General features: G+C 49.4%; 7 protein-coding genes across 14 annotated transcripts; 5 read left to right on the top strand and 2 right to left on the bottom strand.

Annotated features, from left to right (window-relative positions):
- Window positions 1-1,961: 1,961 nt before the first annotated feature.
- PKP4 (plakophilin 4) lies at window positions 1,962-68,023 on the bottom strand. 5 transcript variants are annotated; one of them, XM_059475875.1, is made up of 22 exons: window positions 67,949-68,023; window positions 40,527-40,660; window positions 30,447-30,559; window positions 26,547-26,581; window positions 21,971-22,102; window positions 21,602-21,795; window positions 20,270-20,825; window positions 18,441-18,632; window positions 16,786-17,000; window positions 14,367-14,495; window positions 13,094-13,307; window positions 11,950-12,133; window positions 11,553-11,670; window positions 10,897-11,088; window positions 10,582-10,755; window positions 9,638-9,788; window positions 7,451-7,646; window positions 6,597-6,681; window positions 6,372-6,489; window positions 4,277-4,408; window positions 3,510-3,583; window positions 1,962-3,035 (listed from the first exon to the last, which is right to left on the bottom strand). In XM_059475875.1, exons 2-22 carry the CDS (start codon window positions 40,653-40,655, stop codon window positions 2,784-2,786), a joined length of 3,585 nt encoding a protein of 1,194 aa, XP_059331858.1. In that variant the 5' UTR covers window positions 40,656-40,660; window positions 67,949-68,023; the 3' UTR covers window positions 1,962-2,783. The 5 variants fall into 5 exon arrangements, with proteins under 5 accessions (XP_059331858.1, XP_059331859.1, XP_059331861.1 ...); XM_059475876.1 differs by lacking the exon at window positions 30,447-30,559 and having other exon boundaries at window positions 21,977-22,102; window positions 67,949-67,998; XM_059475878.1 differs by lacking the exons at window positions 30,447-30,559; window positions 67,949-68,023 and adding an exon at window positions 41,506-41,523.
- A 162-nt stretch (window positions 68,024-68,185) lies between these two features.
- CCDC148 (coiled-coil domain containing 148) lies at window positions 68,186-115,959 on the top strand. Its single transcript, XM_059476488.1, has 15 exons — window positions 68,186-68,335; window positions 79,533-79,612; window positions 81,149-81,270; window positions 84,351-84,454; window positions 85,025-85,107; window positions 85,268-85,431; window positions 85,689-85,784; window positions 85,875-86,056; window positions 91,771-91,909; window positions 93,844-94,050; window positions 108,094-108,234; window positions 109,478-109,596; window positions 112,714-112,831; window positions 114,384-114,524; window positions 115,526-115,959. The coding sequence occupies exons 2-15, from the start codon at window positions 79,558-79,560 to the stop codon at window positions 115,670-115,672; spliced, it is 1,818 nt and encodes a 605-aa protein (XP_059332471.1). The 5' UTR covers window positions 68,186-68,335; window positions 79,533-79,557; the 3' UTR covers window positions 115,673-115,959.
- A 55-nt stretch (window positions 115,960-116,014) lies between these two features.
- On the bottom strand, window positions 116,015-124,190 carry UPP2 (uridine phosphorylase 2). Its single transcript, XM_059476490.1, has 7 exons — window positions 124,074-124,190; window positions 123,378-123,495; window positions 122,192-122,350; window positions 120,073-120,187; window positions 119,282-119,491; window positions 117,916-118,062; window positions 116,015-117,549 (listed from the first exon to the last, which is right to left on the bottom strand). Exons 1-7 carry the CDS (start codon window positions 124,097-124,099, stop codon window positions 117,401-117,403), a joined length of 924 nt encoding a protein of 307 aa, XP_059332473.1. The 5' UTR covers window positions 124,100-124,190; the 3' UTR covers window positions 116,015-117,400.
- Window positions 124,191-139,315: 15,125 nt separating this feature from the next.
- Window positions 139,316-185,336, top strand: ACVR1 (activin A receptor type 1). Of its 2 annotated transcripts, XR_009418777.1 has the most exons (11): window positions 139,316-139,429; window positions 166,621-166,694; window positions 167,259-167,525; window positions 167,987-168,204; window positions 170,571-170,670; window positions 171,403-171,549; window positions 173,530-173,805; window positions 177,824-178,021; window positions 182,233-182,363; window positions 183,263-183,535; window positions 183,923-185,336. XR_009418777.1 is itself a non-coding variant. In XM_059475897.1 (10 exons), the coding sequence occupies exons 2-10, from the start codon at window positions 166,643-166,645 to the stop codon at window positions 183,395-183,397; spliced, it is 1,524 nt and encodes a 507-aa protein (XP_059331880.1). In that variant the 5' UTR covers window positions 139,316-139,429; window positions 166,621-166,642; the 3' UTR covers window positions 183,398-185,336. The 2 variants fall into 2 exon arrangements, 1 of the variants encoding a protein (XP_059331880.1); XM_059475897.1 differs by having other exon boundaries at window positions 183,263-185,336.
- Window positions 185,337-192,829: 7,493 nt separating this feature from the next.
- Window positions 192,830-215,334, top strand: ACVR1C (activin A receptor type 1C). Its single transcript, XM_059476036.1, has 10 exons — window positions 192,830-192,911; window positions 201,255-201,485; window positions 205,288-205,308; window positions 205,524-205,757; window positions 206,871-207,101; window positions 208,014-208,181; window positions 208,904-209,060; window positions 209,971-210,095; window positions 210,261-210,391; window positions 211,417-215,334. The coding sequence occupies exons 1-10, from the start codon at window positions 192,830-192,832 to the stop codon at window positions 211,540-211,542; spliced, it is 1,506 nt and encodes a 501-aa protein (XP_059332019.1). The 3' UTR covers window positions 211,543-215,334.
- Window positions 215,335-219,544: 4,210 nt separating this feature from the next.
- On the top strand, window positions 219,545-227,466 carry CYTIP (cytohesin 1 interacting protein). Of its 3 annotated transcripts, none has more exons than XM_059476171.1 (8): window positions 219,545-220,371; window positions 221,939-221,988; window positions 222,443-222,497; window positions 224,625-224,727; window positions 224,843-224,936; window positions 225,089-225,158; window positions 225,952-226,015; window positions 226,675-227,466. In XM_059476171.1, exons 1-8 carry the CDS (start codon window positions 220,240-220,242, stop codon window positions 227,166-227,168), a joined length of 1,062 nt encoding a protein of 353 aa, XP_059332154.1. In that variant the 5' UTR covers window positions 219,545-220,239; the 3' UTR covers window positions 227,169-227,466. The 3 variants fall into 3 exon arrangements, with proteins under 3 accessions (XP_059332154.1, XP_059332153.1, XP_059332155.1); XM_059476170.1 differs by having other exon boundaries at window positions 225,949-226,015; XM_059476172.1 differs by lacking the exons at window positions 219,545-220,371; window positions 221,939-221,988; window positions 222,443-222,497 and having other exon boundaries at window positions 224,635-224,936.
- Window positions 227,467-232,718: 5,252 nt separating this feature from the next.
- ERMN (ermin) lies at window positions 232,719-235,784 on the top strand. The gene is made up of 3 exons (XM_059476308.1): window positions 232,719-233,037; window positions 233,344-233,430; window positions 235,122-235,784. The coding sequence occupies exons 1-3, from the start codon at window positions 232,785-232,787 to the stop codon at window positions 235,574-235,576; spliced, it is 795 nt and encodes a 264-aa protein (XP_059332291.1). The 5' UTR covers window positions 232,719-232,784; the 3' UTR covers window positions 235,577-235,784.
- Window positions 235,785-242,155: the final 6,371 nt, after the last annotated feature.

Here is a 242,155-nt window from a genome sequence, read left to right as displayed (position 1 = left end):
AGACCAGAGGAGAAAAAGAAGTCTCCAGGCTGGAAGGTAAAGGGCAACATCATTAAGCAGAGGAACCTTACTGGCTAATTTTAATAATTGATTTTTTTTTTTCTTTTCCCCACAGAAGGACTAAAAAGACATACTTTTGTCATCATATGTTTTATCCACCTAAGTGCCCGTGTTTAAAAAGTATTATTGGGCAGTGGAATAAGTGAGTGAATTCTATAAAGAATTAGGTTGCAACACACAGACAGAGGCCTTTGGAATTTCATCTTAATGGAGATCAGTTTCTTCTCAGAGTGCGATTGCTTTTTGCCAATGAATAGGCAGATAGTTCATTCCACAATCTTTCTGACTTTGAGAGCTAGCTGAAAATTAGCACGTTACATAGCCTGCTACTCGTCCTATTCTTTCAGACACGATTCATATAACGTGGGACAGACCAGAAGGTGATGTTTCATACAACAGAACAGTAGGTATAACAGTATTTACTAGTGTCTGGGGTGCCCTGGAGCAGTAAGGAGATATGGTGCCTGATATCGTTGGCCTGCTGTAGGACTAGCACTGGTCAGTGAACCAGCTGACCCTGCCAAGCTGATCCAGCCCTTTGGATGGCTGCAGAAGTGCTACTGCTGCAGTCTCCCCAAGGGACCCCTGCTTTGTTTTACACAGCACTATCAATTTCTACTGGCGTGACAATGAGTCCACTATGGCTGCACACTAAATCTTGTGATGTAATTACCAACTCTACTCTGAACTAAAATGCCATTAACCAAGCCAAATAGTTGTTTTTTTTTTTTTGGATGGGATAAAAACCTTAATAAGAGCAAAAAGAAAACTCAGTATTTTTTTAAAATGCATGCATTTTAAACTAGTGAATGCCCTATAAGTTGTATCTATCTCAATACAAAGTATTTAGAATCTCTAATAAAGTATGGATGTCTTTGGATAACAGACCTCATGAATATTACGTTGATGCTAATTGTGAGCAAATGAAGAACCATTCTGCTGATTTCTGCCTTCCAGGCAGACAGTCACTTAGCCCCCCTCCATGGCAGCATTTCGAGAGGTTTCCAAGTGGGGCAGCCAGCACTGAGTCCCTCCCTCACCTCTACCTGATGGCCACAAATGAATCCCTGCACTCTGTGCTGGGAAATGACCAATCTTCCAGCACATCTCTGTGACAGCTTTCCCCTTGTGCCTGCTGTTGTTGACAGCTACAGGAATCTACTTGTAGCTACAAAGTCATGTTTGCCTTGTATTTCAAAAAGATTATTCATGTTTATGTTACCCTTTGCGAGCGTTAGTCTTCGATACAGTAACTGAAATGAAGAATGCATGCTTGAGTCCTGTCCTCGGCTGAGATGGATTCTCTTCAGTCTCTTAACTGTGATGGAAAAAATCATTAGCCTTTTCCCAGTGCTCTCCCATCCTTCTTCAGAAGACTGGAAACCCTGAAAACCCAAGGAAAATGCAGTGATGTGGAGCAATAATGGTGGTTACAGACAGGGTAGAGGTAACAAACTGTAGAGCACAGGAGAGTTTGTGATTTAGTTTCTTAAAATAATCAAACATATTTTTGGAAAGAAATCCAAGCAGACTGTAGTCAGAATGGAGACCATCATTTCTAGGACAGCAAGGTGACCTCAATTTCCTTCAGAGAGCAAGAGGAGGGGTAGAGGAGTGATGGAAAGAAAGCAGGCTAGAGTTCTGAAGTATCTTGGATTGCCAATACAAAAAGTAAAAACAGAAGTCTGAGGAATCTTGGTAGGAAGGTGCTGGATTTAGCACTTTGGGCCACCAGCCTGACACATTCAGGACATTTCCACTGGAGAGAGCTGGGAAAATGGCCCAAATGTTTTGATATGTTTAACCTGCTTAAGAACATGCAATTAGACTTAATTTTCATGGTATTTGTTTCTGAATATCACACAGAGAAAATAATAAGAAAAAAATGAACAGGGAACAGCTTTCCATGGATGAGACTTCCATATTTATTGTTATTCCATGTGCATAGAAAATGGCAGTGAAGTTCCTTATGAAATAGGCAAGGATGGGAGAGATATGGATATACTGGACTAGACTTTGTGCTTCAAAATTACACTATTCATATTTTAAAATTTGGGCTCTTTTCTTCTTAGAATTCACAAGAATTGAATTGGTTTCAATTCTTGATTTTGGGTTTTGTCTTTTTTTTTTGTGCATGATATTTCAAATTCATTTTCCAATGACACACTGCATTACAAATGGATGGCACTTGAGACCAATGTGGCATTTCCATATTTACACCAACAAAGAAATTTACATGACGCAGTAGCATACAATCCTGACATTCAATAATAGCAATAAAACAAGGGCAGCCATTGGATTTTTTTCTGTACAAACTATCAGAACAAGACTTTTATTCACATTAAAAAAATCGGCTTTAATTTGCTCTGACCTACACACTTTCCAAATTCATCATACTCAATTCTCAAACCTTTCATCACATCGCCCACACCCTCACCAGACTACAGGAGCTACAAGTAATGATACCTAACACCTAAGCAGAGCAAAAGCATCCCTGCCAGCTTTTTCTCCTGACAATTCCTCACTCAAAAAAACCCCCAAAAAACAAAAACCCCAAGACCAAAAGCAAGCCACCCCCTGCCCCCCCCCAAAAAAAACCCAAAACACCGATCATCCTTTTTCCTTCTTTTCTTTCACTTTCATATTTCTTAACCAAAACAACACGGGGCCACTCCAGTCCTTCTGAAGCCAGACAAGAAGCACGCTGGGTTTTTCTCTCTGTGCTACACCCAGGAGTCAGGAGAGCCTGGGTACTGTTCTGCTCGGTAAGAGGATCGTCTGGTGGAATAAAAGTCTACATAATTGGTGGTTGATTTCAGTCCATACTGTGTTGTGTAATCTGAAGTAGCAGGAAAGTGAACTCGATCGTCAAAGTAAGGGTCCTCGTAGCTGTGTGGGGACTGCAGGTACAACCGATAGGCATCGTAGTTTTTCCTGGTGGTATCTTCTTGGCTGTAGTACAATTGCTGATGCTGCTGGTAAAATGATATCAAAATAAACTTTCAAAAATATAATTAGCAGAGAAAATACTTCACCCAAGTGCAGCTCTACCCATGACAGTAATGTAGGTTCCAAACCTCCATGAAATATACCCAGGGAAATGGAGGAACTGCCTCCCTGAGTTTGCTTTGTGTCTCCTCCTACATCACGTGAAGGGAGTAACTCCAAAAGTGCACAATTTTCGAGCTCAAGTACAGTAAGTACAGAACCTGGCCATACCCACCAAAACCAGCCCAAAGCCGATCTGAGTCAGAAAAGAGGTCTCAGACCCCACTGCAAGAAGGTGCTAAAACACGACTCATATGGAACCAGCCAGGCTCCAGCAGCCCTGAGGCCCTGCCAGCTCAGTGAGCCAGGAGAGTGGAACGGGGATGGGGCCAGAGCCCCAGGCTTACCCCCTCCTGCTGGGCCTGGGCAGCAGCGCTACCTGAACACACCCCTGGGCTCACCTGCAGCCGCCGGTTCTGCTCTCTCGCTGGTGAGGAATAGGAACTGATGTAAATTGGTGAAGCTTTGCTAGAACCTGGGGGAAAAAGGTTTAATGCATAATTTCAGTCTTTATTCATTCAGCCGGAAGCCTATTGGTTTTTATCTTGCCTTTTATGCAGCACCCATACTATTAAATCTGCAGATGTCAGTACCTGCTAATGATACAATGGAATATCAGAATGAAGGCAAATGCCCCTCAGCAGCATTTACAGCAAAGCCAGGAGGCTTATGTTGCTGTTTCTCATTTTACAGACTGAAAATCTTTAAAGCAAGGAGTTTCCTTCTCTTTAGTCACTGTCATCTATTGTTTCGCTACTTGTGTGACATAGTAGGAAGGAAAAGAGATCGGAGAAAAATGAAATCTTGATATAATTTAGTAATATAATAATATACAATTGCACATTAAAATTTATAACATCATCATTATAATATAACGTACATAATAATACAATTTTCTGTTCTAGTATTTTAAATAAAAATAAGAATTCCAACTGCCTCTCACCTCCCAGGACAGAAAGGGATCTGTTTTACAGTTTTACAGAGGACAGCAGAGCTGGTGACACCCTGCCCTGTACCACAGCCAGGGAACACAAAGAATGGAAAGGGAAAGCAGCAGCTGGTAGCAAGCAGCCTGCTAATGCAGTAGTCTGTGTATGACTGTGAACTCTTCCCACAAGGGATAGTTCCCCTCGTGGAAGTTCCAGAAGATGCTCAGCTGGTGTCTTACCAGTGTAGATGTCTTTATGTGCAATGACATCGCCCTGGCTACTGTAATACTGCATAGAAGGGTGCGTCCTGTCGTACTCGGAGCGAGGCTCTCTGATTCCCAACAAAGCCGGGGACGAGGACGTGCTGCCAACTGACAGGAAAAGAGAGGTTCTCAACATTGACAACAAAAGCCTTTTGCACAGCCAGCCTTCCTCACCACTCCCTGCTCCAAGTGCTCACTACCAGGGGATGGGTAAGGACAGAACAGCCGGAGCTATTTCTGGGTGAACACCCTAGAGCTGCCAGCAAGGTACCAGAGACTGCAAGGGGCAGTCACTGCTCTGTGGTGCTCACAGGCAGACACAGGACTTTTGTGACTCTCATAGCCCAGATATGGGACCTTACCATGCTAGGACATCACCTGTGTGGAGGCAGAAGATGACACTCTGCTAATGGTGATGGTTTATCTAAGTTAAACACAGTACTTAAGGCTACCCTGTCACTTGTCCAACTTACCTGGCCTCAGTGATGCCTGTATACACAGTTGAGTCCTGGGCATGGTGTGCTCTGGGAGGCCAATGGCCATGGGGGAATCCCAGCAAGGGATCACCGTGTTCCTCAATAAGCAGCTGAATCTCAACTGCTGGTGTAAGAAGTTTGTTCTGCTAAATCCTCCCTGGTCTACATATCCCTTGGGCTTTGTTGGCTCAGAAAGACTCCAGCAACGGGAGTAAAATAGTTAAAACAATTTCTATAAATTTTTAATCAAAATATTAGTTCAATGATAATCTTCCTCCACTGATGTGTCCGTTACATCATAGCTCAGAATTCTGTGTTTTTATGGATAATTTAATTACTGGTATTTTCCTGGCAGATTCATGGCTAAATATGCCATGTTGTTAAAAATCTTACGTGGGTCAACACAATAATGTGTGTTTTAATGATGAAGTGACTGAAACAAGAACAACTGTTTCAGGCCAAGCATATGTTCCAACAGGCATCTGCTGTGCTCAGCAGGAAGCTGCACAGCCCCTCTGGGGATGTGGGCCTTTCACCAACTTCCACTGACTCCCTTGGGCTTGGCTGTGCTCTGGAGCAGAAAAGCAGACACTTCCTATTAGGAATTTTTACTAAACCCTCTTTGAAATACAACATCCTCTGAATATTAAATTAGAGCTGCTCATCTACTTCCTACTTGTCATTCAAAGAACTGGAGTAACACCGTTGTTCTGCTGGTGTATCTTGGGAGAGAAATTTGACAGTTGGTGTCAGAATATCCTTTTACACTTGGGTAGAATCCAGTCATTCCCTGAGCATAAGCTGTACTGGCTTTCTTGGTGGGTGAGGGGATCTCTGGCACAAACACCACAAGAGGTTTACTTCTTGTAGGAAAACAAATCCCTGGTGAAGTCCTTGTTTTTCAAGTCAACCATGTCATAAAGGAATGTGTGAGGGCTGTTACTTTTATGTAAATAAGCAATTAAACAAGAGTGTTGTAGGAACTGGTCACTAATGTTAGCAGTCACAGTAGGTAGGCATTTCTCAGTATTAACAGAGATCTGCTCTAGATAGTTTCTAGAAGAGTAAATTGGGTAAAATAAAATGCCATATGATGACAAAATAGAAGGCTTCAGGTGGTTTTCTATCAGCTGTCTTGAAGATCTAAATCCTAGCACTGAACACATTGAAGGAACAAAGGTGACAAATAAACAAGGAAGAGTCAGAAAAGTAAGAGTTTTGGGTTTGGTTGCTCATTTTATGGAACATGACATAGTTGGGAATGAAAATGAGCTCCGCACTGTGGGTGTGTTGCTGTTTATGCTGCCAGGTCCTCATGTTCCATGAGGCCACTCCACAATCCCCACACAGCACAGGAGAAGTGGCTTTGAACGGGGCAACGGTCGGTCGGTTGGTAACAACATCCAGCTCTATTCATTGAGGATTTCACTTTGCAGGAACAATTCAGGGAGCACTCAGAGCATGTGAAGTACTTTGCTTAAACACCAAGGAGCAACAGCCTGACCTCTGTGTTTTAAGTGGGATTAGTACCAAACTGAGAGGTGTTTGAGTTAAAAACATGGGACAGCAGGTCCCCTTCACCCTCCCTGACTGACCTGACTGCATGACAGGTGACATCTGCTGATTGGCTGTGGATAGAGAAGGATGGGATTTGAACCTCTCTCGTTCCAGTGTTGATACGGGTGTAATAAAGTGACTTTGATTCCATCCATCCTATGGAGTGGCAAAAAGAAAAATACATCAGAATAAGGTGCATATTATAAATAAATGAGGAGTTTTTGTGGCACCATTTTCCAGTGTAAGCTAATTTTACAATTTACCTTTTTGTAAATGCTCCGGAGGTCTCGGTACTGCCACAGCGTGTTCAGTACCTGGGCCGCCGCCTTGACAACCTTCAGTGAGGACCTGAGGAGGTGAAGAATATGGCAGTGTGACAAAGCCACTGAATTCCACTTCAAACGAACAGTGTCCCTGAGCTTTGTAACAGCCTGAACCTGCTGCTGTGGGGCAAACCAGACCCTGCATCACCAGCGTGAGCACAGCCAAGCCAGCAGCCTCACCACAGATGGGGCTCCTGCTGCCCCATCCACCAGCCACAGGGGCCTCCTGCTGCTGACCCACCACAGGCTCACAGGTTTCCTTTCCACTAGACAACCACGGTGCCAGCAGAGAACTCGTCTCATGGCCTCCCTGGAGCCCTGATACAGCGGGCAGGACCAGCTCCCCTCAGCCAGCGCTTGCTTGGCAATGCTGTTCGAGGGCATTCCCCTGGCCACATTCTCCTGCCACTGACCAAAGAGCTGCACTAGGTACAATTCATAGTTGCTGGGATACATCCTGACTAAGGTGCCCACAGAGTCTGACTTGGAAAAGCTCCAAATATTAATCTTGTAGGTGTTGAAGAGGTGACTGGCTAACTCATTGAACCTGAACAGGTCCCATGACCATGGTAACTGTGAGCAGCTGTACAAGCCTCCAGAAGCCTGGGACAGAGAACACTGCCCCAACACAGTGGTACCGGTGCCTCGTCCCTCCCAGTGAGACTCCAGCTGACATCTCCTCAGACCCAGGCTGCAAAGGCAGATTTTTTTCACTCAAAAAAAGCATTTCCCTCACTGTTGAGCATTGTAAATGGACACAAACAGGTCAGGTATGGTCTTTGTTGCCTACTTGCCTGTCACCTCTTCCCTTTGTTATGTTGACCAGCTTCTCTATGCCACCGGTGTCGGCGAGGGCCTTGGCATTCTCCATGTTCTTGCTGGTGACCTCGTGCAGGGCACAGCAGATCGCGGCCACCGTCTCATCCGACAGGATGCTGGGCCCGTTGCCTCCTGGCAGCCGATTGACCAGGTCTCGCATCGCGTATTTGCCTGGAAACACACCCACAGAACCAGGTCAGAGCCACAGCTCGGTCCTTCAGGCTGGAAATTGCAGGATCAGCATAAAACTGCAGCTGAAGGCAGTGAGAAGCAGCACAGCACCAAAATCCGCCAAGAATTCACATTTTACGCAGAGCCCAGGGAGACCACATGACAATTTTTGAATTTATTTTCCTTTTAGCTTAGAAGTGTGGGAAGCTGAATTTTGCACTAAAAGAGGAACAATTTTAAACAAGAATTATTTGGAGAAAGAAGAATTTTTCAAGGAAAAATGTTAGGCTACTTATTATGACTGACAGAGCAATGCATATTGCTGGGCTTCATCTATGGGAGGATTGAAGGAATCCTTACAGTAACTGGAAATTCTTTCTTCTGGATGTTCTGTTCACCTTGTTTGCTACCTGCCAGCGCTCAGCTCTGTCAGGCTCCAGTTGCTGACTGACGCCAGAGATAAGCTGCACACAAGGGACAGTAACTAAGATAAGGTCAAGGTTTCTTCCTGTTTGGGCTGTATTCTTAATTGGATGATTAATTGATTTTATAGTACTCATGTATTTGCACATAACAGTGAATAATGAAGGAGCTTTGCACAAAGTCATTTGCTATCTATTTGCATAATGTGCCTGAAAGGAAAAAAAGAAACCAAAAGGAATTCTGCAGGCAAAAGGAAACACTGGGAAATTATCCCCACAACGGCATCTGCAGCAATACCCTGCCATTGCCAACCCTTTAGCAAGCTCAGCCGCATGCTGCATGTTCCAACGTATATTGTAATTTGCTAGAATCCTCATCTCATTTCCTTCAGTGTGACCCTGTGAGCCCATTGTTCCTTTCCTATACCAGCAGAGAAGCTCCTAAAGATGATTTCTACATTGGGGTAGTGCAGATCTTGTTTCAATCTGGCAATGTTTTAACCAATGGTCTGTTTCAGAGTGTGTCTGAGGCCAGAAATTCTTTCAGAGGCACAGCTTTGACAGGGAGAGGGAGCAGGTGGAGGACCATTTCTGAGCTGAAAAGTTTTGCCAGGAACGGAAGAAACATCCTGACAAAAGAATACCACCTGAATCTGACCTGCACAGGGCTGGTGCTATGGAATAGAATTCTCTCTTTACACATTTCTCATTTGCACTGCTGGAAAATACACTCTGAATATCCCAGATGAGAAGCTTCAGAAACAGATAACAAAGTTCTGCCCACCTGTATTTCTCTTTGTGAGAATAACGATCCTCCTATCTCTATGAACAGTTGTTATAGCCTTGACCCCACATTCTATACACAGAAAAAGCTTTTGTCACAGAAGTGAGATTTCCTTATATCACACCATTTGTTAACAGGGTTCACTGAACCCACAGCAGCCCGATGCTGAAGCATGCTCAACACTAACAGATTGAGAAAACTCAGGAAAGCTGACTGACATTTTGTTGGGGTTTTTTAATGCTAGATAAAAAAGGTACAGATGAATGCTTAAAGGGTTAAATATTAGAACTGACAAGACCGTAAGTTTTTTCTAGCCAGCACCTCTGTTGATGACTTAGTTCAGCAAAGACACAGATGATGCTCTATATCTGTTTTCCTGGAGAAGATTTCTTCCCCCCACTCCTGTTAAAGATTGTTAACAAAGCACGGCTGTTGTGGAGCAGAGCTGTTCCATCCCCCAGGAACACATGGGAGACCTGCACCCCCCAAGCAGGTGAGCAGTGAGCTCCAAGGAAGCAGAGCTGTGTTCCCATCCTATTTGGCATTGAGGGTTTTCTGTCTGGTTTGGCTGACTCCCATCCAGGAAACATGGCCAGCAGCAAACTAATGTGGCAATATTGCTCTGGAAAGCTGCTGCTGTCAGGAGGACTCACTTATGTGACACAACTGATGTGACACAGAAGCATCAAGCGTGCTGTTCCCATTAGTGGAATCTCTCCTTGGCTTCCCCAGCCAAGGTCTGGCATCCCGGTGCTGGCGCTCTCTTGAGGACGGTCTGTACGCACCAATAAGCTCCTTGTTCCGGACGTCTAAGGCCATGTTCCTTAAGGCAGTGGCCACAGATGACACCACTCTGTCGTTGTCCATCCTCAGCAGCTCCACGAGGATGGGCAGCCCCTTCTCCTTCCTCACGGCAGCGCGGATGTAGGCTGCGAACTGACACAGAAGCTCAGTCACCCACCAGCCTCCACAGCACTGCCACTGAAACGGCCTCGGGCAGGGCTGGGCCTCTCAAGCATGCTTGGTCCTTTCCAATAAAAGATGACATGTTTGATGTGTGCTTTTTCTGTGCTTATAAAGAGCTTTTCCACTCATTCCTCTTACAAAGAGAGAAAGTATCTGAATAGATGATGATTATTGGAAAGGGAGCAGGGGGGTTGGGTTTTGCTTGTAATTATTTTTTTAATACCAATTTCATAATGGTCAAATTGAAAAGGGCTTAGCTGGCTTGCTACAAGCAAAAGAAGCAATTAATGCTTGCTTTGTTTTTTAATTTGTCCATAACAAATACATGACACAATATAGTGTTCTCATGTGTTGCTTTTGTAGCACATTATATATGCAATGGCCAGAATGTATGGAAATAAATAATGGATTATGGAAATAAGGTAAATTTACTTGTCCTAGTCTTATTTCAACAGCACCTCCCCACCAGAATAGAAACCAGAAAATTGTTTTGATCTGATAAGATGAAGATGAAGCTGGAAGAAGCTTTTTCTGTTTATTTAAAATAAATGCCAGCTTCCATATGGCTCTTACTGCCCCTGCTCTTTGCCAAGGCTCTTCACTGTGGAAACATGACTGCAGCACATGAGCACTAATGCACAGACAAGAGAGGAATGCTCAGATGCACACAAGAAAATGGTACGTCCTCCCCAAACACATTCCAGGGTCTTACAAGAAAAATCAACTGGACTACAAAGAGGAGGAGGAGCAGGAATTCCCTTACCTTCCAATTGCCTGCAGAAAGGTTCTGGAGTGATCCTGCAGAGCCCTCCAGAGTGGCTGGGTTGGAGCTCTCTGCCAGCAGTGTCAGGTATGGCTTCACCACCGATGGGTGCCAGAGCATCTCCACCCCTTTAGGAGACTTGGAAAATCCCGGGATAGGGCCAACTCCATCCCACTGAGACAGGAATGCAGATTTGTAACCGGACAAAAACACTGTATTTTCATTCTATGTAGGGCTGGTTTTGCAAAGCTATGTCCTTACCCACCATGAGTCAAACCCCATCTGAGGTATTTGCAGTACATTGAAAATACAAACCTGATCCTCCTGGGAAGTTTTTTTTTTCTTCTTCTTTTTCTTCCCCCAGCAGCTTGGCTCAGAGTCTTTGCTGGGTGACTCTTTTCCCAACAAGTCATCCAGTTCATTGATTCCCAGCAGCCGTGCCTGAGGCACCTCCAGTTCCAAGCGGTAGGAAAGGTTCCTCAAGGTGCACACACAATTCTCCACTGTCTGAACCAAACCAGAGAGACACCATGCCACCAGTTCTTCCTCACACAGACACCAACCAAACCAGGTCAGTAGAGTAGAAAAGGCACTGGGAGCGCAAGTGTTAAACTCTAATGCTGGGCCTTGGGCTGTGCTGTAGCTGCTTCTCTGGGAAAATGCAACCTCTCTCAAATCTGACAGTATTTATAAGAGTGGTATCTGCTATAGTGGCTTATTCTTTAGTATTCTGAAAATGAAAAACTTGAGAGCTTCTTACTGTTTTATTAAGAAACAGATACTGCAATGCTGCTGAAAACAAGAGGTGACCCTCTGTTACACAGCTGAGTTTGGCTGTGCCTCAGTAATCTGGGGCTGGGAGTGACGCCAGTTGAGCTGAGGACATCATCGTGCTCAGCTGAGCTATACAAAGCCCCTAGATCACACACACAGTTTAGCATAAAGTATCTGTACATGAGACATGCACACACCTTGCTATCATAATCTGAGGTGTTCACACAGGTGTGGATCACGTAGAGCAGCGAATCGACCAGTCCTTCGCAGGACCTCATCTGCTTTCGTGCCTCTTCCCCAGCAGAGCTCAGGTTTCTGAAAGTTGGAATGACGAAGGAACACAGGGTATGCAAGGATATACAGGTAATCACTTATTAGGCAGTCTGCAGAAGGTTTTTATGCAGCTGATTAGTAATTGGTTAGCAACTTTTAGTGACTAACTTGGTAATTTTCATATTTTTCTATTAGAAAAAAAAGGACAATTGGAAAAGTTGTCTACATGACAGAACAATTCCTTTGTCTTTACAATACAAGAAAGACTTGCTGGATAACATGGTTACTCTTTAAAAGGGAGTATTCTAGAAGAGCAAATACCTCAGGCATCCTGTTGTATTGCGCAGAACGAGGGAAGTCTGAAATTTAATTTTATGATCATCATCAAAGGAGGAGCTGTTCCATCCCGAGTGGGGCACTATCACAGTGTTGGTCAGCGTGGACAGGGCATCTCTAATGATTGTCATCTTCACGGCATCACACGAAGACAAGTTCCAGAGAACCCCTTAGAAGACATTTCCAGAGCAGAAAAGTCAGCAGAGACTTGGCAAACAAACATGAAGCAACACTGACAACTTAAAAGACTTTAATTACTTTATCACTTAAATTAGTAACTTAAATTACTTTAAATATGTGATGTGATTCTAGAGCAGGCAGAACGTGGACAGCCAGCATCCAAAAAGGAGGAAAGCAAGGTGAACAAAGTGAACAGTGGAGGAGGGCATGGCTTTGGTTTGGTTTTTTGCCAATGATAAGGATGGTCTGCCCTGACATTCCTGCCACCTGGCACCATATACCAGGGATGTACTGGTATATGGAGGTACTGAGGAGCAGAACTGAACATACAAGAAGGGATATAAAAATCCTACGGAAACTTTCTTCCTGGAAACAACAGCAACAAGTCTGGAGCATGTCCCATCCATCCATCAGCTGCATGTAACTGCTATCTTTTATCCTCAGGCAGAAATCCCTAGTCCCCTGCCCAGCAAAATTTCCATACATGACATTCAGACACAGAAGTATGAAACCTGATGTAAATTACCAGCAGACCTGTATATACAAATAACATACTGAACAGCACTGAATCTTCTTTTTCATAATGAAATACAGCTTAAATAATTTTTCTGAAGAAATCATCCTTGATTATAATTCAGATTAAATACCATACACATTTACATAGTTTGGATCCATCTTACGAATTCTGCAAGATCTTATTTAAAACTGTTGTTAAGAAAAGATAAAAAAAGACAGTAATAAAATGAATGTTCAGAATCAATAAAGAAATACCTGCTCTGTGTGCAGGAGACTCATATGAGGGAAAATCCACCCTAAGTGGAGCTTTAGTGCAACTACCTCAGCATTCACTTCTCCCAATGACTCTACACTCTGTGCTGTTTTAACTGACCAAGATAAGTATCCAGAAAAATACATTACAGCTCTCTGCTGATTTCCCTTGCAAGCTTACCTGTCACCAGCTCTTTGACCTCGCCATCGACTGACTTCCTCAGCAGCCGCAGAAGGGCAGGTATCCCTCCCACGTTCTTCATGGCTATTTTGTTCTCATCAGTGGACTTTCCATAAACGAGGTTCCTCAACGCACCACAGGCATTCTTCTGAACCTCCAGGACTCTGTGATCCAGGAGATCCACCAGGTGCTTGATACCTCCTAGCCTACAGACCTGGAAAGTGGAATGTCAGGACCATCAGCAGCCACTCATCTCACTCACCTCACTTTACAGATGTAAAAGGCTTTTGTTTTTATGAGAACAGTACTTCCCATTCTACTTCCAGAAGAAACAGCTGCTGAACCTTATTGACTTGATTGCTACATGGGACTGAATCTCTCCCTCCACCCCACTGCAATGGCTGAGGGTCATTTTCAGACACTTGCTGGGTGCAGAGAATTGTTATTGCACCAGTTTTGTTTCCAGTTTTAAAAGTAATTTCCCATACCCAAAATATGTTTTTAGGGAATATTGGAAATAAGAGCTGATTATCACTGTGATCATCACCAGATCATCAAAACTATCAGCTTTTAATCTCCCAGCAACAGTGAATTATATGGGCTATCTTCTTACAAAAGTTGAACCAACATTTTATTAACATAAATAAAATTTATACTGAAAATAACATCTAGCACACACACACAGCATGCAAATGAAAAAGCAAATTCCCTCAAATCAATTGTGACCTGCAAAACAAGTCACAGCTGTTTTGCAAAAACAGCAGGTCTTTGAATGCAAAGTTTCAAGACATTTCAATAATAATCTGAATGTTTTCTCAGATGTATTCTGCCCCCACATCACAGTGGCGTAAACAGTTTCCTCCATGTTTCTCTAGGGTTGGGCTCCTTTCCTTTGCTTGACAGCTCACTCATTCCCTATGATGCCTTAAAACACCTTGATAAAAACCACTGAAAGCACTCCAGAGCTCCTGGTTGTTCTTGTCTCCAGTCACCAACAGGTTACACATAGCCAGGCTCTGGCAAACCCACTTTAGAGTTCCGCTGGATGACAACTTTAAGGCAAAAGATTTCCATAGAATTTCCATGCAGCTCTTATGACAGGAAGAATCTGACTGTGCATAATTCCCAGGCATTCAATATTAGCATCCACCTGCTATACACAGGAACACAGGAGGGTCACAAATACTGCGTCATGATGAAACAAAACGGAAGAGGCAAGAGGCCTGGTTTTCCTGTACCGGTGCCCTGGAAGAGCAGCACGAGCAGCACCTACCTCTGTTTTCACCTTGTTATCCCCAAAGCAGAGGTGCTGCAGATAGGCAGCGGCGTTGGCCTGCACCGAGGGGAACTGGTGCTGCAGCATGTGGATGACCTCAGGCAGCTCCGGATCTCGCCACGCAAACTCCCTTCAGTGGAACGCACACGGAGAGAAGGCATTACTCACAAAGGATGGGGGTTTGCTGAGTGCAAGTACTGGAGCATCTTAACGGCTTTCCAACAATTCAGTTTTGTTCTGGAGTAAGAGGGCCAGAAGAAAACCCAGGTATAATGGGAAAGCAGTGGGTCACATCACCTTCCAGTCTTCCAACTGGAAAAGGACACTATATCCAGTGCTTCTGTTGGCTTATGGACCACACAAATACAAATAATCACTAAGGTAACACCAAGTCAAACATTTCAATCTACAAAAAAATCTCACAAAAGTTAAATATATAATGCAAAAGATACCCCCTCAACAGTGCTGCTTAGGGGCATCATTTCTGCACAACATTCTTCTCTCAGTGCTTCATGTTCTCCCTAGGCAGAAGCCAATTACACCTCAACAAAACCTGCACATCCTGAAGTGTTATTGTCAGAATCTGATGCAGGATGTTTGCTTGATTTGAGTTATTCAGGGATTGTAAATTTAAAATCATTAAATAATATCTCCTTCATTAAACCACGATGATTTTGTCCAGACCAATCCTGGAAAAGTCATGAAACATGTCCAGTTTGCAGATTTAGAAACATAGTAATTAATATTTGCTGGGCCATTTGCCTTTTGTAAAAGAGAACTGGAGGGGGATAAAGTAGTATCTTAAGTTTTCTCAGAGTCAAAAATCCAAGTAAACAAAAATCTAAAACAAACCCAAAACCAAACTCCAAAAACAATCAATCAAACAAACAAACAAGCAAACCAACCAACCAACCAACCAACCAAAAAACCAAAAACCAAACCCAAAATAAACAAAAAAGAGAGCAAAGTACGTTCCAAGAACAGTAGCTGGGCAGTTGTTCCAAGACTAATGCTGGCCTGGCCATTCAGGTCTCCCCAGGACTCCCAGTCACACAAAGGGGAAGCTCAGGTCTGTGCCCACTTTGAACTGCTCAACAAATTCAGAGCTTTATTTTCCATACTAATGACAGGAAAACCCTAGGGGAAACTGGCTTTCTAATACAACTAGTAGCTTTCCCTCTCATTCCAGAGTGGAGCTCCCAACAGCCCCCTCTGAGGCTGTGTGACATGCTCCCCTGCCACAGCCCGGTATGCACATCAGAAACTGGAACCGATTACACGTGAGGTAAAAGCTATTCCTCTGCAATAACTATTGCTCTGTAACAAGTTAAGGAGGTGCATCAGCAGTGACAACTGAGTCAGAGTTTCCTTAAAGTTCCTTGCTATGAATGGGAAGCATCCCTGCTATAAGTAACTCTTCTTGCCCCCATACCAGAGCAGGCAGCCTCCAAGCTTTACTACCTAGAGGTAAGACTATCCTATTAAAATAATTTGGATGAATGCACCATTCAGTTAAATGAAACTAATTATGTCTCTTGATATCTATTAACAAATTAAATTTATCAATTTCCACTAATAAACAGAATAACAAAATCCATTAAAACAGCATTTTCATTGCTGAGATGACAGGACTGGCCCAGACTAGATAGCTGCCCGGTGCTATGAGCCTGCTGTAGATGGGAGCAGGGAATGCAACAGAAAACTTCAGTCTCACCATCTCTGCTTGAGGTTTCCTTGGAGCCCAACATGTCCCCAGGACAGCCCTGGAGGCACAGCTCAGCCCAGCTCCTCAGGATGAGCTAGTTTCTCAGTGAACCAGCAATCTGAGGGACTGAAATTCCCACTAATTCCAAGTCCACACTGAATATGCACACAAGTCCTTCCAAGCTGTGCACAGCCTAGGCTTTGATACTCCCAGGTTAAATACAAGGTTTTAGTGCACAGTGTCTAGAGTAAATTACAATGATGATACTACACTTGTCAGAGGCTCACGCTGTGCACAGACATCTGCAACGTCAAACCAGTAATTATTGCAGAAATATGTGTGCTCACTTTCAAAATGGCACATTTATAAATAGTTTTAACACTTTGTTTTGAAATTTAAGCAAGCTGTTCATAAAAAATTAATTCAAATAAATTAGGTCTGTCCTTTTGAATTTCCAAGCCCCAATTCCCATTCATAGAAAGAGAAAACTCACTGCAGTGTTACAGGTTACTAAAAAATATTTTCAATAATCCAGTCAAATCTCATAAAAGTTGTGTCCCCTGTAATAACTTCCCCACAAAAAAAAACATGAAAGAAAAATGTAATACTGAAATGTGTACTAGCTGTTTTTTCTCGCTGCAAGAAGCAGCCCGCGCTCCCCGCGAGCGTTTAATGAGCCGGGCCCCGCTGCAGCCGCAGCCCCGCGGGGACTTGCCTGGGGTCCTTGTGGATGCTGTCGATGGAGGGCGAGCGCGTGGTGCCGCCGTCGGGCGCGGGGGGCAGGCGGCCGTAGCCGGGCTCGGGCAGCCGGAACGGCAGCGCCCGCAGCGGCTCCGCCAGCGCGGCCGCCGAGGGCAGCCCGTAGGTGTTTCTTTGGTACGTGAGGGTGCTGCGCTGGCTGGAGGATCGCTGCAGGTTACCCATGCCTAGGACAAAACAGTGTCAAACCAGCCAGGTAACAAACAGGTAACAAGTGCCTGCTGTAGAGAAGGGGCGACACCTGCTTAACACTGCAAGCAAAAAAACCATCAGTCTTGAAATGTGTACTGTGCTCCAGGTTGCAAGTTGATGCCAGATTTCATGGAGCAATTCCTCAGTGTCCCATGCAAATGGAGAGAGAGGTTAGTTACAGAACAGAAGGTTTGGTGGGATCGGACTCGTGCCTCAGCTTCCCTCAACAAGTATTTAAAGTAGGAAATGCATCGCATGCCAACAAGCAGAAATCTGGGTGCAAAGTGTTTTCAAAGTTCATAATATCAATTCACCAACTGTACCAAAAATGAAAAACAAGTAAACAAAAATGCATATTGTTGATATGATAGTCTGCTTTTCCTAACTACACTTTCCCTGACAAAAGGTAACATGTGGATCATTGCAAAGATGAAGCTGAGTGGTTCAGGAACAAGAACATGCGTCTTCCAGTCTGAACAGAGCTGACGTGGTGGCTCTTGTTCTCCCAAGGAAAGTTGTATTAAGTAGACAAGAAAACAAAGAATTCCAGTTTCTAGCTATATTTCTTCATTGGCACATCCTGACAAACTCCATTTATTCTAGGTTGTGGAAGGCAGGAGAATTGCAAAAACTGGTTGCTCCTTCAGCACTATTCTCTTGCTATTGCAGTTATATTAGCAAACATTAAAAAGGCACTTTCAAGTGTGGGAAAACATGGCATATGAATCGGACAGTTCTCTATAAATAATTCTAGAGAGTTACTTAACTAAATCACTCTAATATTTTAAGAGTTTTTGGAAACCACTATACAGATTATTAATCAACCTTAAAGAACAAACTGCATTGCAACATGCATTACATTTTTCTCTACAGAAAATAAATCCTAATACTAATCTAATGCCTATACTCTTCATATTACGTGAGTGGCACTTCTATGAGATACTAGAGGAATATTTTGGTTTCAATAGACAATCCTCAGCTGTAGCATTTATCCTTATGCTTTGTTGAGAAGTTGGGTAAAACAGTATTTTTACTGTGAAAGATGCGGTAGGGTAATTTTCGTGGCAAGTTCTTGTTTTACTGTATTGATGAATAAAAAAACCCATGAACCAACCCAATTCTTAAGAGAGAGATGCATAGAGAATGCAAGAGAGGAAGCAATAAATTCTGTGTGTCACGAATACACTTATCTGGGATGTACCCATGCATGTGCTACCAAACAGAAAACACTCTGACCCCAAGCTGACAGTGATGTATAGCCCCAAGCATTCCCTGCAAACATCACAAGAGCCTTTTAATTCCTGCAGGTTATTTTAAACTTCTGTCTCCATTAACTGACACCCTCTGGTTCCTCCTCCTGCACGGCGTTCCGTGCGCCCCCCGCTCCCCGGAGCGCGGCCGGGGCCGTCACCCACCGGAGCCGGCGCGGAACAGGGCGGCCTGGGAGCCGTGGTGCAGCTCGACGGCGCCGTGGTTGGGGCTGCGGTACACGGGGCTGTAGAACGTCCTGCCCTCGTAGATGGGCGTGATGTGCATGTCCGGGGACACCGCCGAGCGCAGCTCCTGCCCCAGCTGGCTGTGCTGGCTCGCGTACGAACTCCTCAGGCCTGCAACCAAGCACAGGGACATGCCCGCGTGGCCCATCTTCAGCGAAGCAACAGAGCTGTCAGGATTGAATCTTTCTTCCTTTGGCCAAGAAAAGGTGTTGTTTAAACCTACCAGTTACAAAGACTTATTCATTAAATTTTTTCCATTATTAAATGGCCCATACTGAAAGGCTTGCTGACAAAGCAGCATTTCCTTGACCAAAAGTTTTGTCCATACACAAACAACTTGAAATTTTCCAACTTATTTTTTTTGTATCATTTACAGTCTAAACCACAGAGAATAAAAGCTGAGTCAGCACACATGGTGCACAGATTCAGCAATAACAGGGTAAGTATGGACCTGACAGAAATCCTGTTGTGACAGAGGGCACAGACTAAAGGGGTTGTAATCGTGAAACTGAAACAGTCTGCAAACATCTGCTTGATAGTGGCAGCAGAAATGTAAGCACATGGAGAAAAATCTTTATAAAGATTATAGCCCATGATGTGAGTATATATAAATAGCTATGCTGCAGCTGGATTAGTATTTTTCACCTTGCTATATATTTAATATTTCATAGAAAATATATACAACTTTGTTGACTTCAGCATTACCACTGCGGGCACTAAAGCTTTGGCAGTTATCAAAGCTGCAGAATATGTGAAATGAGCTATGCAAGGATGATGAAATGATGGAGATTACAAAACAGCTTCAAACGTACAATGGAGCAGTGATGTCTAACAAAATGTATTCTTTGTCTGTGCACTCTCCTCCCCTAAAATCCCAGACCTACTCTGCCACAGTGTCTGCAAGGAAAGCTTTGGGCCATCACTAAGAAAACGCATCTACAGGTGGTGAGAACAGAGGACTTTGGCAGGCAAAGAGGGCAGCAGGGCCTTTCCCATCAAACTCATTCCCAACCCCTTATCAGACTAGCATATTATTAAGTCTTGCAAACAGAAGCGAGGGAGAAGACACGTTTTATCTTTTACTGAGGAATGAGAGCATTTTGGAGTTTCCTGCACTACAATGGTTCAAAAGAAAAAACAGAAATTGACATCTGTTTCAAAGGGCACATGGTCTCATTGGAAAATCACCTTGTCTGTGCTCATTCAGATGAAGGTCAGAACAAAATCAGTAACACACATGTTAACAAGAACTACCTCTCAGATTAATAGATTCTACCTTTTAGGGCTCTATTTTAAGCTAGTATTAAAATGGTTACCCTATATTTAACTCGAAGTATGAGATAGTCCAGAAATATCAGTGGAAAAAAACCCTAATATTCAGTGGTAATAAACTATATATTTTAGGAAAGAACTGGACATAAAATTAGTTCCAGGCTAGTATGCTTTACTTTATGTTTAGCTTGCACACACATTTTAAATGTACTTTATCTCTGAAAATGCTGACATACCGCTGTAAGACTCAGAATTTCATTTAGCAACTTAAATCATAAGATTTAATTCAATGCATGGCTAGCAATTAATAACCATAAATCCAGTATTTATGAGGAACTTGCGATTGACACAATGTTTGATGTACAAGTGACCTGACACCAGCACCACAACTGTGCCCCAGTGCCCCAAGGTTTCACCCACAGCACCAGGACTGCATTCTGGGCTTTCTGCAGCTGGGGTCTGTGCCCGTTACTCACCTGTGAGGCTATCTGGCCGCGGGGGAACCATCCTCTCATAGATATCGTACTGCTGTCCATACGGCTCCATGTCGTGAACCGTCCTCTGCAGCGTGGTCCCCAGGTGCTGTGGAACCGCCGTCATGCCAGAGCGCTTCGGGGAAGAGGACCCCAGCTGGGCCTGGGACGGAGAGCCCACTCTGGCTTGCACATCGGCAAGGGCGAGAGGAGAGCCGAGCCTGCCAGCTGCGGAGTACGGGGCAGTGCCGCCGCCGGGGTTGGCCTGCCGCGAGGTGAGCGAGCCGGCGCGGCGCACGGCCGAGGGCGAGGCCGGCCGGTGCGCGCCGTACGGGGAGCCCGCCCGCTGCACGGGCAGCGTGGTGGACGAGTACGCGTGCGAGGGCAGGGGCCTCTGCTCGGCCACGCCGGGAGAGCCGTACCCGCTGCCCAGAGACGTCCGCAGCGACCCCCGCGACGGGGACATGCTCGTGCCCACCATGTAGGAGGGAGACTGGGCTCTGGATGGCACCGAACTGACCCGTCTCATCACACGGTTGGCAGCGGTAGTGCCTGAAGGCTGTTGGAAATCAAAAACATTTATGAGTTTTATCACTTAGGTCACAGAGTGGATATCGTTCTCCTGTGAGATGGAGGAGTCAGCAGGAAATGCACACAACTTAATGGTATATACAGGCAGCTGGAGTCTAGCTTTTACCCTAAACCTAATTCCTTCAAGTTTCCCTGTAACTTTTTTCTAACCAATGCTTCTTAGTATATAAAATGACAATTTAACATTAAAAACCCACCTGTTTCTCATTCTCATTTGGCTTGCTATGTTAATCTTCACCTATACTTGCCTTCCTCACTACTCAACCACTCTGGAAACTCAGGAACAGTAATGCAAAGAGTTCTGGTATAATCCAGAAATATTCTAACAATTACTGTCTTACTATCATTCCACTTACTGAAAAAAGAGGGAAAAGCTAGAAACCATAGAATGTACAGGAATACAAGTAGCATCTTCCTTTAAGAACTATGCTTACATACAGGCTAAGTTCTAGGAAGGTTTTCCCCCATTTCACAATGAATTTTGAGTGAGTGATACTTTTTTGATATGATAATAGCAGTGTACTGTGCAGTCAGGAATGCTACTTCACTTCAGCTCCTGTGAATGACCCAGATCCCCCATGCTGATCCCAGCAAAGGAGTCTCTGCTGCTAGCCCTTCCCGCTTTGTAACCAGTGAAAGCATTAAACAAAAACTAATTTGGTAACATTAACTCCAGCCCATGCAAAGGGGGGCCCAGCTACACAGCTAGTGCACAGCAGAGTGCCAGGGCACTGGTCAGAGTACCTGGACTGACGCCTGCCCCTCGGCGCGCGAGCTCCTCACCACATCGTGGTTGTTGAGGGGTCCACCAAGGGAATGCTGCTGTCTGAGCTCTGCCTTGTTCAAGTTTTGGCTGTTATGGAAACTGCTTATTTCCTGGTAACCACTGTCAGAATAAGAATTCATTTGTGTTGAACTTCTTGAGTTACCTACAGACCCTGTAAATATGAAGCCAGCATAAGAATAAAATAATCTAACAAGTCCACCAAGTATTATATAACTTTATTATTTGTTGCATTCATAACTATATTGCATTTTTATACTTTCAATACTTTCAATATTTTATACTTTCAATAGAAATATATTCTAATATTTAAAATGCACACAACAGACCCTCACTTTCATGGAGAGATGTCTGCTCTGGCGAGTAGAGAGTCCCTTGCTCTGCTTCTGTCCTAATATCATAGGCATTGGTGTGAACACCCTCTGACACCTGGGGCTTGCTTACACTGGTGGGTGGAGGATCTGAAAGAATAAATTGTTTAGATAAATCCAGTGTTTCATATGCAAGTTTCCTGCAAACTCAGTAATGATCATTTTCTCGTACATACTAATGGAGGACTTACACCAAACAGAATCAGTTTACTTGCAGACAGGTATCATCTCACAAACACAATTAACAGAATGTTAATATAAATATCTGAGAATTTTGTAAGATGTAGCTCTACAACTCTAATTTTTCAAATATATGTTCCAGCCTATTTTAATGAAAAATTAATTTATTATCTAGTACACTCTGAAGAATAGAAACACTGTGCAACTGTGCTGCAGTGCCCAGTGGATAGCTGTCCTTGTTTAAGGGCCTGTAATCAATGCCTCCAGATGTAAAAGGCTGAGCTGAATTTCATCCCTGTTTATGTACTATGAACAGTAGTTGCTGCAAATTTCTACAAATATTTTTACTTAGTAAACTAATATCTAAATATATGCCTCTTAAGCTAACTTCAGTTCTAAGAATGCCAGCTGAACTGTACAGACAAATGACAGTGTTGTAAGGAAAGGCAAAGGAGGCACAGCAATGCTCCTATGGTGAAAGGAAAAAGTTAAAGAGTCTGGAAAAAAAGGACAAAGATGAGGATACTGATTCAACATTATTTTAACAGAAACATTAGTCATTCAGTTACCATGTTAAGCAGGCAGCAGAGATGCAGTACAGAACCACAGAATGGTTTGGGCTGGAAAAGCCCGGTGAGACCACGGAGCCCAGCTGTGCCCCAGCACAGGGCCACCACTGCCCCATGGTTTGGAAAAGCCCTGTGAGACCACGGAGCCCAGCTGTGCCCCAGCACAGGGCCACCACTGCCCCATGGTTTGGAAAAGCCCTGTGAGACCATGGAGCCCAGCTGTGCCCCAGCACAGGGCCACCACTGCCCCATGGTTTGGAAAAGCCCTGTGAGACCACGGAGCCCAGCTGTGCCCCAGCACAGGGCCACCACTGCCCCATGGTTTGGAAAAGCCCTGTGAGACCACGGAGCCCAGCTGTGCCCCAGCACAGGGCCACCACTGCCCCACGGTCCCAAAGTGGCACATCCACACGGCTTTTAATCCCTCCAGGCATGGGGACCCCGCCCTGTCCTGGGCAGCTGTGCCACGGCTGGACAGCCCTTCCATGAAGGATTTCCCCTAATATCCAAGCCAAACAGAGTAGGCAATGGAGGTTATGTTTAAAGGTAACACCTGAAATGCAAATTCTGGCTGCAGAAATTCATGACAGTGTCTGGAGCAAATCCAACAGGAATGTGCCAAGGAGCACCAGCCCAGCCCCAAGGATTGCTTGGTGGGGCGTGGTGGGCTCTGGGCAGCAATGCCTGATGCACAGAAATACTCTGGCTCTTACCAGTGGCTGCACACAAAATGCTGATCTCTCACTACCTGCATAATGACCCATAAGGAACATCCATACTAAAAATGTTACTCAGCAATTGCTATTATGAAGAATAGTTGAATGCTAGTCAGATTTTTTAAAAAATCAATAAATCCTAGAAATCCCAGGCAGTCAGCAGTTATTCACCAGTAGTACATTCTTAGGTGAAAACTAGCTTGTAAAATTTGAGGCTAGTTATTTTACTAGAATAGGAGTATTATGACCAAATTTAATTAAGATTCAATAAGAAGTGTTACTACACTTCCATTACTTTAATCATCAGTATGCCTAAAAATGATCCAGAGAACCAACACTGCCAGAACTGACTTCACAGCCTGTTACACCAGCTCAACACCAGATGGTAACAGCCACCAGTGGGTGTTCCATGTTCTTTGGAATAAAACATTTGGAGGACTTGCACATTTACATTAGGATTACATCCAACTTCAATACTTTAAGCTTTTTCTTTATCTAATACAAGGCCTATTATCTCAGTTACTGGATATTACATGATACTAAATCAACGTCAAACTGACAATCAGTTTGGGGACAAACACAGGAAGATAAGGCCCAATTGTGCTGTTCAGTGCAGATGTTCCCAGGACAGAGGTTTGAGCCCAATCTCGCTCCCATCACACACTGCCCACCAGGCCAAAGCCTTCACAGGGCTAAAAAATAAAGACTGTTTAGGCTGTTTAACAAAGGCAAGAATGCACAATTAAATGAATTGTCTTTCTATCTGACTCCACTACCATAAAACAGGAGGAATGTCCTGAATAAAATAGTACCCTTCTTATAAATGGCTGATCTAATATTCTATTTATAAGCATCTTCAAAACAACATCACTTTATATTTCTGTGAAAAATTCTGTATAATTCCACTGATGCAGAAAGCAATTACAGCTACAGTCACATCTTATCATCCACTGATGCTTTTGACATAAACTACTACCTACAGTCACAGAAAAGGTGATTTAAGGCAGTGGTTTAATACATCTTTATCTTCAGTATTTTCAGATTACAGTTCATAAAGCAACTAGTGACACTTCCACAAAACAAAGATTCATGGTGAATTGGGGAATAAAAACTTATAATCAAACCATAAGCATAGCATAAATGTAAACAGGAAATGAAATGTAGATCAGGAACTTCTAAGCAAGAAATAGGGATTTTTTCCAACATGCCCACTTCTGAGCAATTACTTCAGGAATGTCTACTTTGAATATAGAGACATGTGAAATACAAATCTAGGTTTGCATTAACACATAGAGCATTGAAACAGAAGTAGAATTTTTGGCCATATCTCAAGCAACTGCTTAGTAGGGAGATGCACATTTCTAAAAAAAATACACAAATGTGAAAGAAGAATTGAAGAACAAAATAAAAACATGAGCTGGATGAAAGAAGGAAAGAAAGAGAGAAAGAGGGAAAGAGAGAAAGAGAGAAAGAGAGAAAGAAAGAGAGGAAGAGAGAAAGAAAGAGAGAAAGAGAGAAAGAGAGAAAGAGAGAAAGAGAGAAAGAAAAAGAGAAAAAGAGAAAAAGAGAGAAAGACTAATAGAAGGTCAAAGAGAAAAGTGAGTAAGTTATGGGAAAATCAGAAGAGGAAATGAAGCAGTGGAATGGAACTGGCTGAAATATGTAAGTAAAACAACACCTGAGAGCTCTCAGTAGGAATCTGTACCAGCTGTGAAATATCATTGGGACATTATAGAGCAAGGGGAAACAATGTGATTTTAAAAATTGCCAACAAACAAAACCCACAAATCCAACACTCACATTGAAAAAATATGTAAGACTTGTTTCTCAGTTACTTGAAAAAACAAATTTGATTTTTTTTTAAAACCACTGCTGAAAGAATACCTGAAAAGCACCACCATGACTAGCAGAAGTTAAATGGTGGTGCAAGTAGGCTGTTGATTAGCTTTAAAATAAAGGAAAAAAGCTAACATGTGCCTCACCTCAGCTGCAGCAACAGAAACCATGAATATACAATTATGCACAAGTTTAAGGGCATAATCTCCAAATAAAACAAAAACCAGGAATGGCATATAAAGTAATGCCAATGATGGTAATTATGAATATGCTTGATTGAGCAGCAGCAGCAGCAGGCAGGGTGCCTGTGCAGCAGCCACACAGCACCCTGCATGAGTGGGACAGGAAGGCTCTGCAGAACTGGGCTCATGCAACTCTCACCCCGCAATGCCAGCTGCACCGGGGCTGCACTGGGGCAATGACAGGAGCACAGGGTGACGCAGCACAACAAGCGACCTGCAGGAGCCCCTGTCTGTGCCTGTCCTGCAGTGGCTCCTGCACGTGCCCCCATCCCTCCAGAGCCCATGGGGTTCAGAGAGCGGCTCCACAGTGTCAAACACCACCTGATGCACACAACCTGTCAGAGCCAGAAGGGATTATTCCAACAGACCAGGGAATGCCACCTTGAAGATACAGTCCTACCCTCTCCCCCACTATAACCAGGAGCAGATGTAGCACTACAAGAAAATGCTTATTTTGGAAAGAAAGTTCACACTATCTCAAGATACAAAAGTAGAAAAAGCACTCTCAGAAAAATCTCCACTTATTAGAGATTTTGTCAGTTAAGTAAGAACATCTGCAAAAAAAAAAAAAAACCCCACCAAAAAAACAAAACAGTTTTCAAGCTTAAAACATGCAGTATTTTTTCATGCTCCTTACCTGCCAAGGGGAAGACTCACAAGTAAATTTTAGTTAATTGCAAGGAAGACCCAATACATGATAAGCTTTGTGTTATTATGTTAGAGTCACAGCTCACAAAGAAATGCAAAGGCACATAAAGATACAAGAAAAGTACTTGCAACTACCTATAAGCTCAAGCACCCTTTACAGTAACATAGACAACATGTGTCCCATACGAGACAAAGAAAACAGTAATGTCATACTTTAGAAAATACACTTGGAAAAGATATGTAGCATTGCTGCTTAATGTTCCATTTGTGTCAAAACAAGCTATGAATGCCAAGAAAATAAATCTACTTGGGCTTAAAGCAAATTGTACATAAAAGATAATACCTGAGGATCTCCAAGGAAATGACTTCTCAGTAGAGCTGCAGAAAGAAAAAAAAATATCACACAAATGAACCATGTGGTTAGTTTTTATTTTTAATTAATCATAGAAACCTTTACAAAACCCCCCCAGCAGATAAAACTTAAAAAATAGTTCATGTAAACACCATTCTTCAGTGCTTTATACCTGACAACCAAACCACTGGTTACCGAGTTCAATTTTCTATTAGTCTGTGGGAATTATTCACTGTAACTTCCTGTACACCACAGCAGCAGGCAGTGCAACCTGTCTGCAGCAGGACAGGCGAGAGGACAACCTGCGACACGAGCTGCTGTTTAAGGTGTCGTGCTGTCAGTGACAGCCCACAGCAGTGCGTGCCACCAGCAGCACTGCACACCCAGCGCGCACACCTGTGCGCCGCCAGCACCGCTCTGCTCACACAGCAGCAGGCACAGCAAAGGAGCTCTGGGGATCACTACTCGAGGGCAGCTGGTTTCTACATGCAGAGCAGTTCAAAACTGTAGGTTTGTTTCTGTTCCTTTTTTCACCATTTTTTCAGTTTCCAGTTTTCCAGAGAGATTTCTGATCCTTTGTACAGAACAAGTCAAACCAGCTGACACACACAGCTACAGCTCTGAGAGTGAGGAGGTGACAGATGCCACACTGTCCAGGTTAGCAAGATGCCTTCAGAGCCAACTACTGCACAGACCAAGCAGGTGTCTGATATCAGTGTAAAACCAAACCTTCTCCTGCATTTTTCCAGTACTGATTTTTTAATCAAACTATCTTCACCCTTTTGTCCTTCCACTGAGACATGTGCTTTCCTGTGCTCACAGTAGTACTGATGCAGGCAAATGCAGAATTCATTCATGTGTTACTAACATTAGTCTAAATATTTTTATGGGAAAATGTATTTCCTCACTCTAAATATAAAATATCAAACTTTGAATAATACATCATTTTCGCAGTGATTACAAGCTACTGTTTTCCAAATGAAAAGCTTTTCAAAGGAAAAACAGGCAAGTCCATCACATTTGATTGTGTCTAAATATCAGCATGAGACTGTGATTTTGGGTAAGATGTAGCAATTTCTAAATGACCTTTAATTTTACTTCTTTCTACTACAGCTACCGATTACAAAAAACTAGCTCGGCCACATGAACAGCATGAGATACTTCTTTTGCAAAACGAAACAACCATTTAGGAACCTTTTTGGAAACAAAATATTCGTACAAAACAGTGCTAAAGACACATGCTAGCACAAACACAACTAGAGTTACAATGAGACTTCAAGTAAAAGGAGAATTCCAATGCAGACTACAGGCATCTGAAAGTCAACCTCTGGCCCCAGAATTCTCATGCTACCTGAATGCCAAGTTTTCCACTCTTGCCCTTTTGCTCTGCTCTTGAGACTTTTTGGAAACTCAATTCCTTACACTGGGGCAACATGGCTCTGTGTTGCTGGCAATGGTAATGCACACATATGCTGAATACACACATATGCTTTATTGTCACACACACAAGGTTGTAACCCAGAGCACATCCCTGCCCAGCATACCTGACTACCTGAATTTCCTCTACAGGTACAGAACGTAGGAATGAAAAAGGCTGCTCTGACCATGGGTCACAGGAGGAAAGCTGCTTCATTGACACTTCAACTGCTTAAGCATTTAACTTGACTCTTATTAAATGATTTTGGAACAAGTCTAGCATACACCACCTACTGATATCAGCACCTGATTTTGTCACCTAGCAGAAGCAATATTTAGAAAGCAGCAAATCTGTCAGTTTTGAGCAGTAACTCCAGTGCACTTCGTCCTGGTGTTTAAAAGCCTCTGTGGTGACACACTGCAGGGCCCTTGCTGAGCTGTTGCTGGAATTAGTCACAATGCTGTCTCTTCCTGGCAGCAGCATGTAACAGATCCAAAGAGAGCCCACATGTGGCAAAATGAACTGTGGAAAACGTTAATTTAGCCCACTACTATCCTTGAAAAAGAATTAGGTTAGTAGAGTAGAAATGCAGAAATTGTCCTCTATCAGAAATATCATAACAGCTTGGTATGACGTTCAGTTTACAATTAGAGAAGATAGAGACAAATATGACAGTCACACAAATATTTGGTAACTGGAGATGGAGAATGCATACAAAATGTGCTGAAATCCATTTATGCCTTTTTTTTTTTTTTTTTTACCCTTTTGATGTTTTTCCTCACTTGTATTTTTAAGGATTTGGATTGCTTTGTTTGGGTTTTTTTGTTTGAGGTTTTGACTAATTTGATTTTTTGTTGTTTGTTTGTTGGTTTTGCCCCTTTCTTAATTTCACACCTTTTCCTTGCCATTTCACTGCTTTAGTTCAAAGCAATCTTAGATACAAAATTGAACCGGCTGCAAATCTGGAAAAAGTAAAAATACAATAAATGGAAAAGGTTTTGCATGAAAACATTTAGAAACAAAACACACTAAGGATCACCAGCACTGCTTTACATTTTCATGTGGTAGCTTGCAAACACTTTCCAGCTCTGAATTTCCAGGTTAGAACAGGGGCCAGCATCTCTCTCAGTGAAGTGGCTCTGCCAGTCTGCTAAGGCAGAAGGGGCTGGTGGAGGTCCCAGACAGGTCTCAGCCCACACCTGTGCACAGCACAACAGGCCTTCAGAAACAACACTGACACTTAGGGAAATTGCAGATTTCTTAAGATTTCTCATTTTGTTAAGCAGTGTGCTATTTTTTAAAAAATTATGTAAACACAATTATGATCTTCAGTTCCTAGATTGGAGAGGTCAATTCCCAGTGCATCTCTTGCAGGTTTTGCATGACATGAAACAGTTTAAGCTTATTATCTCTGCAAGTACTTCGTAAGGTGAAAAGTATTTCTGATTTAAACAGCACCACTTGAGAGAAAAGCAGTGATTTCCATCGCCTACCTTCCTGCTTGGCTATACTGCTGCTGTCATCAAAAAAAGGCAACAGATGAAAAAATTAAGTGCTATTTATTAAATATTTATAAAATGGTGAAAAGCTGTAAAAAGCTAAAAATATAATTGTGTTAAAAATGTATGTACTTGACACATATTTGTGCAGTATTTCAGCTCCCTGCGTGGTACGCCCCCCGGTTGGAATACATCTGTGCTGTGAGGCGGCAGCAGCAAAGGGCTGCTCCTGGCACGCTGCCCACGGCGCTGCCAGCCACACTCCCGTGCCCCTGCACACTGCCTGGGCTGCTTTGCTTGGCCTTTAGCTTCCATTTTGGGTACCTACACCAACAACACAGTTACAACTACATGCGCTATATGGAAAACTTAGTGTAACTCTAAATTCTTACTATAGGGGATTTCTCTAATAAATGCCATGCACTAAACTCCATAAACTTATATTACCCCTTACAAGCCACTGGAAACCACAAAACCCAGTATTTTGCTTTTCTTGTTGAGACAGGTAAGCAGACATTTTCACAAATATTTTAAGTAAGTGAGGTAATTTTCAAGTCTTTAACTTTTCTAACAGCTATCTTCTTGAATTCACCAATATAACTGATTCTTCTACCCACTCTGCCAGCCCCCGTACCAGGAACCTAAGCAATCCTATGCTCCCCCCCAAAACAAATTAACCAGCACTGCCACCAAAAACAGGTAGTCCTGGGATTGCTGGCTGTTTCCAGGTGACCCTGGAAACCACTAATTCTCCAGGTGTGAATTCAGAAAGCGTCTGGAATACACTGTAATCCTTACAGAGGCCTCTTGAAACTGTCCCATAACTCTTTACAGCAAATCTGCATTTTTTCAATCCTTCAGATATTAATAGAGGCGAATAGCTATCAGTGAAAATATATGTATAGAGGACATAAGCACCACTAAAAAGCCTTTAATTCCTGGGACAAATGAAAGTAAAGTCATCAGGACCTGTACCTTGTGCTGGCGATACTTGGTGACTCTGCTCCAAGCCTACATCTCTCTAGCTGATTAGCCACAATTTGCCTTTCCACTTCCAGTTCTCTGGTAAGTCTTTGAAATTGAAGCTCCTGAAATTTCAAAATAAAAAGAAAAGCATTCTTGATGTTAAAAAATGGGTGTGGATTAACTGCAAAACAATCACTGATTCATCACAGTTGTGTGTTTTGACTCTTTCTTAGGTGAATAAACTACAAAAGTGGAAATTAAATGGGTCTTTAAATCAGTGATTCATGCAAATATTGATTTATCACCTGTTACAGAAAGAAAAACATGTTTAAGCATTCTTGGGTTTTATTACTCCTACAATTAAATTTTTTGTGTCTTCTTACATTACCACAGTCTAACAAAAAACAGTGCCTATAAAGTCAGTCTTCAACTTAATCTATAAACAAGGAAACCAGAAAATATCCTAACCTTTCCAATCACAAGCCTTCAAACCCTAAGTTATCCTACATTCTGACTGTAGTTGGAAACCTGAAGATTTATAACTTCAAACTGGCTGAGTGTAGAGAGATGTGCTATTTCACCTTTTCTGAGTTCAGCTTTTCTATATTTCTTGGTCAAGGGTACCAAACTTCTTCAGCCTTTTTAAGAGGCTTTTGGAATGCAACACTGCAAGGGTGATGTGGAAATACCAGTGCTGCACAGGACGGGTGTAACTGAAATCTGGAACCATTTTCTGAAGCTCTCTGAAATCCAGACTATGTCACATCAAAGGATATTGAGGGCGTTTTTCTCCTCAGTCATCTTTTATTGACCAGAGAAAAGGGTTCTATTGAGCAATTGCATTATTTTTCAAACTGATACTGTAAACCCTCTGAAGTTTAGATAAAACATCTAAAAATAGACGAACACCAATATTTAGTAATCAGATGAAGCACCAAGCAAGTCTTATAGAGAGGTCAATGCAGCACAGAGCACTCGTTTGATGTGAAAGCCCAAATGCCTGGTGGGGATTCTCCCGTGAGTGACTCGTTATGGTTCTGCCCAGCAGCTGTTCGGAGCCAGGGATATCAGCTCCTGCAAACTGCTCCTTCACACCCCATGGAATGGGGTGGAACCACTTCCCTTTCACCAGCCACTCTCCACTCCTGCCCTTCCAGAGTATACATGCAATTATGGACACGTCCGCACATTCCTGATAACTCCTTAACCAAACTGAATAAACACCTTAACATCCCCAATTTTGGCCAGAAAAAGTGGGTTTGCATCCAGGACATGTTTCCTGTTCCTCACTATTAAACCAATATTTAGACAGCAATGTCATGGATGCAAACTGCAAATCTGAACCTGTTGTTATTTACTGATCTTTTAATTAGATGAATAAAATTAAACATGCTAGCCATTAATTGCTTCCATTCAACCAATCGCTATTAATTTCCCTTTCCATTACAGATAGAGGCATTAATGAACACATTATTCTAGAAAACATTTTGCTGTATAACGTTTCAAGTAATAAATCACCCATTTAATAAAAATCCCTTTCCCCCCCCCCCCCCCCCACTACAACATTCAAAGGCAGTTAAAACAGAAGAACTATACTTCTATTCTTCTTGAGAGTAGAAGAGCTGAATGATGTAAGTGGACAACACAGCAATATTTGAACTACATTTAAAACCAAAACTCGCTTGTATTCTATCAGAAAAAGATGAGGAGAAAAAGCCACCAAGCCCCATTTGGCTACTTCAGAGACACTTGCACTGCTGAGTTGGGAACAACACCATCAGCTGTCTATTTACATTGCTCCTCACCTTATCTTGGCGGTGACCAGAAAGCCACAAACTGCACAGTGCACTGAACAGCAGAGGGGTAAAAGGCCTGCAATTCACCTGCCAGTTTTAAATCACGCTGATGCTTAGGAAGATCCAATGTGCTTTTGCAAGTGCGAGTATAGCAAGAAAAAAAAAAATCCAGCTCTATTTTCTAGTCTGGTTATATTCTGGCATGCCCAGCCTGGGAGTCCAATGAAGCAGCAGTTTACAAACTTTGAAACCATGAGTGCTGATTTGTGTATGCACCTTCTTAAATTTGAGATCTGCAGCAGGTGCTTGTCTTAAATACCTGCATAAATACACAAGATGGATAGTTTTAGAGCTACCATCTTTTTACAGCTGGAATACCTCATGCTTTAAAACATTTTTCTTTTACCTTAAATCATATTATTATTATAGAAAATTAATTCCTAACCAGCTCTAAATTAATCACCTTTCTAGTTTATGTCTCCTTATAATGAAATTTTATACCACTCTGAGTGCAGACTGGACATACCCCCACAATGGGTATCTATCAGGCAGCACACCAGTTCTGGCAGGAATCTATTGGAATTTGTTTCTCTCTCCAGGTTCTCTGGGAGCACTGGGAGAGCTCACTTCTTGAACAGGATGCTCCCTGCACAGAGCTCTGCCCCTGGGCACCAATCACAACACACTGACTCCTACGGCACTGGCTACTGACAAAATGGCATTGCAGGACTCAAATACAACTCTTAAAAAGCTTATCAGCATTTGCAGCAGAACATCTATGTGGCAAGCAGATAGTAAAATCAGACATAAAATAACAGAACACACTGCCATACTGCATCCCAAGGAGCAAACAAACCTTCTTAGACACACTACACTGGCTCAGCCAGAACTACTTTTATTCAAAATTATTCAAACAAACATTGAGGGGGAAAAAAGCAACCTGTAATTCTATAAACCTCTTTAGCAGCAACTACTTAATCACCTTAACAAACTGCAGGTTTTATGTTCATAACCTAAAATTCCACTGCAAAGCCACAGGTCATAATTCTTAATGGGAAACTACAATAAAAGCCTTAAGCACAATTTCAGCTCCGGATCAGGAAGCGCACACACATGGGGCAAGAAAGCAGCTCGCTTTGGAAAGCAGCTGTACCAACTGAAGGCAGACAGGCTGCGTGAGTGAAAACCAGAGCCCACAACATTATAGAGCTGTCTAATCTCCTTTTGGAGGCTGCAGCTTTCTTCAGAGGAGGGCCAAACCCTGTGCTGGTGTTGTTGTAGTGTTCACTCCCGGTGACCAACTTCTCTTCCTTGGTGAGCTCTGCCCAGCAGGAATCTCACTTGGGATGACATTTCACTGCAAGGCAAGGCCAGCTACACCCATCTCAGCAGCTGAATCGTCTTCCTATGTAAAAGCTCAGTGTCTCTGAGAGGCTGCTGGCTCCAGGGCAAGGGACAGCAACCACCACTGTGCTGGCCTCTTGCCAGCAAACATTTGAAAACAAGTAAGTGATGGGAATGCTGTTAGCACAACTGACCATGAAGACTGCCATTCTCCTGTTACAGGCATTGGATAATGAAAGAGGGTTTGGGGGCAATTCTGTGCCTTCTATCTGCATGCTATCATGATACATGTTATAGATTCACCTTTTTCATTTATGTTAACAGGGAACTTTTATCCCTCAGTAACATAGATGAGAATAAGGAATCTACATTCACCACACTGAAAAATAAAAATTACTTCCTTCCCACCCTGTTGTGATTTGAGGACCTCTGGAAAAACAATTTTAAACAACAGTGGTCCAGGTGGCTAGCGAAAGGTTTTCTACTGACAGCTCTGCAAGAATCAGTAGCAATTGCACAAGCAATGAAGAGAAGTCACAGATCCCTTTTGAATGGTTCATGCCTGGCTAGCCAGACCCAGACTGGGCAGCTGGACATCAGAGGGAGACAATGCCTGCAATAAACAAAGGCATCTCTTGCAGCTTCTTGACTTGGGCCGCTCTCAGTGGCTGCTGTAGCAGGAGACTGAGCTAGGGTGGGCTGGCACTCCCAGTTGCAGTAACACTGGGATATGCTACCTTGCTTCAAATGCCAAATGTCACTGCCTACAAAACATTATGAAGGTAATTGTAAGCTGAACTATGAAATGTTTTCTAATCACAAAAGTGTTGTCTGTTGAACAATTGAGCTGAGCCTCTTTCAATAGCTCAAGTTACTCATCTAAGAAAGCCTAGCCTGCATTTGAGAAGAATATTTTTACCTTGTGTTTACTATTTCCTACTCAACTGTAAACACAGTGCAGAGCTGCACAACTTCCATCACCTGTGAAAGTTCACAGAGTGCTACAGAAAAGGCTATTATATTTTGGATCTTTTCATGATACAAATGTGGAACAAAGAAGAGGACAAACAAAACAGAAGCTGATTTATACCTTCCTTTATATTAACCTCTTGCACTCATCTCTGCAAATTTCTCTGTTCCTACCTACCATAATTCAGAGCTAGATCAAGCAACTGACTACTTAAACCCACACTGAATACTGTATTTTCCAAAATGGATGTCATACTGTAGTGACCCAATATTTAAATTCTCAACCAGAATGTATTGCAGAAAAAGCCTATACTTCTAACTAACCATATTAGAGCAACCTTAATATTTTCTGTAAAAACTAAGTTTACTCACACACACAACTGCATTTGCATGCTTTCAGTATCTCAGTATCTTCCAAAACAGAAGACAAAAGATAAAAAATTGGACAGCGTAGAGAGAATCACAGACTACAGGATGTGAGATGACACAGCTACAATTACTGGCTGATCACACTTACTCTGCATTCAACAGCAGCAGACCATTAAAGCCCTTAATACTTTTATGCATGCATTGTTCACTAGTCTGGTACAACAGTTTAGTGCTGCTCTAGCTGATGAGAGATCAAAATTTTAGCATTTTATCAAAAGCTTACTGTTGCCAGTGGCAGGAGGGAAGAAAGGCACTGGAGGCATTCCCGGGCTGCCTCTGGCACATCCTCTCTGGAAGCTCTGTGGCAGCATCGGGCAGCCCCAGGCAGCACTGAGCCAGGGTGCTGCTCTGCCAGCTGGGCACCGGGCTCAGTCGCTGCGGAGCAGAGAGGCTGGCAATCTAACCAAGTGTGCTACACAAGGTGTCAGTACTCCAGCATGTGTCAGAGCCCCCCACAGCTCCAGAAAGGCTCTTTTTTAAGGGGAGTTTCTCCTCTGAAGCCTAACAGTACAAAGGAGAGAGGAAAATTAACTTCTGGATCATCAAATGGATAAAGGAGTACAGAGAATTTTGATTAAGGAAATGAGCTAGCTATTTTACCTGAGACAGCAGTGGCATTAAATTTATTCTAGAGTAAGACCTTCAGGAAGCTGACATCTCAGATTTGACTCACCGAAACTAAAATGCTGGTAAACAGCACAAACTCTAAACCTCAAAGTTCTAGGATTAAGTAGGTAAGAGTGACCTATGCAATTGAACACAACACTAAGAGAGTTGGAAGAAAACCCCAGTTCTTCCAGCCATTCACAAAATGTTGACCAAGATTTTTGTTTCACTTATGCCAAACTTGGGAGTCCATTCAACAAAAAGTACTGCCTTCAATTCAGAACTGCCACACATTTATCACCTAACTGATCACTAGATGCACGCAAATCAGAATTTCAAAGTTTGTGCCCAATTACTGGAAGCTCATTTAGTAAGTCTCTTTTCAGGTATCTCCATGAAGTGACATGGCTACACAGACTACTGAATGTACAGCACTACATATCTGAACTGTAAAGAAATCTCCAAGACTTAATATCAATAGTTCTCAGCCAAAAAGATGTTTTAACATGCAATAAAAAATTGGCAGAATGCATTCTTCCTTCCATTTCCATTTGAAAAACATAGAGGTTTGCTCCCTGCTCCCAGACCCTATAAAAAGCATCTCAAAAATAATGTAAAAATTTGTACTTAAACAATAATGAAGAAAAAAGGAAGGTGCACATTCTCTATTTATATGAGACAGTTCAATGCACTTACACAAAAGGAAAAGATTTTGCTGAAGTCCTGAACAAACAACACTTCTAGAAAAACATGTAGAGAAACCCAAGTATTTTTCATCTGAAAGCATATGCAGTCGTTCTTACTCTGTCACCTATTTACTAAAGACATGGTGAAAAGTTGCCCATCTCTAAGTGTCACAAACAGCTAGACCAAAGAACAAACTAAAAAAACAGCCACTGCTGCAAGTGCTTCTGTCTTAGCAAAGACATTAAAATCAGCATATTCCAGTTACTTTTGAAAACTGCATTGATGAGTAGTGTTTCCTGCAAGACCTTTTCTCAGCCCAGCCACTGAAAAATAATGTGCTAAGCATGAAATCCACAATTCCAAATGATCCCATTTAATCTTGTCAATTCAGCAGCAGTTCATTCCAAATCCAGCTTGAACACAGAAAATAGCAATGATTTCACAAACCTACAAGGAGCAGTTGGCAAGTTGGCAATTAGCTGCCTTACATTCCCCAAAATACCATCCTGCCCCTACAATTTCTAATAAATTGTTATTTTAGTATGAAAATACTCAACTTACTTTTAACTTGAATAAGAGATTCCCTACAGAACTCAACTAAACATCTATGCAGGTTCAGGATTCCCCAGGATTCAGAAGCATAGACATGTTTTACTTTTATTTAAAACTTGTTTCTTCAATTCCTAAGACACTTCTACCCATGACAGTATGGAAGCCTTGTAACATTTTAGAAGGGAAATTCATGTTTTAGGGGAAAAAAAAAAAAATCTCAGCCCTCCTCTAAAACAAACCCATAGTAAACACTCCCCTCCCCAAACAAAAAAAATAAAAAACGAACAACAAAAAACCCAAAACACTCAAAATCCATCATCAAATTTACTTAAAGACAAAAATATGAAAATATGTTACAGCTTCATTACAATTAGTCTTGGGATTCTCATGCATTCTAAAAGGAACTCCTCTATTAGAATCACAGAATCCCTGAGGTTGTAAAAGCCCTCCCAGCCCATGCAGTCCCAGCTGTGCCCATGCCCACCCTGTGCCCAGCCCTGAGTGCCACCTCCAGAATTGCTGGGACACCCCCAGGGATGGGCACTGCAAACCTCCCTGGGCAGCTCCAGTCCCTGAACCCCCTTTCCATGGGGAAATTCCTGCTGTGCCCCCCCTGAGCTGCCCTGGGCCAGCCTGAGGCCGTTCCCTCTGCTCCTGTCCCTGTTCCCTGCGAGCAGAGCCCGACCCCCCGGCTGTGCCCTCCTGGCAGGGAATTCCAGAGAGGGAAAAGATCCCTGGGGATCCTCCTGTGCTCCAGGTGAGCCCTGCCCGGCTCCCTCAGGGATTCTGCAGCCCCGGCCCGGCTCCCTCAGGGATTCTGCAGCCCCTGCCCGGCTCCCTCAGGGATTCTGCAGCCCCTGCCCGGCTCCCTCAGGGATTCTGCAGCCCCGGCCCGGCTCCCTCAGGGATTCTGCAGCCCCGGCCCGGCTCCCTCAGGGATTCTGCAGCCCCGGCCCGGCTCCCTCAGGGATTCTGCAGCCCTGTTCCCTTCCCTGGACACACTCCAGCCCCTCAATGTCTTCCTTATATTGAGGGACCCATAACTGCCCCCAGACCTGGAGATGTCTCAGCAGTGCCAGCACAGGGGAGGGCACTGCCCTAGTCCTGATGGCCACGCAAGTTTTGACAAGGGCCAGGTGCCTTTGGCTTTCTTGCCCACCTGGGCTCATATTCACTTTAAAGTAGATCTTGAGCTTTGTTAGAAAAGCACAAAGCTATCGAGATCTAAATTTCTTCACAGGTTACACCTCTTTCGCTTGTGTTATTTTATAATGCTATGAGTGAATTGAAATGTTCCTTTCCTAAAACATGACCAAATGAGATTGACCCAGCTGTCTGACACCTGACTCAACAAGAGACTGATCAGAGTTTAGACTACACACTCCAATTTGGTAAAATAGTTACTTTAAACTAGAGGTCCTAGGAAAAGGAAACAACTGGAAACAAATGGGAACTGTTTTTAGAAGCAGCTTTTAGGGTTCAAAGGCTAATTAGTGCAACTTTTTATATAATCATAACTATCGTCTCATGCCTATGGCAGAAAGCTTGAAGTAATTGAACACATTTATCCATCTAAGAACTACTGTAGTAATTTTAAAAGTTTTTATTAAGTTAAAATCTTGCCCAATTGACAAATAACAATAAAGGCTTTTCTGGATTGTGTTTCCACTGCAGTGTTTCTGAAGTACTTGTGTCAGGGTGTGGCAGCTCTATTTTACAAACGCTGACCTGCTGCACCTCGCAGCAATTCCTGTACCAACGGAAACAGCAAACAGTGTGGCAGTTTCTGTTCAAGCTTAATAAAGTGAAGAACTTCACTGGAAAATATTCTGTTCTGGGCTTTCTGCCACACAGGAAGGGTGTTGAACATGTCAGTGTCCTCAATTATTATCAACAGAAAAAATACCAGAAAGCAGCAGTTCAGCTCTTAATTCTTTCATATTATCACTTCCAAGACTGAAGGACAATTTACATCTTCCTCCCCTCACACTCATTTTATGTGTCTGTACATTTCACAGTAAGGCTCCAATTCTGAACTTTGTGCAACACGGATGATAAATGACTATTTAATTTTTTTTAGCTTTCATCAGAATTTAGTTATGTAATAGCAACGTATTTAATAGCCTTTTTATAAATGGAAAGAGAAAGAGGTTTTAGCTTCCTTTACAAAAGAAAGAAATATTCCATTATAATTTTTTCTCTACAACTAATAAAAAGATACAAACATTGCTTGGGCAGGGAAAGGAACACTAACAAAAGCCTTTAGGGCACACACACGTCTGGAGCTGTTCCCGAGAGCACTGCCCTGCCTGCTCCCTTGGTAGGATCCAGCACAGCTGGAGCACAGAGCTGTCCTGGGCAGGGCATCCCCGCCTGCAGAGCCCAGCTCTGACACCGCCACTGCAGCTTGGCCACACCATGAGCACAGTACTTGCACACTGCAGCATAAAATGCACCACCTTAAAGCCACCACCAACATACTTCAGGCAAATGAGTCCTAAGCCATTTGTGACAGGCTACGATGGCACAAGGCAAACTGTTGTTTGGAGAGCGGCGACTGAAGGTATGCGTAACTCTTGGCTGACTTCTCACACTGCAAGGGCCTGTGGCAGTGATATCCTGCACACTGCAAATGCAAATACTAATTTTAACACTGCTTAGAAATTTTTAGGGTTGCTATTGTCACCTTAAATTACTTTTGAAACTATTAATTTAGGCATGAAAATTAGGATTCAAATGTCATCATTCTGTGGAAATTTTTAACAATATGGTATTATGGGTGTGAAAACTGTTGATATCAAGAAGCTATAACCTAATTCTCGCCTTTTAAAAAAATGTTGATATGGGACAACATAAGACCTATTATATTGTTTGCATTCAGAGCTACCATCTTGAATCAAGTTGTGCTTCATCTTCAAGGAAGTTACAAAACAGAGACAGCAAAGCAGATTTATTCTGAGGTTCAGATGTTACAGTTTGTGTTTGTGTATAAAGGCAACAAAGATGATCATTATTTCTCAGTATGATACAATGAAAGCCAAAGTATCCCTTCTCTCTTTGTGTCCCTTAAATTTAAAAAAGAAAAAAACAAAAACTTTAGCTGGAGTGTTTCCTTGTAGAACTGCTATATTTTCCACTTTGAATGATTTTTACAAATTAAGGCTGAATTTGATTGCAAATGCAATTTTATTTTTCCTGTAGAAATTATCGCTTTAGATACACACCCATAAATGTGCTTCAGTTTTAAAATGTATTAGAGCCTTGGTATTGATAACTGAAAACAAACTCAGAGTTTAAAGACCATCTTAAAATAAGGTACAATTAATCATACCCAATCTGTATGCGCAGGACTTATGCACTGAACACTTGGCTTTGCAGGACTTACAAGGACTGATTCTAATGTTGCATCAAATCTACACTAGCTTTTCTCTTTCTTTGCCACTAAACCAGCATTTCCAGTCTGACTTATAACAGCAGTGCAGACGTTCCAAGGGATACAGAATACCAGAATGATGCTTCTGTTTAATGCAGTAACTGAGCCCCTTACATTCAGATTCTAAAAGCGATACACGAAATAGACTATGGCGGCACTGGGTCACAGGCTACAGAAACACACAGCCATGGTTGTTGCAGCAATGCAGTAGGAGACAGCAGTTAACTCCACACACACTCTGCACTGACGGATTGCTGAAAACGAGGCAGATACCTGTTCCTTTACAGAAGCTAGAATGGTTGTGGCAGTAGTCTCTGGTTCCATGCCCGGGCCCGTGGAAGCCTCCTGTGCTGTCTGCGGCAGCCCCTCCTCCACCATTGGGCTCTGCTCAGGGGCTGGCATTTTGCCTGCAATAACAAGATTTTAATATAGTTTATATTTTCAGCCAGTGATGTTTAAAATCCAAGTTTTAAGGATTATTAATTATATTCATTTTTTTCTAGAAGCTTTCCAAACTTCACTAAATTAGCAGAGAACTTTGCATTACTCAATCTACGTTGTGTGACTGTTTCACTTTCACAAATGGAGACCAGAATCACCTACATAACTCAAGGGTTAGGCAGGAGCAAGCACTCTGCATGATGCCTCAAGATTATTTTAAAAAATACTGTTTTGTGGTGGTCAATAAAACTAGCACAATTCAAGATGCATGGAAAATACTAGTGTTAACTATTAAGCACACCCAGGATTGGTACGAGTTTACCACATGCAGTTTTCGGCACAGAAGAATGACACATAATAGCAGACTGCTCTGCTGTCAGGAACAAACTATGGAAGAGACTAATTATGGTAATAAAAGCTTAATGGGAGCAATGCTTCTAATGCTCTTTTTGCAAAAGAGGAAATTAAAATGCTGAAGTTAAAGCAATTGCCCCGGGCTATGGATAGTGTGGAAAGGACTGACAGGATTAGCATCCAATAATCCCAAGCTGTGTTATTGCAGAGGCAGCACACTAAGAACTCCAATCCACGGAAAAGAGCAATTAATTTGTTCAATTATCAAAGTCACTATTAACCAATATTACAGAGATAGTTACAAAGTGTGTTTAACGCTTTGAAAACAGCAAGTAACTGGCATTCACAAAACTGCTACGCAGATACCATGCTTTAATTTTCTTCAGAAAATCATGCTTGTGAGGTCTAATGTTAGAAGTAATCCATATTTCATTTTAGATTTTCAGAACAAACTCACCCAATATTCCTAGGCAGACAAACAGGAACAGATTCCTTCCCCATTCCATTCATTATCAAAGGGAGAGGAGATGCTTAGGCTGCAAATGGGCTCTGAGGCCAGGAACGGACCCATGAGACCCCTCCGTGTGGAGCTGTATCAGCCATGAGCACCTGAATGAGCACAGGGCAATGCACAGGATCAGTGCACAGCTGTGCTGCAGAGCTGCACGTTTCTGACAGGGTTGAAAGGGGACTTGAGTTGACCCTGGAGGGATCTCTCCTGGGATTGCTGGCCTCTTGCGAGGTTTCTCCCTCACCCTGAATGCAGAGCCCAGGCAAAGGCAAAGCCCTGTGCTGCTAATGGAGAGGTGAGGTGATGGTGTAAAAACAAGTGGATTTCTTCTGTTCTATGTACAGCAGCATATGGGCTATGAGAGGAATGGCTCCTCCTCAGGCCCATGAGCTCTTCTGGCACTAGCACAGGCTCTTTATTAACCACTTTGTTCCAGTCTGCTAGAAGAGCTCGTGACATGGGGTTCATGTGCAGTTTCACATTAGCCACTGAGGGATTCAAAGAGTTTTTGGAGAAACTCAGGTGAGATGAGTGATGAGAGGCAGTGGAGCAGTCTTGGGGGCAACCTGTGGTGCAGAAGCCTGGTCACCCACCAGTTTCCACCACTGCAAATGGAGAAAGAAAAGCCGCTTCCCAAACACATCGAAGAAGGAGCATAACTCAGAATGGCAGGACTTTTCCCCCTCAGCACTCTGCAGGTGAAGCACAGGGAGGCTGCCCTATACATACCCTGAAATGAGCCTGTACGAACAGCCCGTTCTTACCATACATCTACACCACACTTATCTTCTAGAACAGGCAAAAGAAACTGCACAAAAGTTTCTGCTGTCAGGACTGCACAAGGACACCTGAACATGCTAGCCCAGATACACCAAGAGCCACAACACTCTACTGCCTTCTCCCCACACACATGGCGCTCTCCTCACCTTCCCTCCCCACAGACATGGTGCTCCCCTCGCCTTCTGTCCCCACACACATGGTGGTCCCCTCGCCTTCTCTCCCCACAGATGTGGGTCTCCATCACCACAGACATGGGCCACCCTTCCCCACAGACGCGGGTCTCCCCTCACACAGACATGGCACTGTGAGGACCACGTCACGCTGTCCTCCTCATGGCCAAGCCCTGTGGCGCACAGTGAGCACTCCCTCCTGCCCCACGGTGAGCGTGCACTGCCTCCTGCCCCACGGTGAGCGTGCACTCCCTCCTGCCCCACGGTGAGCGTGCACTCCCTCCTGCCCCACGGTGAGCGTGCATTCCCTCCTGCCCCATGGTGAGCGTGCATTCCCTCCTGCCCCACGGTGAGCGTGCACTCCCTCCTGCCCCACAGTGAGCGTTCCCTCCCTCCTGCCCCATGGTGAGCATGCACTCCCTCCTGCCCCACAGTGAGCGTTCCCTCCCTCCTGCCCCATGGTGAGCATGCACTCCCTCCTGCCCCACGGTGACCGTGCATTCCCTCCTGCCCCATGGTGAGCATGCACTCCCTCCTGCCCCACGGTGAGCGTTCCCTGCCTCCTGCCCCATGGTGAGCATGCACTCCCTCCTGCCCCACAGTGAGCGTTCCCTCCCTCCTGCCCCATGGTGAGCATGCACTCCCTCCTGCCCCACGGTGACCGTGCATTCCCTCCTGCCCCATGGTGAGCATGCACTCCCTCCTGCCCCACGGTGAGCGTGCATTCCCTCCTGCCCCACGGTGAGCGTTCCCTGCCTCCTGCCCCACGGTGAGCGTGCACTCCCTCCTGCCCCACGGTGAGCGTTCCCTGCCTCCTGCCCCATGGTGAGCATGCACTCCCTCCTGCCCCACGGTGAGCGTGCACTCCCTCCTGCCCCAGCGCAGCCGGGCACCCGGGCAGGGCTCGGCCCTGCACCATCACCCACGGCAGCTCCCGCAGGGATTCCTCGTGCTCAGCCGAGCTCTGGGCTCGTGGGTGTGCTGGGACCTCCGTCAAGTGCAACTGGAACAGAACTCACTCTTGACAAATAAAGCGGCACTAAACGCTACCTGACTTCCAAGGTGCCACAAATGAATAACCAGACATATCTGGCTATTTTTGAAACACTATTTTCATTGGTTTCAGCTTGCAGATACAAAGGCTGCCACACTGAGCCTATCACAAGCTGCATGTCAGATGGGCACTAAAGCTTCAAGGACCATTTCTACAGAACTCATTAAACAGCAAACAATTAGGCAAGCAGAATAAAAAACAACCTCTAATAGTTATATAATAGAATTTTGAAACCTCAAATGCACAACTTTACGGTTTTAGAAAATGGAAATTGTTTTTTCCAAGTTTTACTTCTGAAAACTAACTCTTTAATCAAGCAGTAAGAACCCAAAGCACAGAATACAAGTCACAATTCCATGTGTCATATCTTATTTTTTGTATCACTTACCATAGTTTTTTTATGACTATAACTCAGTGTTTCAGGTTTCTAAATGACCTGATAAATTTGCAAGCACATCAAGTAATAAAGCTACCCAATCAAGCCTTTTCTTCATTTAGAAACATCTGCTAAGCAATCTAAAGGACAAGTGTCAAAACCTCGTAAGTTACACATGCCTTTCTTTCAGAAGGGGGCTGCTTGTTGGTCCACGTACCCCACCGTGTCTCCACCTGCACGTAACAGGGCAGTACTTGCTTGGGCAGGGATCCTGTTTGGGCCCTCCAGGAGAGAAGTACAAAATACAGCAATGAAACAATCTCAATTTGGCTTTTCCACAGTTTTCTCTCTCTTCTCACCCCAACACTGTGAATAACTTCTGCAGCAGATTTCTGTAATAAACCAGTCCAGAAAACATCCCTCTGAGCTGGCTGGAAGGTGTACTAATTCATTGGAACATAAAATCTACCCAGTATTGAGTATATAATAAAAACATCCGCATAAAAACCAATCAAATTAATTATTAGTGAAGGTGTCAGTGTTAAATGTACATCTATCTCAGTGTTAAGAGATGTAATCACAGACCTACACCCTTTCACATAGGCAGTTGTTTTAACTGATGTTCCTTCAATTAACACATTTCTTGGCGAAGTTACTGATTTTCTAATCTTGATTCCAACATTAAATAACTGTTGGCTCTGGTCCTACAAACACTTAGGTACACACTTGAGCTAATAAACAAGTCTGCTCATCCCTCCCCGCCCTGCTGCCAGGCCCGTGGGCTCGGGTGGCAGCACAGGAGAGTAAGGGAGCAGGAGAAGCTCTCCAGGGCCCAGTCCCCACCCCTACAACTCTGTCTAGGGATGCTGCTCAAGGACAGCAACTCACAAAGTCAAGGCAGGTTCTCATCTTCACCTTATAGGAACAGGAAATAGCAAGAGGAGGTTTTGTGAGAGCCTTGAAATCCGGTATGAGTAAGAAATTGAGAGAAGTTAATACAAAACCCTCTTCCTTCCCTACACAAGACTGGGATTCACCTACTCAAAATACTCTCTGGACTTGTGCTACCACTCATTTGAGGATAGATAACTGATTCATTATTGGAAAACAGCCAGATTCCATGCCTCAAAAAAATTAGGTTGAGAGTAATTTTGCCTGTCACGGCTGAGCAGTCAGACATCACCCAGAACAGGAGAGTGCTCCCACATTTTTCCCAGGCTGTCCAAACCCTCGCTCCCCACAGCCCCATGCTGTAGTTTCCCAGGTCCTGCCCTCTCGGCAAGCCCTGGGCACTGAGGGATCAGGCAGTACACACAGGCACCATCAGAAATGCGCCTTAACGCTTCCCTGCATTCCAGGTCTTTTGATTATCAAACTGCTCCTGCACTGAAGATCTAGGATCTCTGTAGCCACAATGAAAACTCAGAAAATGTATTTTACTGTTTATAGCTCTGTTAAGCGCATTTCAGCACACCTGACTACATCTTAACATCACTGAACATCAAAGGTTACACACTAAATTCTCTATTGCAAAGAATACACAAGAACTGGAAGCCTTAAATGTTCTGGAATGATCTTTTGGTGGATGCTGCAGAACTAAGACTTGTGCATGGTGTAAATGTCTCTAATAGAGATCAAGAGTATAATGTGAGAAGCTTGGAAACATGGAGAATTTGTTGTGCATTCCGGTCTCTGGTAAAAAAAATAATGTCTTTCAATCACTTAGATAATTTTTCAGGAAAATACTTAAATAGTTCATCTTGTAGCATAAGTCCAAGAAAATTCTTAACATCTGTTCTGAATTTTCAAATTCTCTATTTAGAATTAAAGACCAAAAGCAGCGATAACCTTACTCCAGGCTGGCATGTCCAGATCAAGCGTGCAAGAAAGACAAAGCCGCTCAATTTGAAGCCTCCAGTTTGAAATACCCCCAAATAATTTTGAGAACAGTGGTTTTCCCAGCCCCTCTGCTGTAGAGACTCACTCCAACAGCTTTATGAAACCACACAGTAAATCAAAGCAGAGCAAACGAAGCCACCATAAAGACTCAGCTTTCTATCCATGGAGGGTCAGCAGGGACCAGCACATTGGGCAACTGCCCCACACCTAAACACCTGAACAGCCCCACAGCTGCCCCTTCAGAGGGCAGTGCTGCCTGCACTGCGCACCCCCTGCTCTCTCCTGTGGCTCACGCAAGCCCCGGCTCCCAAAGCCTCGCAGCCCTTCTCCTTCCACAGGCCCTGCGCTGGGCTGGGCAGAGTCACCCAGCAGCAGGCCAGTCCGGGCTCTCACACTGCTCCCAGCACACAGGGAAGGAACCTGGGAAATGCCTTCTTTTGTGTCTGACTGACTGCTCAGACACTGCAAAGCCGGCAGTTCAGGGAGTTCATCTGACTCAGCCATGCTTTTGGGGACCAGAGACGGGTGTGTCTTCCTGAGCCAGCTGATCTTGCAGCCAAGTAACCACTGACACAAGGAAGCAAGAACATGCTACTGAGAAACAGAGAAGAAATATGAGAAATCACTAAACCAAGTGTAGTAAACCATAAGTTAAGTTTTCATTGTCATTAGTCTCTACTCCCCACTTTTCAGTGCTCCTCCTGTTATTTTCTTAGACATATCCAGACAGCTTGTCAGTACTGAATAATCCCACTTCTTTTAGTGCAGGCCCAAGAAAAAGCCAGACCTTTTGAGGATTGATGCCAGATAGAAGTGGTGCTTTTTCACAACCTCCTAATCCCTTCCCTTCCCTTCCTATTCCTCCTGCCTTCCTTACATTGGTTATTCTTCCACATTTGCTTCTTACCTATGTTCCCTGTTTCTGAGCCTCCCCTTGCTGACCTGCAGCCAGTAATAACAGTCACCAGCACAATTCATGCTGAAGAGGTAATAAAATTCTTACCAACTCTGCCAGCTAGGACATGATAATAACAATAATGTAATAATAATAATGTAATAATAATAATAATAATAATAGTAGTAATAATTCATGAGGGCAACATGCAAAAAACAATGAACACCCTCTTATCACTGAAAATCCTCATATTTATCTAGCTACAAGGGTAATTCAAGGAACAACAGTGAATTACCAATGATATTAGACAAATACTCATTAGTACAGAGGGGAAAAGGCTCCTATAAGCTAAAATCATCTTGCTGGGACACTAACATTATTTACTACATGACAAAGTTATTCTTGCATATCTACACTTAGAGCAGCAAGGCAAATCTCAGCTCTTGGTCAAAGCCTCTGCTCATCCTTTACAGTGTGCATGAAAAGTCAAAATCTGAACGAGACATACTATGTTTCTAGTTTTTACAGGAAGGTATGATCAAAATTTATCTGTTTTCAGGTTCCTTCACAGAGCTGTGAGAACACTTCCAGGCAGGAGCAGTTCCCATTGTTCCACCCTGCTGCAAGGCCAGAGCTGCTCACCTAAGAACCAGGCAGGGGTTCACATGCTGGAGCTTCCTGCAGCCGAGCCACTGAACCACTCTCTGCGTTCTGTCTGCCAGCCTGCAGAATGTCTCTGGGTGGAGAGGCAGCAGATGACAACTTACCCACTTGCAAAGATGATGCAAGCAACTAAAAATGGATTCTGTGAAAGATGGCTCCAGTGTTTACATAAAAGACAGGGTTTGAAATGTTCAGATGCAGTAGGGGAAGATACTCCAAACATCAACTGCAGGCTAGCCACTGTGTTCAAGACAGGTTTTCTTTATGGACATTAGTAGTGCACAAGTTCATGCGGACTTAAGGATGAAATCAAGAAAATAAACACGTTATCTGATGAAAACACAGAAGAAAGTAACTTCAGTAATGGCAGGATAAAGACCACCTGCACAGTTGTGCAGACTGAGTCCCACAGTCAAAAAGGAAACCTACACACACCTGACCTATTGCCTGAGAAATGTGGGAGATGTGTTTAACTGATTTACCACTAAATGTAGCCTCTTCCTAATCCCTTTTTCTTTACAACACATATTTTTTGGTTTTTTATTTTTTGTTTTTTACTTAAATATATGCAGGTTCAAAAACCATTTGGTACTATGTCCTGATTAAAATCTTAAAATGTACATTACCCTAGCATTTGATAAACATATTTTTGTTACAGTTCCTAGGAAAAGACAGTTTTTTGGGTTTTTTTGCCTGATGGCTACATACTTGAACTCCACTCCAGTGAGCAGGCAAGATTCTACATCCACAAATATCTAGTTGTAACATGCTCATGAGACTAATATCTTTTATAGCTTTCAAGTGAACCATTCACCAGAATGTATCAGACATGTATAGCAAGACAACCATTCTGAATAAAGACATATTTATAACCATGTCCTTCAAGGCCTGAGGCACTGTCTGTAGCTCACCTGAAAAGAAGCCTCTCTGTCATCTGAAGGATGTCTGGAGAGCATTTACACTTGGCAAACGTATGAAGCAAGAGAAGGTAATGGCAATAAATAGAGTTTTCAGTAGTTTAAGTCAACAAGGGTCCATGACTTATAAGAAAAAAGAGACCCCAAATCTGAACCTTCCCTTTGGGCCATCCCACACCTATGTTGCTCTTTTCTGCTGAAGTATCCAAATCCACTGCCATTGAACACAGCCTCATCAGAGCACAGCTCAAAGCCAGCTCTGCAGAACAGCAAACAGACAGCAGATTGATCTTGAGGGATGAAGTTCAGTCTCTCTTCTATCGCAGACTGAGGGGGAGGAGGGACACATAGCACCACAGAAGCATTTTAGGTTTTCCAAACAGGCTGTCAGGTGACTAGGGCATTCATCAATTACTCATTCAACCATGCACAGAAGGATAAATTCTCAGTTTGGTGTTGGAATAGATGCAATTAATGCAGGTATAAAGTCCTTCAGAATGAATTTCACAGAATAACATGACTTGCAGACTGACAGCTGAGAACCTGCAGCACAGGCATGCTGTGCTGACAGCACTGCTGCCCTGAGCCCCAGCTCCAAACAAACCTGTACCCGCTCCATCTCTCACCTGAAAACTACAAATGAGCAAAGGGCAATTAAAATGACAATGGCTGTAAGTACAGATGTGACACCACTGCCAATCACAACGATGCCTGCAACCGCTGTTCAATTTCTACTTGTATTTTCTCCTAGCAAAATTATTGCTGAAGTGTGACTATGTTATTGCTAGAGAGAATGCTCACTACCTGCAAGGAGACATGCCTCAGCTGGAAGTATTAGCAATCCAAATATATGCTATATGCCTTCATAAAAGTATGCTTCTCAATTTTGTCATATAGTATATTTGAAAAAATATATATTATTTACATATTTTTATACAAAAACATAAATGATACAAAAAATTTTCTCAATGATAACAATTATCAGCTACAATTCCCATTACAAAAGACAGCTGGAGAGTTACAGATTTCCACAGCTCCCTGTTTGGACAATGCCAGTGTTTGAGCACTGTGTGTCACAGCATCCCTGAGATGGTCTGGAGCTGGCTGCTACCAATGTCGGTCATCTCCTGCTTTGGAAACCCAGCAGCTGTGAGCAGCGCCTGCCCCTGCACAGCTGTGTGCCCAGGGGCACCCCAGCCCGCACATCTGCAGGGACGGCCGTGCCCCAGGAGCGAGCCTCGCACCGGCAGCGCCTTTGGCACGGGCACAACCTGACCGTGCCCCTGCAAAGCAAAAACTGACACTGCTGAAACCCTGCTTTCACTCAGGGTACATTTATGAGCTCTTCAGTGCTACCCATGGACGTTCCTGCCCAAATGACCACTACAGAAATGTCCAATTCTTGCATACCATAAACATAAATTGAGGAATACCACTGTTTTCCAATAAACATGGCTTCCAATTGGCAAAAGTTTTACTAAAATGAAGTTTCATCAATTACTAAACTGCAGATTACTCTTCCTTTTGCCCTGAATTAGAACTGCACAGCAAAACTCTGTTTGCTGCCAAGAACACTCTACCTGCAAACTTTTACATTTCAGCAAATGAAGTTCTCTCCTCTTCTGTTCTCCAAGCTACAAGTTAAAAAACTCCTTGAACGTAGAAGCAAAATATAAGAATTAGACAACATGTGGAGAGTCTGGTTCTAGCATGGCTTAAAGAAAGAGGCCATGAAGGTATACAGTTGAGGGAAAAGTAAAAGGTAGTTGTAAAGCAATTCCCAGGCTTGATTCTATAAATAATTAGGCTCTCTCAAGCACCACTTTATAAACAATAAGATTCTCAGACAGTCTTCCCATAACAGGCAAAACACTCTGTCCTTGGGCTCTCTGGGAAAAGATAGCTACTCTGGGAACAGATATGGAGGTTTTGGGAACTTTTCATATCACAGTGACAACGCTGGTCCTGTTTTCAATAAACAAATCATAGGTATTGTAAACAAAAGGAGGGGTTAGAGTTTTCTCTGTTAACCTATCATGAGCTTGGATTTTGCAATATGCATGAAGTTAATTAACACTGTTATATAAAGTGGCTGATTGATCAATAAATCGAAGTCAATGCTGACCAACGACAAGGTGGGTTGGCTTCCTTCGCTTTCAACAACAAGCATCTGGGTTTTCAGGCCACAATTTCCAATACTTCCATCAGTTCTCCAATATCCCAAAGGTGATATTTTCCGATGTGCATTTGATTTTGTTCACCCGTCAAAATTGAAAGTACTGTAGTAGGATTACACATAACTACTCTAGAGATAATTTACTGCTTCTACTAATACTTTTTGAAGAGATGAAGAGTTGTGAACACCAAAACTTACAAATGATATCATAATTAGAGGAGATCAAGGACAACTGACTAATTTGAGGAAAACCACAAGGAAAGATGAATGAGCCAATGTTGATAAACACAAAATCACACAAACTGTTCCCATCCAAGTGACCCATATGCCTTCCTGTAGCAAGGGTAGGTGACAGAAACACAGCTACAAAATTAGGCAGGGTCAGGTTAGAGTGCCTGGCTAGGCAGGAAAACCTTTTGCTGAAGTGCCAGAGGGGAGAAAAGTCAGGTCAATGGTACATTAAATAATGTCAATAATTGTAACTATACTCCAAAACAGACATCCACAGTGCAAAATGTAGGCAATCTAGCATACAGCAACAAAAAAATCAGAGAGATAGAAAACGATATATTGAAGGAATGAAGATTAAGTGTGGAAATGGTCAAGAAGCAAAACAAATACTGAATGAAGGCATATGGTTCTTTGCTAATGCTCAGTTAAAACAAGGAGAAACTTTAAGAACAGCATTCACAGGCTTCCTGTTGTGTGGCAGAACTGCATCTTTAAGCAGCACTACAAGATCCTAAGCTGCGATTTTCTTCTCACAGTGAAAAAGATTTCTTCCTGTAAAATCTGCTAAAGGCATGCAGTTTTGTCATGAGATGGCAAAATTTTGCCATCAAAGTTTACCAGTTGGAGATGCAATTTAGATAGCTTTCCTGCCTCAGTTCCTGAAAGACTGAAAGTATGACTCAAACGTATTTTAGATGCTAACATCAAAGGAATCTCAAAGAGTTGCCACAACAACACCAATCTTATTTCTACCTTTTAATTCCCTGCCCTATATTCTAGTCACATGCTAATTCCTGAGCAGGCCAATTAAGCACACCAAAACCAGTAACAGGCACTAGAAATTCATGTGTTAGGAGAAAAGCGTGGGCTCGTTTTATCAAATCTACCTAATTTTGTTCAATGACTAGAGCACTAGAGAAACACATTTGGTGTAGTCTTGACGCTGCCATGTGGCTTTGTGAGACACAACCAAGAAGCCAAGGTGAGAGAGCCCTGGGGAAAAGTGAGGTGACCAGGGCACCTCCTTAGGAAGCTGAAGCCAAAGCAGCAGTTTGCTTGCACGGAAAGGCAGCTTGGGAGTGGGCTCTGCCACAGCCGTGCTCCCCGGCACAGCGGCAGAAGCTGGCACTCGTAGGCATTCCAAAGGGCATGGCTGGGGCAGGGGACACACAAGGCAGAGGTCAGGAACTACAGGAGAATCCAGCTTAGAACAAACAGCAAACTCAAACCCAACCGACCCCAACACACCAAACACTCAAGTCTGCTCATGGACCCCAGCAATACCCAATTTCCCATCACCTCCCACACACAGCCCTGCCTCACCCACACTCCAGGCGATGCAGGTGACACAGAGAACCCAGTCCTGCATCAAAGCAGATACTGCAAAACAACAGCTCTGAGGAAAACACAAAGCTGGGATGCCTGTAATCAAAGTACCTTCCCCTGGCAAAGAAAAGAGAGGGAAAAGAAAAATAAGGTACCTCACTGATCCCTCCTGCTTCCTTTCCATTTTGCACTGCACTGAAAAGGCACAGTCTTCCCAGACTGCTTCACTGAAGTTTTGTGTACCCAATTTCAAGCTGGATCAATTGAAAAGTCAGAAGAAAGCAACCAAAGCAAAGCAAATTTTATGCAGAAGTTGCCTGTGTTCGAATATAAAGCAGAGACTTTTGGGAAAAGCAGTAACAGCCAAAATACTGAAGTCACTGCAGGAAAGGCAAAATAATAATCAAGGATAATATTTAAAAGAGCTACAGCTTCCTTCTTGCCAGTATCAGACAACATAAATTACATTAATTATTTAAGTGCTGCTGTCTTCTCTAAATGGAATACAGGGGTTCCTTTTTGCCCTTCCAAATTCAAATGAACATGATTTTTTAGATCATTTCACATCTATACATAATAGAAAAAATTAAATGTTCACACTTAGGATTTAGATATGGCTGAAATTAATACTGATATATTTAAATAAGCATATCTACCAACAGTGAAGGTACAAACTCAACCAGTTATTTTCACTGTACTGTAACACAAATCTCAGAATGAAGGATTTAAAAGTTTTGCTAAAAAGCAAAGCCTCTCAGTAACAAGGAAGGAGTTGGAAAATTACGCAATTTTAAGTCTTAAAAAAATACAACAATTAATTAGTGTTTTAGGGGATTTCCACTTTCAAATCTGAGAAAGCCTGCTCCTGCTTGCTCTCTGCAAGTCCAGGAGAATGTCAATACAACAACTCAGGAAATACACTCCTGGATGACACCAGCAGAAAAGAATGCACTTCCACCACTTGCGAGATTGCTCTTTATTGCTCTTTTATGTAAGGCTTACGGGGTAATTGTAGTTAGAGGCATATCTTTCCAATTTTAGAATGTCTTAGTTCAGCTCCTTAAGAATACGTGCAATTCCGAGAGCTGCTATTGCCCTGTCCTTTCCGAACCGGCCCCTCGGCAGGACGCAGCACCGACCGAGCCCCTGCGCGGAGGGGAGCAACCACCAGCACCCAGCCACTCGACTGCAGCAGCTGGAAATATGTGGCACACAAACCATTTATGCCACCTAAAATGAGCCATTTTTGTAAGGTGCTCTAAGGCAGCTGCTGGTTATCTTCTCGGTATCACAGACAGCAGGATCGATTACAGATAGTAACAGCATGCCTATGCACCTAATAGCATTTTCTTGCCTATTTGTGAGAGACCACTTCAAACCCAAAACATTTAAAATTGAGCTTTTCAGCAAGAGCACAGGAATTCCACCGACGCTCAAACCATTGGTTTTTATTCTTTAACTTAGTATAATATAGGACATTCTCTATTACTTCAGTTCTCATACGACCTAGGAGGTGAAGCTGCAAATACCAGAGCAAATGTGAACATGCCCAGCAAGGAGGGGCAAAAGTAGGCTCAAAAAAATCTACCTTACACATACTGTGTTTAAAAGAAATGTGTAACGCTGCACTTTTGTCAAACTTTTTGACAAAAGCCCAACAAAATCTTGATGAAAAATGTCATATATATATATATAGTCTGCACATAATTATTATTTCAAGTAAGGTTTTTCAAAGAAGCTGCTTCTTTAAAATGGTAAATACATTTTGTAAGTTGTTTCTCCACAGTAATACTGCTGGTTAATTCCAAATAACACTCAGCATACATCTTCTGATGAATACTGTCAAAATATTTTTTACATGCTTTAAAAGTAGCCCTCAGCAAGGTTACTAAAGCAGACTTCAGATCAGCACATTCCCGTACAGCAGGGTAAACATGCACACACATTACCTTGTCCCATTTTTATCTGTTCTTAATACTGATGCTGCTGCTGCCTGTCATCATGCTCTTGGTGAGCCACAGAAAGGAAATGCCCAGGAATAAGCAAGAAGTCCCTTGTCACTTATGGTCATCTTAAAAGACAGTGTTTACTTACAACTGAACTGACAGAGTACCCTGCCCATATGCCTTGGGGTGGCATCCTGAGAGCTGCTGTCCTTGGGCACTCAGGGACCCAAGCACAGCTGCCTTGAGGCAGGGCAGCCAGCACCCACACACAGCACGAGGGCTGAGCAGAGCCATGCCAGGCTGACAATCCAGCCCAGAAGAAGCCAGGCTTCCTCCCAGGAGTACTGTCCTGGCCACACACTGCTGCTGTGACCCCAGTGCCAGCGACAGTAGGAGCACTGTGGCACTGCTGGCACACCTGTGCCCCTGCGGTCAGAGCAGTGCCAGGGAGCCAGCCCTCATCTTGGAGAAGGCAGTCTGATCCTCTTTCAAAGCCAAGATCACTACCATCACTAGCCCTGTCCTGCACAGGAATGACAAATGAAAGCATTCAAAGAGAGGAAAAAGTGGCAGAGCTGGCACAGGACAAAGCTCTGACACAAGGCTGGTTACTTGTTCCACACCTAAGGCCAACAAACACCATGCAGGGGTGGGACAAGTCTTTAGAATCCATTATCCTCAAGTAAGTCTTCATGAAAGTGAAACTGTTTACTGGAGTGGCAATATGAACTGCAGGTTTCACAATGAATTCTAAAGAACTGATGACCCAGCCTCACTGACAACCTGCTCAAAGCTACCAACTTTCAACAGAAAAAAGAGGCTTCCTTAGTGAGCCATCAATTCACTGTCTTCACAATAGACTTCTGTCGTATTTGTAATTTATTAGTTACAATCTTAATCCATCTGAGAATTGTAAGACCCACTGACCAAAGCAAAATTCAAAGGATAGGAACAGTCATGTCACCAAGAGAAGTCAAAGAATGTAATTACCTCTCTGAAGGCTGTAACTGGAGTTCCTTCACATGACAAAAGACAGAGGTTACAGCATATCCATTAATGCTGTTCAGTCAATCTCCAACAGCAGAGAAGAGAAAGCTGCTAGTAATGGCCACTCACACTTTGGGGTGCGAGCTCTGTAAGAAAGAGATACCACCGGAATCTTGGTCCTGTGAGACCCAGCTGCTCTAGACATCAGTGGAGGCATGAATAATCAGCACAGTGGTGGGGCACAGCTTTAATTTAATGGATGTGGTGACAAAAAAATGCAGTTAAAAAAGATTACTCAACAAACTTAAGCCTAAAAGACAGAACAGAAAAAAATCAGTTGCCAAAATTGCTATGGAGTGATTCAATTTCTAAATGGAAAGACAATTCAAGTAGGCAGAACTGTAACTTAAGTGGTGGATTTAAGAAGAACCAGTCTTACAAAATAGGCAACAATGTGGTGATATGAACCAGCTGAACCCAGCAGAGCTGATCTACTGCTCCCAAATAAATCCATAGCTATCCAAAGCAGTGGAAGGGATGACACACAGAGGCATGCAACTAAGCTAATAGAGGAGTCCTTATCTGGGAAGCATACCTACTTTTAAAAAGAGATACAAATGCAAAAGAAGGTTGATGTTCCCTTCCTAGCCTAAGGGGAGAGGAGAAATCTATCTGCCTGCTGCTGTTTTCCAAGTCAAATCATAATGGAGTTATGAGAAAGCTGGAGACAAGCAAGCTAAAGCAGCACAGCAACGATGGATGACATAAACATCTGTCTGCAGAGAAAACACAGCCAGGTAACAGCCCAGCAGGTACCTCAGACAACGGTAAACACAGTCTCTGTTGTCAAATGACCATCATTATGCATGCAGCCTGCTTAAGGGAAGGAAGACAAAGAAGTAGAATTCACTTCTCCATCCAGAGAGAAGTTTCTCCACTAGGAATTGCCTTGTGATTGATCACTCTTAACACTGGCAAAACAATGGGCTTTCATATCTTCCAAATTTGGGGGGGGTTTGGTAGGCAAGAAGGGCATGGGGCATTAATCTCACCAGTGCTCTTTACCCAAATCACAGACAGTGAACAACGACAGTTTCTGTGATGGACAGCAAGGCCATCACCAAGAAGTAAATGGAGAGAAGAACATAGCTGCTCCTGTGAGATGGCCACAGTAACGGCACATGCTGTTGTAGAGGGCATCAAAAACACACTTCCAGCAGAGAATATGAGGTGTTGCTCCCCTTAGAAGTTAAGAGGAAGTTAATGGAAGTTAACTCAGCACCTGGCACAGGCCTTGATTCTCACATTTGCAGTCGGTTCTGCTGGTCTGCCTGAATTCAAAGGCTGTCATGATGATAAAGAAACCAAATCCTCCTTTTTCATCACCAGAAACCTTTCAAAATAGAAACCGAGAAGATACTGTTTTCTACGAATACTTGGTGTAAAAATAAGGACAAGGAAACATTTGAGAGAAGACCAAACATGTCTTAAATGACCACAAAAAAATGTATCACTGTAGCTACAAATTAGGAAATTTCCTAGTGAAACGAACATTTTGGAAAAGTAAAAAAGTACAGTGAATATACCATTTGAGAATAGAATTACTGGTGGCTATTTTCTCCACTGTTGTAATTGCACTGTTAGGATCCTAAGAGAGGATTTCTATCATACTGGTACATCTGACTTATTTTTTCTTATTTGTACAAATAAAATCATATCTAACTTAAGGGGAGTCAAACTCCTTAAATCAGAGTTAAACCAGCAGAAAGTAGCTGGCTCCTCTGGGATGTGTTTACAGGAGTACTGTTTTGATTCACATTCTGCTGGCATCCCTGCAGCTGGAAAATGTTAAGGTCAAATCAAGGTGATTTGCTTGCTTTCCTCCTGTGGCAGGGCCATTTCAGTTAGGACTCTAATAAAACATACACCTGTATCTTCACACAATAGCTCAACTAACTAACAACCAAAGCTATTACTGCATTTAGCATCCACCCATAGCAATGCCAGGAATGTCTGCGTACCCACAAAATCACAAATTCAAGTTCCACCTCATTTAAAGTACAAGCTGGCATGTGAAAACCATTAGTTCAAGTCACTTTTTCTCCCTCCTCTAGTACTGTGTCAAGACTTCACATCTTGGTTTAAGTTCACCTGGGACAAAGAGGGATCTGATCCTGTCAGTCCAGTGTAGGAGCAAGTCAAGGCCACAGCTGCTGTAACCCACCCAAATGAGCATCACAGTTGTAGCTGTGCCAAGATAAACAATAACTTGGGGGACATGCTGATTGTCCCCTACCCAAGTCATTCTGCACACACAAGTCACAATTCTCTTTGAATCCACTTTGTAAACCCACAGAGATCCTACGCTGCAGGAAGTCTGACAGACATTTTCTTTCATCTAGAAGAAGAAATGATCAATGTTGGCCAGGTGAGAGGCACAGTCACTGCATCTCCTAACACACACTTCCAGATAAAAAAGGCAAAACAGAAATAAAGCCAGGGATTAGCACCACCTCAGTCAGCTTCACAGGCCCACTGCCAGTATCCTGGACAAGATTAATCATATCAAACACCAGCTTTTGTTTCAAGGAAAACTGAGTGAAAAACTGATGAACACCTAAAACTGAAAGGTTGCCATTAGTGTTCATAAATCTATGAAGTTGTAAGTTTCACAAATTTAACACACCAAACTGATTCACATTCATATTGAAAAAGTACATTGGCAGAGAGTCTGAACTTTGAAGCAAGGCTGTCCATCAGTAAGGGCTTTGAAAGGCAAACAAAGTCCCCAACACTACAGAGCAGAGAGCTGCTCACTCCATGCACCATGTGAGAGATCAGTCAATGCATTAACAAGCACTGTATTCCAAAAAGCAGCATATCCTCAGTGACAAACATTGTCTTCCCACCGAATTGTGCCATTTCAGAAACGGAAAAGGTCCAAGTATCACAAGCACATGGTAAACTGAGCTATCCACAAACCCTTCAGAACAGCTCCGGTGCAGCAGGGCAGATCCCTGTGCCTAATCCCGACTGACAGGGACCTGAGCAGTGCGAGCTCTGTGCCCCGGGGCTCTCTCCCAGCCCCACTAGGAAATGAGCTGGCTGCACAAACACTGCATCTTCCAGTCTGGAATCACTAGATTCAGCTAAATTATGGGGACCTAATTGTAAAGGAGATAAATTCCAACTCACAATACCTTTTTTGAAGTTGTGTAAAATAGATAAATACTCTGAAGGAATACCAAGCATTAGCTGTTTCCTAGAAGTTTTTTTCCCATAGTCTGTAAGGAATCTTTTAAAAGCTCCAAGTACGAGTGATTCTTGAGACAAAAGAAATTGCAGAACAGTGGTTATTCATCTGTTGTCTAGAACCAACCAAATCTTGGTTCTGAAATACAGGTAAAGCAAGCTTAACAGTTTTGAATTTCAACAGACTAAACTCTTCTATAAGGATTTTCACCTCATGCCTCGGTGTAAGGATTAATAAAATACACTGGCAAGTGTAAATCCAAAAGACAGTGGTACAATGGGAGGGTTGATAAAATAAATGTTGTAACAACATAGAAAGTTAAGAAGCCTGTGTAGGCATCCCGAGTACATCCCTGCTCTCCTCCTGCCCCAGGCTGTTATAAGTTGCCAGAGCACAGGCTCTGGGGCTGGTTGTTAATTAGTTCCTGGGCATTAGCAGCATGACACAGCAGAATTTTCACAGGTAGTATTTATGTTTGTACTAGGGAAAAGGACACACCACCCTTGAATTTCTGGACTTACAAGGCATTTTTGCTTCCAAGATAAAAAAAATTCCAAGACAAAAATCTCTATTCTGGCTATAATTCTGTGCAAGATGCAAACCATTTGAGTCAGCTAGAGGATGGTTTTAAGTCCAGAGACCAAAGCTAAGGCAGCCTCTGCAAGATCCTGTGCAAGGAGGGAAACAGCCAAACGCAATCCATGCAGCAGCACAGCTTGTCTCCCCTTCCTCCAACATGTCTAAGTTTGCCCACTAAAGACTTGGAAGTGAGACAGACACGTCAAATATTTGGAAAGAAAACCCTCACAGGCAGGTGGCTATTTGCCATGCAGACAACAGTAACAAGTTCTCCCAAAGGCCTGCCTGTGTCAGGGAACCTGGGGGAAGGAAGAACCAGTTATCAGCTCCAAGAGAAGCAAGAGCAACTCTAGAAGTGATCTGCTCAGAGTTAGCAGTTCTTCATTTTGTGAGGACATCCCATATGAGCACAAGGCAGCTGCTGGCCTGTGGAATGAGGCCTTCCTGAGTGCTGCACAGCTGAAGGAAAGGCTCTCTGAACTTTTCACACCAGGGCATTCTTCTAAGGCATGATCAATCAGCTTCCATGCGCAAGGAAAAAGGTCGTGTTTATGCTTCAAATCACACAAAGTGTCTGTGCAGCAGAGTCCTTTGTTTTCACCATGCTCAGTCACAACACCAAGTTGGAGAACAATCAGTTTAGAAAGACAGGATTCAGTAAACTCTGAGTAAACAGCTCCAAGACTCAGTGAAGAGCTGAGGGCTCCGGGTGTTCCTGCAGCAGCCCCGCCTGGTGCAGGGGTTTGCTGTGTGCATTGGTGCACGCTGGGTTTCATGCAGCCACTGGTGCTCCGAGCTGCAGCTTCCACAGCTGCTCTACCTGAGAGAGGTGCACGCAGCCCGACCAACACAGCCTTCACCACATGGTGCCAGTGAACTGGGAACACCTGACAGGAGGAAATACCATCCCACAGTGTGCACTGCTGCACAGAAAGCATATTCTTCAACTTTCTAAAAAACAAACAAACAAAAGCCCCTGGAATATTGCCACAGTAAAATAAAACATTTTTGTTCTGTTGCAATATGACTCCTGTGACACATTGAGATGCAGAGAAAAAAAAGGAAAATTCTGGAAAAATTGCAATAACTTGAATTATCTTTGCTATCTGAAAAAAAGGAACTTGCTTTAGTATTTCAAATTTCAGTCTGAAATACATTAATATTTATATTATAGGTTAAATCAATATACTAGTAATACAAAACAACTCAATATTACTATATTAACTAGTACAATGAACTGTATCACTAAAATAGCATTTGCTGCATTCTAACAAGGCAAGACTTCCTAAATATAATGCACTTCACACCTCCTAAAAGCAGGAAGTTGTGATTCAGGATATCTTCTTTTGTATCTATATTTACAACAGTAAATAAGTTATTTAAAATCTCCCCATTATGAACAGCAATAAATGCATTAAGTTTAATACAGAATGTTATCCTCCTCCACAGTGTGACTACATTTCCAGACTGGATCAATGCAGCAGCAGCTCCCAATGGACAGTGGGTGGTTCCTTTCAGAGCACTCAAGTTAGCCAAAATAAAACTCAGCAGCTCATCAGACAAACCCAGCTCCTGGATTCAGTGTGCCTTGCTAATTCAACACTTGTAACTGCATATCTTCAGGATTTTTTTTTTTTTTTTGGGGATTTGGGTCTTTTGTTGTTGCAGTTTTTTGATTTTGTCTCAGTTTCAGTCCATGACCTGGTGAATTTTTTCCTGCTTAAAAATAACCTGGGTTCCACAACTAAATTAAAAAACTCTGAGTGCTGAAAGACTGACTACGTCAGCCTGAACAAAAAGCATTCCACAACAGGCAGTGCTCTCTACCAGAACTTCAGAACTTCCTTAAGTGTCAAGTTCTTGAACCACAGGAAGTTTTTCTGCCAGTATCTATTCTGTGAAAAACACTAAACTAGGATTTTTTTTAAAGTATCTTCTGGAAAAGAATGTATTTAATGACAGCAAAATTTCCCAAATCTCAGTGTTTGCTGTTGCTATGATTTATGCTAAGGAACAATAGCAAAACTAAAAAAAAACTCAGAATTTTCTTTCTTTATGTGATAGTCCCAATAACACAGAGCAAATGGGCACATCTCACAAGTCTACAAGTCAGTCTGAGATTTCTGGGTGCAATGTTTTTTCATTTCCCATCCAAAATAGAAACATGCTCCCAGAAACAAGTGATGCGTTGTACCAGCCATCTCACTGCCAATATTTTAAATTTCAGCTGCAATATGGAACTGGGTATTTTCATTACAATAGTTACGAGGACAAAGCTGGATATGAAGGCTGCGGAGCAGCAGAAGGTGGCAAGTTCTGTCAGTATATCTTTGATTAAGGCTGAATCAAATTACACAGTCCAGGTTGAGTACTGGCTCACAAGGACCCTGGATAAGGTGGGTGTTACAGAAAGGCATGTTTTTGGTATCTTCTCCAGTTGTTTCATAAGTTTTGCCTTTGTGCCTGTAAGCTCTGTGGAGCATGGACTTATCTCCATTTCACAGAGGGCTACGTCAGTTTGGAGTTTAGGCACCAGCATGATACAAATTAAATCTCCTTTCACAATAGGCTATAAGTTCAATACTGCTGTGTATTTGTCAATAAGAATACAGGTAACTTTGTTTTTAAAAAAAACACTATGAAAATACTAAGTCTTTCTGAGATTTGTTTCCCTATGTACCTTCAGATACCATACAAGACTTGAGCATGAATTAGCAGAAGACAATTGTTGAACACCGTCACATAAACACACCTGTACACAGAATGCCTCCAATTAGCAGTCCAGTGCTCCACTTGTCCAGAAGCCACTGAAATCAGTGCCATTACATATGCTACCTTGGGTTCATTTTGTGAAAGATACGAAATGCTTCAGCTTTAAGCCTGTCATATTGACATGGAAGTTAAAGAATTATCATTTGTCTGAAACCATTTCAGAGAGAGGTGAGTTTCTGTGGTTTTAGTTTTCACCAATCAGATTTACCTGTATGATAACAAATGTGCCAATACTTAACTCCCAGGCTACACAACAGGAAGTTCTGCCAAGGCAAGACAGTGAAGAACATGGGTTTGGAACTGAAGAGCATCTAGGATGCATCGCCTGCGGCTGCCTTCCTGGGAAAGAGGACAGAAATCCACCACAAAATGGAAATCTCCCATTCACATCTGATTTCTAGCACAGATGGCATTAAGTTACATCATACAGAGCAAACTAAGGGATAGATTAGGTGCTTTCTATTTGGACACGTGTAATGCAAAGCATTTGAGTCCATTTATAAAAACCTGTTAAAAGCATATCCCAGATGACAGTATTTGGCTTGCCACACTACAGACAGAAGATGAGGAGCTTTTGATTTTGCTACCCACAGAAACAAACAGAAATCTAGAACTTGTTTAATGCTTCTTCCTTGCTCCTTACAGCTGGACCTCATAGGACAAAAGGTGATATTTGGCATCACATCACAGCTCCTTCTTTTCCTCGCTTGCTCCCAGACCTGTGCTACTCCTTGCCCTACCTGCACTAGGAAAACTGCTGGAGGTGGCCCCAGTCAGTCTAAGGGCATTTCTTGGACCAGCCTGATGCACAGCTACCCCTACTGCCAGCCAGCCAGCAGAGGTGCCCCAAGACGAGCAAATCCCATCAGGGCTCCCCCATGCAACGCTCTGAGGTGCATCTCACTCATCAGGGAATGGCAGCCTGGTGCCCCAAACCACTCTGCACAAACTCAGCAAACCCTGAAGGCCAGTTCAGCCCACAGCCTGCACAGGGGCTGTGAACCACCTGCCTCACACATCCCACAGATCCCATAGCCACAGGGGCATTTCATGCACTGCCCACAACCACCAACCCATTCACAAACAGTAAATACATTAAAAATCCCCCCACTGAGCTGCGATGCAAAATGCAAGTTTCAACTTGTGCACCTTCAAAGAATTTACAATAGATTCCTTTCTGCTCTTTAATAATGAATTCATCACATCAATCAAAACATTAGATCAACTATAATGTTAATTGAAGGTTCACAAAAACACACTGCATTTCAGTTAGAACACTACATGGAGGGGGGGTTAATTTTACTTATTTCTTGAATAATGGTTTAATGACCCTCAAATTAAGTAACAATGGTTTCATTTTCTCCACTAAAATAAAGACATATTTTAAATTATCTTTAAAAGCAATTAAACAGGAAGTTGACTGGTCTTCAATTCCCTGTAAGGAAATTTCTTACCTAGCTAGGTAGAATCTCTAAAATGCTGCACAAAGTTAAAAAAAGGGGGGGTGATCTGTAAGAGATGGTCATGGAAACATTTTGGAGAAAAACAGCAATTTCTTTTTCTTAATACAGTAAAATTGCTTAAAATTAAAGTAGGAAAACACGTGTATAATAAAAGCATGGCAAAAACTCTGTTAAAATGGCACCTTGTTTAAAGACGCCATACTCAAAGAACAGATTTTTCCCAGCTTTCCAAAGTCATCTTTGTTTTCCTGTAAGAGTGGGATGCAATGAAGAGGACCAGAAAGTTGAAGACAGCCCTAGACACTCTCCACGGATGCCGGCAGCCACGGGCTGTGCCGCGCCGCTGGCAGGGAGGAAAGGCAGGACAGGCAGCAGGGAACTGGCCGGGCCGGTTCCCGCAGACACCACTCGCTCTTCAGGAAGGAGGGCTGACTCACACAGCCCATCCTGAAAGGAGGGCAAGCCTGTGCTGGAGTCACCTCCCTGGGCCTGGACACATGGCTGCTCTGGCCCTGGACACATGGCTGCCCCACAGCCTCGCTGGGCCTGGACACACGGCCATCCCACGTCCTCCCTGGGCCTGGACACATGGCTGGCCCTGGACACATGGCTGCCCCACGTCCTCCCTGGGCCTGGACACATAGCCATTCCATGGCCTCTCTGGGCCTGGACACACGGCCGCCCCACATCCTCCCTGGGCCTGGACACATGGCTGCCCCACAGACTCCCTAGCCCTAGACACACGGCTGCTCTACATTTTCCCTGGGCCTGGACACATGGCTGCTCTACAGCCTCCTTGGGCCTGGACACACGGCCATTCCACAGCCTCCCTGGGCCAGGACACATGGCTGGCCCTGGACACACGGCCATTCCACAGCCTCCCTGGGCCAGGACACATGGCTGGCCCTGGACACATGGCTGCCCCACAGCCTCCCTGGGCCTGGACACATGGCCATTCCATGGCCTCCCTGGGCCGGGACACACACACGGCCATTCCATGGCCTCCCTGGGCCGGGACACACACACGGCTGCCCCATGGCTGAGCACCATGGCCTCCAGCCTCCCATGGCCCAGCTGAGCCACCGTGACACACCACTCCCAGACCCTTCTCCTTCAGCCTTCCCTTTCAATGACAGAGTCAGATATTCCACTATCAAAAAATAAAATAATTAATCTTCTGTGAAAGTGATGGACTCCTTCCTTCCTCCTGAAATCCAGGCCTCTGTCATCTGCCTCAAAGTAAAGGAGAGAGGTACTAAGGGCAGCAAGGGGAAGAGGAGCAAAGGTCTGAATGCTGCTGCCAGCTGCAGAGATTTCACTGACAAGACGCTGGGATTTTCTTCTATGTAAGCAAAAGCTTTGGGAAGGTCACCAGAGGCAGTTTTTGGCTGTCTTTATCCACCTCCTCCCCTCCCTCCGCAAACCTCCCCCGAGCAGAATAAATGAGTATTCTGTTTGGATAAAAGAACATGAGAAGTTATCCAATGAACTAGGACATCTCGCAGGCCTTAGGAAAAGCAGCTGAGAATCAGCAAAGCTCCCAAGCATGCCCAGAGATCACTCGGTGCCATCATCCCCTCCAGCTCCATTCCCAAGTTCTGCTGCCAGGGCCAGCACAGCCTGCTCCTTGGGAAGGGCCATTTCCACAGGCCCTGGCTCTGGGCTTGGCTGTGGTTGTGTGTTTACTCCCCATCTTCACTAGCATTTGAACTGCCTTGCTGTCAGCAATATTGCTATCAAGGCAGAGGCAAGTAGCAAGTGATAGCTACTGGCCATGCCCAACAGCCCAGTTTCACATCTGGTTTCTGGTCACTTGCACACAAAGCTTTGCCCGGCCTTTCTCCTTTCCCACCTCATTACTAAAGTTGGAACCAGTTTAACTTTGGACTGACAGTACATGCCATAATCATAAGGATTTCATGTCTTATTTTTGCTTGAGAAAAAAAAAAGCACCAAACCTAACCAAAAACGCTGAAAATTCCAAAATTCTGAACCCACACCAACACAGGCTCCCGGGGAGATGTCCACATGCTTGTTGTGCAAGGTAGCAGAACACGTTGTTGTTCCAGCAGCTCCGGGCAGCCCTGGCACAGGGAGCGGCTGCTCCTGCAGGGCAGGGAGCTCCTGGAGCGGGGTCTGAGCCCACGGCAGGCTGCCAGGAACACGCTCTGCTCCGGGCACCGCTCTGCTGCGCCGCACCGCGAGCGCCGCCGCTCACCCGCAGCACCTCCACGGAACCCACCGGACCCACCGACCGACTGAACGTGACAGAAAAGCGACTGAGAGCAATACAGACCGTGGCCAACGACAGGCTCACAACTACGCTTTTCCACACAAGTATCACAAGTTCCACTTGCTTTTTTAGGAGACTTTTCTGTACCACATTACACTAAGTACTAAACCTGGTACTAAAGCAAACTAGCCTACTGTTAAACTCACTGAACTCCCTGAACTAGCCACTGCTTTTATGCACCAAACAAATAACCAAATGTTACAGGACTTGATTATTTTCAGCATCAAAATTAAGAAAAAAAATCCCCATAACAAAAGGTAGACATTACTCACACAGCCCCATAGTTTAGAACTGCTTTAGCTCTTCATCTATACTAAATGTATTGAAATAATCTACATAAAGTGAAGCAGAAGTACATGAAGTTCTTATTTATGTTTTTTGTTCATTTAAAATGCAGCATTTCTCCAGAGAGTCTTCTATCAGGGCATGCAGATTTCTACACTAAACAGCAAACGCACATTACTAATTAAGATTATTATTATTTGTACATAGCATATGCTACCACTGAATATGAAAAATACTTCAAATGCACTACAGACACTGTTTTGCTATTGCAAGAAGCTTCCATAAAAAGATACTGCATCCTATAACTTGCTTACATTGTGGGACTGAATTCAACTGTTCATTATAAAAGGATCCTGCATTACTATATAAAAATGCAAACTCCAAAAGGTGTTCTCTTGTTGGCATTCTAAGAAATTAACAAATTCTCCCCTCTCATAGAAGATGACTCTCACAAAACTTTCTCCAACTGCGTTTCAAAGCAGAACTTCTGGTATCAGTACTGCTATTTGTGCTGAACATCTAACAAGATGAAAGGGAAAAAGACACAGTTTTTACTGGAAAGGGCCTATCAGCTTTTCAACCTTAATTAAAAATATTAATAGCATCTTATTTCAGCAGCAACAGAGCAGTTCACAGAAGGAGAAAGTTACTGCAACCTACCTTTCACAGTCATGTTACACTTACTTGCATATAACATTGTAATGTTTAACAGAAACATTACGGCATATAAATGACAACAAAAAGCTTTTGCTCCCAACACACACTCCCACCACTTTAAATATGATGAACATGACTGAATTACTGTCTCCTCATAAACTAAACAAGCACATTTAGTAGGTTCCCATATCTTTATCGCAATGAACAAATTATTTGATGTTGACCTCAAAAATACAGTTATTAGTTAAGGGGGAAACATTATCATCCTCGTAATCTACTAATCTCTAAACTCCAATTTATCAAAAATTGTCAATGCTGAAAAAACTGAAAAGCCAGCTCATGCAACACTAGTGCTTTCAGTCCAACCACACCTTTTCCTTCAAACAGTCGAATCTGGAAGCAATGACTAATGTAAAATTAACAGGGAGCAGGAGGCTATTTAGAAAAAAAAAAAAAAAAGTACAAAGGTCTATGGGGCAAACGGAGGCACTTCAGAAACACTCCGTTCTCTGCCCCTGAACTGGTGATGTCTCCTGAGCGTCAGCCGGGAGGAGAAATGGACCAGAGGGGGCTGGAGTCATCAGCTCTGGTTCTTCTGTGCTGAAACAGCCTGGGTTCAGCATCAGCAGTTATTTTATTGCGGCGAGACTTCATTTCCCAGCTCTCCCAGCCCAAGCCACGGCAGTCGCACTCGGTAACCGGCACCTGCAGAGCACTTTCCGTTCTCGCACACACTGCAGCGTGCCCGAGGCGCGGCCAGCCGGGCACGGCCACCTGTCCCCGCGGGCCACCGCTGTCCCGCCGCGCCCGCGCCCTGCACGTGCCGCCCCGCTGCCGGCCCCGCGTGTGCCATCGGAGACGGGGGAGAAAACACCGCCACAAGTTCCTACGGCCCCACGAGCCGCGCTCCCGGGGCGCGGGCCGAGGATGCTCCGCGGCTCCCGGTACTCGGCCACGGGAGCGCGGCTCGTTCCGCGGTCACACGAAGGGTGAAAAATCCAAATTTAAATCCCGTGCAAGGAACATCGGGGCGGCAGCGGGGCCCGGCACCCCCGGGAGCACCGGGGCGGCAGCCGAAGCCTGGCACTCCGGACGACACCGGGGCGGACGCTGGGCCCCGCGGCCGCCCCGTGCGGGCACACCGGGCACGCAGGGCCCGGCGCTGCAGGCTCCCCGCGCCCGCTCCGCCGACCCCGCCATCCCCCGCCGTGTCCCCGCCCGGCCCCGCGCCCGGGGCCGCGCGGCGCTGCGGGCACGGCGAGGCCCGGTGGCCCTGCCCGCAGCGGCTCCGCCGGGCTCGCGGCTCCCGCCGCGGCAACGCGCACACCCCACGCACACGGCGCGGCCGCGGACACCGGCGGGCCCGGGCTCCGCACTCCCGCCCGGTGCCGCGCGGCGCCCGGGGTAGGGGCCGGACGGCGGCACCTCCGCCCGCAGGGCCCCTCCGGGCGGCTCCACCGGGCTCCGAGCGGCCCCGCGGGCACGGAGAGTGCGCGGCGCTCCGCCCGCGGGGCCGCCCGAGACGACGGCTCTTCGGCCCCGATACCCCGGCGGGGTCCGCCGCCTCGCCTCCCTTGCCGCCTGCCTCGCCGCGCCCCGCCGCCCCCTCGCCTCTCCCGCGCGGTGGCCCCAGCCCAGCCCGCGGCTCCCCCGTGCCCCGCACTCACCGCGCGGAGCGGCCCCGCCGGGCGCGCCCGCCCTACCCCGGGGTCTCCATGGTGGCGGCCCCGCCGCCCGCTCCGCCGGCCCCGCCCCGCCCGCGCGCCGCGTCACGCGCCGCCCGGCCCGGCGCCCACCCCCATTGGCCAGGCGCGGCCTGGGGCGGCGCCCCATTGGCTGCTGCTCCGCGTTAAACCCGCCAATGGCGGTGCAACTTGAGGTTACCGTGGTTACCGATGCCGTGCGGGGGAGACGGCGCGGACGGGACGGGACGGGACGGGACGGACTCGACCCCACCCCAGCCCGGCCCGGCCCGACCCGTGCCTGGGGCGGCTCCGCCGGGACAGCCCGCGGGGACGGGAGGCTGCTCGGCGCCACCCGCCGGACCCGTCGCGGTGAGTGTCCGAGCGCGGCGGGGGCGAGCGGTGTGTGAGAGGATGGATGGAGCAGCCGGTTGCACAACGGCCGGTGCGGGGAGCCCGCGGTGGCCGGGCGTGCCCGCCCCGCCGAAGGAGCCGCCGAGGGAGCGGGGCGGGGAGCAGCCCGGAGCTCGGGGGCCGCGCCGCAGAGCCGGGCCCTGTGCCCGTCACCGTGTGCCGCGGGCTGCGGGACGGCCGTGCTTGGGCAGGGAGCTGGGAGCGGCCGGCTGCCCGCGGCCCCGCCCGACCTGCCGCTCCTGTGAGCCGCGGTGTCCCGGTACCGGCAGAACGCACCGCCCGCGGCGCTGCTCACACCCCACGGGCTCAGTCCAGGTGTTTGGGAAAGATGGAAAAAGGCTTTCCATAGGGTTTTAACATCCTACCGTTTTAAGCTTCCAATAGCAGCTGATCTCTCCTGATGGCATGTGAGGAATCATAGACGTAGAAAAGAAAAGCCAGTATCCCTAAAATCACCGTGAAACATTTCAATAACGGGCTTTGGGCGTGTTAAATGCTTGATGAACTTTTTGCATCCCATGCATGTCCTGGACTCACCATCTCGGTGTGTCTCGGGGGTCTGGCTGGGGCCATTCCTCTCCTTCCCGAACAGACTGTCCCGTGTGGCCTAGGTTTTCCATTTACTTATTCTCTCCTCCCGCCCCGCAGATACGATAGCGATCGACACTCTCCACTTCATTGAATGACGCTGTAAATGGCTCAGAGGAGCCAAAACCAAATGGCCACTTGAATCAGCAGCTCTTGCTGTCTCAAGAGGTTGTTTTACTCACCCTCTTCCCCTGTCGCGTAGATGCGGATGGTGTAGAAAGCCTGCTGTAAAGGAACGTGACAAGAGTATCCGCATTGTAACTCGTGTCTGTTTTCCATCCAGCTCAGTTTTTCGGTTTAGTGTTTGACGGGGCGAACCATAGGGCTTTTTTAGGCATAAGGACACATGAACTCGTGATGGGGTTTAATTGGTGCTGGTGCTGCAGGTAGATCATTAGCCCCTGTTTCGGAGGGAGCTGTGGGTAACAAGGAGGAGGCAGGTGGACATGGAGAGCGACCTCCAAACTCATGTAGTCCCTTCTCTGAATTTCCCACTTGGAATGTACTCTGCTACGTGCAAACCGTGTAGGCTATTGGCAAGATATTTAATCGCTGAGGTCTTTGTTGCTATTTGTATAATTATTTGTATGTTGAATAATGCAGTAGGAACTCCTACATTATGATGATATCCACATGGAAAATGCTTGGCAGCTGTAAACAGGAGTTTTGAGTCCTCACTGCTCTGAAAAATCTCATGATTTATACCATGTGAACTACATATGAAATATTACCAAACCAAAATGGTGGTCTCTGTCTAGGAAATGGGAAACAGAAGCTGAGGGGAATGACAGTAGAAACTTAGGAAAATAAAGAGTAGTAGGTGTGAAATAAAATAAGTGGTGAAAGGGTCAAATGAGAGTGGAGAGCTGGAGTGAAGGAAAGATAAAATGTGAACTAACTAGATCTGGAATAAAGGGAAGAGAAAGTGCAGGATGTGTGAGAACTGTGACCTTCCTTAGTTGCAAGGTTGGTTTTACCGAAGGTGTACTGGATTAATTAAATTAGCTTCAAGTCAGTCTCAGCTGGTTTTCACCTGTAATTTGGGTGTTCCTATTATGCTGGCTTGGGTCTCACAGATAACAGCTTTTGGGAAAGGCTCACTTGCCCCTCAGTAGAAGGGACAATTCCTGCCTGTGGAGGGCACAGCCTGGGGCAGGTGTGGCACAGTGCCATCCCCAGGATCCCCAGCCCTCCCGGTTCTGGCTGGCCCCGGGTGATCAGAACAGGCTGCCCCAGGTGCCCTGCAGAGCCATGCACTGCAGAGTCTGGCTGTGCTGTAGAGTTTCCTGCTGGGGTGGGATGGGAAAGGGTAAGAAATGCTGTTGGGAAGGAGAAGGGGAACTCGAGTCAGTTTGTTTTGGCACAAAAGAAGTACAAAGAATTGAAAGTAACATTTTGAGGTTCTGTCAGATTTGGAAATCTGTTGAATGACTGTCAGTGAGGAAGGCTGTTTCATTCTGTCGAGTATTAGTCATCCCCTCATAGCTGGTGTATTTGTTTTGGCACCCTGAGCAGCCAATACATTATCTAATTGCCTGCTGTGTGTCCCAGTGCAGCAGCCCTGTCCAACAGGGATGACACAGGCTATGCAAAGGCACCCTGTGTTAACTTTCCAATGCAAAGGGCCGCACGGAGGCTGATTCTTTGATTTCTTATCCTATTAGCTGAAAGTGGCCTTTGTCAAAAACATCCTTAAATTCTTACATAATTTTTAAAATTGGCAACAAACAAATGCATTTTCTTTTTATTCACCTTCTTCTGGATGCGACTTGCAAGTGTGATGTCTGTATCATTCTCATTTGGGAAGCCATGATTCCACTATGTTTGCAATTCCTAACAGCCTAGTCTCACGTTTTCCTTTGGGACTGTACTGGTTTCTCTTGAGCCTTAAATCTGGCCCCTTCGACTGACTGTGCTCACCTTCCAGTGCTTCAGATGGCAATGTTGTTAACAGGTATTTGCTAGTTGTTTTGCTGCTGTTGTGCTTCTTCAGCATTTCCAGTCATTAATATGTTTTTCTGCTTTGTTTAATCTATCCTGAAATTTATCCTTAATCGAGTCTTGTTTATATATATGTTCCACACACGTTTACAGCCCTTGCACAATATTAACATGCCTATCTTTTAATTTCAGTGATAAATATCAGTCACAAAAACAGTGTTGCTTTGTTTCTTGATGGTTTTTTTTTTTTTTTTTGTTTTGTCTTGTTTTTCTCTTTTTTTCTGTTTTTTGTTTTGTTCCTGTGAATTAGGTTGGTTTGGTTTTGGGTGGTTATTTGGGGGAGGCTGGGGGTGGGGTTTGGTTTCTGCTGGAAGCTTTTTAATGCTACCTGCTTTAACTGTAATCTCTTCCAGATACTGAAATTATGAAGGTTTGGGGGAAAAAATACCTGGAGAAAAGAGTGATGACATGGCAGGCTAACACAAGCCATGAACAGCTGTTTAGCATTCACAGGGGGAGTTATTTAGATTTGTGGGGTTTTTCCTCTCATTAAAACCTACAATTTGGTTTCAAAAGTTACTGCAAGCCATTGTGTTGATGTCACAGCAACTCAGTCAATCACAATACAATTGATTTTGGGTAATTTTGAAACTGTAATTTCATTTGGTATAGAAAGCACTAAATGTTCTGCTTTTCATTGTTTCACTGGGGAGGTTAGGCACCTAACAGGTATATTTCTGAGGAAAGTGGTAGGCTGACACTTTGCTTTTTCATTGAGAGCTTGTATAGAAATGTTCTGTTTCAGACAGTGCCATTCAAAATTACTGCTCTGCTGTGGGTAGATATTACTCTTTCCCAATGGTAAAACAAAATAGTGAGGAAAAACTATTGGATACTGACAGGTTGTTTGCACTTTCCTTCTTTCTTGCATGGCTTTGAAGCATCGGGTGGGAGTATTTGCTTGTAGGTGATGCACAATGCTCAGCATGACCACCGGCCCTCCTTGCAGGGCCCCGTGCTCTGGCTCAAGCCCAGCTGCCCCGGGAAGGACAATAACGCCCTGTAATGACACTGATAACGCCCTCTGCAGCTTTCCCAGTGCCAGCAACAGGATCCTGCAGCCATGCAGGGAGCTGCATTGTGGAACGGGCCCGCTTCCCCAGGAGCCTCCCTGGCGTACATGTGTGGGGGGATAGGATGCGAGAAAATAAAGATAGTGCAGAAGGTAATCTCACCCCTGAGGAGCTGCAGCTGTACTAATTACCAAGGATTAGGAACAAGCCTGCCCTTAATAGGCCACAGCTGTGTCCAATAAGCATGAGTGCTACAAAAGAGTGGGTTAGCTGGTGGTGAAGAGAGCTGGAGTTTGTTGGCTGTGCTGTGAAGAAGGAGTCAGTGCTGTGAGGAGCTGTCCATGAGAAATCACCAAAAGGGTATGGAACTTTTGCAATAAGATGACAACATACATGCCCTTGTTTTCTCATTTGGATCAATTTTCCAGAGCTGCCGTTGCTGCCCGCGATGCCTGCACAAGGAATGTGCGAGCACCCGTGCGCAGCGGGAGTGGGGGCTCCTCTTGCCCTGGGTACCTGTTCCAGCAGGATGGAGGGGGTTCCAGGAGCAGCAGCTTGCTGCCCTGTGCTGTAGCTCAGTCCCCTGTCCTGGCAAGCCCCGTGAATCCCGTCCCAGCATTGTTTCAGCTGTAGCACGGTCCCAGGAGCACAGGGAGGGCGTTGTGTGTGGGGCAGCACGAGAAGGGCTGTCCCTAGGTGAGCTGTGCTGCTGGAGCCAGCTAATGGCGAAATCAGGTGTGCACCTGTAAGTCAGCGCTCCTCCAGGATACTGCAGCACTGGAAATAAGCAGGCAGCTTGGCAACAGCCAAGGGAAGGATTTGGAGAAAAGATGGCAGGAAATGCCGAGTGAGATGTCCAGTAAAGACAAGGTCATCAGCAGCTGGTCTGGTCTGTGGGTTTTCAGTCCTAAGCTTGTAATTGTCATGTAAAAAAACCTTAAAAAACCCCCAAACAAACCAAAAACAACCAAAGCCCAAACAACTCTCCCCAAAGCCCACCCACAAAGAAATAAAAAATCCCTCAGCCCCCCAGCTCCGGGCAATGCAGGTACTTCTATCTGCTCAAGGACAGGGGAAGGTCTGCTAAAATCCTTTGCAGTTTCTACCAACTGCTGCAGTTGCTGAACGAAATATTACCTATCTTCTTACTAGTTTGTATATGAGGCTGGAAAAAATGTTGAGAAATTAACCAAATTGTAATCTTTCTTACCAGACCAGGGATACAGAATGTCAGGCTGAAATCTAGAGATACTTTTGAATAAGGAGGCTACAAAGAGAGTGTATATGCAGAAAGATTATTTAATTCATGTTTATGGACTGTACATTTCTGATGGCTGTGACTGTGAGGCCCCAGACAAGAATGAGTTGCTTTTTGTAGTAAGATATCAGACAGCATTATGCAATAATTTAAAGTGAAGTTGTGCCAAATGCTTCCCTGCACATAACTCTGGGAATTTGGCCTAGCAGAGCTGGCAAAAGCTGTACAAAATGATACTGATGCTCCTGATAAAATAAGCTGCAGTGGCTCCTAAATCACATGAATTATCTGTCCCTCTGGCTTGTCTCTCACAGGCTGCAGACAAACGTTGTGCTCTGGCTCCCACTGCCCTGCTCAGACAAAAATCATCTGTGCTGGCTAAAGGGCAGTGCCACAGAGTAGTTGGTGCCAGTGCTGCCCCACAGGGTCCCTCAGGGCCCTCTCTGCCCCCGGGGCGTGCCCTGGCTGTGTCCCACCCGCACTCGGGCGGGTGAGATGCAGGAGTGCTCCGGAGTGTCAGTGGGCAAGGGCTGCAGCTCCACACGGCCGCTGCTTCTCTGGCTTAAACTGGGAATAAAAATGTCCTGGCTTGAGCAGAAACTGGGCTTATTCAGACAGGGCCTCATGCTCTTGAAGCACTGTTAGACTGTTCTGCCAGCAACACGGACCAAGCCAGCTGACTTGTGCCTGCAGTGCGTTGGGAAATGCGTGCAGAAATTGGTCTGTCAGCAGGGCTGCGAGGCAGAGGCCTCCAGCAGTGGGGTAGGGAACCCTTCCACACAGGTTTGGGTTTGTTAGGTAAAAAACATCAGTAACTAAGCTAGCATGAAAATGGGGTAGGAGGAAATACTTTCATTAAAAATACTGCACAAAAGGCAACAGTAAAGGCAGAGGCAAGTGCAAAAGGTGAGGAAAACTTAAAATTACCTTTTTAATTCCTTAAATAAGGAACCTGATTCCTGTTTCCCTTCTTGCTTTGACAAAATCTGAGACCTAGCTAGATACAGAAAATAAAGCAATCATGACTCTCAAACTGTGTATTTCCACTTGTGCATTTTGCAGCAATGGAAACAAAATCACATTGGCTGGTTTACCTGAAGAGCAATGCGGCTGTGATTTAACAACTGGAATCCAGTTATTAAATATGTTGCACAGATTTTTTTAAGTCCAGTCTTCAGTATGTTTTTGTTCTTCTTTTTTTCCTTTTAAACTGACTCAGTGGCTTCAACCTGCTCTGAGCTTCTTAAACTGTCTTCCATTGAACTTCTGCTACTACTTAGTATTGACTGTTTCAGTATCTGATGGTTCAGTACATGTGATGCTTCTTGCAGAACACACTGATCTATTGCAGCTCCTTTTGAGGTCTAGCTCCTTCATTAACCCTGCCTGTAAAATTGCATCCTTATTCCACTGGCCCAGTGGTGTTACATGTGGAATCTGTTTCTGCAATCCCTGTGGTACAGTGCAAATCCTGCCTCTGCCTCTTGATAATAGAAGTGCAAAGCCCAGGTACTTTGTTGTATTGCAGGGAATGTTGATTCTCTGCAGTTTTGTGTAACAGCATCTTTGCTTCTGTTGTGCTAAGTGAATTCTATAGATTTAAGTGTTTTTTCTGATGCATACAGAGCAGCAGAGGGGTGAGTTGCTTGCTGCACCATTCCAAACAAGCCTTTGCACACAGCCTAGGCAATAGCAGGTATGCTTTAGGGGCCAGGCAGTCACAGGTCAATTTAACTAAACGTTCATTATGTCTTAAGTAATGGAGAAAATTTTATGGTCCTGTAATGGATAACTTGGCCTCATGTCTTCCAATCATTCTTTCATATATTCATGCATATTGTTTCATTTCCTAGCTTTTGTTGTACATGGAGGTAATAAATAGAAATCAAAACAGAACCTTAATAAAAACAACATATGACAAAATTCTGCAAATCTCTTGTGTTACAGAAATTTCTTGTAAGTTTCTGTAAATGATGCCTCAGAATTTTTGCCTTTAGCTCAGCCAAGCTGGACTTTGTCCATGTTTGTGCAGGCACATGCCAGGCATTGCCAGAGCAGCTGTGGCTGCCCTGGATCCCTGGCAGTGCCCAGGCCAGGCTGGACACTGGGGCTGCAGCACCTGGGGCAGGGGAAGCTGGAGGAGCTTTCAGATCCAACCCCCCATGTTCTATGATTAAATACTCACAGCATCAGAGCACTTTCTCATTTCATGCTCTTTCATTTAAACCTTGCAATTGCCAGGTGTGCTCGCTGCAGCAGGCCAGCTGTGTCTGGTCACTGGAAATGGGTTGTGCATGTTTTCTTTGAAACTAAACAACATAAAATGCCAGCTGACTCACTTGATCCAAGGTGACATGGTGACTTCATTTCCTACCCTTTTTGTGTCAACTTACCAACTTCTAAAGCATTTACTTCCTTTTTTATCTGTTTGTTTTTTCTAAGTATTCCTAAAGTTTATTTTCTCTTGGATTTTCTAAGAATATTCCAAGAATGGAGGGGAAGTGGAGTTCCCTTGTGATGTGCAGATCCTCAGAAAGCAGATGAGCTATTCCCTACCCCTGCAGTGTGACAGAGCAGTCCATGAAGCTGATTGTTTTAAGTGTTACTCAAATTGATCTTCCTAATTTGGATTAAGTTTTACTTAATGAGGAAGTAATGAGATTATCATAGACAAAAAGGACTGTGTCTCTTTTGGGAACATACCATTTCTGAGACTTGACTTTATTTCAAAGAGAGCTATAATTCTTTCTTTAGGGGAATGTAAATTTAAATTACAATCAAACGATGGGACTTTTCTAGAAACTGTTTTGGCACCGAATGATAGAAGTATTATGCTGTGTATTTTCTTCCTGTGGAAAGGATTGACTGCTGCAAGATTAACACATTCTGGATGGGTGCCATTTTCAGATAGTTAGTTCAACTAGAACAGAAAGGATCTGATTAAGGGATCAAGCTCATTATTTGTTTGTTATTTGTACTCCACACCCTACAATGGGAGTAAATCTTTGCCTCTTTTCCTTAACAATAATTAGGATCAGAGGGTTCAAAAACTGCATATTAATATGCTTTTTTTTAAATGAAAGCATGCAGTAACTAAGTGATTAACGTTTCCATTAAACTTTAAAATCTTTTTAAAAGCCTTCCACAAAATGTTCAAGACACAGCCAGATATCCAAAAGAGAGCACTGAGAATAAGGGACTCCTGAATTTGGGGATTTTTCCCGAGTTTGTGTTTTCTAGGAACCTCTGCTGTAAAGTACAATCCCAGCTCCCGGTGACGCTGCTCTCAGTGGGTCTGTGGTTCAGCTCTGGCTCTCTGGTGGTGCAGCCCCAGCAGTACACCCGGTGAGCCATGGACAGGGCTGTGGCACCTGCTGTCACAGGGTTCTGCAGCCTTCCTTCACACAAACCCGAGGAGCACCTGCTGCACTGCCCCTGGAGATGCTACCGAATTCCCTTTTGTGAAGACTTGATTCATACTATTGATTTTTGCATTTGATAACGTGAGTGATTTAAAACATGCACAAGAAATTGTGTTTCAAAAGGCACGTCTGGCTCGTTAAGCACTGTGCCTCCCTGCCAGAAATCCATCTGTCCCTCACTTGATGAGCAGCACTTTAGCTGCAAGGGAAAATGGCACCGGTGACCCAGATCTGCAAAGGTTTATGCATGCAAACAACTTGTTGAATGGAGACAGTGGGATTAGGCTCTTTTAAATCCCTGGTGAAACTCACTGGGAGCACTGACCTGTGGAGCTGGGCCTGGCTCATCCCCAGGAGCAGAATGTGGCAGGCACCAGGCTTGGCTTCTTCCAGGAATGCTGGCTGACGCTGGGGGGTTTAATTTCTATTTAAATTAAACGAAGGAGAGTCTTGCCTCAACATTGGCTATTTGCATATGTAAGAATAAACATAGGTCACATACCTCAGACACGAGCAAGGGCTCACATTAAGAATGTACTGAAGAGTTTGGTTGAATTGGAGATGAAATCTTTTAGGAGACTGTTTTTATTGCCTAAAAGAGTTCAGTGAATAGTGAAATGCTAAATTGTCAAAGGAGCAGAAGAAGAGATTTGGTAAACCTTGTGCTTTGTACTGCTGCTGAAATATTTAGCTGCTTTTGGCGGCAGGTAGAGCTGACTTGGCATTCTTGGGGGGCAGATTTCCATGTACAAGGACTTCTGCCTGGTGGCTGGCTGATCTTGTGCACTTTTTCTTTTTAAGATGCATCAAGACTTCCAGACTAGTGCAAGCAATGAAGTTTGAGCAAAGTATTGGAATTTGGGCTTAGATGGACCTCTACAGTATTTGAGAGGTTTCTAACTATATCTGCATTAAAGCAGAAATAAATGTAACTAGCAGTGCCTTTATCATTTTGATTAGTATGTTTATTAGTTACTGAAGCTACTGAATGCAGATCTATATGGATCTTGTCCTTTTCCAGAACCATCTTAGCATTCACTTTCAGTGTTTTAGTTAGTTCATAATGTTGAATAACAGAAAATAATGCCTGTGAAAGGCTGAGATCAAATACAAACGTATGACATCATTGTGGAAGGGAGAAATGGGTTGGCTAGAAGAGATTAAGGACTTGGCTCATCAAGTACAGTAGCCCTAAATTTACAGAAAATGGCCAGTAAATTTTTTGCATCAGTTCTGTTCTCGAGATATATTCCTGGTTTCTTGTGAAAGGAGGTGAAGCTAAGGTTAATATGTGTTTAATATGTGTGAAGTTTTGCTCAAATACTACATGAAATCAGAAACATGTCAGCAGAAAGAAGGTATTAACAATTTGCGAAATGAACAAATAAATAAATAACGCAGAGGGGTAGCTCTGCTGCTGCTAATCTTTCTGGTATCCATAGTTATTTTTCCAAAAGGACAGCGTGTCTTGTGTTAGAAGCTTGTCATTTAAAGCTGGCCAGATGGGCCCAGATTAGGATGATGGCTCCCCAAATGTGTAATGCAGGAGAGTGACGCTGATGCGGCAGCTGCACAGGGAACAGTAATAAAAGGTTTTAATAGAGGGAAGTGCCTGTGATGCATCCAATCTTCTTAGGGCTTTGAGTATGCCCAATTTTCCATCAGTGTTATTTCTGCCCTCACTGTATGGTGTAGATGAGAGTTACTGTGGTACTCCCTCCCCAAGTTTGTCAGTAGAAGCAGTGCCCAGATGATCAGAAAACACAAAAAGCAGGCACAGGAAGACTGTCTATAGCAGAGGGCTGGATGCAGAGTGCCAAACAGCTCACAGCAAAGTGCACTGTAAACTGTCTTCAGCTGCAGTCTCACCTTTTTATTTGGCTGATATTAATAGCTCTCTGTCAGAACAGTCCCCCTTACATTTCTTCTGCTGGTCTGCCTTCCCACCTTCCTGTTGCATTGTGCCATCCTTGGAATTTGTAGCGATAGACCAGCTCATCCTACTAAAACAGTGAGGAAATAGCTCCACAAATGAACAAATTTTGCTGCTCTACTATTTGCTGTGTTGCTGCTTGCTGTGGGACCAGGTAACTGTCAAAGGTGTGACAAAGAGCTGGAATTTTGTGTGTATGAAATTTTGTCACAGTGTGGCTGGGTTTGAGGGAGGGGGTTCGTGGGGAGCCTTGCTGGACATGGCCTTTCCTTTCTGGTGTGACTCAGCTGTTGGTTCAGTTCAGCTGAAGCACCTCAGGTGGGACTATTGCTTTTATTTCTGTGCCAGACCTGGGATGACACCAATGCATGCTTAATTGAAAGTAAGGGGTCTGGCACATGCAAGACATTTTTTTACTGTGTTGTGTAACTTATTGCATGTGACACATCCCGTTTGACCCACGATGATGTGGGTGCCTGATGCGTGCTGCTCACCAGGAGCTGAGCCGCTGCTGCCCAAATAACTGCCCTGGTTTCACAGGTGTTGCTACAGAGGGGTTAAAGGGACCTGGGCAGTCTCCAAAAGAAGGAAAGACTGATCTTTCCAGGCTTAATTTCTATAAAGCAAAGCACACGTCAAAACCTGATCTGACGTTTGGATTGAGGGACTCATATTTTGAAAAGCATAAAGCAAAGAATAGATGAGCTATGTCACAGCATTACAAATTCATCAAGGAAATAGTATTTTCTTTTCCTGGCTGCTAAATGGTATGAGGCACATGAAATCTCTCCTAAAATGAAAGATAAACTGGAGGAATTTGTCTAATTACATTTTAAGTGAGATGTACCTCTTCTCAAAAAACAATAGATATTTTTGAAAGTGTTTTTAGATTGCATCCACAATGTTGGTGTTCTCAAAACCTATGTTTGTTTCTCAACAGGTATAAAAATACATAAAAAATAAAAATGGATGAACTGGACGATGGAGCATTGTTTTTAGCTCATGGGATTGGTGGTGAAGGTATGTATGCTATCATGTTTAATTGTTTTGTTGACTCCTTATGAAATACTCTGCAATGAATAGCCTCATGTAGGAGCTATTATAGCACCCTGGTTATGGTTTGAGTTGGGAGGGACCTCAAAGCCCACCCAGTGCCACCCAGCCATGGCAGGGACACCTCCCCCTGTCCCAGGTGTCCCAGCCCCAGTGTCCAGCCTGGCCCTGGGCACTGCCAGGGATGCAGGGCAGCCACAGCTGTGCCAGCCCTGCCCACCCTGCCAGGGAACAATTCCTCCTTTAGTTCCTCTCTGTACCAACCCTCCTTCCAGGCTGTCACTGCAGATCCTGGTGAAGAGCCTTTCTGTTTCCCATGGAAGCCCCCTTTACATACCAAGAGGCTGCAATGAAGTTTGTGTGCAGTGTCCTCTGGCCGAACATCCCCTCCTCTGTCAGCCTGTCTTCGCAGGAGAAATGTTCCAGCCATTTCCAGGGTCTCTGGGCCAGGTTTCTGTCCCCCTGTGTCCTGGAGCTCAGTGTTGGTCTCTGCAGAGGGGCAGAGCACCTACCCCAGCACCATTCATCAAATGAGTCAATAACTGAATTCCAGAATTCCACGCTGCCTCTCCTGCAGGCCAGGCCCAGGCTGGCTTGCTGGGCTCCCTGCCAGTTCATGCCCAGATTTTTGCCCACAGGATCCCCAAGCTGCTCTCCCCAGGGCTGCTCCTGTCCATTCAGTGCCTGTCCCAGGGCAGGGGGCTTGGAAAAGCCCTTCCCAGTGAGGCATCATCTGGAGAGGTGCTGTCAGCTTGGTGTGGGCATGCAGCAAATGGAAACCCTGGGGGAGGCTTGAAGGAGCGCCCTGGGATGGCCCTGCAGGAATTATTTTACCTTTTGCCCCTCTGTGAAACCACATGTCAGGCACAGCACTGCCAGCCACAGAGCTTAGTAGGGAATGTGAAACATAACAGCCAATTTCACTACCAAGGAAAACCAAAGCAGAGATTGTAAGGAAATGCCCATCCCTGATCCCTGTAAGCCTCCTAGCTTATGTGGAATGACTGAGTATCTGTGTGCCAGGGCAAGAGTTCAGGTAGTTCATTTACAATTGTAATTGTACCTCAAATTTATACCTTCCAGAAAAAACTACTCCTGCTGCTCAACCCATAGGTTACAAAAACCATTGGGGCAGCTTTCCAATCAGTGCAAGAAGGATGCATTTATTGAAATTTAGGTATATCTGTATTAGAAGTTATTACAATGCCTGTAAATGCAGTTTAAAATGAATTGATAACTAAATTCACATGTAAACTAAAGACTTGGCAAATTAACTTTTTGTAAACAAACAACTGGTTACTGTTTCTTATATAATTTTGATGTTAGTGTATTAGTTTGTTTGTTTCAAATTGTCATTCACCAACTAACAATATTGGTATGAAAACTTCTAGTGTTGAAAACATTGGTTCTGATTTCTATCTGTAGAGCTTTCATTTTATGCCTTGCACTTAAATTATTTCTTGAGAAATTGAAATGTCCTTGTGTGTTTTATATGATAACTAGGCAATTCGGTGGTTCCTGCCAGAAATGCTCCTTGCAGCCAGAAGTACAAACCTGTTGACTACAAACATTTGTATGAACTCGCTGCAGAGGCAAAAATGGCCTCTGCACAAATTCAGTTAAAGGTATGATTTTTGTTTTATTTGTAATGTGAATGCTTTTGAAATTCAGTGACCTTATTTCTTTCAGCCAGAGGGGGTCAGATATGAAAGTTTATCATAGCTATACTGGGATTTGGACGTGTTAATGTCAATGTGGGGACTTTGTTGGATCAGGGATGCAAGGTATGTGTGGATTCTACTTCCTCAAAAGACAAGAAAAATCTGTGTTTTACTGCCTTGAGGAAATTCACCCAAATTTATTACATAATCCTGGGGGCAATGAAGAATTTGAGTGATTAAATGAGAAGGGAAGGCTGATCCAGAAAAAAAAGCCAAACAAAAAGAAATGAAGTGAGGATTTCCAAAACTCAAGTGGAGGGTAGGTCTTACAAAGAAGATTAAAAATGTTTAATCGCCATAAAATGCAAATGTGGAGCAGACAGAAAGGTATAAATTAGTGCAGAACATCTCAAGGGGTAAAGACAAGAGGAGCCTTATTTAATGCTAGGGAAGGGTGGGTGAATGAGAGAGAAAAAAATACACTATAAATTATTATTATTATTATTTTGCTTCTTTAGTGCACATAAGTATCATATATCAACAATTCTGGCAGATATTGGTCATGGATTGGCAATACCAAATTCTACTGAATTCATTCAAGCTTTATGTTTTCATCTTTCTTTTGTTTTTTCACCTTCTCAAGTGTTTTCCTACTGAGTAGGTAGTAAAATATGTATGGTGGAAACTCCAGAGAGACTAGTATGTGTTCCACCTACTACTTTTTGTAGGAGGTGGAACACAGTAGCTGGAACACATCTGATTCAAGCCATTCAGATTTTGAAGAGCTGGGCTCTTCTTCCTTTGAGGTAGAAGCAAAGAAACAAATGGTAAATCAGCTGCTGACTGCTTAAGAAATAAAAAGACAGCCCAACAGGGAAAAAAGGTAATATTGCAGCAGTTATACATAAATGGCAATGCTGTTGCTGTGAAATAATTTCAAGAGCATGTTGAACTTTACATATAAAGGTACTTCAACTTTTGTTTCACTTAGTTTTAGTTCACTTAGAATTGGTTTGCAGATGTAACTATTTTCAAATTTTAGTTCACTTAGAATTGGTTTGCAGATGTAACTATTTTCAAATTGCTTTAAATACAGTATTCTGTTTGCTAAGTCTGATTTCATATAAGATTTTCATATTGTAACAAGAGAAAGAAGTAACAGTAATGTTTCATGAAATAGAGGAAACTATAACTAACTTTTAGAGTGTGGAAATATGTAAGCAATAAAAGCAAGACATTATCTTTGATGCGAAGGTATTGTAACACAGCGACTGAAGGCGTGGAACTCGTGTGTTGAAGCTGCAGCCCAGCCCACCTGGTGTCCCAGGCACGGGCACACGGTGTCCCCACGGTGTCCCCACAGTGTCCCCAAGGCAGCTGCTCGCCCAGGAGCAGCCTCAGGGCAGGTTTGGTGCCACGCAGGAGCATCAGCCCCCTTCCAGTGGGGTTCTCCCCGTGTGGCTGTCCAGGAGCCAGGTGAGCTCACCCACAGGCTCTGGACCCAGCTTATCTGAGCTGGGTTTGTGTGTCTGGAGCAGGATTTCAGGTGGACTCAGCTTATCTGAGCTGGGTTTGTGTGTCTGGAGCAGGATTTCAGGTGAGCTCACCCACAGGCTCTGGACTCAGCTTATCTGAGCTGGGTTTGTGTCTGGAGCAGGATTTCAGGTAGACTCAGCTTATCTGAGCTGGGTTTGTGTGTCTGGAGCAGGATTTCAGGTGGACTCAGCTTATCTGAGCTGGGTTTGTGTCTGGAGCAGGATTTCAGCTTTGTTGGTGGCTGGCTGAGGCCCTGTGATTGCAGTTTTCAAGCCCCTCCTTGTCCATGTGAGTGCTGCAAAGAGCAATTCCACCTTTTCCCGCTGGTGTCCCCAGGAGAGGGGCAGGACAGGGGACACGCTGGGGACACATCTGTCTCTGGGATGGCAGGACAGGGGACACGTCTGTGGGTGTGGGATGGCAGGACAGGGGCCATGCTGGGGACACGTCTGTCTCTGGGTGTGGGATGGCAGGAGAGGAGACACATCTGTGTCTCTGGGTGTGTTTGCTCAGTGCTCTGGTGGCGTGGACACAGAGGGGTCCTGGTGGCTTTGTGCAGCTTTGCCCTGGGCAGAAAGCTGCAGGTTGTTTCCAGCTGAGCCAAGTGGAGTCCCAGCAGTTTTGACCCGAAACATCACTGCTTTGCTGGACTGGATGTGGGGTGAGATCTTTGTTCGTTTCTCCCTGATGTGAACGAACACAAGGCCTGCCCGTGTGTTTTTCTTGCCTCGCTGCAGTTGTGGCGCAGGACGAGGTTGTGTCCGTGTGAGGGGGAGCTGGGGAGGGGACAGAGGGTCGGTGCAGGAGCCCCAAGGAACGCGGGCAGGAGCTCTGTCCTTGGCGTGCCCCCAGGCCAGAGACGGGACAGCGGGAAGGGTCGGAGGAAACCCCTTCCCTCAGGATTCTGAGCCTTTTTCCGTCACTGCTGGCTGGCCAGAGTCGTCTGGTTCCACTTGAGCAGCCTTCCCCCGGCAGGCTTCCCTCTGCTTTGAGCTGGAACTCCATCTGCTCCAAAAGCAGGTGTTCCTGTTTTATCCAAAGTGTGAAGCAAGGTTTTTGTGAAGTTCTCAGTTTGAGAGCCTCTCTAATTGGATAGATCTTGTAAAAAACTTCTTTTTTAGTAATGCATTCTTGAAATTCTTTTTCTTGGCATATTTTCATCTTTCATCTTCCCACCTGTAAGAAAATGTGTTTTTTGTTCTTCAGTTTATCTTTCCTCATCTTTACTTCCAGGGACATAGGAATGGGATAGGAAAGAAGAAAATGGACTGTTTTTTTTTTTTTTTCACTTTCTCCTCTCATCAATTGTGATTTGAAATGCAACAAACTTATTTAATGAAAATTGGTTACATTTGACCCCATTGTTCTTTAGAAAAACACAGTTTTAAAAAAAGCTATTAGGTTTTTTTTTTATTAGGTTATCATTCTGTATTTAAAAGTTTCCATGTGAAGGCATTTGATAAAGCTGTTGAATATGTTCAAAACACAACCTTTAATTTTCCCTGCAGATTAAAAAAGCAGAGCAAGTTTCAAAAATCAGCAAAGAGCAAATGCTGCTGAAGCAGCATCGTCAGGTGTGGTGGCAAGAGTATAAAAGACTGAGTGAGAGCAGGTAAGGGCTGAGGACCCTGAATGAGTGATTGCTAAAGAGACCAGCAGACAGTGGTTTTGGGCTGGCATAATTGGTTTGAGGGACTCTGAGAAAAAAAAGATTATAATACCTGATTTGAAGGTGTTTTGTGTGGGGAAGGAAGGTTTGTGATGCACGTGGAGAGGGGTTGTGACACGAGGAGCTCACCTGAGGGCAGGGAGAACAGGGAGCGCTGCTCCCAGAGCTGTTCAGTTGATCTGCAGCATCTGAAGCCTGTGTCTTTGTAAGAATATAAAAATATCAAAAGTTTCCAGATGCCTTTTAGTTCCTTTAGAGGCTGTCTCTAGGCTGTGTGTTGAGGTCACACAACAGGGGACATTAACAGTGCCCTTGTGCACTGCCCTGTGTACTCAACAAGAGCATTTGTGGCTCCTTTACCACCTTTGTGTCCAAGGCCTTCACTTCATACCTTCCTAGGAAAAGAATCGCCTTTTTAATGTAATTATTGGGGTATTTGGGGCTCATCATTCTTGCAAATGTAATGAATAAGAAATTAGGTCTTTCTGCAAAATGCATATTGATTTCCTTCAGGCAAAAAGCAGAAGAAGAAATGAAGACTTTTCTTGATGAAGAAAGCAATAAGAACAACTTCTTTTTTGATTTGAGGGAATTGGGTAAGAATTTTTTATTAATTTCTTAATTACTTTTTTATAGTCATCATTATCTTGATTGTTTGTTTGGGTTTTTTAATCCCTTCCTTGACAGGTTTAGATTTACATAGCACATGCTGTGTCACATCTTTCGTGTGTTTGAGAAAGCTTTATGTTCTTACAGAGCAGAAACTGTCCAAGGAGTGGGACACTTATCAAACAAACACTTTAGTTCCTGTCTGGCAGCTCAAGGAGGATCTGAAACTCAAGCTGTCTCAAGTGCAGCGTTACCTCTCAAAAGAATCTTGTCAGAAACCCAAGATCAATTCAGCTGAGGTGCTACAGCAGGTCGGTGTTTTAACTTTATTTTTACAATTTGCTATCACCATATTTTTGGCATTTTAATTTATTTTTTGTTGAACTTTGAGATTATAGCTCACATGCAGAGTTAGCCATTAACCCCCCTTCTTATCATGGTGTAAATCTGCTCACCGGAGTCTGTAAAACTGTAGCAGTGTAGGGCTGGAAATCTGACTCTGTTTCTAAATAAGAGTTTTCATATTATAGCAAGAGAAAGAGTAACAGTAACGTGTTTCATGAAATAGATCAAATTTATGAAGAATCAACAGAAGGCAATTTTGGAAGGTCTCATCCTTGAAAGTCTGGCTTTAGAAAGGGAGCTCGAAGAGTACAAAGAAAACGTAAGCTTTTCCTTATGAGTTGAAGTTGAGGTTGATTGAGGGGTAAATAAGATGCAGAGTAGTGCCCTGAGCAGCATTTCTCCATCGCAGGCATTGGAGCACTCTCCTGAAGATAAAAACGGGCTTTTCCTTGAAGTTCCTCCCGAGCTGGTGTCTCTGGAGTGCCCCTACCCTGACCTGCAGGCCCTGGTGGTGGAGGAGTACCAGGAGCTCGCCCGCGGCTACGGCGCCAAGCTGCAGCAGGTGGATCAGCAGCTGGAGGCTCTGTGCAGGTACTGCCACACCTGTGCAGGGCTGAGCTGTGTGCCTGGGCTGTGCTCTGGGTGGCTCTGTGCAGGTACTGCCACACCTGTGCAGGGATGGGCTGAGTACCTGGGCTGTGCTCTGGGTGGCTCTGTGCAGGTACTGCCACACCTGTGCAGGGATGGGCCGAGTACCTGGGCTGTGCTCTGGGTGGCTCTGTGCAGGTACTGCCACACCTGTGCAGGGATGGGCCGAGTACCTGGGCTGTGCTCTGGGTGGCTCTGTGCAGGTACTGCCACACCTGTGCAGGGATGGGCTGAGTACCTGGGCTGTGCTCTGGGTGGCTCTGTGCAGGTACTGCCACACCTGTGCAGGGATGGGCCGAGTACCTGGGCTGTGCTCTGGGTGGCTGTCCCATTCGGTGTGGCTCTGCTCTGTGCAAGCAGGGCAGGCACTGCCCAGCCCTGGGCTTGGGCACTCGGTGCTCTCACAGCTGCAGTGAAGCTTGCAGGCCTTGCAAGGGTGATCAGCTGAAATAACAAACAATGTGTTTGGTGGATTAAGGAACCAACGATCTGGTGTGCATCAAATGTTCTTTGCATATGCTCTTGCAGGAACGGAAATTGCTCCTTCTCTATGGTAATTACACTAGCAAGATTATGACAGAGAAGTACAGTCTTTTTCCAAGACACACCTCCAGGACTTTTATCTATCAAGCAGATAAAAAGGTCCAATGTTATCACAAATTTTGGATCTCTGCATTAATTGTCATCACAAAGAAATACAAAATATGTATATAGCTCTGATTCAGATAACCAAAAGGAGGAGAGATTTTTCTGTAAATGGAAGTGTTTATTGAAAGAGCAGTCTTCATAGTGATCTAGAAGTGTAATAAACCTGTGTATTAATAATATAAAGCTTAGCCTTCCTGCTGAGGCTGTCTAGAGGCCAGCAGGTCCTGAGTTGCAGGCATTGCGTGGCCTTTGTTTTTGCCATCCCTGATATTCCTTTGGATGGCTTCAGGCTGTCAAATGACTAAGAGGGGGTTGGCCAGTGGAGTGGTTTGAATTCTGGGCAGGAGAAACCGGGGGGAACAGGAAGGTCCCTGAATTTCTTTGGTAGAACAATCTCCTGTTGCTTCCAAATCGGTTTTCTGTGTACACATACAGTGCAGTGTTTGTTCTGTCCCTGCTGCTGAATGAGTCTGGTGTGCTGAAACAGGCTGAAGATGCTGGCTGCCATAGAAAGAGATGGTATGATCTACTTATCTTATGTACAGATTGTACAAATATTCTGTGTTCTTGTGGTACCTGAAACATACATGTTATTACTGGAGCATCCTAGCAGTTAGGACATGATGCTTGAAAATTGTTTTGATTTATGGAGCCACAAATGGCAAATTTAGGCAGTTCTTTTGCTGCTCTCTCTGATATTTTGTTATAGTTTCTCTTACAGAAGAAGTTCTAACAACCTCAATAAGAAAATCTGTGGCAAATGCTAAATCAGTAAATATGTACAAAGTCTTTCTCGCAGTTTTAATCAAATTTGTGTCAAAGTTCATGATGAACACAACTTTGGTGAAAATTCATAAATTAAAATCCTTGACTCACACAGCATGTGTGCTACTGAACAATAGACAGATGTGGATATAGACAACAGAATTTCTGAAAATGGTTGAAATATCTGCCATAGTATTTTCAGTGATCATAGGCCAGGTGTGAGTTGAGGTCTGGAGTCAGTTAATTTTTCACCAATAATTAAATAATATCAGGATTTAAAGATAAAATACCATATCTGCAATGAAAGAAAATCAGTGGTAGCCTGAACACATGTGCAGTGGCGCTTGCCAGGAGGGAGGTGTGATCCCTAGAGGGGAGAAATGCAGTGGATGGGGCTGGGGGACGTGCAGGTGGTGGGGCAGGAATCTGTGAGAGGCTGCAGGGACACAGACCCAGCTTGGGCCAGCCCTGAGAACTGGAAATGGAGGGAATCATAAACGAACCACCAGCAATCATCCATCAGGCATTTGATTTAAAACTAGACCTTGGACTTTTGTTTGCCTTCTGGTCTCCAAATTTTTAATGTGTTGCTCATTTATGTTCAAGTGATTTTATCCACAACAGGAGTAAAAATTAGTTTTCAATTTTAAAACAAGAAAGACTTTGTTCTTATAGTATTGCTTGCTTCCAAGGTATGAATTTGTAAAACTCAACTCGCTTCTTACATTTATATTGGCTAATTTGCATGGAGATATCCTATGAGTTTGCAAAGATGCAGCCTTGTGATTGAAGTATTGTATAATTCATCATGCTAACTGTGATCCAGCTGGCACAGATATTGGAGTGACAGCCCCTTGACCTTGGTGTGTACCCCTGTGCTCTTGTGGTTAATTCAGCCTTAGGAAAGCCTTTGCAGCTCCTGCCACTGCTCTGTACCCAGAGAGGCCACGCATCCTCCTGCAATGCATTCTTTTCTTATTTTTGTCATTTGAGAAGTTGCTCAGTAGCACATGATTCTATGACAACACAATAGCTGGGTCACTTCAGCTGGGTCACTTGGCCACTTCACTTCCTCTGCCATCATATGTTGATTGTACAGTAAAGAAACCTTCAGTTAATACTACTCTAGCATTGCACATCCCCTTTTTTTAACACTTCAGACTGTCTGGAACAGAGAATTTGGAAAATGTACATAAAATGTTCAAACCAGAAATTTTAGAATGAGATAATATTCTGGTCTGGTTTATTCTGTGTGATTTTCATTCACACTAGAATGCACATTGCAGTAGTCATTGCTTTTAGAAATGGAAGAAGAGCTTGGGTTTGATTTCAAGCCTTATACAAGATTACAATATTTTATAATCTAATTTAATTTTTTTTTAATGTTGCTGAAACACAAATGTTTGTGCTTGGGAAATACCCAGGTCGTGAGCTATTCCACAAATTGTGAGCTTGGACTGATGCATGTTAGAATGATTCTTTAAGCACTATTATATTTTTTTCCACAATTTTCAAGGGTGTCTGAATTATTTAAATGACTGAAGGATGACTGGAGCATTGCAGGTTCAGCACTGCATCCTGTGCAGCATCCTTTCAAAGGAACGGGACAGCAGGACAGAGCGGAGCAGATTCAGGGTGGATTCCTCTTCCAGGCCCCTGCGGGGGCTGTTTGTGCTGCAGTGACAGCAGGGGCTGGGCTTCTCACCTGGTGGCACGGTGGCACTCTGGCATGGTGGCATTGTGTATGTGTGGTGTCACGGTGGCATTGTGTATGTGTGGTGTCAGGGTGGCACTGTGTGTGTCCGGTGGCATGGTGGCACTGTGTATGTGGTAGCATGGTGGCACGGTAGCACTGTGTGGGTCATGGTGGCACTGTGTGGTCTGTGTGGTGGCACTGTGTGTCAGGGTGGCATGGTGGCACTGCGTGTGTGGTGATGCAGTGGCACTCTGTTGCGGTGGCCCTGTGTGTGGTGGCATTGTGGCACTGTGTGGTGGCATGGTGGCACCCTGTCGCGGTGGCCCTGTGTGTGGTGGCATGGTGGCCCTGTGTGTGGTGGCATGGTGGCACTCTGTCGCCGTGGCCCTGTGTGTGGTGGCATGGTGGCACTCTGTCACCATGGCCCTGTGTGTGGCGGCATGGTGGCACTGTGTGGTGGCATGGTGGCACTCTGTCGCCGTGGCCCTGTGTGTGGCCACGGTGCCGGTCCCCGGTGCCGGTGCCGCAGCGCGGGATGTGCGGGGTTGCAGCGGGGAGAGGGAGCTGCCCTGGAGCCGTTTGTATTCCTTGGAGTGTGCAAACCAGGGATTAGTGCCGGCTAAATCTGTTCCAAAGGAAGCAGCTGCCTCGGGCTGTGCGGGTGAGACAATTGCTGTGTTTCAGCTCCGAAACAAACAGAGATTGTGCTGTGCTCTGCTACAATGCTGCATACAAGAAAATCAAGCTCTACATTTAAAATTTGGGTCAGGTGTTCAGCCTGGCAAATGTTTGTCAATATCTTGACAGTGCAGAAACTTGATAATACCTTAAATATTCGTGTCAAATGTGTTGGCACTTTCAGACTTGTTTTAGATGAGATATTCCTTTCTGGAATTTTACAGAAGTGTAAGTGAGGTGACATCTCAGATTCATTCAGCAGGAAATGTTGAAATTCTCCGTGTGTTTGGTGGGTATGAATATGCTGGGCTGGGTCATGCTGTTTTGGGTTTTTTTGGTTGGTTTTTTTTTTTCCACTATTTTTCTACAAGCAGCTGACAAAATCTCAGCACAGCTGACAAATTCTGGCACAGCTGACAAACCGAGGCATTGGCAGTCAGTTTGTCCCTACTTACAATAAACCACTTGTAGCTCTCTCTCCAGCTGATTGCTCCCCAAAGGATCTCCCAGAAAACCTTGTCCTTGTTGTGAGCAGTGCAGAGGTTTGGCTGGCTGGCATTAGAGGAATATAAACGAGCAGGAGCTGACAGCGCTGCAGGGTGGCAGGAGCAGTGCAGCTGTGGCAGGGAGGAGCTGCCCGGGGGCTGGGGCTGCTCCCTGCTCTCAGTGATCCCTGACCAGGAGGGGTCCCACCCTGCCTCACTCCTCCTCTCTGCAGGCAGATCTGTCTGTTCACCAGCCCACATGGGCACAAATATCCAGAGTAAAACGTTACAAAGCCGAATCTCAGCTCTTAGAACTGTCTCCCTGCTGTCGCTGAAGTGGCACGTTCAGGTGCCACCGTACTGAGGTGTGTCACCTCATACTGAGGTGTGTCAGGACTCACAGGGGAGGATTGCTGATTTATTTAGTGGTAGATCATGGTGTCTAGCTTAATGTTAATTACCTGTGAGGTTTCTCACAAAAATTCCCTTTTTGAAGCACCTGTTCTTTCAGCCTGCATAAAGATAAGGCTGTTCCAATGCCTCACTGCATGCAGTGCTATGGAACATTGAGACAGGGCTGCTGGCCTGGGAGCCCAGGAACTGCAGCAGCTGGAGGCAGCAGCAATTTGGGGGGTGGGTAGAGTCTCATGATTGCCTTTTAATTATCCCTGGGCTCTTAGTCACTTCTGAAACGAGGTCACTGGGCTAGAGAGACCTTTTGGTCTGACTCACTGTTGCTGCTTGGATGTTAATGCTGACAATGACAGCCTGACATTAATCCCTTCAGGGCCAAGAGTTCAGATTGAGGCTAAAAATCTACATCCCAGCCGATGGTATTCTTTCAGATGGATGTTACTTTTTGCTCCCCTCATTTTCTGAGACAGAGGCATGCAAGCTGATTACTACAGATCCTAGTCTAAAAATGGTGACTCTTTTGCCTTGCTGATGAGTTTATGGCTGTTTGGAGTTTGGTAAACTAGATCCTCATTTAGCTGTGTGCAAGGATTATCACTTCATCCATTCCCTTTTCATCATTTATTTAGTGCTCAGTGGTGGAGTCTGATCATCTTGTTCTTTTTACGCTGTATTTTCCCTGTGGGGTCACTGATTGTCCAATTATGTGGCATGTTTGAGAAACACAGTGACATTCCCCAGTAAAAAGCCAGATTAGAAACAGAGCAATTCACTCAACTGATGACACGGTGTCATATCAGCAAAGCAATGCATGTTTGCTTTATTTCATTAATCCCATTTATTCACCTCTAACCCAGCTCCAGTTTACAGCACCAGGACTGTGAGCCCGCTCGGGACTGGGCTCTCCAGAACCAAACTCCTCCTTTTCAGCGGTTAATTTAGACTGGGATGCATTGTTTTGTGTTCTGTAGGAACAGTGACTGGAAGGAAGAAGATCAGTGGGTTTTCCAGACTGTTATCAATCAGTACCCAAGCGATCTGCAGAGGAGGAGGACTTTGTACCTGGATATGCTGCAGAGGCACCTTCCCCACAAATCCAGGCAGGAGCTGGTCAGTGCTGGCTTACCTATTCATTCAAATATGCACATTCTTAAACTATGTAGTGAATGGTTGTATTAAAGAATGTATGTTTATTGAAATTTTTTCATGTTAAAATTTCTTAATTATAAATTTTATTGTGCACAGTAAACAAGAAACATCCCTGGTTTTAAAATGCAGGAATTTTAAAACTTATCATCTCTTCAAAACAACTCCTGGGCAGATTTTTTAGTTCCACATAGTCTTAAGGCCAAACTCACAAAAATAATTTGTTAGCATTGTTTCTGCTGTACAGTTTTATAGCTGTGTTATGCCACTCTGCTTCTCTTGGTGTTTTTTTTTTTTTTCGTGAGGATGTAAAGCTTTGTTGCACTGTCTTGGAATAGTTATTTTAATTGTTCTGTGGCACATATATAGCAGGAAGAGTAGAAAGTTATCTCCCACTCTAAGGGAGAGGCTATTTTTATATACATAATGTTTTCAAATTGATTGCTGATTCCTCTTGCACTCCACAGTGAATAAGCACATAGCCGCTAATTGAGAAACCTATTTCAAGGCCAGAACATTTCAGGATGTCATAAGGAAAGTAGGAGGCTTTTCTTATCTCTGTCTGTATTTTTAGACCTTTTACTTCCCTGTGTTTGAGGGATGTCTAGTGCAAAGGAATGACAGTGAAGTGATACTGCTAATTAGCCAGAGTTTGACTAAAAATAAAGTTCTTGTGGATTTCAGACATTTTGCCCTGGCCTGAATAGGGCTGAATAGTCGTGTGCTTTGGACAATGCAGGTATGTTGTAAGCACAGACACCATTAAAGGGTCTCCCTACACCTTGGAAGGTTCATCTAAAATTTAAAAACATAATTCTTCATTGAGCTGATGTGTCTTGGTGTGTGTATCAGCATGATGACTATGGAAAATGTTAAACCACTGTTCTTAGAAGGTGTTTGTGTCACACCGGAACAGCAGCCTGGAGCCTTCCTCGCCTCCTTCCCCCATGCAGAGTGACGAGGGCACTCAGAGCTGATCCTGGCAGAGCTCTGTGTTTGGAGGAGCAGACTCCAGCCCCTGCCCTGCTCAGGAGGGTCTGGCTGCAGGAGCCTGAGATGTGGGAGCTGCTGAGGCACAGCGCTGAGCTTTGGCCCTGGGAAGCTCGAGGAGCAGCTTCAGCCAGCCAGGAGCTGATAGGAATGTCTGTGAGTGAGTCAGCATCCCCTGCTCCCCGCCAGAGCCTGGAATCAGCATCTGGGATGGTCCCCTTGGCACCTGAGAGAGCCAGCCATCTCTAGAATCTCACTCATCCCTATATATTTTGGGGATATAAGACAGGTTCAAGACTCTGCTGCCTCATTCTATCAGCCTTACTTGGTACTGCTTCCATCAAGGCCTTGAACGTTGAATATCCCCATGAACCTCACTGAATTAGGCCAAAGCAAGTGGATTTTGGATTAAACACTGCAGTTTTTGCTAGGTGGTGGCACTGTGCTGCTTGGCCAACTAAGCTTTTATTTCCAAACTTCCTGCTAGGAAAGAAGTGAAGCTGATTCCCCCCTGTACTGCTTTTGTACAATGGCTGTTATTGTGTCCTGTTTCTCTGCAGATCAGAATTTGATAGGAAAAGCCTCATCTTGCTGGAAGTGCTCAATATCTCTGGAGAAATATTGAAGGACCTGCTTATATGTTATGTCCTTCAGGGCAGGGAGGGACCATTGCATTTCATTTATTCCCCTTGCAAAAGAGCAGCTGAACAGAGAGCAGGGGGCCAGGGGGATGCTGTGGTGCTGGAGGGTGTCACTGCCCAGGACAGCAGGACATGGTGACATCCCTGGCACAGTGCCCTGGATCCCGTGGGAATATTGGGCATACAAGACCTAAATCAGTTACAGCCAGGTTTGGAAGAATGTCTAGAACTACAATTTTGTTAACAAATAGCTTTTAATCCTTTCAGGTAGCTCACGAGAAGGCTCGGGATCACTACCTCTCCATCAGGAGCCAGCGCAGAGCCCTGCTGTCAGCCTGGGCTCAGCTCAGGAGAGCCTTTGTCCTCAGGGCCCTGGCTGCTGCTGCTGAGGCTGCTGCTGCTCACGAGGCACACGTGCTGCTGGCTGACTCCAGGCAAAAGCAGCTGGAGATCTGTGCTGATCTGAAAGCAAAGGTACGTTCGGTAATAAATCCATCACCAAATCTGTACCCGACAGATGCATTCAAAATGAAGTTTTTTACATTAGCACAAATCTGTTTTCAGGTAAATAATGGGTATCTGTCTGTCCTTCTGGGCTTTTCTAAGAATGCTATTTAAGACATGAAACAATGGATCCCATAACTTGTTTGGCCTTGTTATAGGAGGTTCACGATATTCTGATTTAATGTGGTAAGAGGTGAAAAAGATAAAAATACCTGTGTGGTTTTGGTAAGTGAATAGAGTAAAGTGGGAGGAGACTGGACACAAGAGGAAGATGTTGTGATATTTATGCCTAAGGTGTTTGTAGGAGGAATCCCATTTCTGGGCATGAGGCATGTTAAGATTTGTTTAAACTGCTCTCTGTGATTTTTGACTCGCACAGAAATGAACATCTGAGAGCATGCATGATGTGTTATTCTCACTTTACCAATATTCTCTCTGCTGTGCCCTCACTTTTCAGTGAAATACTAAGCACTTGATTCAGGTTTCCTGCTAGAAGGAAAGCATGGTAAAACCTGTTCTGTGAGGCAGGATTTTGATGTTGATGCTAGTTTTTAGTTAGAAGGGCTTTTGTGTTATTGCTGTCTTGTGTTCTGGAGCTGTCTGGCGTAGGAAGCTTTGAATCTAAACACTTTGGGGTTAGAAACTGTGTGGGCATGACTAAGTGGGGAGCACCCTGCTCTGACTCCTGTGTCAGCCCTGCCTCGGGCCAGGGGCAGGAAGGGGTGGCTCTCTGGAGCTGAGGGGATGTTTGGTGATTCTTTACCCAGGCCTTCCTTTCTGGAATGCTTTGTGTCTCTTACCTGCACAACCAGAGATGGAAGGGCCAATTATTCCAGAACTGTGAATATGAGCCACTTTTCCCCCTTTGTTTCTTTTACTTTTCTTCCACACAAGAAGTAACAGGCTGGTTTTGGAGTACTTTGTTGTCTCTGTGTAAGATTCTCACAGGTGCACTGACATTGTCTGAAAGATTTTTGGATTCTGACCTCCTGTTTCCAGGAACTGTTTGAAACTTAAACTTATTAGGCCTACACTTTTCAAGGGTGAATTCAAAGGGATCTTCATTAAAATGTTGAACGTTTGAACAAAACCAACTCACCTGTTTCCCAGAGAAGAGGAATGGAAAAGGAACATTTCTTTCATTAGAGGAGGATATCATTGTGACCTTGTTTTGATCAGCTCCACAACTGAAAGGGCTGCAGGGCGGAAGCTGAGCTTGGGCACAGAGCTCACTCATTTTCAGAGAAATGATTCTCAGTGTATCCATGGCTTCTGTTTTGGTTTGATGAGGATATGCATTTGAAAACTCATAGTTTGCCCAGTTATAGTTCATGTTACGGACTTGTCTTTTCACTTCTGAACTTTACAACTACAGAGTGCTGGACATGGAAAGCAGCTGCTGGTAAAAGGGAACTCAGTCCAGCACCAATTCACACAGGTAAAACCCATCCTGAGAGAGATCCATAAGATGGGTAAAAAGCGAGTCTGTCTCTGAGGGAAAGAGTGTGGAACTGGAAATCAGGGATTAGGGCTGTTCTTCCACCTTTTCTTTTTGACCATTGGTTGGCATTTGGTGCTTCAGGCAGTTTCACATCAGGAAATGTTCCCTGTCTCCCCTGCCAGAGGGGCAGTGCAGGTGCTGTAATAATGATTTATCTGTCAGCAAACCCTGGGTGTGACTGAGAGGGACAGAAACCTCCTCCAGTACAGCAGCAGCTTGCAGAGAGCCACAGCTTTTCTGCTGGCCCCATCTGTGAAAGGAACGATGGCACACACACAGAAAGAGGTGCACTATCTGACAGGCTGTGCACTGCTTTGGTTACTGCAATAACCACACAATACCACCCAGCTTTTACACAGTTCCCTTCCTCTGGCAACAACAAACCAAAGGGGCAGCAGACTGACTAAAGAATACATGATTTAAAGCTGTTTTAAATGCACTAGAAGCACCTATACCATTGGTGAGACTCCAGGCCGTGTTACTGACAAGGAGGGATAATTAAAAAATAAAGCAGCAGAGAAGTTAAATTAATATTTATAGCAGTTTTTACTTGGGGAAAGGACTTTGAAATTTTTCTTCCATGTTCCATCTCACGGAAGATCAATGTGTGTCCTAACAGAAATCATAGTCCCAAAGGAGGGAATTTGGAACAACTGAAGAAGCTCAGGTGAAATAAATCACGAGGGCCATATGGTAGCCATCTGAAGGAAATAAAATGTGAAATGGACAATGCTGGGGAGGTTACGCTGTATATTCCTAAAGAGTAAATGTGCCTGGTACATGTCTTTGTTTTTCATGGGAAAATAAAGCAAACCCTGAGGGGTCACACTTTGAGTGATCAAGAGTCACTCAGATCTGGTGTGCTTTGAGCTGTGGGGATCTGATCCCCCCAGGCTTCTGGAGCAGACACCGTGTAAAACAAATTCAGTCTCTGTAAAATTCCTTTTCCTAAACAACACAGAGAGGCAAATTTTTGCATGTTGCAAGGCAGGTAAGGCACGAAGTGAGGAGTGATCTTTCCAGAGCTTAGGAGGTGCTGCCTCACAGCTGGGGTTTGAAGAACTTGCTGTACTACAACACAAATTCAGTTGAGGTGTCTGCATGCATTCCAAACATTATTTTTCTACTAACTCTGTCTTAAAATATTTGTAATCTGATACTTTCCATCTTCATAGAAAATGGTTTTAAAAGAAGGCTAGAGGGAAGACCTACAGCAGCAGAGCTTAGGGCAGTTGGATCCCCTGTGTGTGCTGCTTAGGGGACGCTTTTTCTTCCTCAGCACAAATCTTGTGCGCCTGCTTGCCTTTAAATCTCTTCTTTCCCTCGTTTTGTGCTCCAGGATTAATCCCCACTCCAATGCTAAAATCTCTTGCAGCACATTGTGTAGTTTGGGAGAGCAGCTCTTGTATTTTATATCCTGGCAGAAACTATGATAAAATAATTTCAAAAAGAAAAGCATTAGGTGGCATTAACAGGGCTATTGCAAATTGTATAAAACATTTTGCAAATTGCTTTCCTTCTTCCTTCCTGTATTGTAAGAAAGGATGTGACAGTAAACTTAGGGAAAAAAAAAAATTCCCTATTCAGCATGTAGTCAAGTCACTGGTTTAAATGCTGTGACTATCAGAGCAGATCAACATTGAAGTATTACAACTGAATGTTAAAAAAATCCAGAGGTATCAGATCCAGTGCTTTGACTTCAAACCAGTCATTTTGAAGGAAACTTTGTAAAAGAATAAATATTTGAATAGTAAGGCACTTAAAAGAATGGTTTTCTTTTTCAGAAGTGTTGTCTGTTCACCACTGAGTTGACCCATTCATTTGTTGGACATAAAGAATACAAGGAAGTTATAATAACCTAAATTTTAAATATAGCTACTCATGTTTGTGGTGAACTGAAGAGATACAGGATGCTACAGTGTTTCTCCAAAATGAATGTGAGCAAGTGTCTAAGACTCTAACACTCAAAGATGAGCCAGCTCTGACTCTAATTAAAGTTTTCAATCCAGACCTAATAGACCTGTATTTAATAGTCTGAGGTCAGCACAGCACTGACCTGTTGTGTCTTTTGGGTCAGACCAAGCTCGTGCACAGTACATGTGAAGCACCTGCAGAGGCTGTCTCTGCACGTTTGCCTTGCTTGCCCTTCCAGCAGTCTTTCCCCCCTGTTTGGCTGTACCTGTGTTCCATCACATGATGTTGTTACTCCTGATCTGTCTCCTGTTAATCTCCTCCCACTGTTTCTGGTGTTTGCCCGGGCAGGGCTGGGTGCCCACGGAGCCCTGCGCTCCTGGGAAGCTGCTGAGGGCAGTTTGCCAAGCTCCGAGTGGGTTCCTTTGCGTTCCCCCACGGACACGGTCACAGCTTCGTGCCCCATCCCTGGGCTTGAATTGAGGCTTTTGGGAGCAGGGGCTCAGGGCACTGCGTGGGAGGAGACCAGGGACTGAAACAACCCAGAACAGCTCAGAGGAGCACGCAGGGCCTCAGCCTGGGTGTAACCTGCCCAGCTCCCTGTGTGCTGGTGAGAGCTGGGGTGTGTTTGAGACAAGCACCTCTCTCTCAAATCTAGCTGAAATTGCCCACTGACACCTAAAGTTGCTGGAGGATGGATAACCAGACAAGCAGACACTCTTGCCCACAGTGTTTTCCTAGAATGATCTTCAGTGAGCAAAGTGGCGCCTCAGGCAAGCAAAACTGCACCAAAATTTTGCAGTTGTTAATGATCAAAGGAACTCTCATCCATATGAGAACTCAATGGGTCTAGAAGGGAGAATTCTCTATCTAAAGGAAGCAATTTAAATAAGTAGTTGTAAATAGAAATGCAGCCTACTTAAGGTTATGCATGTGTGAATATTTAAGCCTGTATAATATTTACACATGTTAATAAAATGTTGACATTCCCATTGTCAAGAACAGGAGGGTGTTCCCAATAATGCTGGATGAGGAAAGAGAGGAACTACAAGGACAAGCAGTGAGAAATAAACTGTTCATGCACTGCCTTGAGCAAAGCTGATGTGACGTGCTGTCAGCCCCAGGGAATTGGCACTGCTCCTGTTCTGGATCCCAAGTTTTACCAGTCCTGCTCCCAGCCCTTGTGACCAGTTTCCTCACTGAATTTGGTACCTGGTGTTCCTCCTCAGGTCGTGAGTGAGGGCTGTGCTCAAGTGCTTTTCTTTCATATCCCTTTTTCAGATTTAAACACTTATGTAACTGAAGACAATATTCTGTTAATGATCAAAACAGTTACTTTTAACCACTTTTCTGGTATTTATTTTTTTAACCTCTTAGAGGTAGCCTGTGGAGCACAAGGATCGTCAAAAATCTATTAGGGATGTGAACCTCCATTGTTTTTCTACCCACAGCCAGAATGAGATTATCCTCTGAGACTAGCAAACTTGTAAATGTATTATTTCTTAATTATCCTACTGCCAAATGCTCTAATGCTGCTCTAATTCTTCTTGTAGGTCTTGTGCAGGCCAGTCAGATGCAGAAATTGTTAGTTTTTACCATTTATTGTTTGTCATTCAGGACCCTGTGGAGTTGGGATGTGGTTCCAGGTGCTGTTCAGAGGTTTTCAGGCTTGAAGAATCCCCAGTTTAGGGAGGAAGGGGCAGATTTTTAGAGCTGAAAGTTACTGGAGTCTTCCTACCGCAGCTGTTAATACCAGACGAGTTTGTTGTTGGCCACGTGGGTGCCAGAGCTTCCCTCTGCTGCGTGGTGTCGGGGCTCTGTCCGGTGACACAGAACACGAGTTCTCTGCCAGGGCAGGAGAGCTGGGCTGTGCTCCCGGGGAGAGGGAGCAGGGTGGGGACAGCCCCTCCACGGGCAGCAGGGCGTGCATTCGCTGCGGGGGTTGCAATGCTGTGAGCGGCATTGAGCGCAGAGCGCAGGCAGCAGCGCATCTCTGCGCCTCTGCCGTCAGCAGCGCAACAGAACAGCAGCGGCTCTCGCTGCGCTGGGGATATCTCGCGTGGAGCCCCTGAGCAAATCTGAACTTCTCCCACCTCCTTCTGCAGACCCTGACATACTGGCTTTTTAAAAGCTTTGTGGCAGTTCAGGAGGTTACTGACACCTGAGAAAAGAAAAATGATATGTACCATGCTTTTAAAAAAGGACTCTCTAAATTTAAAAAAAGATGGCTTTTTCATATTGTTTGGATGAACTCCCCTTGCCCTGTAATATTTCAGACTCCAGGGAACTGTTCTTAATATACACTTTAATTTTTTCCCTTTTATAACCTCTAGTATTCACACCCTGAGGCACCCATCTCGTTAGCTTTCCATTTAGGAATACACGCATACACTTCCTATTCTTATTGTATTTCTAGAAATAACACTGTTAATATTTTATATTTCAGCGTGTGGTGGCTTTGAATAGTGCAAGTCTTTTTTTATTATTATCAGTTAACACAATTACACATCAGTAGCAGGTCTCCCATACATCCCAGTTTCCTTGGCAATGTCAGCTTTGTTGGGACACAATTTGCTTGTGGCTTCTAAAGCCTTGGGAGGCAACTCCTGCCTGGAGATGTGAAACCTGTGGGGTGCACAGAGCCCTCCCCAGGGCTGGGGGGCTGCGTGTGCCCAGCGCTGGGGCTGCTGCTCCTTGGCACGTGCTGCCAGCAGGCCCAGTGCCCCCCAATGCCCTGTTTGCCCAAACCCTGGGTGTGTGAGTGCCCAGCACTGAGGCTGCTGCTCCTTGGCACGTGCTGCCAGCAGGCCCAGTGCCCCCAATGCCCTGTTTGCCCAAACCCTGGGTGTGTGTGTGCCCAGCACTGAGGCTGCTGCTCCTTGGCATCAGCTGCCAGCAGGCCCAGTGCCCCCAATGCCCTGTTTGCCCAAACCCTGCGTGTGAGTGCCCAGCACTGAGGCTGCTGCTCCTTGGCATCAGCTGCCAGCAGGCCCAGTGCCCCCCAATGCCCTGTTTGCCCAAACCCTGCGTGTGAGTGCCCAGCGCTGGGGCTGCTGCTCCTTGGCACGTGCTGCCAGCAGGCCCAGTGCCCCCAATGCCCTGTTTGCCCAAACCCTGGGTGTGTGTGTGCCCAGCGCTGGGGCTGCTGCTCCCTGGTACGTGCTGCCAGCAGGCCCAGTGCCCCCCAATCCCTGTTTGCCCAAACCCTGGGTGTGTGAGTGCCCAGCACTGAGGCTGCTCCTCCTTGGCATCAGCTGCCAGCAGGCCCAGTGCCCCCCAATGCCCTGTTTGCCCAAACCCTGGGTGTGAGTCCAGCACTGGGCAGGTCCTGGCAGGGTCACGCTCTGCTCAGGACCAGCTGCAGCAGCTCTGTCCTGCAGATGGGAATGGCTTCAACATCCATCCCTCACCCTCTTCCTAGTCCTGGCACACAAGGAAGAGTTTGAGCAGGTGAACTGGGGTTTGTATTGAGAAATTGTGGGTGAGTGCAAGTACCTTTGAAAAACCACTTTTTTTCGATAAGAAGTACACTACTTTTTAGTAGTTGTTGGATAGACATTTCCATACAGTTGGTGACTTGAAAAACCTGGTTAGTTTTGTAACACAGACTTCTATGTTCCTGTTTAGTTTGTAAAATATTTAAATCCAAGGGATTTATTATCCTATTAACCCAAGTGGGATTTATGTGTTTAACTTCTATTACTCTTGAGAGAAATTGACTGAATCCTTACTTTTTTATGGGAGGCTGGGTCTTTAACTTTTTTTTCTTCTATGTTTCCCTCCCATTTTCTTAAAAGTATTTTCTTTTTTGTGCATGTCAGAATGGCAGGGAGTTGCTCAGGCAGGAGACACAGATCAGCATGTGCTGCTTCCATCTGAAGTATGAATGGCTGAACTGCTTTGCAAGTAAAGAGGCTGCACTGCTGGCATTGCAAGTCACCTTTTAATAAGTTTTCCATGTTAATCTTGTAGTGATCTCAGTTTGACCAGTTCTAGAGGAGATAAAAAGCATTGATCTTGTGTGGAGAAATAAAAAGCTTGCCAAATCTAAACAAAATCATCTTCCTTGTTTGATGATGTGTCCCTTAGGAACTGGACTGGGAGCAATATCCCTACTGAAGGGCTGCTGTTGCAATCCTGCTGTTTCTTCAGCATGTGACTTCTCATGACTTAATCACCTTTTACATCTGCTTTGCTTTTTCTCTTTTTCAGAACACACTAGAGAGGCATAGCTCTAAAGTGGCCATTTCTCTAGAAACAGAATTCCTTCGGTCACCAACTTATTCTCTGGCTGCAGCCCTTCTTTTAAAAATGTGAAGGAAAAATGTCATAGTTGACGTGGTTTAAATCCAAATTTGCAATTGAGAGGCATTTTTCTCTCTCTGTGCCTTGTGGCTTCCATCTGGAAGAACCAAGAGGTATCTCTGACTTGCCATAAATGGGATAACTCTCGATTCTATATTCAGCAAGACCCTGAGCAGAGGAGAAGGTGGTGACGCAGGGAAAGGAAGGAGAGGAGAGGCTGGAGCTGGTTTGGGCAGGGGATCAGCGTGGTTATGTGAGCGTGCCCGTTCCTCAGTGTGCTTTGGGGCTGCCGTGGCTGCCAGCTCTCCCGAGCGCGGAGTGAGCAGCTGAGTGACTGAGCAGGGCCGTGGGCAGGCAGCCCATCCTTGCCACAGCTCATTCCCGCTCCTCCCTGCCTGCGTGGGCTCTGCCGGGGCTGGGGCTGTGCTCCGAGGGCACCTTCAGTAGCCCGACAGGGAGCTTTGACAGCCAACAGCAACGTGCTTGGTACTTGCATGGGTTTTGTGCACAGCCTGACACTGGGCTCAGGCAGCCCATGCTGGCCCCACTGGGAAACATGGAATGGTGCTTTGTGCCTCTGGCTCACTGGGATCTCCCACCTGCTTTGTACAACAACCTGGGAGAACTGTGGCACAAATGTGGGGAGACACATTGTGTGTTTTCTTTTTTTATGCGTGAGATTTTTTAAAATACTGAATTCTTTAAATAGTATTTGAATCTCTAGTTGTCTCGTAATCCCATTGTGCTGTTTGTGACCATGCAGCCCTGACCTGCAGCTGTTGTGTTTCTGTGATCCCACCATGAACAGGCTGGCTCTGTTCTGCTGTGGGCTTCCATGGCTAGCCGAATTTTGTGGTTCTTCTTTTCTGTGGTTTTTTTCTACCATGTAGAATCTTCACTTGTGAAGTTATTTTTCTTGAAGAGACCCCCTAATTTTTTTTCCCAGGGATTCTTAGAATCAGTTGTGAACAATTTGAAGAAGAAAACGAAAACTGCAAACCATAGTATAAATAAGGAGAGATGAACAGAAGTGATTCAGAGATTAATTAAATTCTGTGAGATACTAGAAGAGTATTTAGATTGTGTGATTTTATATGGTTGAAAAAGTGAGCTAGAAAACATCAAAGTGGGATCTCAGAGGATTTCCTTTTATGCCTTCACTTATGACAAACAGTACTGGCTTTATCACACAGTTATTGGGAACTTTTGCTTAGAACTTGGATTCTACAAGCTTAGTATGTCTGTGTGGCAGAGTGCTCTGAGTTGTGGGCAATCATTTCTGACACCGTTCCTCCCAGGATTTTGTGTCCTTTTGGTTCCTCATGCACATTTTCCTCTGTTTCCAAAGCTGAGGCTGCCCCTGCTCGACCTTTGCCAGCACAGCTGGCTGCCCTGTGCTCCTGGTACCCAGCTGAGCAGCTCGATGCCACCCCTTGTGTCTGTTTGTAAAAAGTCATTGCTGCTTCAAGGGGAAACCTCCCATGGTGCTGTGGTATTCTGCATTGTTTTGTCTTTAAAAGAGTTGTGTCTGTAACATTAGGTGAATGGTAAATACATTATTGCTATTCGGATGTTACAGTGAAAGAACTAATTTATTACTTTAATTAGTTTGTAGTGCACTTTACATTATTGTAATGTGCAAAATTGAAAAAATGAACTGAAAAAAGGTGTGTATGCATTCTGTTCAGCAGAGCAATTTAATAATTCACTTGGCAAAACCTCCTCTAATAATGCATGAACTGTGAAATGTACTTGAAATGCCATTTGTAATTAAAAACTTTCAGAACCTAATGTTGGCAGTGCTTGTACTGCTGAAATGAAAACAGTTTTGTGGAACAGGCAATGGGAGAGCCAGGTTGCAGTGTATTTTCAATATTAGTTTAACTACTAGGATTTTTTAAAATATTTAAATAAAATATTTACTGTTGACACAGTAAAATATACCCTTGTGATTTTGAACTGATAGGAATGGAAGAATGCAATCAAGAACACGCTAATTTTTTTTGGTGCAGTCTGCGGTGCCAGATTGCTGCTGTAGTGAAGCAGAATTATTGTTTGGGAGGGTTTTTGCTCTCCAGATGCGCACGATCCTGCCTCTGGAGATGAAATCCCAGTGAATGCAGCAGGCTTTGCTGGCACCCCTCAGCTGTGGGAGCTCAGCATCCGGGGTCCCTCTGGGCAGCAGAGCCCCTGGGAGGAGCTGCTCCCTCCCTGCAGCGCCTGCCCAGCCCTGTCCTGCCTGACCCTCGCTCTGACCTGCCACCACATGCACAGGATGCTCTGGGAAATGCAGCTCAGGCTCTGCTCTGTCCTGCCTGACCCTCGTCTCTGACCTGCCACCGCATGCACAGGATGCTCTGGGAAATGCAGCTCAGGCTCTGCTCTGTCCTGCCTGACCCTCGTCTCTGACCTGCCACCGCATGCACAGGACTGGTCTGGGAAATGCAGCTCAGGCTCTGCTCTGTCCTGCCTGACCCTCGTCTCTGACCTGCCACCGCATGCACAGGACTGGTCTGGGAAATGCAGCTCAGGCTCTGCTCTGTCCTGCCTGACCCTCGTCTCTGACCTGCCACCGCATGCACAGGACTGGTCTGGGAAATGCAGCTCAGGCTCTGCTCTGTCCTGCCTGACCCTCGTCTCTGACCTGCCACCGCATGCACAGGACTGGTCTGGGAAATGCAGCTCAGGCTCTGCTCTGTCCTGCCTGACCCTTGCTTCTGACCTGCCACCGCATGCACAGGACTGGTCTGGGAGCCTCCTGCCACCTCCTGAGCGCGTGCATTTCCCTGCCTGGTGCACAAAGTGATCTGGGGCTGTGAGATAGAACTGCTCTCTAGCACAGAGGATTTTAATGTTCAAATGTGGTTTAAAAAGTGAAATATGCTGGTATTTGAATCACCTGGTTAATGTCTAAGTTTTGTTACTTCTTACACTTCACTCTACCTCTGCTCTGTTAAGAACATTTTATCCTATATGATTTCAACTCTTGCTCCTGGAAAAGTCATGGCATAAGGCCTGCCTACAGAATCACAGTCACATATTATACATATTTTGCATGTATTGCTTTTCTGGTTTTTACCAATGTTCCTTGGGTTTTTTTGTTGTTTTGTTGTTTGTTTGTTTGGGGGGGGCTTTGTTGGAATTATGTCCTTTTTTGTCACAATTATGAATTTTTAAAAAAATTTTTAAAGGAAATTATTCTTATTTTGCCCTAATGAAAAGGCACGGAGGGAGCAGGGATAAATCTAAACTCATTTCATGTGCTGAATACAGATAATAATAACTGGGTATTGTGAACAAGTATGGTACAGTGAAACTCCTCTGGTATCCTTGTTACCCATTTTTCTGATTGGCCTTAGGCTCATACATTTGAAATCCTAACTAAAAAATGAAAAAGTAGATTCAGAATTGAAATTTGAAAAATGGAAAGCATGTTCTACCCCCTGAGTAAATATATGTTTTGGCAGTGATTTAGGGCAGAGTAGGGAGCATTGTAGGGTTGGAGATACACACTGAGTTACTGGCCCATCTCTTCTGTCTGGGGAACGCTACTGTGTGATTAATGCTTCGTCAGCCTAGTGAAGTTCTGAATTTGGTGCTTGGTTGTGCTCATTTGTTTGTACATAAGCTGTCAGAAAGCTAGGTTGTGCCCCAGTATTGATTTCTGACTTGGATCAAAGGCTGTAAGGAAAGATCTGCATGGAAACAGCCCCAGAAGGTGGTGGTGGCACACCACAAGGGCAGGGCGTCGCATGCCCCGTGCAGAGCGCTGTCAATGAATGGGTTAATGGGGAGGCTTGAGATGATCTCAGGACAGATTAGTGTCTGTGTCTGCTCACTGCTGCAGTGTGGGTTGCTTCCTTCAGCCATTTGCCACCGTCCCAGGCTCCCTGCAGGCTTTGCTCTGTCCTCCATGGGCATTTCCACGCACTGGCTCCCCTGCAGCATCAGGGAAATGCAGCTTTTGTTGAGACCAGTTTATGGCCTCGCCATGCTAATGGCTGCAATCAAACCAATCCAACAACCAAACAATTGATAAATGAGTGTCCAGGGAAGACCTCTAGAGGATTGGGAGAAATCTCAGACATGGGGGGAACTGAGGCTGCATCATGAACTGCACCCGGTGGCATTGACCTCAGCATTGCAGAGCATTTGAAAGGACTGGGAAGCAGGATGTAGGGAAATCCAGGCTTACAAAAAGCTATTTTTTTGTTACATAATCTGTTACCTCATATCAGTTGAGAAAATCTGTGCTGTTATTACAGAAGTTTAAAGCTCCTTCAAATGCTCTTGCAGCTTATCCCAGCTCCAATCTGAGTACGCTTTTTGCAGATTTCACTCACTGTTTACTTGTTGTCAGATTTTAAATATTTTCTCTATATATGGTTTTGCTTCAGTCTGTTTCAAAAGCAAGGTAGAAGGGATTGCATGTTCTTCTGACTCATTTTCAAAGCATTTCTTTTTGAGTTCATTAGCGTGGCAAGTGAAGGGTAACTGAGACAATTTAGCATTTTATTTTAGATTTTTAAACCGCTAAACTGCACGAGCAGACTGCTGGCAAAATTGCTACATGAAAATTTCAATTTTGACAGCCCCGGTGTCACAAGTTTCAGGTGTGTGGGAAGCCTGATCCGGGTGTTGCAGCAGAGGCTGAGGGACCTCTCCCGACCCCGGTCACCCCTGCCCAGCAGGGTCAGGTACAGCTGGTGACTGCGTGGAATCCAGTTTAAACAGCTCCACAACCCCCCTGGCCAGCGTGTTCCAGCGTTCACCCAGCCCCTCAGCAGGGAAGTGATGAATGCATTGGAATTCCAGGTGTTTCAGTCTGTGCCTGTTGTTTTCCCCCATCACTGGGCACCTCTGGAAGAGCCTGGCTCCATCCTCTTTGCACCCTCTGCATTTTCAGGTTATTTTCATATTATCACTTTGCCTGAACTCCATGAGAAGCCACAGCATTGTTCAGTGTATTGCAAAGAAAAAAGTATAATTGTTATTTTAACAAGAAGCATGACAAGCAGGGCATTGTTCAGAGATGCAGCTCTCTGAGAACCTTGGACCACGGGGAGTGCTGGATTTCTAAACAGAACGTCTTTTATAAGCACAAACCAGAAGAATTAATAATCTGCACACACAGCCAGTGAAATGCAGTAAAGGTGGAAAAATTATAAGCATTTTCATATCTTTGTATTAAAGTGCTGTAGTGTAGAAAACCAGCTGAAAAATGGCTGCAATGCTTGCTCCTTAGAGGAAGGCAGAGTTCTGTTAGTGCTTGACAAATCCATTACAAGAGGAGCTGGCAAGCCAACAAAAAGGAGACATCATTGATCCTGTAGAAAGCAATGTGAAACAGATGAGCCCACAACTGCTCTGAGAGCCCCAAGGTGGATGGGGCCACTCTGGCCGGGACACTGCAGAGGAGTCCCTGTCCCTGGCCAGGTATGGGGACAAGCTGCACAGTCAGGGTTGTGTCAGGAATGGGTTTTTGGCACGCTGGGCTGGGGGGTCCGTGCCACCCCAGTAGGCTTGTTAGGAAGTGTGGCAGGCCCTGCACAAGGGGTGAAATAGCGTGGCCCTGTCCTGCTGTGCTGGGCAGCTCTGCCTCCCTTCCCACAGAGGAGGGGATGTGCAGGGTCCCACGGCTCTGTGCTGGCAGCACTGGCTCTCCTCCCATAGAAAGGGGATGTGCAGGGCCCCATGTCTCTGAGCAGGGCCCTGTCCTGCTGTGCTGGGCAGCTCTGCCTCCCTTCCCACAGAGGAGGGGATGTGCAGGGCCCCACGGCTCTGAGCAGGGCCCTGTCCTGCTGTGCTGGCAGCACTGGCTCTCCTCCCATAGAAAGGGGATGTGCAGGGCCCCACGGCTCTGAGCAGGGCTCCCAGGCTGGGCTGCACCACCCGTGCTGACAGAGGTGAGGTCCCTGTCCCTGCAGTGAGCCCTGGGTGAGCAGGGAGCTGTTACAGGAGTGCCTGTGCTGAGGGCTGCAAATGCACTCTGCTCTCTGTCTCTTGGTCTCCATCCCTTCACAGGTTCTAAGTGATGAAGGGAGATGTGAGTTCCTTAGATGGTTTTAGCAATTTTGCCTAAAACCTTTTCATATGTGACTTTATTGCATATTATGCTATCAGTTGGGAGCTGCACACGAACATGCAGAAAGGTAATGCTTGCTAAATGGTTGTGCTGCTGATAAGATTATAAAACTTTGTAAGAGGATTACATGAGTTTCCTTTGCAGTCTCAGCTTGGCAGGATCAGTGTTACACAGTCTGCTGCAGGACTGTCTCTTCAACTATTTCTTCCAGGTTCTACAGTGGAAAGCACAGCAGGAAGAAGCTGCTAAACTAGAAGCTGTTGTAGCTGCCAGAAGAAAAGAAAAGGAAGATGAGAGAGAAAGGCTGCAGAGAGAACAGGAAACCATTCGTAGAGCTCAGGATAAAGAGAAAGTATGAGAAACTTTTATACATTTTTGTATATATTAATGTGTACCATTGCTTCTAAAATCTATAGCTGATCTGATAGCACATGTATTCTTGTAAAGTATTGTGTATTGATGTAGAGATGGGCAAATGATTAGTCAGGTCTTTCTCCTGTCCGTTTCAGCTCTAAAGCTGCCTGGTCTGGCACACCAGTTATGTTGCTCTGTGGCATTTCTCACAAGTCACAGTGTCACAGGAGCAGCACAGAGGCACAGCAGTCTGCCTGCACAGGTGTGTGCTTTGAGCAGCTCCGGGAGGCTGCCCGTGCTGCAGCTGTGTGCTGCAATGCAGCAGGGGAGCCCGGCAGCACCGTGCCTGCAGCGCAGCACAGCTGCAGGGCACACCTGGGGGACAGTGCTCCCAGGGCTTGTGTGCTGACTCCTTGGGAAATGGCTCGGATGCAGCCTAACAGGAACTCAGAAATGCACTCTAGTGAATGTAATGCTTTAGAAAATCAAGCTGTGTCACAAGAATTTGGGTTGGCCTTTTTACCTAAGGGATATGGCAGAAATCCATGTGGTTGTTTCACTGAGCTTTTACCTCTGAGTCCAGAGGCACATTTAGTGGCGGCTGCTGCTTAGGTCACCTGTAGCTTTGCTGCTGCTCCTCTTTCTGTTCCAGCTCGTTCTGTGTATTTGCCTTTGTACACATGGTGATTGTAGTGGCAGGTGGCTCTGAAAGCACAGGGAAGGAAGAGCTTTAGGGAGCCAGTGCTGACCCAACCACCACCAATATTCATTTTATCTGTAAATATTCTGGTTGTGCAAACTTTTCTCTAGCTATGTGTAACGTCTAGAGAGAGCAACCCTCTGCCTATGCACAGATGGAATAGCAGCTGTTTGGGGTCAGCAGTCATATGTTTCATTGGAGTATTTTACATCCCAGATCCTTAAAAAGGCTGATAACCTTATACTGCAACTGCTTTTCTGGGGAATGCAAGCAGAATAGTAGTGGTGGTCTTCAAATTGTGGTGGCAAAATATATTCAAATTAGTGTTCAGAGTCTGATTTTACTACTTTTGCTGTGGGAGCTCCACACCCTATTGCTCTCCTAGTAAATATTCTGTTAGCTTGTAGTGCTCTAAAATAGAAATTTTATTCTAAAAGGATCAAAATTGGAATCTCTAACTTAATGCTTCTCTTGCTTTGTTCTCACTGTCTGGGCTTTGGAATGAGTGTTATTTTGTTTGCTGTATTTTGTCAAACTCTAGCTGAAAAAATACTGGGCTGAGAAAGAGCTCAAGTGGCAAGAACAGGAGGAGAGAGATCTACAACAACTGGAGGAATTGAGAAAATTAATGGCTGAACAAGCAGCCAAAGACAGAGAAAGGTAAAAGAAATGAAATGTAAATACCTTTAGTATCAATAGGATCTTTTTATAATCTAATTTGCTTTGATCTCCTGACTTTCATTTTTAGAATAAATTGAGGATATTTTTTTCCTTCCTGTTTGGCAAATGCTTCAAACCATCTAGTAAGGTTGCATCCTAGGTGACTGTATCCTAGATGCAATTTATTTCAGTTTGAATTAATTAATTAGCATCCATCAAAATTTCAGACCATTGTAAGCACTAAACTGTCATGAAATGTAGCCGATTAATAAGACCTTCTATATTTCACTTTGCATAATGATTTATAATCAGGTTTGGTTTGTTTGAGGGGCAAATGCAAGGAACATATTAACAAACTCAAAGATATTTATTGTTATCTTAGGGAGTCCTAATTGCTCATCTGGTTGTAGATGCTCTTCACCAGTTTGATGGGATTTAGGACTTGAGCCTGCTCAGGCTTGAATTGCCAAGTCTTTGTTGCACAATATGACCTTTCACAGCCTGTTGAAGAAATACTGGATTTCACAGAGGAATCCCTCTGTCAGAGGAACATAAAAACCCCTTCATGTAGTCTGGTTATAACTGCTCTTACAAAAGCATAGGCTGACTTTTTTTACATAGAGGAAGCCACCAAGTTGTGTAGACCAGAAGTGCAATTAAAATAGGATTAAAGTGCCATTGGCATTAGAATATTAAATTTGGTCCTAAGGATTCTGTGGGAAACACTACTTGAGTATTACTTTGTTACGACACCTTTCTACAACTTAATTTGTCTGTGTCCTTATGCTACAAATATATCTCTACCTTTCCTTAAACATGCCTGCACTGGTTTTAGCTCACAGGAGAAGGAACACATGTATTTGAATTACTGGGAGAAAATAATCACCCCTTCAGGCTATTGTGAATGAGAAGTCAGTAAATGTTGTGCATTCTGTCACTCAGAACTGACCTGCTGTACAAAATGAGACATTTCACTGTCCAGGCTCAGGTGCGCATGTGGCATTGTCATGTCCTGTGCAGCACTGCAAAACTGACAGTGTGCTGGCATGTGCCCCCTGCCGGAGCACAGAAACTGGGTTTGAGTCTTTGCAGAACACTCATCAAACATGGCACAGGCTGCTAGCACAGTTCTGATCCAACACATTTTCAGGGTCCTTTGGAAAAGGAAAAAATGGGCTGACTGACTACTCCAAGTACAGGAGATGGCCTGGATAGAACATAGAGTTTCTAATACAATAAAATATTTTTTAAAACTCTGCTATTATCCTGAATTGCTTTTAATCAAACTAAATTAATTTAAAATTAACTAATTTTCTTTGTTTATGAAAAAGAAACTATTATAACAGAGTCACTACGGTTTTCTGTTTATTCAGGTCTTAGTTTGTAATTGCAATAGCCTGGGCTCTGACCAGGTCAAAGTAAGGGATTAAAGGCACTTGGTTTCAGACCAAGTATAAAAGCCAAGTATAAAAATTGGAAGGATGTTCCAACTTAGGAACATCATGCACAGTTGCGGATGTATTTCCAAGGTGTCTGCCTTCCCTGGTGTGGATTTCATTGCTGTGCCATTGCCTGCTGACAATGAACTCCATCTCCGATACTGCTGGCTGTGCTCTCTGCAGCCTGTGGAGGATGGCAGCACAGCCCAGAACAGGAGCCTCACAGTGCCTGGCTCTGCCCTGCTCCCTGGCTGCGCCCTGGCTGCAGTCAGCCGGGATCACCCGGACTGGTTCAAACTGGGCACACAAAGGCCTCAGGATGCTTCAGTTTAGCACTGCTTTGTATTCCCCTGGCCAGGAAAACTGCCAGGGGCACACAAAGTGTTTGACCTTAGGCCTGGCCAAGTGCTCCCCAGTCTTCCTTCTTGGCTTGGCACAGAAGCTTCCAGAGTATTTAATTTTATGTTTGATAACTCTGGAGTATTTTAAAACATGTATCACAATAGTCAGCTCAAGCAGAGTGAAAGAATTTCAGCATAATTTTTGTCATTTTTCAATAAACATGAAGGTCTGCTTTTTATTAAATGTTCTCCATATAAAAAGCAGATTAGGCTTTTTCCCTGGCACAGAATGACCACTGAGCACTGCTGGTGTAGCATTTCTCTGCCTAAACTACACTGGACACTCTGAGAAACTGGAAGCCTCTCTGGGGTACCCTCAGGCAGCCTTGTACCACACTCTTGGGATAAATCTGTTTGTCCTGCTAATTGTGATTGGGTTATTGACACAGAGGTCTTCACTAGCCACCAGCAGAACTATAGGTTTAGTTCTGATTGTTGCAGTTTATAGTACAAGTTTTATACTCCTTTGAGCTTACTAAAATTTGGAGACTAAAAAAATAACAATACATGTTTTATTGTAGTTGGAGCAGCAGTCTTGTCTCTATTTCTCTAAAGGCAAGTTCAGATTTGAAGGGCAAAAGGAGGGTAATTCTCCAAATTCAAAGCATGGCATTGGCACCTCCTGCAGAAGGACTAAAAGTGACATCCCAACAAATATCTATAGCTCACATAAGGAACAAACTCTGCACAATAGTCTAAAAATGCCTGCAGTGAAGTTTGGAGCAGCACAGTAGTGCTGTGGGTAAAGTTCTGGAGTTACTGATGTGAACCTTCAGCTTTTTCCTTTTAAAGAAGGGTGCAAGTCTCAAGTATTTTTTCCTTTTTCCAGGGACAAGACTGGGAGTGGGGCGTTTCTTTTAATGGAAAGGGTTATAGGAAAGATTTCTTCTGCCATACGCAGATGTGAGAGAACATTTCTTCTTGGCAAAGAAAATGGGGGAGAAAAAAGAGTACCAGGGCTATATATAATAAAGCATGCTAGAGAAAATCTGTGGTCTAGACATGGAATCTGAAAGGTTAGCCAAGTTGTTTAAAAGAACAACTGATCAGCCAAAACCCACTGAGAAACAAATGAAAAAGCACAACCTCCCAAACTCCCCTTGCCCAAAGAGCTCCAACCAAGCACACCCTGGAGTGAGAAGCACCCTTGTGTTTCTGAGGCGTTGAGATGGGCCCGCGCGGCCTCTCCAGGCGCGTCTGGAGGAGCTGCGGCAGGTCTGAGCTGCGGGGCAGCAGGAAGGCCGCGGTGCCCTGGCAGCGTTTCCCTGTGCTCGCAGGGTGCAGTTCCGACGGGCCCTGCTGGAGAGGCGGCTGCTGCAGAAGAAGGAGCTGGCCCTGCTCCAGGCCCGGCAGCGGCAGCACAAGGAGAAGCGCCTGGAAGCGCTCCGGCAGCAGGTGGGCAGGCCCCGGTGCGGTGCGCTGGCTGCGGGGCGGGCAGGGATAAAAGAACGGTCTCTCAAAAGCAGATAAGGGAGCGAGGTAAAAGGCACTTGGGGCTGACCAACAGCAATGCTCTCCTGTTAGAAATCCTTTGTCCTTGTAGCTCTGACAACAGGAACATTATGACATTAAATGTACTGTAGGAGCTGCTGATATCTGAGAGGAGATAGAGACGGTTTTTTACAGGTTGGATGTGATTTTTCTTCTGTGATTTTTTCTGGGTTTTGTTTGTTTTAATAACCTTAAGTCTGCCTTGAGTCTAAGGCAAGATTTATGAGTAATTTATATTCTTTTTAAATTCTGGAAACTTGCACACCTTGGATGACTTTTCTTCAGAGATATTTGAGTCTCTGAAACTTTTGCACATTACTTTTAAAAAGACACCCATAAAATGCTTACTAATGCTTCTAATATAGTAGTAAAAGTAGTGCTAGGGTTATTTTTTCATACTGCTGACTTTTGAAAGAGTAATTTTGTCTTAATTTACATTTTTGTGTGTAATCTCCTTGTTTTTTCCTCCAAAGAGGCTGGTTGGTAGTCATGATCTGTTGAGCTCTTCCCACTGAGTCAATTCTCTTGCCAGAGTAGAAAAGGCTTCTAGAGGGGCCTTTGCCTGGATGTTGATATTCCCACTTCATTATACTTCTCTGATCAACATCTATTCTTTGTTTCACACTAATGAAATGCTGCTTCATAAAGTATGTACAATGTTTGTATGGGGAGGGTGGGAAAGGTCTTTTCTAAAGTCATTTGGCCTCTAGATTTGGGCAGCCTGTTAATACAGAGGTGATATTTTATTAAAGAGATGGACTAAAAAATTATCATATGCAATTTAAAGTATTTTTTTCTGGTTTTAGCCATTCTTCATATGGGCTTCTGACTTAAGCTATTTTGCTTATGCATCTTTCTGTATTTCCAAAGTAGTATTAGCCTGTATCTGAATATTTTAACACAAAGAAAGTAAGCAATGAAAAATATTAACTCTGGCACAATACAGTGTCTGGGAGTGTTTGATATTGATCTAGTCACAGGAAATTACACAGTTAAAGCAGATGTACTTCAGAAAAAAACAGAGTTGTATTATTTGGGGCATATAGCTCAATGCTGTTGCCCGTGACTATGTAAAATTGTGAGTTATCACCCTGAACACCTTTGTTTGCATTGAAAGAAAAAGAAGAAAGTCTGGAATTGTGGGTATTGCAGAATTTTGAGGCTGCTGGATCCTTGTAGAGACCAGGTTGGACACTGGAGCTCATGCCAGTGTCTGTTGGAGAGCTCAGGGTTTCAGTATAAATTTATAATTTATACTGAAAAATGAATCTGCAATATGAAATTGAAATTGAATTGTGCTTCTCCCTCACACACCCTTGCTCTGTGCCGCTGTTACAGGGTCACTGCAGAGAGAGTGAATGATAGTGCTCTCAAAGGGTGTGCTCCTGACAGTGACCTGCTCTCGCCTTAGCTCCACACAGACAGAGTAATTGTGACGTTCGTGCTGTGTCCTTAGGTTGCCATTGTTGCAGAATTAGATCCTGCCAGAGCAGTGGCTGACACGGTGGCGTCAAAAGCTCGGATGGGCATTGGAGCCAACGAGGAGGTTGAGCTGCAGCAGCCCCTGTTCAGGTTGCACACCTACAGCGAGGAGCAGGTAAGGGGCTGCAGTCGTGCTGGGTAAATGAATCAGGAACTGAACTGGCTGTACACATGTTTCAGGGCACTCAGGTTGCTGAGGAGGCTGCTCCCTCAATTTCAAATGAACTCAAGGAACATCTTGATATCTTTAAATTCCCTCACTCTTCCCTATCTGCTCAATGTATTTGCAATTATTCCCACTCTGGAATTTCAAAATTATTTATGAAAAGAGAAGAGCTATGGTACAATTCTGCAGTGTAAAAGTTTTCTTTTGACACTGAATAAGATGAAATTCAACATCGTCTACAGCTAAAGTTATCCAGCACTGCCCATTTTAAGACATTTTAAAGCTTCTCAGTTTGGTAATGGAAAGATGTGGGTTTTGTTTGGTTATTAAAATTCCCCAAATCTGACCAATGTACAAGGTTCTGACAAAACTTAAAGATGCTTTGAACATGTATATTTGGGTCCTATGTCTTAATTCTCAGCATGTTTTCTCTGTTTCAACTCCACACAGGTTTGGTGCTGCTGGGGCTGCAGTATGTGATGCCCACCCAGCACATCCCCATGCTCCTTCCTGTGCTGCAGGGGCTGAGCATTATGTTCCCAGCGCTGGTGTCAGCAGCTCTGGGCACTGGGGAGGTGATGCTGGAACTGGAACCAATGTGTTGCTCTTCCTTGTACTTCTAGTGCAGTCCCACTGCACACCATGCAACAGGATTGGAAAGAGGCTTACAGATTTTGTCAGAAAAACTTCTGACAAATTCCAGAAGTAATTTCCCTCCGATTAATTGTTGTTCTGACAAATGGAAGTGGCACTGCCATGTAAGCACAAGGTGACACTGTGAGAAGAATCATAAAGGCTTTTAAAGCACTTGGGTTCTGCAGGAACAGCCAGGTGGAGACTGGAGTCTGTGCTGCACTTGGGGCTGTGTGCATGGAGAACATGGGGAAAGGCAGCAGCTCCTCAGGGAGCTTTGTGGCTTCTATTGATCATTGCTGTGGTTTTTTTAACAGGTCATTTCTGACCCCAGGCTCCGTGTCGAGCTCGCTCTCCGAGAAGCTGGACTGCATAAAACACTTTATGCAAGAGAGGTTTTGTCAAAACTTCCACCACCGAAGCTTCCAAGAAGAGACACGGAATCTACAGCTTTTAAAATGTAGAGCACGTCTCATGAGAGGGGCAGAGCAGCACCAGGGCTCCGGTCTGGCCCACGATATGCAAACCCTAAATTCCCTTTGGCTGTCCTAGAACTGCTCAGGTCCCTGACCATGCAGCCATTCTCAAGCACTCGCAGCCTTTGTGAGCTGGGAGCACCACGTTACACCTGCCCTGTGTGGGTCTGGAGAGGCTGGACTGTGTGCTGTTCATGGCATTGCCCGTGTCCCTTTGACTGCGAGCAGGGACACCGTGCTCAAGGACTCCTGCACACAGCCCAGGCCAATCTGATGTGCAGCATCTTGAGTAGGAATTACTGGGATTTAATTGGCAGCAGAAGTCTAAAATAGCTTAGCACAGCAGTTACTTTAGATTTTATTATGTTACATGAATAAATCCCACAATTTTCTTTCCAGGTTTCTTGAGAATTTGATTTTTTTAGTTATAAAATCTTCATTGCCATGAATGTTTCTAATATTCCTTGATTATGGTGAAACATAAACCTTTGTCTATATTTAGAAGGCAACTTGCTGCATCATATTTACTGCAAACCATTCATTCAATTTCATATTGCAGTTTAGGTTTTCATATAAATTATAAATAGAGCTGGGATCTTTATTTTCTTATATTCTTATATTCTTATATTTCTTATATTCTTTATTTTATTATCTTTCACTCCTGAGAGTGAGCACAGGGTCAGCCCAGAAGCAGCATAATCCCAGTGTTACAGCTGAGTTTAGTGGGGAAATGCTGCAGAGCCTGCCCTGAGCTGGGGCAGTGATGTCTTCTGAACTCAGCCTTGGTGTACTTGTGCTAAAATTACAGTTCTGTGAATATTTGTGCTTTTTATTTTGGTATCTCCTTTGGGGAAACTCGTTATTTTTAAAACACACTTGGACACCTCACAGCTGGCTATTCCTGTGGGGATATTCCCTGGATATTCCTGTGGGGAGACCAGCAATGCTCTGCTGTAGGGAACAAACTGGCTGTGAGACAATTCCCAGAAAGGCATCATCCCAAACCTAGGCAATTGATTTTTTTTTCCCTTGCCTTTTAAAGCCAATCTACAAGATAAAAAAAATTGCACCACTGAATTTGAGATTATAGTTATCATATTTTATAAATACCAAGATGTTAATGAAAAAGAAAGTTTAAAGGGAACAGATATTGGTTTTTGAAATAGTGGGCACAGATTTTTAGGCTGAGACTTGTGGTTGTTTCCATATCCGTAATGTCTCAGGGTAGAGACTGAGTAGAAGTCTATAGAAGTCTGGGCTACCTCAGTGCAACGGTAAGTCGGGGCCTTTAGTGATACAGTGAAGGATTTTTGGGGGGGGGTTTCACAAAATAGTGGAGCATGGAGAACATGCAGGGCAGTAAAAGGGTGTTTCTCACAGCTGCTCATGCCAGGAGAGCTCTGCAGACCCCTTGGCTGGTCACAAATACGGATTAATTTTCATGTTATTTACTTGAGTTTTGTCTTTACTCCTTCCTGGAAGATCGCTGCGGACAGGAGTGACCCTAGCAGGACAGTCCTTTACGGCGGCTGGAGGCAGGAGTGAGGAGTCTGCAGCTCTGTTCCACAGCCTGAGCTTGCAGCCAGCGCAGACGGTGTCAGGGCGGTCCCGGCCGCACCGCGGTGTCCGCTGGCTCCGGGCAGCCCGGGCCCGCAGCTCTGCCGTTCCGGAGCGGGCTCCGTGGGCCGGGCCGGGCCCCGTGCTGCCGCCGCCGCCTCAGTCCGTGCGGGTGAGCCCCAGGCGCTTGCGGATGAAGGCGGCGATCAGGCGCTGCGGCCGCTGCTGGTACTCCCACAGCACCTCGTGGGACGCCCGGATCTGGTCCCCCTCCAGCCGGTCCAGGAGAGTCACGCACACGACGGCGGCTGCGGGGGGACGGAGCGCGGTCAGCCCCCGGCTCGGGCCCGCCGGGCCCTCACGGCCCCTCGTGCCCGGCCCTCAGGCCCGGAGCCGGGAGCCGCGGCTCCGCTGCCCCCAGACCCTCAGGGGCTGCGGCAGCACGGCCGGGACGGGGCCAGGAGGGGCTTGAAGGGAACGAGCTGGTGGTTTGTCCAGCACGCACTCAGGTCTCCTAATGCGCACTTGGGTTTTACTGAACTATGAAATTTGCTTTAGCGTTCTTTTCTAGATAAAGTCATTAAGGATGTGTGTTGGGCCCTCTGACACAGAACAGGATCCTTGGCGGGGGTTTAGTCCATGTGTGGGGAGGAGGTGGAAGCGACAAGACTCACCTTTGAGGCCACACAGTCTACACAGGGCAGCGAATGCACTGGACTCCATCTCAATATTCCTCACACCGGCCTCATAAGCCCTCCTTAAGTACTCCAACTTTTTTTCACTGGAAAAAGAGCATAATGCACCATCTAATCTTCCCTGACCTGGAAAGGAAGCAGAGAACTGCTGTTGGCCTTGCATGGCGTCATGGAGCACAGTTGCAAATGGCAAGTCCAGCAGTGCCCACATTCTATCTGAGGCACATAAAGTTTTCCTGTGAGCAGCTGGTTAATTTGTATTCCCCTCAGTGTTAAAGCCAGCGAGGTGTGTGTACGGGAAAGAATGACGCAGGTTTCAACAATGATAAAAGGTGGAGTCAGCCCTCAGGAGGGAGGTACCAGCGGATGCTGTGCTCTGTGGGGACAGGCCATTGCTGCATATCAGCTGTGAAGGTCTGCCAGGTTCAACCCCAAAAATGCCAACTGGCTGCAGAAGAGGTGCAACAAGCTGTGCAGAATGGGAACACTGAGGAGAGGAAACCCCTTTAATGTGGGTTTAGTTTTTCTGCAGGGGCTGCTGTGGATGGAAGCTGGAACTGCTTGCAGAGGCATTCCTGGTGCGGGCAGCACCGGTGTGGTCAGGGAGCTGGTCCCAGGGCACTGGTGCTGCCCTACTGCAGCTCCAGGTACCGCTGCAGGCAGGACTAACGCTGTTCAGTGAGGGCAGCCATCCCGACCCTCTCCTCTGACCCCTGCGGGGGCTCTGCCTGTCCTGCTGTGCGCTCAGAGCACACCTGTGCCCCGTGCAGCTCCTCCTCTCACACTGTCTGAAGGCCCTGGGGCAGGCAAATGATTACCTGTGGCTGGCCAGCCTGGGCCGCCCTTCAATTTATTACTGCTCCTACTTTAATCCTCTCAAAGGGCTTTTGGTTTAAATAAAATATGGACTTGAGCAATACACAGATGGCTGCATCTGCAAGCAGATCTAAAGGTTTATAAATAGTGCTCAGATTATTAATTCTTCATTTATTATGTTTCATCTAGTCTGCAATCAGCATTTAATTTTGCAAAGGAAATGGTTCCAGAGTAACCAAAGTTTGTTTATGGAAATCTCACAGGCAACCTAATGTTTTCCTAGTGTTTGGTAGTTCTGTAGTGACAGTCTTGCTGTAGGGGAGCAGCTTGTGGCAAACTCAGCAAGGTGCAAGCAGTGGTACTGTGTGTTGTGAGGGTGCCTCCTGCTCTGCCTGGGCCCCCCAGCACCACGTGGGTCTCTGCCTGCAGCCCTTCTGGGGCCTGGGTTCCCTGTACAGCTTTGTCCATGGAAGAGTGGAAAGACTTGGCATTATGTATGGTGAGGAGGGACAGACAAAGCTGGTTTTACCTTCGTAGAAGTCGTAGGTGCACATGGTGTGGCCAATGAGCGTGGGGAAGTCGGGAATGTCCCTGCTGCAGGCGAGCAGCTCCTCCGCAAGGTCCTTGTCCAGCTCGGTGCTCCGCACCACCACATCGCCCAGCACCACCTGCTCAAAACGTGGCTGGAAGGAGGAGTCCACGGCCGTGTCAGTGATCACAACAGACCCAGCCTCGATCCCTGTGGAAATTGAAGCTGAGCTTGCCAGAGCTCACAACACCTGTGTCCTGCTGCCAAACCTCAGCACGACAGGAAAATCTCAATAGACCTCTTGCAGGGCTCTTCTTTTCAGCGAGTAAAGAAGATGTCAGAGAATAATTGAAATTCATGAAGTAGCACGGATGTACAAGTAAAATGTACAGAATCAGCACCAGGTAAGTGATTGTGAGAATGTGCTGAGTGACAGTTTAGCTGCTTCTGGCTTGTAGAGATCCTGTACCCCCTACCAGCTTGTGCAGGGATGGGCAGAACCACTGCCTCAGCCAGGAGACACGGATTCATTTGGGTCACCTGTAATCCATGTTTTCTGTTTGGAAAGTTACACATGGCTGTAGTGGAATCAAGGCCTTTGTGCACTCTGAGGATGTCCACTCTGCCAAACCAGTTGCTACAAGTTCTCTGGGTTTCACCAGAAACAAAATACCGTGATGGATATTTAGAGATGTGGAAAAATGCTAAAGTTCAGAGCTGCCTGACCTTTTGCTGAGAGTTCTTTTTAATAATAGCTGTTTTGCTCTGAAGAAAGACCATGTATCGCTTACCTAAGCCCCCAGAAGTACCGATGCGTATAATAGTAACGTCCCGGCATTTTGCGTGGTGCAGCAGTTTGATCAGCTCATGAAGCATAATGGAAATGGAAGGGATGCCCATTCCATGCTGTTGGAAGGAGAGAAAAGAGAAACATCAGTCCACGAGGCTGCAGCAGGTGACAGGTACATGACTACAACCAGCTCAGGGTTAGGCTGTGGCCTCTTCTGCTGATGATGCCAACAGCAATTTTTTTGAGGGGGAAGAGACATCTTGGGGTCTTTTTAGTCTGTCCAGGTGAGGTGTCTAATCCGTTCTTCTCCCCTCGATGCTTTAAAGGTTCTTCAAGTTAGTAGAGCTGGTGTTCATCCCTGGGGACCCTGTGTGGGCACACAGATGGTGCCCGTCCTTCAAGGAGGGTCCACAAATACATCCCAACATCTGAATGCTCCCAGACCTTCCCCATGCATTGCCTGTCCTTACACCATGTGCTGACTTGCACTTTGTTGTGTCCTGCTTGTGCTCTGGGAGTGATGAATTACATCAAGAACAACCTGAGCCTTCACTTCTCCATGTGCCTTCCAGCCTGTCCTCACCCCACACTGGAGCATCTCTGCAACATTGCTGGGCACAATGGACAATGGAAGGGTTTGTGTCCCTTGCTGAGGACAGGGTCAGGTGTTTGCTGCGTGCCTTGCAGGCTGCCTGTCCCTCTTCCTGGCTGACATTCCCTGCCCTGCTGCCCTTGTGTCCCTAGCACCTGCCTGGCTACCAGCTCCCCACTGCTGGCCCCGGCTGGTTCCCCTACTCCATGGAGAGTGCTGCCCCACTCCCATCTCTGCTGCTGCTCCCAGGGCAGGCAGAAGTTCTGCAGGCCTGGAGCTGCTGGGGCTTCTGCTGCATTTGCCCAGTGCTTATTGCTAGGTCATCTGTCTTCTGCTCCATTGCTAGACCAACATCCTTTTCTTAGCTTTACTTTTAAGTACAAAAAGTGTTTGGTGCTGTGGAGTTTGGTTTTTCCTTTTGAAAGTGCCTCACATTTTTTTGGTTTTGCTATCATCTTCAAAAACCTGAAGGAAGCATGTATGGAAGCACCATTGATTAAGGTACACAGCCTGTTTTTGTGTTGCTTTGTCTCCTTTCTCTTTGAGCTGTGAGAGCAGTGCTCTGTTTGCCTAGTATCATGTTTTAAATATGAAATATTTTTTCATGTTGTTATTCTGGAACATCAGCCTGGCTTATTTGCCGATGCCTAAAAAATTAATTCTCATTGTAAATATTCAGAGCTGGAATCTGTGTTCCTGCCCCTGTATGTTTGAGCTCAGTTGTGTTTCTAAGCAACTTGCAGAAATGTGATGTTGGCAGCAGCTCTGCATGATGCTTCTCAGGGTGGCCATGTGCTCTGCCCCGTGTCCCCTTCTGCACTGGCCAAAGCTGGTGCATGGCCACGAGCTCAGTGAGGGCTTGCTTCTGGCCATGTCACTGCTGTTGCCAGGCTGGGGAACAGCAAATCTTGTGACAGCTCTCCCCCTTGGATCCTCTCAGATTGATTCCCTTGGTCAGAATTTGTTTGGTTTTTTCAGAGGACGAAACACGAGCTCTGTTGTGTGAGTGATTCCATCTGCTGTGAATCACACTTCAGACTAATCTTGTGCCTGAAGAAATGGTGTCAGGACCAAACTTTTAGGTGTGAGTGCTCCCCAGCACAGCCTGTGTTTGCTTTTTCCTTTGTTCAGTGCCAAAAATCCTGCTCTAAAAGAATAATTAATAATAAGGCCAGCTTTTTCTTTTAGAGCTGGTATCAATGTAATGCTCCCAGCAGCGTTTCATAGTTATGTGTAGTGAGAAGTGGTTTTGTCTCCCAAACTGAGCAGAGCAGAACATGTGCGTGTCTGTTGTTGATGCAGCCCTTTCCAAATGGAGAGTGCGGGTGCTGGGGAATGCTATTCAAACAGGAGCAGCTTTGCCATGGCTGAGGTTGCACTGGTGGCAGCGGCTGAACAGTGAAAGGAGGAAAAGGCTCTGCTGGTGGGTGCTGGGGGAGGCGAGGGCATGTGAGGGAGAGGCCGTGCGAGCCCCGTCCCTGTGCCGGGCAGACGCTCCCTGTGCCCCGATTGCACACACAGAACTCACGCTGATGGAGAGCACGGGCCCTGCCCGGTACATGGCGTAGCGGTCCGAGCCCGCGCAGATGTCAGCCACGTCCTCGCCGGCAGCCGCCAGCCCCAGCTCCCGCTGCATGAACTGCGCGAACGCCCGCATCCTGTTGGGGCTGCCGCCCACGCACACAAACTGCAAGGAAACACCAGTGAGGAGTTGGTGCTTGGCCAGAACAGGTACCCCCAGTCAGCCTGAGTGTGGCGGTGTGGCTGTGCCACGCACGTCTTTCCAGAGAAGGCAGCAGGATGGCCTTCCTCACCATCAGTCAAGGGACAGTGGAACACCTGAGCGTCATGAAACCCAGGTTTTCACTCTGGCAGGGTGGCAGCTGCCCTGGGTCTGGGCAGCCATACAGCTGCACGTACTTGGGTATCAGTCCTGGGCAAGAAAATCTAAAATAATTTCACAAATTTGAGCTGGTAGTATCACCGGGGATAGCAAAGCAAACCCAGATGTTGGAGGAGCTCATTGCTTAATTTATTCTATGAACAATGCTGACTGCAATTAGTGAGCACTGCTGATGGCACAGAGGCTATAAAGTCAGCGAGTAAAAAGGACAAATTTTAAATATTGAAGGAAAATACGCTCTCTGAGGGTAGGAGGAGGGTGAGAGTGCAGCTGCCAGGGCAGTGCTGATCCTGCTGCCAGGGTGCAGGGCACAGGAGCCCACGCTGTGCTTGCAAGGCTGCTCCAGCCCTGGGCACTGAGGCTCTTCCCCCACACAACCAGGGAAAGACTCTGGTTTGAAATTAAAGAGGATGCCATCATGACAAGTCAGTTTTGACAGCAGGTCTCAGCCAAAACTGATATGACATTCTCTTTCCCTTGTCTCCAGTAAATGATGATCAAGATTCTTTGGACAAATGCCTCTTCTGTCTGTCCTCCAACATGGGGCCAATATTAAATCGGGTTTTACAGAGCTACAGGTTTTTAAAAAGATAATTTTCTGTTGTGGTTTCTGCCCAAAACAAACAAGGACAGACAACCTCCTTGCCCGGGCTGGTTTGGCTGCGGAGTCCCTTAGCTGAGCAGCCAGACCCCACCCCACAGGAGCTTTGGCAGCAGTGGGGCCCAGCATGGGCTGGCAGCACCATGGGATGCACAGCTGCAGAGCCTGTGCAGGGGGAGCTGCTGCCTCGCTTTTGGACCTGCTCTTTACCTTTATGTCCCCAAACATTGCTGGCAGGTTGTGCGTCTTCGTTCCCAAGTCCAAGTGGTACAGGACATCCTCCTCCATCAGGTCCAGATGTGGGTTTTTAACAAGGACAAACCCATTCCTGCAGGGAGACAACAAGGAGATCAGTTGGGGCACCAGGCAGTGCCCACAGGGAGGGGGACAGGCAGAAGTGGGGCACAGGGCAGCCTGGAAGTTCCACAGCCCTGGTGTTGGACAAGGGATGACAGAGGGACAAGGGGCAAGCCAGCTGTGTGTGAGTTTGGACCAGCTGTCTTTCTGCTCCAGGTAACTTCTTTGACGTGTCTGCTATTATATCTATGTATTTGGCAAAAAGTATGTCTCAGTATTTATCAATTTTTTTCAATGGCTACCTTAGCTCTTTCCTTCATAGGGTTTTGCCAGCAATGCCCGGGGGTGATATACTGTGCTATTTTCTATGTGAAAGTTTATTAAGCTCTTAGCAAATCAGGATTTCACACTTGTCCCAAATAACTGCCTGGCAGGGTGAGTGCAGACACTGCAGGCAGCCAGAGGCCAGCTTGCTGTCTCTTTCCACCTGCTGTAAGAGATGGGAAGCAACTAACAGTGCAGGATACTCTTATAAATGAGGCCTAAATGAAACCCGGAGGGCATTTTTCTTCTCTTATTAAAACAGATTCAGATGTTCCCGTTACTCACCCCGAATAACTTGTTGTTTCGGTCATAGCGGCTCCTCCTGAGTCAGCTGAAGGCGATACCCTGCCTGTGAAAAGGTAAGGAAAACACTGCCTGTGTTCTCAGCTGTCGAGGTTTAGAGTCAGAAGAGGTTTCTAGGGGCTCTCCAGGGGGTTAAATACCTCCTGTGCTTTGTGCAGCTCCCAAGGTCAACAGTGGCCAGGCCCTGCCGCCAGCTCCTGCATGCCAAGCTTCCTCCTGGGCTGGCATGGTTCCTCCCAGACTGGCTTTTTGGGCAGGTGCGTCACCAATAACCTTGACTGGTGGCCCTGGGGCCGGGGCCAGTGACCTGCTGGCCCTCTGGTGACGTTGTGCCCTCTGGCCGGTGGGAAGGGCACCGGGCACGTGGCTGCACATGTGCACCCTGGGGAGATGGTACGTCCAAGCTGGATGTTGCTATGCTCCCACCTCGGGCTCTGTTTCCTTGGCCCTGGGGACTGAAGGACAATGACAGCCTGGCCACTGCTGCTGGCCTGGACACTTCTGTCAGCTGAGCCATTCTCTGGCCCCAGTAGGTACAAATACAAAACGTCCCTGCATTTGTCTGGGGTGCACAAAACCAGAATTTGGGCTGTAGCCAACCTCCAGCCCTGCTCAGAACAGCTTCTGGACCACCAGGCTGGCCTGGGCGGGCTAATTTCACTCTCAGCAATGCCCAGACAGCACTCACTGTTGGCTCTCGTGGTCCACCCAGCCCTGTCTCAGCCCAGGAGCCTGTCAGAACAGTGCTCTGTGTGCCAGGGACAGCCTTGCCCAGCTCCCCGGGAAAGGGCAGCCCAGGGCAGCCAGAGTGCTTGTGGGACTGTGGGACGAGCGTGTGATGCTCCTGCAGGGGCAGGAGGAGACTGGAGATACTGGTCCTGCTTCCTGTCCCAATGACAGGAGACACTGCCCTGGAAGATATTTCAGGCAGCTGCTGGAGGGGCAGAACCTGGCATTTGCTGTTGGCCTCTGGGAATTGTCAATGGAAGCTCTGATAATTAGAGAAGGCATAGGTAATTATTGGGTGAAAGCACATTGTGTGGGGCTCACTTGCACCCTGCATTCAGGCAGTGATGTGGTCCTGCTTTTCTAATGGGGAGGGACAGAAATTGTTGTAACTAAGGAAGTCTTTCCCTGAGCAAATGCCCATTTTGCTACCCAAACTGACTTTAAATTGCAAAACCCTGGATAAAAATAAGCCAACACTGCAAGCCAGTGGCCTGGGAACATGCAAATTGGGTGCCTTGCCCAAGATAGGGTCAGGATAGCTCTGAGAAGGGGAAGGAGCTGAGCTCTCAGGGATATTTCAGGCTTGCTGGAGTCATACCAAGGCAGGCTGGAAGGATTTCTCTGCTCTGATGAAGTTCTCCTTCCTTGGATGCTGTTCACATATGCCTGCCAAAAATGACTTATTACTGATGCTCCATAGCACTCCTGAAGAATGAGGATCTGGAGACTCTTCTCCCTTTCAAAAAGCACCAGATTTCTGTGAGGGGCACAGAAAAAGTTTCCTTGGGGCTGCAGGCACCTTCTGCCTGCTGGAGTCACTTGGTGTGGTTGCTGTGGTTTCAGGGACACAGCACATTGTGCAGTGGGCTCCATGCAGGGCTTCCAGTCATGTCCAATGAGAGTTACCTGATCTGAGAAACCAGCAGAAGGTTTGCTGCTGTTTGCCAGAGGTGGCTGGTAGTGCTCTGGGGAGTGGGATCAGGCTGAGGCTTCCTGTGGATTCTCCTCCTTCTCTGGTCCTATTTGGTTGGAGGAACACGAGGCCCTGGCCCTGCACCCACCTCCAGCAGGGCCGGGCAGGGCTTTCATCAGGGGTGAAAGGGTTCAGCAGAATGGTGGATGGATGTGTGGACAGATGGACAGACAGCTGGACACCTGAGTGACTCTGTGGCAGGGCATGAGTGTTCCCACATGCTGCCTGGGCTGGTAAAGGCAATGCTTCCATGTCTCCCCTTTCTCTGCCTCCCTTACATGCAGAGTATTTCTGGGCATATCCGGAAGGGTCCACACCTGCATGGTTCAAACCATCCCACGATAAAAGAATTTTCCCAAGCACATGGACAAATTCTTAAGTATTTTCTTATGAGAAATAGTGTTCCAGCACAACCAGCTGGGACATCCCTGCCTGGTGGTCAGCAAAGCCCCTGCCCTGCCTGCTACAGCCTCTGCCCCTGGTGTGCCCGGTCCCAGGCAGGGACCTCCCCTGTGCTGGCAAAAGGGGCTAGATTTTGGAGGGTGTTCCTGCTGAGTGAGCAGGGACAGAGTCCCCTGGAGCCACAGCTCTATCTGGAATGTCAGGCTGAGAACTGGCGGGCAAGCAATGCTCCTATGGTGTTTGTCCCTGCTGTGCCCAAGGTAAAAGGAGCCAGGGTGTTCTGTTTAAGTAAACATGATTGCACCAAGGGAAATTGTTGGATTGTGCTTTTGGCTTCCTAGAAGTGACGTTGAAGAGAAGGGACAGCAGCCATCACCATGGTCATTCAGGTTTCAGGGCCTGTCTGGCTCAGGTCAGCTCCCTGCCTGGCCAGTATGAGCAGTCCCTCACCTTTCGTTCCTGTGTCTGTGATTATTTTTCCCAGGGTTGTTCTTCTTTGGGATGGCTTTCAGTAAATCCCAAACTGAATTGTGGCTGTTCTTTTTCTGCCTCTCCTGCTTTGCATGCCAGAGGCTGCAGAATGGAATGGAATGGAATGGAATGGAATGGAATGGAATAGAATAGAATAGAATAGAATAGAATAGAATAGAATAGAATAGAATAGAATAGAATAGAATAGAATAGAATAGAATAGAATAGAATAGAATAATGGACTAGGATAGGATAAAATACTAAAATAAAATGCTTTCAGTTGAAAGAGACCTGCAGTGCTGATCTAGCTCAGCTGCCTGCCTGTTTCACTTCCTGTGGGGAGGTGGGGATGGTGAGAAGCAAAGAGCACTGCCCCAAGTGAGTGTTTGTTTGTGCCTGATTCAGAGCTAAATCCAGCCTCTCCAAGTGCCAGGCAGTGGAGCTGTTACCATATGTGCTAGAGGATGACAAATAAAGCACGATGAAATATACGCAGAATAACATATGGCAGTGTAGACAGGCTCTCGGCAAGGGAAGAGATGGGGAGAGCCAGCGCTCCCCGCGCCCATCCGACACCCCTTGTCATGTTAAATGCTATTTTAGAACAGACAGCGATGGCAGCCTGTGCGCGGCAGGGAGCTCGCACCCGCCGTGTCCTGCCAGGCTCTGCAGCCTCGCTCCCTGCGAGCCCCGGCAGCTCCTGCTCCGCTCGGCTCGGCTCTGCCTTCCCTCCCGCCGTGCTGCTGCTGCTGCTGCTGCTGCTGCTGCTGGGTGACATGTTCCAGCAGCCCGGAGCTCAGCCCTGTCTGTCTGTGGCCGCCGGCTCGGGCTGGCCAGGAGGCAGGTGGTGCCCGTCGCGGGAGTGAGATCCTCCACCGCCACCCGGCAGGGCATTGAGCCTGTGCCCATGCAGCCTCACAGCTCTGCTGCCATAGCAGGGAGCTGTTGGCATGTGGGCATGTGCCCATGCAGCCTCATAGCTCTGCTGCCATAGCAGGGAGCTGTGGGCATGTGGGCATGTGCCCATGCAGCCTCACAGCTATGCTGCCATAGCAGGGAGCTGTTGGCATGTGCCCATACAGCCTCATAGCTCTGCTGCCATAGCAGGGAGCTGTTGGCATGTGGGCATGTGCCCGTACAGCCTCATAGCTCTGCTGCCATAGCAGGGAGCTGTTGGCATGTGGGCATGTGCCCATGCAGCCTCACAGCTCTGCTGCCATAGCAGGGAGCTGTGGGCATGTGCCCGTACAGCCTCATAGCTCTGCTGCCATAGCAGGGAGCTGTTGGCATGTGGGCATGTGCCCATGCAGCCTCACAGCTCTGCTGCCATAGCAGGGAGCTGTGGGCATGTGGGCATGTGCCCATACAGCCTCACAGCTCTGCTGCCATAGCAGGGAGCTGTGGGCATGTGGGCATGTGTCCATGCAGCCTCATAGCTCTGCTGCCATAGCAGGGAGCTGTTGGCATGTGGGCATGTGCCCATGCAGCCTCATAGCTCTGCTGCCATAGCAGGGAGCTGTTGGCATGTGGGCATGTGCCCATGCAGCCTCATAGCTCTGCTGCCATAGCAGGGAGCTGTTGGCATGTGCCCATACAGCCTCACAGCTCTGCTGCCATAGCAGGGAGCTGTTGGCATGTGGGCATGTGCCCATGCAGCCTCACAGCTCTGCTGCCATAGCAGGGAGCTGGGGAACATCCACAGTCCGAGGCATGTCCTGTGCATTCCTGTAGTGACAAGTGCTGGCAGTCGGCATCAGAGAGCAGCAGAAGCACCGGAGTGTTTTACCTGACAGGAGGAAGGCCATGTGCCAGCAGCACAAAGGTTTCCTTACCCAGCCTGTTCTGTGGAGCCAGGAAAGCAAAATGTGGATTTTTATCAGCTGTTTGCTCCGGCTCCATGTTTTACCTTGTTTATTATTGGTATAACGCTGCTCTTGGCATTGGGAGCAGACAGTAAAACACTCCCCAAAGGAACCAGGCTCCACAAACCCTCGGGGCACTAGAGTAACTGCAGCTTGTCAGGACATGTTTTCCCTGAGGGGAAGCACTACCGCAAAGCCATTTATTTCAGGCAGAAATCAGCTGCCTGACCTGTGTCGCTATTCAGGATTTATTCAGGAGCTGCTGATCTGCCAGTCCCTTGTCACTCCACAGGAGGGGCTGGGAGTGCTGCTGCTCCACTGCAGGAATGTTCCTTGGAGTTGTGGACAAGTCACTCTTGCCACCATTCCCTCTCTGCAGCCTTGCCATGGCAGGTGGGATTCACCCTGGGAACAGGCAGGGATTTGCCTGCCGTGCCCCAGGGCAGCTGGGGGGCTGTGCCCGTGCTCTGGGTGTCCTGCCCTGCTGGGCTGCCCAGGAGGTGAGGACACCAGGGTGTCACACATGTCTGCCCTTGCAGCCACACGTCTGCCCTTGCAGGTTCAAGGAGCACCAGGCTGGCCCTGCACACGCCTTGGAAAAAGGGTTCTGCTTAGGTTTTAACTCAGTTTCTGGCTGGGGTTGGTGCTGTCTTGCTGCTGACTTGCTGCAGGGGCAGCTCTGCCTGGCTCCACAAGGATTGCTGCTGCCCATCCTGGACAGATGCCTTCCCTGGCCCCACATGGATCCACTTCAGCAGGAAATGTTGCTTCTGGCATCTTGCTTCTCCCAAGGCTGAGTTCCTTTTGTGCCTGCAGGCAGGATGAAATTGGTGAGAAGGAAGATGAACAGTGGGCAGTTTGGCACCAGGGACCTCTCATCCGCTCTGGGGTAGGTTCCCCCTTGCCTTCCTCCATGCTGCCTTTTGTTCCCGTCACACTGCAGGGGTGGGTGAGCTGCTCCAACCCTTCCCACCCCACAGGATGGGTGAGCTGCTGCCTGCTGGCAGTAGCCACAGGTTAGTGTGAATGCCCAGTTTGCTGTGGCAGAGCAGGGGTGTGGCTCCAGAGACTGGCTGCGGTGGGAGCAAACACGGAGTCAGATCCTGCAACCTCTCTGCTTGCTCCCTTCCTGCCCAGGGCTTCTCTGCTCTCCAGATGGTGCCTGGGTTTTTTTCTTCCTTTTTCTTTTATTTTTCTTGCACGGGTATTTTTATCCTTTTGTCTTTCACTCTTTGGGCTTGTGGGTGCCTGTTGCAGCCACTGGTGCCTGTGGGTGCAGGCAGGAGGGAGGGCTGGGAGGAGATTTTGGCCACAATAAGGCAAATGAGGCAAGGCCTGAGCACAGTTCATGAAGCCATGCTGCTTGTCAAGCCCAATCACGTTTCAGAAACAGGACAAGGAACAATTTCCCATCAGGAAACATGTGGAGGCTTGGGTGGCTGAGCCCCAGCGCTGTGCCTCCCAAGCTGCCCTCCTTCCCGTGTGCCCCACATGGATGGAGTGCCCACAGCTGGTGCAGGGCTAGAGCATGGCAGGACATGGTCCTCAGCCCTGGCACTGTGGTGTGTCGGTGGCAGCTGCTGCATCACCTCGTGTGCTGGATTTGCCAGGATCTGAGCTCACTGAGCACGGCTGTTCAGACACTGTCCTGCACTCCGTGGGGGATTAGGGGCTTCCATGCAAGGGCAGACTTACACTGGCCCCACTCTTTCAAAATGAAGTGTCCAGACCCTACTTCATCCAACTTTATTTTGATGGAAACAGCTAAAGGGAAAAAAGAGGAGGCAATTAATTCTGCTGGTGCTGGTTCTGCCTTTCAGTGCCCTGTGGAGATAATGGAAGACCCCAGCAAAACCATCCCTGCTTTTCCTCCCTCTTCCCTGCACCCAGGTAAACCAAGAAAGCTTGAAGTCTGTTTTTTTTTTCCTTTTTCAAATGATTCCTTTCCTTTTCCCCGTGATTGTAATATTGTTTTTGTCCCCGTGTCCTTTCTTCTCCTCCAGGAAGACTGGAGAGGGAGAGTTTGCTCTGCACCTCTCCCTGACCCGCTGTCATGCTCTACCAGCATGGGAGACTGAGCCCCCAGGCACTGGGCCAGCACAGGGCAGGCAGAGACCATGGGGCTGGAGACAGGTGGGAGAAGCATGATAGGGGTTAAAAATAATCACATGAAAATCAAAGTGGTCTCTTGCTGCCTTCAAGACAGTTCCCTGCCTTTCTCTGCAGCTCTGAGGACCAAGGACCTTGATGCAAGTATGGGACCTGGCACCTCCATGCTTCGCCAAGGTTTTTGAGGTTTAAAACCACCGTGCTCAGGCGTGCACATGGTGGGGCAGGGCTGGGTGGGATGGCACTGCTGGCTGTGCTGCCAGAGGAGATGGTCAGCAGGAGCATCTGTGTGCTGGGCCCCCTCACTGGGCTGAGGCTCCTGTGGGTGCCCAGTGGGCTCTGTGCAGGACGGCCCAGCTCCTTCCTTAGCCTGTGAGTGGTGGTACTGCCTCACTGCTCGATGCCACAGCTGTTCTAGCTACGCTGCATTTCTGATACGCAATAATAGTGTGCATTTTCCTTGTGTGGAAAGGTCAGGATCAGAAGCAAAGCCCTGCAGTGCAAGGCAGGCCTCTTCAGCATCCTGCATGGGAATGCAAAACCACTTCATGTCAGCAGTGTGTGCACTGGTCTGCAGAGTGTAGGAAGAGATATTCTAAAATACCTTAATTGTGATTTAAATTACGGGCACAGAGCATTAATCCCTGTCAGATCTGGAGCACATAAACCTCTGCCCATCTGCAGTGGGATGTGCAGTGCTGCACGCGGGGCCGGGCAGGGATCCCCTGCAGCTGCCAGGCCCCTCCTGGTGCCGGGAGGCTCCGGGTGGATGTCTGTCCGTGTGTCCCAGAGCCGGGCACTCGGAGTGGAGGCAGCCGCTGCCACCCCATCCCTGCTGCCCAGCCCCGGCGCTGACGGGCAGCAGTTCCTGCGGTGCCTGCCTGAGTGCCCAGCGAAAAGCGATGGCTAACGAGGGAATTAATGACGGACTCTGCATCCCGATTACCGGGAGTTAATTTTCAGAGAATATTTCCAGGCGCCTTTGAGCATCTCCGGCTCGAGACTGGAAGGAAGGAGACAGGTGCCACCTTGTGTGGAAACGTTTCTCCATGCAGCGAGCACAGACAGAATTCCTTTCCCCTTTTCTGTTCGGTGGCGTCATTGCAAACTCCTCCCAGAGGCAGAGCGCAGGCAGCCCTCGAGCAGCCCGTGCCAGCGTTCAGAGGCGCTCAGCTGCTCGGAGCCTCGCGGGGCGGAGGGCGCTGCTCGCTCAGTTACAGCCAGCGAAACCCCAAGGAGCAGGAGGGGCGGCCAGAGGCTGCACGCGTGCGCTGGCACCCTGAGACCCCCGGCGTCCTGGGCTGGGCCCAGTGTGGGCAGCAGGGCAGGGGGGGATTCTGCCCCCCTGCCCCTGTGCTCAGGTGAGAGCCCACTGCAGAGCTGCCCCAGCCCTGGGCTCCCACATCACAGGGACCTGGAGCTGCTGGAGAGAGCCCAGAGGAGCCAGGAGCTGCTGCAGGGCTGGAGCCCCTCTGCTCTGGGGCCAGGCTGGGAGAGCTGGGAATGTTCCCCTGGAGAAGGGAAGGCTCCAGGCAGAGCTCAGAGCCCCTGGCAGGGCCCAAATGGGCTTCAAGAGAGCTGGGGACAAACTTTTTAGCAGAGCCTGTTGTGATAGGACAAGGTGTAAACTAAAAGAGGAGAGATATTCAGATTAGAGATTAGGAATAAGTTCTTGGCTGTGAGGGTGGCGAGGCCCTGGCACAGGGTGCCCAGAGAAGCTGTGGCTGCCGCATCCCTGGAAATGTGTACACAGACATGTCCCTACTTCCCATGCCCTCACCCAGCTCTCCCTGTGCTCTGGAGCTGAGCTGTGGCAGCAGCACCCTGCTATGTGCCACACCACATTCCAGCCATAGCTTATCCCACAGGAGAGCTGTGCTCCCAGACAGGACCTGCAGGTCAGCAGCCAGCTGGATCGCACTGGGCTCACCCGGGGAGGAGGGCATGAGCCAGGCTGCACCTTCAGCTGTGCCAGTCTCAGAAAAGCTGAAGAAATCTGGGCCCTCCCAAAGTGTTTATTTAAATACAACAGTGCATCTCATGGCACACTGACTGTGCTGGGCTGTCTGCCCTCTGATACACTGCTGCGTTATTTCAGTCACTTCCAGTATGGACAGACATTCTCCCCCTGTCCCTTTCCAGCTGTCCAGAAGCATCACAGTGAGCAGTCTTCAGTTCCCTGTGCCGAGTCAGACGATGAAATACTTGTCTTCCCCTAACCAGCCTCTTAATTGCTACTGGAGAGGAAAATAAACTTGATGCCTGGCTTTAGGAGAACAAAATGCTCAGAACTGTGCTCACTACGGCTGCTGCCCTCAGCCTGTCCTCCCTATCAGCTGCTCAGGCCCTGTCCCTTGCTGCTCTGAACCCACTCCTTGTGCTGTGGAGGCATCAGTCCTGGTCTGTGCTGGAAGGTATCAGGCTGAGACCACGCATCCAGCACCTCCCTCCTGGGTCTGCAGCTCATTCTTGTCCCCTGCGTCTGCTCTCAGGGTGGAAGAGCACATGTCAAGGCTGCTCCAAAGTACTCAGTATGGTTTTCCAGCTCAGAACCTGGCCACCGTCTCCAAGCAGAAGCAGCCCGTGACAGAGAGGTGCAGGTGATGAGACGCTCCTGAGCCCACATGAGATGGGGAGTCTTGAGAGACAAGTGGAAGATGAAGATGCTGGTGGCTGAGATGGCTGCTGGCGCCTGCTTTGCTCCTGCAGAGGTGAGGGCTCCCTTAGTTCAACCTCAGGAAGAGAGATCTGAAGACTGGCTCAAAAATCTGCAGGCTAAACAATGGGATTTTTTTCTGTATTGTCTGACTGAGCCTTTGGTGTCAGCATCTCAGGCTGCTTGCTGTGGCCCTAAGGGTCAGAAGCGTCTCTTGTTCTGCGCAGTCCCTGAGGTGCCAAGAGTGTCCAGGACCTATGGCTTTGGGATGACCCTAAGCCACTGGGGCCAGGCTGGGAGCCACAGCTGTCCTTCTGCTGTGCCCTGGTGCAGGTGGATCAAACCAGCTCCATGAGGTTACCCTGGCAAAGGGCAGATAGAACAGGAGCAGGAGGAAGAGACTCCTTGGTAACAGCTGAAGGTGCTTTAGGCTTCCTCACAAGCCAGGAACACCTTTATTGGATAGCTGTGGGGCTGGGGCTTTCTGCTCCCGAGTCCCCTCGCCCTTCTCCCTGCTGGGAGCAGGGGCACCCCGGGGCGCCGCAGCTCCGAGGAAGCGGCGAGGGACGGGCCCCGTGCGGCTCCGTGCGGGCACGGTGCGCTGTGCCTGCTCGCCACCGCTCCTCTCGGGCCGGTTTGTGGGCTAGCAGCCGGGGCTGTGGAGGCAGCGGCACAGGCGGGACGGAACCGGGCACTCGGAACCACCCTCAGCTGCTGCCGGTGGCTGGAGCCGTGGCGGGCTGGTGACTGAGTCCTGTCCTTCTCTCTCCTCCTCTCCACCACATGGGCCAGTCCGACAAACTCTCCCCGGCCCTTGGTGTGCCGGCACTCGGGGTGCAGCCAGCGCCGGAGCGCTCCCGGAGCCCAGCGGGATGTGCCGGTGCCGGAGCCGCTGCCGGTGCCGGCCGCCCCCGAGCTCCCCCTCGCCCGCTGCCGCCCAGCCGGGGACGGCCCCGAACGAGCCAGGGAAGGCTTTGGGAGCCTGCAGCTGGGGCTGGCAAGGGGACACGAACAACATGTGTTACAAGCCCTGGAACTTAAATATTTTGCTGCTATAAATGTTAGCAACGAGAGCTCTCGTTACATTTAAATGACAGAAGCAGAGGCCAAAAAAAGCTCCTTCCCAGCCAAGCAGAAGGAGAGGGGGCGAGTGCGCCGCCGGGGCCGGAGGGACACAGGGCTGGCGCTGGGGACACCCACTGTGGGCAGGAGAGGGCACGGGGCAGCCTGGCTGCCGTGCCCCCATGGAAAACGGACTGCTGGTGCAGTGCTCAGCGTGATGGGCATGCACCGGGCAGGGCAGCCAGAGGGGCACCGAGCTGGGGTAGCCAGCGGGTCACCAGGCCCGAGGTCCGCGGGAGCCGCCACGGTGGCCCGGGACACAGCCCCTCCGATCCCGCGTTGGGCGTGTGACATGGAAATGAGTTTGCCGGCACTTCCACCCTGATGCCCCGCGCCCGGTGACTCCGGGGTGAGAGTTCCATGGGCAGAGCTTTGGCCTGCAAAACCTCCCCCCTCAGCTGAGCAATAGTTTTCATCGTTTATGTTTCAGTGTAATTTCAATAAATTCCAGTTGGCTGTTCCTGAATAACGCCCAGAGCAGAAATGAACTGTGCAGCCTTGTGAAGTGAATCTTTGCAATTAGAGAACTCGAACACTTTTTGGTGGGTGTTTTGCTGAAAACAAAGCACTGCATGTGATGGGCTTGGAAAGCACAGGACTAATTACCAGTGCTATTTTAAAAAATGGCATGAAAATGAGTTATGCTGCTAATGCTCAGATGCAAGAACATGGTCCGCCTAATTTAATAATACTGTGTAATTTGTGTAAAACCAAATTGGTAGCAATTGCACATTATTGTTAATTACTTGGAGCTGGGTTCTCCTCGCTGTGCTGAATTGCACCTGGCTCCCCAATGCCCCCAAGTCCATGGGGTTTGTGATGTAAAGACGCACACGAGGTAAGGACCTGAAAAAGGAGAACTGTGGAAGGTGTTTGGGCTGAGGCCCTCTCTGGTGCTGCTGGGACAGCAGGCGTGTCCCGGTGCTGCCCTCACACCCCGGAGTGCCCCGGGCAGTCGGTGGGAGCCCTGCATGCCGTGGAGCTGCTGGGACAGGCCTCACCAGCTGCTCCGGCAGCCCCGGCGCGGCTCCGTCTGTGACTCACACGCCTGACTCACTGACGCCTGATGAAATACATGCGCTCCCAGTCACATTCATCACAGCTAAATATTAGAACAAGCTCTTTAATTTCAAACCCGAGTGCTTCCTGGGGTTTTCTCAGCAGCTGTGCTCGGGCCAGTTGCTGCGCTGGGAGGGGCGTTGATGCAACTTCTCTACGCTGCAACTGCCAGGTTTGCTTGTTTGCATGCATATATACAGATATATATTTAGAAATTTCCTCAAGGCAGAAGAAAATAATTCATGACAAGCAGCAGCTTGGAAGGTCACCTGGATTATTATTTCTGTACCACAGCTCACCTCAACATATAAGGAAAGACTTTATGTGCTGATGTTAATAATGCTAAAGAGTTAAAAACCTCAGCAGCTCTGAAGGCAATTATCAGGCTGGCTTTGTCATGCACAGCCTCATTTTGTCTGCTGCAGCTAAATTGTATTTTACTGTGTATTTTAGAAGGAATAACAGTGTTTGTTAGAGGTGTTTTTTTGCCGTTGGGCTCAGTCTGTCCCCAGGTGTGGTGCTGCTGGCTGGGCTGGACCCCAGCCCTGCCTCTGTTGGTCTGGGGCAGTGCTCACTGCTCAGCAGAGCTGAAAAGGCAGCCCAGAGCGAGATGGTTTTACCAAATGAGGGGCCTGGACTGGAGTCCAGCAGCCCCCTCTTTGAAACATTTCCTCCATGGCATCTTTCAGCTGCGTGAGCTGTTTCTACACTCCCAGAGCATTGCAAAGTAGTCTGATTTGAAATCCCAGCTGCTCCAGAGAGAGGCAGAATTTATGAAGAACCAAGGCAGTTCAAGTTACCATGGAAATTGTTTCAAAACAAAGAAGCCTGATTTTGCTATTCTTGCTGTCTTGGGAGGGTTTTCTGTGTGGAAGGGATGACAGGGTGAACCTGCCCCACAGCTCAAGGTGTGTTCTGTGTGCGCTGCGTTCTGGGCCCCACAGACTTCTGAAGACCACGGTATTTGCGTAACATTAATGTGTTTATTCTGGTGTCTGTGGGTGGCAATTTGTACCCACAGTGCTCCTTTCACATGGACATGCCATTATTACACCCAATTAACGCAAACACTGTCCAGGAAGAAGTTCCAGACTGTTCCACAGCACGGAAAAAGCCACACGAGGTTCTCCTGCTGGGAACTGGAAGACCCCAAGTTTAGCCACACTCTGCTCCTTGCAAAGCTGTGCAAAGTCAGCTGTGTATGAATACCCTCATCAGATCCACTCCCCCTTTCCTTGGGGGACTGAAAAATACCTGACAAGCCAGATGCTTTACCACTCTCACTGTGCCAGCCCAGCACCTGAGGCACAGAGACAGCCCTGTGATCCTCCCCACATCTCAGAACTGGCACCTCTGACTCTGAGATGGCACTGCCAGCCACTAACCCAAACACTTTGTCATGATATCCCTCTCAGACTGCAGCCCTGGTTTTCTCTCCAAATAACATTATTACAGATAAAATTCTACTTACAGCTGGATTTTCCTATCAACAATCATGTTACCTATAAAAAAGATAATTGAAAAAACCCTGCAGTGTTTGTAAAACAAATTTATTTGTAAGGATGCTTATGATGATAAATAAGAAGTGGCATTCAAAAGAACAGAAAAATAGCCCTGTTTATAGATGATGCTGAGATTACTTCAGTAACTTAATTATTCCCTCTGCTTCACTATTAATTAGAAATCAGTGGCATGTAAACTGTACGTGATCCAGCTACAGGAGGCTGTGGGCAGGAGCTGCCTAATTCCAGTTCCCAGCACTGGTTCCCCTCGTGGCTGTGAATGAGCACTTAGCAACAGCTGTCCCTTGGTGAGCCATGCGTGGGTTACTCAATGACAGGTTCCAAAATTCATATTCTTCTACCAGATGTAAAGCAGAAACTTTTCCATGCAAAGTGCTCCTAACCCATGTGGCTCCTCGTGTCTCCTGGGAGCCCCACAGGCCTTAGTGAGGGGTGGCTCTCAGCCCAGCAGTGTCACCCTTTCCTGGGAGCTCGGATAACCACACGGGCTACCACTGTCAAAAGTGCTCCAGGCTGCAAATAAGCAGGTGGGTGTTCAGAAGTGTTGGCTGCCAACACCACCTGTGGGGCCTCAAGGGAAACTTGGCACTTCTGGAAATGTAGCCGTTTGGTTAAATTTTGAAAAGCTGTATTAGATACCCAATCTTTAGTCTTCTCTTTTGGAAAATGGTCCTCGTTAGAACTGTATTTTCTCCTGAGGAACACCTACACTGGAGCTACTTGAATGTCACATTCAGCTACTTGGCAGTACACTGTGGAAAATCACTGGCCTTGTGCTGCTGAGCCAAATGTAGACCTATTTGTATTTTTAAGGGAATTAGTATTCTTTTCTCTGTTTAAAAGATTCCTATTACTCATAGTGAGTCAAATCCTGGCCCCGTTTGGAGGGCTGTGCATAAATGGGCTGTATGCACAAAGGAGCTTCATTGGGAGCACTTTCCAAACCCTCTGTCCACCTGCCTTTTCCCAAGGGAATGAGCATTCACCTCCTGCCCTGGCACCACTGCTGTGATTGCCCCCGTGCTGTCCCAGCCTGACTGTGCCACGTCTCCAGGGTTCCTGTCCTACCCCTCTGAGCTCCTCACCTCCTGTCTTGCAGACGATCATTCTGCTGCTTGGGAAGCTCCACCTGTGTGGAGGAAAAGCACAGCCATGTCCCTTGTGACACATGAGCAGAATCACACTGAGTCAGGTTGGAAAAGACCTCTGAGATCACTGAGTCCGACCTGTGCCCAATGCCCACCTTGTCACTCTGACCAGAGCCCTGAGTGCCACATCCAGCCGTGCCTGTAGCACCTCCAGGGATGGGACTCCACACCTCCCCGGGCAGTCCCTGCCAACGTTCTCAAAGACTTTGGAGCGCTCTCTCCTAAGGAGACCCGTGCCTGGCCCCCCCAGCTGCACGAGGGGGGCTCGGGCAGTCTGGGGCTCGCTGCCATCCCTGGCACAGCGCCTGTGCAGTCCCTGTGCAGCCCCCGGGGCCTGGCCAGGAGGAGGCCAGCGCTGGCTGCTGTGGCTGCTGCAGCCTGCAGCCTCATGAGCATGCAGCAGTGCCCAGGAACATGGCCTGGCCTGGGGCACAGGCAGGGTGAGGCTCGGCACCGTGACGGCGGCCCCGCTGACCCTGAGGGAACATAACAGCTGAGAGAATGGGGCCACCCGGTCTGACCGCTGGGCTGTGGGGCTTCCCAGTGCCTCCAGTGCCTGCCCAGTGCCTCCCCAGAGCCTCCCAGTGCCTGCCCAGAGCCTCCCAGAGCCTCCCAGTGCCTCCGACATGCCCCACAGCCCTGGGGAGGCACACAGCAGCGCTGGGGCACACACCCTGGGCCACGGGGATGGGTAGAACGTACGTGGAGCATCAGGTCAATCATATTTGGGAATTTCTCATGTACTCGGTCTGTTCAGGATCGTTTGGACTTATTTAAAATGTCATGTCCTTGATCCATCACGTCATAACGTAAGAGCTGCTGTGCCCCGCGCTCTGGAGCAGCACCAGTGACCCCGTGGGCTCTGCCGGCCCGGCCCAGCCGGGACCCAGGCCCTGAGGGCCGCCCACCGTTCCGGGATGCTTCTGTGCGTCGTTCCGCTGCTCGGGACCGGCTTTCCGTTACCCCGAGCCCGAGCCCGAACCCGAGCCGAAATCCGAAACGGAACCGGAACCGGAACCCGAGCCCAAACCCGACCGCAGCCAGAGGCCGCGCCCGCCATGTCCCCGCGGCGCCGGCAGGGGGCGCTGGGCGGGGCGGCGGGCGGAAGTGACGCTCGGCCATTGCCGGTGCGGGCGCTGCCCCGCCCGCGCTCCTTTGTCAGCGGAGCCGCCGCCGCCCGCGGCCGCCCCCGGCCCCGCCGGCCCGAGCGGGGCAGCGCCGCAGCACGGCCCGCGCCGCCAGCTCCCTACGGCTCCGTCCCGCCCCGTCGCGCCGGCCCAGCGGGTGAGTCCGTGCTGCCGCAGCCGGTCGGTTCCGCCGCCGGGAGGGTTGGCGGGGGCGGCGCCGCGGGGTCCCTGTCCGGGCGGGGGGCGCACAAAGGCCCCGCGGCGCCGCGGCCGCGCTCGGGGGGCGCAGCATGGCCGCGGTGCCGCGCGGCGGGCAGCGCTGCGGCTCCCCTGCTGCCTGCTCTCATCAACGTGCGGTGCTTTGGCCGGGCGCAGCTAATTTCCCTGGCCGAGGCCGCCGTGCGGCTGCGGGAGCTCCCTGTGGGTGTGCTGCCGCTGCCCGCGGCGGTGCGCTGGAAGCCCGAGCTTTAATGGGCATAGCAGAGGTACGGGCCAAAGTCCCTGGTGCCGGTCGTTGCTAAAGGGGCTGCTGCCGCGGCCAGAGCCGCCGGAGCGGGTCCTGAGCCCGGCGCTGCCCTGGGTTCCGCGGGCAGGAGGGGCTCGCTGCTGCCGGGGCTCTGCCTGCACGGGGAGCACGGCCCGGGGCACGCAGCCGCTCTCAGCCCGCCCGGGGCTCCGGGGACACGAGGGGCAGGAGGGGCCGGCTCCTGCCGGGGCTCTGCCCTCACGGCCCGGGGCACGCAGCCGCTCTCAGCCCGCTCAGGTGTGCGTGCTGACCTGGCGGCTCTGAACCCACATGCTGCTCTGTGAAACCTGGGCCGTGAAGCTAGGAGGGGAGGCTGCTCAGGCAGTCCTTCCAACTCTGTCTATTAAAAGCGTTAAAAGAACTTCAGTTTCTCGCAGTACTTTTACATGAATTCAAATGAAACCACTTTGTTTTCCAGTGATTGAGAGAGCAGCTCAGCTTCATCAGGTTCTCCAAGAGCTGGGGTTCATGTAGGTGTGCTGGAGGCACCAGTGCCTCAGGATGGGGTTACTGATGGGCACTTCCAGGTTCTGGACTGAGCTGCAGAACTGGCACGTTTGTACAAAACCGTGTTTTACAACGGATGCATTGAGTTCTCAGAAGAGAACAGATTCTTTTTCCAAATCTCGTGTGTTTTTATGGTCTGCATTGAAGCCCAGCTTCTCCTTGAAGAAGACTCCTGTGGCTATAGCAGTTAGCTGTGGGCAATGACAAGTCTATTTTTAAACTTTCGCTTTTCTTTTGTTTCCTGTAATATGATCTTTGCTGTGATCCTTATACTCATCTTCAGAGGGACGGTTGTGACCTGGAATGCAGCAGGCACTTTGCAAATACTCTCGGAGGTCTGTCCTTGAAGGGCTGGAGCTGTTTGAAGAGTGCTGGGGTGCCTTGCAGTTGAAATGGGAAAGCTGGAGTCCTGGCTGTGGAGAGCTCTCAAGTGCACGGCTGGGCCCTTTGATGGCCGAAACCCTTTTTTTTTGGAGGAGGAGGTGTTAGAGATCTGTTTTAAGGGAACAAAAAGTTCCTGTATGCCCTGTGCTCTCCCCAGGAGGTGTTAAGTGTGTGCAGTGGTTTCAGAGGTTTGCCTTCCCTCGGGATTTGTTTGCTGGGATAAGACCTGCATTCCTCTGTTTCAGGGGGCCATGTGTGCTCCTTGCCCAGTGGCACAGGACTTTGGAGTGGTTCCTGACTGGAACCCTTTGCCTCTTTGTCTCCTCACACTGAGTGAGAGGTGTGTTTTGTTCTGTCTTCATTTTGGGACAAACTTTTAGTTCACACCTCAGCCTCCTCAGTTTGTAAATAATCAGCTCTTACAGGCCTAAATCATGGTTAGGACGGAATTATATCAGGTCGAGCTGTTATTTAAACAAAACAACTTGAGGGGAGAAAAAGTCCCTTTGTATGTTTTTGCTTTTAAGTCTTATAATGTGTTTCAAAGTTTCAAGCTGGGGAAGGGAAATCCTGCTGACCTGGTGCTGATATACACTGCCCAGGAACCATTGTTATATGTTTTTTTATTATTTATTAGGAGATAAATTTAGAAAATTGTTTATTAGAAAAGTATCTTAGTTGCAGAGCTGTCAAGTTTGTTGCCTCGTGTTTATATTCTGTAGAGAATAGGATGGCTCTGTTAGTTACTGACAAAATTGGTGAAAACCCAGATAGTGCGTGCAGAGGTTCAGCCTTGCCCTCCATGGATACCACTGAGAAAGTGATTTTGGGCATATTGTGTTCCTGGAGCTTGCAATTCAACATGCTTTGAGACGTGAGAATTTTATTCTATGCCTCAGTGGCTGAATATTTGATATTCTGGTGGTTGTTCACGCTCTTCTCTTAGCACGTATGAAGTTGGTTGCATTCTTTCTGCTGAGGTGACCTGCTGAAGATCACCTCTATCACCGAGTAGAACGATCCTTTTGCAGGAGAATGCTAGTGTGTGGAGGAGCTGAGGGGAAAGGGGAGGGCTAAATATAGCCATTTCCTGCAGAACTTATCTGCTTGTGAGGCTGGCCTTCCAAATGGAACTGGAGTCTTCCAAGCCCTCGGTGAGGGTAGGAAGAGAACATGGGCGGGGGAAAGAACACCCGTGGGGTGTTGTGAGTGGGTTGTGTTTGTGGTTTTTGTTTTTTCCAGCCAGCTGGTACTCTGAAGTCATGCTTAAATTTAATGAAAGCCCGATGCTAAAATAGGATCTAGGGACAGCCGTTGTGAAATAATTAGGCACCCGTTCAGCCCTTCTTGTCCCTGCCAAAAAAAAGCTTCTTGAATTCATTTAAATTCTTGGTATTGGAACTCTCAATTGGGCATCTTGATACCTGCTCTAGTGTGTATAAACAGGTTGAAAACTTGTCCCACTCAGCTGTGCATCTGTCAGGAGCTGCAGCACCTGACAGAACACGGGTGATTGCCGAGTGCCTCTGTGTGTGATGATTGAGGGGTATCACAGAGCTGGGTGGCAGGCTGGCCTCAGCCAGGGTGTGCACGTGGCTCAGGGGATGGATTAGTTCCTTTAGGACCTGAGGGTAGTCAGCTCTGAGAGTTTAAGAGCATCTTAGCTACAGAGATACCACGTGCTATTGAGATCCTCATCTTTTGAGCACTGCTGTGCACAAGTTCTGTGGCCACATGTTGTGAGTATATGGCATTTATATCCTGTACATATCTGTAAAAAACAGGAATGGTGGCGTTTTCTGGCGATGTTGGAAAGCTGAATTCACATGTGTTTGAAAACTGTTCTGGGATCACGAATTCATCAAATGTTGTTGACTACAAAATGTAAGGAATTCCATGGAAATGCTTTCAAGGAATTCCTTTTTTTCCCCACTGTGTTTGCAGCCGAAACATGGTTTTGGAGTAATGCTTTCAAAAGCGTAGAAGTACAGTCCAATAACAGTAAGTGGTTGTAGTGCTGTAGTTTTCTGTGTTACGTTGGACCGTGAGTTTGCGCCTGAGCCAGTCTCAGGTGCTGGTAATCCCCTCCTTAACGTGTGGTCTTCTGGAATTGTGTGTGTACAGTGCCGCAGGTTCCTGTTTCAGAGTGAGCTGCATCTCTGGGTTGAGGTTGTTCAGAACACACTCCCAAATTTCTGCTCTGGTGAGATCCGCAGAGAACGAGCTGCAGTATGAAGCAGCACTGGAGCACACCTTTGCCATGAGGTGCATGGGTGCTGTTTCCTGGAAGGAGCGTGAGCAGTGTGCCCGTGCTCCAGCGCAGGAAGCGCGCAGCTCTTCCTGTGTGTGGGAGAAAGCAGCAGTGCGGTTCCAGTGCCCGTTTCTCTGCTGCCAGTTGACGTGCTGCCGTTCCCTGGAAGGCCAGAGCCATCACGATCCAGGGGCTGGGTCGGTGTGGCAGGCGGTGCAGGTCCCTCTCGTGCTGTGCTCCTGCCCTCATGCAGTGCCTCGCCGTGCTGGCAGCGTGCTGGGGCTTCTCGGGCACAGGGTTCTGCCAGCGCTGCTGGAACGTGCCTTGCCTGCCTTGTGCCACCAGCTCTGAAACACCTCTCAGCCCCCCAGATCAAGGTCCCTTATCCCAAGGGATGGACTTCTGTTTGATTACAAAGGCATTGTAAGTCCCTAAGCAATTGGGGTAATCAATATTCTTCAGCCCTGCAGTTTCTGCAAGCTTGAGACCTGTTTTAGCTTTACAGGACATTGGCTCAGCCTGGTTTTGCAAGGCTAGGTGAGGTGGTGTGTAAATAAACTGACTTGCTGAGGGGAGGAATGCTTGAAAGGAAATACTATAGAGATCTTAAAGTCACAATTGATGTGAGTAATTGGGAAGGGATGGTGTTAGGTAATCCCTTATTATGCAAGAAATGGGGAATACTGGATTTAATCAATTGTCAGCAGCTTTAAAGTTAAAACCAATAGTTTTTGTGTGGTGCCTGTTTAAACTGTAGACTGATTGCAGTGGGATATTCAGGAGCCTTATTCTTCTTTTGAGGAACAGTTGAATCTGTTGGTAGGCCTTTGAGGGACCAGAACATGCAGTGATTCAGGTGCGGCTTTGGGCTTGGGAATTTACCTTCGACTGGGAGGTGTGGGGTTGGAATGGGAGGAGCGTGGAAGAGTGACCCTTTTATGCTGTGTCCTTGTGCTCTTTCCTGAGCATCTGCTCCTGCCGTCTTGTGGAGTCAGCTTATTGCTGGTTAGGGCTGTGTGTTGTTCCTCCCTTTGCTGTGCAGAGGCGGTTCAGTGGCTCTCACCCCAGAAGTCCTGTTGTCACTGCATCCCCCCTTCTGAAACACTCCTGGAGGGTCACACCAAGTCACTGTTCCCTGCCTATGATGATGGAAAGATGGGTCTGAAAGTGTCTGGAGCCTGTTGTAGAGTAACTCCAGTCTGCTTTAGGGAAAGGAAGGCTTTGGCTTTGTTAAGAAAAGCTTATTAAAACCAAGACCTCCATTTTGGTGATTGTCCAAGGCTGCCTTTGGAGTAATTTCTGTTGTCTGAAATAACCAAGATGGAGATAGAAATTGTGAGGGGGAACACCAAAAGCTGTTATCTGGGCCTTTTTACAGAAGATGTGTTGCTGCAGCACTTAACCTTCTGTCCTGTGTGCCTGGAAGGTTCCTTCTCAGCATGCTGAAGCTGGCCATCCTGTTGGATGGAAGCTGGTAGGAGGAGTTGTTCCTTGTCTTGCAGAGCAGTCGTAGCGAGCTGCGCTCGCTGGAGGTCGGGGCTTTGTTGTTCTGACTGCAGCCCTTCCCTGCGCTAATGAGCTGCAGAGGAGAGGCCAGCAAACACCGCGTGTAATTGCAGGTGGGCTGTTTTCCTGGCCAGGCTGCCGGGACAGCGGAGCGGGCTGGCAGCCTCGCCAGCCGGGATAGCTCCCGGCCTGCAAGTGGCTTCCCTTTGAAGTCCTGGAAGGTGCTGAGCCCTGCTTTCAGGAGCCCGTGTGCCCCAGCAGGCCCCTCCAGCCCTCCCCCGAGCGGCTCGGGGTTCCTGGCCCGGTGCTTCGAGGGCGCTTGGGGCTGTGCTTGCGCAAACCTTTTCACTGGCTGCTAATGGCAGGGGAGTGAGTAGTCCTGCTGCTCCTTCTCCCTGTGCTGTTCTTTATCCTGTTCTGGCGTCTCTGGCCGTGAGATACACTGGATAAGGCATTCATTTGGTTCAAGCTTAGTCTGCCTCTGCCAGGTTATTTGTAACCCAGTTAATTCCCAGGTATTTTTCTTGTGCTGGTGCTAAGGAGGGGTTTCTGCGGCCATGAGCGGCTGAGCAGATGCAGAGCACTGTGAGCTGCCTGGCAGTGTTTGTGAAGGCCGGTGCCTTGCTTGGGTGCGCCATGGGGGTGTTTGGTGTGCTCTGCTCCCCAGGGAGAGACCTGCGGGTCTCCTTGCTGCTGGCCCGCTCTTGGCTCTGGCTGTGACGCCAGCCCGTGCTCGGACACGCGTTTGTGGGGTCCCACACGCCTGCCTGCCCTCCCTTGTCTGCAGGACGGTGACGGCAGTGGCCAGCCTGTCCCCGAGCTGCCCCACACGGAGCCAGAGCTGCCCGCGCTGCCCAGCCCGCCGGCGCGGGTGTGCCCTGTGCTGTCAGGGGCTGTGCAACGCCAGGTAGAGGAGATAGATGAGAGTGAGATCTCCCTAGGAACAAATGTAAAATTAAACAAAATGTCTGTTTGTATTAGTCAGCCCAAACCAGACGGTGCTATTTAGGGCTCTCCATTGCAATAAACTTGTCTCTTGTATTTGTGTGGGAGGACTGCAACAATTAAAGTAATTTTCAGACTGAATTTTAAAAGTGAAAACAAAATGAAAAGGTAATGGTTTGGTTTAAGAGAATATCAATTGTATCATATTATGTTATAATACTCTTATTATGTTAGAGAAGAGATAAGTGATACGCTGCACGTCGGTTATTGGTAAAAGCTGTGTCCATGCTGCGGGTCCGCACTGCACATTAAAACTCTTCTTGACTTCATAAGGAGTAATTTTATTTTTTTTAATCCATTTAATTGCAGCCCTCACTGCTGCTGGAGAGTAAACTGCTTGCTGCAGCTGCAGTTGTGGGTAGCAGTCTGCTAAAACATCGACTTTGATGGCATGGGCTGGGCAAATCCCAGGCTGGAGTGATAAACAACATAGAGAATAAAAATTTTCCATTCTCCAGAAGTTGCTGAATAGAACTTAAAGACTAACTGGCAATAAAGATAGAGATATAAAAGTATGTGCACAGGATGATGTGGAATCTGAGTGGAACCAGTGGGGAAAAAAGAGGAAAAAAAGGACAATTCCAGCTGATTTCAGGATCAGGAGGATGATTTGGCAGCGGAGTTTGTGGCAGTCAATCTTGTAGGATCAGACTGTGTTCTACTTCTCATTTTCTGTTGTCAGAGCAAAAACATGTACAACTTGTAGTGCACCAGTCTGAGTGTTAAACTCTCCTTAGGAGTGGAATTACAATAAGTTGTGCATTAAAAAAAAAGGCTATTTTTAATTTGACTTGTAAATACAGGCTCAAGTTAAATGATAAGAAAGAGCATTTGAGATGTACCCTTAGCGCATGAAAAAAATACTGATCCCTGTGAATTAAAAAAAACCTACCACCAAACAGAGGGGTGTGTTCTCTTGGGGATTGTGATTACAATAGAAAAAGAAATGCTTTTAAAAAGTAGGAAATTCTTTTCTGGATGTGCATTCTTACGTATTGAGCATTGATCTAAGTATTTTATTCCACTTGACCTTTATTTTTGGACTGAGTTGCAAAACCTGTCTAGATCCTGAGTCTGAATGAAATGATGATGATGAAAAGTGCCATGCAAACACTTTTTTTACTCCAGCCGTGTTCCTTCTTAGGGGTGGCTAGGTGTGTATGTGGTGTGGGACCATCTCTGCTTATCTCTGCGCTCGGGAGCTGTCCTCCCTGCCAGAGGGAGCCCAGGGTCTCACTTTGATGTCTTGTTCCTCTCCCTTTAGCTCAGTAGGGCAGCGCTTTGTGCCCAGACCAGCTCGCAAACGCCCGTCTGTGAGAGCAGAGGTGCATCTTTGTGGTTGGGATCAAGGTTAAACCCTTTGAGTCTTGGCTGTCCTCCAGCTTCTTTGCATAATTTGAACCCGTCTCTGTCCAGAAAGAAGCATTCAAGTTATTTCAAGTCACTGGGATAGAGGAAAAGCTGTACCTCAGAGGCTGCTCAGCAAGGTGGGCTGTGCTGCCCCACCTCAGGTCCCCAGGCCGTGTGCTGTGGTGGCGTGGCTGGGACGTGGCTGCTGCCTTCCTTGGCCTTTCCTCTGTGTCTGTTCTCCTGGGTCCTGCCCTTGAGCCTGTGCACTTCTTCAGTTCTTCAGCAACTCCTTGGCATGGCTTTTGCTCTCCCACATTAGCTGGTTGTCAGTTGGGCCTTTACAAATGTGCCAGAAATGCCACGTAGACACTTTTGTGTGTGTTTGTGGACCTGGCATGTTTGCATCAACCTCCAGTGGAGAATAATCTGAGTAACATGTCCCAGCTTGCTGAAACAATAGGGTGTTTTTTCTGTCTTGGTGTAGGTATTTTACACATTTGTAAGACTAGTGTCATACCCCTAAAGCAAACCTGGGCATGGTTGTTCTGCAAAACCTGTTCTAAAATCTGAACCTGTTTATTCCCTTCCCTCCAAACAGCTTCCTTATGACACAAGTAATATTTTGACAAATGAGTGAATCAATATGTTCCTAAATTATGGAAATAAAAACCTAAACACCATCAGAAGTCTGAAAGAAATATGTTATTTCCGTGCCTGATGCAAAAGTGGCATGTTTCAATGACTGGAAAAGTCCTTGACTTCATCTTTTTGGTTGGGATTTGATCCTGGACGTTGTTTAGACATTCAAAGAAAATATGTATTGGACTTTCATGTGGAACAGTGTCCAGGATTTTGAGGGAACTTTGACTTGTTTCTCCACTAGGAGAGCCAGAATGCCATGCAGTGAGGAGCCAGAACAGCAAACTGGATTTTGAAGCTCAGTTTTCTTACACAGTTCCTGGCATCTCTGGTGGGGAATTGGTGTTCCTGAGGCTGCAGTGCAGTTTTATGCCTTCTGTAACAAAGGATCTGGGAGGAGTAAAACCTACTTTATTTCCAGTCTGGGGATTTGTAAAACTTTGACATGCAGCCCAATTATAATTATGTTGGTTTAGTTCCCAAAGTGGACGCTCTTTATTCTAAAAGAAGCCCTACTGTGTGCAACCAGGAGCATTGAAGGCCCTGAAGTGTTAGTGTTTGAATGGTTTTGGCTTAGCTTTAAAATAAATATCTACTGGATATGGAGCTCTGGGGAGCGGACTAAAGCAAATGGAAAAGGTGAATTAACTGGAAGCTGTTCCGCAAGGCTGGGTCCATAGAGCCGCCTCACAGCACGCAGCGGCAGATGGAGGCAGGAGAAAGGCATTTTGAGCCTGATGTGAAGTAGGTGCAATTCAGAGGCCGCTGTTCCTCTGCACGGGGTTCTGTCACCATTGCTCTTGCTCTGCAGCATCAGTCCTGTGTGGCCCCAGCAAGTTCCCGTGACAGCCTGCGCTGCTCCTGTGAGGAACAGTGAGAACCGTTCCTGGCAGCTTTGGAAAGTCTGCCGTGTTTGTCTCCTGGGACTTGATGGCTCTTTTGAGACCTGAGTGAGAACATCAACAGGTTCCCTCCTTGAAGACAGAGATTCGCAGTTTTCCTGTCTGTGATGGAAATCTGGAAAGAGGAGCATGTACCCTTCTTAAGGGGTGTGTGTGCCACTGGGTGACTGGGCAAAACAAATTGGCAAATCCTTGTTTTCCTGGGGAGGGAAGGAGCCTCACGCAGAGCTTTTGGCTGCCTCCTGGTAGGAATTCACATGCCTGTGAGCTGAAAGTGGCCCTGGCTCTGGGGCTGCAAGGTCTATGGGGTGAAGAGCTGCTGTGCTGGCAGTGAAGGTGGTTTCTGCTGTAGGAGAGTTCTGGAGAACCAAGATGGTGTTTGGCCCCCATTGCAGGTACAAGTAACTAGGGGTGCAGTGTGAAACAGGGGCACTCAGGGACACTGTGGCACTCCATCAGAGGAGGGGATGGCAGAGGGCCAGGCATGTGGCCCGGTGTCTCTGGCAGAGTGTTACTGCTGTCAGCTGACAAGTGGTGCTGTTCACCTCTGCACATGCTTCTCGTCCTGAGAGTGTGGATGAAACAGTGCCTGGAAACGTGTCAGTGGGGCCTAGGGTGGGCTGCCTTGCTCTGGTGACCACAGCTCACTGTCATTGTGGCAAGGTCCTTGCTGGCAAGTCAGGAGAAGTGTGATGGCAAAGGGTTGCTGTGTCTGCCTTGGGATGGCCTTGCCTGAGAAGCTGCCAGGGGCACTGTGACCCTGTCTCACAGGCTGGGACTGTGGTTTTGCAGCTGTTCCTTGTGGGCAGTGCCCGGGCTCTGCTCCGGCTGTGGGGCTGGAGAGCACAGCCCTTTGTCCCTGCGCTGCTGGGACCCTCCTTGGGCGGATTCGGGGTGCCCCGAGGGGCACGGCTCACCCAGCCCAGCCTGAGTGGGCCTAGACGAGGTTTGTTCTGAGCTGCTGCCCAGTGTGGACACCAAGGGACGTGAACCAGACCAAAGTCACAAACAGCAGTGACCCGCAGCCTGCAAATGAAGCCTCTGAGGGGTCAGTGTGCCAGCAGTGGGAAAGGATACCAAATGTGGGGCTTTTTCTCCAAGTTCTGAAATAGTCTTCCAAAAATCTTTGGGCTTTTTGACATGATTGATCTTGTTTCAGTTCCACAGGTGTGTTGGGTTGTATGTGAAAAAGGGTTTCTTCTGAACTTGAGTTCATAAAGGCATGTAATTAAAAAATGAATGTTGGACGAGCCAGAAGCACTTGCATGTCATAATTGTCTGAAAGACGCCTGTGAGTGTGTTAGCCGACAGCTTGGTGCAGCTTGCAGGTTTTACCCAAATTGTGCTTAGGACCACAGCTGGAGGAAAAAAGTGCTTAATGTGTTACCTTCTTTTTGGGAGATGATTATGGGTCTTGAGTAGCTACTGTGTCAAGAAGCAAACCAAGGCCAAAGAAAGAGGCTTGTATGGCCAATATGAGTTAGAGCTGAGCATGGAGGTGGGGTTTCTGGTGTAATAGTTGGTCAGTTTCTTAGACACCAAGGAAATATTTGAGTATCTGATCTTACAGGGAGATTCTGTTGATTCTCTGATCTTGAAAGGCTACTTTCTTACAAAACAAACAAACAAACAAAAAACCCTTGAAGAGCGTGTCTTCTCTGTTGAAGTAACTTAAAATGTTTAAATACAGTAAAGGAACATAGTAAATATTTTCCATATAAAACATGCAAAAAAAAAAAGCATCTGATTTAATTCTGAATTATGAACTAGCAAGCTAAAACTTAGACTAAATTAGACTTTGAACAAATCTTTTTGGAAAGATTTGAGGAATTCATGAGGTTTTCATTGCTGAGCTGACTCTTCCCTGAAAGTTGTGAAGAAACAGATGGCACCTTTGGGGTTGTGTGTCTGGAGTATAAAAGTTAAAATTACTTTAAATGGCTGAACTGTTTTGGGTTTACTTTAATTTGTATTTTTGTTTACTTGTTTTTCATGAAACCCCACAGTAAATACTAAATAAAGTTTGTTAAATGCTCAGCCCAGCTGCATCATGAGGAGGGTTTAGAGAGTGGTTAAACACTCCCTCCCATCTAACAGGTCAGAGATCTCTGAGGGTGTTTGTCCTGGCAGTGTGTGGGCTGGTGGGGCCGTGCCCAGGGGCGCCCAAAGGCAGCACAGCAGAGCCAGGGGCTGGGAGCAGCACAGCAGAGCCAGGGGCTGGGTCAGCCTGGGAGCAGCACAGCAGAGCCAGGGGCTGGGACCAGCCTGGGAGCAGCACAGCAGAGCCAGGGGCTGGGACTAGCCTGGGAGCAGCACAGCAGAGCCAGGGGCTGGGAGCAGCACAGCAGAGCCAGGGGCTGGGTCAGCCCGGGAGCAGCACAGCAGAGCCAGGGGCTGGGTCAGCCCGGGAGCAGCACAGCAGAGCCAGGGGCTGGGTCAGCCCGGGAGCAGCACAGCAGAGCCAGGGGCTGGGACCAGCCTGGGAGCAGCACAGCAGAGCCAGGGGCTGGGACTCGGTCTGGGAGCAGCACAGCAGAGCCAGGGGCTGGGTCAGCCTGGGAGCAGCACAGCAGAGCCAGGGGCTGGGACTCGGCCCGGGAGCAGCACAGCAGAGCCAGGGGCTGGGACTCGGTCTGGGAGCAGCACAGCAGAGCCAGGGGCTGGGACTCGGTCTGGGAGCAGCACAGCAGAGCCAGGGGCTGGGACCAGCCCGGGAGCAGCACAGCAGAGCCAGGGGCTGGGACTCGGTCTGGGAGCAGCACAGCAGAGCCAGGGGCTGGGACTCGGCCCGGGAGCAGCACAGCAGAGCCAGGGCCTGGGACTCGGCCCGGGAGCAGCACAGCAGAGCCAGGGGCTGGGTCAGCCCGGGAGCAGCACAGCAGAGCCAGGGGCTGGGACTCGGTCTGGGAGCAGCACAGCAGAGCCAGGGGCTGGGACTCGGTCTGGGAGCAGCACAGCAGAGCCAGGGGCTGGGACTCGGCCCGGGAGCAGCACAGCAGAGCCAGGGCCTGGGACTCGGCCCGGGAGCAGCACAGCAGAGCCAGGGGCTGGGTCAGCCCGGGAGCAGCACAGCAGAGCCAGGGGCTGGGACCAGCCTGGGAGCAGCACAGCAGAGCCAGGGGCTGGGACCAGCCCGGGAGCAGCACAGCAGAGCCAGGGGCTGGGACTCGGTCTGGGAGCAGCACAGCAGAGCCAGGGGCTGGGACTCGGCCCGGGAGCAGCACAGCAGAGCCAGGGCCTGGGACTCGGCCCGGGAGCAGCACAGCAGAGCCAGGGGCTGGGTCAGCCCGGGAGCAGCACAGCAGAGCCAGGGGCTGGGACTCGGTCTGGGAGCAGCACAGCAGAGCCAGGGGCTGGGACTCGGTCTGGGAGCAGCACAGCAGAGCCAGGGGCTGGGACTCGGCCCGGGAGCAGCACAGCAGAGCCAGGGCCTGGGACTCGGCCCGGGAGCAGCACAGCAGAGCCAGGGGCTGGGTCAGCCCGGGAGCAGCACAGCAGAGCCAGGGGCTGGGACCAGCCTGGGAGCAGCACAGCAGAGCCAGGGGCTGGGACTCGGCCCGGGAGCAGCACAGCAGAGCCAGGGGCTGGGACTCAGGGTGCCCCTGTCTGCCCTGCCCAGGTCACCCTGACAGGCTCACCGTGCTGGCCTGGGCTGGGTCAGCCTGGGAGCTGCAGCTCCGGTGTCCTTGGGCTGGTAAGGGGGCCTGACTTGCAAAAGGCCTTGATAATTCTTCTTACAGAATTAGCAGTCAGGCCGCTGTAAGCCTGTTCTCCAACTAAAATAAACATTAAAGTATTGTGTTTATAACAGTGAAGAATCAAAACAAATGTATTCTTCTCCATAAAAAAATGGGGACCTGAGTTTCTGAGTGTTGGAATAGAGGGATGGAGAGGGAAATGGTCTTTAAAGACTATTTAGTTAGTCTTACCAAGATGTTCATTTGTCTTCAACAACAATTAAACCCTTCTTACAAAAGAACAAAAATAAGTACAAAATCAGATCTAAAATTGGTTATTTAAGTTGTTCTCAACTTCCTGACTTAAATCACCTTGATCAACTTGGAAGCATTTAACGCCACACCAAAACCTGAAATGAATATTCCACCCATACCAATGTTAAATGCAGTTTTGAAAATTTCAGGTAACCAGGTAAAATTCCAAGTGTGTGGATTGTGGGGAAATTTTTTGTTTTGTTTGTTAAACTTTGAATTTTGAATCATTATGGTCACATAATCACTTGGTTGGGTTTATTTTTCATTTCTGTAGCTGTTTTTTCCCTGGTAGTAGTCCCAAGAAAGTTCCACCCCAAGTACATCCCTGCCCAAGTGGAGTGAAATGCTCCCAGTGGTGCTGAAGGCAGTGAGTGTGGTGCTCCTTGCTGGGCGCAGCCTGTGCAGCCTGGCTGGATTTTCGGGTGGCCAGGGGGTTGCTTTCTCCCAGGGAGCCGTGCAGACCTGCAGAGAGCTCTGGCTTGTCCAGCCCTCCCTAGAATTGCTGGTTTGGCAACTCTGCCCCTGGGAGGTTTACCACAGAATCATTTTGAAGCTGTTTGATTTCTCTGTAGCCCTGCTGTGGGAACTCGGTGTTTTTGGGGTTTTTCTGTGGCTTGTTCTGCCTGCTCCAAGCTGGTGCTGCTGGTAGCTCTGTCACGGTGCAGTGACATCTCAGGCTTTTGCAGGGCTGACAGCAGAGCTGTTCAAACATCTCTCACCCTCTCCTCCTCACTGGTGGCAGGTGGGCTGATGCTGTGCTGTTTGGTCAAATACAGACCATGGAGCAGAGCCTCTGCTTGGGGTTTGTGTTCCCAGCAGTTTGCAGACAGGACCTGCCTTGTGCTCCAGGCTTACCTGTGGTGCTGAGAGGAGCCTGCCTGCCCCGGGGTGTGTGGAGGTGGGACAGTGGCAGGGCTCCAGAGCACTGAGTGCTGCAGGGACATAGGGGGTTTATTGCTGGTCAGGGAGGTAATGTGCAGTTGCAGGTCCAAAAATAGGTGTCTCTGAACAGAGGAGTCATCTCTTAGCAAAGTTCTTGGCTAAAACTCAGTTGTTAGTAGTAGGGTTGCTTGCAGCAGTGTGTTTGTATCAGTAGCTCAGTGTTGACTGGTGTCTAGCAACCCTTGTCTTCCCCAAATTATCACTTTCAGGAGCTTGGAGTGAGTGGAAATGATCGTGGTGTTAAGAATGGGAACAGAAAAAGAGACAAGATCGAAGTGCTTTTCTTGGTTAAGTAGTTCAGTGGTGTAACTTGTGTAGGTAGCTGCAGTTCAGTTTCCTGCGTGGTCATGCAATGGGTATTGGGAGAATGCTGCTGCAGTGCTCTTGGGGTTCAGGGAAGTGCTAGGCAGAGCAGATTTTGTTTGACTGCATAAATATCTCTTAATGAGAAACAAACCCGACCAATAACCAAGTTCACACAATAGCGACTCACTGGCTTTAGCTTCAAAGTCTGCTTGCCCAGGTTGTGATTATCTTTGCTCTGGGAAGCCATAGGGATTGTTAGATGATCTGTCCTGAAAATGGTGAGAGGGACAACGCGGGAAGTCCTTGCCATCAGCCCTCAGTGGGAAAGCTCTGGTACAAAGGAACTCGGTCTCGTCCGTGTTTGTGCTGAATGTTCCCAAAGGGCTGTGCACATCAGTAGGGGTGACTTCTGTTTTTACCAGCTCATACTGTCAAGTGAGTTCATATTATTCAGTCAGTTCTGGGGGTTTTGGAGATGATTTAGTAATTTTTTTTTTTCAGCCTACTGTCAGAAAAATAATGTATTAAAAGCATTGGTAGAGAATTTGTTTATTCAGCTCAGATCTGCTTGTTTGCTGGCACTGCTCAGCTTCCTTTGGAGTGCCTGGCTGCTGCAGGGCAGGCTGGGGACCCGCAGAGAGGGGACAGGGGCTGGGCGGGCCAAGTGTCATTGCTGCTGAGTACTATTGCTGTGAGTTAATCCTGCTTTTCAGAGGGAAATGGCTAATATGTGAGTAGGTGCCTTGTGAACAAGCAACAGCTGGGTGCAAAGCAAAAATCTGCTAAAACATGACTAATTTCTGAGTGTTGCACAGAGTTTCTGTCTGTATTCAGCAGCAAATTACCATTTTGAGCTTATGCTGCTGTTGCTTCACTGGAGGTGGCATGAGCTGTGTGTTTGAACTGATGGTCATTGCTATGAGACTGTCAAAGCATTGGTACAATGTGAGGTTGGCTCTCTGTCGTTCCACTTGCAACACGATCGATTCCGTTCAACGAGAACTATTTTAATTGGGTTCCACTCTGTGTTATGTTAAAACTCTGATGCTAGGCACAGAAACCCGTGACACTTGTTTTGTTTGTTCCTGAAAACATACACTTCACTCTGCTTTGGCCATTCAAATTGGTTTTGCATGATTGTCAGCTGGAAATAATGCTGCGATTGGCAGCAGCATGGCAGCTTCCTGCAGCCCGGACCAGCAGTGGGGTAACTGCTCCAAGGGGGCTGGGAAATGGGAATTCCTGCTCCGAGAGCATTGGTTGCTTAGCAGGCAGCACAGCAGCGTGGCCTCGGGGCAGGGCTGTCCCAGCACCCCGGCTGGCCTTGGCGGGCAGCTGGGGACATGGAGCTGTGTGCCAGTGGCGGAGAGGGGCACGGCGGAGCTGGGCTGCTCTGGAGAGCATCTCGGCCACCCTGGGGACATGGAGCCGTGTGCCAGTGGCGGAGAGGGGCACGGCGGAGCTGGGCTGCTCTGGAGATCATCTCGGCCTGGCCCTGCTGTCCCCGAGCACTGAGCTGGCCTTGGCGGGCAGCTGGGGACATGGAGCTGTGTGCCAGTGGCGGAGAGGGGCACGGTGGAGCTGGGCTGCTCTGGAGAGCATCTCGGCCACCCTGGGGACATGGAGCTGTGTGCCATCGGAGGAGAGGGGCACGGCGGAGCTGGGCTGCTCTGGAGAGCATCTCGGCCACCCTGGCCTGGCCCTGCTGTCCCCAATCACCAGCTGGGCTGGGGCAGCTGTGGGTGAGGCCGGGAGCACCAGCAGCCGCGGGGCAGAGGGAGAGCAGAGCTCGGGTGCTGAGCCTGGCGTGTGTAACTGCAGTGGGATGGCTGGTTAGAAAATAACCAGTAGTCATGACTTCTGTTAATTAACTACTAAGAGTTAAATAAATGTTGTTGGAAAAACTAGTCTGTGTTTATTTGGCACGTCTCTCTCCAGCCGAGGCTGGTGCTAGTTGGTACACGCTCCACTGCTGAGCCTGTCTGCAGCGTGGTTTTATGTTTTCCATCTGTATTGATTTTCATGATTCATTGACCATGATCTAAGCAAAAAGCACACTTAAATGACACTGGAGACAGCTGTCTGTTAAAGTAGGACCTTTGTGTAGTCTGAAATGGCGCCAGGTTTTTCTTCCATTACTTTATCAAGTAACACACAAAAGTAATATTCTTTGTTTAATTTCCTTTTCTAGGTCACTGGTATGTCACCTCTCTTTTGTGCAAGCAGCAGACGGTACATTCTTACTCTAAACTTTCCTATCGGTTTTGCTCCTGTTATTTTTCTGATAATCATTTGAGGTTATTCTGAAATGAAACATTGTGTTGGGGAGGCTCTGTGAAGGAATCAGTTCTCCCTGTGGAGCTGTTTGGAAGGTACATGTGGGAAGTTCAGATAAAAGCAGAAACGTATAAAGCTTTGGAAGCTGATGTGTAGCTTTTTTCAGTTATAATCTGTCTCTCTCTGTATGGCAGGCTGAAGTTCCAGATGTTGTTTTGGCTTGGAGATAGTGGATAGGGGAAAAATAAGCATTCTAATGTTAACAGAGTCAGCCTGTCTGGATCTGAGCTGACAGGAAGAGGGAGAGATAAAACCTTCATTAATGGTGTGAGCAGTGCTGAGGAGCCCGGGCTGTCCCTGGAAAGCAGTCCTGGGCTGGCAGTGCCCCATGCCAGCTGTGGGGCCACCACCGTGGCACTGAGCTCTGCCTTCAGCGGGGCAGCGGGCTTGCTTCGGGTGTGCGTCCCCCTTCTCCTGGTACAAGTTAATTCTTACCCCTCCTGGCATCCTGCTTGCCCTCAGCAGCTGCCTCGGGGTTTGGGGGATGCAGAGCTGAGGGGCTGTTGGTCAAACGTGCTTTTGGGGTCAGGTGGCTCTATGGCTCTTACTGCGTTGGGCCTCTGTCTTGGAGCACCAGTGGGTTTTCTGAAGCTTGTCCCTGCCCGGAGCTCCATTTATTGGGAGTTGCAGAGTGGTTTGGACATCTGTAAGCTGGATTTCTTCTGGAGGAGACTAGGCTGGTGTATGGCAAATGTGCTCTGTCCTGAAACGTGGGCGTCAAGTTCTCAGCCTCTGCTGGGCAGCTTGGAGCCATGTGTGGTAGCACCTTCCAGTGAGGGGACCCAGGTCAATCCACTCTGAAGTAAGAGTGCTGAAATGCATGTTAGGAGTACATGTGGTGGCCAGAAAAGGGATTTCCTGGATTAGTCCATAGGTTATATGTATAATACTCTATCAATTTTCTCTGTTATATTAAAGGCATGAATATACTGTGTCCTGTGTCTCTTTCATACCTGTTTGTCCTGTCAGGCTTATTTCCAAAATGTATGAGCAGATTATTTTTAATTAATCACTGAAGTTCTGCTGACTTCCTCCTTAATCTTTGCTTTTTCCCCTCTTTCATTACTGAGTCTAGGCAGTAGCAGTTTCTGGTCAGTGGCCCATCCCCATCTTTCCCACTGTGGTGTGGAGTCCTTTGGGGCTTTCTGGCCTCAGAGAGCAGCTCTGGTGAGAATGCTCACTCCACTTGCCTCAGTGCTGTAAAGCTAGAAGGGAATAATGCTGGCACTGACTCATCTGAGGGACACAGGAGCTGAGCTGCTGCAGTCCTCCTGGTAGATGAGGTCTTGGCTGTTTGCTGCTTACAGCTGGGATAAGCTTGTCCTCACCAGTTTGTGTAAGTTACTGGAACCAGGGTGCGAGGGAGCAGGGGGAGCTGCTGTGTGTTGGTGTAGCACAGTAAGGGATCCTTGGAACGTGTTCAGTGTTGGCCAGCTGGACGTGTGTGCCAGCATAGGCCAGGACTGCAATGGTTTAACCCTTTTTGGCCTTGTTTTTGTCTCAGAAGTGGGAATACACGCCTGGAGCTGGCTGCCTGACCAGCTGTGATCGTGTATGCATTACCTGATGTCCCAGAAATGCCATCCTTAGAAATCCCACTGGACTGGGATGGGCAGGGCATGTCAGAATAAAGGGCCTGTTGCATGTTCGGTGCAGGAAGATGCAGAAAGGGAATCTGGGTGTGGGAGACTGCTCTGCCTACCTTTGTGCTGCTCACATTCCTCACTCGGGCCCGCAGGCAGCAGTGGGGTGTCTTGCTCATGTGGTTCATGACTCAAGCCAAGCCCAGATGTTTTCATGCCTGGTCTGGCCTATTTTCTGAGAATAATTTTGGATGCCTCAGTCCATTTTATTGTGGTTTTCTTAGTGTCTAGTCCAGCTGAAGTTCAGATGGTTCCTGGCCTAACTGCATGCTCACAGGCAGACATGGCAGCTTCTGCTTTCTCTCTGCAGCTGTGTTCCTGCTAACTGCAGAGCACTCACAATTAGAGCTGTGCTGGTGAGAACCTGGGGTAGAGTTTTGCTGCTGCTTTTTGAATGGAAAGCTTTAGACCATGAAACCCAGAAGAGTCTGTCTTGTGGCCAGAAGATGAGTGAAAATGCTGAAGGTTTCTGTGAAGTCAGATCTGGCCTTGTTCACCAACCTGGCTTTCCATTTCCACTGAGCAGTGAGTGATAGGGACACGGAAACCTTTTTGTTCTGACTGTTGGTCCTTTCCTTCAGCATTATCTGGCTGACAGATTGATGACAGTTACTATCCAGAGTATCCAAAATTTATTTCCTCATGCCTTTGACAGTGCTTTAGTGCTTCTTGACCCTTTGTAGGAACAGTTTGTATAGCAGGTTGTTTGTGGGAAGTACATTTACTCCTTTAACTTGAGTTTTCCACTGAGGAAAATGGTTTGATGTTGTTTGAAAAAGAGTGGGATGGTCTGTGTGTGAGCAGGAGCTGCCTTGTGTGCTATTCAGAATGATCTCTTCCTCCATCACAGCCCATGGGTGAGGAGGGCTGTTGGCCCAAAGCATGTTTGGGTGCTGACTGTGTTCAGGAGCAGTTGCTGAAGGTGGGCTTTGACTCAGTGTCCTCAGTGTGTCACATTCCCAGTCGTGGCTGGGTGCTCTGTGTGGAGATGTGGGACCTTGGAAATAGCCACTGGGTATGTGTCATGAGCTCCCTGGAATGGTGAGAGTGGCCTTGTTCCCAGCTGCTGATAGGTGTGGTGCAGAGCTCCACAGCCAGGTTGGTCCCAAAGGAGAGCTCTGGCTCTCATTGTGCTTCACATCTGCAGCTCTGTGTGTGTGTGTGAGGTCAGCCTTGGGAGTTTAGCTTTAAATAGGGATGAGACTGGCTGCTTTTGGCTTCTGCAGCAATTAAACCAAAACCCTGTATGAATCCATGGAATGGTTTTCAGAAGATCTGTGAGTACAGTCAGGTTTGGCAAGGCCATGTGAGATGTATGAGTTTGACAGCATACAGCTAAATAGGTGGAAAGGGAATACTTTAAACAGCTCTGGAAAGAAGAGTCAGAATTGTGTATAATTGTGACACATTTGGTGTTTGGAGAGGTGACCAGGTGCCTGATAACTGGACTGAGGGATGCATAGCAGGCAGGGATGGACATCATTTGGGACGGTGATGGGGAGCTCCTGTACCAGGGGGAACACAGGGTTTGCCTGAGAGCTCAGAGTAGACACAGCTGTAACAGCAGCTGAGGAATGCCAGGACAAAGTGATTTGTGAAGTTCTGGAGCTGTTTTAGGCCTGAATGTTAGAGGGATCAGTATCCCAGGTGAGACTGCCACAGGTAAGATGCGAGTGGAACAGAGACCTTTGTGGAGGTTGGGGTACCTTGTGAAGCCTCAGATGAGAAAGGGGGACAGTTTGCAGGATGCCTTGAGGGAGAGGATCATGGTGGAGGGAGAGAACTGGGTAAAGCTGAGAACTGCAGCACTGAGGGTAATGTTGCTGATGTGGGAAGAACAGAAATACCACTGGAAGGTTCAAGATGGAGAAAAGCCTGAGCTGGTCTCACGGTACTGTCTTCAAGCCAGCTTTGGGTTGCATTCCCCTTGCCAGTGAGTGCCCCTCACTGTTGTTGCTGGGTTTCACGAGGCTCTGTACACCCCTGCTGCTGGGTGTTCCGTCTGAGCAGCTGGGAGAGGGGAGCCTGAGGAGCACCAGGGCCAGAGCAGCACCTGCTTTGTTTGTAGCTTGGATTTAAGAACAGAATCATGTGGCTCCCGCCTGTCCAAACAGGCAAGACCAAACTGTAGAACAGTACTGCTAAAATTATGGGGTGGTCTAGTATAATCTCTGAAGATTTGATTTTCTTATGCAGCAAGGTGTTTCCTTCTTCTTGGGATTGCTAATCACATTCAGTTTTCTGGACTCCAGAGTAATGGTTAATGAAATGCTCTGCTGAGAGGAAATGCTTTTTCATGACATGTGCCTATGGAGTGTCAGGAGCTGCTCTTCTCAGTCCGATTGCTCTATAAATGTTGGTTAATTTTCTTTGGCTGGCTGAGGCTAGGAGCAGTTGAGCTGTAAGTGGGGTGCAGAATGAATACCTGACTTTGCCATGTCCCTTAACCTTTCTGACTTTGTAGCAGCCCATCACTCCTGAAGAATGCTGCTCTAATGCCAGTTTAATCCCCCAGCAGTGAGCTGGAGGTGTGAAGCCAGGCTCTCTTGTCTCTCCTCAGTACCCCTGCCATGTGCTGTGTTCCTCTGTGCCTTTCCTGCCTCAGGTTTATAGATTTACGTATATACACAAATAAAAATATGTATATGTCTATAGTATTTCCAGCTTTGATGGGTCTGTGTTAACTAGTGGATGTGTTTGCTGAGTCATGCTACCATTGTGTTATTCTGACAGTGCAATGAAATGGATTTAAAAAAAAAAAAGTTTTGGCTAATTTTTGTTAAAATACTCCCAGCTGTACTCAGGGTAGGGTGCTTGGGCTAAAGGGCAGAAGTAGAATATTCTGGCGGTGATGACGCTGTGAAAATAACTCTGGAGGTGCAGGATTACCCAGGGTAAATCTGTGAAATCTCTCTGGGATTATTGATGTGCAAATGAGGGTCCTCGCTGGAGTGAAATATCAGCACAGCTGAGGGGTCACCTGGGGAGTGAGGGAGCGCCTTGACCTCAGCCGGGGTTTGGCTCTGAATGATTGGCCTGATAGCGTCAGGGACTGCGAATAAAAAGCATTTGCACTTCTCTAGGTCCCTGCATGTGTGAAAACCCTGAGACTGCTGCTTAATTAATGCGTTTGTAGGAACTAGCCGACGTAGTTATCTTGCAGCAGGGTGTGCCCCAGTGAGAGATGGTCTCTAAAGGTGCACATCATCAGACCCAGGCTTCTCTGCAACCCAGAATAAAGAAATGAGTTTTTAAAATTTGTGTAAAGAAAAACTGGGAAAAGCAGGAAAAAAACCGCAGCTTTTTTTTTTTTTTAAGGGAAAAAATAGGACTTTTGTTGGTGATAACCAAGCCAAAGATTTGTTTTTGGAAATGTTTGTTTTGGTTGGCTGGAGTGTTCTGCAGAAACTCTGAGCAGGCAAGCTCTGTAATATTTAACCAGTTACTAAAAAGCATTTGAAAATGATTAGCAGTCAGTGATCTCATTGGGGCTGTGAGTTCCTTGCAGAGATTGTGGCGCAGCTCTGGGGCAGAGCGACGTTTGTTTGCAGAGCAGGGGGTGCTGCAGGCCCTGCGGTTCCTCGGGGCTGGCGCTGGCCGTGGCCGTGTCCCAATGGCGCCGTGTCCTGGGGACGGGAGCCGTGTCCCGGTGGCACTGGGGACGGGAGCTGTGTTTGTATGTGAAATGTGTGAGAAGCCACAGTAATTCATCTGAGTGTCTTGAGCACACAGATACCTGTGCACACCTGGTTGGTGTGAGGTGAAACTGAACCTGAGCATTTCCCTGAGCAGCTCACGGGCCTACAAACCCCCCGTGTTCATTGCCTGTACAACAAGGAAATGTGTGTAGCATAATAAAATAACACCTTTGTTTGTATGTGAAATGTGTGAGAAGCCACAGTAATTCATCTGAGTGTCTTGAGCAGATACCTGTGCGCGCCTGGTTCGTGTGAGGTGAAACTCGAGCATTTCCCTGAGCATTCCCCTGAGCAGCTCCCGGGCCTACAAACCCCCCGTGCTCATTGTGTGCTGCCTCGTGCCCATGTGGAGCTGCACACCTCGCTGTGCAGGTGCCCCCGGTGGTGCCGTGATGAGTGAGCCACAGCCAGGGATTGGTGAAGGAGGGTTTTCAAGCGATGCTGCTGAGCATGGGCTCTGCAGGGGAAGGCTGTTCCACAGGGCAATGCTAATCCTTGGCAACTGCCTCCTGGTGAATTTATTTACCCTGCAAAGCAACAAATGATATGGAAAGATACACGTGTGTCTTCAAAGGCACTGGGAAGAAGTTGCAGATCAATTTTAAAGTGTCTGTGCTTGCTTCATTGTTTGAGTAAGCCCGTTGTCAGTGGGTTGCCCAAGACCCCTGTACTGATGCAATACCTACACACAGCCTGAGCTTTTACACTGGGGCAAATGCTTTCTGCCTCCTGCAGCCGCTGGGAGGTTCTGCTGCCCACATGGAATCTCTGAATGGTTTGTGTTGGAAAAGCCCTCTATGATCATGAAGTCAGATCATTCTTCCAGCAGTGGCAAGGACGCTGTTAACCCAGTGTGCCACATCTGCACAACTTCTAAATCCCTCCAGGGATGGGGACTCCACCACTGCCCTGGACAGTGCCAGGCAGCCTGTGCCAAGGCTGGACAACCCTTTCTGTGAAGGAATTTTCCCCATTATGCAACCTGAACCTCCGCTGGTACAGCTTGATGCTGTTTTCTCTTGTCCTGTCCCTGTTCCCTGGGAGCAGGCTGTTTTTATTTCTAAATGACGCTCATGCTTTGCTGCCTTTTCTTTTTCTTACAAGAACCAAGGGATTGGCTCTTCGTGAATGTGTCAGAGTTACTGACTAGGAGAAACTTCCAGGACACTTTGCACTGTGTAGTTGCCTTTCGTGTCGTGTTTTCATTCTTACTCAGCAGTGCTGCGATTTTACTTTGTACATGAGTACAGAAGAGCCAGTATCCCATCCTTCACTCTTTCTGTATTGTGGTCACTCAAATCTGAGGCGTTTGGTCTTTCTGGGTGGCACTTTGACACATTTTTGGAGCTGCAAAGCATGGATGTGTGCCTTGTGCATTTGCAGGTGGGTACCAAATGGAGTTGGTGGCTGGTTTCCATCTTCTGAATTCTGGCAACCAGGTTTAGACCATAAGAAAGGGCTGCCCAAGGTTGTCGCTCTCTGATGCAAGGAATGCCTTTGTGGGGCTGCTTGGGGGCTGCACCTCCTTTGTGTGAGATTCAATTAAGGAGCAAGCTGTGAATTATTGCCTTTAAATGCACATTTCTCCTTCTGAAGACACAGCTGTGGATGAATTCAGCTCGTGTGTGGCTGTTGTGGATGGCACAAGTGTGATCCAGTATTATGGATGTTTTCTTTTGATAGGAATCTGGTGAGGTACATGCAAAATATGTACAGCCCTTGGGCTCTTGGCTGGGGGCCACTGGGTCTGTCAGCGATATCTGGGTGCTTCTGATCTCATCTGGAAAGTCTGAGTGCTCTCATGTTCATGTTCCCATGTCTGTGTCATATGGAGATGAAATGCAGCCTGAGGTTCCTGAGCTAATGGCTCAGTGTCTGCTGTGGTCTGTGCTCAGTGCTGGCTCCGGGGACTCCAGGCCACTTCCCAGCCGCCAGTGCCTGCAGGCTCCTTGTGGTGGTTCAGGTAGTCTGGACTGGTTCTTCTCTGCCCTCTGGCTTCTTGCAGCTGCTGTCCCGACAGCCCCAGCACAGGGCTTCAGCCCACGTTGCTGTAAGGCCACACAGGAATGATTTGGCAGGACACAGTTTTCTTAGGAGGAAAGGAGAGAGCAATATTAGCTGTGAAAGTGGAACAGGCACTGGGGTTTCAGGGTGGATTTTGCACTGTTGGGACTTTATGACTACAGAGCATAAGGATTCTATAGACGCTGTTACCTGAACCAGTTATGTGTTATATTGGGTGTCTTCACCAAACATCTGCTGGCTGGATCCCTGCGTTGGGATCCCTGCCCATGTTCCCAATGCCCTCTAGCGGCTCATGCTGCTGTGCTGCGGTTCCATAGGGCACGGCCTGCAGCTCAAATCAAATGGCAAAAGGAAAACACCTTTTGTGTATTTTTGCTGGTTGCCTGTTAATTCCTCTTCATTTATCTGGGTTAAATCCCAGCTCTTCCCTTGGGAAAAAAGTTCTTGTGAATTCAGGTACCAGATTGTAACTGGACATCTCATGGATCTTTAAATCCACAGCAATTTTCTGTGGGTTTTTATTAAATAATGTTTTGTTCCTTACATTAAAATGTATATTTTCTTTCTCTCTAAACAAGCAGTAACTGGAAGGGGTGTGCTTGCTGGTGTCACTAGAACCAGACTTTGGTGCTTATGTACGTCCCTTAATTTCTTTGAAAAAGTAATTTTTTTTAAGCAATGAGAACAACACCTTTGAACTCATGCTCTCAAATAATTTTTGAGGGGAAATGAGTGTTTTGTAAAGGTCAGAGCCTCCCTCCCAGCTCCTTCCCTGCTCCAGTGTCCCAGCACAGCTGACCCGGTGTGGCTGGGCCGTGCCGAGGGCTGTGAGCCAAAATCCCGGAGTGTCCGGGGCTGCACAGACGGGGTGCAGCCCTTGGCTTGGTGTGGGGACACGGGCTGGGTGTGTTACAGGCCGCTGCACGTGTGCACAGCTCTTCCCAGCAAAGGCAGATGAGGTGTTCCTTGAGGATTTTGGGACAATGAACAGCTGGAAGAATGGCTTCACAGAAGTAGCGTTTAAATGGAAATATTGGGCTTTTTTCCTTGGGAGGACCATGCATGGTGTGAAATGCATAAAATCTGTTAAAAGTCCAGTGTGGTTTGTTTACCTCTTTGGGGGTCTGGGTCTGATTGCCATCCTCATCCTCCCTCTGACACATACAGGGCAGGGGCTTATGTGTTCAGATATACTTGTGTATATTTGTTTCTTTGTTTTTGGTAACTCAAATAAACTGGCTGAAAAGACGCCAGGTAAGTCCATGCGGCTGACAGAGTTTTCCTGGTGTTTGGGCTGGTGTGTGCTTCCAGTGGCTTCAGTCCCACACTGTGGCCAGCTCCCGGTGCGTGTGCTCAGCCTCCTTCCCTGGGGAGCAGAGCTGGGCTCCTGCAGGGCCCTGCTGCTCTCCCTCAGCTGGCTGTGTTAGGACAGGGGCTGGAACGGCCATGGGAGGATGCCCTGGAGGAGGGGGTTGAGGTGTGGGGGTCTGGGGGCTGCCCGAGGCGTGTCAGAGGTGGGGCAGCTCCCACCAGTGCAAAACAACCCATGCTGGTTTTACCTGGGCCAGGGGCTGCAGCCCTGAGTGACCTGGAAGAGCTGCTGGTGCTGCTGGCTAAGCTCTGAGGCTGCCCAGCAGTGCTGAGCTCACATTTTGTGTTTTTGAAGCACCTTTTCCTTGAGCTGGGTGTCCCTGCTGTCTGAAGGGCTCTCCGGAGGGACCCGTCCCTGCTGGGATGCCCTGGAGCGCTGCCCCGCTCCCGTCCGTGCAGCCCCTGGGGTGGCTTTGGCTCTGAAGTGCCCCGTGTGCAAAGGAGGAGGGCAGGCACGGGGCCAGGGCTGCTCCAGGCTGTTGTGCCCGAGGCAGGGCAGGGATCCCAGCCCCAGCCTGCCTTGGCAGCAGGGCCCCGGCCCCTCGGAGCTGATCTGGGCACTGGGCTGCTGATGGTTCCTTGGCATAGCTCTGCTCTGCTTCAGACTGCCTCCGTGCATTGCTCCTGCTGTTTAACTCTGTCTGATCATGTGCCCAGCATAACTGTGGTGGGTCAGGTGTCAGCAGGGGTTACAGGTGCCTTGGTGCATCCAGGACAAGGGGGAAAAGCTTCCTTGGGGAATGGGTCTCTGGAAGGGAGAGTGTCATTCTGGGAGGTGAGGTGGTCAGCCCTGCCTGGGCCTTTCTGTGAAGGTGAACACTGAGTACTTGGGTCAGAAATCTCTGATCATTTTAACTGATGACTAATCAATTACTGCAAATAAATACAGAAGTAATGGCTTGGCTTTCATCACTGAGCACTTAAGAAGTGCTGATGATTTGAAAAGGCACAACGGAAGAGATCTGAAAGGAAAATGGCAATATCAGATTTATTTTCAATTTTCATCTGCTTCAATTAGAATTCAATCTGAAAAATGAAGCCAAATACCTGCACATAAGGAGCATTTTGTTCCATATGACTAGAGAGTATCTGCAGGAATCAACCAGCACAGGACAAACAAACCATTCTGAGTCACCTGCCCTGTCTGTTGGGCTAAATCCTAAGAAACTGCAGAAGAGTTGCTTTTCAGAGGCCTTGTTGCACAGTAGAAAGTGGAGTAAAGAGTGGTCTGTATTTCCGTGTAAAGACCAAGTTTCATGGCAAAGATTGGAAATACAAAGGTAAATTCACTCCTTTATTTCCTGTTTTAGAGGGAGCATGTGCCTCTGCTTTATGCTGGAATCAGCCAGGATTGTTGCACAAGGTGTAGTTACCTGTCTTCAGCAGCAGGGAACTGGGCTTGGGCCATCGAAAGGAAAATCCTGGGAGAGGCAACTTAAACTGGGAAATTGCTCTTCACAGAGCAGCATCTTCCTTAAATACATCTCAATCTTTTTCTTGCCATCCAGCAATGGGTTTTGCTGGTTAATAGAAGTGATTCTGAGTTTTCTGCTGAAGATCTTTTCTGTTTCCCCTCCAAGCCCAGATAATACAGTTTTACAGATCACCTTCTCAGTTTAACAATAATTTAACTTTCTAGGAACTGGTTTAAAGAATGTATCATTGATATTACATGCCTGCTTGGTACTGGAGAGTTCATATTTCCCTACGACAAACCTCTGTACCTACATGGTAGTTGCATGTGATGTCTCTGTGAATCTAAAAAGATGTTGCAGTAAATGCATGGATTTAATAAGTGAAGGAAATTATTTAGGAAACAAGACAGAGTTAAAAAGGAGTCCAGTCAACGTTGGGTTGTGTTTTGTGTAAGGAACTGATGAAAGGCTAAGCACTGCTTTTGGGGTGGTTGCACTTTTGGACAGCCGTGGAAGCATACATAACTCTCGTGTCCCTCCTTTCTGCAGCTCCAGGGTGGTTGATGGAGTTATGATTCTCCCTGTACTGATGGTGATGGCGTTCCCATCTCCGAGCTGGCAAGGTGAGTGTTGTGTGGGGTCAGAATTTCCAGTGTGGTGCTTGGTAACTCTTCCACGATTGCTCCAGTGAGCCATTGGCTTTGGAAAGTGACCTCTGTAACTGGTTTACACAGCTGCGTGCACGTGAAGCTTTTGTGACATGCAGTGTGTTTAAGGTTTGCCTCAGAAAAAGGAAATAGTATTTCCACTGCCATGGAAAGGAAGGAATGGTTCATTTCAAGATGTCTTGGATGTTCTGAGACGTGAGCCCCTGAAAGATGTGTACTCGCCACTTCACAAGCAGCCTTTGGAAACCATTGAGTAAAGGCTTTCTGGGAGTCACATAGTTTTCTCAGTTTTACATTTTAACTTACTTGAGAGAGATCTCTCTGTCTGCTGTGGCATATCTTTGTCACGCTGAAATAGCTGAATTACAACGGTTACCTCCTACTTAGTGGTTCTTCAGCACTACCTGAAAACAACATCACTTCCCTTAAGCAGATTTTATTGTCTTATGATTTCGTTAGCTCTAACTGAAGCCGTGAAGAGCAGGATGATGTTTTTTCCCGGGCCCTTCCCTTTTGCAGACGATGAACGGAAGCTCAAGATGGTGCCCTACGAGTGTGTGTGTGAAGGCATCTCCTGTGGGAACGGGGACCGGTGCCAAGGCCAGCGCTGCTTTGCTTCCCTGAGCATTAATGACGGGGCCAAGGTCTACCAGAAGGGCTGCTTCCAGGTCTATGAGCAACGGAAAATGACCTGCAAAACACCCCCGTCCCCCAACCAGGCCGTGGAGTGCTGCCAGGGGCACCTGTGCAACATGAACATCACTGCCCAGCTGCCCTCCTCCAAAGGTGAGAGCTGAGTTTTGCAGGGGTGCCTGCTGAGAAACAGGGGGGCTGGCTCTGATCTGTGCTGGGAGAGGGATGGCTCCAGTGCTGGCTGAAGGGAGGCACAGGGTGCCTTCGTGCCCTGGTCCCACCCTGGGGCTGCTGGCACACCCCTGATGCCCACGGGTGCACTGCTCTGTGTGGCTGGGGCGGTGAGGGGTTATCCTGTGGGGCTGGGGTCAGGATGGAGGCGCTGCCTGTGAGGAGCAGCTCAGTGCAGTGGGGGCTGTGCTGTTCCACAGGGAGTGCATCATCCTCCATGCAGGTGTGCTCACACCTGGCTGTGGCGCAGCCTCTCTGTCACGCTGGGTGGGCACTGAGGTTGGGTTGGTGTCAGTGCTGATGGGCTTAAAGACTCTCTGGGAATCTGCAAAATTATTTTTTCTCTCTTTTCACATTTTTCCCCTTCCCCCCTCTTTTCCAAGGGCAAACCTTTCAAGGAGAAGCTGCAGGTTACAGCATGGAAACACTAATCATCGTTATCCTGGCCCCTGTGGTAGTGTTGATAGTTTTTTCTGCAGTAGCTGTGCTGATCATACGGAGAATACAGAAGAACCACATGGAGAGGCTCAATTCCAGGGATGCAGAGTATGGCACAATCGAGGGCCTCATTGCCTCCAACGTGGGGGACAGCACGCTGGCAGTAAGTGACCCACCTCTGTGCAGGGTGGCAGTTTTCCTCACGTCCTAGCTCCCCTCTCCTCCTTCTGTGTGGCCACGTCACTAAGGGCATGTTTTGCTGCTGGGGATGCCACTTGGCCTCAGGACTTGAGTGGTGCTGTTCCTGTGCTCCCAAAACTGTCGTATTGATGAATTTTAACAAAAGATGGATTGGGCAAGTGCAGGTCCTTTGACCTGGGGAATTGCTCTGTACTGTTCGTGTTCCTGGAAACAGTGTCAGCACATCAAAACAGTGTGTGCCTGGCTGCTGGGGGGCCTGAAGTGATGGGAGAGGTGAAGAACTGTGCTGCATGTGTGAAATACAACAACCTGAGGGGATGGAAAAGATGTGATGCTAGGTGAGAAAGAAAATACAGATAATTTTGATGTTTAAAACCTTCAGGCCTGACTGCCATGATCTCGGTAGCTGGACTCTGGCATGGCTGAGATATCAGTGACATTTGCTGATGGAGAGCAGTGGGAGTTCTAAGAAATGTGTAATTCTTACTCAAAGCTCAATTTTCAAAATGTGCTCTTGTTCATGCGGTCTCTGTAAAGTATAATGAGCTGGGAAGTGTTCCCTTTCTGCAGGTGACTGTCCCTTCCCTGAGGCCAGAGCACAAATGTCCCAGCAGCTGTCCCTCCCTTTATCTGAGCAGAGCAAGTAAAGCTTCAGGCACATGGAGTGTGTTTCTGAAGCAATGCAGAGTTTATTCTCCTTGCATTGCTGAGATAAAATGCCCCCAGCATTAAGAGGCTGGAAAACATTTTCTATTTTGGTGCTGTCCCACCATAATGTGCTTTCACTGCAAGGCTGAGAAGTGCCCTGTGTCTGTTAATATTTGTTTTTCTTTTTTTTTTTTTTTTTTTTTTTTTGTAATGCCTTTGGCTCTGTTTAATGAGCCCACAAATCCTGATATTCCACGTTACTAGTTTGAAAAAGCCAGTCCTGATGTATCCACCATGGCCCAGGCATGTGTGCAGCTGGTGATCCTAAAGCACTGACTTCCAGCTTTTACCAGCTCCTCTGTCTTATCTGGGCAAGATCATTTCAAGCCATTTGCAGACCTTTTGTACTTCTAGTTACTTAATGTTACTTGGAAATGCTGATAAAACCTGCAAAGAAAAAAATCAAAGTTTTGTTTCAAAGAGCTGGGGGGAGCTGGGAGCTGTCAGGCCCTCTGAGCCAGTGCTGCTGCTCTGCCTCCCGGTGTGGCTGAGGCACTACATGTAATTGGTAGCTCCTGTGCCCAAACGTTCATCTAAGCAGCAACTCTCCTAGATTCCAGATTTTTCTTCTCCATTGTGTTTTAAGTCACTGGCTTTGTCACACATTAGATAAGTTTACATTTAGGATTAGTCTCTGCAGTGTAGCAAGTGCTTAAAGCCCTAAGCTGCTTAGTGGAAGGAGCTCTGGCCTCTTCAAATCTTGTTTTTACAGTTGCTGTAGATAAGTTTGGGGATGGCTTTTTGTTTTCGTTGCCTTTGTTTTGCCTCTGATGCAAGCAGGAAGGAAAATGAGCCCTTAGTTGGGTTAAAAAGTAAGGTACTCTCTGCCACTCCCAGATCCTTTTTATTGAGCACTTGTTAAGAGGTTCTTAGAAGAAGTGAGGTTTCATGGATATCTGGTCCAAGCGCAGCAATGCAGTTTTCTGGAAATAATAGAAAGTTGATTACACTTATTTTCCTTTGTAAAGAAAGAGTCTAACAATAGTTGTTAATGCTTTGAACGAATACAAAACTCCTGGCTGTAAAAGTAGCTGGGCATTAGCATTTTACAAGGCTAATGGGATTTTAACATTCTATCAGGATCTCACTCATGTTTATTATAAGCTTACAGCTCAAAGTCTGCTTTCTATGCACTAAAAATACCAGAAACAGATAAAGCTTTTAAGAAAGATTTGTTACAGAAGTTTTTCTGGAGTATCGATGGCAAATCTTGTGTAGGTGATTCTGGAAAGTCCCTTCACCTCGTTTATTTGAAAACTGGTTTTGGTTTTAAATCCTGCACCGAGCTTGAATAGGTATTAGAAACAGAACTGAGAGGAGATAAGGTGAGCAAAGGAAAGACTGAAGTGCTGAAAAAGGGCAGAATCTCATGACAGAGGATAGCTGGTATGCCAGGAGTGGGCTTCCAGTGCACAGACGTCTGTTGTCATATATTTATTATTCTTATTAAAGAAATAATGACTGACTAAGCAAATGCTCTTTGACCCTGAGTGACCAAATGGCGTCCCCAGAGCCACAGAGATATCCCTGAGCTTTAACCTAACCTGTCCTTGGTGCGTGTAAACAGGGAAAAATGGGGTTTCTCATGGGTCCTAAACAGCCGCTTTTCCTTCTGAACAGGATTTGTTGGACCATTCCTGCACATCTGGAAGTGGCTCTGGACTTCCCTTCTTGGTGCAAAGAACGGTGGCTCGCCAGATCACGCTTGTGGAGTGTGTGGGTCAGTGTCTTCTGGCTCTTTAGTTTTTTGTAGGGCTTTAGTGTTCATTTTAAGGATTCATTACATTTTTCTTCAGCATATTTTCATTATTAATTGAATAGTGTTAATTGAGTTTAGGAGGCATTTGGGTCAAAGATACCTGGAGGCATTGGCATTGAGCCAGGGTGCTGTGCAGGCACTGAAGAGGTGAGGAAGCTCTTGGGCTAAAAAGCTTGGCTTGCAGACAGTATGTCCTGATCTCCACAGGACAGGGCTTGGTTTTGGTGGGGCTGGTGGTTTTTAATCCTTTTTTTGTTTGTGGATGGGTTTGGGCTTTTGTTTTCTTTAAATCTTCATTTTGCAAGGGGTGATGATGGAATAGAAATGTAAGGGCTGTATCCCCAGCATTACACTTCCTTCCTGTCCTCCTTGCTGCAGAGTTCAGAGCTCTGTGTTGCGCACACTGACCTTGCCATGTGCTGCCTGAGCCACTTCAGCTGCAGAGGCACTTTGGTTGCTGGTGGTGAATGGTGCCAGCTCCCAGTTGGAGCCCTCTGTGCTGCAGGGGTGTGCGGGGAGGGGAGAGAGCAGGCAGGGAAGGCGAGGGGTGCTGGAGCACAGCTGGCTCCAGTGCTGACAAGGGCACGGAGGGGAGGTCAGCCCACCGCTGTGGTACTTGCTCGTGGCAGTCGAGTTCTGCCTGCTTGGGGCTGCTTGTTAGCTCACAGCTTCCCCTGTGTTTTTCCCCACCAGGAAAGGGCCGTTACGGAGAAGTGTGGAGGGGTCAGTGGCAAGGAGAAAACGTTGCTGTGAAGATCTTCTCTTCTAGGGATGAAAAGTCCTGGTTCAGGGAAACTGAGCTGTACAACACTGTACTGCTGCGGCACGAGAATATTTTAGGTAAGTGGGACAAGCACATTCTGTGTCCTGGTGTGTCTGGTGTAAAGGTGAGTTACCTGGACAGGTAGCACTGCACGCTCAGCAGGCAGCTCACAGTCTCTGGGTTCTTGTGTTGTGATAGATGGCTGGAGAGAAATTCTCAGGGAGAGACTTGCAGGAGGGGCTGAGTCCCAAACGGGGAGTGTGTCACAGCAGCTGTGACTTGCTGCCCTGCAGTGTTCCAGCAGGAAGCACTTAGTCAGCCAGCTGAGCACACAGAAAGCAGTGGAGGTGCCACAGAGCCCTGTGGGAGGGACTGGCTCCTGCAGCGCTCAGGGCAGAGTCCTGCCCAGTGTGTCAGCTCTGGAAGCTCTGGTGGGGCTGTGTTGGGTTCTAATCTCAGTTTCCCTGCAGAAATGGAGGGAGAGAAGGTGGGGAGGAGTTTATAATGAGATTTGGGGATTTGAATACTTTTCCTTATGGCTAAGTAAAGTGCAATATGAATCCAGTATTTTCTTCTGTTTAACTGTTCTGCTCAGGGTAAGCTCTTTTGGTGTTTAAACTTCAGTTATAGCTGCATGATGTATCTTTTTCCCTGTAAATAGGAAAGTAAATGAACCTTGTGCATCACTCATACCTCATGTGCTTGGTTCTGAGAACTGGGCAAGTGGCTTTGTTGTGTTGAGCCATGTCTGAGGTTTAAGCAGCCCTTTGATTCGTGATAGACGTGCCCTTCTGTCACTGGTGTGCCACCTCTGCAAATAAAAGCAGCAGCACATTTTGAGTGCTGACACTGCCTCACCCAAAATCTGTCTTCAGTCAGTTTTCCTTTGGCTCCTTATTCTTGCTTCCTGTCAGAGAATGTTCCCTGGCTCTCTAGCTCACTCTGCCAGACATTTGTGTGTTTCCTGAAGCAGTTCCTTTCTTACTACAAAAATAATTTGGTGGCCTCCTGAAATGTGAATTATTGAACTTCCCTTCCCAAGAGAGCAAGTGACTTGGCTGAAATTACATTGCATATTTTCCTTGGTGCTCTGCCTGTGTTTAGTCTTTCTTGATGACTGTCAAATTTGTTGGCTATTTTAGGGATTTTTTTTTAGATGCAATATTAAACAATATCACAGATTACAGAAATGTCACATTGTGCACAAGTCTGACTTTAGGAGAGAAGGCAGTGGGTGTTCTTTCTGACAAATGTATGTGAGCTTTTTATAAGCATGATTTGCTCCTTTGACTTGGGAATAAAACTTTTGTTCCCAGGTAAAGCTGTTGAGATCACTGTGTGGATATATGCAGAGGTGACAGGAAGGGAGCTTCCCCTCAATTTGGGGTTCAGTTTTAAGACATGATGTTTTTGAAGGCAGTTCTTGAGCAGAAAATTTTCTGTTTCTTCATGGAGATCATTATGGTTGGGCCACCCATTTTAACCCTTTTCTCAGCAGTCTGCACTAGCTGCCTGTGGACTCTGAAAATGGAAATGGTTATTCCTGGCTTGAGGTTTGGGGTGTTTCTGCTTTCCAGTGTGACCCTCTCAAGTGGCAGCAGCAAATGTTCTACAGACTTGGGGTCTTTCTGCTTGACTGGGAACTTCCCCACCCCCAGACCCTCAAAAAAGAAGGAAAAATAATATTTTTAATGTGTGTGGTCCTAACAAGTAGTTTTTTGATGTGGCTGACAAATATGTAAAGGCTTCTTGTGAATAGATGTGAGTTAGGGTTCCAGCCTTTGCTTTCACCACAGCAGTACCTGCAGTCGTCTGCAGTGCAGCTGTAATTAAACACGCTGTGCATTGCAAGAGGGGCCAGCAGCACTGATATTCAGAGCTGAAGGGACCTGCAGGGATCATCGAGTGCAGCTCCTGGGTGGATGGGCTGTAGGGGTTACTCCCAGCACCGTGGCATTATCAGCACCTGCTCTGCCTAGCTGAGCTGCTCTTCTCGGGACTCTTGCAGGAGCTCTGTCCGTTCATTTTCGTGTTTCTCCTTCTTCCTCTCCCTGCAGGTTTTATTGCATCCGACATGACTTCCAGGAACTCGAGCACGCAGCTGTGGCTGATCACACACTACCACGAGATGGGCTCTCTGTACGACTACCTGCAGCTGACCACGCTGGACACGGTGAGCTGCCTGCGCATCGTGCTGTCCATCGCCAGCGGCCTGGCGCACCTGCACATCGAGATCTTCGGCACGCAGGGCAAGCCGGCCATCTCCCACCGCGACCTCAAGAGCAAGAACATCCTCGTCAAGAAGAACGGGCAGTGCTGCATCGCCGACCTGGGTGAGCGCAGCCCCGCTCCTGCCGAGCCAGGGGCTGGGGGCTGCGGCTGGGGGAGTGAGGGGTGCTGCGGGCCTGGGGGGTGTGTCTGTGAGCCCGCAGTGAGCCCTGTCCGTGTGCCCACAGTGTCCTCTGTCCGTGAGCCCTGTCCATGTGCCTGCAGTCCATGTGCCCACAGTGACCCCTGTCCATGACCCCTGTCTGTGAACCCTGTCATGTGCCCACAGTGTCCTCTGTCCGTGAGCCCTGTCCATGTGCCCACAGTGACCCCTGTCCATGTACCCGCAGTGTCCTCTGTCTGTGAGCCCTGTGCATCACCCCTGTCTGTGACCCCTGTTCATGTGCCCACAATGACCCCTGTCCGTGACCCCTGTCCTGTCCCCCGTCTGTGACCCGCAGTGACCCTTGTCTCTGTCCTCTGTCCATATGCTCACAGTGACCCCTGTCCGCTGCCCTGTCTGTGATCCGCAGTGATCCCTGTCCTTGTCCGCTGTCCTGTCCCCTCTCTGTGACCCGCAATGGTCCCTGTCCGTGTCCCCCGTCCTGTCCCGCGTCCTGTCCCTGTCCGCTGCCCTGTCCGTGTCCCGCAGTGTCCCCTGTCCCTGTCCCGTCCCCCATCGCGGCCGCTCCCTCGCGGGCGCTCCCCGCAGTGTCCGGTGCGGCCGCCAGGTGGCGCCTGCAGCCCAGCCGCGCTTTTGGGGCGGTTTGGCGCGTTTCCGTTGCTCAATGCCATTCCCGGATCCCCGAGGATGCAGGGGTTAGACCTCATCTCTGAAACAGCGTGTGTGCTCCCGCAGACAGGCTGAGCCGTGTGCTCGCTGTCCCCGTGCCGTGGCTCTGTCAGCTCGCGTCGTGCAGGGCCCTCTGTGGGCCCAGGAGCGAGCTCCCTGGCACCAGCTGGCTTGGAGCTGAAGCACGATGCACGGGTGCTGAGGAGCAGTCACGGCAGGGTGGCATGTTCACACCTTGGAGCGATGTCTGACAGTAACTTTTTTTTGCTTTTCTATGCAGACAAGGGAGGAGATAGCGGTAGAACTGTATTTAGGCACCATTGCCTGGGCAAAAAGTATATCAGGAAATGGGAATTTTTACATAATAATTCTACTGCATAGTTTCTGTCACTTGTGCCTGAGGGACTTGAGATACAGACAGGGAAAACATGAAAGCCACATACTTGGGCCTCTGGAAGTTTGATGTCAGAATAGTAACAAATGCAGCAGTAAGCTGAAAATAAAAAGTGTGAGAGACTGGCTTTTAAATAAATTTGTAGTTCACTCTGAGGAGGTGCAGCATGTCCAGGCATTGATTGACATGGCACTGGTATAGTGAAATCTATTACACTATTTATCTACAGGTTTCAGAGGTCCGAGAGATTTTTCTAAGAGAGCACAGCAGTAAATACCTCCTGATTAGTTTTTGTGGTGGTTAAAATAGCTATTTTTTAAAATGTGACCTCCTCAGATATATACCTGTCACATTTTTCCTACGTTCCTCCTTCATAAGGAAAACTCACCAAAGAATTTGTTGCTTCTGGCATGCATTCCTGCCTTCCTTCTGTGAGGCTCTGTCTTGTTTCCACCCTCTGGTCCTTTCCTGTGAGGATCTGGAGCTGGGGCTGCTGTGGCACCCAGGGTCAGGAGCGGCAGGAGCAGCAGAGGCTGGCTCAGGGTGCTGTGTGACAGAGCCCAGCATGGATGTCCCTCATTCCTGCCCAGTCTGCCAGCTGGGGACGTTCTGCCTTTGTCCTGCCAAAGCCGTGCAGGTGCCTGGTTGGGCCTGAGCTGGGCAGCTCTGTGGGGCAGCACGCAGGGCTGGGAGCTCCACGGGCCCTGTCACACACTGGGTCCTGTTTGGGAGCTGGTTCTGACAGCAGGAGCTGCTCTGCCATGGGCCCTGTCACACACTGGGTCCTGTTTGGGAGCTGGTGTCTGACAGCAGGAGCTGCTCCATGGCCCTGTCACACACTGGGTCCTGTTTGGGCCCTGGTGTCTCTCAGCAGGAGCTGCTCTGCCATGGGCTCTGTCACACACTGGGTCCTGTTTGGGAGCTGCTCTGCCACGGGCCCTGTCACACACTGAGTCCTGTTTAGGGGCTGGTGTCTGACAGCAGGAGCTGCTCCACGGGCCCTGTCACACACTGGGTCCTGTTTGGGAGCTGCCCCATGGCCCTGTCACACACTGGGTCCTGTTTGGGAGCTGCTCCACGGGCCCTGTCACACACTGGGTCCTGTTTGGGAGCTGCTCCATGGCCCTGTCACACACTGGGTCCTGTTTGGGCCCTGGTGTCTCTCAGCAGGAGCTGCTCTGCCATGGGCTCAGTGCCCCCAGCCTGCAGAGCCCCTGGGTGGGCAGGCCCTGCTGCCCAGGTGCCACACAGCAGGGATGTCTCTGTGATGGTCACAGCACTGTGTCCTGATCCCCCTGCTTGCTCTGGGGTGTGTGGGTGCTGGCTGGCCTCCCTCAGCTGCAAACCTTGACCTGTCTGCAATCTGTTTTGCTCAGTTTGGGTGAAGTTTTACAATTTTTATCAAAGTGTTCTCCGAGGTCCTGATGGTTTTCAGAGTTGGCCAGGAAATGTGGTTTCTGACCTTTGTTTGCTGTTGCAAGCTTTTTTTAAGGAAAAATTATAAACCATACATACTGTATAATGTAATCTAATATTAATTTTAAATAGCACATAGAAGTGTGTGTGCCACTTGGATCTGGGAGCAGACTTCTTCTCTTCAGTCTAGGGTCATGAGATGGTACATAAGGTGTCACTAAGAAGGATGGGGACGAACATTTCAGCAGTGCTTGTTGTGGTGGGCCAAGGGGAGGTGGTTTGAAACTGAAAGAGGATCTATTTACATTAAATGTAGGAAGAGTTTTACACTGGGGGTGGTGAGGCCCTGGCACAGGTGCCCAGAGCAGCTGGGGCTGCCCCTGCATCCCTGGCAGTGCCCAAGGCCAGCCTGGACACTGGGGCTGGGAGCACCTGGGCAGTGGGAGGTGTCCCTGCCCATGGCAGGGTGAGACTGGCTGAACTCTAAGATCCCTTCCAACCCAAAGTATTCTGTGATTTTTCTAGAGGGGCCATAAGCATATTCTTATCAGCTTGAAATATCTTGAAGTGCGTTTGAATTGTAGAAAAGTGTTTTTCAAGTTTTTATTACGTTAAAGAACAGACTGTTCTTTGGAAAGAAAGGCAAATGAATGATCTGGTGCTAGGTTAGTTTTTGTGGGACTGAGGTAAAAAGCCTTTTAAGGTTCACCTAAAATAAACTCCTGTTAAATGTAAATAGTATATGTCATTCTTAGAAGATTTGTGGAGGAAATTAGGGAGAGTTTGCGTTGCCCTCTCTGTCGCTCGGCTCTGCCATGCACCCACTGCTCCTCAATTTGCAGTGCTCTCTGTTTACCGTGGCCAAATGAGTGCTCTGTGCGTTTCCAAATTTACAGTAATTTGGTCCCTCACATAATGTTCTCTGCTTAAATGTTTAGTAATTAGTAGAAACCAGGTAGAGTGGTTTTGTCTGACTCATTTTAGATCTGCTTGAGGATGTTTATTTTTCAAGCTGCTGCAAATACGGTGTTTTTGTTTTCCAGCTTTATTTTTTTAACTTGTGTGTATCCTTCATGCAGTGTTTTTCTTCTCCTTTCCCCACAGTTCTGGTGTATCCACCTACCCAAAAGGTCTATAAATAAACTTGAATGCTGTGTAGAATTGTTTTGTTCTAAGCAGCAGCTGTTTGGCCTCTGCGTATCCATGCCCGGAGTGCTGGGGACATCCAGTGGCTGCAAAACACTTCATGGCAATGTTTTGCAAGAGTGCAATAAAATGCTCGATGATAATCCCTTGGGAGATACCGGGCCTGTCTGTGGCCCCTGGGGCTGGTTTTGCTGGCAGGGCTGGAGCTGACCCCGTTGGTCTTTGGACAGTTGTGCCCTTGGCTCCTCTTTGCCAAACCCTCTGCCGGGGACCTTGGGCGTGTGCTGCCGCAGCTGAAGGGGGCCTGACAGTGCCTTGTTTTGGTGTCCTTCAGGCCTGGCAGTGATGCATTCCCAGAGCACGAACCAGCTGGATGTGGGGAACAACCCCCGCGTGGGCACCAAGCGCTACATGGCCCCCGAGGTGCTGGACGAGTCCATCCAGGCCGACTGCTTCGACTCCTACAAGCGCGTGGACATCTGGGCCTTCGGGCTGGTGCTCTGGGAGGTGGCCAGGCGCATGGTCAGCAACGGTGAGTGTGAGGGCTGGGCTGCCCTGGGCTCTGGGCGCAGCCAGGCACCTGGAACGGGCTGGGCACCACGGGGCTTTATCCCTGAAACGCTGGGCAGGCTCTGGCTGTGCTGGGGCAGTGAGGATCCTGCTGCCGCGCCTGTCAAGGCAGAGAACAGAGTCCCCTGCTCGTTCCAAGGCCTGGTGGGACAGAATTCATATCAAATAGCTAAGTTAAAGTTTTAGATCACAAGGTCTCTGTCCTTCTTCCTTGTGTCATTAAACCGTAGTGAATGTTTGTAGGTGTCTGTTTCTCATGACAAACCCTAACTGACAGAAAGAAAGGCAGTGCAGAAGGTATCAGAATTCAGGACTGCTTTTGCTTTGCCAAGCTGGAAAGCAGCACTGGTCTGTGCACAGGTACAGTTCTGGCACTGGACACAGGTACTGCTGCAGCAGCTGCAGCTCACAAAGGCTTTACCTGAGTTGCTCTTGAACAGGAAATGGTGGATTGTGCTGGCAGCTTCACCAGGTTGGTATGGAGCTCATGGGACTGCAGACCTACCTGCTTATAGGTGCATGCTCTGGGAATTTGATTCTGAGTGAGCCCAGTGCCACCATGGGCACACTTGAGGTGATGCAGATCTGTGCCTGCATTGGTCACATCAGGACAGCTGAAGTTTTGGGTGCTGGTGACACTAATTGCACAGAACCAGTTGCTCTGTACTCCTGGCTGTTGCTGTAAGTAATTCAATGCCCTTGCGCTGGTTGGGACGGAGTGAACATCTTCCCTGGCCCCTGTGTGTTGGGCTGTGTGGGAATCATTGCTGGTCACTCTGATAACCCTGTTTGCTTTGCAGGGAGACTGGCATTGGGAGTGAGCCTGCAGGAGCAAGGCAGGGTGGTGTCTTGGCCGGCCAGAGGCACTCATCAGGTCCCTGTGCTCTCCTGGACTCGGGCACAGCCTTCCAGTGACTCAGCCTGATTTAGTGCTTCAGCTCACAGAGACCTTCAAGTTGTTCTAACATGACTACAGAGTCTTGTAGTTCTTAATTTTTATTTATTTATTCTAATTTATTTTTTATTTTTATGTTTAAAAACTTACCCAATGATCTTCCAGGTGACACGGTGGTTCTTGGTATTTTCTTGTTTAGTATGAGGAGGAAAATGTGATAGGAAACTCCTTTGGCACTTGTGTGTTGTCTGTGTGCTGCAGCAGGAGCCAGCCAGCATTTTCTTTGTACTCAGAATGTGATTTCAGTCCCCAAAGCTGAGTTTGCCTCTCTTCAAATGGAGCAGTGCTGGTTCCCTGGAGGTGTCCCCTGCTTTTGGAATGTGCTCCCTTGGTTCGGCACTTACCTGGTGCCTGGTGCTCACAGCTCACATCCTTGGGAGTTGCCATGGTCGTTCCCAGGGCTGTGCTCTGGTTCCACAGTGACACCAGAAGCTCAGAGGTGTTCCTCCTGCTCAGAGGAACTCTGGTGTGTGGTCGTTCCCTGTGCGAGGCTGGAGCTGCTGCTGTGCTTTGTGTTGGGTTCAGCAGCGAGATTTGTGCATGCACAGGACAAGCTGGGCCTAAAGTCAGCTCAGGGCCATGGACATGTCCCAGGGCTGGAGCCCCTGTGCTCAGGAGCCAGGCTGGGAGAGCTGTGAGTGTTCCCCTGGGGAAGGGAAGGCTCCAGGCAGAGCTCAGAGCCCCTGGCAGGGCCAGAAGGGGCTCCAGGAGAGCTGAGAGGGGCTGGGGACAAGGGATGGAGGGACAGGAGCCAGGGAATGGCTCCCAGAGCCAGAGGGCAGGGATGGGTGGGACACTGGGAACTGGGAATTCCTGGCTGGGCTGGGATTGCCAGAGCAGCTGTGGCTGCCCCTGGATCCCTGGCAGTGCCCAAGGCCAGGCTGGAGCAGCCTGGGACAGTGGGAGGTGTCCCTGCCATGGCAGGGCAGGATGGGATGGGATTTAAGGTTCCTTCCCTCTCAGACCATTCTGGGAGTCTGTGAAGTAACAAGGAGTGGAGGTAAGAAGCCACTGCAGTACCTGTGAGTTGTAGGTGATTGGAGAGCAGAAAGGCAGCAGCCCCAGCAGAGCAGGAGGGTGTGCTGGGAGTGACAGCAGTCACCTCCAGGCTGTGCAGAATGCCCGGGCTGTGCCCAGGCTGTAGGCTGTGCTGTAGGCTGTGCCCGGGCTGTGCCCAGGCTGTGCCCGGGCTGTGGGCTGTGCCGAGGCTGTGCCCAGGCTGTAGGCTGTGCCCGGGCTGTGGGCTGTGCCCAGGCTGTGCTGTGGGCTGTGCCCAGGCTGTGCTGTGGGCTGTGCCGAGGCTGTGCCCGGGCTGTGCTGTGGGCTGTGCCCAGGCTGTGCCCGGGCTGTGCCCAGCTGTGGGCTGTGCTGGGCAGCCGGGTGTCCCCGGCAGTGGCGAGGGCAGCGTGTCACGGGGCAGGGACGCACTGTGGGACAGAGGTTGAGTGGCCCCAGCACTGCCGAGCGCTCCCGCCAGGCTGGACAGAGCTCGGGGGCTCCACAGGCAGCACTGGAGCAAAGGCCAGCCCGCTCCCTTTGTCTTCAGCACCGCGTGTCTGTGCCCTGGGCTCGGGAAAGAGCACATGACAATAGTGAATGAGAGCCAGAAGAGAGAAAGTTCATCTGGGATATCCTCGTGCACTGGGAGTGTGTTCAGAGCTCTGTGACAGCCGGATTTGGGTGTTGGTCTCTGCCAGGCCCTGGCCTTACCTGCAGGACAGGTGTGGCAGCAGGGGCACGCAGGGGGGTGTGTTCATGAGATCTCACAGTAAAGTGGAGTCCTAAGATGGGAATTCAGGCCAGCAGGTGATGTTTGGTAGCTGCAGTTGGGATGTGCTCTGAGCAGGAGGGTGGGGGTTGCTGCTTTACACGGCACATGTCACTTGTCCTGTGTCCATGTCAGAATAGCACAGGCAAACTGCAGGCTGGGAACTTGCTGGGGTAGCCAGGTCTCCAAATTGCCCCACTGTTCTCCAAGGTGCTTGTAATCTCCTGTTTCCCTTTTACACCCTTTTACAGTCTTTTGCAGAGTATGCACAGAATATCTATGGGACTTTGATCTTCATCTCCAATGGAACAGGAAAACTAAAATACAACTGCTGTAGGAAAGATTGAGAACCTCTTTTCAGTTTCAGGGTATCCAAAGCAGCAGAGATTCTTCTGGATTTCATGTCTGGCTGTGGGACAGCAGATTTCAGTCTGTGGAATTTCTGTCAGCAGCAGCTATTTGATGTTCCTGCTGGACACAGAGGGCCTCATTAGCTCCGGCTTTTTCCACACTGCTGACCCAGATGCCTGTCTTTGAACACCAGTTTGTAAATGGGCTTCCTGAGAGGGCTGGGCTCCCTGCAGAGGGTTGGTGAGCCTGGTGCAGTGAGGAATCAGGGATGTGCACGTGTGTCCTGGGGAGCAGGCAGAGGGGCTCCAGCCTGGCAGTGTTCTGTGCGTGGGTGACAGGCTGGGGCAGCGCACACAGCTCTGGTTTCAGTGCCAAAGCCCAGGACATGGCCAGGGTGTGGGTTTAAGGCCAGGCTGGATGGGGCTTGGAGCAGCCTGGGACAGTGGAAGGTGTCCCTGCCCATGGCAGGGGTGGAATGAGATGGGCTGGAGGGTCCCACCAACCCAAACCAGTTTGTGATTTTATGAAGATGTATTGAACTCCTGACTGCCACAGGCTCTTGGGTGTTTGGTTTTGTGATGGCTTGTGGTGCCAGTTACCCTGGGGATTTTACTGTTTTCATAGCAGGGAATGAAATGGTTTGAAGCACCAGCTTCAGGGTCTGTGGATGCTGACATGCTTATTGGACTCTTTCAGGAATTACAGAAGCACCAAAGTGTGTGTTGAGCCTGTTAGAAACCCCAGTGCAGACCTTACATTTTTCCATCTGTAGGAATCCCAGTTTTTGGTAGGCAGGAAAGCTACATGCATGGCCTTTTGGCAAGGGATTTACTTCTCCTTTCAGCTCCAGCATCTGCACAGTGGGTATAGCCCATACTTTGTGGACTTGCAATATGATCCAATTAATTAACATTTTGAGTAGGAAAAGCTGTTCTTGGGGCAGTGAGGGCTGTTCTGTTGTTCGGAGGCTGCATGACACTGTAGGGTTGAGTTCTAAAGGATTTTTGTGCTCTTGGGTGGGTTTTGTGTTCCCTCTGTCCCTGCAGAAGTGCTGTTCACTGTCACACTCATTGAGTGATGTCTGTTTGTGTCTCACCAGGAATTGTGGAAGACTACAAGCCACCCTTTTATGACTTGGTTCCGAACGACCCCAGTTTTGAAGACATGAGGAAAGTGGTCTGTGTGGATCAGCAGAGGCCCAACATTCCCAACAGATGGTTCTCAGACCCGGTCAGTGTGTGCTGGTCTCTGTGTCATTGCCAGGGAAGCTTTTCCAGTTATCACTGCCTGGGGAGGATCTCGATGGCCTCGTCAGCAGTGTCACTGGGCAGGGTGGGATGTGCTGCCTGGCATGGGGAGCACTGAGCAAACTGACAGCTGCCAGGTCTGAGCCACCCACAGACTGGCCTTTTAGGAACATGATTTACAAAAATCTTTACAGCTGCTTTTCCCAGTGGCTGTTCTCCCTCCGAGGGGAGGTGAAGGGGAGAGAAGCTGGTCCAGGGCTTTCTGTGGCTTACAAGCACACACAACAGAATGCTGGCCTTTCCTGCCTGCAAGTTAGGAGCTGTTGCTCTTTTTGAAAGACTGATGCTCAGGTTAATTTTTCTTCATCAGTATCAGTCTGGCCTCTCCAGGCTGCCCTTGGAGCTGTGGAAGTCAGCTGGAAATCTGTAGGGCTGGGCAGGCAGAGTGCCCATCAGTGAGGTTTGGGTGTGGAGCTGTGCCCTGTGCTGGGAGCCCAGCCAGTTAAATCTTGCTGGGCATGATGAAATCACAGTCAGAACTTCTGTACCTTCTCAGCTGCCTTCATGGGTCTGCAGGAGTTGGTTTCATTGAAGAGAAATTCTGGGTAGTGTTTGCTCAGTTAGAAAAAACTACAACACTATAGTCTAAAGTTGCACTAGTTGGTCACTCCAGTCAGCCCATGGGCCAGCTGTGCTCTTGGTTTAATCAAGTTCTCAGACTTACATGTAAGCTCTGTATTTGATAACTAGTGGGAAGCCCTGAAAATGGAGTGTTCATTAGGCAGTAAAACCTCTCTGTGTGGGTGCCTGGCCCCAGCCAGTGCTTCCTTGGCTCGTTATTTGTGAGTGACCCCTGTGCTGTGTGGTTTTGTTCCTCCCCAGACGTTGACGTCCCTTGCCAAGCTGATGAAGGAGTGCTGGTACCAGAACCCCTCAGCCAGACTGACAGCCCTGCGCATCAAAAAGACTTTGACCAAAATTGACAATTCCTTAGACAAACTGAAAGCTGACTGTTGACCCTCTCCTGGCGGCGCTGTCCCGGCAGGAAGGCGCCTGGCTGCCCCGAGGGCTCTGCCCGGGCAGTGCCAGCCTGGTCCCTGTGCTGCTCGAGCAGGAGCCTGGGGACAGCTGGGGACCCGGCACTGCCCGGGCCAGGTGAGCTTGGGGACAGCTGGGGACCCCGCACTGCCCGGGCCACCTTGCCTTGGGGACAGCTGGGGACCCGGCACTGCCTGGGCCAGGTGAGCTTGGGGACAGCTGGGGACCCCGCACTGCCCGGGCCACCTTGCCTTGGGGACAGCTGGGGACCCCGCACTGCCCGGGCCAGGTGAGCTTGGGGACAGCTGGGGACCCGGCACTGCCTGGGCCACCTTGCCTTGGGGACAGCTGGGGACCCGGCACTGCCCGGGCCACCTTGCCTTGGGGACAGCTGGGGACCCGGCACTGCCCGGGCCAGGTGAGCTTGGGGACAGCTGGGGACCCCGCACTGCCCGGGCCACCTTGCCTTGGGGACAGCTGGGGACCCCGCACTGCCCGGGCCAGGTGAGCTTGGGGACAGCTGGGGACCCGGCACTGCCCGGGCCAGGTGAGCTTGGGGACAGCTGGGGACCCCGCACTGCCCGGGCCACCTTGCCTTGGGGACAGCTGGGGACCCGGCACTGCCCGGGCCAGGTGAGCTTGGGGACAGCTGGGGACCCGGCACTGCCTGGGCCACCTTGCCTTGGGGACAGCTGGGGACCCGGCACTGCCTGGGCCACCTTGCCTTGGGGACAGCTGGGGACCCGGCACTGCCCGGGCCACCTTGCCTTGGGGACAGCTGGGGACCCGGCACTGCCTGGGCCACCTTGCCTTGGGGACAGCTGGGGACCCGGCACTGCCCGGGCCACCTTGCCTTGGGGACAGCTGGGGACCCGGCACTGCCCGGGCCACCTTGCCTTGGGGACAGCTGGGGACCCGGCACTGCCCGGGGCGGCGCTGGGACTCAGCTGCACGGGCTGTGCCTGAGCTGGTGGCCTGAAGGAAGACAGAGAAATCCTAAGACAAGATCAGGGCATTAAACAATGGCTTTGAACAGCTTTTTTCTTGTTTCTTTTCTTTTTTTTTTTTTTTTTGTTTCCTTTTTTTTCCCTTTTCTTTTATTTTTTTTTTAATATTTTATTTTAATTCTCCTAATCACTCCCAAGGTGAACACACGGAAGTGGTAAATTTTAATCAGCAATATTGCCTGTGCTTATCTTCTTTATTGCACTAGGAATTCTTTGCATTCCTTACTTGCACTGTCACTGTTAATTTTAACGACATGACTTGCCAAAAATATGATTGGCTGTATCCTGCATTGATCTATGCCTGAGTAATAGGAAAAGAATTCGGTAAACTGAAAATGTAACTGTCAGACTTTAGCTGCATTTTACATGTGTACTGATGTTTACAATAATGCTGAACATTAGGAATTTCTTGTTTATCCAAAACTTGCAAATTATTTATTACTAGTGCACTTGCCAGTTTTTTAAACTGTAAAATAAGTGCATAAAGTTAAAGCTTATTTTTATGTGGCCTCTTTCATGATTTCTTACACAGACGTTTTTGTAACACAGTATAACCTGAAACATGAATTGTTTTCTGTATTATCATATTACAACTCGATAGTCACATTTTAAGTGCTTCACATTTGTAGGTGTGTGGTCTGTACCATATTTTCAGTTGGAATATGGAACGTATATATAGCCATTTCCCACAGGACCTTGCGTCTGGCATCTTACTGATCTGGGAAAGGAAGGCAATGGAGGAGTTAACTAGAATATTAGGTCATGAATGCTGTGGGGAAAATGCATTTTATTTCTTCTAAGCTATATAATATGCATTTAAACTCTGCCAGAAAAATAACTATTTTGTTTTAATCTACTTTTTCTATTTAGTAGTTATTTGTATAAATTAAATAGAATGTTTTCAAGTCAAACGTGGGAGTGTTTTAGTTGTGTTACTGCCTGTCAGTGATCAGGTGTCCCTGTGTGGAGCCTGGGCTGTACCTGCAGGGTCCTGGGGGCTGCTGGTGCCCTTCTGAGGTGCTGAGGCTCCAGAGGGGCAGCAGAGATGCTGGGCTCTCCCTGGCCATGTCCCTGTCCCCGTGTCCCTGTGTCCCGTGGTCAGGATGCCCAGAGGGGCAGCAGAGGTGCTGGGCTCTCCCTGGCCATGTCCCTGTCCCCCTGTCCCCGTGTCCCGTGGTCAGGATGCCCAGCCCTGGGAGGCAGCTGGCTCAGTGGGCACCAAGGCTTCCCTCTGCCTGGACTCTCCATCCACTGCTCTCCTTCCTTACAGCCCGTGCAGGAGCCCAGGAGTTCCCTCTCACCCTTGGAAAGGAGCTCCTTTATTCATAGCCCGGGATGCCCCAGGTGATCCAAGGCTCTGGACAGGGATCAGCCTCTCCACAGCTCCTCTCTGGGGTAAAACACTTCCCTGAGGGTCCGTCAGCACTTCAGGTCTGCCAGGTTCTGCTCTGCTGCCTCTCTGTAACTCCTCCTGCTCAGCCCCGTCCTCCCTGTCCCGTTCCAACGCGTGCAGTGCCTCATTCCCAGCGCAGGAGGAGCAGCAGCAGCCAGGTGTGTGGGGTGCGTGCTGCCTGGGGCTGAGAGACAGCTCTGCAGAGCAGCCTGAGCTGGCACCAACTGCCTGGTCTCTAATTATATGTGATGAGAAAAAACCAGGAAAAGTGGGATTTGGTGAGTTTTTGTCTCAGTTTGTAACAGGAATTGAAATGCCTGGATGTGTTTTGGTTTGGTTTGAATTGGTGTGTGTGTGAGCCCCTGGGCTGGCTGGGACACGGCTGCACCGGGAGGGACGGGCTGTCCGTGGCACAGGGGAGCCAGGCTGGGTGCAGCTGTGGAGGGGAGAGCAGCATGCTGGCAGTGGGCACTGCCTGCAGCCCCGCAGTGCCCCTGCCTGCTGGGACACCTGCCTTTCTCTAACAGCTGGTGGAACGGGCAGCAGGACTCAAACCAGGCGGGAAGCAAGGCAGGCTCCTGTGGAGGTGCTTGGGGTGAGGCCAGCAGGGGTGTCTGGACAGGCCAGGGTGGCAGGAGGTGGCACTGCAGAGTGGGGACAGAGGCAGAGGTGGCACTTCAGTGTGCAGTGTGAGTGTGGGTGTGTGGTCAGGTTTTTGGTTGAAGTTTTCGCCTCTCCAGTGTTTTCCAGTGCGGGGCTTGGAGGACAGAGGCAAGCTCTTGTGCTGAGGGTTAGTGACAGCTGTGGCCGTGCTGGTGGAAGCTGGGCTGTGTCCCTCCAACCCTGCCACTCTGAGTCACAGCATCTTACTGGGCATCCTGTTTATACCTGCTCCAGCTGCAGCATCCTCTGCAAAGTGCAGTGTCCTGGAACAGCACTGACCGCAGGCTGGGAGCGGCTCTGGGCTGGGTTTGGGTTTCCAGCCCCAGGTACTGGCTGTCAGCTGTGCTGGGGCTGCTTGGGGTGCTGCAGGATACGGGGCCTGCAGCAGGAGCACCACGGTTCTCTCCCTGCCAGGGAGCTGTGCAGAGCCACCGGGTCCCCCCTGAGCCTCCTTTCTCCAGGCTGAGCCCCTTCCCAGCTCCCTCAGCCCTCCTGGGGCTCCATTCACTTCTCTGAACACACAGGGGATAACCGACAAAAGGATAAAACCACAAGCCATAGGAACACCCCAGTAATACTCTCTATCCTGTGTTAGATAAAGGAGATTATCTGGAAAAGCCGCTGGCAGGGTAACAGAGTCTGTCAATGCTGGGAGTCCTGGGCACTCCTGGGTGTGCTGGGCAAGGTCACCCTCGCTGCTGCTGCTCTGAGTGCCTTCTGCATAGCAAAGCATCCAGGGTTTACGTTAAACATATTTCACTTTCATCCCCCTGCTACTGAAGTACTTTTGGTCCATGGACTGAACTATTTGAAGTGTTAGCCAGTATGTGTGTTGGAATTGGGTTGCTGTTTGGCAAATGTGAATCAAGAAAGTGAAGAGGAAGCTAATCATTGGGAGCTATTTCTTAGCAAGTTCTGATCCCTTGATTGGGATAAGTCATGCCCCACTGTGCTGTCCTGATGTGCAGTTACTGCTGAGGACAGTCAGGGTCTGTGCTGCCCAAGCCAGCAGGAGCAGCTGGGCTCCCCTTGGGAGCTGGAGTGGGGCAGAGAAGGGAGAACTCAGTGACAGCCAGGGAGTGTGACCTGTGTGGTTTAACCTCGCCTCCAGGTGCCTGGGCAGCCACAGGAGAGCATCCCTTGCTGCCTTTCCCTGGAGCTGTCAGGGCTCGGCAATGGGGGAGATTCCACGTGCAGGGAGCTCCCCAGCCTCCCATGCGACTTTCCAGCGTGTTCATTAATCAGCGTTCCCCTAGTGCCTCCACAAAAATCTAATCTTCTAAAGAGATTTGGAATTCTTATACATAATCTGCTGCAGTGAGGGCGTCGCTGCGTTTATTACTATGGCGATGGCACAGGCGGTTCCTGCTGCAGCTGAATTATTCATGTGTCTGGCGGGTTTGCACTGCACCAGCCAGGACAGAGCTGGGATCAGAGCCCTGCCTGGAAAAAGGGCTCTAATGAGCAGCTCTGCCTGTGGGATTCAGCTGTCCTGCTGGTGGGGACAGTCCCCAGCAGTTACACCAGGGAGACTGGATGGAACCAGGGGTGTGCCTGATTTTGAGGGGTGCAGGAAATGTAGATTTTTGTTTGGATTTCTCTGTTGCCCAGGGAGGCTGTGGCTGCCCCTGGATCCCTGGAAGTGTCCAAGACCAGGTTCAATGGGGTTTGAAGCAGCCTGGGATAGTGGAAGATGTCCCTGCCATGGCAGAGGAATGGGAATGGGAATGGGATGGGCCGTCCAATCCAAACCATCGTGTGATTCCGTGATTCCATATGCAAAGGTTTGTTACTGATCAGGAATATGGGGCACTACAAGGTGTCCTGGGGATGGAGAGCTGCTGGGAGCAGCCTGAGGCTGGGCACTCCAGTTAGTGTTGCTGTAGGGAAGTCACTGAAGGCTTCCTCCCCTCAGCTGGAACTTCCCTTGTGGGCCTTCAGGGCTGGAATTATCCATCAAAAATCCTTATGAAGCCTTCCAGAATTTTATTTACCTGAATTAAACTGTTTTGATAGGGACAGTTGTCTTCCCTGTGAGGCAAAATGTCTGCTGTACAAAGTGCTGTGCCTTGGCGCAGTGGTTGGCACTGGGGAAAGGAAGCAAAGCCATTCCAGGTGCTGTTCCCTTTTATAGAGAGAGAATCTCAGGCACAGCATACATTAAAAGACAAGGTTTGTGTGAGAAAAGTAAGTGTTTCATCCAATGTCGAGCTGCTGAGGTACTGTGACAGGTGTACCAGAGTGCAGCTCTGCAGCTCCCATCCCTTCCTTGGGGCTCTGCTCTGCCAGGTCTGAGCCTCTGAGGTGGATTTTAACAATGATCTAACATCAGTAATTACCAATCTGTCTCCAGCTGCAGCCCCCACCCAAGCACTGACCACCTTCTCCAGTGCAGTGACTGTCCACTTCTTCTGTCACCGGACTACCTGATCTCCTAAAATCAACAGCATTCACATACTGGCATCAGTGTCAACAAGCCCAGGTCTTGGTTGCTGTGCTAAAATATTATCCTCTCAAAAATGAAAAGCTGATGCTGTGTTCAGCTTCAACACCTGGATTTTTCTTCTTCCCGTGGGTATCGTGGAGAGATTTTTTTAAAGGTTTTTTTGGGTGTTTTTTGGTGGCTTTCACAGCATGGAAAAGGCCACGCATACCTTCCTCTCATCCCTGTGTATTGTTCTTCTGTTCAAGCTCAGAGATAAGCCATGTGTCAACTGTGAAAAACTGTGCCAGAAGGAAATAATACCTAGCAGGGCCAGGGATTTTTTGGTTAAAGACATTAAAACTTGCAGTCAGCTTGCTCTTTGGATCTTCAAAGATGATGACACCCTTAGTGCGCTGCCAGTGGAGTCAAGGACTTTGCATCGCCCCCATTCCACCCCCATGGGTCTCTGCAGCAGTTTTCTCCAATTTTCACCACCCCAAAATCCTTCTCCCAAGTTTCGTGGCTATTTCAGATTCACAGCATGGCTCTCTTTTCACTCTTGGAATGTTCTGGAAAACCTGGAGCCTTACAATGCGATCCCACTTTGGTGCCTGCAGTGATGCTGGCTTGGCTATGTCCTGTGAGCAGTGCAGGGAGCTGGGGACAGCTGTCCTGTCAGTCTGTCAAGTCTCTTGTGAGGAGATTCTGTGGGAATCCAAAACATGTGAGAGCCCCTCTGCACTGGGAGAAAGGACACTGATGCCAGTTAACATAAAAGGGTGTTTTGTTGTTTCTAATTGTTTGCTGAAGTGAGAGATCCTGCAATTGTGTCTCCTCTGCAAGCACTTGAAAAAAAACTTGCATGGGAAACTTAACTCCATGTTCTCCGTGTTTTTGCTCTGTTTTATGAGGATCTTGAATTCAAATTAAACCCTTAGGAGAAGGGCTCTGGCCCTCTCCCTTGTTCTGACTCAGTGCCTTTGGCCATTCCAGCCGTTCCAGGTGGATGGTTCGGTTTCCCTGTTGCTGTTTCTGGCAAATCTCTCACTCCCCTGGGAGGTGGTTCCAAACTGGGCCGCTGGAGACTTCCCAGTGGAAATCTGGTGGGTTGGGCTTGGGTAGAAGGAACGGCCCTGGCTCCCTGCAGTGTCCCAGGCTGGGCTGGCCTTGGAGCCCCCTGGGACAGTGGGAGGTGTCCCTGCCACGGCAGGGGTGGCACTGGGTGGGCTTTAGGGTCCTTCCAACCCAACCCATTCCATGATGAAATCATTTTTTAACTACACTAATGCTCTTTGAACACTTCTTATGCCTGATGCTCAAACACTCCAAACAGTTCCATTACTGCCTCCTCATCAGAAAGGCCCCCACCCACTGCAATGTGACCTTTCAGGAGATTTATGGGCTACTGTGGGTTTGATTGCAGAGCCACAGGAAGCAGCATCTGGGGAGGGGGGACCAAAGAATTGTAAAATGTTTCTTGGAACAGTCTGGGAATCTTTCACCTCTTGTTCTGATTGCCACAGCTAACGGTATAATGCTTTTGCCAGAATGTATCATCCTGATCAGAATGTTTTGGTGGTTTTATGGCATTTCTGGATGAGCAGAGTGTGACTGAGGGAGGGCAAGGCTGCTCTGTAGCCAGGACACTGATGTGGGAGGCAGAGGACCAAGGGGAGGGGTAACTCCTGACCTGCAGCCTGTGCTGGGGAGTTTGTGGATTCCCTTTGGGTGTTTTTGCACAAAATTTCAGTGGATCTTGGTTTTGTCCTGATGTGGAGCAAAACAAATTACGAAACAAAATTCTCGGCTTTTGGCCAACTCTGTAAGTGCTTTCAGTGAGCAGAAGTTTCTCTGGTGGTACCTATTTCCAAAGACTCCTAAATGCCCAGGACAGGCTGTTCCTGTGCCCCACGAGCCATGCCATGCAAACAGCCAGGCTGGGGAGCACATTTGTGTCACCACAGCCTCAAAGCCTGGTGGGGTTTTTCCCCTCCCATCCCTTTGTTGTTCTTGTTGTTCTTCTGGTTTCTGCTGGTGTTTGCTGTGTCAAAGGCCTGAGGAAGATCAGAGGGTGAAGGCTCAGTGATGATGGACAACCAAGACCCAAACCTTCAGGCCCCTGAGTGTGTGTGTATATATATATATATATATATATATATATATATATATATATATATATATATATATATATATATGTAATCTTTTTAATTTATTATATAAAATATGATATAAATATATTTTCTAAAAGCTTTGATTCTCCTCCTTTACAAGTGCAGGAGATACTCTTTTCATTGCTTTTGCAAAGTGTGAGAAAACATGTTCTGTACATTTTCTTTCCTAAACTGAAGAAAAGCTAATTACATAATTCCTACTTTTATGTCTTCCTTTACATGGAAAAGCAGCATAATTCCATGCAGTGAACCCAAACAGAGCCTGAACGAGTTGTATTTGCATTTCCTATGAAGTGCATTGTTTGTAAGCCTTGGGAAGGAGTGGAAGCGAACACGGCTGTGCCAGGGCCGGCGCTGCCCTGGTCTGGTCTGGTCTGACAGCAGGTGAGCAGTGCCTGGGTGCTCTGAGGATCCAGTGTTCCCTCTGCTGTTCCCAGAGCCAGCTGGGATCTCCAGGAAAGGAACACATGGCTTAGCAGGTACTTGGCAAGTGATGGATGGCCGAGCAGGTGCGGGACACGGGGAGCCGTGGGCAGGGAGCAGGCACCGGCTCCAGCCTTCCAGAAAGGAAACTGTGGCAGTTTTTCCTCTCTTGTTTTATTGCTCTGACACCCAAACCTTCATATTCTATTAGATCCTGGCAGGTATTTTCTAACCCCCCTGCAGCATTTCCCAAGCAGTGAGGTGTGCAATATATGCTGTGCTGTGTTTCAGTGCAATAGAACATCAACCCATAGGGATTGCTGTGTTGGACTTCACTGCTCTAAGATGTTGTAACTCTCATCACAATTAATTGAGGATGGGGTGACATGGAAGTCCTGAGCGTCTTCCGGGGATCTCTTTGAATGAGAATTTTAAAAAGAAAAAAGTACAAGAGCAGCTTTTTCTGGTGCTGTTTAACAGCCGCTTGATCCCAATACTTGGGTTTCATCTCTGCTGGGTCTGTACTGTGGTGGAGGGCAATTTGTTTTCTTGCAAAAGGAATTTAGTCAGATGATTTTTGCTTGTGCAGGTGTAATCACAGAATCCTAGAATGGCTTGGGCTGGCAGGGACCTTAAAGCTTGTCCAGTGCCACCCCCTGCCATGGGCAGGGACACCTCCCACTGTCCCAGCTGCTGCAAGCCCCGGCCAGCCTGCCCTGGAACACCTCCAGGGATGGAGCAGCCACAGGTGCTCTGGGCAACCTGTGCCAGTGCCTTTCTTCCTAACATCTAATCTAAATCTCTTTTAGTTCAAACCCATTCAGATACTGCAGAAACGCTGCAAACTGTTCAACACGTTGCTGTTCATGGGTCACGCGGTGCAGCCCGATGGAGAAGGCCCGGGGCAGGTGCCAAAAGGCACCGATGGGGATTTGGCAAAACTCCCAAGATTAAAAATCGTGCTTGTCCCAGGGCCGCTTTTGCGCATCCCTGCGGGCACAAGCCCCGAGGGCGGCGCGGCTGCGGCGCTGAGCGGGGCCGGGGGAGCGGGGCCGGGGCAGCCCCGGGAGCGGGGCCGGGGGAGCGGGGGCTCGGGGGTCGGTCCCCGCGGGGGCTCCGCTCCCGGCGAGCCCGAGCCCTCATCCCCGGCCCGGGGAGCGGGGGCCGAGCGGGGCGGGGGTCCGGGCGGGGCCGGCGCGGGCCCCTCCCCGCCAAAGCCGCTAAAGCCGCGGGCGGCGGGGCCGGTGAGCGGCACCGGCGGGGGAGCAGCGCCGGCACCGGCCCCGAGCGGCACCGGCACCGGCCCCGAGCGGCACCGGCCCCGGGGCCATGCGGGGCGCGCCCGGCTCCGCGCTGCGGGCGGCGCTGCCGCTGCTGGGCGCCGCCGTGTCCCTCGTGTCCCTCTGCGCAGGTACGGCGGCACCGGGAGCGGCTCTGGGAGCCGGGGAGCGGCACCGGGAGCGGCTCTGGGAGCCGGGGAGCGACACCGGGAGCGGCGGAGCGCGATGGTCGGGGCGCTGCGCTAGAGCCCCGCTTATCCGTTCCGGACCGTGCGCCCGTCGCCGTTCGGGGGTTCGGGCGCTCGGTGCCCCTAATCCCGGCCGCTGTGCCGGTAACTGGGTCAGCGGGGACTTACCGGAGCGGAATCCCTGATCCCCGGGGCTTCCCGCGGCATCCCGGCCGCATCCGCCCGGGGCCGCTCGGGGCAGGTCTCGCACGCAGCGGCCCCGGTGCCGGTGGAGGGCCCGTCCCGGTGCCCGGCGCTGCCCGTGCCCCGGCGGAGGCGGCCGGTCCCCCCGCACAGGTAGCGCAGGTGCTGGGAGAGCTCCCTGCCCTCCATCGGCCCTTTACAGCCCAAACCCGCGCTCCCTAGCAGCGCTCCGCGAGCCAGCGGTAAGCAGGCAGCGTAACACAGCATATTTTACAGTTTTGCTGCTAGGTTTGCTGGGTTTCACCTTTCTCTCCGTGCTTTCACCAGAGCAGTTTCTTTGTGTGGTGCTGCTCGTTCGCAGAGAGGAGAGGTCAGAGCCCCGGGTGCGGAAGGACCGTGCCCCCATCCAGCTGCTGACAGAACCCCTGCTTTGGGCAGGGGGGAGGAACTGAGCCCAGCTGTGGGCTGCGATGTGCTTCTGTGTAGTACTGCACATCTGGCAACCTCTGGTCCCTCCTCGGGGTGTAAATCCTGCTCTGTAAGAGCTCTCCTTATTTCTCTGGAGCTGTGCTGTGTTTGGCGTGCCCGCGGGACGGGCAGCCCGGTGTGCCCGAGGTGAACCCGAGCCGTGCAGTGTTACCAGAGCGCTCGGGAACCGCGCTGGGTTCGTTTGTTTGTGAATCAAACCGTGCACCGCTTTGCTCTCCGCAGGGGCATGCAGGCTCCTCTCCTCCTGCCCTGCCCCAGAGGGCAGCCCAGACAGGCAGATGTGGCAATAGAGGGGACAGGCAGTGTGACTGTCTGGGTGGAAAATTCCTTGTCAAACCCCCCAGATGTGACTGAGGAGCGCTCAGTGCTGGGGCCTCTCTTGTGCAAGCAGTTCCAGCCTTGCCGTGGGTCAGAGCTGTGGGCCTGGCTTATCTCAGCTGCTCCCTGGAGTTTGTACCCTGTTTGTACGGGCTGCACCAGCAGGTTCTGCTTCAGCTCTGTGCAGGAGCTGCAGGACACAAAATCCTGCACTCACAGCACTCTGCTGTGTTACTCGTGTCCCATAAAACCTTCCCAAGGATCCCTTGCCTGCTCAAACCCAAAAATGTCCTTTGGCAGCTTGTTCCACCAAAAGCAATTTCCCTGGGTGCTGTAGCCCTTTCCCTGCCCTGTCAATGTTAATTCCAATGCCTGGACCCAGCTCCTGCCTGCTGGGTTTTGCCTTGGCTGCTGAGCTTTTCCAGAATGGGGATTTTGAGCCTCCAGTATCTTCCTTCCCAAATAATGATACTTGCAAATATTTGTAAAATCATTCCCCAGATGTTTATTTAAGAAATCAAAACTCTGAAACTCTGTGATGTCTCTCATTCAAAGACATTTTCTTCTCAATTCTAGAACAAATACTTTTCCTCTATTTTCTACAACTTTCTAGTTTTTGTCCTGTTTGGCATCAGCCCTTCGTACAGTATATTTATATAGGGAACTCTTCCTCCAACTATTTTCCTTCAGAGCCCTCTCCAGAGGGGGAACTTCTCCATATTTTTCATTATAGTCCAAAAAGCAGATTTGGTTTTTTTAAGACCAGTCATTGCTCAAAATTCTGGTATTTCCTTCTGAAGAAATGTGTTACACGAGAATCAATTTGTCACTTCCATGGCTGGGCTGGATCTGTCCCAGCCGGGCTGAGGATCCCCTGGCCCTGCTGCAGGTGCTGGAGGGCAGGCTGGGCTGCACTGGAGCTCTGGGCTGGGAGCTGCTGCCTCTGCCATACCTGTGACACCTGCTGAGAGTCCCCAGGCACGGGTGGGTGGGCTGTGCTCGCTGGGTGCACCTGGAGAGGAGAGGAGGAGAGGCGAGATTCCTCCCTCCTGCTCCATGGAAGTGTGCTGCCTGTGACACCTGGGCTGCCCAGGGCTTTAGAGTGCCTGTGAAATGCTGAGTACCCGACCCCACTCATCCTCTAGGTGTGAGCAATGATCCCTTCATAGAACCCTCACACCTCTCCAGAACTGCCTTTGATGTGACAGCTGAGTTTCTTAATGCCCGATCCCCTTGCTGTCTCTCCTGGAACTCTTCCTGCTTCTCCTGTGCCCTTCTGAGGTGGGTGACAGCGTCTGATCCCGCCCGGCAGAGCAGGGCTGCGTCCTCTCCTGTGTCTCTGCTCTCCCCACGAGCTGCAGCTGCAGCATTCCCCAGGGTAGGGACAGCCCTCTGTCCCCAGACGTGAGGGTGTGCTGTCCTGCTCGGGCACAGCTGAGCTGTTCTGTGTGGTGGTGTGGCTGTCCCTGGCTGGCTGTTCTGTGTGGTGTTGCTGTCCCTGGCTGGCTGTTCTGTGTGATGGTGTTGCTGTCCCTGGCTGGCTGTTCTGTGTGGTGGTGTGGCTGTCCCTGGCTGGCTGTTCTGTGTGGTGGTGTGGCTGTCCCTGGCTGGCTGTTCTGTGTGGTGGTGTTGCTGTCCCTGGCTGTTCTGTGTGGTGGTGTTGCTGTCCCTGGCTGTTCTGTGTGATGGTGTTGCTGTCCCTGGCTGGCTGTTCTGTGTGGTGGTGTTGCTGTCCCTGGCTGTTCTGTGTGATGGTGTTGCTGTCCCTGGCTGGCTGTTCTGTGTGGTGGTGTGGCTGTCCCTGGCTGGTTGTTCTGTGTGGTGTCGCTGTCCCTGGCTGTTGGTGCCCCAGCACGGGCAGTGATGGAGTCCCCATCCCTGCAGGGACCCACACCCTGTGGCTGTGGCCCTCGGGGACCCAGTGGGTCAGCAGTGACCTCAGCAGAGATGAGGAGCAGTTGGACTCGATCTCAGAGGCCTTTCCAATCCAAACAATTCTGTGATTCTGCGGTGAAGTTGTTTTGCAATGCTCTGAAGTCAGTCCCACTCGTGCTTTCAGCAGCCCCTGTTACTCACTGCCCCTGCAGCTCGCGGAGCTCCCAGACCGGCCCCGGGACACAGCCCGGCCACGAGAGGCTGAGCTGCTGCTCCTGCCCCGGCCACGAGAGGCTGAGCTGCTGCTCCTGCCCCAGCCCGGGGCCACAGCCATGAGAGGCTGAGCTGCTGCTCCTGCCCCAGCCCTGGGGCCACAGCCATGAGAGGCTGAGCTGCTGCTCCTGCCCCAGCCCTGGGGCCACAGCCCGGCAGGCTGAGCTGCTGCTCCTGCCCCAGCCACGAGAGGCTGAGCTGCTGCTCCTGCCCCAGCCCTGGGGCCCCAGCCATGAGAGGCTGAGCTGCTGCTCCTGCCCCGGCCCGCAGGCTGAGCTGCTGCTCCTGCCCCAGCCATGAGAGGCTGAACTGCTGCTCCTGCCCCAGCCCGGGGCCACAGCCATGAGAGGCTGAGCTGCTGCTCCTGCCCTGGCCACGAGAGGCTGAGCTGCTGCTCCTGCCCCAGCCCTGGGGCCACAGCCATGAGAGGCTGAGCTGCTGCTCCTGCCCCAGCCCTGGGGCCACAGCCATGAGAGGCTGAGCTGCTGCTCCTGCCCCAGCCCGCAGGCTGAGCTTCTCTGCCAGCAGAGTTCCTCTGCCGTGGCCAGTTCCCAGCAATTCTGCAGTTGGAGAGCAAGGGCTGTGCCAGACCCATGCCCTCCCATGGCTCCTTTACTGGTACTTCTTGTCCTGGCTCCATCACCAGCACGGGGCTGCACCATGGCAAGCAGCCAGGCTGTGATTTTTGGGATCTCCTTTGAGCCCCTTGGTCCCACAGTGAGACTTTTGCCAGCTGGGCCCCTTCTGAGCCCGGTCAGTCAGGTCCAGGGGTGTGTCCTGCATCCCTGCCCAGGGATGGAGGTGCCAGGGGCAGCTCTGTCCTGGCACTGGGGTCTGTGCCCAGGGCAGGGGATCCAGCCCCTGTGGAGAGAGCCCACAGTCATGGGAGCCCCAGGTCTGTTACTTGGAAATGAAATCAAAGTGTATCTAGAAGGGCACAATAGACAATGACCATAAAAAATGATCAAAGATGGAAATGTTCTGGATATTCAGCATTTCCTCCCATCAGGCCACTTAGATTTTTGCTTTCCAATTTAATTTTGAAATGCTCTACTGCTACCTATGGTGAGTAGTGATGGATTATGACTTTGTGGAAGATTAGAGCCCTGTTAATCTGTGTAGTAAAAAGTTTGTGCTGAGATGTAGAACCTTGTGTGGCTCATGAGAGAGGGCAGGTCTGGGCTTTGCTCCTCAGAGATTTTAGTTAATAAACTCTGTTAAAAACCAGAGTTTTGGCTTTTAGTTTTCTGTTAGCCCCACGGTATGTGGGCTTGTGGTAAGTGTTCGGTTCCTTCCATTTAACTTAAGAAGTGGCACTGTTTATGAATGTGTTTAAATTATTCCTTGTCCTCACGGAGCTGGTGTTTGCACCCCTGCTCTTCCATCCCTGCTCCCAGGCAGTGTCACCCTTCCTCCTCAGTTATGGGTGATTCCTGTGTTGGGGCTGGCACACAGACCCATCTCAGTTATGGGTGATTCCTGTGCTTGGGGCTGGCACACAGACCCATCTCAGCTATCAGTGATTCCTGTGTTGGGGCTGGCACACAGACCCATCTCCTCAGTTATGGGTGATTCCTGTGCTTGGGGCTGGCACACAGACCCATCTCAGCTATCAGTGATTCCTGTGTTGGGGCTGGCACACAGACCCATCTCAGCTATCAGTGATTCCTGTGTTTGGGGCTGGCACACAGACCCATCTCCTCAGTTATGGGTGATTCCTGTGCTTGGGGCTGGCACACAGACCCATCTCAGCTATCAGTGATTCCTGTGTTGGGGCTGGCACTCGCTGGCCAGGGCTGGAGCACACAGACCCATCTCCTGTGTTTGCTGGGCTGCTGCTGGCCCTGCTCCTCCTGCCCAAAGGCTCATTGCAGGCTGTGTCTGCCTGTGCTGTGTGTTTCTGCCAGTGGCACTGAGGGCTAAAAGGCAGGAAATGTCGCTTTTTAGGGAGGTCAGGCAGATTATTTTCTTCTCTGAACACCAAGTCATCCTGCCCTTGATGCATGTTGGGACTCATGCAAGGATCTGGTGTGTAGTCCCAGCTCCTACTGCAATAACAGCAGGAAAAATGTCCTTGGAAGCCATGAATGTGTTAAAAACGCCAGACCCAGGACACCTCTGCTCCTGGGGTGTGTGTGTGTACCCAAAATCTGCTGTCCTTGTGTGCCACAGTGGGCATCTCCCATGTCCCTCTGCCAGCTGGTGTACCCAAAATCTGCTGTCCTTGTGTGCCACAGTGGGCATGTCCTGTGCCCCTCAGCCAGCTCTGTTCTCCTGCTGTTGTGGGGCCCTGTGGGTGCCAGCTGCCCTGGCAGGGGTCCCTCTGTCCCTCGGTGTGCCCGTGGCTCCTGTCCCTGCCAGAGGGAGCCTGAGGGGTCCCTGCCTGCCCCTCTGCCCTGGCCCAGCTCTCCAGGCAGCCCTGGAGGGCAGCCCAGGTCCTGCAGGATGGAGATGGGCTCAGGGAGGCTCAGGGCACACTGGGGGTGATGCTGCACAGCTCCATGCCCAGGGGCTGGCACTGCTGCTGGCCAGCCTGGATGCTGCCGTGCTCTCTGCAGCCATGGCGTGCCTCAGTCGTTCACTTTCTCCTCATTTCTCAACCAGAGAATGGAATGTTTTAAGGGAATTGTTGTGCTAGAGTCAATAAAGGAGTCCTGTTCATTACCAGATTAAAGAGTGCCTAATTTTGAAAGTTTGGGGGGCACATTTTCTGCCTGCCTCTGTGATCCTTTTACTCTGTGACTGTCACCTTGTTCCATTCCTTGGTTTCCAAGGTGGATGGGAGTCCTGACATTTGCCCTGAGACAGAGCATCCCCAATGGCAGGGCTGTGCTCAGGGATGCCCTTGGGGAGGGAGGGAGCATTTCAGGCAGTAGTTTCCCATTCCTCCTCTTCCCTCGTGCTCTGTGGGAGGGAAGCAGCCCCAAGGCGGTGCTGGCTGGGCAGTGAGAGGAGCATCTCCCATCGCTGCGCTGCTCCCCGCGGCCTGCAGGCTGAGGGAACGCCCTGCTGGCCGCTCTGGGACATCAGAGCAGGATCGATCCAGATGTGTGGGGTGAAACTCGGGACGCGTCCCCAGGGGCTGTAGGTGGGCTGGTCATGGAGCTGACCTGGGCAATTCCCTCCAGTGGAAGGAGTTGCCGTGAATGACCAGGAGCAGCCCTGGGCGTTCCTGATGGAGCAGAGCGGATAAAGCACAGCTCTGGTGAGCGCTGTGTCCCTGAGGGTGTCAGCGGGGCTGTGACACCGGGTTTGTCACCCCCTGCTCAGTGGGGTGGCAGTGGGAAACCCCTGGATCTTCCCAAGGGAATGTGCAAAGTGTGCAGCCCAGGCTGCTCCCCCGAGTCCACAAGAGCTGAGGCAGCTGAAGTGGCACAGGTGTAAGAAACCTGAGTTTTTATGGCTGTATTCAATCACCTTCCTGCTCTGTTAACAAAGGGTTCTGGATGGACACAAGTGCTCTGGAAGCAGGGTCAGGGATTTGCACCTGGTTTGTGATTTCTGTCAGTTTTTCTGCACGAGAAGTCAGCCAGCAGCACAGGCAGGTGTCTGAGCAACCTGAGGCTTCTGCTTTTGTAGAATTGTATGTGAAAGTGGTCTCTGACAGTCTTCTGTGAGGAAAGTGCTTTGTGTTTCCCCCAGCTCCAGCTGTGATCATGTCTCTGAGCAGATTCAGCCACAGTTTTCCATTTCCCCCTGTGTGAGGGCAGGATTTGGTGGTGCAGAGCCCTCGTGGTTGTGGCAATGGCTCTCAGTGTGGTCAGGGTGAGGGTACAGGGCTCTCCAACCATCCTCCACTCACCCCAGGTTTGTGGGGCTGCTCGGGATGTGCAGGGACAGTTTTGATCAGCTCTGCTCTCAAGTAATCTGCAAGTACAGAGCATGGATAAATCTGTCGGTCATCCACTGCAGATGATGTAATAAAGATAATTTTCCATTTTATTTTTAGACTCTGAGAAAGGGACAAAAACACCATAATGACGTGTCTAAAGCCCTGAAGACACTTGCAACATCTTAGACTCATTTCCTCAATAATGCCTTTATTTTGCAGTTGTGGTGGTGATGTGTCTGTTTTCCTTCTGCTAGATCTCTAATTTATTTGGGTCTGGTGAGCCTTTCCCCTGGCAGCAGCTGTGGGAGCAGGGTGCTGTGTTTGAGGAGAGCTTTGGCTGTGTGCAGTGTGTGATGGACGGAGAGCTGAGGAGCGCTGAGGATTGCTGCTGGCACGCCTCACCCAGCACGGACACCGTGCCAGGGAGGGTTGTGGTGGGCCCGAGTGCAGATGAACCCCAGCTGCCGCTGCAGAGGGGTGGCACAGGGTGGGGACTGTTGTAAGGGGAGCAAAGAGGGGCATAGAGACAGAAATCAGATTTGTGCTGATGTCTGTCAGGACTTCTGTGCTCCTCTGAGTACTCTGGGATTGCAGAATCATGGAATGGTTTAGGCTGGAAACCCTCTAAGGTCATTGAGCCCAGCTGTGCCCCCAGCACTGGCAAGCCCACCAGTAGCCCATGTTCTACTTTTCGAATCTCTTATCCTTAGGTAAAAGAAAGGCCCTCTCCCCCACAGTTCCAAAGGAAACAGAGATTTATGGCTGAAATGATTGTCCTGAGTAGAGCAGGGCTCAGACTGGCAGAGCTGGAGGGTGGCCTGGACAAGGTGGCCTGGACAAGGTGCCTCATGTCAGGGCACGCAGGGAGGAGGAGGAGGAGGAGTCTGTCCCTGTACCTGTGCCCGTGCTGGGGTGCTGTGTGTGTTTCACCTGGCTCGGGGCTGTCACCCAGGCAGCTCTGGCACAGTTGGGCTGGGGTGGCTGCTGTGGGACAGGCAAGGGGTGCTGGGGTTTTGGGAGCCAGCTTTCAGGGGAGCTGCTTTTTGGGGTGGCCATTCTTCTGCACCACAAAAGACAGATGACATCCCTAAAATCCTCTGGGACTGAGATTTAAACACTTGTCACCTATGGGTGCTGGGGACCCGTGCTGCAGGTGTGCCCTGGCACCGGCTGCAGCCCAGCACCCCTTCCCAGCACCCCATTCCCAGCCCCAACCCTGTGCCGGAGCTCACGGGGTGCCCTGGCAGGCAGCTGGCACGGTGCCCTGGGGCTCTGCGTGCCCCCACACGCCCGTGCCCAGCTGTGCCCTGTTGCAGGCCTGCAGTGCGTGTGCCAGCTGTGCGAGCACACCAACTTCACGTGCCACACGGAGGGCGCCTGCTGGGCCTCGGTGATGCTGACCAACGGGCGCGAGGAGGTGGTCAAGTCCTGCGTGTCCCTGCCCGAGCTGCACGCCCAGGTCTTCTGCCACAGCTCCAAGAACGTCACCCGCACCGAGTGCTGCTACACCGACTTCTGCAACAACATCACGCTGCGCCTGCCCCTCGGTGAGCGCCACGCTGGCCCGGCTGGGGGGCACACGGCGGGATGGGGGGGCACATTCTGAACCCGGCTGGGGGCTGGGGGGACACACTGGGGGCTGCCTGGGCACACTGGGCTGGGGCTCCCTGGGCACACTCTGTCCCGGGCTGGGCACACCACGGGCTGGGGGGCACACTCTGTCCTGGGCTGGGGGCTCCCTGGGCACACTCTGTCCTGGGCTGGGGGCTCCCTGGGCACACTGTGGGCTGGGGGCTGCCTGGGCACACTCTGTCCTGGGCTGGGGGTGCCTGGGCACGCTGCTCCCAGCTGCACTCACACAGCCAGCTACAAACTGCAGCTCTGCCATTAGCTGCAGTTTCCTGCCTTTCTAAGGGTGTCCCGGCGCTGGCCTCCGTGCCCCATGGGCGCTGTCCTGGGGCAGAGCAGTGGGGCACCCCGAGGCACTGCTGGGACCCCTTCAGCACAGGCAGTTTCAGCAGTTTGAGCCTGGGGTGGCCGTGGTTTATGTGAGCAGCCTGAGGGGCAGCTGGTCTGTGGTGTCACAGCAGTGTCACAGCAGTGTCACCCCAGTGCCCTGCTCAGCAGGGCTGGGAAGGAAGCTGTGAGATTCCAGCTCCCAATGACAGGGAGGACGAAGGTTGGCACTCCCAGGAGCCCCGTGTGTCACCCGGCTGGTGCAGTGTGTGAGGCTGCCAGGCTCAATGTTGTTGATTTGGTGCTTTCTAAAAATAAATATTTATACTATTTTAGCACAATTTTAGTTTAATTTTTTTCTTCTTTCCAAGATTTGGAAAGAAAATCCCAATTTTGTGTTTATTCCAGGCTTTAAAAAAAAAAAAGTGTAAAATACACTATTTTATCAGATAATCGCTTTTTATATACAATAGTGAGATATGTTACAGGTAATAAAGATGCAAATTAACACACAATTTAAAATTATAGCTTGAATTTAAGAAGCAGTCATGTAGTTCTTAATGGCATTTGAAAGGCTGTTGCTGGGCAGACCATGGGGGAGCCTTGGGCACTGTCACCTCCTGGTGAACCCTGGTGCCAGCCTCACCTGTGCCGTGGGGCAGGAATCAGCATTGTTTAATTGGTGCTAAGGATGATTTGTATGATGCCTGTATCCCCACAGACAGCTGGGAATACAAGCATCATCCAGTCACCCTAGGACATTTTCTTTCAGCTGACCACGGAAGGGACATGCTAATTGTGGTCATACTCTAGAAATAAAGTGCCGTGGTGGTTTTTCCAAGCTGGGAAGAAAGATGCTATTTCTAGAGGAGCAGTGGAGGCACATCTGCTGTTCCAGCACTTGAGCTGGGATTTGCAAAATCTCTGGTTTCATATTTCAGTCCCAAAAAAAAGGGATGAATTGTTACCCTGAGCCCTATGCTCCAAAGGTTCAGGGGAACCCGTGTGAGTGGGAACTGTGGCAGTGCAGTGAGGTTTCTGTGCTGGAATTGTGGCAGTGCAGTGAGGTTCCTGTGCTGGAATTGTGGCACTGCAGTGCAGTGAGGTTTCTCTGCTGGAATTGTGCCATTTCTGTGCAGGAATGCACTCACAGCTGGCCATGCTGCTGGGGCAGGGACACAGCTCACAGCTGGGGCAGGGTCTGCATTGAGCCTGGGGCCATGCCCTGCCCAGGCCCTGCCCACAGAGCAGCTCCTGCTGGTCAAACCTCCTGATGATTTTTCTTTTGTCGCTGTTTTTGTTACTGTGGTGGCCCAGGAACAAGAAACTCGTTCATGTTTTGTTCATGTCGTGTTGTTTTCCAGCAGCTGGGGGGAAGCACTGACATGGTGTGGTCAGCATCTCCTGTGTGTGTGTTTGTCTTCAGCCAGGGAGGAGTGAGCCTCATTCCCACCGGGAATGGGTCTGACAAGCCCTGCAGGGAGGAGCTGGCTCGGATGGCTCAGGGCAAGTGCTGGACAGCCGGGGGACAGCTCATGCCCCGTGCTCTGTGCCCGCTGTGAGCCCGTCCTGCTGTCCTGCAGTGTCCCCTGCACAGAACCCGTCCTGCTGTCCTGCACAGTGTCCCCTGCTCAGAACCCGTCCTGCTGTCCTGCAGTGTCCCCTGCTCAGAACCTGTCCTGCTGTCCTGCACAGTGTCCCCTGCACAGAACCCGTCCTGCTGTCCTGCAGTGTCCCCTGCACAGAGCCCGTCCTGCTGTCCTGCACAGTGTCCCCTGCACAGAGCCTGTCCTGCTGTCCTGCAGTGTCCCCTGCACAGAGCCTGTCCTGCTCAGAGCCACTCCTGCCGTCCCACACAGTGTCCCCCGCACAGTCTGGGGTGGCAGGGCTGGCTCAGTGAGGTGCCAGAGCTCCTGGGGCAGGGGGATCCCTCTGTGTTGTTCTCCATCCCTGTTTCAGGGAAACCTCAGCCCTGTGGAAACACAATGAAAAGGGTTTAGGAGATCCTGGCGTGTCAGTTAACAAGCAGCAGTTCCAAGGTGGAATCCTGCTCATAAATCCTCTTAAAAACTTCCTGGGTCATCCCTGGAGCAGCCTCTTGAAGTCCTCAAAGGGAAAGCCTGTGAACACAATGTACAGCTTTGTGTTCAGGAGGGTTGGGGTTGTTCTGATGAACAGATGTGTGGTACTGACTGCAGGAGGATAGCAGTGGGTGCTGAACCTGTTTGCTGCTGCCTTGGAGACCCCACATCACCGTGGGCACTCTCAAACTCCAGGTTAAGGTGTGCTTGAGGCCCAGCTTCTCCCTGAAGGGAAGGAGTGACCTGGCATGGGGTGGACTTTGTGATTCTTACATCTGCTGCAGCTCTGAGATCTGATTTATACTCACAGTTCTGAGTGTTGTGGGTTTTTTATGGCTCATATTTCTGGTTTGTTTCATTTGAGGGGAAAGCATTGGTTGATTTTTCTTTTTAACTTATTTCAAAGTTTGGGGACATGGAAAGAATCGTGTGTGTTCCTGTGCAAGTGAATCCCTCAGCAGTGTCTTCCTAGAGCTCCTTGGGCGGTGGTCAGAATGCTGGCCAGAGAGCAGAACAGAAGGTGTATGGGGGAAAGGCTCCCTCACTTACAGACACGTGGTCTGTCCTGCCTGTTCTGTCTGTCCTGTCTGTCCTGTCTGTTCTGTCTCCCGGCCAGGACAATGGTGGGAAAGCATGGAATGGAGAAATGGAGACTCAGGGGTCACCTTATCACTCTCTGCAGCTCCTGGAAGGTGCCTGTGCTCAGCTGGGGCTGGGCTCTTTCTCCAGGCCAGAGGTCACAGTCTCAAGCTGCACCGAGGGAAATATAGGTTGGATATTAGGAGAAGGTTTTTTACAGAAAGGGCGATAAAGTTCTGGAGTGGTCTGCCTGGGGAGGGGTGCAGCCACCATCCCTGGATGTGTTTAACAAAACCTGGATGTGCCACTCAGTGCCAGGGTTTGCTTGAGGTGCTGGGGCTGGGTTGGACTCGATGCTATTGAAGGTCTCTTCCAACCCGGTGATTCTGGAATTCTGTGATTGTGTGATCCCGTGTGATTCTGTGAATCAGTGATTATGTGTGATTCTGTGATTCTATGATTGTGTGATCCTGTATGATTGTGTGAATGTGTGATTATGTGTGATCCTGTGTGAATCAGTGATTCTGTGTGAATCTGTGTGAATCTGTAATTGTGTGACCGTGTGACCGCTGCGGCGTCCCAGCCCAGCGGGTCACTGTGAGCTGCAGTGTCACTCTCCGGTCTGTCTGTCTGTCTGTCTGTCTGTGCAGCAGCAGGGCCCTCGGGCGGTGCGGGGCGGTGCCGCTCGGTCCGTGTGTCACTCTGTCTGTCACTCTGTCTGTCTGTCCAGCAGCAGCAGCAGGGCCCTCGGGCGGTGCGGGCCGGCTCCGGGCGGCGCTGCTGGCCGCCGTGGCCGTGCCGCTCGGTCCGTGTGTCACTCTGTCTGTCTGTCTGTCCAGCAGCAGCAGCAGCAGGGCCCGCGGGCGGGGCGGGCCGGCTCCGGGCGGCGCTGCTGGCCGCCGTGGCCGTGCCGCTCGGTCCGTGTGTCACTCTGTCTGTCACTCTGTCTGTCTGTCTGTGCAGCAGCAGCAGCAGCAGGGCCCTCGGGCGGGGCGGGCCGGCTCCGGGCGGCGCTGCTGGCCGCCGTGGCCGTGCCGCTGGCGTTGCTGGCGCTGCTGGCCGCGCTGCTCGCCCGCTCGGCCCGGGGCTGGCGGCGCCGCCCGCCCAGCGTGGAGGAGCCGCCGTGCGAGGGCAGCCTGGCGGGCTCGGGCAGGACGCTCAAGGACCTCATCTCCGACATGACCACCTCGGGCTCCGGCTCCGGTACGTGCGGGCTCCGGGGGCTCTGCCCGAACACAGCGGTTCGGTTCTGTGCTGCAATGGAGGCGTTAGAAACGGGAACTGAGTAATCAGAACCACGCGTGGAACCCAGCGCTGCCGGCTGGTGGACGTGGCAGATAATGGAAGGTGCGAAGTTCACCTGAGTGGCTCAGGATGCTGCTTCCCATTCTTTTTTTGTGTTTCGTGGCAGAATAATGTTCCTCCAAATTCTTGTTTTGAGCAGAACATTAATCTTTTTAACATTTTCCCTATTTCTACTCTGATGCCTCCATTGCTATTGAGAACTTGTTAAACCAAAGAAACCTAAAAATGAGGTGGGAAATCACAAATTCCAGCTCATTTGAACAGTGATGTACAGCCCAACCTTCCCTGATTAGAGCTTTTATTGAAAAGTATGTAAGCTATGCTTGCTTTTATTTGTAAGTGAAAAACGCAGAAATGGTGCCTAATTTAATTTATTTCCGTGAGCTGCATACCTCCGAGGATTAAGTTGTTGTTCTTCCCTAATGCCTTTTCACAGCTCTAATGAGCAGACTTTGGCGTTATTTATGCTGAAGTTTTCAGCAGTTCCCAGCCATCCCTGAGACAGGAACAGGGCTGGACTTGAGCAGAGCCAGAGCCCCATGCATCGGGGTGATTTGTTCTGATTTCAGCCAAAGTCAAGGTTGCAGTTCTTAAAAAAAAATTCCTCGCGTTAAGTCTCCAAAAAACACAGAATCAAATCAAACCAGGCAGGGTTTGTGGCTGGCAAAGCACAGTGGAGCTGCCATTATAATTTATTTTTATTTTCAAAAATTTCAGCCAGAGTAGAGCAACTAATTGACTTCAGGACAGCTGCAGCCTCTATCAAACCAAATGGAGTAGTTTGCGCCAAATTTTAAGACATTTACTGGGGTTTTAACAAGTTTTTTCTATGTACAGACGCTGAGAAGTAACATCAAAAAGTGCTATTTGAGGAGAGAGTGCCTGGGAGGGGATTTTCCCTTGGCACGGTTGGGAAGCAAAGCCATGGGTGCAGCTGACTGGGAGGGGGCAGTGCTGGGGTTTGAGGCCCCAGCTGAGCCATTTCACAGCCCCCTCCTCTCTTTTCCCCAGGCCTGCCTCTGCTGGTGCAGAGAACCATCGCCAGGACCATCGTGCTGCAGGAGATCGTGGGCAAGGGACGCTTTGGGGAGGTGTGGCACGGCAAGTGGTGCGGGGAGGACGTGGCTGTGAAAATCTTCTCCTCCAGAGACGAGCGGTCGTGGTTCCGGGAGGCAGAGATTTACCAGACAGTGATGCTGAGGCACGAGAACATCCTGGGCTTCATCGCTGCCGACAACAAGGGTGAGCAGCACCAGGGCTCCTGCAGGCTCTGCCAGCCCAAACAGCTCTGATTCTGTGTGCTGGGCTGGGTGGTGGCTGGGCTCAGTGCCCTGGAGTGCCTCCAGCCCCAGTGGTGACACTCACTGAATCCTGAGTGTCCTGGCTCCGTCTGAAACACAGCCCTGGGCTCTTCCCTGGCACACCTCCTTGCTGGCATTCCCCAAAAAGGGGAAGCTAACATTTCCCTAGCTAACATTGCTGTGAAAAACGCCAATCACTTGTTTTTAAAGTTTTATAAGTTTAATAGTCATAAAATGGTTATAAAAATAGTAATACAATTAGAGTAATAATAATTTGGACAATTTGGATTAGGACAATGTGAGACAATACAGACAAAGAGTTATGGATGCCCGGGTACCTTTTCTGGGCAGCATGAGCCTGAAAAAGGACACCCGTTAACAAAGGGTTAACCCTTAAAAACAATAACCTGTTGCATATTCATACACCTCATACATGATGCATAAATTCCATTCAAACACAGGGTTCTGTCTGGTCATCTCACCTTCTTCCTCTGAATCCTAACAGCGCCTTTGAGGCAGGAAGAAGTTCTTTTCCTCTGATAAGAGGGCAATAAATTCTTTTTTTCTGAAAGATTTAGGTGGCTGTGGATTTAGGCACAAGAAAGATTTAGGTCCTGTGGTTGCTATCTCTCTGTGAGTCCTTTCTTTTAAAAAAGCATCCTACATAGCATCGTTTCTATTTTAACATTTTTTAAATTATCTAAAACTATATTTAACACACTACTTAAGAGAATTAATACAGCATAACTTTCTAAGACAACACATATAATATTCATTCTAATATTTGCAAAAAAACAATCATAAAAGACATGCATTTTTCCCAATTTCTAATCCTCCTGCTCCCTCTGTCTAGATAATGGGACGTGGACTCAGCTGTGGCTTGTCTCGGAGTACCACGAGCAGGGCTCGCTGTTTGACTACCTCAACAGGGGCACGGTGACCGTGGAGGGCATGGTCAGGCTGGCACTGTCCGTGGCCAGCGGCCTGGCACACCTGCACATGGAGATCGTGGGCACGCAAGGCAAGTGCTGCCCTCCCACTTTCCTTCGGGTGTTTTCAGGAGCTTTGGTGCTCTCACAAACCTTCGTGGGTGACGTGGTGTCGTGAAGTGTTCTCCACACTGCTGACACCGGGGGGAACGGTGTGGGTGAGAGTGGTGCAGTGCAGACAGGGGAGAGGGACCTTCCCTTCCCCTTCCACTGTCTGCACTTTGCCCATGCCTCTGAAGAGATGCCTACAGAAGCAGCTCTGCTGAAGGGGAGTGAGCGCTAATGAAGGAAAAACTTGGAGAAACTTCTTCATGGAAAGGCTTGTCCGGCCCTGGCACAGGTTGCCCCGGGCAGTGGTGGGGTAAAAGCTGTGTGGATGTGACACTTGGGGAAATGGGTTAGTGGTGGCCTTGTCAGTGCTGACGAATGGTGGGACTTGGTGGTCTTGGAGGGTTTTTCTGACCCAATTCATTTAGTGATTTTGTAATTTTCTAAACGAATTTGGACAGTGAACTTCCAGTTTCTCTTTTTGTGTTTTATTCCTGAAGTACAGATATTGAAAAAAAAATGCTCCTAAAGTTTTCTTTTGAAGTTGAGAACATTTAGCAGAGCATCACTTGGTTCAAAATAGGCTTCTATATTTCTATAGGGTACAGTAACAGAAGTGAATAAAACTGTTTTACATCCTTGCTGCTTATATTAAATCCACACTGTTGCTACCAAAACTGGAGGCGGTTTCTGTTGCTGTGAGCAGGGAAGCCAGCGATCGCTCACCGGGATCTGAAATCCAAGAACATCCTGGTGAAGAGGAACGAGACCTGCGCCATCGCCGACCTGGGGCTGGCGGTGAAGCACGACTCGGTGCTCAACACCATCGACATCCCCCAGAACCCCCGCGTGGGCACCAGGAGGTGGGTCGGGAACCACAGACCCCTGGGGATGGGTCAGGCACTGCACCCCCAGAACCCCCGTGTGGGCACCCGCAGGTGGGTGAGACACTGCAGATCCAGAACATCCCCCAGAACCCCCGTGTGGGCACCCGCAGGTGGGTGAGACACTGCAGATCCAGAACATCCCCCAGAACCCCCGTGTGGGCACCCGCAGGTGGGTGAGACACTGCAGATCCAGAACATCCCCCAGAACCCCCGTGTGGGCACCCGCAGGTGGGTGAGACACTGCAGATCCAGAACATCCCCCAGAACCCCCGTGTGGGCACCCGCAGGTGGGTGAGACACTGCAGATCCAGAACATCCCCCAGAACCCCCGTGTGGGCACCCGCAGGTGGGTGAGACACTGCAGATCCAGAACATCCCCCAGAACCCCCGTGTGGGCACCCGCAGGTGGGTGAGACACTGCAGATCCAGAACATCCCCCAGAACCCCCGCGTGGGCACCCGCAGGTGGGTGAGACACTGCAGATCCAGAACATCCCCCAGAACCCCCGCGTGGGCACCCGCAGGTGGGTCAGGAACCACAGACCCCTGCGGATGGGTCAGGCACTGCAGCCCCTGGGCATGGCCCCTCGCAGCCCTGTCCCCATCAGCCCTCTGCCCTGGCACGAGGCAGGGATGGCTGCAGCCCCGGGGGGAGAGAGGCTGGGTGGGTGGGTGGGTGGGTGGGTGGGGGAGGCTGCAGACCCTGCTGTGGATGGAGCTCTCTGCCCCACGTGAGGCATGATGTGCTGGTCACCCCGGTCACCCCGGTGCTCTGGGCTGGGCAGGGCACAGCTGCCAGCACCACGAGGGCTCGCAGGGCTCCCTGTCAGCACGGCTGTGCCTTTGGTAGGAGCTGCCCCAGCAGAGTGACCCTGTGTGCCCCACAGGTACATGGCCCCCGAGATCCTGGAGGACGCGATGAACACCAACATCTTTGAGTCCTTCAAGCGGGCAGACATCTACTCCCTGGGGCTGGTGTACTGGGAGATTGCCCGCAGGTGCTCCGTCGGAGGTGAGGCGTTGGCCCTTCGCCTGGTCCCTGCTGGGTTTGGGGTGGTGGGGACAGTGAAGCCCTCCCGTTCCACCCTTCACCTGGTCCCTGGTGGGTTTGGGGACAGTGAAGCCCTCCCGTTCCACCCCCTGCCAGGGGCACCCGCGCAGTAATGCCTCTCCCCAGGGGTCACTGAGGAGTACCAGCTGCCTTACTACGACCTTGTGCCTTCCGACCCTTCGATTGAAGACATGAGAAGGGTTGTCTGTGAACAGAAGCTCAGACCAAGTATTCCAAACCAGTGGCAGAGCTGTGAGGTAAAAGCAATTTTCTAGTTTATTCTAGCTTTATTTTGTAGGGTTTTTTTTTTCTAGTTTTATTTTGTTATTTGTATTTTCAAGTTTAAGTCAAGACAGAATTTTTCAGTGAGAGATATGGCACTCAATGCCCAGCTTCTCCTGAATTTAGAAGCTTCAGATGTCTAGCTGTCCTTCAGATCAATACAGAAAAAAACTCTCTATACCAAGTGCTCGATGCTGTCCAAGGCAGGTCTTAATTGATGCTGCTCCTGTTGTGTCACTATTTCAGAGCACTGCACTTTATCTCCCTATGTTAAAACCAGAAAGCAGGGGGTGGTGGTTGCATCTCTGGCTGTTGTCTGTCCCCCTGCAGACCCTGTCTGTACCCTGGTCCCATTTCTGTCCCTACCCACTCTGTTTGTTCCCAGGTCCAGTTTCTGTCCCCAGCCCCTATTTGTACCTGGTCCCATTTCTATCCTCCAGCCCCTGTCTGTACCTGGTCCCATCTCTGTCCCCAGCCCCTGTGTGTACCAGCTCCTGTTTCAGTCCCCACACGCCCTGTTTGTTCCCAGGTCCAATTTCTGTCCCCACACCCTGTTTGTACCCTGGGTCCTATTTCTATCCCCCAGCCCCTGTCTGTACCCAGCTCCCATCTCTGTCCTCAGCCCCTGTCTGCACCCTGATCCCATTTCCATCCCCAGCCCCTGTCTGCACCCTGATCCCATTTCCATCCCCAGCCCCTGTCCGTACCCATTCCTGTTTCCATCCCCCAGCCCCTCTCTGCACCCTGATCCCATTTCCATCCCCAGCCCCTGTCTGTACCCAGTCCCATTCCCATCCCCAGCCCCTGTCGGTACCCATTCCCGTTTCCATCCCCAGCCCCTGTCTGTACCCATTCCCGTTTCCATCCCCAGCCCCTGTCCGTACCCTCTCTGTCCCCATGCCCAGCGCCTGTCCGTACCCATTCCCATCCCCAGCCCCTGTCTGTACCCATGCCCATGCCCATGCCCAGCCCCTGCTGAGTGCCCGCTGGTGCCCGGCAGGCGCTGCGGGTGCTGGGCCGGCTGATGCGGGAGTGCTGGCGTGCCAGCGGTGCCGCGCGTCTCACGGCGCTGCGCGTCAAGAAAACCATCTCTCAGCTCTGCGTGCCCGAGGACTGCAAGGCCTGACAGCCCCGGGGACGGGGGGACGGGGGTGCTGTGCTGCCCGGCTCCCCAGTGCGGCAGGGTTTGCGTTTCTGCTCTACCTCAGACGGCGCGGGCAGTGCCCAGCTCCGGCGCTGTGCCCGGCCCTGGCACCGCGCACCTCGGGGTTTGGCTTTGGCACAGCAAGTCCGTGACTTGCTCTGGCTTTGCTCGGTGATCAGACACCGGTGAATGGCAGGAGGGAGCTTACAGCATCATGGCACTGTAAAAATACCTTTTGCTGTTGTGCTTCTCATCCTTGTCAGACCCCAAACGCCCTGGAAGTGTCTGGTGTTGGTTAAAGCCTGTTTGTGAGACAAACCTCATGTTCTGTCCTCAAACCAAGAAAAAGACCAAATTAACCCAGATTTTTACCTTTTTTTTTTTTTTAATTTTATTTCAGGGATTTGAAAAGTGGTTGTCAGTAAATGCATTTTGAATTACTATATTTATAATTAACCAAGCAATTGGAAAAGATGGAAATTCCACTAAGTGTGTAGACTGTGAGCAAAACCATTGAGTCAGTTCCCTATTAACATTTATTTTTATTGTCTCAATTTCACATACAATGTCATGGTTAAAAATTGAGTTGTTTTACTCTGTCTTTTTTTCATTGAACAGATCAATGAAGGGACAACTTTTCCTTTTAACAGTTATTAGGAAAAATAACAGAGGCAACACTTTTCTGTTAGCTGTGAAGGGATGGAACAGGAGAAGTTCTACCTAAACTGAGAAAATATTTATTTTTAGCAATGTTTTTCCAATCACTGGCAGCAATTTTTTAGTGCCTTTTGATGTATTAGGGGGAAGCTTTAACAAATGCTAATACAATGTGTTCAGAGGTTTGTTATAGAATTTTGTAACAGCACCAGGCTGGTGATGAATATTTACATTTCTGACCAGGTTTCCATAATATCAGAAGCCAGCAACGTGAGTTGCTGTGTTAAAATTCAGCAGTGTTCTGGCATTTTGTGAATGGCCCACATATTTGAATATAGTGTTGGAGTATTCTTAATAGGCAAAATTATACATTTCATAGTCTTAGGGTTCTTGACATGTTTCTAAATCCATCTGGCCCATGGGAATTAATCCCAGAGATGCTTCCAGAATAGCAAAGCTTTGCAGAAATCTGGTGTGGCCCCCACAGGTCCATGGCAGGAGGTGTTGGTGCAAAATCTCTTCCCTGGAGCTATTGCAGGCAAGAACGTGTTAAATTTTACTGAGTTTGAGTCAGCGGTGCCATCCATTACTCGGGCTTCACCCTGCTGTGCTCACCCTCAGGATGATGTGGGTACCTGCTGGCTGTGAGCTGCTGAGGGTGGCTCTGGGCAGCCTGAGAGCTCAGCCTGCAGGGCTCTGAGTGCTGCAGCATGGCACTGCAGCTTGCTCCTGCCTGCTGCAGCCCAGCCCTGCATCCTGCTCCCCTCCGCTGCAGCCAGCAATGCTGCACGGTGGCTGCTCACACCTCACCACGGCTGAACTGGGGATCCACGCAGGGGATGGGGCTTGGAGCAGCCTGGTCCATGGAAGGTGTCCCTGCGAGGTAAAACCAGACAAGCTTTAAGGTCTCTGCCGACCCAAACCGTTCTGGGGCTCTGCGATTCAGTTCCTGTGTGCTTCAAGTGCATGAACGCCCATGGAGCTCAGTGGTGTGACTCTGCAGGCTGTTTGAGGGGTGATCTTGGCAGCTGCATGATCCAAAGCCTGGTGCTGACTTGACTATCAAAAAAAATTGCAAAGCTAAGGCCCAGCATCTGTTCTTGTAGTATGTGCAAGAACATACTATCTTAAAAATGAAGAATCAAAGCTTTTTTTTTTTTTTAAGTGGGAAAAGAGTTTCAGTTTCTCCCCTGGAGCCTCTGAAAACTGTTGACCAGCCCAGTAATTTGAACAAGACCCTGCTGATGCCTGGCTGGGAAGTGTGGGTGGAGGATGCTCAGGCTCAGCTGCTCCTCACACAGGTCACAGCTCCAGCCCCAGAAGTGCTTTAACCTTTTCCCTGGACACAGCTCTTGGCATCACATTATGGTCTGTTTGCCCTGGCTTTTCACCCAACTCAGTATTTTTGCTCTGGTTTTCTTTTCTCTTTTGTTGTTGAGAGGTGAATGTACATTTTGATGGATTGGAGTTGAGTGCAACTGAGCCAAGGGGCTGATGTTGTATTGAGCTCTGAAATGTTTGTAAACTCTAAAGTCCTTTAGAAAAACTCCAAAGAACCCTTGTTTGAGTGGCCTTTCCCCTCCCTGTGGGTTTGTCTTGGTCTAATTTAAGCACAGAGGTTATGCCAAGACACTTCTGTGCAGTTTAGGGAGGCTTAGGTTTCCTCAGAGGTCACAATGCTCCTGATAATCTTCACTTAAAGCAAAAGTTCTTAATGAAATGAAAAAATGAAGATTTTCAAGGTCAAGGATGCTCAAAACCTGTTACCACATTCAGCTTTCCCTAACTGATGCTTCTAACAGGGGGGGAATAACCAATAATTTATAATTTGCTTCTAATAACAATCTAAAGTTTAATGTAGGGATTATGCACTGAAAGGGAAAGTTAATTAATGTTTCCTAACACCTAATTTTTTTTGTACTACTTGAACTGCTGCCCCCACACACTCCTTTAGAAATTCAGGCTGTAATCTCTTTTGCACTCCTCTACTTTTATAATTTGCACTTAATCAAGTTCATTCCCTCACATGACACTATAAAGAGTCCTGCAATATTTTAGCAATTGCTGTGTCACTTTGCTTGGTACTAGATTCAGGAATTAGGAATGAATGGGTTTAGAAGTATGCCCAGTCCCCACAATGGGTCTGGGCTTTGAGCAGGGCAGGTTTTCCTCAGTCCCTGCAGCTCCTGAGCCAGGGTGGGCTCGAGGCTGCCCCAGGTCACGGCAAGGAGGAGTTTGGGCTTTGCCTGGGGGCAGCATCACAGGACAGGGCCAGGGGGCACTGGGGATGCTGCTGGGACAGGTGGGCACTGGGCACTGCAGGTGGGCACACGCCGGGCACTCCTTTGGGTGCACGGAGACAGGCACAGCCTCGTGTGCTGGCGAAGGTTATGGCTCAAACCCCTGCTCTGGGCCAGTGAGGGTGTATTGGAGTGGCCTTGGGGTGTCCTTGATCCATCCCTGGGGATCCCAGGGCCAGCGCCCGGGTGCCCCAGCAGCCCTGCACGTCTGTGCCTCCTCTGCCCCTGGCTGTGTGTCTGTGGTCCCAGGGACCACCCCCACAGGCCGCGGGACCCCAACCCCCCAAAGCTTTTAGGGAAAGATGTCCACGTTCTGCTCTAGTGGGCAGAGCAATATTTATGAATGTACAGGGAATAAGCACCGAGGTACAATATATTTCTACAGAATATAAGAAATGTGCAATAAATTGTAACTTACACTGAATGTATTTTTGGCATAAATGGACCAGATGTGTTTTGAATGTAGCTATGACATTGTGTCTAAGCCTGCTGTGATTCTCAGTCCCTAAGAAAAACGTGTCATGTTTTGTCAATCTACAAACCACTTCCTCAGTTGTCTGTTTTTAAAAGAAGTGTGAGTATTTTATCTGGAACACTGTAATATTTCTGAACTAAGTATAGCAGTGCAATGCTAACTTCAACCCTCGTGTTGTGAAATATCTGATCTGTGTACACTGCAGGGTTATTTTTAAAACTATTGCTAAAGTTATTGCTTGATATTGCAGCTGCCTGGATGTAAATAATGGTTTAGCTGTTGTATTTTGTATGCGGATTTGGAGAAGACGTGGCAATTTTAATAAATTCAGCATACTCTGCCCTTGTGTTCCCGTGGCCTGAAATTGTTCTTATGTTCGTGTGAGGGGAGGAGGGTTGAGCCTGTGTGAGCCTGTAGAGCCCTTCCCTGGTGTCTCTTGCACCCACTCTGAGCTCCCTTTCATACAGCACTCCTGATCCTGCTCTTCCCCCTAGTGAGATTTTCAGTGCTGCAAATCTGAGTGGGACCAGCCCACTCTGAGCACTCAATTCTGGAGTGTGCATGCTTGAAAATCCCCCTGACACAGCCATAATCCGGGAATTCAAGTCAGACTTTATTTTAACTTAAGGCATGTCAAAATGAAATCTGCCGTGCTGTGACCCAAGAAACCTCAGTGGCTTTTGAAGGATACTATGGGTTTTTTTTGGGTTTTTTCCCCCTTAACAAGAGCTTTGCATTGCAGCAGTTACTCGTGGGCTCTCTGGTCCCTGCCCGTCTCCAGGCCGGTGTCGCCGTCACGGCGGTGGCTGTGCCCGGGCAGCCGGGTCCGATGGCCCAGCACAGCCGGGGGCTCACGGCGAGCATCGGCTGCCATGCCCCGGCCAGCGCGGCCCCGGGAGCTGCGTGCTGTCCTTGCACCCGGCCCCGGGGAGCTGCGTGCTGCCGTTCCAGCACCGAGGGCATCTCCGCACCCGGCCCTGGAGAGCTGCGTGCTGTCCTTGCAGAGCCGAGGGCATCTCCGCACCCGGCTCTGGAGAGCTGCGTGCTGCCCCTCCGGCCCCGGGGAGCTGCGTGCTGTCCTTGCAGCCCCGGGGGCATCTCCGCACCCGGCCCCGGGGAGCTGCGTGCTGCCCCTCCGGCCCCGGGGAGCTGCGTGCTGCTGTTCCAGCACCGAGGGCATCTCCGCACCCGGCCCCGGGGAGCTGCGTGCTGCCCCTCCGGCCCCGGGGAGCTGCGTGCTGCTGTTCCAGCACCGAGGGCATCTCCGCACCCGGCCCCGGGGAGCTGCGTGCTGCCCCTCCGGCCCCGGGGAGCTGCGTGCTGCTGTTCCAGCACCGAGGGCATCTCCGCACCCGGCCCCGGGGAGCTGCGTGCTGTCCTTGCAGCCCCGGGGGCATCTCCGCACCCGGCCCCGGGGAGCTGCGTGCTGCCGTTCCAGCACCGGGGCCATCTCTGCCTCCCGGTATTCATTCTTTTCCAGCGCACCTGGAAAGGTGGAGGCGGGTGGTGCCTCTGCCCTGGGTGTCGTGCCCCGGCTGCACATCCCGGCCTGCGAGGCTGGCACACGGCAGACACCGCTCGGTGCGGGCCGGCTGGGAAAGAGAACGGGCTGATTCCCCAGGTTCTTATTGCTGAGTCAATCAGGTGCCCCGCAGCCCCCGGTGTGCGCTCGGCGGCTGAGGAGGGGAGCGGCTCCCGAGCCCCCGAGGGCTGTGTCCCACCGAGGGGGGATGGCTCCTCCTTTGTGCGGCTCAGGGGCTGCGGGCAGACACCCTGCGGGCGCTGCAGCCCCGGAGGGATGAGTGCCCCATCCCTGGGAGCCGGGCTGGACCGGGCAGGAGCAGCCTGCGCTGGAGGAGGGCGCCCCATGGCTCCAGCCCTGGCACCGAACCGGCGCCGTGCCCGGGAGGAGCCTGGGGCAGGGCATCCCTGTGTGACCTTCCCGGGCACCGTGAGCCCTGCCCGGACACCTGTGAGCCCTGCCGGGGCCAGGGGCTCCTGCCAGGCATGCAGGGTGCGTGGCTGTGCAGGGCACAGAGCAGCCCAGGGTAACGGGTCTGCTGGAGCAGCTCGCACCGAGGTCCTGCTTTGTGCTCTGGTGAGCGGTGTCGTTCATTTCTGCCCTCAGCTTGTTTGCAGATGAGTCACCGGGTTTCAGGAGCGTCAGAAAGGGCTGCCGGAGGAAGCGAAACGCGCTTTGTTTTCAAGCATCAGCGCGGTGACCGTGAGCAGGAAAAGGGGAAGAGGCTTTGAGTCACCCGCTCCCCGCGCTGGTCACCGCGCCTCGGCGAGGGAGCACATGGCACCCGGGGGCGCAGATATTTCCCTCAGGAAAAGGGAGAGAGCTTTCCCCCTCGCCTACTGTGCTTTTTGAGCATCGTTTTTCCTCCCCTTAGCCCGGAGGGGTTCTCCCAAGGAACTCGGAGGTGAAGCACAGACATCTGAATCCCTTGCTGTGGTGCTGCTGTGCGCAGCACTTCCCCGTCGCTGTCTGTCCGCCAGGAGAGGCACGGGGACCGCAGGCACTCCACAGACCAGCCACCCGCCCTCCTCCGGGTGGGAGGAGCAGAGGTTTCCTGACAGGCTGTTTCTGTGCCCTGAGATGCCGGGTTTTTGAGGGATGAACCTTTAGGATGGGTTTGTACTGGCATTTCAGCCATCCAGGGCAATGAGGGGATCCCTGGAGTGGGGGAAGATCCATCCCAATGCTTCCCTGGCACTAAGAGCTCATCTGCACCAGCAAGTGTGGGCACCTCCTCCCTGGACACCCATCCTGCAGCTCCTCCATGGACACCCATCCCTGTCCCTCCTCCACGGACACCCATCCCTGTCCCTCCTCCACGGACACCCATCCCTGTCCATCCTCCCTGGACACCCATCCCTGTCCCTCCTCCCTGGACACCCATCACTGTCCATCCTCCCTGGACACCCATCACTGTCCATCCTCCATGGGCACCCATCCCTGTCCATCCTCCCTGGACACCCATCACTGTCCATCCTCCACAGACACCCATCCCTGTCCCTCCTCCATGGGCACCCATCCCTGTCCATCCTCCACGGACACCCATCCTGCAGCTCTGCTGCAGCTGGCAGAGGCAGGGCCCTTACAGAAGGTGTGCAGAGCAGCTCTGCCTTGATCTGTCATGCCAGCCTGCACTGAGCTTCCACACAGCTGGCAGGCAGTGCCCAGCAGCCTCACCCCACAGTCCTGGCTGCCCCCTCTCCTGCCTGGGCCCTGCCAGCCTTTCCTCCTGGAGCTGGCAGTCACAGGTGTGTGTGGCAATGCTTCATCAAGGTACGTAAAAGGTCTGTACTCAGAAAAATGACAGTAACCCGTGTGTTTTTATTACTTCTATGTTTTGATACAGGGCCCCTACTTTTCCCCTTGCAGGCTCACATCCCAGCCAGGGTTAATTGTGTCCAGGTCTGGCTGCTGTGTGCAGTTCTGCCCCTGGTGTTTGTCCCAACAAGAACTGTCCCAGTGAGGGTCTGTCAGGATGGCCAGCCTGTGACAGCAGCTGCTGCAGGTCACTGACAGCCAGCAGGGCCAGCAGTGGGGACACAGAGCCGTGTCCAGCAGCAGAGACACAGGGCTCCAAGGCTGCAGGGCTGGTGCCAGGGCTCTGTGGGTGTTCAGGGCTTGGCTGGTGGCTGTCAGCTCTAGAACTGCTCTGCCCAGGGCTCTCCTGTCCTCCTGCACTGCTGACCTGTGCCTGAGGGGCAGCAGGGACAGGCACCCACTCCAGTGACCCCCCAGGCCCAGGGCTGCTGCCTGTGCCTCTCCAGCCCGTCCGGGAGCAGGGAATCTGAAGGCTCTTCAAAGCCATGCTGAAGTAACACCAGGTCAGGTAATAACTGGAGAGAAAAACCAACCCAGCCAGAAGTTCTCAGAGCCATCGATCTTCCGCGAGCTCTGGCCATGCAGGAAAGGTGCAGGGATGGCATCTGGCCAGGGCTGTCCCTGGCACCGTGCCTGTCCCTGGCAGTGCCCTGGGGGCTCTGCAGGGCTTTGCTGTGCCTCGGTCCCCAGGGAGAGCCGAGTGTGGCTGAGGGCGCTGTCCTGCCCTCACCCTGCCCTGCCTCAGCCTCTGCTCCCGGCCTGCAGCTCCTGCTTCCCTCCGCAGCCGGCGGAGCTGCGCTGACACCATTAGCCGAGGGCGGCGTCACTTTCCCATCCTTGCCAAGGTGAGGGATGCAGGGATGCCAGGGATGCCGAGCAAGTCAGAGTGTGAGCAGGTCGGGGTCAGGTGAGTGCCCGGGGCGGGCAGGGCTGTGAGGACAAACCCTGGCAGAGCAGCAGCTGCTGGTGAGAACTGTGCTCAGGAATGGAAAAATTAAGCAGATTTCCGCAACTGCCAAGCCCGATTGTTAACTCCCGTGTGAGCACAAGGCGCACCGAGGCCTGGGGCTCTGCTAGGAGGGATTTGTGTAAGTCGCACCTAAACCACAGATCACGTGGAGGCCCTTCCGCCCTCGCCCTGCTCGGAGCGGGGCAGCGGGGCCCGGCACGGGGCTCGGCATACCCGGGCACGGCACAGAGCTCACCCTGAGCCTGGCACGGCACAGAGCTCACCCTGAGCCTGGCATGGCACAGAGCTCACCCTGAGCCTGGCATGGCACAGGGCTCACCCTGAGCCGGGCACAGGACTCGGCATACCCAGGCATGGCACAGAGCTCACCCTGAGCCTGGCACGGCACAGGGCTCACCCTGAGCCTGGCATGGCACAGGGCTCACCCTGAGCCCGGCACGGGGCTCGGCATACCCGGGCACGGCACAGAGCTCACCCTGAGCCCGGCACGGGGCTCGGCATACCCGGGCACGGCACAGAGCTCACCCTGAGCCGGGCACAGGACTCGGCATACCCAGGCATGGCACAGAGCTCACCCTGAGCCTGGCACAGGACTCGGCATACCCAGGCATGGCACAGAGCTCACCCTGAGCCTGGCACAGGACTCGGCATACCCAGGCATGGCACAGAGCTCACCCTGAACCTGGCACGGCACAGAGCTCACCTGGGGCCGGCACGGCACAGCACTCATCCTGAACCCCAGGAGCTGCCCTGAGCCTCGCACGGCGCAGCCTTCACCCTGAACCTGGCCCAGCGCTCACCCTGAGCCCCGGGAGCGGCCCCCAGCCCGGCCAAGGCACAGCGCTCACCCATAGCTCGGCACGGCACGGCGCTCACCCTGAACCTGGCCCTGCTCTCCCTGAGCCCGGCACGGCCCAGCGCTCAGCCCGAGCCCCGCATGGCCCTGCGGCGGCTCCTGCAGCCCAGCTCCAGCTGCAGCTCCTGCGAGGAGCCGGCACCGCCCGCGGACGGCAGGAGGATGCAGCACCTGGCCAGCACGGTGGGCACGCTGCCCCGCGGCCGCAGGCAGGTACGGGCTGTGCCCAGGCCGGGACGGAGCCCCGGGCTCTCTGTGCTGCGGGCCGGGCTGGGCAGGGCCGGGAGGGTGTCTGCGGGCTGGTCTGGGCTGCCAGGGGAACTCGGGCAGCGCTGGCGGTGTGGGGAGCTCTGCGAGAGTGAGGGATGCTCGGGCTGAGAGGGCGGCAGCAGCTGAGCCCGGCTGGACTCTGCATCTCCAGCACTGCTGGCAGCCAGGGAGGGTTTGTGCTGTCTGAGTGCTCCTTCAAAAGTGCAATTACCTGGGACAGGCCTGGCTGCCCTGTCCTGCAAGCCAGGCAGGGTTTGTGCTCTCTGGGCACTCCTTTGAATGTGCATTTACCTGGGGCAGGTGGCCTGGCTGCCCTGTCCTGCAGGGCTGGCAGCAATGACACCACGAGCCATTTCCGTGTGGATCTGGGGTGTTTCTGTGCTGGCTCCACTGCTGGGCTGTTCCCCAGAGCAGCACAGGGCAGCACAGCTCCCTGGGTTCCCACAGAGCCGAGCTGCTGTGGCTGTCAGTGTCGGCTGAGCAGCTCAGCTCTGGGCTGTTTGTCTGACACGAGGGAGCACAACACAAGGTGTGTGTGGGGCGTGAGGATCTGAAAGCACAACCAGAAACTCTGCTGTGCTAGCTGTGCTCTCCAGGCTTTGCTTGCTCGGCTGCAGAGGGGCCCTGGCCTCCCCTTGGCACAGACGTGTGAGGGCACAGGCAGAGCTGGCGCTGGGAGGGGGTGCCCAGGGGGCTGCAGCCCCACCGGAGCCCTCGGTAGCCGGGAGTGCTGAGGTGACAGTGACGGTGCTGTGGCTGGGGCTGGCAAAGCTGAGCTACACCAGGGCCAAGGTGGCACTGCAGAGCCCGTGCCCAGGGCAGGGGTGCCCCGCCCAGGCCCTCTCATGTCCCCCAGAAGGATTGATTACACCCGGCCTCCCTCTCCTGCCCTTGTCCCTCGCAGTAAATGCACCCCGTGCATGAGGGGGCTGTTTCTGCAGCAGGTCACACCGTGGCACCACTTCATCCTGCTGAGGAGACATCAGCTCTGCTGGCTACAGACATCTCACTGACAGTGCAACTCCTTATTCCCGGCTCACTTTTAGGGCAAGAACCCAATAGAAGCCCATGTTTGACACAGACCTGGCTCTCCCAGGGAGCTCTCCAGGCACAGTGTCCCTGGCCTGAGCAGGGGCCTGGCTGGAGATGCTGTGCAGGGCTCAGGGTGTGCTCTCCCTGCCTCGGGGGTGCTGGGTGCCTCTCCTGGCAGTGCTCAGTTTGTAAACACACACAGAATTTTAGAGGAAAGGGACGAAAGTGAGATGAGCTCTTGGCACAACAGAGGTGTGATCTGTGCTCTGAGCTTGCCGCCAGCATCTGACAGGAGGATTTGGCCTCCAGATGCTTTTCCTCCTGGTCAGAAAGTTCAAGTTCTCCTTTGACCAAGGCAGAGGTGTTGGTGGGATGCCAGCAGCTGTTTTTAGTTCATCTCTGAACTGCTGGTTTTATCTGAGTGCCTCAAAGAACCACAAACCTACTGATGCCTTTCCTCTCCTGTTCCTTGTCACAGCTTGCCCTCTCCAGATCCATCTCCTTGGGCGACCCCACCAAGCCACAGAGGTATGGTTCTGTGATTCTGTGATTCTGTGATCCTGTGATTCTATGATTCTGTGATTCTATGATTCTGTGATTCTGTGATTCTGTGATTCTGTGATTCTAGAGTCACTGCTCCTGGCTTATTCTGCATGAAAGCTGTGTCTGGGGAACTGTGGCAGCCCAGGTGGGATTGGGGCGCGAGGCACAGAGTGGTACCCAGCACTTGGGATGGGCAGGTGCAGCTGTGCCCTTTGCCTTGGGCATGGGAACGGGCAGCACCACCTTGGGAGGGACAGCAAGGTGACGCCCACAGTGTGGTGACACCCCGTGGGCACAGGGAGGGACAGTGTGGTGGCACCCCAAAGTGTGGTGGCACCCCGTGGGCACAGGGAGGGGCAATGAGGGGACACCCCTGTTTTGGGTGGAAATGAGGCCCACAATGAGCAGCTTCCATGAATTCTGTGTGCTCCTCCTGCAGGAACTTGGTTTCTATATTGAAAGAAGACAAGGAGACGTTTGGGTTTGAAATCCAGGTAAGACCTAGTGACAAGTTGTTTCACTAAAAGCAAAATGTGGTGCAGAGTCTGAAGTGCCATATCCCCAAAGCAGCTAAGGCAGGCCAGAGCAGAGGAAGGGTCTGTCAGAGCCTGTGAAATCTGAAGGGATTACAGCACTCATACAAGACAGGGATGTTTCTCCAAGGATTTTTTCATGGTGAAAGTCACAGATGAGAATTTCTGGCCTTCTCACAAGACTGTTGAATGCAGGAGAAATCCCATCCAAATCCAAATAAGAGGCAATGATAGTGCCTTCTTTCCTCCAAAAATAAGTGAATATTTTTGGGAGAATTGTATACAAGAATATTTTCAAATGAGAAAGACCAAAATACTCTCTTAAAAATTACCTTATACTGGCTTTTTGCTACCTCCTTTAATACGCACAGAGAGATATGTACTTTTCAGGAAGATGTACAATATTATTCCATAAATACCTGCTAAGCATGACTTTTGGGGCAGGAGCTAAATCATATAGGAAGAGATTCTGTTTGGTGTAGAAGTCAGTAAGTCATCAAGCAGGAGAACCAGAATGTTACCAGGAGCACTGCTAGGGGGAGAGTCCGTGTTTGTGGGTTTTTGTGAGAAAGGTAACTCCTGATCAGCAGGTCTGCTGAAATCCTGGGTACAGCTAAAAAGTGATTCCAGCAATAAAGGGATAACTTTGGGAGCAGAGGGATCTGCCTGCCAGCAGCAGGGCACCTTCAAAGTGCTTTCCTCTGTCTGCACACAAGGGGAAAACGTGTTTTCTGTGAAATTAGTGTACTAGGAAAAGCTTAACTTTGCCCAGTTTGGGTCTGTGACTAATGAGGGGGTCAGCACTCAGCTCGTGAACAGAGGAGAGCTTTCAGAAGGGAGGATAATTGAGTCAATTATTGGGCCTTTGTGTAAATTGTCAGGGCAGATTTTCATTAAACGTGGCATTCTGATTAAAAATAATTGTTCTTGGCACGTTTTCTTCCTGAACATACATTCAGTGTGAGCACTTCATAGGGCTGCAGAGAGGCAGCATCCGTCAGCTACTGAGGGTGTTTAGGAGCTGCAGTTCCATCACTAGGAGATAAATTCAGGCAAAGCAGAATAAGATGATGTGAAACTTTCGGTCTGCATCTGCAGGGGGCTCATGCTTCACTCGTCACTCTTGGTTTAGGCACCAGTTTTGCTGCTGTTCCAAAGGCTGGGATCACCAGGGCACGGGGGGATTTGGCCAGAGCAGCTCTGAACTTCCCCGGCCTCCCTCCCTTTGTTCCAGCCTGGCTGAGAAATGCGGGCTCCCAATGAGCTGTCTGTGGCTGGAAGGGGCAGCGGCAGGTTTCCAGGAAACTGAGGAGGTATTTGCATGTCACAGAAAAGGTTTCCTGCCGCCGCGGGACCCGGACAGGCTGCGGCACCGCAGTTTGCATTTTTCTGAATTCTTGTCAGCACCCACAGCCACACAAGGGATTTAGAGTAATTGCAGTTACTAAATGTTCAGCTAAATGTGCACGTCAAAAATAAAAAGCGCTTCGAGGAGCGTGGGGATGTGTGTGGGTGACAAGTTCCAGAGGCCAGAAGAGCAAAAGTAAGTTTAGATCTTCTGTGTTTTCAGCTCCCATGCAAACTGAGCTGGCTGGTAGCAGCAGCTGACTCCACACAGCATTCCCAATGAATTGGAGTCAATCCCTTGGAAAGCCCCAGGCCCATCCGGTCATGTTCCCCTAGGAACATGAGGCATCCTTCCAGAAAGCCATTCCCACCCATGCTGACGTATTCTTGGTTGAAGTCACAGAGTTTTTAATGCTGAATAACCAGCTTGCTGTAAAACTTTTTGTTTTAAACAAAAAACAAACAAACAAACAAACAAAAAAAAAAAAAACCCACCAGGCATCAGCCTATTTTTAAAACTTGCTTGTTGAGTTTTATTCCCTAACCCAGTGTACAGGCACCTGTCAAGTGTCTACTGTTTTCTGTGGTACAAATGCATTTTTAATTGTCGGGTTATAGCATTTTGATCTCACTTGCATCTAGTGTGCTCTGCTCATCACAGCCTTCTCATTGAAAAAGTGCTGAATTTAACTGTTTTTCGTGGCTCCAGGGTCGGTAACTGTGTCCCTTTGGCATTGACAGACCATCAGGTTCCCACACCAGAATGATTTCTCCCTGGAGGTGTGCACGTGTGTCTGCAGGATCCAGGAGGAGAGCCCTGCCCACCTCTCCGGCCTCCAGACTGGTAACTGTCCCTGGGTGTTCCTGGCCCTCCGGGCTGCCGTGGCTGTTCCCCTGGAGCAGGGGAGGTGGGCAGGGGCTGCTGATGCCACCCTGGCCTCTGTGTGTGTCCCTGGCAGGTGACATCCTCACCTGCATCAACGGCGTCGGCGTCGAGGGCTTTGGGCACAAGCAAATAGTGGACTTGATAAAGTCTTCAGGGAACTACTTGAGGTGGGTGTGTCTCCTTTGGGTGGGCTTTGGCCTCATTTCCTCTGCCTCTGAAGGCAGCACCGTGCTGCCCCACAGCCCTGCAGTGCCTGGGGCAGAAATCCCAAGGCTGGGCAGAGCCTCTGTGCCTCAGGGCAGCACCACCCTTCCCACAGGTTAGAGACTGTCAACGGGGCCTTTTTCCTGAGGAAAATGGAGCTGGAGACCAAACTGAGGGCTCTCAAGGTAATGGGATTAATTGTTTGTTGCCCTGTCAAATGGAGATGGCTGTGGCTCACTGCTGATGGGGGCAGTGGGTGTCCACGGGACAGGGGATCCTGGCAAGGGCTGACACCCTTGGGTTCCCTGCTGCCAGCACCCCCAGCCACCCCTGCCCTGGTGCCCCTGATGTTATTTTATGGAAACCAGGAATAGAGGAGGAATGTGGTCACAACCCCAGCACTGCCCGGCTGAGCTTAGGCTGGTCACTTTGGGCGTGGGGATCTGCACGGAGCTCATGGACTGTGGGGAGGTGCCTCCCGCGCTGTCCCCAGGCACAGCCTCGCCTGTTTGGCGTTTTTAACCAGCTCTGCAGTGCTGTATTTCACCCCCAGAGCTGAGGGAGGGCAGCTGAGGGCATCGCATTGCTGGGTGTTGGGTGGCTGGTGGCGCTGGGGCTGTCAGGATTTCCAGGTGTGCTCCCAGGGCGGGCAGGGGTGGCTGTGCCATTCCTGCTGTGAGGAGAGGAGGGTGCCTGCTCTGGTGGGTGCTCCAGGGCGGGGCAGGGCTGCAGAAGGGCGCTGGCGTTGCCTCAGCTGGGTGCAGGGCGCTCCGTGCTCCCCAGGCAGGTTCCAGGCTGCTCCCTTCCCAAACGGGACAGGGCAGTGCTTCGTGCCTCGGCCATGAGCCAGCCCCTGTTTTCTGGAAGAAGTTTGCCAAACTCTGGCACAGCCGGGTGTTTCCCGAGGGTGACCTGCGCTTGCACAGACTGTTTGGCTTCCCTGGACTGACCGAGCTGCTGTTCCCTGTCCCACAGCAGGCGCTACACCAGCGCTGGGGAGAGCTGCGGGCGCTGCTGGCCCGGGAGCGGCTCCTGCTGCACGGTACGTGTGTGTGGGACCCTTCTGTGAAACTCTGCCGTCCCACCGGCACTGCCTTCCCTTCCCTGCTCAGGAGGGCGAGGGGCTGGCCTGGGAACGCTCTGTGCCGAGGGCAGTGACCTTGGCTGCTGCTTCACCAAGGGCCCCTTGCATCAGTCCTGGGCTGGGAGTTTATGTGGGTGGGAAAATTTTCCATTCTTACTTTGGTTATATGGGGAAGGGGCTGGGTTGGGTTTCCTATGGACTGCCCAGGGTGCAGGGAGCACCTCACAAGCAGGAGCAGCTGCCCACGTAGGAAGGGACTGCTCCCTGCGCCAAGGACCGGGCACGATGCTCCCTGTGCTGCCAGGGCACAGAGTGCTGCTCCTGGCGAGGGGCGGGCTGGCCAATCTGCCCTCTGGCCAACGCTGCCCTCTGTCCAACGCTGCCCTCTGGCCAACGCTGCCCTCTGTCCAACGCTGCCCTCTGGCCAACGCTGCCCTCTGGCCGACGCTGCTCTCTGGTTAATGCTGCTCCCTGGCCAATCTGCCCTCTGGCCGACGCTGCCCTCTGGCCAACGCTGCCCCCTGTCCAACGCTGCCCTTTGGCCGACGCTGCTGTCTGCTTAACGCTGCTCTGTGGTTAACGCTGCTCTCTGGCTCACGCTGCTCCCTGGTTTCCAGGGGAGGTGAACGACAACGCCCTGCTGGGCTCACTGGAGCCCGTAGAGCCGGGCTTGGTGGGCGGCTGCAGCTCGCCGGGACCCTTCCTGCCGGGCAATCCGCGCCTGTCCAGCGAGAGCAGCTCCCGCAGCCGGCTGAGCTCCATGACGGTGGGCAGCGAGGACAGCTTCTACCAGGGCAGCGCCGCCGAGGACTGGGCTGCGGAGAGCCTGAGCCGGCAGTCCAGCCTGGACGATGACTGCGTGTTCCCCAGGGACGGCGCCGGGGCCGCGGGCAGGGCCTCGGTGCGGCGGCACCGCAGCATCAGCCTGGCCGGCAGCAGCGCCAGCCCGGCCGGCAGCGGCTCCGCGTCCCCGCTCTGGGACGGCGGCGGCGGCTCCAGCAGCTTCGGCACCCTCCCGCGCAAGAGCCGCCGGGCCAGCGTGCGGAAACACCTCCTGAAATTCATCCCGGGCTTCCAGCGCGCCGTGGAGGAGGAGGAAAGCCGGGTCTGATGTCGCAGTGTCACCCTCGATGGCCTGGGGCTGCCCCACGGGGCACGCGGCGGTGGCACCGCGGGGCACTGCCCAGACAACAGCTCTGATCAGACACACGCGGCTCTGGGGTTTTAATTATTTTCGTTTTCAGTCAGAGCGCTCTGCGGACCTCTTCTTCATTAACGTGAAAAATGAGTGACTCCAAAATGTGAAGAACCTTTGCAGAACTTCCTCAGCAAACTTTACTGTTAATAACAGTTTTTAATTGAATGCGAAATTGATAGCTATTTATTTCCTGTTACCGGAGTCAGTGTCTTCCAAAGGTCTTTAATAAAATGAGTGCTTCTTCTAAAACCAGTTACAGAGTCCCATGGGAAGAGGATGGAGCCTGGAGTGTGTGGCAGAGAGAGCCTGGGCACGGTGCTCTGCAATGAAACTGCTCTGCCAGGTTTGCATCCCTTGTACAAGCGGTGTGACAAGCCAGGGCTGGCCTGGTCTGGCCAGCTGCACCCTCTGCCAGCTGCTGATATCCCACGTCTTACCAGGTGTCTCATTCCAGGGGATGTGGAAAGGACCCTCCTGAGGTGCACGTGTCCCCAGGCTGCTCTGCAGAGCCCTGAGGGGTGTCTGTGGTGCTCCCGGAGCAGCTCTGTCTGTCCTGCAGGAGTGACCTCCCTGAGGCAGGAGAGAAGAAGGGCAGAGGGCTGCCCTGCAGGGACCAGCAGCATTGGTGGCACTGGCAGGTTGGTGACATCCCTGAGGCAGGAGAGAAGAAGGGCAGAGGGCTGCCCTGCAGGGACCAGCAGCATTGGTGGCACTGGCAGGTTGGTGACATCCCTGAGGCAGGAGAGAAGAAGGGCAGAGGGCTGCCCTGCAGGGACGGGCAGCATTGGTGGCACTGGCAGGTTGGTGACATCCCTAAGCAGGAGAGAAGAAGGGCAGAGGGCTGCCCTGCAGGGACGGGCAGCATTGGTGGCACTGGCAGGTTGGTGACATCCCTAAGCAGGAGAGAAGAAGGGCAGAGGGCTGCCCTGCAGGGACCAGCAGCATTGGTGGCACTGGCAGGCTGGTGACACCCAGTGACCCCCCCGGGCTGCCGTGCTGGGGACCCTGCCCACCAGTGCAGGAACTGTCCCTTGGTCCCACGTTCCCCCTGCTCTCAGCACTCCACACCTGCTCACATTGATTTCCCCAGAAGCTGAAGCTTCGGGCAGCAAGGATCACATGAGAGTGTGTGTGGAGAGGGGATTAAAAACCATGGGCACAGAGGTGAACAACAAGAGGTTTTTCGCTCCCTCTCAGCACATAGAAAACGCTGTTTGTTCAGCCCGAGCAGCCTAATGATGTTTTTCAAACACAACTGGAAGCACTTAAAATACAATTCAGGACCTTGTGTGACTCATTCATTCGCCTGTTGCCCGGGCAGCCTGTGCAGTTGTACCCTCAGGTGCTGCTGTGCCAGGGTTCTCTGGGCTTCTCAGAGACCACAGGCTGAACCCAGCAGCTGCCCTGCGAGATGAGCTCCAAACAAACGCAATCAGTTCCCAAAACTGCTCTGATCCACCAGCGCTGCTGAGACAGAAGAGTCAGCACTGGCCTCTGTAATTTCTGTGGAGGGGATTAAACAGCTGGAAATATGGCTCGGCTCTGGGAAAGATGAAGGGCACTCAGGGGGCTGGGGGACAGTCTGGGGCCTGGAGGGCACTTAGGAGAGGAGCTCCCACGGTGTGTACATGGGTGATGCCCTGTCCATGCTGCTGCACCGAGGGCCTGCCGTTCAGCCTGGGAGCCCCTCTGCTCTGGGTCCAATATTATGACCCATGATTTTCTGCCTCAAAATAGAGTTTTACTTTTCTTTGCCAGTAGCACCAGCTGAAAGGAGAAAAAAAATCTGGTTCTTTTTGGCCAAAATGTTGAGTTAAAGGCAGATGTGGGGGTGTGCAAAAGCACCAGGGGCAGAAAACCCAGAACATCTGGTGAGAGTCGTTGCAGGGCCCAAAGGGAATGGACAGCTCCAGCACTGAGAAAGAGACCCTGGAGTATTGCAGCTTTACAGTCCAAAGGTGTGATTCCTTTAGCCATGAAAAGAATTAGTTAATTTGCCACGGTTTGGGATACAGGCACTCCCTGTGAGCGTGGAAATGCTGGGGGAGCCTGAGCACCCCACAGGCTCAGGCTGAACAAGTGCAGCTCCCCCAGCAGGGTGAGAGCACGCCTGGGGTGCCTCAGGATGGCAGTGACACGCTCTCACCGCAGTCACAAACAGGATGTGGGTGACAGCACCGAGCCCTGCTGAGCCCCAGCTGGGGGAGGAAGGAGCTCACGGGCCAGCCAAAGCACTCTGAAATAAAACCAAGTGCAACAGCTTTGAACAGGCATTTCTCCTTGCAGGGAGCACTCTGGGTGGGTCCCGCTGTGCCTCTGGGTCAGGGGCAGCAGCAGGGTGGGTGCACAGGCAGCGTGGGACAGTGACAACACAAGCTGGGGTTGGGCTCTGCACCTGCAGCAGCAGAGTTCTCACTGGTCACAGGGGTGATCACAGAGTTCCCAGCAGCCAATGGATCTTTTCTCTGCTTATCCCCTTGGGGCTGAAAGGGTAACACAAGTTTACTGCAGAGTGCAGCTGGGTCCTCGACGAATGCAATTGGATTTTAAACTGAACATTTCAATTAATTTGATGGATGCTACAGAGCCTGACCTTCTCAGGGGACTTAACTGCTCAGCTGAGCGTTGCCCACTGCCCAGACCCTCCCATCAGTTCCTGACTGTTGGGCTCTATCAAGTCCCACAGTCAGGGATGTGGTGCTGCCTTTTGGGCTCCATCCTGCCCCACATTCAGGGATGTGGTGCTGCCTCACAGACAGGGATGTGGAGCTGCCTTTTGAACTCCATCCTGCCCCACATTCAGGGATGTGGTGCTGGGTCCCTCCTGCTGCTCTGCTGGTTCCTGCAGCCCCACCCTTCGCTCCCTTTCCCCGCGGCTGTGGGGCCCCGTTGCCCCATTTCCCCATTTCCCCGTTCCCCTGTTCCCCTGTGCTGGTCACACCCAGCTCTCGGGCTCAGAGCAGAGCATGGCACAGGTGGCTGTCGAGGGCGGCTGAGCCTGGCCTGCTCAGGAGGATTCACTCTTCATCCACAGACAGAGCCAGCAGTGAGTCCCGGTGCTCCTGGCACGGACCAGCTGCTGTGAGTGGGGTCACACCCAGCCGTGGCTGTGCCACGCCAGATTGGACAGAATAAAGGTTTTTCATTTTTAAAAGCTTGAAGAAGCAGAAATCCACCCTGCGGGGGCTGTGCAGAAGGAATTGTTCCCTGCCCTTGAGGGGTGGTTTTGCCCAGCTGTTCACAAACAGCTGCCTGTGGTGGGAAGAACCCACAGCTGCCTTTTCCTTCTGCAATCCTGCAGCCCAAATGGCTCTGTGATCCTGTGATAATAGGAACCCTCTCTCCAGTCACCAGACCTTGCTGGGTGCTCAGCCTCTCCTCCTGAGGGCACCAACCCCTGCTCATTGTCAGCTCACATTCAAACCTTATCCTTCACTTTTCTTGGACAACGTTTTCCAGCAAAGGATGGCTTTTATAATTCAATCACACCAAATTAATTTTAAAACAATAATGAAAACTTGTTGATTTAAAGACACAAGCTCAAAAGATGAATAGAAGCAGTGGAAAGTGTTTGGGTCCATTTCTAATCGGGGGCTGAACTTGACAAGAGGATTTCCAAACCATAAAGCCCAAAGATACCAGAAATGCTGTATTGCACAAACACAGAATGTCATTCACAGCAGGAGATTACACTGTTATGTAAACCTGGCATTGGCACCAGGGTTGAGACGAGTTCAGCTGTGGTCGGAAATGCCCCCGTGCTGCTCGGGTGACTCTCCAGCTTCCCTCTGCAAACGTCCCTCTGAATCCTGCCAGCCTTAGGTGTGACTGAGAGTCACTGAGAGAACCATGGAATGTCTTGGGCTGGGAGGGACCTTAAAGCTCTCCCTGTTCCCCCCCCTGCCACGGCAGGGACACCTTCCACTGCCCCAGGGTGCTCCAAGCCCTGTCCAGCCTGGCCTGGGGCACTGCCAGGGTTCCAGGGGCAGCCTGGCCCCGCTGAGCAGTGCTGGCTGTCCAGGGTGTGTGGCCAGGCACACGTGGACACTGTGACACCGTGCTGTATGTGGGGCTGTGCCCGTCCCACTGCTGGGGCTGCTCCCCAGAGGGCAAAGTGCATCCATTGTGCCCCAGGGCATGGTGAGCTTCATCCATGGCGAGTTCCATCCTCAGTGAGGTTCATCCATGATGAAGTCCATCCATTGTGAGCTCCATCCTTGGTGAGCTCCATCCATGACAAGGTTCATCCATGGTGAACTCCATCCATGGCGAGGCTCATCCATGGCAAGGTCCATCCATGGTGAATTCTATCCACAGTGAGGTTTATCCACAGTGAGCTCCATCCACAGTGAGGTTCCTCCATGGCGAGGTTCCATGGCGAGGCTCATCCATGGTGAGGTCCATTCGTGGTGAGGTTCATCCACAGCATGATTCATCCACAGCAAGCTCCATCCGCAGCAAACTTCATCCATGGCGAGCTCCATCCATGGTGAGCTCCATCCGTGGCGAGCTCCATCCATGGTGAATTCCATCCACGGTGAGGTTCATCCACGGCAAGCTCCATCCACAGCAAGGTTCATCCCCAGTGAGGTTCCTCCATGGCGAGGTCCGTCCATGGCGAGCTTCAACCACAGTGAGGTTCATCCACAGTGAGGTTCATCCACAGTGAGGTTCATCCACAGTGAGGTTCATCCATGGTGAGGTTCATCCATGGCGAGGTTCATCCATGGCGAGGTTCACCCATGATGAGCTCCATCCATGGCGAGGTTCATCCATGGCGAGGTTCACCCGTGATGAGCTCCATCCATGGCGAGGTTCATCCATGGCGAGGTTCATCCATGGCGAGGTTCATCCATGGCGAGGTTCACCCGTGATGAGCTGCATCCATGGCGAGGTTCATCCACGGCAAGCTCCATCTACCCCAAGGTTCATCCTTGGTGAGATTCATGCACAGTAAGCTCCATGTATGGCAAGGTTCAGCTACAGTGCAGTTCATCCACAGCGTGGTTTATCCACAGCAAGCTCCATCCCTGGTGAGCTCCATCCCTGGTGAGCTCCATCCCTGGTGAGCTCCATCCACTGCGCGGCTGCCGTCGCAAACCCGCTGGGGAATGTTAAGCGGGTTAGGTGGCAGGCTGGTCACCCTCCGGGGATTAGGGGTCAGAACAAAGGCTGTCCCTGTGGCCAGCGGGCACACAAAGAGCCATTGTGCCCGAGCACAAGCTCCTGTTTATTCCCGCGGGGCTGACATGCCCGCAGCCCCGCTCTCCAGGCTGGCACAAAAGCTTCCTTGCTCCAGATTGTTTGTTTATGTAAATTATAATGGTGCATTTAATTATGCAACGGGCAGAGCCAGGCGACGAGGGCGGCGCTGATTGGGCTGGCGAGCGCCGGGCACGGCGGATGGTGCGGGCTGGGCGCGGGGGACGCGCCAGGGCCACTCGCGCAGGGCACAGAGCCCCACGCGGAGCTGCCCAGCCCGGGGCCGGAGCGGGGCCCGGCCCGGCACGGCCCGGCACGGCCCTCAGCATGACAGAAGAGGCGCCCGCAGCTGCCACCATGCCGGCGTGCAACGGGAGCCTTCCCCCGCCGGGGAACGACGGCCCGCTCCAGGGCATCGGCGGCCTCCAAGAAACTGCAAAATCTCTGGGAACAGTCCCGTACGCAAATGCTGAAACGAGCCCTGACGCTTCACCTGAACAGGAAAATCTGGAGGAAAATAGAAATTCACTGCCGGAGGTCGCCACTCCTGAGAATTTTGCTGGAGAGCAGCGATGCCAAGGTATCGTACGGGGCTGCCTGTGTGAGAGGGGTGTTGGGAGAGAAAAGTTCTGCTTTATCTATAGCCTGATGAATAAGGGGATGTGCTGAGTGTTCGCCAAAATTCCCAGTCTGTGGTAGCTGTAACAGTGACTTGGAGTATTTCGGAATCTGGGACACATTTGAGGGATGCAATGAAAAGAGAATAACTAAAGAAATGAGCAATTCTAAATCTGCTCTGAAAACCTGCTGATCTGCAGCCATTAAAACCTGATTGCCATCACTAATTGCTCTACCAGCCCATGTCTTGTGCTTTGTGTTTCCAAAGAAAAGCGAGAGGAGAACGCTGGGACACCGCAGCGGGGACCAGCGGATATCCAGGACACAGGGACCAATGGCCGGGGATCAGGGGAAGGTAATGCAAAATGCCATCCAATGTGGGGTTCCACTGGTGTGTAGCACAGAGACAGTGGATGCAGGTGGTTATTATTTTATTTTAATTGGGTCAGACCCTTCTATCCCAGGGAGCAGTGACTCATCTCTCACCTGTGAGTTGCTGCACCTTAGAAACCACAGCTGATATCTTCCTGCCGGAGTTTTACATGTCTCGTGGGCCATGGGGCATCCAAGCATTGTGGGGCCTTCAGGCAGGAGGTTCCAACAGCCTCACGGGCATGGGAGATTCTCTGTCTTCTGCTCCATGCTCAGAGGAAACCTCGTGAGGCTGCAGGTGCTCACAAAACCCAAATTCTTTTCCTGCCAGATTCACCAAGTGTTGAATCCCCCAATGCCCAGGCATCCACATAAAATAGCTCTCCTAAACACCCGTTCCTGGGTGTTGCTGTGCTCATTTCCGGGTGAAAATGGTGGAAATGAGCAGGAGCCGGGGCTGGAGCCTCAGGCACCTCCTGTGGTGATCAGAGCTGCAGGGGGGCCACTGCCCGTCCTGTCATGAGCTAAAAATGTACTGAGTGTATACAGAAATGAACATATTTATTTCACCACGCAGACTGCAGCCTCTTCTCCAAAGGAGGAGTATTTCATGGTGTGTTACTGGAGGAGAACAGCCGTGTCTCTCCAAGGGGGGCTCTGGGCATTATTCCTTTCTCTTCTCCCACCACAGGCTCCTCCTTGTCTGGGAGGACACTTTGGGACAAGGGTGGCTGCACCAGGAGCTGCTGGTGATGCTCTCTGAGCTTTGAAGTGGGCTCTAAATGAGCCATGGGCTGTGCCCTGCAAGCAAATCCTGCTTCCATTAACAAAAGGAAAAATATCCTGAACATTTGTCATGGCCAAATTAATATTTCATAGCAACTGCCTAGGCTGTGAGGAGGTGAATAGTGGTGGAGGCTTTCCCATTTAGAGCTGACATCCATATTCCAGCTGTGCTGCTTTAGGAGCACACAATAAAACCTATTAAAGGATCTCTCCTGGGCCCCCTGCACCCGCCCTGTAACCACAGCGCTTTATCTCCAAATTGCAGGCAGCTTTTTAGTACCCGACCAATTTAGTCTAATTAATACTCTGGACCCCACAGGCAAAACCTTGAATAGACCATTTGTTTCGACACTAAAGCATCATTAACAGCAGAGACATGCCAAACAGGGCAAATGGGAGATGGCCATGGCAGCAGGGAGGGATATGCTGAGGGAGGGACACGTCCCATGGGCACAGCTGGGCACTGCATCCACAGTGGCTCCCTTCCCTTCCCTTCCCTTCCCTTCCCTTCCCTTCCCTTCCCTTCCCTTCCCTTCCCTTCCCTTCCCTTCCCTTCCCTTCCCTTCCCTTCCCTTCCCTTCCCTTCCCTTCCCTTCCCTTCCCTTCCCTTCCCTTCCCTTCCCTTCCCTTCCCTTCCCTTCCCTTCCCTTCCCTTCCCTTCCCTTCCCTTCCCTTCGAAGGGATGGGATAATGGGAATGGGATGGGATGGGATGGGATGGGATGGGATGGGATGGGATGGGATGGGATGGGATGGGATGGGATGGGATGGGATGGGATGGGAGCTGTCCCCAGGTGTTGGGGTCCGGCCTGGCCCCGTGTCTCCCCGAATGGCGAGTCTGGGGTAGGAGCGGTAGAGTCGCAGCCGCCGTGTCCCCCGTGTCGCGCAGGGCCGGGTGGCACGGCGGGGACCGGCACGGAGGGGACAAGCACGGCGGGGACGGGGACAAGCACGGCGGGGACAAGCGCGGTGCCCGCAGCCGGCTGGGAGGCACCGGAGAGCCCGGCGGGCAGCGCCGAGCCCCGAGGGAACGCGGGCCGGGAGGCGGAGGAGGATGAGGAGGACGAGGATGACACGGAAGAGGACGAGGTGCAGGTGATCGAGATGAAGAAGGAGAGCAGCGCGGCGCCCCGGCCGCAGCAGCGGGACAAGCCGCCCTCGCCCCCGGGCAGCCCCGGCTGCAACTCCCCGCTGGAGAAGGCGGGGGAGCCGCCCGGGCCGGGCAAGAAGAACGACATCTCCCGACACAGCTACTCCCGGTACAACACAATCTCCTACCGGAGGATCCGCAAAGGAAACACCAAACAGCGCATCGACGAGTTCGAGTCCATGATGCACTTGTGAACTGAGGGGGAGCGCCTCACGCACCGAGCCCTGGCTCTGGGCTTGGCTTTGCTTTGCTCCCCCAGACGTGTCTCTTCACACAACACAAGGTCACTGCTTTTCTTCTTTTTGTACCTGATTTATAATACACTGTGAAATTTTAACACCTTGGCTTTGACGGGGGCGGAGGCATCCGTAGCGCAGGAAAATAAATAATCAGTTTGCTAAATGCACACCCACTGGATGTTCAGGGTATCCTCCTTTCTCCCTCTGCCTTTGTACCGCGTTACTGTAACCCAGTGCTACCAGTCAGACTCTCTCAGGTGTCCTCATTTTCATCCCAAGTTTAGGTGCAAAATCTTAAAGATTATTTTGTCAAAACCAGGCGAGTTTTAATCCATTAGTTTTGTCTCACCTGGACATTACCCTTCTCCATTTTGAAAGACCTTTGTGTAAGCACCATGCAGTGGTGCCAATATTTTAGAACTGTTTTACTCTAGATTTGTCTGGAGTTGGGACTCAGCTTTGCACTTGTCATCCCAGAAAACATCTGGGAAAGCTGAGGACTGCTGGCAAGGGAGAGGAGGCAAGGAAGGAGTTATCCAGGGCCTCCTGCAGCCATAAGTGCATTTTAAAGGATTAGTTTTACATCTCCAGCAGCACTGAATATTGCTTTGGCTTTTCTTGTTCTACATAAAGGCAATTATTTATTGGCGACGTGAAAATAATACGGCGCAATTCTGCATTGTGCCGGCAGACATAGCCCTCATTGTGCCATTCACACTTGTTTGTTTGCTCCCTGGCCCGGGCAAGTTCTGAGCTGTGCTTGTACCAACCTATACTGGGGGTCTGTTCCTGCTGCCAGCTGCCCTGAGGTGGCACAGCCCCTTGGGGACACGGCTCTGGGGTCTGTTCCCTCTGCCAGCTGCCCTGGGGTGGCACGGCCCCTTGGGGACGTGGCTGTGGGGTCTGTTCCCTCTGCCAGCTGCCCTGGGGTGGCACAGCCCCTTGGGGACGTGGCTGTGCTGCTCCAGCCAGGGCCACCACAGGGCTGGCACAGCCCGGGACAGGGGAGGGGTCCCTGCCACGACAGGGAGTGCACCGGGATGGGCTCTGGGTCCCTTCTAACCCAAAACCACTCCGATTCTATGGGTGTCTGTGACCATTCCCAGCACTTTCGGGGGAAAGGCTGCCCAAGGCTTTGAGAACCTTGGCTGGCTTTTGCCGTCCGTGCAGAGCAGCGCTCGCTCACCGAGAAGCGCAGCGCCCTCTCCTGCTCTCCTGGGTGGAAAAAGTGAAAAACTGAAAGCGCTGCGATGCTCGGGGGCCGGAGAGCCCTGCTCACCTGGCCCGGCCCCGGGAGGGTGTGGTGTGAGCAGCCAGGGGTTAACAGGCAGGGGATGGGCAGGGATGAGGGGCTGGAGCTCTGGCATGCCCGGGGGCACAGGGTGGGACAGGTGAGGAGCCGGGCAGGTGAGGAGCTGGAGCTCTGGCACAGGGTGGGACAGGTGAGGAGCCGGGCAGGTGAGGAGCCGGAGCTCTGGCACAGGGTGGGACAGGGGAGGAGCCGGAGCTCTGGCACAGGGTGGGACAGGGGAGGAGCCGGGCAGGTGAGGAGCCGGAGCTCTGGCACAGGGTGGGACAGGGGAGGAGCCGGGCAGGTGAGGAGCCGGAGCTCTGGCACAGGGTGGGACAGGTAAGGAGCCGGGCAGGTGAGGAGCTGGAGCTCTGGCACAGGGTGGGACAGGTGAGGAGCCGGGCAGGTGAGGAGCTGGAGCTCTGGCACAGGGTGGGACAGGTAAGGAGCCGGGCAGGTGAGGAGCTGGAGCTCTGGCACAGGGTGGGACAGGGGAGGAGCCGGGCAGGTGAGGAGCTGCCTGCACTGCCCTGAGGGCACACGCAGGGATCTGGGCACTGTCCCTTGCAGCAGAGGCACCTGGAGGCAGGTGCTGGTCAGGCCATGGCAGCCACAGCCCCAAAATCCTTTCTCTCCATTTCTGCTGAGCTGGACCGGGCTGACGGCAGGTGAGTAAGGGGTGTGTCGGTGACAGGCGACAGGTGACAAGTGACAATTGTCGTGACACCTGCAGCGGCTGTGGCTGCAAGAACCAGCTCAGCTATTGCCCTTCCCTGCACGGAGAGAGGAGCCAGCAGGCCGGAATGCAGGGAATTGGTGCTTTGGGGGCTCCTCCTGGGGCCCTGCTTTACGGCTCAGCCTGGCACTAACTCGGGGGGAGCCCCTCGAGAGGGCCCGGGCTGGGCAGATCGAACACTCTGCGCTCAGAGGGAGCAGCTCCCTTTGCTATCATTTACTCCTTTTCTATTTAACAATTCAGCACCGGGGACGGCAGGGCCTCCTGTCCCCACCACACACACGGGTATTCCCACCCCACGCAGGTGTCCCCACGCTGGTGCTCCCCAGCTCTGCCGCTCCTGGAGCCCAGCCCGGGGTGTGTAGGGGTGGTGGCACGGCTGTGCCTGCGGGAGCGATGCTCTCGTTTCTGGAGCGATGCTCTCGTTTCTGGAAGACTGGGCTGACTGGTGCCCTGGGAGCGGCCCCAGCACGGAGCAGGGCCCAGCTCAGTGGCAGCCCCGGCAGGCTGCAGCCCCCGAGCACAGATCCAGCATTTCCAGCGATTGTCCCCAGGAGGGGCAGCGGCCGCGAGTGACAGCGCTGCCGATGGGATGTGACCGTGACATATGAGTGCCTGCTGCCCGCCCTGTGACAGCTGACTGAATGTCAGCAAGCAGAACCCCATGAAATCCCTGCTCCTGATGCGAGCTGACTGCCCGAACAACGCCCGTGTCATTTTTCTGATGGTGACTGCGGGCTAGCCGCGCTGAAGGAGGCAGAGAAAATCAGGAAGACAGCTGGAATAGGAGTCAACTGGGGAAATCTGTGGGGCCAGTCAATACCTTGGCAGACCGCGCCTGTCAGATGCTGTCAGCAGCGATGCACACGGCAGAGGCAGAGCTGTGCTGGGCCCAGAGCGGAGGCAGGGCTGTGGGGCAGGGCTGTGGGGCAGGGCTGTGGGGCAGGGCTGTGCCCACCCTGAGCACCCCGTGCGTGCTCATCCCATGCACCCAAAGGCTCGGGCTGGAGCAGCCCCCAGCCCAGCAGGGGCGTGGGGCAGGAGGAGAGCGCTGCCTCCGCTGCAGCCCACTGCACTGCACTGCACAGCAGCAGCGTCCCGCTGCAGGGACTGCCAGCGGGGGCAACCCTGCCTTGTCAGAACCCGGGGAATCCCTCTGGCTGCCCCGGAGGGCTCCAGCCCCTGCCTGGGGGCTCAGAGACCTTGATTTAGCCCTTGGAAAAAACAATTATCAACCTTTATATGAAGAATTACAAATCAAAAAAGTTTAAGTAGAATAATAGTTAGCTTGTCACGGGGTGAAAAAAAATAGATTTTTTTGGGTTTTTAAAATGGGGGCTTGGGGTCCCAAGAAGGAGGAATTTGGGCGTGCCTTGTCCTTTTTCCTTCTTCTTCTTGGCCTCCATCTTCTGGGTGATGGTGGCACTTTTGGATTGGTTTAGAGTAGAAGCTCAGTGTCTAACATAGGTGATAGGCATTGGGATGTCACAGACATCTTTTATGAAAAATCCTTTCCTTAGGATTTTTCCTCCGGAGGAGCTGGGAGGCCTCAGGAACAAAATGCAAGCAATGGTTATCTGCTGCTGTGGAATGCAACAGGTGCATCTGGGATTGGGCTCATGGGGTTGTTTCTAATTAATGGCCAATCACAGCCAGCTGGCTCGGACAGAGAGCTGAGACACAAACCTTTGTTATTCATTCCTTCCTATTCTATCCTTAGCCAGCCTTCTGATGAAATCCTTTCTTCTATTCTTTTAGTATAGTTTTAATGTAATAAATATCATAAAATAATAAATCAAACCTTCTGAAACACGGAGTCAGATCCTCATCTCTTCCCTCATCCTAACACCCCTGTGAATACTGTCACATTGGGCAGTAATTGTAAATATTGCACACGTAGTTTTTAGTATAAAAAGATAACACCACCCTGGGGCAGGCAGAGTGCCTCTGTCTGTGCTGCTGAGCAGAGCTGGGCTGGACAGGAGAAAGAGCGGGGACTTTTTTTTTCCAAAAATATTTCCATTTAATAACACAGAAAAGGAGTTTTCCCCAGAGTCTCCTGCAGAGAGGGAAATGACGCTGCTGTGTTCAGAGGTGCTGCTCCGGGTGCTGGGGCCCCTCCACGTGCAGGTGCCACATCACAGGTCCCAGTTGCCCCTGGGGATGCCCTTCCCCGTGCCAGGCGCAGCGATGAGCTGCAGTGACGCCAGGGCTGCCCTCAGTCCGCGTGGTACGCGCTGAAGCGCCACTGCTGCCGTGGGCTCCCGGCGTCACAGCCCCGCACACGCAGGGCCCTGAACGCGGCGTCCACCTCCAGGCACGCCGGGTGCCGCGGGAGCCGCGGGTGCTGCGAGACCAGGTGGGCGCTCTGCGGGACAGACAGGGGCTCAGGGGGCTGCATGGGGGGCTCAGGGGGTGTGCTGGGGCTGCGAGACCAGGCGGGCGCTCTGCGGGACAGACAGGGCCTCAGGGGGCTGCATGGGGGGCTCAGGGGGTGTGCTGGGGCTGCGAGACCAGGTGGGCGCTCTGCGGGACAGACAGGGCCTCAGGGGGCTCAGGGGGCTGCATGGGGGGCTCAGGGGGTGTGCTGGGGCTGCGAGACCAGGCGGGCGCTCTGCGGGACAGACAGGGCCTCAGGGGGCTCAGGGGGCTGCGTGGGGGGCTCGGGAGTGCTCAGGCTTCAGGGCTCCCACAGCAGCAGCAGCTCTGGTTTCCCTCTGAGAAAGGCCAGCTCCTCACAGTGCGCCCTTTTCTGGCTCATCCCTAACACCTGAGATATCTCTGCTGACTTACAGGGACTGTGGCTTGGGATCCAAGCCTGCAGCTGCTGCTGAGCCGGGGTCACAGCACACCTGTGCAGTCACAGCACACCTGTGCAGTCACAGCATACCTGTGCAGTCACACCTGTGCAGTCACAGCTGTGCAGTCACAGCACACCTGTGCAGTCACACCTGTGCAGTCACAGCACACCTGTGCAGTCACACCTGTGCAGTCACACCTGTGCAGCCACACCACACCTATGCAGGCACACCTGTGCAGTCACAGCACATCTGTACAGTCACAGCACACCTGTGCAGTCACACCTGTGTAGCCACACCACACCTGTGCAGGCACACCTGTGCAGTCACAGCACACCTGTGCAGTCACAGCATACCTGTGCAGTCACAGCACACCTGTGCAGTCACACCTGTGCAGTCACAGCACACCTGTGCAGTCACACCTGTGCAGTCACACCTGTGCAGTCACAGCACACCTGTGCAGTCACAGCTGTGCAGTCACAGCACACCTGTGCAGTCACAGCACACCTGTGCAGTCACACCTGTGTAGCCACACCACACCTGTGCAGGCACACCTGTGCAGTCACAGCTGTGCAGTCACAGCACACCTGTGCAGCCACAGCTGTGCAGCCACAGCAGACCTGCCCTGCCCTTTCCCCGGCTGGGAACAGCGAGCCGAGCTCCCTCACTGTCTGTGCAGCAGCTGCCACGGGCAGGGAGTGCCTCGGGTGGGACCTGCCCCACGGGGAACGTGCAGCAGGACACTGATTTCTGTGCTTACCTGGGGCTCATGAGCCCGTTCTCAGCCTGGCACGGTCCCTGCACTGACAGGGATGTCGGGGGTGACTCAGCCCCACACCGAGGGCTGGGGCAGGGCAAGAACAGAGTCTGGGTCCCCTCCATCCTCCCGCTTTTCCCACCTGCCCGCGTTAACCTCTGTGAGCCCCGTGGGCAGCCCGGGGATGCCACAGCACAGGGACATTGCTGTGCCCCTGCTGGCGCTGCAGCGCTGCTCAGGGCAGCTCGGGGACGCCGGGTGAGACACCCCTGCTGTGCCCTGTGCAGGGCCTGGGCAGGGGCTGCACCTCTGTGCAGGCAGGAAATACTGCACATCCCTGCACAGCACAACGCCTGGGTCAGCAGAGGGCAAAGCACTGCAGCTCCTTCAGCCGCTGGGCTCTCCTCATTCTCCTGTTGCTGGCACCAGTAAAAGAGCAGCACCAACTCCATCTCAGCCTCAGCTGAGAATCCAGGCTGAGACAGGAGGCAAGACCTGCCCGCGCCCTGCAACAGCTCCCTGGGCATTTCTGCGTACTTTTCACAAAGTGAAGTGGCAATTTCACAATTTTCAGTAAGTGGGTAAAAATTTTCCTGTATTTTTCCCTAAACACCCAACGTGAGCCTGTGGCATTCTGGCATTCAGCGCTTTAGGCTGAAAAACCCAAAGGGCAATAGGAAATTGTCTGTGTATTGAATGCTGCATTTGTTCTTTCTGAAGTGAAGAGTGTTTTTTCCCAACAATAGACTATGCCATTTCAGAGCATTTTGGACAACTGCTTGCACCAGGCTGACAGGGGCAGAGCCATGACTCTTTGTGCAGCTCAGGCAATTAGTGTGAGTATCCATTCTCCTCCTTTCCGTAAGTGCTGTCTTTAAACACCCCTGTGAGCTGAGAGCCAATCGATGCTGACTCATCTCCCTTTAAGTGCTATTGATGGTTTCTGTGTAAA

Source organism: Ammospiza nelsoni, chromosome 7 (assembly GCF_027579445.1).
Source record: "Ammospiza nelsoni isolate bAmmNel1 chromosome 7, bAmmNel1.pri, whole genome shotgun sequence".
Classification (NCBI taxonomy): Eukaryota; Metazoa; Chordata; class Aves; order Passeriformes; family Passerellidae; genus Ammospiza; species Ammospiza nelsoni.
The sequence above is the reverse complement of the archived record's forward strand: the minus strand, read 5'-3'. Positions and strand labels throughout refer to the sequence as shown.

Bases quoted from the DNA above. Each gene is read 5' to 3' on its own strand.
- ERMN (XM_059476308.1), top strand. From the start codon at position 232,785: ATGACAGAAGAGGCGCCCGCAGCTGCCACCATGCCGGCGTGCAACGGG. The intron at 233,038-233,343 runs GTATCGTACGGG...GTGTTTCCAAAG, and splicing joins TGGAGAGCAGCGATGCCAAG to AAAAGCGAGAGGAGAACGCT. The intron at 233,431-235,121 runs GTAATGCAAAAT...CGTGTCGCGCAG, and splicing joins TGGCCGGGGATCAGGGGAAG to GGCCGGGTGGCACGGCGGGG.
- ACVR1C (XM_059476036.1), top strand. From the start codon at position 192,830: ATGCGGGGCGCGCCCGGCTCCGCGCTGCGGGCGGCGCTGCCGCTGCTG. The intron at 192,912-201,254 runs GTACGGCGGCAC...GCCCTGTTGCAG, and splicing joins CCTCGTGTCCCTCTGCGCAG to GCCTGCAGTGCGTGTGCCAG. The intron at 209,061-209,970 runs GTGGGTCGGGAA...TGTGCCCCACAG, and splicing joins CCCCGCGTGGGCACCAGGAG to GTACATGGCCCCCGAGATCC.
- PKP4 (XM_059475875.1), bottom strand. From the start codon at position 40,655: ATGCCAGCCCCTGAGCAGAGCCCAATGGTGGAGGAGGGGCTGCCGCAG. The intron at 20,826-21,601 runs GTACTCTGACCA...GATTTCCAACAG, and splicing joins AGGGGCAGGCGTCAGTCCAG to CCTTCAGGCACTACCGCTGC. The intron at 3,036-3,509 runs GTGAGCCCAGGG...TCATTTTACCAG, and splicing joins AGCAGAACCGGCGGCTGCAG to CAGCATCAGCAATTGTACTA.
- CYTIP (XM_059476170.1), top strand. From the start codon at position 220,240: ATGGCCCTGCGGCGGCTCCTGCAGCCCAGCTCCAGCTGCAGCTCCTGC. The intron at 220,372-221,938 runs GTACGGGCTGTG...TCCTTGTCACAG, and splicing joins TGCCCCGCGGCCGCAGGCAG to CTTGCCCTCTCCAGATCCAT. The intron at 221,989-222,442 runs GTATGGTTCTGT...CTCCTCCTGCAG, and splicing joins GACCCCACCAAGCCACAGAG to GAACTTGGTTTCTATATTGA.
- CCDC148 (XM_059476488.1), top strand. From the start codon at position 79,558: ATGGATGAACTGGACGATGGAGCATTGTTTTTAGCTCATGGGATTGGT. The intron at 84,455-85,024 runs GTAAGGGCTGAG...GATTTCCTTCAG, and splicing joins AAAAGACTGAGTGAGAGCAG to GCAAAAAGCAGAAGAAGAAA. The intron at 114,525-115,525 runs GTAAGGGGCTGC...TTTTTTTAACAG, and splicing joins ACACCTACAGCGAGGAGCAG to GTCATTTCTGACCCCAGGCT.
- UPP2 (XM_059476490.1), bottom strand. From the start codon at position 124,099: ATGACCGAAACAACAAGTTATTCGGG. The intron at 122,351-123,377 runs GTAAAGAGCAGG...GTTTCCTTGCAG, and splicing joins CAATGTTTGGGGACATAAAG to TTTGTGTGCGTGGGCGGCAG. The intron at 117,550-117,915 runs GTGAGTCTTGTC...GTCCCCCCGCAG, and splicing joins TAGACTGTGTGGCCTCAAAG to CCGCCGTCGTGTGCGTGACT.
- ACVR1 (XM_059475897.1), top strand. From the start codon at position 166,643: ATGATTCTCCCTGTACTGATGGTGATGGCGTTCCCATCTCCGAGCTGG. The intron at 178,022-182,232 runs GTGAGTGTGAGG...GTGTCTCACCAG, and splicing joins CAGGCGCATGGTCAGCAACG to GAATTGTGGAAGACTACAAG. The intron at 182,364-183,262 runs GTCAGTGTGTGC...GTTCCTCCCCAG, and splicing joins ACAGATGGTTCTCAGACCCG to ACGTTGACGTCCCTTGCCAA.